Source organism: Mercenaria mercenaria, chromosome 4, assembly GCF_021730395.1.
Source record: "Mercenaria mercenaria strain notata chromosome 4, MADL_Memer_1, whole genome shotgun sequence".
Lineage (NCBI taxonomy): Eukaryota > Metazoa > Mollusca > Bivalvia > Venerida > Veneridae > Mercenaria > Mercenaria mercenaria.
The window spans coordinates 76,331,931-76,620,288 of record NC_069364.1 but is presented as its reverse complement, the minus strand read 5'-3'; the positions used below and the strand labels follow the sequence as shown (position 1 = coordinate 76,620,288).

Genomic DNA, 288,358 nt, shown 5'->3' with positions numbered 1-288,358 from the left:
AACTGTACGTCATCAAAATTTCAAGGCCGTATCTTAAAAAACAAGAAAGTAGGTCAGTAGGTCACGGTCAAAGTCAAGTGACCCTAATTACTTGAGGTCATCAGGTAATTAAAATTAAACAGTCTATGAAATATGATCAGATAATTTTTTAAGTATTATTTCCTATATAACTCATATAAAAACTAAGTGACCCCAGGGCGGGGCTTTAAATGGATCCTGGGTCATGATTTGAACAATCTTAGTAAAGGACCACTACACAATGCCACATGTAAAATATCTAAGCTGTGTGCCTATCAGTTTAAGAGAAGAACATTTTTTTATTTATCTATAGAACTCTATGTGAATTCAAGGGACCACAGGGGGCCAATATTGGCCTTGAGATCATAACTTGAACAATCTTGGTAAAAGTCCACTAGACAATGCCACATACCAAATATCTAAGCTCTAGGTTTTCAGGTTTCAGAGAAGATTTTTGAAATTTACAATATAACCATATAGGGAAAATAAGCCCCAACCCCTGGCAGCCGTTTTTTACCAAAATAGAACGGCTTAAGCAATTCTGGTAGAGGGTCACCTAGAGATCATTTCTACAAAATATTTTTGAAATCCAGCTAACAGTTTCTGACATGGCAACCAGTTCTAAATCATGGATTTTAATTCTTTGGGCAATTTTGATGGGGGCCACCCAAAGATCATTTCTGTGAAGTTTAGTGTAAATCTGCCCAGTGGTTTTGAAGAAGATTTTTGAAATTCACAATATAGCCATATAGGGAAAATAAGCCCGGCCCCCTGGCGGCCAAGTTTTTTTACCAAAACAGAACGGCTTATGGCAATTTTGGTAGAGGGTCACTTAGAGATCATTTCTACAAAATATTTTTGAAATCCGGCAAACAGTTTCTGACAAGATTTTTAAAGATTTTTCTTTCGGTTACCATGGCAACCAAAGTTCTGCATGGATTTCAATGCTTTGGGCAATTTTGAAAGGGGGCCACCCAAGGATCATTCCTGTGAAGTTTGGTGTAAATCTGCCCAGTGGTTTTGAAGAAGATTTTTTTTAGAAATTGTCGACACACGACACAAGACGGACCTTTGGCTCAGGTGAGCTAAAAATGTGCATGTCTGGTGCATGTCCTCAATTAAACAAGAACTGTAACTGTCTATAATTGCTTGGTGGTATCCACTTCCCACACTGCTGGCTGTATATGGAAGGATGAAAGGAATGCTATTATTACTGAAGTACTAACTGTACTTACTGTTTCCTCAGGAAATTGTTGCATCAGCTTTGAATCTAAACAAGAATAAAGGTGTTGCCGCATTTGTGATATCTTGTACATTGTTTGTGCAGGTATGGAATTATTCTGCAGCAGCTCCAGCAGTTTATAGGCATTTGCTGCAGCAAAACATCCACACAACTTTGATGTTCCCTGTGACTGAAGCACAACAAGCTGAATGCTTTCAGTGTTCTCATACAGAAGATTTAACTGGGGCTTCAATTGAGAAACCACATTTTCTAAATGTTTTTTATTATCTAAACTGTCATACACATATATCCTTCCATTGAATTGTGCTGACACAACAAAATGATTTTGTAAATAGTGTATTTGGACTGCATTTGTGCCTCTTCCAACTTCTGATATCTGAGCAGTGCCTTCAAAACTTGCACGTTCATACAAAAATCCTGGAAGCAACATCCCTACATTGCAACCAAATTTTCTTTTCAGAAGTCTAGCTACAAAGTTCATTGTCTGTATATCGATGTCGTGTGCATCATCTAAAACTTTGTTAATGTCAAGTCCTATCAAATAGTGTTCATCATAGCCTTCATCAAGAGTGACCTGTAAATAGAAAGTTAAAGGCCAAGATTTAGTTATTTGTTTTTAAAACTGAAAAAGTGACTAAATAAACAAAAGGGCTATAGTGGCTCTAAGTCCCCCATCTGAAACTGACTATCTGACCTTGAATATAAGTGTGACGGACTGATTCATGAATGGTAACAACTATTTTCCTATTTCAGGTCCCAGTCAAATAAGTCAAGTGGAACCATTTGAATAAATTTGAGAGTGGACCTTAAAATTTTTAAAAATTTTACAGACCAAATCTGGTGAAAATCCATCAGGCATTCATGAGAAGAAGTTGTAAAAGGTTTTCCTACTTTTAACTCTAGCTGCCGCTGGAATCAGTCAAGTGGAATCAGGATGTAGGCGAAGCCCTTATAATGATGCTACAGACCCAAATTAGGTGACAAGCAGTTCATGGAAAGGAATAGTTTAAAGGTTTTTATTTTCTTAGCTCTGGCAGCCCTTTAAGGCTTAATATCAGTCAAGTGGAACCATTTGAACAAATCTAAAGAGGATTTTATGAGGATGCTACAGACAAAGTTTGGTGATGAGCCATGAAGCGGGTCATCAGAAGAAGTTGTTAAACAAGAGCTGTCACAGGAGACAGTGCACTCGACTATTTCAATGTTGGATAGTGAGACTGGGCACATCTGAGGAAGCTGGAGCTGTCACTGGAGGGTTTAATGACTCCAATGGTGGATGAAGATATTGCACAATAGCTTGAGTCTGTGTCAAAAAGATTAAGTAATAAGAGAGGTAAAGATAAAGTGTATCAAAACACTATATAAGTATAATTCTAAGCAAAAAGGGGGCATAATTCATAAAATATTGGTGCAAGAGTTATGCACCTTGTGTCATATGATGTGGGTGATGATGTGGAACAACTACTTCAAGTTTGAATCAAATGCATTTCGTAATAACTGAGATATAGTGAAAATGCATCAAAATTAACCTTAAATTCTAAGTAAAAGGGGGCATAATTCATGAAAAATTGGTGCCAGAATTATGCTCTTTAAGTCATATCATGTGGGTGATAAGGTGGAACAACCATTTTAAGTTTGAATCAAATCCATTTAGTAATAACTGAGATAGAGTGAAAGCGTATCAAAACTTTAACCTGAAATTCTAAGTAGAAGTGGGGATGGGGGGGGGGGGGGGGGGGGGGGTAATTCATGAAATATTGGTGCAAGAGTTATGGCCCTTGTGTCATATGATGTGAGTGATGATGCTGAACAACTATTTTAAGTTTGAATCAAATCCATTAAGTAATAACTGAGATACAGTGAAAGTGCACCAAACTTTAACCTGAAATTCTAAGTAAAAGGGGGATAATTCATGAAATATTGGTACCAGAGTTATGGGCCTTGTGTCACATGATGTGGGAGATGATGTGGAACAACTACTTTCAGTTTGAATCAAATCCATTTAGGAATAACTGAGATAGAATGAAAGTGCATCAAAACTTTAACCTGAAATTCTAAGTAAAAAGGGGGGATTATTCATGAAATATTGGTGTGAGAGTTATGGCCCTTGTGCCATATGATGTGGGTGATGATGAGGAATAACTATTTTAAGTTTAAAGCAAATCCATCAAGTAATTACAGAAATAAGGAGAAAAAAAAAAGGAAGTGTAAAAAAAACTTTAACCAATGTGGGGATGCGGAAAGACGCCAACGCCGACGCCGAGGTGAGTAGGATAGCTCTCCATATACTTCGTATAGTAGAGCTAAAAATGAGGATAATGCCAGATGACAGTCCACAGACACAGCCTCATCACAATAGCTCAAGCTGAACCTTTGGTTCAGGTGAGCTAAATTTTGGACTTACAATGATGCTATAGACCAAGTTTGATTAAGATTCAGCAAGTGGTTCATAAGAAGTTGTTAAAGGAATGTTTATATTTTTAGCTCCAAAGGACCCTAAATGGGGCTAAATGCCCCCAATTGAACAAATTTGGGACAGACCTTTATGGGAATGCTACATACCAAGTTTGATGACAGTCCATCATGCGGTTCATGAGAAGAAATTGTTTACTGGTTTGTTTGTTTTAACTTTTAGTTCCAGTGGCCACTATAAGGAGCCCAAGTGCTCTGATTTTAATAAATTAGGAGAGGACCTTTTGATAATGCTACAGACTAAGTCTGATGGCAATCAATTATGTAATTCCTGAGAAGAAGCATTTAAAAGTTTTTCGTATTTAACTTTAGCGGCCCCTAAAGTGGCAGCCAAGCAGACCTGGGGTAATTAAAATTGTAATTGTAATTAAATTACATTTCCTAAGTAACTGAATGTAATTTGTAATTGGGCCATTTGTCAATTACCTGTAATTGTAATTCAATTAATTTCAGTGCAGTTTTGGGTTGTAATTGACAATTACATTTCAATTACTTTCCCATTACATGGCACATGCTTTAATTCAGTTTATAGAACAAGTAGTATATAAGTTTATTACCAGTGACACTTCCCTTAAACATGCTAATTTCATAGCTGTGAAAAATATCAATAGAATATTATGGTAAGTGTTAATCCCTTTGTTCTGATATAATTGTTTTATTAGAACCAACTGATAATCTTTAATGATGTTTGTCACTATGATTTTGAAGAAAATGATCAAATCTTATATGAAATTGTTATTTGTATCATTATTTCGATTTTTCTTGAAGCAAAAATTGAAAAGCATAGCATTCAGTTTAATCATTTTTTTATCTGTGATAAAATATGTCACATTAAATGATACAAACAACATAACATTTGACATCACAGTTCTAACAAGATAAAAAAATATAATTATTATTGTAGACATTATAAGTATTCTACAGTTTTAGTGACATAGTTATTCTAGAATGGCTCATGAATGTTTTACAACTTATTTCCAATGGGGTCCTTTTGATAACATGTAGTGTCAAGGATAAAAACTTTAAATATATATCTAAAAAGTAAATGATTAGATACTGAACTATACTAGCTAAATTTGAAACATAATTTGCAGAACCACGATCATGTAAACTTCAGAGAAATTCAGACTCACAGAAATACCTAACTTTATAATTATGCATCTTCCCTAACCAAAGTCTGCTTGTATTAAATATTAATTAGGGGTGGCTATTACCTTCTTTTGAAATATTAAGGACTGGGTGATGTTCTCCCACAAACACACATTTTACTTTGAGCATAAATTCAATTTTGAAAAAACTGAAATCAGTTTATGGGTGTATTATCATGTATATGTAGTACAAAGTAAAGATTATGCGACACTGTTGATATAAGAAGAATGTTAGGTTGTTACCACATTTGGTATTGTAATTGAATGTAATTAATTACAATTGCAATGTCATTATAATTTAATTAATTACATTGCTAAATTTCATGTAATGGTAATTGTATTTTAATCGAGTATTTCACAATGTAATTGTAATTTAATTAGTTACATTTTAAAGTAATTGACCCGAGGTCTGCAGCCAAGTGCCACAAATTAAAAAAAAACTTGAGAGGACCTTATAATAATGATAACAAGAGGGTCATGATGACCCTGGATTGCTCACCTGAGTAATATGAGCTACATGTTTCAAATGTCAAACTGATGCTAAAATATTAAGAAAGTAGGTCAGTAGGTCACATTTATGGTCACTGAAAGTCAGTTTTAAGATCGGCGTGCAAAACTGTACAAGCCATCCAAATTTCAAGGCTGTATCTTAAAAAACAAGAAAGTAGGTCAGTGGGTCATATTCATGGACACTGAAAGTCAGTTTTAAGATTGGTGTGCTAAACTGTACATGTCATCCAAATTTCAAGGCTGTATCTTAAAAAGCAAGAAAGTAGGTAAGTAAGTCAAGGTCACAGTCAAGTGATCCCTAATCACTTGGGATCATCAGGTAATTATAAATTAACAGTCTAGGAAATATGATCTGATAATTTTTGAAGTATTTTTTCCTATATAACTCATATAACAAGTGATCCCTAGGGCAGGGCCTCTTTTCACCCCAGGGGCATAATTTGAACAATCTTGTTAGAAAGCCACTAGGCAATGCTATGTACTAAATATCAAAGGTTTTTTAAAGTTTTTTCCTATATAAGTCTATGTAAAACTTGGGACCCCCGAGGCGGGGCCTCTTTTCACCCCAGGGTAATAATTTTAACAATCTTGGTAGAGGACCATATGGCAATGCTACAAACCAAATATCAAAGGCCTAGGTCTTGTGGTTTCAGGCAAGAAGATTAAATAAAAAAATTTCCTATATGTCTACGTAAAACTTGGGACCCCCTTGGTGGGACCTCTTTTCATTTCAGGGGCAAACTTTGAATAATATTGGTAGAGGACCACTAGGCAATGCTACATACCAAATATCAAAAGCCTAGGCCTCGCAGTTTCAGACAAGAAGATTTTTTCCTATATAAGTCTATGTAAAACTTGGCCTCTTTTCATTCCAGTGTAATAATTTGAACAATCTTGGTACAGGACCATAAGGCAATGCTACAAAACAAATATCAAAGACCTAGGTCTTCGGGTTTCAGACAAGAAGATATTTAAAGTTTTTTCTCTATGTAAAACATGGGACCCCTGGGGCGGAGCCTCTTTTCATCCCAGGGGCATAATTTGAACAATCTTCATAGAGGACCATTAGATGATGTCACATGCCAAATATTGAAGCTCTACACCTTGCGGTTTTGCATAAGAACATTTTTAAAGTTTTTCCTTTCGGTTGCCATGGCAACCAGAGTTCTGCGTGGAATTCAATTCTTTGGGCAATTTTGAAAGGGGGCCACCCTAGGATCATTCCTGTGAAGTTTGGTGTAAATCTGCCCAGTGGTTTTGAAGAAGATTTTTTTTAGAAATTGTTGACACATGAAACAAGATGCATGACGGACATCGAGCGGTCACAAAAGCTCACCTTGAGCCTTTGGCTCAGGTGAGCTAAAAAGATGGATGGATGACTAGGACCATCACATAGTAAGTCCATCTGTTCACTTCTAGAAACCTCAAAATCATAAGGGGTCTCAAAGAGGGTGCATGACGAAATGTTATTTTTGAACTAAGGTCAATGCGGATCTTTGATCTACTCATTTCAAAATCATTGGGCATCATTTACTGTCCATGAGGATTGTGCCTGCCAAGTTTGGAGGTTGTAAGTCTGGTCAACCACAAGATACTGAGCGGAAAGTGTTTTTATACACAGTCACAGTGACCTTGACCTTTGGCCCACTGATCACGGAATCAATAGGTGTCATTTACTGCTCACTTGCTATCTGCCACCAAAGGTCAAATTGTTCTTAAAATATTGAGAGGAAACAGTTTTTGTACTAATGGTCAGTGTGACCTTGACCTCTGACCTCAAATCAATAAGGTTCATCTACTGCATGAGCAATATGCCTGCTAAGTTACTGGATCATAGGTAAAGGGGTTCTCAAAATATTAAGTGGAAACAGTTTTTGAACTAACAGTCACTATGACCTTGATCTTTGACCCACTGACCTCAAAATCAATATGGGTCATGGACTGCCCAAGAACAATGTGCAACTCATGTTTAAGGATCATATGTCAAAGAATACTTTAGTTCTATTGCTAACAAACAGACAAAATGCAGACAACCATCACATACAGTGTCCCTTCAAGCTTATAGTGTAAAAGAAACAGTGATCTCAGTGTGGTTTTGAACTCTTGACAGTAAAATGAACAAGAGCTGTCACTAATGGTGACAAATGCCCCCGCATCACCTTGACCTATGACCTTGACCTGGTGACCCCAAAGTCAGTAGGGGTGGTGTATTCAATAAGTACTATCAGCATGTGAAGTTTGAAGGTCCTGGGTGAAGTGGTTCGCGAGTAAAGTGCCTTCATGCAAAAAGTTAACGTTGTGACGAACGAACAAACAAACTAACGAACTAACAAACTAAAGTTAACGTTGGCCCCTGTGACCTTGACCTTTGACCTGGTGACCCCAAAGTCAGTAGGGGTGGTGTACTCATTAAGTACTATCAGCATGTGAAGTTTGAAGGTTCTGGGTGAAGTGGTTCGCGAGTAGAGTGCCTTCATGCAAAAAGTTAACGCTGGCCCCTGTGACCTTGACCTTTGACGGGGTGACCCCAAAGTCAGTAGGGGTGGTGTACTCAATAAGTACTATCAGCATGTGAAGTTTGAATGTCCTGGGTGCAGTGGTTCGCGAGTAAAGTGCCTTCATGCAAAAAGTTAACGTTGGCCCCTGTGACCTTGACCTTTGACCTGGTGACCCAAAAATCAGTAGAAGTGGTGTACTCAATAAGTACTATCAGCATGTGAAGTTTGAAGGTCCTGGGTACAGTGGTTTGCGAGTAAAGTGCCTTCATGCAAAAAGTTAACGTTGGCCCCTGTGACCTTGACCTTTGACCTGGTGACCCCAAAGTCAGTAGGGGTGGTGTACTCAATAAGTACTATCAGCATGTGAAGTTTGAAGGTCCTGGGTGCAGTGGTTCGCGAGTAAAGTGCCTTCATGCAAAAAGTTAACATTGGCCCCTGTGACCTTGACCTTTGACCTGGTGACCCCAAAGTAAGTAGGGGTGGTTTACTCAATAAGTACTATCAGCATGTGAAGTTTGAAGGTCCTGGGTGCAGTGGTTCGCGAGTAAAGTGCCTTCATGCAAAAAGTTAACGTTGGCCCCTGTGACCTTGACCTTTGACCTGGTGACCCAGAAGTCAGTAGAAGTGGTGTACTCAATAAGTACTATCAGCATGTGAAGTCTGAAGGTCCTGGGTACAGTGGTTCGCGAGTAAAGTGCCTTCATGCAAAAAGTTAAAGTTGTGACGAACGAACTAACGGACGGACAGTTGAAAACTAATATGCCTCCCTTCGGGGGCATAAAAAGATCTGATGTCCAGAGCTTCAGTAAGTTATCTACATTTACAATGTAGTTATACAGTAAATACTGCCTTAGCGACTTGTTGCTTTCAGCGGCTTTCTGTCTACAACAACCTTTTTATTTCCTCCCAATGCATTTCTCATTAAAATTGACTTGTTTCTAGCGACCCCGTCTGATGCGTTCAGCGACCATGATTTCTTTGCCCTGAACCATGACTTTGACCCTTTATAATGACTTTTTGACCCACCCTCTCAAAGGGAGAAAACTTCTCCAGAACTGTAAATGAACTTCTAAATCAGATTTATATTAAACTATGCTTAACAAGGTCATTTAAAATATTCCATGCTTTGCCAGAGACTTCAAAGGCCCTTAAAAAAACGCTAACTAGAACATGTATTATTTGCCTAAAACCATGACCTTTTCTAGTCAGATTGTGTATAGAGACTCCCTGTCTACGAGGGCGGTTCAAAAATAACATAGGCTTTTGGTGTCAGAAGAAGCATATTGTGTAAAGAGCAATGTGAAATATATTATTGTAATTCGCAATCTTTTTCTTATTTGGTCATACATTTTTTGTAACATTTTTGCTGATAGGTGAAGCATGTGGAACGTTTTAATTACTATAGCTATACATTACCGGCAGAGTCTCTTTTTCATCTGTCATGATTTGAATTTTATCGCTAATATTCTCACTGATAGAACATTTTTTCACCAGAAAATAAGTCAAAGTGCAGCAACACGTCAGGGCGACATGCACTGAGAGTATGGCAACATTCGGACATAGGAGGCGAAAGTAAACAACATCTAAACTAAGTGAGTACCACTGTTTATAATGCATGTTATGTTGTCATCGACTCGCATAGATAATCAGGCAGTTGTTTAGTTATGTAGAAATTTTGGCGAAAAGCAATTGAAATTTATAAGCTAATGAAGCAGACGCCACAACAATGCATGGTTCATACTGACTTTTCATGGAAATATTCAGGGACTTTTTAGAGACACTGTACCAATATTTAGGGCTATATCTCAATTTATCAGCTTCTTCAGAAAATGCATAACATTCTTATACCTTCCTCCACATATATTTAGTTTTATGTATGGTTTCATGTCATAACAAGGAGCTGCGTTCAATAAACACCTGATGCCCCCAGTGGTATCCTTGTCGACAGAATTTGCACCTAAGTCCAAAACGAGGTCAAGGTCAAACTGAGGTCTGGTGATGTTTGAAGATGAGGAATGGTCACAGTTTACATCTGTATTAGTATGAATTCATTCTTGTAAGGGGTATTGATGCTAGACGAAACGGTCCCATTTGGTTAACCAAGAGATGGCCCATACAAAGCAACCTAAGTCCAAAATGAGGTCAAGGTCGAGGTCAAACTGAGGTCAGGTGATGTCTGAAAATGAGGAATGGTCACAGGTTACATCTGCATTAGTATCAAGTCATTCTAGTAAGGGGCATTGATGCTAGACAAAACGGTCCCATAAGGTTAACCTCGGATGGACGGACGGACGGATGAACGAACGGGCAGGACAATCATTATATGCCTCCCGGATCAGTAGATGCTGGGGGCATAAAAATTACCAATGAACTCATTTGACCTCAACTTTCCGCCATTGTTCGCCGCTAAGCCTATCTCGCAAAACAGGCTGCTGGCAACGTACGCCGGGTATGTGTGCAAACCAGACTACCAAATCAGATGCTCTGTCCCTCATCGATCGCGTGACCAGCGTACGCCGTTCATATGTCGCTTTTGCAAACAAATATTCCCATCATTCAATAATCTGATGTCTTCTGATTTTATTTCTGATATGTTACTGTTCTTAAAATAGAAAGATGGAATTCCGTACGAAATATTAAATCTTGACGGATAGGCACGGCTACTCAATTTAGGGCAGTTATAAAGAAATTTAGGGCCGAAGATTGGCAGAATTAGGGTTTTATAGGGCTTTTCATGACAAAATCCAGAATTTAGGGCCTTTTCAAGGCTGTGCGAACCCTGCAATGTTTGGTCCTCTGTGTCTTGATTTTCAAGAGGTACAAACGATTCGCAAATGTTCCATACTTGCTTAATGACAGTGGAGGTAAAGGGAGAAAACAAAAAATCTGTGATTCTGCGTTAACGTCAATGTATAACGCCTTGGATAAAGACCAAGTACTCACGTTTAGCACCCTGTCTGAGATGCTTGGCATAAGTGTTCATACTTTTCAGTATTCTAACCAAATAACTCATTATGACTTAGGTGTTGTTAATCAAAATTAATAAAAGAAATTTACAAATATTGAATAATGCAAACCTCATGAAAGCATCTCGATGAAGGCATGACGTCGTTAACGTCGTTAAAATATGATCACCGTGAGCCGAGTTCGTGTAAGTGACTGATTTCGAAGTTGTGTAACTCCTGACTGTATGATCAGAATCATGTCAAATTTGCAGTGCAGTGAGCAGAAAGATTGTGAATCACGATAGTATATTTTTTGTTTTGTTTCATTAAAGTATATAAAAGCTAGAGAAAAAGTCTACATTATTTTTTAACAACCCTCATACAATGACCTTTTTGAAATTCTCCGAAGGTTGGTCACTGTAGACAGTCTTTACTGTATTGTATAACTGACAAATGAAGAGTTATCTATAGGAGGTTTTTAAATCCTTAATTGTTTAGAACTGAACCATGCAATTTTCATGCAGGCCTAAGGTCATGCAAGAACTATTTGTAGAAATCATACACCTACAATAAATGTCTTTTCTTTGTGGCACTACTTATAACATATTAATATAAGTAAAATGTACTGGTGTAAAGGATGCTTCTTCGAGCACCCCACATAACTAGGTTTTCATGATCTACCTTAGAACTACTTAGGCGAGTCTGAGCCATAATATTTATAATTCTGAATCCCTATGATAAAATATTGTTGAACTCAATTAACTGGTCAGATTAGGAGCCAAGACGCTTAACCCCAATTACATTCAACCTGCCACTTTTATATCAAAACAAATAATAGTCGGCCAATTCTGCAGAATTCATTAAACTGAAATGGCTATTTACAAATAAGTGCCTCTCTCAACTGCATAATATTGAATCATTCCCTCTACAGGATGCTTCAGGCCAAATTTGAATTCCATCAAGATTCCTTGTAGAAACAAGCCAATTCAGTCTATACATTCATATCCTCTGCTGTTGTTTTGTGAATGAGGGGACTGTATTTTGAAAGATATAACTATTAAAGGGCAATAACTCTGCAGTTATATTGAAAAGATCTTGATTAAAGTTGCATGTGCACCACCACCCTATAGTGATCTATATTTGTATTAAGTCTCATGAAGATCTATCAATGGGTTACTTTGTTTTGTGGGAATACATGTATGGATTTTAGAACAATTAAAGGGCAATAACTCTGCAGTCACTGAAGAGATCCTGACGAAAGATATGCATGCACCACTGCCCTATAGTGGTCTATATTTATGTTAAATCATGAAGATCCATGAATAGATTACTTTGTTATGTGGGAATATATGGGTTGTAAAATAATTAAAGGGTTTCTGTAATAAATAATGTGTTAACAAGAGCGCCAGAATGTCACAATATACACCCATCATATCAAATTTCTTTACACTAGCACCTGTATTTGCATATGGCATCTTTTTGGCCAATTATAAAAAAGGTTATAATACAAGTAATTTATAATAACAACAAAGAGAAGTTAATCCTAAACAAGAGGACCATGATGGTCCTGAATCACTCACCTGTCCCCACATGACCCAGTTTTAAACAGAGTATGATGTTGTTTTTTTCTATTATTTGACATTGTGACTTAGTTTTTGAGCTCATGTGACCCAGTGTTTAATCTGACCTAGATATCATCAAGATAAAAATTCTAACCAATTTTCATGAAGATCCATTAAAAAATATCACCTCTAGAGAGGTCACAAGATTTTTTATTATTTGACCTACTGACCTAGTTTTTGATGGCAAGTGACCCAGTTTCGAACTTGAACTAGACAACATCAAGGTGAACATTCTGACCAATTTTCATGAAGATCCATTTAAAAGTATGGCCTCTAGAGAGGTCACAAGGTTTTTCTATTTTTAGACCTACTGACCTAGTTTTTAACTGCAGCTGACCCAGTTTCGAACTTGATCTAGATATCATCAAGACGAACATTCAGACCAACTTTCATACAGATCCCATGAAAAATATGGCCTCTAGAGAGATCACAAGGTTTTTTTATTATTTGACCTACTGACCTAGTTATTGAAAACACGTGATCCAGTTTTGAACTTGACCTAGATATCATCAAGGTGAACATTCTCACTTATTTTCATGAAGATCCATTGAAAAGTATGGCCTCTAGAGAGGTCACAAGGTTTTTCTATTTTTAGACCTACTGACCTAGTTTTTGACCGCAGTTGATCCAGTTTCGAACTTTACCTAGATATCATCAAGATAAAAATTCTAACCAATTTTTATACAGATCCCATGAAAAATATGGCCTTTAGACAGGTCACAAGGTTTTTTTGTTATTTGACCTACTGACCTAGTTATTGATGGCATGTGACCCAGTTTCGAACTTGACCTAGATATCATCAAGGTGAACATTCTGACCAATTTTCATGAAGATCCATTCACAAGTATGGCCTCTAGAGAGGTCACAAGGTTTTTCTATTTTTCGACCTACTGACCTAGTTTTTGAGTGCAGTTGACCCAGTTTCGAACTCGATCTAGACATCATCAAGATAAACACTCTAACCAACTTTCATACAGATCCCATGAAAAATATAGTCTCTAGAGAGGTCACAACGTTTTTTTATCATTTGACCTACTGACCTAGTTTTTGATGGCACGTGACCCAGTTTCGAACTTGACCTAGATATCATCAAGGTGAACATTCTGACCAATTTTCATGAAGATCCATTCACAAGTATGGCCTCTAGAGAGGTCACGAGGTTTTTCTATTTTTAGACCTACTGACCTAGTTTTTGACTGCAGTTGACCCAGTTTCTAACTTGATCTACACATCATCAAGATAAACACTCTAACCAACTTTCATACAGATCCCATGAAAAATATAACCTCTACAGAGGTCACAAGGTTTTTTTATCATTTGACCTACTGACCCAGTTTTTGATGGCACGTGACCCGGTTTCGAACTAGAACTAGATATCATCAAGGTGAACATTCTGAATAACTTTCATGAAGATCCATTGAAAAGTATGGTCTCCAGAGAGGTCAAAAGGTTTTTCTATTTTTAGACCTACTGACCTAGTATTTGATCGCAGTTGACCCAGTTTCGAACTTGACCTAGATATCATCAAGATAAACATTCTGACCAACTTTCATAAAGATCCGATGAAAAATGTGACCTCTAGAGTGGTCACAAGCAAAAGTTTACGCACGCACGGACGACGGACGCTGCGCAATCACAAAAGCTCACATTGTCACTTTGTGACATGTGAGCTAAAAAAAGACAAGAGGACCATGATGGTCCTGAATCGCTCACCTGTCCCCACATGACCCAGTTTTGAACTGAGTATGACGTCGTTTTTTCTATTATTTGACATAGTGACCTAGTTTTTGAGCTCATGTGACACAGTTTTGAACTTGACCTAGATATCATCAAGATAAAAATTCTGACCAATTTTCATGAAGATCCATTGAAAAATATGGCCTCTAGAGAGGTCACCAGGTTTTTCTATTATTTGACCTAATGACCTAGTTTTTGAAGGCATGTGACCCAGTTTTGAACTTGACCTAGATATCATCAAGGCGAACATTCTCAACAATTTTCATGAAGATCTTATGAAAAAATATGGCCTCTAGAGAGGTCACAAGTTTTTTCTATTTTTAGACTTACTGACCTAGTTTTTGACCGTACGTGACCCAGTTTCGAAATCGAACTAGATGTCATCCAGATGAACACTCTGACCAATTTTCATGAAGTTCCATTGAAAAATATGGCCTCTAGGGAGGTCAAAAGTTTTTTCTATTTTTAGACCTACTGACCTAGTTTTTGACCGTAGTTGACCCAGTTTCGAACTTGACCTAGATATCATCAAGATGAACAATCAGACCAACTTTCATACAGATCCCATGAAAAATATCACCTCTAGAGAGGTCACAAGTTTTTTTTTATTATTTGACCTACTGACCTAGTTTTTGAAGGCATGTGACCCAGTTTCGAACTTGACCTAGAAATCATCAAGGTGAACATTCTGACCAATTTTCATGAAGATCCATTGAAAAGTATGGCCTCTAGAGAGGTCACAAGGTTTTTCTATTTTAAGACCTACTGACCTAGTTTTTGACCGCAGTTGACCTGGTTTCAAACTTCACGTAGATATCATCAAGATGAACATTCAGACCAAATTTCATACAGATCCCATGAAAAATATCACCTCTAGAGAGGTCACAAGGTTTTTTTATTATTTGACCTACTGACCTAGTTTTTGAAGGCACGTGACCAAGTTTCAAACTTGACCTAGATATCATCAAGGTGAACATTCTGACTAATTTTCATGAAGATCCATTGAAAAGAATGGCCTCTAGAGAGGTCATAAGGTTTTTCTATTTTTAGACCTACTGACCTAGTTTTTGATCGCAGTTGACCCAGTTTCAAAACTGACCTAGATATCATCAAGATGAACATTCAGACCAACTTTCATACAGATCCCATGAAAAATATCACCTCTAGAGAGGTCACAAGGTTTTTTTTATTATTTGACCTAGTTTTTGAGGGCACGTGACCCAGCAAACTTGACCTAGATATCATCAAGGTGAACATTCTGACTAATTTTCATGAAGATCCGTTGAAAAGTATGACCTCTAGAGAGGTCACAAGGTTTTTCTATTTTTAGACCTACTGACCTAGTTTTTGATCGCAGTTGACCCAGTTTCGAAACTGACCTAGATATCATCAAGATGAACATTCCGACCAACTTTCATACAGATCCCATGAAAAATATGGCCTCTAGAGAGGTCACAAGGTTTTTTTATTATTTGACCTACTGACCTAGTTTTTGAAGGCACGTGACCCAGTTTCGAACTTGACCTAGATATCATCAAGATGAACATTCTGACCAATTTTCATGAAGATCTGTTGAAAAGTATGTCCTCTAGAGAGGTCACAAGGTTTTTCTATTTTTAGACCTACTGACCTAGTTTTGAATCGCACTTGACCCAGTTTCGAACTTGACCTAGATATCATCAAGATAAACATTCTGACCAACTTTCATAAAGATCCTATGAAAAATGTGACCTCTAGAGTGGTCACAAGCAAAAGTTTACGGATGGATGCAAGCACGGACGGACGGATGACGGATGCCACACTATCACAAAAGCTCACCTTGTCACTTTGACAGGTGAGATAAAAATAGAAGTCTGACGTAGGGTCACGTGCCAACTGCACTATGCTGCGGCTGTTTTTGTTTTTTTCTGCCCCGCTCTGCAATGTTCATATTTACTGACATGTAGTAAACTAACTACTACTTGGGACTACTAAATATTATAAATTAATTGCCAGATTTGCGTCCGATGCATTATTACCCAATTCACATTACACGTTTCTCGGCAGGAAATAACACATGCACAAGTTCAACACCTTGTAATTGTAGATGCAGACCCGCATTCATTTTGAAACAAGAGGACCATGATGGTCCTGAATCGCTCACCTGCCCCCACATGAACTGAGTATGACGTCGTTTTTTCTATTATTTGACACAGTGACCTAGTTTTTGAGCTCATGTGACCTACTTCTGAACTTGACCTAGATATCATCAAGATAAAAATTCTGACCAATTTTCATGAAGGTCCATTGAAAAATATGGCCTCTAGAGAGGTCACAAGGTTTTTCTATTATTTGACATAATAACCTAGTTTTTGAAGGCATGTGACCCAGTTTTGTACTTGACCTAGATATCATCAGGGTGAACATTCTAACCAATTTTCATGAAGATCTCATGAAAAATATGGCCTCCAGAGAGGTCACAAGGTTTTTCTATTTTTAGACGTACTGACCTAGTTTTGATTGCATGTGACCCAGTTTCGAACTTGACCTAGATATCATAAAGGTGAACATTCTCACTAATTTTCATGAAGATCCATTGAAAACTATGACCTCTAGAGAGGTCAAAAGGTCTTTCTATGTTGAGACCTAGTGACCTAGTTTTTGACCGCAGTTGACCCGGTTTCAAACTTGACCTAGATATCATCAAGATGAACATTCAGACCAACTTTCATATAGATCCCATGAAAACTATGGCCTCTAGAGCGGTCACAAGGTTTTTCTATTATTTCACCTACTGACCTAGTTTTTGACCGCATGTGACCCAGTTTCAAACTTGTCCTAGATATCATCAAGGTGAACATTCTGACCAATTTTCATGAAGATCCATTCAAGGGTATGGCCTCTAGAGAGGTCACAAGGTTTTTCTATTTCAAGACCTACTGACCTAGTTTTTGATCGCAGTTGACCCAATTTCAAACTTGACCTATATGTAAGATAAACATTCAGACCAACTTTCATACAGATCCCATGAAAAATATGGCCTCTAGAGAGGTCACGTTTTTTCATTATTTGACCTACTGACCTAATTTTTGATGGCACATGACCCACTTTCAAACTTGACCTAGATATCATCAAGATGAACATTCTGACCAATTTTTATGGAGATCCATTCACAAGTATGGCCTCTAGAGAGGTCACAAGGTTTTTCTATTTTTAGACCTACTGACCTAGTTTTTGACCGCACATGACCCTGTTTCGAACATGACTTAAATGTCATCAAGATGAACATTCTGACCAATTTTCATGAAGGTCCATTGAAAAATATGGCCTCTAGGGAGGTCACAACGATTTTCTATTTTTAGACCTACTGACCTAGTTTTGGACCGCAGTTGACCCAGTTTCAAACCTGACCTAGATATCATCAAGATGAACATTCTGACCAGTTTTCATGCAGATCCAGTTAAAAATATGGCCTCTACAGAGGTCACAAGGTTTTTCTATTATTTGACCTACTGACCGAGTTCAGGACCGGACGTGACCCAGTTTCGAACTTGATCTAGATATCAAGATGAATATTCTGACCAATTTTCATGCAGATCCCATGAAAAATATGGCCTCTACAGAGGTCACAAGGTTTTTCTATTATTTGACCTACTGACCTATTTAGGACCGGACGTGACCCAGCTTCGAATTTGTCCTAGATATCATCAAAATGAACATTCTGACCTATTTTCATGCAGTTCCCATGAAAAATACGGCCTCTACAGAGGTCACAAGGTTTTTCTCTTATTTGACCTACTGACCTAGTTTTGGACTGGACCTGACCCAGTTTCAAACTTGATCTAGATATCATCAAGATGAACATTCTGACTAATTTTCATGCAGATCCCATGAAAAATATGACCTCTAGAGAGGTCACAAGGATTTTCTATTATCTGACCTACTGACCTAGTTTTTGATCGCAGTTGACCCAGTTTCGAACCTTACCTAGATATCATCAAGGTGAACATTCTGACCAACTTTCATGAAGATCCATTGAAAAGTATGGCCTCTAGAGAGGTCACAAGGTTTTTCTATTTTTAGACCTACTGCCCTAGTTTTTACCGGCACGTAACCCAGTTTTGAACTTGGCCTAGATATCATCAAGGTGAATATTCTGACCAACTTTCATAAAGATCCCATGAAAAATGTGACCTCTAGAGTGGTCACAAGCAAAAGTTTACGGACTGACGCACGCACGGACGCCGGACGACGGATGCTGCGCGATCACAAAAGCTCACCTTGTCACTTTGTGACAGGTGAGCTAAAAAAAAAAAGAGAGTAAACAACTTCCTTGAGTAATCATTAACAATATTATCCAGATATGGCACAAACACAAATGAAGTTATCATTCTAGCACAGCATTCTGGTTTAATACATTATGTAGTAAGTTTCATAGTTACAATCATGTTTACATTATGCTTTATACAAAGCTGTTTCTTTTTCTCTCCTTACCTTTGAATCAACAAAGTCTATAGCTGCTTGCAATTCTCCTTTAATTTCTGCTTCATTTACCCCCTTTTCTTTGTTATCTGCAGAATAAAAGATATCAAAATTATCTAGAGTTTTCAAGCTATATCAAGATAACTAGCAAAGACAAAAAAACCCACATCTTGTCATTTTAACAACAACGCATGTTGTTTTCCTTCAAAGACAGGAACATAGATACAGCAAGCTAAACAAGCAGTTTAAAGTATGGCCTACAACTGACACAATTTAACGAAATTAAAAATAATACAAACCACTATCCTTTTCTTCTACTGTGTCTAAAGTGATACATGTTTCATCTTCTGATTGTTCTTGCAGCTTTTCAGCGACTGTGGTCGAATCAGACTGGATCTCTTCCTGTCTGCTATACTGCTCATAGCCAGATACCTCATGTGGCATTGGCAACTTCCACTCTTCAAATGTCTGTGGCTTATCTATGCAAATATCTATATGAACTTTATCATCAGCTAGCTATATGTTTTTTTTACTATTAAAAATAGCACTTTATACCATTATTTCAATGTTTCCATGGGCAAAATGATTGCCAGATCAATGCAATATTATCAAAATGTTATACTCAGTTTTACATGTAATATGGTATCAATAAAATAAAGTCTTTTAAAAAAAATTCTAAAAATTCAGAACGTTTGGTTCTGTGTTTACTTATGTAGATTCTACTTCAATTAACTGATCTACATTTTATATTGTGTATATAAAATGTTCATGTGTAGAACCCTTAAGTTACCTATCTCTATTAAGTCCCAGGAAACTATTGTGGGTATGTTTCCTTTCTTAGTCACACTTTCTGGATAGTTAGGTTGAGGAATTTCTTCTGGAAGATAAACAAGAAAATCATTCAATGGTGAAAAAACACCACAAAATTGAAACCCATCTATTTACTAATTTCATAAAGTATGAAGAAAACAAATTACATAGTAACATGATTATGTCTTACACATTCTCACACTGAAAATTTGCTATGTCAATCAAATGTCATATTTTGCTTAAATTGCAATGCATATAATATGTATACAATCAACAGCACATCAATTTCAAGATCAGAAAATAAAAATTTATCTACGTCTATTTTTCCACAATCTTCAAAATCGACCTAGAAAATATGGCACTAGTTCAAACAAACAAGAGGGCCATAATGACCTTAAGTAAACCACCTGAACTTGACTATCTGACCTTGAATATGTGTATGAAAAAAATATTGAATCGTGGTTTAGTATTAAAAATCTAAAAAACAAGAGGACAATGAAGGCCCAGTATCGCTCACCTGACCTATTGACCTAAAGACCATCAAGATTAACATTCTGACCAAGTTTCATTAAGATATGGTATAATTAATGTGGCCTCTAAAGTGTAAACTAGCTTTTCTTTTAATTTGACCTAGTGACCAATTTTTTTATCCAACATGACCCAGATTCAAACTGGACCTTGAAATCATAAGATTACCATTCTGACCAAGTTTCATGAAGATACAGTCATAAATGTGGCCTCTAGAGTGTTAACAAGCTTTTCTTTGCTTTGACCTAGTGACCTAGTTTTTGACCCAACCTGACCCAGATTTGAATCTGACCTAAACAGCCTCAAGACTAACATTCTGACCAAGTTTCATTAAGATATGGTCATAAATGTGGCCTCTACAGTGTAAACAAGTTTTTCCTTTGATTTGACCTGGTGACCTAGTTTTTGACCCAAGATGACCCAATATCAAACTGGTCCAAGACTTTATTGAGGGTAACATTCTGACAAAGTTTCATTAAGACTGGGCCCAAATTGTGACCTCTAAAGTGTTAACAAGCTTTTTCTTTGATTTGACCTGGTGACCTAGTTTTTGACCCAAGATGACCCAATAATAACCTTGTCCAAGATTTTATTGAGGGTAACATTCTGACCAAGTTTCATTAAGATTGGGCCAAAACTGTGACCTCTAGAGTGTTAACAAGCTTTTCCTTTGATTTGACCTGGTGACCTAGTTTTTGACCCAAGATGACCCAATATCGAACTCATCCAAGATGGACGACGGACACAGGGCGATCACAAAAGCTCACCTTTGAGCACTTTGTGCTCAGGTGAGCTAAAAATAGGTCAAGTGGCCCCATTTGAACATACTGAGAAAGGACATTACAAAGACACTACAGCCTAAGTTAGTGGTTCAAGGAAGACATCATTTAAAGATATTTCTATTTTTAGCTGCAGCTCTGAAGAAATTTAACATAGGACTCTATTAGAATGCTACAAACCAAGAACTTTCGATTAAGATCCATCAAGAACTTCGTGAGAAGCTGTTAAAATGCTTTTCTACTTTTAACTCTAGTGGCTCCTAAAAGGGGCTTGCCCCTATTTGAATATAATGAAGAGAGGTACTTATAATAATGCTAAAGACCAAGTTGGATGAAGATCTATCAAGCATGTCATGAGAAGCTGTTTATGGTATTTCTGTTTTTAGCTCTAGCAGCCCCCAAAGGCATCAAGCAAAACCATCTGAACAAAATTAGGCCAAACCCTAGCCATGATGCTACAGGCTGAGTTTGGTGTAATTCTTAAGTAGTTTCAGAAAAGGAGATGTTTATGTAAATTGTGGACTATGGACGATGGAAGCAAGGGGGCAGACAAATGGCTTACCCTGAAATTACCTGACATTCAAGGAAAATAAAAAAACTTTGCAAGTTTAGCAGTGTGTGTTTATGTGTGTATGTGCATGTGTTTGGTGGAGGCAGGGTGTCTGAGGGATGCTAAACAACATATATATATATATATGATACAATTAATTGTAAGAATAATGTACCTCAGTGGGAAGGAAGGTAGGCTGGAATCTATTAAGCAATGCAAGTTGTGTGTGTCTGGGGGGGGGGAAGTAGGGTAGAGGAAGTCGAGGTAGGAGAAAAGAAGTGGATGTATGAGGGATAGCAGTATTAAGAAACATTACGAGTTATAAGTCGAAATGAAAGTCTAAACAAAGACAACTGCCATGCCCCTTACTAAGATTTCTTAACATAAGGTTTGAGAATTTTAGGGGCAGTAGTTGAAAAGATATAGTGAAATTAAGCAGCTAGCAATATAACTTTAACAGATTTTTTATAATATTTGACTCCAGCGATCTTTATCTTCAGATGTCTACCCCTTACCAAGACCAACCCTTATGTGAAGACTGATAGTAAATGTGGCAGTAGTAAAGAAGATGAAGAAGAACACTAAGAGCTGTCCATAAGACAGCACGCTCAATTTTTCTAAGTGCTTGACTCTGAATTAGAGCTTTGCCAGTAAAAACTTTAACCCAAATAACTCTGTCAAAATTCAAATCAGAGTTATGGGATTATTTCTCCTAGTGTAAACTTTGATAGTTACTAACTACTTTAAGTTTCAAGTCAAAAGCTTTGATAATGACAGAGATATTTGACTTAATCAAAAACTCTAACCAAAATATTCTAAGTTAAAAAGGGGCATAACTCAAAACTCAAAATTCAAACCACAGTTATGAGGTTTGTTTCTCCTGGTGTAGACTTTGATAGTAAATAACTATTTCAAGTTTAAAGTCAATAGCTTTTATAGTAAAAGAGACATCTGACTTTATCAAAACATGTAGCTCTATTGTTTTATTCGAAAAGTCAAGCGAAAAATGAAAAAATTGCTACATTTGTATTAACTTAAATCTAAATTCAATCATGGCAATGGCAACATTGATGCCAATGCCAGAATGAGTACACAGTCCTCCTTATTCTTCAAATTGTCAAGCTAAACAAGAGTGCCAGACTTTCACAAAATATGCCCATCTAAATATTCAGTTATGTATCATAAAGTTAACAATGTTGATGTTTTATGCCTTGTTAACCCAAAACAAGAGGGCCATGATGGCCCTGTAATCCTCACCTGAGTACCATTGCTCAAAATAATATGATCAAGTTTTGACATAGAGCACATAGGCATACACATTAAATATCATCAGGATAAACATTTTCTTGTAACAGTCCCTTTTGACCTAGTCAGGGCCAATTTCCATACCAAGTTTGAGAGTCCTAGGCTCAAATGCTGCATTTTTGTACTAACATGACTATTCCTTACCCTGGAAGACATAAATAACATTTAAAACCAATCTCATTAGACGCTGCTGACATACATGGTTCATACAGAATATCAGAGACAAAATTCAAGTACTTTTCAAGGACTTTTTACAATTTTTCAAGCACTATTTTTTTCAAAACCATGACATAATCTGAACAACTTTAATTATGTAATGCAAAAATAAAACAACCATCACTTGTCACACCTTTGAAAATGACGTTATTCGATCATTAGATTGATGTGATTCACTATTTTGCTGATGTTTAACGCTTTTCTTGTGATTTTTTAGCGCACTCCCACTAATGATACGTCAAAATTTTGTCACACGACGTACAAATACACTTCGTTCTGTCTGCTCTATAGGGCTTCAGCCACTGTTTATATTTGTCCTTTGTCTCCCACTTACTTGAGTTAACATGTTTATTTTTCTTACTCATTTTAATTCACTGGAAACACTTGAAAATAGCAAAAAAATGCGAGTTATTATTCCCCGTATTTTTTTAAACGGAAACGGAAACATGCAAACGGTGATAGAGTAGAAATAGCACTCTGTAAATATCGATAAAGTGTGGCCGTAGACCACTATAATAGCATACGAGTGACCCGATCCTGCAATTTCACAAATTTATTTTCATTTTCTCCGATTTATTTTAAGCCTTATAAATTCTTTTAGCAAAGCAAAGTTATGGAAAGAATATTTTCAAGGAGGGAAAGGTCAAATTCAAGGAGTTTTTTTCAAAATTCAAGTACTTTTCCAGGTTTTTTAGGGTTTTTGTCATTTTCAAGGAGTTTTCAAGGACTACCATCAAATTCAAGGAGTTTTCAAGGCCTGTGCGAACCCCGACATATATTTGTTTACATAAAATAAAGGGAGGTAATTTGTCAAAAATTCAGTCAAAAGTTATCTACCCTGATTGTCTGAGTCCATCTGATGGCACAAATGTAATTTCAAATCAGTATCTTCATTGGTTACTGAGATACACCAATTATAGTTTGAAACAAAGGGAGGTAATTTGACATAAAATCATTCCATAACTATCTACCCTGATTGCCTCAGTCCAACTAAAGACAATAATGAATTTTCAAATGAGTTCTACAAATATTTACAGAGATAAATTCATTTTTATTAAAATCAGGGGAGGTAATCATGCATTGGTATATGCATGTAGAAGATACAGAATACAAGCCTATTCAGCAATATATTAGTAAAGTATTCATACCTATAAATGTTCAATCAAGAGTTATCTAATATGAATATTTCTTACCATGGATTTATTTTTTATTTATTTTGTTGGGTTTAACGTCGCACCGACACAATTTTAAGTCATATGGCGACTTTCCAGCTTTAATGGTGGAGGAAGACCCCAGGTGCCCCTAAGTGCATAATTTCATCACGAGCGGGCACCTGGGTAGAACCACCGACCTTCCGTAAGCCAGCTGGATGGCTTCCTCACGTGAAGAATTCTACGCCCCAAATGAGGTTTCGAACCCACATCGATGAGGGGCAAATGGTTTGAAGTCAACGACTCTAACCACTCGGCCACGGAGGCCCCTTCTTACCACGGAAGACATAAATAACGTTTCAAACCAATCTCATTAGAAGTTGCTAAGGTGTATTCATTTAGATAAAAAAGGGAGGTAATTTTTCATAAATTCAGTCAATATGTATCTTCACTGATTGTCCAAGTCCACCTGTTGACAAAAATGAAATTTCAGATCAATATCTTCATTAGTTACGGAGATATACCCATTTTAATTTGAAATAAATGGAGGTAATTTGACATAAAATCAGTCCATAGTTATCTACCCTGATTGTCTCAGTCCAACTAATAACAATAATAAAATTTCAAATAAGTCCTGTAAGTACTTACTGATATAAATTGATTTTGATTACAATCAGGGGAGGTAATCAGATATAAAACTAGAGCTATCACTAAAGGTGATGAATGTACCCCCCGCATGCACTGACACAGTACATTGCAATATGACGCACACAAGATTGCATAATTACGTGGACTGTATGTATATAGACTGTATGTATACAGTAAAGTAACAAAAAACAAAGTCCCATAACTATGCAGAATATTTATCTAAAAGAATGTAACATGCACCATGCACAACTAGGGTTGGTACTGATCACTTGTGTGAAGTTTCATTAAATTGTGTGTAAGGGTTTGGTAGATTAGGCATGAACAAGATTGCATATGCAGACTGTATGTACATAGTATGTTAACAAGAAACAAAGTCCCATAACTCTGCAATTTTTGTCGCTGAAAGAACCTAACATGCCCCATGCACAACTACTGTTGATACTGATCACTTGTGTGAAGTTTCATTAAATTGTGTCAAGGGGATGAGGAGAGATGGTGCGCACAAGATTGTGTCTATGTATATAGTACAGTAACAAAAAAACAAAGTCCCATAACTCTGCAAATTTTTTTTCTGAAAGAACCTAACATGCCCCATGCACAACTACTGTTGTTACTGATCACTTGTGTGAAGTTTCATTAAATTGTGTCAAGGGGATCAGGAGAGATGGTGCGCACAAGATTGTGTCTATGTAGAGTCACTGGACCTATGCTCGCCCAGGCACATGCTCGCACATTTTTTAATTTGATGCCAGATTGTGTAATAAAGATGCAAATTTTTATCAGATGTGTTGTTTATTTTTTGTACCCTTTGTGTCCCACTTTCTGTCCTCACTTTTGAAGAGTCTCCGGTTCCGGTCAAGGTCGATAGCAGACGAAAATAAAAGGGAAAGTGAAACCAAAAAGTGAAAGTGGCCAAAAAGAAACATGACTTAAAATAAATATTTTCAAAAACACTGGTTAAAAACTGTTGCAAAACTAAAGGTTAAACATAGTATGAACTTTTTATGTAGTTTATTTCAAACTATCAGACCAAATAATGATTTTATATCAGCAAATATTCGTCGACTCCGGGCTGTCAAAATTGTTTTCGAAATGCTGCTTCCAGGGCAAAAACAATTACAGACAATTTTACCATCTTCTTTCACATCTAGTTTATTTAAATGTAATTAAAAATGTTGTTTATGCAATTTTGTGATTCGTCTGCACCCTACCCATAACTTCTAGGCAAGAATGCTGCATCATTAGTTTTTACAGTAAATACGTTTTGATAACTTCTATTGTATAACTATCATGCTTTTTGCAGGAGTAAATATGTTGTTGAGAATACTGATAGATTAGACTAAATGTTTATCTTGTCATTTAATACATAAATGGTTTTCTTTTAAAAATAAACCACTGGGCGAGCATGGGTCCTGACCACCTGGAAAAACGATGGAAACAGTATAGTGGTGTTATGCCCGATTTTCAAAGTCCCGGATGTAAGTGTTCACTAAAAATTGGGTCATTTGAATGGGGAAATGCCTGGGTAGAACTGACGAGGCAAAGAAGTTGATATATAGTATTACAATAAAAATATTGCAATTTAAATGCCTTTTCTGGGCGAGGACTGGTCCAGTCAGTCTATATAGTATAGTAACAAAAAAACAAAGTCCCATAACTCTGCAATTTTTTTTTCTAAAAGAACCTAACATGCCCCATGCACAACTACTGTTGGTACTGATCACTTGTGTGAAGTTTCATTAAATTGTGTCAAGGGGATGAGGAGAGATGGTGCGCACAAGATTGTGTCTATGTATATCGTTTAGTAACAAAAAAACAAAGTCCCATAACTCTGCAAATTTTTTTTCTAAAAGAACCTAACATGCCCCATGCACAACTACTGTTGGTACTGATCACTTGTGTGAAGTTTCATTAAATTCTGTCAAGGGGATAAGGAGAGATGGAGCGCACAAGATTGCGTCTCAGACAGACAGACAGACAGACGGACAGACAGACAGACAGACAACCTGAAACCAGTATACCCCCCCTTACAACTTTGTTGTCGGGGGGTACAATAACTCTGGAACCTACGACTGGATCTGACAGATTCGTCATGGAATCCAAGATTTATTGTTGTTGAAGAGCTTTTGCAAGTTTGTATCAAATCAAACCATAAATGAAGTCTCTAAATGGCTGCAAAAGCCAAAATAGCAAATTTTGGACCTTTAAGGGGCCGTAACCCTAGAACCCATGATGGAATCTGGCCAGTTCAAGAAAGGAACCAAGATCTTGTGGTGATACAGGTTGTGTGCAAGTCTGATTAAATTCAAATCATAAATGAAGCTGCTATTATGCAGACAAGGTCAAAATAGCTAATTCTGGCCCTTTCAGGGGCCATCACCCTGGAACCCATAAAGGAATCTGGCCAGTTCAAGAAAGGAACCAAGATCTTATGGTGATACAAGTTGTGTGCTAGTTTGGTTGAAATAAAATCATAAATGAAGCTGCTATTGTGCAGACAAGGGGAAAATAGCTAATTCTGGCTCTTTCAGGGGCCATAACTCTGGAACCCATAAAGGAATCTGGCCAGTTCAAGAAAGGAACCAAGATCTTATGGTGATGCAAGTTGTGTGCTAGTTTGGTAAAAATCAAATCATAAACAAAGCTGCTATTGTGCAGACAAGGTCAAAATAGCTAATTTTGGCCCTTTCAGGGGCCATAACTCTGGAACACATAAAGGGATCTCGCCAGTTCAAGAAAGGAACCGAGATCTTATGGTGATACAAGTTGTAGGCAGGTTTGGTTAAAATAAAATCATAAATGAAACCACTATCATGCAGACAAGAAATTGTTGACGGACGCACGGACTGATGACGGACGAAGGGTGATCACAAAAGCTCACCTTGTCACTATGTGACAGGTGAGCTAAAAAGAGTAAGAAGGAATCAAGGGATTTGTGAGGTTCCATGTGGGATGTAATTGACAATCGGATCAAAACTGTTTGAATGGACAAGGTTAATTTCGCAGATTTCGAGTAATTCAAGGGCCATAATCCAAGACTGCCTGGGGCGATTTGGGTGATTATTAAACTTGGCTGAGATATTATGCCAAAAAACATAGTCACCAAGTTAAGTGACGATCGGCTGAAAACTGTTCGACTCATAGGGCCGACAAAGCTAAATTAGCAGATTTTAGAGTTTATTCAAGGGCCAAAATCCAAGAGGGCCTACAGCGATTTGGGTGGTTATTGAACTTGGCCGAGATATTATGCCCACAAACATTGTCAGCAAGTTTGGTTAAGATCAGATGAAAACTGTTCGACTTAAGAGAGCAGACATGCTTTTGGATGCCGACCGTCTGCCCGCCACGGGTGTTCACATAATACGCCCAGCTCTTTCAGAGACGTGCGTATAAAAATGGCTGAATGAAAATTCACTTTTATGTGTGTAAGTCAGTTAATTAAGTTTCTACCTACCTTACACAGTATGGCTGTCACTAAGATTATATATTTTAACAGGGATGTCCAAATTAAATGTTACCCTAGCTAAATACACAGGTTATGAAATGTATTAAGTATATTTCTCATCAAACTAAACTACAGCTATCACTAAAGGCAATTTTAACCCCAGACACCACTTTGATAGAAGGAAAGTAAGATGTTGTGATCATGACCTTTGACTTTAAAGTGAGACCTTGACCTTGGACCTGGGCTGTACACTGCAAGTTATCTTGATACGGCTAACAAATGATTCCAGTTTTATGAATTCATTCAAGTGGTTAAGAAGGTACAGAGTGGACACAAATTTAAGCTATTTGATCTTTGACCTTTATGTGTGACCTTGACACTGAACTTTGCAACCAAGGTCATGTGCTCTGCATGTTGTCTTCATGTGGTAAACTATGCTAGTTTTATGAGAAACATACAAGCAGTTTAGAAGACACAGAGCAGACAAAAAACAAAGCTTTTTGACCTTTGACCTCCAATTGTGATCATGACCTTGCAACCTGGATTGCAAATCCTCTTGATGAGGTTAAGAACTAAAGCCAGTTTAATGAAATTCTTCTCAAGGGTTAAGAAAATATGAAGAAGAAACAAAGTTAAGCTACTTACCTTTGACCTTTGAGTGACCTTGATCTTATGACCTGGATTGTGTTCTGTACATGGTCTTGGTGAGGTAAACTATTGTGGTTAGTTTTATGAAAATCTTCCAAGTGGTTTAGACAATATGGAGCAGACATGACGATAAACAATTTGATGTTTGACCTCTTGAGTGTTACCTTGACCTCAGAGCTAGTGACCTGGGTTGTGCCCCATGTGGTTCTGGGACGATCTGTGTATGAAAAGAATTGGAACCACTGCCTTACCCTTGCATGATCGTAAGAGACGACTAATAGTGTCTTAACACTTGGTTTTGCAGTAACTCTGTGATTCCAGCTGGTATGCAAATTTTGATTCCATACCTCATGTTTTTATTTCGATGTAAATGAGATGTGGAACCAAAATTTGTAGTCCTGTTTGGCGCCATATAACCTATACTGTGTTGGTGTGCTGTAAAACCCAAATAAATAAATAAAATTGTGTGCTCTGTATGCTGTCTGATGAGGTTCACAAACAATGCATGTTTTATGCAAATCTTCCCAGCCGTTAAATACCACAGATTGATAGACCAATGGACGAACATGTAAGACTCCAATATAGCCTACATATACTTCATATCTGGTGACATAAATATTCTGGTAAAGGTTTACATTGACAAAATTTATTTCCTTACTCAATGTAATCAATGAATCCTCTTCTCTGTTTGGAATATTCATTGCTGGTATTTGAAGAATTGTATATGGTATATCACTATCACATGTCTCTGAATCACAATCTGATATTTCATCATATGGATCTGCATCACATTCAGTGTCTGTCTCCGATCCAATGCCTATGCACAACTCTCTTTCTGCCTCGTCAAACTGAACTTCTGTATCAGTAGAATATGTATCTTGAGACTCTGTAACACATACATAATCTTCAGGCATTTCATAATTGAGTATCTAAGTATTGGATATTAAATCTTCTTTATTTACCCATTTTGCAATGGTCTACTGAAATATTATGGATATTTTATTGACTATTACAGGAGTGTTTAAACAAGAGGGCCCTGAAGGCCCAGTAGAGGTCACCTGATATTTTATTTAGGGTAATATCCTGACCAAGTTTCATTAAAATTGGGCTATAACTGTCACATCTAGAGTGTAAACAGTCATATTGTTGACAATGCATGATGATTGGCAATAGAAACAAGGTGATCCCAATAACTCAAGTTTTTAATTTTTTGCACTTTTCAGCCAAAACTCTTACCACATGTAAATCTCAGGGCCTCCTCTGCCAATTGCCAATGTAGTCAAATGCTACAAATTCAAAGAACAGGCTACAGATCTTTTGAAAGTGGCAACAAGAATTCTATTAAAATATGGACAAATTTGTGCAATTCAGTTTCAATTCAGCAGTTTCGCTCAAAAAGTGGCTACACATTTCTGATGCCCAGTGGAGGCCCTGAAATCTAAACTTCTTAGTACAATCAACTTATACATTTATATTTTCTTCTGAAATTTAACATTTTCATCAAAAATACCACTTTTAATTCGGTATGAATTTCCCCCTTCTTTAACCATTACAGCAAATTTACCCCCACCTAAGAGCATTGGCCCCATCCCTAACTTTGAATTTTCTAAAATGAAAATAAGTCATAATTTACATTAACTTCAACAATAATTATTATCTAACTTAGTTATGTAGTATGAGTTTTGAGTGTTCTTACCAAAGAATATGTATTAAAGGAAACTGGCAAGGGAACACAATAATTGCTTGACTTAGCTCAGGTTAGCTAAAAAATTTCAACTCAGAGCTGTTTATATGCTGTTACGGATCTCTGCTAATGGACGCGACCATCAGAAAATAAAAACAGCGTCAGTTAAGTTATGGCAGCCAGAACTAAGCTCAGGTGAGCCATAAACATCTTTAAATACTACCTTCTAATTCCACTGGATGATTGGTATCATCTGATGCATTCTCTTTCAAATCCAGCCTGGCCATTTTGGGTGAATCTTCAAACCAACATGAAGTTATACCATTATGTCCAAACCCTGTAAAAAGAACTGTGCCATATTAAATAATTAAACACACATAAAATAAATCAACAGCTATTGTGACAACAATTACCATTGATACTGCCTTGAACTCATTATTCTTCATATTAAATTATTTTTGGCTGTTTTCCTTTATACCACAGTCACACATACGGCGCGGATAGCTACGTCTAGCTACGGATATAAACGTAGTAACCCGTATCGATCCGTACCTGAGCCGTACGAATTGGTACGGATTGATACATATTACTACGTTAAGGTACGGCTCAGGTACAGATCGATATGGATTACTACGTTTCTATCCGTGGCTAGACATAGTTATCCGTGCCGTATGTGTGACTGGGATATTACACAATACATTTGTATTTTTGTATTCTGATAATATCTGTATATTAACTACCATGACCTGTGCTTTATTAACCAATGTCATGGTGGTGTAATTGGTAAGCTATTGACTTCAGCCAAGGGTTTGAATCAAAGTCAGAGAAGTTATGTCATTTTTTCAATTTTTCAACTTCTGTTCTTTCATTATTCTTTATAAAATATTTCACATTTTTTGTAAGTTTTTAAAGCTTTTTGTAGTATAAATTTTTTGACTTCTATTTTTTCATCTAATGATGCCAGTTGCTTGAACTATCCTATGAACGAATGAACCATGATCTCTTGAATATTCCTGAAAATTCTTGGAAATGCTGGTGGCAGATACTTTGCCATTGGATCTTAGATGTGTTACAGACTTTTAAGTTTTTACATTTCCTAAAGGTATAATGACATATATACAGAAGAATGTCGAAAACTAATGTATTTCTTTCAAAATAATTGATTGTGTATCAGATATAATATTATTAGTTTCAGAAATATATTATAATGAACAATCATGTAAATGTGACCACTTCCCTATTGTAGTTCAAGTGCTCTATATGTTTAATCTTCCTTTTATGAAGTGTATTGACCTATTTTACACAGTGTCTCATAATCTTTAGCCTGCTGGCTGCAATTGACTTTGCCTTTGTGACCTGTGCAGACCAAGATCAGCCTGCACATCCTTGTAGGCTGATCTTTGTCTGCACTGTTCACTATTAGTCTGCAAATTTTCAATGAACATCCCTTCAAATAATAGATGGTACTGCCCAAACTGAATGATGGACCAGTCAATTTTAGAAATTTAGCAGGGTAAAGGTTAATAAGAACATGGCAAACAGCATTGGGTTGAGTTTTTTTCTTTTTCAGATAAAAAAATATCTTCAAACTGAAATCTTGTAACTAAGTTAAGTTTACTGCCTAGTATTATACTAGGTATTTTGAACTTGTGATGCATCCTCACAAAATGCAAATCTAGACATTTCTGTGATTATTTCCAACATCTGATAAAGAAAAAAAGACTTTCTTTGGGTAGATCTATTGCAAAATGCTCATGATGTGTTCAAGTTTTGCACAAATCTATGCACAAGAAAAAATTTGCTATATACGCAAAATTAATCAACTAAATCATCAATACGGTAGCAATCATGCCTCGAAGATAGAAGCACCTTTATTACGCCATTGCTAGTGACTTTGCGGGCAGACCCTCAAGGGACAGATTGGGACTAACATAATATCTACTATGAAAATACGTAGAAGTTGAGATAAAAAGCAATAATTTTCAGAGAATATTTAATAATAATTTAACTACAAATTCTTATTTTGTGTTTATGGATAGGGAATGCCATATTAAAGCATGCTTAAAGGGGATTTCTTTTATTTCTCATTACTTTCTCTGTACCAAATGTTCTGACGCAACACATTATCTTTACATTCTTTAAAACTTGTATTTAGGCCACACCAAATTGATGCCTTGTTCTTCGGATTTTTTTCAAAAATATTTGGGGCGAGCGAGCGAAAAAAAAATTAAAATATTTTTTTCTTCAAATCATCATTTATTGAAGCGAGCGAAGAGCGATGAAATAAAAAAAAAAATAGGAGATATAGAGCGGACACAAAATGGAAGACTCAAACCTTTGACCTTGAGTTATGACCTTGACCTTGAGCCGGCATGGCTGACTCATTGGTTCTGCACATCGTCTTGATGAGGTGATCATTTGACCCAAGTTTCATGAAAATCCTTCAAGGGGTTTAGGAGATATGGAGCGGACACGAAAGTGTTACGGACAGACGGACGGACGGAGAACATTCCTATAACCCCCCACCAATTGTGGCGGGGGATTAACAAAATCATAAATGATACCACTATCGTGCAGACAAGAAATTGTTGACGCACGCACACAAATTTTGGCCCTTTAAGGGGCAATAACTCTAGAACCCATAATGGGATCTGGCCAGTTTTCGAAAGGAACCAAGATAATATGCCAATACAAGTTTTGTACAAATTTGATCAAAATCGCTTGCAAAATGTGGTCTGTATCGTGTTCACAAGAAATTGTGGACGGACGGACGACTGGCAGAGGGCGATCACAAAAGCTCACCCTGTCACTATGTGACAGGTGAGCTAAAAAAACAACAACAAAAAACTGGAATGCTTTTAAACAACGACACTGCTTTTATAAGCAACAGCGCTTTTACACAAAACGCTGATTAGAATGAAGGTAAGCAAGTTAATATCTATATTATGGTACAATATTTAAACATAAAAATACTTAATTCTTAATAAAGAAATTGATTACAGGATGCATAAACAAGAGCTGTCGGAGGACAGCAACGCTCGACTATTTAACAGCTTGTCGCTTGAATGAATAAGAAAGTCGAAAAAGGGGCATAATTTAGTAAAAAAGTAAAATAGGGTTATGGAACCTGCATAGTGCTTATCAGCTCATGACAGTGGACAAGTGTATGAAGTTTCAATCCATTCCCATTAGTGGGTACTGAGATACCAGCTTACATATAAGAATTTAACCCAAAAACTCCAAAGTTGAAAAAGGGGCATAATTTTGTAAAATGCAAAGTTGAGTTATTGACCCTTTGCACTGCATGTCATATCATGACAGTGAACTAGTGTGTGAAGTTTCAATTCTTTCCCATTAGTGGATACTGAGATACCAGCTTACATACAAAAACTTAACCAAAAATTTCTATGTTGAAAAAGGGGCATAATTTTGTAAAAAAGCAAAATAAAGTTATGGGACCTGCTTTGTGCATGTCAGATCATGACAGTGAACAAGTGTGTGAAGTTTCAATCCATTCCCATAAGTGAGTACTGAGATACCAGCTTACATACAAAACCTTAACCAAAAAATTCAAAGTCGAAAAAGGGGCATAATTTTGTAAAAAAGCAAAATAGAGTTATGGAACCTGTGCAATGTAAGTCAGTTTATCACAGTAAATAAGTGTGTGAAGTTTCAATCCATTCCCACAAGTGGTTACTGAGATACCAGCTTACATACAAAACCTTAACCAAAAATTTCTAAGTCAAAAAAGGGGCATAATTTTGTAAAAAAGCAAAACAGAGTTATGGAACCTGTGCAATGTAAGTCAGTTTATCACAGTGAATAAGTGTGTGAAGTTTCAATCCATTCCCACAAGTGGTTGCTGAGATACCAGCTTACATACAAAAACTTAACCAAATCGGGACGCGGACGCAGACGCGGACGCCGACGCATGGGCGAGTCCAATAGCTCTACTATTCTATGAATAGTCGAGCTAAAAACCATATAGGTCAGGCTTACAGTTACCTCACTGCTATAATGCAGGCCAGGCATTCTGCTACTGGGTAGTCTTATAAAAATACACCATAACGTGTACAGTTTTACATTACATATATATGATGAACAAGAGGGCCATAATGGCCCTATATCGCTCACCTGTTATCATTGCACTTAAGGACAAGAAGGTATTTATAGTAACATAAAAGGGAAATAATTAAAAATATTAAGAAAGTCAGTAGGTCATATTCATGGTCAATGAAATTCAGTTTTACGATTTGAGTGCAAAACTGTGTATGTCATCAAAATTTCAAGGCTGTATCTTAAAAAACAAGAAAGTAGGTCAGTAGGTCAAGGTCACAGTCAAGTGACATCATATTACTTGGGGTCATCAGGTAATTATAATTAAACAGTCTTGGAAATAGGATCAGATGATTTTTTAAGTATTTTTCCTATATAACTCATATAATAACTAAGTGACCCCAGGGCTGGGCCTCTTTTAACCCCAGGGGCATAATTTGAATAATTTTGGTAGAGGACTACTAGACAATGCATCATACCAAATATCAAAAGCCTAGGTCGTATTGTTTCAGACAAGAAGATTTTTAAAGCTTTTTCCTATATAAGTCTATATAAAACTTGGGACCCCCAGGGCAGGGCCTCTTTTCACCCAAGGGGTACAATTTGAATAATTTTGGTTGAGGACCATAAGACAATGCTACAAACCAAATATCAAAGGTCTAAGTGTTGTGGTTTCAGACAAGAAGATTTTTAAACTTTTTTCCCTATATAAGTCTATGTAAACCATGTGACCACCGGGGCGGGGCCATATTTGACCCTAGGGGAATAATTTGAACAATCTTAGTAGAGGACCACTAGATGATGCTACATACCAAATATCAAAGCCCTAGGCCATGTGGTTTTGTACAAGAAGATTTTCAAAGTTTTTCCTATATAAGTCTATCTAAAACTTGGGACCCCCAGGGCAGGGCCTCTTTTCACCCATGGGGTACAATTTGAACAATTTTGGTTGAGGACCATAAGACAATGCTACACACCAAATATCAAAGTTCTAAGTGTTGTGGTTTCAGACAAGAAGATTTTTAAACTTTTCTTCCTATATAAGTCTATGTAAAACTTGGGACCCCTGGGGCGGGGCCAAATTTGACACTAGGGGGATAATTTGAACAACCTTGGTAGAGGACCACTAGATGATGCTACATACCAAATATCAAAGCCCTAGGCCATGTGGTTTTGTACAAGAAGATTTTCAAAGTTTTTCCTATGTAAGTCTATCTAAAACTTGGGACCCCCAGGGCAGGGCCTCTTTTCACCCATGGGGTATAATTTGAACAATTTTGGTTGGGGACCATAAGACAATGCTACAAACCAAATATCAAAGTTCTAAGTGTTGTGGTTTCAGACAAGAAGATTTTTTAAACTTTTCTTCCTATATAAGTCTATGTAAAACTTGGGACCCCAGGGGCGGGGCCATATTTGACCCTAGGGGGATAATTTGAATAATTTTGGTAGAGAACCACTAGATGATGCTACACACCAGATATCAAAGCCCTTGGCCCTGTGGTTTTGCACAAGAAGATTTTTGAAGTTTTTCCTTTCGGTTGCCATGGCAACCAGAGTTCTGCATGGAATTCAATTCTTTGAACAATTTTGAAAGGGGGCCACCCAAGGATCATTCCTGTGAAGTTTGGTGTAATTTTGCCCAGTGGTTTTCAAGAAGATTTTTTTAGAAATTGTTGACGGACGATGCACAACACACTACGCACGACGGACGACTGACGACGTACATCAAGCGGTCAAAATAGCTCACCTTGTCACTTCCTGACAGGTGAGCTAAAAATGAAAAACGTAAAATATCATAAAACAAGAGCCCCCCCCCCCCCCGCAGTGCCTTGACCTTTGACCTGGTGACCCTGACCTTTGACCTGGTGACCCCAAAGTCAATAGGGGTCGTGTACCCAATAAGTACTATTAGCATGTGAAGTTTGAAGGTCCTGGGTGCAATGGTTCGCGGGTGAAGTGCCTTCATGGAAAAAGTTAACATTGGCCCGTGACCTTGACTTCTGGCCCGTGACCTTGACTTTTGACCCCAAAGTCAGCAGGGGTCGTGTACTCAATAGGTACTATTAGCATGTGAAGTTTAAAGGTCCTGGGTGCAGTGGTTCGCGAGTAAAGTGCCTTCATGCAAAAAGTTAACTTTGGCCCCTGTGACCTTGACCTTTGACCTGGTGACCACAAAGTCAGTAGGGGTCATGTACTCAATAAGTACTATCATCCGGAAACTGTTTAACTGTTCTGGGTCACTGTGACCTTGACCTATTGATTTCAAAATTAATACTAATAGGGATCATCTGCTGGTTATGACCAACCACCCTATCAACTTTCATGATTCTAAGTCCAAGCATTCTTGAGTTATCATCCAGAAACGGATTGGTCTACATACCTAGCGACCGACAGGCATCTGCGAAACAATATTTAAAGCCCTACACCCCTATTTATTTTCTTATGGCAGCTTATAGGTCATCAACCTAGAACAGCAGCTATTACATGTTTTTTTTTTTAAATCTATCAGCAATACATTTAAAATGTTGCCATGTCATCTTATGCTTCTGTCATGTGCTAGTATATGTCTTTAGGTTTGTTATATAAACCAGATCTCACTGATTGTGCTATGTCAACTTATGTTTTGTCTTTCACTCTTTGTGATAGATATTTTTTAGGTTATTTCATACAAAATAGACCTTTTAATATTCATAGTTCTTTTAATCATGCCTTTCATTTTCAGCTTGTTTTACTTTTGTTCCTTATTAATTTGTTAATACATACGGTAGTCGATTCAAAAGCACCTGGAGTGCTTACATGTCTTGCTGACTCAAAAATAAAATTTATCTTATCATATTATCCCTCCTTTTATCAAAGGGGGGCATATAAATAGAAAGTGCCTACCCGCCTCATTTTTTTCCCAAAATTCGGAGAAGCTAAATATCTAAATATCTGGACTACAGTCATTAGATCTATGTGACTTTTAGTCTAAATAATGAGACCTCGGGTAGACCGATTTTACATTTTGATATTTTACGTTGTCTACCTAGAGAGGAGGATATCGACAAGTCAAAAAATATATATTAACAATATTCAACTCTCGAGTACAATTATTTAGACTATGTGACTTTATAACAATTTTATTATATGTAAATTTTTATTTATTATTTGTAATTTCCCGAAATACTGTCAGGGTTTGATTCGAAAACTGATATTTCAACAGTACAATTATCGGATCCAAGCCCACTTTAGTAGCTTAGCTAGGCTAGGCACCCTATAATTTTTTAAGGATCATGTAAACACCTTTTAATCATATATGCTTGTTCTTTCTTTCATATATTAAACAATACAAGCATATCTTTTAACACAGAATTAAAAAAAATACGATCGGGACGAGCTACAAGGTATTTCAACATCAGTATACAACCATTCACACAATGTTAACTTTCATCCATTTTGAACATGTGCAGTTCAGATTTTAAAATAATTGAAACTTCAAATACAACTAACCCAGAGAAAATAGTCTCTTTTCTGATTCACCCACTCAAAAATTACCCCCACCCCCTTGTTGGACCGAATGACACAAGGGTTGGAGCGTTCGCCCGTCAATCGAGCGATCATAGGTTTGGTCACTCTATCTGTGACTAATAATATTCAATGGGACAGTTGTAAGATCCTGTAGAAAAAGAGTTTAGTGCTCATAATGTAAAAAAAAAATATTGACGAAAACGGGCATAAAACCACAAAACAAGAAATAATTATTCCCTGCTAATTCTGACTTTTAAGTTGGTCGAAATATGCACCTGTAGTCAAAACAACATGAAGTTAAAAGTGTACGGAAATGAATAAATTATTGTACTTATAAATGCATTAGATAACCATTAATTGTGTTGTGTTTACACCGTTTCTCAACACCTAACAATTATATCAATTGTGTAGTGCATTAACTTGAAAATGATCTTGATATTTTGTTTTCTTTTTGTTTTTAATCAAGATCATTTTCACCATTATATATCTCAATCTAGCATAGATACCTTTAGATAGCATTCATACGTTAATACGGAAAGATTTAAATCTTTGCTGAATTTTGCTGATATGTCAGATTGAAGCATAGATATACATGTATTGTTGGAGATGTTGGATTTGTCATATTATATGAATTATTTGTTTATTGTGTTATGATTAAATGTTCACTGTTGCCGTGTATATATGATGTATGTGGGTCTATGACCTTCTGGTTTAATGAAATAAAACTTGAAACTTGTCAAGGCGGTCTGCTTACACAACCTGTCGACAAGTAGGCACAGGCTCTCTGTAAGAAATTGACAACTTTCTCCCTTCATTGAGCGCTGTAGCCAGTTGGGCTCAAACTAATATCTTCGGATTCCGGGGAAAATTGTATTTAACGATTATGAAACAGTTGAAACGGGCTCACACCGAATACAACAAATTATTTAATAATGCAGAAAGCCGTTAAATAAAGGCTGCAAAATAAATGCTACAGACTAGGTTGAAAAACGCGGGGAAAATACTATCTGTGCTTAAAATTCCTAATTCTCATAGCACCACACCGTGAAAATGAACACGGTAGTTAAGAAATTTTATAATTTTATTTTATTAGAAAAACATTTCAGGATCATTTTGCAAATAATTAAAAAAATCTATGGGGAGGAGAACGATCGAGCAGGAAAATGTTTAATAAGACGTATCATTTTTTTGTTTCGCTTTCAGTTTGTGTGTAACATGCAATCAGGTTTACACGTGTAACCGGAATAAAAATAGAAATGGAATCGGAAAATACACTTAAAATGAAATTTATTTCCCATTAAATACAAACAATTATTTTGTGTTTTTCTTTGGGGAAGGTGGTGGGGGGGGTGGTGGAAGGGTAAAATACTGATGTACAATGACTGCGTGAAAATGGGGGTAGGGGAAATATAATCTAAAAGTATATGATAATTTAAGTTTTTAGCTCATCTGGTTTTTTTTTAAGAAATGATTTGATTATGACTTGATCGGCCTCGGTGTTGGTGTTGGCGTTGTCTGGTTAAGTTTTTGTGTTTAGGGCAGCTTTTCTTCTTAACTATCAAAGCTATTGCTTCAAAAGTTGCAACACATGTTCACCATCAAAAGCTGACGCTGAACAGCAAGAAACATAACTCCACCCTGCTTTTTGCAAGAATTATGGCCCATTTTGGACCCAGAAAATATCAGATTTGTTGGTTAAGTTTTGCGTTTAGGTAAACTTTTCTCCTTTCAGTTAACCTAAACATTGAAACTGAAGAATTAAACTCAGATCCTCCGTAAGAAACTGTAAACTTTCTAACATAAACAGATTTGATAGGTAGCAAGGCTCAACAAAAAACACAAAGGAACACTATGAAAGTAATACTGAAACATATGAATAATCAATAATTAGATTTTTTTCCCGGCATAAGAAACATTGTGCCAGTCGTAGCTGTAGACCACATATGAAAATATATAAAATATAAATATATGTTTGATTGTCGAGCAATGTCAACGAATTCATTGAATTAGCAGCAGAAAATTGATTTCGGAAAGTAATTTTAAGGAAACAGTTAGTTAATTTGTAATGGATATTTATTTGATTTTCCTACGGTGAAAAAGGGTCGTTTTATTTCAGTGAAGGACGAAATAATGAATAAGTTTGTAGATAATTTTATAATAACTGAAGATCATTTTAATTAGCATTTTAAAATAGTCTCATCCATCCGTAATACGGCTGCAACACATAGTTATAAAACTCTTTCAGAGTTCAACGCATGTTTTCAACAGCTTTTTTGATCACGGTAACGGGTGGGGCATGGCATATTAAGTACATGCAATTGACAGTGATTTGAAAACAAACACCTGCATAAAGTATAAGAATGATAAAACACAGAAAAAACATGTATCCCAGTAAAACATTAAGTGCTTCCTTTCGTATACTCGAAATCATACAGATACAAAATTATGATAATAATACTTAGTGCACTTTCTACCTTCGTCTTACCGCTATGCTTTCTTTGGAAACAGTGTCTTAAAATTCTGTATTATTCCAATTTGATGTGAAATGTGCGACGATTATCAAGATTAGTGAATCTGAAAGTCCAGGACCGTAAAAATCTGAAGCTTTGAAGACATGCAGCTTGCATGCACTGCCCTTCAAATCGCATAAAATGCTCATTTTAAGATTATATGTATTGTAGATCTTATATTTTCCACGATAATCCCCACCTGAAATATGTGATCTTAATAAGTGCCCGTTAAATTAGAAATATTGCCTGTTGGTCTACAAGAGAACGTGATTTACGGTGATTATAAAGCTTTGATTATAAATATAAATAAATGACTTTATCTTCTAAATATATAAGTGACAGAATGTAAGATATTAGCCTTCCGTCCGTAAGTTTCCGGCGGTTTCTGTACAAAAAGAATCGGCTATTTCCGTTGTTTGGGCCGGTCCGGGCCGGGTTGTATTAATAACCTTTTGACAGTTCTACTTTTACTTTCATTTTGCAACTATTGTATTGTTTTAAAATGTACATTGTTTGTAACATATTCAAGTCTCGGAGTACCTGGACAAATGTGTTAGACACACAATAATCATAAAAGTAATGACAAAATACTTTTGAAAAAGAAGGTTGATATCTTCTACAAATTTGAACATGAACAGTAAAAGTACATGTGATATTGGACAAAAATGAATTTAAATGTGCCGTTCAATGAAATACAACCTATCTTGAAAGTTTCTTCTACTTATTATGAATAGTTTGGTATATTGTATATTATAAACCAAGGTATATGTGGCGTAAAAAACTAAAACAAAAATCACCCGAGGGGTGGTTTCAAAGAGTTGACAAGAACCTTAAAACAAAGGCAGTGGCTAGAGAACCGGAATCGGTTCCCTAGACAGCAAACTTATTCGTCCGGAACCGGTTCTCTAGCAAATTACCGTGCATAGGCTAGGGAACCGGAATTTTATTTCTATGCATAAAGCTGTCGAAATTCACTTTGTTTCTTTTGGAAAGTGTCATGCATGTTATTATCTTAATTATTTTCACCATTTCAGCAAGCTAGCTATGCCCTTTCATTTATCTGTGTTTACTACCGTATGTCTCCAAAAGTGTACTCACCGCATACTGTCCGCCATATTGGAAGATGAACTTGTACAAATGAATGCGGAAATCATCGGCATTGGAGCAAGCCGAAATAAACTTGAAATTTAAACTTAAAAGGTACAATACAATAAAAGAAACAATCAAAACAAACTAAGTAAGTTCTGTTAATTTGTATTGATCACATATCTTTGAAAGTGTAACGCACCTGTCAATATTTTGCCCATCAGGGGGGGCGGCGGGCTGACCCAGGGGAATTTGACATTTCAAAAATTTTGTTGTCTAAATCCCCACCCTAGAGACAACCTTTTTTGTCTAAATCCCACCCTAGAGCCTGGTTGGTACATCAAATGTTTGTCAAATTCCCGCCTGTCGGGAATGGTCTTCTGTCTAAAGTCCTGTTTATGCCCGCCGCTCCCCCGGGCGGGCAAAATATTGACAGGTGCATAATGCTGAGGTGTTACAAACCAGTACATAAACGGATCAGATAATCTGCAAGAAGTTTTAATGGCAATTAAATTTGTTTGTACATCTATAAACATGTAATGACGAAAATACAAATTAATACTATTTAAAAAAAAATAATTTAAACATTGCATGTACATGCGCGCATGTTTTGTTCAACTTTTAAACAAATAACATTTAAAAACGACAAAGTAGTTTTCACGCTTTCATTTCCTACTAGTTTACATCATTCCAATTAATATGGCAGACACGGAATGCGGCGAGTAGACTTTTAGAGACAGTAAACGCAGATAACGGGAATGGTAAAATTAATTAAGATAATATATGCATGATACTTACAGAAACAGAGTGGATTTCGGCAGTGTTATAAAATTCCGGTTCCCTAGCCTATGCACGGTATTATGGTTAGAGAACCGGTTCCGGACGAATAAGTTCGCTGTCTAGGGAACCGATTCCGGTTCTCTAGCCACTGCCTAAAATGCAAAACAAAACAAAATTATTAAAACAAAAATGGAAGGTAGTATGAAAATTATGGTTAACTTACCGACTTCGCACGTCTTTAATTTCGTTTATTTTGCGTATAAATGATTTATAACAGCCCATGACCAAATAAATATATATAAGTCCACACAAATGTTTAATTTTATCTCAGCGTTGGAAATCCAACGTCGCCATGATTTTGGCTGTTCAAATATATTTACAGTACAGTCAACTCGGCCGCTAGTCAACTCGTTCCCCCAAGTCAACTCGTCCCCGATTAGGTTATTTCGTCCCCCTCGGCGATTTCAAATTGGTCATTTCGTCCTCCTTTTTCGGCCCCCCTTTTTAAAACGTATTTTTGAAAAAAAATCAAAGTATGAAAAATTAAGTCGTTTTTTTCTTTCAAATAAGTATATTTTATGCTAAAAATATACACAAGTTTTCGTTTGTTTTAAGAACTGTTTTGCTTTAAAAATGATCGATTTAACAAGGAGGATTTTCTGGGTTTTTTCTGTTCTATTTTTTTTCTCTTTTGATGCTGCTTATTTTCAAACTCTTGAATAAGACAAACTTTTAATTAAACAGTAGCCCCTTCCAATCAGCCCAATCAACGCCTTTTAATGTGATTAATAACCTTTAACACCTTTCGTATGCAGGGATATGCTCATTCTACATTTTTTTGAAGTTTTTTTTTTTTTAATGACAAAAATGAATATAAAGTAGGCCTATGTCGGTTATTTTTAGTAAAACATATGTGACAGATATTTGTTGTTTATTTATTCTTTATTGTATTTCTAATAAAAACTTTCTTTTATTATGACCACGGGTAAGGATTTATTGCTCTCTCTTTTCTTACTATGATTTTTAATACTAAGGGCATTGTATTTATTCATTTTTTTTTATTTTATTTCAGTTAATTGTTTTATATTTTCATTATATTTCTTTTATCATTTTATCAAACCTAATTATCTAAAGTTAACTATTTCCAATATAACTCCTTCAAAACTCACGATGATTTTAAATACAAATTTTCAAAGTCAAACATAGATCTACCACAAAAAAAACAAAAATGCCTAAAATATTAAGGGGGACAAAATTACCAAAAGGAAGACGAATTTACCAAAATGGGGACGAGTTGACCAAAATGGGGACGAGTTAACCAAATTTTATCATGAGGGGGACGAAATGACCAATTTTGAGGGACGAAATGACAAAATCGGGGACGAGTTGACTGGGGACGAGTTGACTAGGGGACGAGTTGACTTGACACATCACATACACTACGGTAGCACTTTTACACTGTTGCACTGATGTGTGACGTCACGCTCTATGTATAGAATGGATACCTCCAAATCCCTGTACCGTATACATACCGTACAACAGTAGGGATGGAGAACAGCTTTTAGATATATATTTCATTAGATACAAAATATTGAAATTTAAAATAGACTTTATGGTTAATCAAAGCGAATAAAATAACTACATATAAATTCATGGTCAATCAAATGCTTTTAATAACGTGTTGCTAATGTTGCAAGTGGTAACACTCCTGAGGGACGGAATTCTAGAAATAGCAGAGGTCGTCAAAGGCGTTTTGCTCAGAGAGGTCAGAGGTCGTGTTCAAGGCTCAAACCATTCCCACAATGGTGGTCGTAAACAGTAAAAAAATGGTGGTCGTTAACATAGACATTAGGCAAATATATATTGGTATTTGGAACATTAAAAAATAGTTGGAGTTCATTTTATCATATTTTATTGCTTTCTTCTCATGGCAATACAAATTTACAAGACATGCGTACAAAAGGCGAACTAAATTTAGGAAATTGATAAATGCATGGACCGTATACAGATTTATATATATATATATATATATATTTAGCAGAAGGGTTGGGCCACAGGTTTAAAACATTAGAGGGTTGGCCATTCCCAGTTGTCATACTGCGAGTAAAAAAAAATGGGCAGTATTTTCCTTTTCATTTGGATACATGAAAATAAGCTATGTTTGATTTAATAATGAACTTCAAAAATAAAAATGAGTGAACAAATAATAAAAATAATGAAAAACGAAGCAGAAATATTTGACTTTTCGAAAAAAAAAAAGAGAGAAGGAAGAAAAAACATGATTGATATTTCCTGCCCAAAAGTCCATCGCAAACACCGAATAAATGTACACATCTCGGACAGCAGTTGTTGAAGATGTATTTTAATTTAAATCTAGAACATATTAATCAAATTCAAACCTTCTTGTTTGATGAAACGGTGAACATGTTGAAAGGGCCTATTATTTAGGCGCAGACCATCACTTTTCGTCCGTTGTACTCGGACCTGAGGCGTATCTTAGTTACAAACACTCGTATATATATTCCTCTCAGTGCTAATAAATTACTCTTTGGAATTAACCATCTAAAGGCATAGATCCACTTCTATGTAAGTGACCCCCCCCCCCCCCCTCCCCCTCAACACACACACCCAAATCCCGTCTTATCTGCTGCTTATCAGCGATTATGTAACAGTAGCTAATTGATGGGCATAACAGAGGTCCCCACTAGGCCATGAAGATGTGTGCTTTGAAGTTCAAAGAAATTAATTTTCCTTCAGTGAATATAAAATAATAATGATAATAAATATATTAATAATGACTATAATAAAACACAGGTATAGTGAAAACTGAATAATTTCTTTGTATTGGCAAACATTATCTGCCAATATCATAATGAATTTAATACAATATTAATGGGAAAATGATTTTTCTCTTATACCTGCAATCAACATTATTGGAATATGATATGATAAGATACAATATTTTTTTTGTGTGTTTCATCTACTAATATTTCATTAGGAATCTTTTTTTTATAACACTGAAATGCACATTAGGTTTTCAATCTTAGACAAATGTCTTTTACAATATTCAGAAAGCAGTAAAATAAAACTTTAGATGAGTGGATGACACATTTCTTTTAAATATCGAATCTGATTGTGATAAAACCTGAAAAAAAAACAATAAAAAAAACTTTCTTTTCTTTCTAAAACCATGGTGAAATTTGTAATATATTCCTAAATAAGTTTCTCATTATTTCATTATTATGTTTGAACAATAAACAAATGCCAAAAATAGATATGATTTTTAAAGTTATTACATATTTATTAGATAAAAGTTACAGTAAAATACACTTTCCTCTTCCCACTTACATTATCGACCAATACAGCTATAAGGTAGATTGACTTTCCAATAAACAATGACCCATGTTTATTGGAACCATACTGTGACAGTCATTCGCCCCCAACTGTGCTGATGAAGACAGAAATCCCTTGGCCCACTGCCAAGATCTAGGGCTTTAAGTGACGAAAACAATGGTTGGAGTTGTAACAAAGACAGTGATATTTTTTAATTCAAAAGAAGAATGCACTAACTTTTTATATTAAGATATTTTGGTTTTAGCCGAGACAAATTTGTTGCATAATAATAGTATTAATTTATCTGGATATTTATTTTTTGGTAACTATCGTAAGTCTTCATGTCAATGCGTTTCCGAAGGAGTCTCATTTCTTGTTAAAGAATAATCAAATTATTTTTATGATAACTGTGGCTGGTGATAGTATTGATGGTATTCTATGGCTGTGTTTCAAGGATAAATTTTCAAATGTCAATTTTTACACTTGTGTTTGTTATTTACCACCTATAAATTCATCTAGACATGTTGATGTTCATGAGTTTTATGACAACCTCCCGTCTAGTATTTATGGTTATCAAAATGACGGTTTGCTGTTTATTTGTGGCGATTTCAATTACCGCATTGGTGATAATAACGATTACATTACAGGTGTTATACTTCCTGATAAAGATTTCACCTAAAATAAATATGGTGATACACTAACTATTAGAAGTTTTTATTGAATATATCTAATTTATATATTTTAAAGGGAAAGGAAATCCTGACAAAAAGTAAATTTTATATAAAACTGTCCTTAATCCTTTCATAACACTGAAAGAATTTTTAAAATCGGTTAACTATTGAAAAAGATATGGTAGTTTGAAATTTCAGAAAATGGCTGATCATAGAGACAACATTTTAGTGTGTTTAAGACGTCATTTACACACTGCTGAATTCTTTATTTAACAAATAACCTTTTAAATAGATTCATTTCATATGTTTCTTGAGTGTAAGATGTAAACATGGTATTTTTTTTTTATCATAGATTGAAAAGGTAGAAAAATTGTTTTACAGAAATAAGTAAATACATTCCAGACATGTATCTAGAAATTAAATAAATCCGCCATTTTGATTTTTTTGTCGCCATGGAAACAAAATGGCCGCCAATTTGGTCAAATATTTAAATGGTCATAACTTTCTCATTTTCAAGCCGATTTTGGAAATTCTTTCACTTCTTTAAATGACCCAAGAAATTCTAGCAGACGGAATTAACATAAGAACAACATTCCCTTTCGCTTTAAATGATTGGAAGAATGGTGGTTAAGAAGAATGATTTTACATCTTTATCGTCCAAGGCTGTGTTGTCGTTGATTATAGTATTGTGCCACATGAAAACTTGGATATATTTTCCAAGTTTATAGTCAAAAACGAGTCCCAGAACTAATAACTAAAGTGCATTTAAGAACTGGTATGTCTCCAGCAGCATCAATTCATGATCACTCTGTACTTTCGTAGGCTGTAAGTTTGGTTAATTTGTCTTGCGTAATACCGGTTACACTGATAGACTATAACAGTAATAGTCCTGATGCATATCATTAGATTTCATTTAATCAGAAGAAGTTGTCAGTGATATTCATAGTTGTATATTTAGATTTGAACAGAGTATCAAATGTAAATCTGATATTGACAATACTCACGCTGCTATATGTGGTATTATTAAACAAAAACAAGATGAATTACAAAACAAAATATGAAAAGGGAAACTCTAATAAAAAGAGGAGAGTGGGTAAGCCTTGGTGGAGTGAACGCCTAACCTTTGTACGGAATAAGGACTGTAAAGCATAGACCAGTTGGCTGAAATGTACTGTTTTGTCCAATATACTAGTATTTAAACTTAGTACGGGAAAAATGGTAAGTAACGGGGAACAAAAAATAAGGACGCGAATAAGTACTACGTTGAAGTTCGTTTTATTGCGCCTGGCAACTCGCCCAGCGCGTGGAAGGGCCTGCAGTGAATAAGGTTCAACCAAGTTGGACTAAAGTCACGCTGAAATGGCTAAGGATCACTCAAACTTTTGTGCATGTTCAAAAGTTGGAGAAACTTGCAAGTTTGGGATAAGTCTTGAATACGTCTTGGTACAGACTGCTACGGATTACTACTTTGAGGTACTGCTCAGGTACGGATCGATAAGGATTACTACGTTTCTATCCGTGGCTAGACGTAGCTATCCGCGCCGTATGTGTGACTGGGGTATTAGGAAGTACAGCGTAGTAAGCGTTCTCACTGGTTAAGTCTCCAGAAAGAACTTCAGGCTGATTGTGATAATAATCAGAATGAATTTTGAAAGTCCATAGGCAGGATAGGCAAAGAAAAGCTACTCCTAAGGAAATGGCAACAGAGAATGTTATTTCAAAGGATGTTAATATTGTTTTGAACAAATGGAAAACTCATTTTGCGACCTGTGAAGTTTCCACTTTTTCTATTTTAATAAACCTTTTACAAGACCAGTAGATACTGATATTGTACAAACTAAAGCGTAATAATAATGTGAAAAATAATGAAAGCAATATCTTAACAAATGACACTGTGATGTTCTCAATGAAGGAATATCCATTTTTGAAGCGCGCAATGCTGTTAATAATGCAAAAAGGTACTAAAGCATGTGGCTTTGATAACATTCCAATGGTAATTTTGAAAAATGTTTTGTGTCTTTTTTGCATATACTGTTTACTATATGTTTTGATAAAGGAATAATTCTGCCAGATTGGGGTAATATAATCATAAGTCGTTATCATGTACCATGTATAAGTTTTTTTGTTCAATTCTAAACCATCGTTTGTCTAAATGGACAGAGAGTAATGATATTTTATCTAATGAACAAAATGGTTTTAGAAGTACACTTGGTCATGTATAGACTATAACGAATATTATTGCTATAATGAAAAAGGCTAAACAGTCAACTTTCTGTGCTTCTATTGAATTACAGGAAGGCCTACGATTTTATTGATAGAAATATTCGTTGGAAAAAGTTAGGTGATATTGGTATAAATGGCAATATGTTTTTGGCATTACAATCAATGTATAAGTCTGTATCATCTTGTATTAGACTGAAAGGCCAAAACACAGATTGTTTGATGTCCACTGTGGATTACGTCAGGGCTATTCATTGTCTCCTATGCTTTTTAACATTTTCATAAATGATTTAGTTACACGTATAAAAGCGATTGGTGTAGGAATCAAACTTAGACAATGAACGTGTCTGTATTTTATTAAATGTTGATGACATAGTACTTACTGCTGAGAATGAATCTGATTTGCAAAGTATGTTAGATGTATTGGACAACTTCAATGATTATTGAGATAAAAGCAATATTGTACATTTTCGTCCACAGTCGCATAATAGAACTACATTTAATTTTCCGTGTTGTGGTCATACTTTACAAAATTGTAGGAACTTTTACTTACGGAATATTAAGATAACAACAAAAAGCTAAATGTGTAGCTCAGAGTGTGAGTAGGATATAAGGGTTACTTATTTCGTATGGAACTTCAATATAGGGTAAAAACGATCTCCTGTATCAATGCCATGTAGAATAGAGCTATGCGATTTTATTTAAGTATCAGAAAGTATACACCAACACAAAATAACAGATCATTTGAATTACCAATAGAAATTTAAATATTTCATAACATAACACTTTATTTCACCAAATGATAATTTACTCACTAGTTGCATAAATGTACTAAAGACATATAATTAATGAATGTTAAAAAAGAACACAAAAAACAACAAAAATAGAACAGTTTTTATGCTAAAATGAATGAAAATGCTGAACATCCTAATATAATGGCATCAACTGAAACGAAATATCAAGACCTTTATAAATGCAAACATCAGTAAATTTGATTTGCAATTGCAATCTCTTAAAATAGTTAAAATTGCGTTGCCTGTAATTGCACACTCATTATTTTTACTATAAAAATTGATTTAAAACACATTTTATCAAATGTTTGTGGTTTAAACAAAATATGACAAGAGCACCACAGTACAAAACAATATACGTCCAAAGGTATGACATTGACCCCTAAATGTCACCTTGGCCTTGTAGCTAGCCATTCAGAACATGCGCTCTGCACATCGTCTCTATGTGGCGAATATTTGTGTCATGTTTCTTCGATATCCTTCAAGGAGTTCAAGAGTTACAGAGTGATGACTTTGACCTTGAAGCAAGACATCCAGAACATGGGCTCTGCACGTCATTTCGATGTGGTGAACATTTGTGCCAAGTTTCTTTACAATCCTTCAAGCAGTTCACAGAACGGACACTGAACACACTCATATGAATATTGACCCCTAAGTATGACCTTGACCTTGAAGCGAAATATCCAGATCATGCGCTCTGCACATCGTCTCAATGTGGTGAACATTTATGTCCAGTTTCTTTGAAATCCTTCAAGGGTGTCAAGAGTTACAGAATGGACACGAAATACACTTATATGACCTTTGACACCCAAGTGTGACCCCTTGACTTTGAAGCGACCCATCCAGAACATGCGCTCTGCACGTCGTCCCGATGTGGAGAACATGTCAAGTTTCTTTGAAATCCTTCAAGGGGTTCAAGAGTTACAGAGAGGACACGAAATTACTAACGGACGGAGGAACAGACGGACACCGGGGATATAATATAATACGTTCTTTCGGGCGTAAATGAAATGTAATATTGTTCAAGTTATATATTGGCCTTAATCGAAATGAAACATTAAGACTTATGTAAATGCTAAATGCACTGAGATTTTCATTTTAGCTTAAATCAAAATGGGCATTCCTTTAACTTAAAAATAACCGTTTTAAAAGAAATGATTCAAACAAACATAAGCAGAAACAATTCTCACATCTGTACACAGTGTACACAATGTTTTTCTAGCAGGAGCTGTCTGGTTCCTCCAACACATTTTTATACACTGGAGCGAGTCCCTATAAATGGCTAACAGCACTGAGGAATGATGATGTTGACATCTTGTCGTCTTCGAATTGTCCAAAAACTTAAATAGTTTCACATGTTTATTTTCATATATTTGTGCCGCTGGAGTCAGAAAGTTCTCCGAAAATAAGACGATGTTTACTCCATATCCTGGGCTTCCCCATGCCTCATTTCTTCCAGAACGTAGCATGAATGGCTGCTCAAACTGTCCCTGGCATTCAGACGTCTATGCCAGCCTTATACGTCATTGTTTGTCCTTAAGATTTCCGGGAAGACAGACCAGTTTTCGGGAGCCCATGCACTTTGTTTGCAAGTCATTTGTATCACTTTATTTCTATAATTTATTGTTATGTTTAATTGTTCGTACATAACTTGATTCATTTATACCGTGGACGGCGATATATCATGACACTAACCGGTTTGGGGAACAATTACATGATCTTTGTAAATCAATGGATAATCGCATTGTAAACGGGCGAATAGGTATGGACGCTAATTACGGTAAACCGACATGTTATACGTATAACGGGAATAGCGTTAAATTGTTGAATATTTCTATGTTTTATGTTTATGACTTAACCACCCACTCAAGTCACGTACATATTTCATTTTCGTTGAAAATAATTGACTTCGCCAATCAGCGCCAAACCACGGAAACGGACGATATATAAATGAAATCCCGCTTACAGGGCGGATTTCATCAATTATATTTCGTGCAATACAGAATTGCTTTTCCGAATTTCAAATGAATGCAAACAAGATAACCATCATTCAGATATACTGGTTAATTTATTTACAAACTTTTTATCCGAAAGAGGCTTTAGTGATAATAATAGAAAGAACAAATGGTTTGATGATAGCTGTAAGCAAAATACGCTTTATATAAAACTGCTGTGTCAGAATTTTATTATAACAAAACAACTGAAAGTAGAAAAATGTTGTATTTAAATAATTGATATGTAAAAAGGAATATAGATATCATTGTTGGAAATTCAGATGGAACTTTAATAGAAAACAAGCTTCAACTATGAATGAAATGAGAAATAGAAAACCTATAGATTTTTGGAAGTTTTTCAGTCAAAATAAATCTAAAGGTTCAGGGCGTTCGGTAGGTTCTGAAACTCAAGAGTCATTGACTCTTCAGCCTAAATTTTCAAGGTTCAAAATCAGATTTTCAAGAGTCAAGATCAGCTTTTCAGGGGTCAAGATATACTGTTATTAATGAAACTCCCACATACTTTATCTAAAACAAGTACATTAGTCATTACAGATTGTCTTAAGCAATTCATATTTTAGTTGTCTTATTTCGCACATTGCCTAAAGTGGGTGGGGTTTGTTGCCTTTGCATGACTTTATTCTCGGCAAATTCTTCAAAATAAGAGCTGCTTTTGCAACAGTGATCATATTTTTCTTAAATACAGACTTTTTATTGGCTTTTTATTTAGATTGCACTAGAATAATATTGTAAGAAATGATAAAAATGTCCGAAAATGGCGGTCCCGAAAACGAGTGACAAATACTTTATTATGGAAAACGAAAGTACAAATTTAAAATTCTTGATAAAACACCCGTTTTAAATTTCATTTTTTCACCACACCACTTATAATTTCTGCTTTTAATTAAATATTTAATTTGTTTTGGCCCAAACAAACCTCGGCCATGATAATAATTTTGCTATAGACCGTAACGGACGATCAGTTCATGCAATCGTATCAAGCACACAAAATAATTAACAAGTGGTACAAACACGACAATCTAAGGCTGCATTGTTTATCAACTTTTACACATTGATCACAACAAACACCTTTGACAATGACATGGAATTATTGTTCGAAATACACACCGCGAGATGACCACGTGTCAGTCGGCGCGTGGCGTGACTGACATCTGTCTATAGCTAATTAACACACGACGCTCCGTCTACTGCCATACTTCCGCTCGTGCTGACGAACAATATTGAAATTCGCTAGGATTTTGATTGACAAGGGGCAGAACTTTCGAACTCGAGACGCATCAAGGTAAATTTCCGCTAGTCAAGCCGACGCACGGGGCATATTCTGTGCGGGTCAAATTCGAGTTTGCTCGATTTTCGCAACCGAATGCCCTTAGGTTCAGGTGATAATATACAAACAGAAGAATTGTATAATCATTTAAGAAAATTAGCATCAGAATTGTCTGTAGAGGAAGATGATGAATTTGAGGAATATTTGTACAGTTTGGATAAGAATACAAACTTAAGTTCTGCATTTGAGGAGCTTGGGTCACGAATGAGGAAATAAGGAAAGCAGTTATTAGGTACAAACAAGAATTTGTAACAGAGTTACCGACGTCTCCCGCCTAGGGGCAATTTTCACAAAATATATTGCATGCCAATACAACATCTCGTAGGTAATAGGGCAACATACTAAATCATGACTATATACTATGTAATTCATGAAGACAAATTATGAAGTTTGAAAATGTCTGAAAATCTATAATTGGTGAATGCTTTCAAATACTATAATATAACATCTGTATTTTAAAGATTTTATGTGATTTAGCTTTTGAATAAGTAAGGAAAAATAAATGAAACAAGAGCTATCACTAAAGGTGATGAATGTAGCCCCCGCATGCACTGACACAGTACATTGCAATTTGACGCACACAAGATTGCATAATTATGTGGACTGTATGTATATAGACTGTATGTATACAGTATAGTAACAAAAATCAAAGTCCCATAACAATGCAGAATATTTATCTAAAAGAACGTAACATGCACCATGCACAACTAGGGTTGGTACTGATCACTTGTGTGAAGTTTCATTAAATTGTGTGCAAGGGTTTGGTAGATTAGGCACGCACAAGATTGCATATGCAGACTGTATGTACGTAGTATGTTAACAAGAAACAAAGTCCCATAACTGTGCAATTTTTGTCGCTGAAAGAACCTAACATGCCCCATGCACAACTACTGTTGTTACTGATCACTTGTGTGAAGTTTCATTAAATTGTGTGAAGGGGATGAGGAGAGATGGTGCGCACAAGATTGTGTCTATGTATATAGTATAGTAACAAAAAAACAAAGTCCCATAACTCTGCAATTTTTTTTTTCTGAAAGAACCTAACATGCCCCATGCACAACTACTGTTGTTACTGATCACTTGTGTGAAGTTTCATTAAATTGTGTCAAGGGGATGAGGAGAGATGGTGCGCACAAGATTGTGTCTCCTCTAAAATCAATGAAAATGCCATTAATCTATTCTTTATGATGTAAAACGGTGACAAATGCCTGAAAACTCTTAAACCTTGATATGAATTAAATACTCCAGCACCAGCTGAGTAAAATGTTCTGTAAAAAGTGTTCACGTTTAACGTAAGCCGAAGGCGTATTTGATGAGATTCGGTTCTTCTCATTGTAATCAAATAATCAAGTAGACCCCAAAACACAACAGAATTGAGGTAGCAAGGTACACTTAGATGCGAAAATTTTGGGCACGGACGGTCTTACATGTAGCGAGTCGCAATACTGCACTTCCCCTATGAGCAAAATTTTGGTGGCTATTTTATAAATTGCGTGCATGTTTTGTGCTTTTAATTAATGGCAAGATCAGGATTCTCATACAAGAATAAAGAAAGTTATCAAAGCGAAAAGTTTACATCATCCATGAAAAATAGCGTGCCAAAATCATCAATTTTGCACCTTTTGAACAGTCTACAATGATCCCGCTGCAAGAACACTGTCCAATTTTATTACATTTCTTAATTTAATAGTCCTTACTGAACGTCAGGACATAAACGGAATGGGGGCCCAACCAGCTCGTTTTTTCGGAAAATAACGAAAATGTTCCTGAGTATCAATCAACAAGCACAGAACCCTTCCGTGAATTGAATTTTTCCGCGAAATGGTGTCTCATTGATCATACAAAGCTACCAGCAGTTAGTTTTCCAACTGACATCAGAATTTTACATGTATCGGCTGTATAAATTTTCTAAAGAATTGATAATCATTATCTCTCACCTTAATTTACAGACATCCAAAATCACGATGTTCTCTTTATAATAAATATTGACGGGGGCCAAAATTCGAAAGTGTACCCTGCTACCTGCAAGTAAGTAGATAATTGTATCTGCGTTCGACAATTAGTCGAATTTCTGCCATTATCACCATTCGACCAAGTGTCGCAGTATTTAAGTTTTATTTCGACCATTTGACGCATTAGAGGCCTCGACGAACTGTCGCAGTAGGCCTAATGTCATAATCGGCAAACTGTCGTATTCGACCAAATGTCTTTCGACGAGTTGTCGTGCACCGCTTTCAGACACAAGATAGAATAAAATGCCATGTAGAATATAGACCGCAACACACACAACCAAACTAATGCTGAAGTTACCTATATAAACCATTAAATGATAACCTGTGCCTGGATTTGCCTTCTACATTCCTACAATTGTTAATAGCTTTTTTATAGCTCTCGATACCAATGATCTTACTTAAAATACGATTTCATTTTTCAATTAGAGGTAAAACTGATAAAAATACAAGTATTTTATTTTATGGTACAAAAAGGGATGTCATTTCATGTACAAACAAACAAAAGGAAAAAAGTTAACTTTGGTGCCTGTGATCAGAGATAAAGCAAAAATGCACCAAACCTTTAACATTAACTTTTAACTAAGAAGAGGTGGTAATGGGGAATGTTTCATAAAATATTGGAGCGAGAGTTATTCCCCTTGTGTCACACGGTGTGGGTGATAATGAAGAATAACTACATTCTTTGAAGTGATAACAGAGATAAAGTGAAAGCGCATCAAACCTTTAACCAAGGGACGCGGACGCCGTGGCGAGTAGGATAGGCTCCATATACTCCGTTTAGTATAGTTGTGCTATAAAGGTCTCCAACAAAGTTATATGATTTAAAACTATACGCAATAATTTTTGCAAATATGAAGCTCTATATAAATGCCGAATATCTATCCATGTTCTGCTGATTCCATTATGGAGTAGATAAATTGAGTTGGGAGATCAAATATGCAGTTAAAAGAATGTTAAGAATATAAAAGAATTTACCTGTGTTTAGGAATAGATAACGTGAACACAGATGATAAAATCTGCATGCCACTAAATATCGCCGGTACACAAATCAGAAAATATAAGATTTTCTGGTATTTTCCAAACTCGCCAAGCAATGACGTTATTTTGTCAAACTTCATCCTGACTTTGAGCAGTTCTTATATGTCTTCTCTAATCTATAATAATCAGTAACCCAGTTTTCAAACTGAATGAAAGAATGAGTTGGGTTTTACGGCGAATCGTGTTTTCAAACTGAAGCAAATAGCATTTTTGTTATTCACTATAACTCCCGGTTCAACTTTAATTAACGTTGGCAATGCAGTGTAACGGCTTATATGAATTTTAATTCTGGCACGCAAAATACTTATTACCTATTTGCATATATTCAGTACCTACGCTCAGAGTATGGAACGCCTAGACTGTCATATGTTTAGATTGACTGATATGCCTGGTTAAATGTCGTTCTGTTGAGTCCGAGATACAATATGCTTAGTGGAAATCCCAATGTGTCCAGTTATTGAAGTGTTATGTTGTGTGCTGATTATAATTTCTTCAGTCAAGTCAATGTATTGTTGGGTGCTACAGCCGTTATGTTCAGTTCTTGAAAGAAACAGGCATGTGGTAACAAAATTATATTCAGTTAAAAAGATGCATTGTGGGGTGTTACAGTTATTATGTTCAGTTATAATAATATTCTGTTTTGTGCTAAACTCATTATGTTCAACCATGAAAATAAACACTTTAGTGGTACTATCATTATGTTTAGCTGAGACAGTGTATTATTGAGTAGTACTTTCATTCTTTTCAGTTGCAATGATATGCTCTTAGGTGTTATACTAATTATGTTCGGTCGTGAAAAAGAACTGTTAAATGGTACAACCATTATGTTGTGTGCTGATTATATTTTATTCAATCAAATCAATGTGTTGGTCGGTGTAAAGGTCGTTATGTTCAGTTCTTAAAATAAACAGGCATGTGGTAACAAAATTATGTTCAGTTAAAATGATCTGTTTGGGTCATTTAAAATAATATGCTGTTTGGTGCTCTACTCATTATGTTCAACCATGAAAATAAACAGTTGAGTGGTACTTTAATTATGTGTAGCTGAGGCAGTGTATAATTGAGTAGTACTTTCATTATTTTCAGTTGCAATGATATGCTCTTTGGGGTTATCTTTATTATGTTCAGTCGTGAAAAAGAACTGTTAAATGGTACTATCATTATGTTGTGTGCTGATTATATTCTATTCAGTCAAGTCAATGTATTGTTCGGTATAAAGGTCGTTATTTCAGTAATAACTGTAACACCCAACAAAACATCATTTTAACTGACCATAATTTTGTAACCACTTGCCTGTTTGTTTTAAGAACTGAAGATTGTCGCTTTATCGTCTTGTCGCCTTGTCGCTTTGTCGCCTTCCTGTAGCACATGTGCACACCATTTTTATGAGATATATTTCATATAGGGCATGCGCTACAGGAAGGCGACAAAGCGAAAAGGCGAGATTTCTAGTATTTGCGGGTTGTCGCCTTTTCGCTTTGTTCCGTTGTGGTTTTTCGCCTATCGTGTTCTCAATCTTGCCTTTTCGCTCTGGTGCCTGCGACAAAGCGAAAAGGCGACAACGTGCCAATACCAAAAATCTCGCCTTTTCGCCTTTGTGGCGGGCGACAAAGCGAAAAGGCGAAGTCGGCAGACATCAGCCACCATAATTTGTTGAGCGTAAACAAGGAATGATTATATAACAGTATAAACTGAATCCTAGATTAACCTACTGGTATAAAGACCTTTATAGTGTATGTATCCACCTTTTTTTGATGTTCGGCCAAGTATCACCGTAAGTGTATTTCGCAAGGTCATGAATATAAATTCAAGTAGTCCAGGTACAGAAATACCATCCTCTTTGAACTGGCATATCATAGTAAGTTGTCCCCCTTGAAAGTAACCCGAAACATTGAGTAATATATTATATAAGGAAGCTATTTTCAATGGTTAATTTAAATTATTTCTTTAAATTTGTGAATGTTTTAACAGATATGATTCAGTAGTGAAAACCAATAAATTAATAAATTACAATTGCTTTTACTTTAGAGGCAAATAAATTATGTTTTCCCAAATATGACAACTTATTAGCACATACCTTTATGGACATTATGATGACATATTTACTACTTCATATGGTAAAAACTTCTTTCTTCGATTTAACGTCAAAGTAAATCATGAAGTTAAAACACTGGCGGATTTCTTAAAGCTCTATTGTAACTTATGCTGTGTTTATTTACAAAACTACATAAACCAATAACTGACTACTCAATCCAGGGATATGAAATGGTAAAGTTAAAAATAAGAAGAAAAAAGGAAAAGAATATTACAAAATAGAACAGAGCAGAGATTTTATTTCACCAAGCTAATTAAGTAAAATACAATCGTGGGGTTTGAGAACAATACGAATAAACATAAATTAATCCAAAAAGAGTTAAGTAGTTTTGGCATATCGAAAAATATTGACGATAGGAGAAAACAAGTCAATAAGAGTTAGATTAATCTCACCTGCAATTTCGGCGAACGGTGAAAGTAGTGAGAGGGGAGAGGAATGCGTACAATTTCAAAACAAAAGGAAAGAAATTTATCTAAATGTATTCGTTTTCTGTTACATGAAAACACAAATTCCGTAACATCGTAAGCCAACATAATGTTTTACATGTTCTTTTTTCTTACTGAAATATTTTATTTTTTACAGAAATAAGTAGAAACTGCTTTTTAGTGAATTTTTTTTATGTTTTTACAGAAATAATATTTCTATATGAATCTAATGTGAAGTAACAGGACTTATAACGAAAATGACCAGAGCAAACTTAACTAAAACCAGCAGGTAATGATAATATGGCATTGCCCAAAGCAATACCACGATCAGAAGTGAAATAATGTTATACGGCTTTAGCTAATGTAAGGGAGACAATTCAATCAGAGGGAAAAGTTAAAAAATGCTGGATTGGATGGACGGCTACTGAAATGGTTTTCTGATTCTCTTCAACAGACGCCAGTCTGTTGTCTTACCGGGTACCTAGTCAAACTGGTCTACTGTGAACGCAGGAGTTCCCCAAGGGTCTATTCTTGGCCAATTTTTTTTTTTTAGTGTTTATCAATGATATCGTTGACGACTTTGGTTCAAATGTTCATCTTTTTGCTGACGATACGAGCTTGCATATAATTGTTGATCACCCTGTCTCGGCTGCAGAAATACTCCAATCCGACATTGATAGGATATCAAATTGGGCCGATACATGGTTAGTTACCTTTAATCCTTCCAAATCGGAAACTATGACCATCTCACGTAAGTTATCCAAACCCTTACATCCACCACTTGTTATGCATAATCAGTCTATTTCTTCAGTAACTGTACACAAACATCTTGGAGTCTATCTTTCTGATGACTGTTCCTGGCACTCTCATATAAACTCTATTAAAGAGCGAGCCTGGAAAAGAATACATATCATGCGTAAACTAAAGTTTCAGCTTGACAGAAGATCATTAGAAGTGATATACTTATCTTTAATTAGACCTCTTATTGAATATGCTGATGTGGTTTATATCAACTGTACGCAGTATGAGAAACTCGAACTTGACAAAATTCAGCATGAAGCTGCCCGCATCGTTTCTGGGACAACTAAACTTGTGTCTCTCAATGAACTCAACAGAGAAGTTCCTTGGGACTCCCTGGAGCGCCGAAGACAAAACCATAAACTAACTCTACTATACAAAATGAAAAACGGCCTAACTCCGGATTACCTCTCATCCCTAGTCCCACCGTCTGTTGGAGAAACTTCTCGGTATAACCTACGCAATGCCGATGACATCCAGTCATTCCACACAAGGACATCCCTTTACTATAATGCTTTTCTGCCATCGGCTCTGAGAGATTGGAATGAACTTCCGAGAGAGCTACAAAATTCACCGTCCCTGGCCTCCTTCAAGACGCAGCTTAAACTGAACGAATCGAAATGTCCTAAATACTTCTACGTAGGCGACAGGAAATGGCAAGTCCATCATGCTCGTCTTCGTACTGAATGCAGCTCTTTTAACCAACATTTGTTTAGAAAAAAACATTCATCCATCACCTCTTTGTCAATGTGGCACTACGGAGAGTAACCATCATTTCTTCTTTGAATGTCACCGTTATAGTGACATCAGAGTCCGTCTTCTTGAGACTGCTTCCATCTTTTGTACTGTAACACTTCACACCTTACTGAATGGAGACAGGAATCTCAGCGATGATATTAACTTTCAGATATTTCAAGCAGTTCAAAACTACATCATGGAAAGTAGAAGATTTTCATGAGCACTTGATTATGTAATATAACTGGCTGCCACCATTTTACAATCCGAATGAATCTTTATACTTTAATGCATTCTCTTTCTTTCTCTGCTTATCTCACTTTAAACTTATACATTCACTAGCCATGGGTGCTTGTTTCACTTTTGTACCCCTTTATTGATATTGTTCTTATATATAGTTCTTTGACTAAGCGCTAAGATTTATTATATTGCTTAAAGATAATATTTCAGACAAGATCATAAACATGCCGTACTGTACCTACAACAATATGTTTCTGTAGGAGAAGACCTATATAAGCTGTTGCTTTCGGCTCTGATCCTTTTTCAGGCATTATCTTATGTACCATGTATCATGAATTGTAAATATTGCAATTTTGTTTGAAATAAACTATGTTTAAATTAATCAGAGGGAATTGCTAATATAATCAATAACCAAGGGAGAGAATACACGATATTTGTCGTGCGTAGAATTTGATGCATGAAACATGCCGAATTTTTTACAAAACATGTAATTTCACTAAAATGCACAAGTGATAACATTTTATCTTTTGTGTGCATTCCTAAAAGGAAAATTATATATGTTTATGGTTGGTTTACCGGTGATTTTTTCCGGACTGTCAACGGTGTTCACATTAGTCTTACCTAGACACAGGTAAACCATCTAATAATATTTTGTTTACTTTCAGAATTGGGTTTCCCCAAAGATGCATCTTGTGTTCTGGATTACTTTTATTCCAGGCTGTAGCACTTTTTGTATTCATACCCTCCTCTTATATGATAGGACAGGACAGTTGGAAATACAAGAAACCATGATACGGACAGTATTATTTTTGAGGTCATGTTAAAGAGTATGTTGTTGTCTATTTATGGGGTGTATCAACAATAATGGGTTTGCTTAAGACTAAATTTGCAAGGATTGATACTTTGCCATTGGTTAGGTTTCATTTTGCTGAGAAAAAGAACTCACTCGGTAAGGTAGATATTCTGACAAGTGCATTATCAATGTTGGCTATTAGCATGATTTTTACCTTTTACTTTGAACGTACAACATGTATGTACAGTCTCCGTAAAACAGATGACGGGGTCTCTGTGGCCAAGTGGTTCAGGTCGCCGACTTCAAATCACTCGCAACATTCACCGATTTGGGTTCGGGCCTCGCGTTGAATTCTTCATGTGTGGAAGCCATTAAACTGGCAAAGGAAGGGCCAGCGCTTCTACCCAGGTGCCCGCCGTAAGTAAGTAAGTAAGTAAGTAAGTAAGTAAATTCTTTATTAAAAAACAAAGTGTTCTTAAAATGCTTACTGTACCAAAGTTGCTGATACGAACTCTTATCATACATCTTAACTGGTGAGAGATCTTTGTTAAATAATGTGTCAGCATTTTTCAGTCGATAGTAAATAGGTAGATTGACGTCATGACCAACACTGTTACCATACGGCAAAAGTCTGGGTCCCCACACATCGAGCGTAGTTACTGAATGAAACTTTCGTTTAGCTTGGTCTAAATGACATTCTAGATGAAAACATAGCAAAACAAAATTATACTGTTATGCAATAAAAAGTGCTTGTCTAAAGTGTTGCCAGGGTAAATGTCAACAGTATTGCTAAGGTACTTGTCAAAAATGTTGTTTGGGTGAACGTCAACAGTGTTGCTAGGATACATATCATGTTTTACGACTAATAATTCTTTTTTCATTTATCAAAAAAAAAATACATAGAATTTATTATTTGTTTACACATGTTTACTATTTCCATTTGCCTTTGAAGCAAGTTCCTTTTTTAGGAAATGAAATGGTGACTTTTCACATGACTTAGTTTCATTTTGTATTCAATTGTTTGTGTCATATATTTCTACAAATAGATTTTGGATTTATTATATGTAATACCTGGTGGATGAATTCAGCATTTCAATTCAGTGAAATTATTGATCAACAAAAAGGTCAAACTGGGAACAGTTCCTATTACACGGCCACTAAACCTTCCACCACTAAAAAGTGGTGATAAGGAAAGCTGATGAAAGTTCTGTGATGCAGCTATCACCGGATTTAAATTGTAAAGATTTACAAATTGACTTTTATTTTCATTGATAAAACTATTATTTCGAAAATCGGAGAATGTAGTGCAATGCAAGATATACGGCATATTTCTTTAGAGGATCTTTCATTCATTGTATCAGACATATGTAATAATTTGCATGCGCGATAATGCTCTTATAATGTGTGTATACATCGAACTGTACAGACAGATATCAAAATGCGCAAACGTCTGAATCATCAGAAAAGCTGCTGGCGCTAAAATTTCACGTTGAAGTAAAAATGTTCGATACTACATTCTCCGAATTTTAAGATAAGTCCTATCAATAAAAATATAACGTAAAATGTGAATTCTATTCACTTGATAACAGTTTGAAGGCGGCGATAACTGCACTACAGAGATGTCGACAGCTCCTTTTCTTATCACTACTTTTTGGTGACGGAGCTAGAGTTTAGAAGCCGTGCATTATGGTTTGGCTGACTTATAACATCTTTATATGGACAGCAGGATAGCCGCAAGCAGTAAAGTGTCTTCTTTCATGTATAATACATTCGACGAGTGCAGAAGTATCATTTTGACCACATATAAATGCGCATATGTATAAGCTGTTTATTTCATAACGCCTATAAGAAGAAAAATTTACTGTTTCATTTTCGGCAACATTTACAATTATTGCTCAGATCAACTTTACTAAGAACAATGTGCAAAATTCCAGTAAATTTTCAAATGTAAAATGTCAAGACATTTCAACCAAAAACCTAGCCTAATGCATTTGTCAAGACTTTCACAACATTGGAATTGTAAATACACATAATGTTAAATGAAGACTAAGTTATCAGATGTTCAGATTCATCACGGTTACATGTCTAAATCATTCAAATGAGCCGTGCCATGGGAAAACCAACATAGTGGGTATGCGACCAGCATGGATCCAGACCAGCCTGCGCATCCGCGCAGTCTGGTCAGGATCCATGCTGTTCGCTAATAGTTTCTCCAATTCCAATAGGCTTTAAAAGCGAACAGCATGGAGCCTGACCAGACTGCGCGGATGCGCAGGCTGGTCTGGATCCATGCTGGTCGCATACCCACTATGTTGGTTTTCTCATGGCACGGCTCAAATACAGAATTATCACATCTAGTGCTTAAGATTTGCTTAAAAAAGAGAATTCATGATATACTTGTCTATTATGTGCTGAAAAGTCGTTTTTACGTAATCAGAGATAGAATTATGACATTCTGCTCTATCTGAAGACACTTTGAGAAAGTGACAGTGTTTGCCCAGAAATGTTCTTTGTTTCATATAAAGCACATATTGGCCTCAATATAAGTCAATAATTGTATATTAAGCAAACTAGGACGGAGACTGACTTGCAGTTTCTTAGTGTACATGATCTATCCAATATGATAAGGTGAAGAAGTAAGACAGACAATGAGCAGCCAGTGACACCAGCAGCAACAAGTAAACATTACGTGCCGGGTATAGAAAAAGCACATGTAAATGCGTTAAAAGGGAACAGCATAATAATAAAAACTAATCTTAATTATTCAATAAACTGGTCTGAGTTATAGACTTTAGTCACTTTATTTTAGTTTAATAAGGTATAGATACTTAACCTTGCCGTAGGGTATATGTAAGGTCTTTTTGCAGATATTTGCGACCTGTATTTGAACATAAGGAAGTCCTCCTAACCCCCGATTTACGCACTTGTATAATGGACTTTTTTCCAAGCGTGAACTGTTTTTTTCGCCATGACGTGTGTAAATCAAGAGTTATGCCAATATCTTAAAAAACAAAGACAAATACCAAACAGGGAATGCCACCTACCAAAAACGCAGCCTCCCCAAAACGAAACCTACAGCACGCAGACGTGCACCACACACACACACACACACACACACACACACACACACGCGCGCATCACTACTGCATCATTTCACACATTGTTGTAACTGTGAGCCTTTTTCCAGCAACAGCCTCTGTTGCATCAGATTACTCAGTTCAACTCAACTGTTTATTTACATAAGGGAGCTCGATGGGAGTTTCTTTTGTTGATTTTGTTTTGCGGAACTATTTCTTCCAGAATAAAAACGAAACATTTGCAAGTATTTTCTCCAATTCCATCTTTTACGGAAACCACAAAATTTTATTTCAAAGAACTTATGATATTCTGCAATTCATGTATACCTGTTTTTAATAATTATATCTATACAGCTCAATGCACTGTATCAGTTAAGCGTAAACAGTCGCAGTAGTAGTAATTTGAAATCAGATTGATTTTAGCTGAACAGACTGAATACATTTAAGTTACAATCGATATTTTCACTCCAGCTCTTTATTGGGTCACGGTGATACTGTCAAACGTCAGAAAGTTCGGTGTGTCAGCTGCATTTGCGGTCATTTATGTATGGTCTGCAGAACTGTTTCCCACCAAAGTTCGAAACTCGGGGATGGGTTCAAGTTCAGTGATGGCTAGAGTTGGTAGTACGGCTTCACCGTACATCGCAGATTTGGTACACACATTCTTTATCATTCTTCAATATATAATGCGAATTGAAACCTCATTACCTCTCATTTTTGTTTCAGTTATTACCCTTTTATTATATAGGGATAATACATGTCTTTTTTGTGTGTGTTCAACATCTGCAGAAGCCCGCGGGAATGTTTGTGACAGAGATCGAAGGTTGAGGTCACAAAAGTGTCCCAATGGCTTATGCAGACGTTGATACACAAAACAACATGGATTGTCGCTATTATTACATAAAAATATGACACGAAGACTATATGTGTTGTTTTCATATGTTATGACTTTACGATTCCGGTACAATTTTTTATTCCCATTATGTTGTTCTTGGAAACGATAAACGTGTTTAAATTCCATAACCGGGGCCAACAAATCAACAACATTAACGAAAGCATGCACTGGGGGTTTTTTTAAACGCCTTTCTTTTATTTCTCGTTATCACAAACATGATATTATTAGTTAAACTGCTTGTTGGTGACAGGATACGGGATATACGCTGTCGAGGAAATCCATATCAGGCGAGAGCGAAGCTCGAACTTGATATGGATTTTTGAGACAGCGTATATCCCGTATCCTGTCACCAACAAGCAGTGTAACGATTTTATCTTGCCGACTACCTTTTACATCCTCACTGTACTGATTGACACAATTTTTGTATTAATAAAGCTACTTACAGTTAAAGTGCAGACTGGAATCCTGAAATCTTCTCTGGTTTTCATGCTTTGATTATAGTTGATTAACACCAGACATAAAATGCAGAATGAACTGTATTTTGACAGATAAACAAAACACAGAAGCTCATTTATACAGGTTATGAACTGGTTTTGAAAAACTTTTACGTTCCCTCCTTTCGAAAATATTATTATCAGTCTCAGATTACACGATGTCAGATACAGTATGTCTTGAAACTTCGGCTTTAGTCCCGTTTCCTTTATCTTGCAGGTAGATTAAATGATCCTACAACAAACTGCTGTCCTACAAATGTGTTAATTCCTTTACTGTTCGATGATTTAACTAAAACAACATTTCAACCTGTCAATCGCGGCCATGCCATACAGAGTTACTGTTCTTCTATATAATTTCCACTAACTAGATAGGAAAAAATGACAGCGGCAAGAAAACACTAAATTTTTTTTATCTCGGAAATGATATCTATAGCTTAGGCTTATAATCTGACTTGTTTTAATTTCCCTAGCGATGCGGCAGCCATTTTGTTTTTAATCAAAATTCGTATCTGTAATGTACTAGCAGGATATGAAATATATCCTGTCTCTACGTGACGTCTGTTGACCAATAGAAATGCAAGAATCTTGTAGGAGGCAAGATAATATCCATTTTTTTGCATATTAAAACTTCTGTAACACAATTTCAAGAATAATAATATTACAATTCAAGTTACTGTAAGTACGAACACGTATTTAGTGAACGGATTAGTTCGACAAGCGTTCAAGAGATATGCATGAATTCCTTGAGCAATTAAGTAAAAATATATTGATACTTCCCAAAATCATTGTTATGATTCCTAAAAACAAACAATCGCACAAGTTACACGCGATTAAGGTGGTATCACATTTTGAATTTCCGGTAAATTACAAATAACAAACAAATATTCAGTTGTTTACAAAAAACAAACACTATTATTTCTCTCACCGAGCAGAAAGCCTTAAGAACGAGGTTTGGTGCCCTCATTACAAACAATTAACTAAAACAATAGAAATTATTATGTGACTTCAATAAGCTTAACAAAACAATTTCTAGCACAAATATTGTTATGAATGCTTTTGTTATGTTACATCCTTGTAAAACCATAAAACCAATGCATATGAAAAATTGAGAGATAAAACTAATTTTGATAGATCGTGAAAATCGGTGACAAAATTTGACAGGCGGTTAATGACTCATGACCTAATTAAAAGTTTGCTGTTATTACTACCTTCTAGATTGATTTTCATAGAAAGGCTCTTCTATTCTCTAGTTTACAATTCATAAGTTAAAACAATAAAATAACTGACTGTTAACTTACTGTCGTTTTCTCTATCCAAATCCTATAAGAATTCCTATTGTTTCAATCAAGTGACACTAATTAGAGCCGTTCAGAGTATTGTGATTAGTAAAAATAGATTCCTTATTTACACATAATATATATTGAGGATTTATCTTTAATAAGCACATATATTGGTAATAAAATTTTAATACCTATTGTGTATTACAATAATGCTAAAATAACTCGTCCGTGACGTGTCCTTAACGGTTGTCGGCAAAAACTGAACTGACACTCAGTTCAAAAGGGAGTAAACAGTGGGAGAGGCTAGAAAGCATATTGTTGATTCTTATGGGGAGAAGGCAGTGCGTTTGGGGTTGGTAACTGATACAGCTAAACATACCATGGACAAGACTTATAGTTATGCTATAAAAAGAGGTTTCATGGAAGAAACAAGACGCAGATACCAGATGTCCATTTGTCATGATCTGAGCAGTAATACATATACGTCCCTTGCAAAGCATTTCAAAAATAAATATCATGTATTTACAACACGTGAACAGTATATGAAATATTTAACACTGTTCTGGTCCGTATGACCATATGGGAAGGCCCACGTTGCGCTACCTACTAGGTATATAATTCGATTTCATTTTAAATGTCAATGAACCTATCCAAAGGGCAAATTCTTTTCTACAAGCATTACATTTCACTATTTAAGATAAAAATATTTTTGTTTAGAATTAACCAACAGACTCGATAAATCTATACTTACTATACTATTTTTGACAAGGCAATTATGTCGATGGTTCCTTCGGCAAGGCATTACCGTTGATTGTGTTTGGCGGTTTGTCGGTGACAGCCGGTCTGTTGTCCTTGTTACTTCCAGAGACAAACGGCAGAGTTCTTCCCGAAACAGTAGAGGATGCAGTCAGCTTTGGAATGTACGTTTCCAAAAATCTTTAAATTAATAACATGTGATAAAAGCAACCAACTCCTGCATATCCATATTACGAGTATGGATATGCAGGAGTTGGCATTTAGCTTTGAACAAAGGTCTGACGAATTTGAGAAAATAAATAAACAGGTGCATTACATAGAAAAGGAACACCGGAAGAACAATTTGAGAATATTTGGCTTGTCTGAAATCGAAATGGAATCAGAAGATATGTTAACAAGTAAAGTGAGTGACGAGGTCTTGAAAGTTGCTTATCCGAATAATGAGTATGGTGAAAGTTCTATTATTAGTGCCAAAAGAGTAGGTACATCACAAGAGGGTCAACCTAGAATGGTGTTGTTAAAATTGAAAAGTTTTGACAGCAAACTTAAATTGTTTAGTGTACGTGATAAGTTACGTGAGAGAGGAATTAAAATTGCAAATGATCTTACCAGCTGGGAGAGAGAGCAACTTAGAGATTTGAATAGACGTGGGAAAAGAGGATACTTTAAAAATGGCGTACTGAATATTTTACCAGAAAAGAATGATGCAGAGATTAAAACAAGGGTATTTAAGAAAGGGTCTAGAAAGGCAGGTGAAAGTACACCAGTGGGCGAATCAGTGGAAATGTCAAATGGTGTTGATCGTTTAGTAACTGGTGAATCTTCAAATGTAGATTAGGGGGATGGTCAAGGTCCTGCACAAGTACACCATACATTGAAAATTGTGTCATGGAATATATGTGGATTTTTAGGGAAACAATTAGATGAGGGGTTTGCTGAGTATTTAAAGTCATTTGATGTAGTGTGTCTTATTGAAACTTGGGTGAACGGGCATAACTGCGTACAGCACTTTTTGAAAGACTTTACATGTTTTATTTGTAATGCAAAAGTATCCAAGAAAGGGGGTCGTAATATGGGTGGTGTACTTGTTTATATTCGTAATACATTGTCTTATGGGGTTAAACGTATTTGTGATTATTACGAATTAGGTATTTTTCTCCGTTTTGATAAAAGCTATTTTGGTCTAGAAACTGATGTTATTTTTGCATGTCTGTATGTGCCACCAGAAAACTCGTCTTTTTTTGATGACACTGTTGAGTATGGCATACAATCTTTTGAAAGTGTAATTGTTGAAAATGAGTACCTATTCGCAAATAGCGAAATGTTAATTTGTGGGGATTTTAATGCACGAACAGGGGGTCTTTTAGATAATGTGACAATTGATAAACAGATCCCAGAAATGCAGGAGTATCTTGAAATTCTTGACGATGATATGGAAATACCAAGAAAAAATTCTGATAATGTTGTAAATAAGTTTGGACGAGATTTAATTTCGTTTTGTAAATCCTATGCACTATTTATAATAAATGGTAGATTAGGAGAGGATGCAAAAAGAGGCGATTTTACCTATGTTGGTCATCTTGGATGCAGTGTAGTAGATTATTATATTTGTTCAAGGAATATTTTTGACAAAGTTTGTAATTTTTCAATAGCATCTCGGTCTGAAAGTGATCATTTACCTATTTGTTTATTTTTAAGAGTGAATGAATATGTATACCCAGATTTTCAAGATGTGAATACAAGCCATGAAAGTTCAAATGTAGATATAAGAATAAGTATAAACACAGAAAATAGTGAGCATTTTAAAAATGTTCTTCGTGAAAATGCAATCAGCGGTATGTTTGACGCAATAGACTTGCAAATTGATGAAGATGCTGATATAGATGACATTGTTTTGAATTTTGAAAAAGCTATACTAGCTTGTAGCGATCCTTTTAAAAGGAGAAAGGGTAAATCTTCGAATAGAATGTCTTTCAAAAATACTTGGTATGACAAAGATTGCAGTGAATTGAAACTCAAAATGAATAGCTTCTAAGAAAATTCCGCACTAGTAGAAGCATTAATGACCTTAATTTATACATGGGCTGTAAAAAACAATATAAAGCATTATGTAAAGAAAAGAAAAAAATGTATAAAAATCAGTGTCTATATGAACTTGAAGCTTCTGTCAAAAATTCTAAATTGTTTTGGAATAAGCTCAGGAGTAATGTAGGCAGTGGGAGTCATACTCCGAATATTACTTCTAGTCAGTGGTTTGAACATTTCAAACAAGTGTTTAGCTGTGATCCAGAAGAAAATGATGTAAATGCAGAGATATTTGTTGAAAATATAACTATGGATGAAGTAGAAGATATACTGTTTAATAACGATATAACTGATGATGAAATTATTGAAGCAGTTAAATCTCTTAATCCAAATAAAGCTTCGGCAGGCAATCTTATAGCAGAACATTTTATTTATGGAATAGAAATCTTATTACCATATATAAGGAAACTTTTTAATAAATATATAGATCTGGTCACTTCCCATCAACTTGGACTAAGTCTATAATAATTCCTTTGCATAAAAAAGGTAACATTGATAATCCTGATAATTATAGAGGAATTGCTCTTGTTGATATTTTTAGTAAAGTGTATATAAGTATATTGACTACACGAGTAACTTTTTACTGTAATGCATTTAAAATAATCACCGAAGCACAGGCTGGTTTTCGCTCTGGATACTCTACTATTGATAATGGTTTTGTTTTATATTCTATAATTAGTAAATACCTAAGTATGAGGCGTAAAAAGTTGTATGTGGCCTTTGTTGACTTTAAAAAGGCATTTGACTCTGTTCATAGATCAAAATAAAATTATATACAGCATTGATTCAAAATGGTATAAAGGGTAATCTGTTGAAATCAATTGTAAGTATTTATCATTCTGTAAAAGCATGTGTAAGAAGTAATGCATCATCAACTGCTACATTCGATTGCCCCCTTGGTTTAAGACAAGGTTGTAAACTTAGTCCAATTTTATTTTGTCTATTTATAAATGAGTTAGATAATGTAATCAGAAGTAGTGGAATTCATGGCATACAACTTTTACCAAATGATGTTGAAATTTTCTTGTTGCTGTTTGCTGATGATGTGGCCCTAGTATCTGATACTGTTAATGGATTACAGAGGCAACTTAATGTCTTACATCAGTACTGTTTAGAGTGGAAATTAAAGGTTAATGTTGACAAAACTAAAATTGTTGTATTCAAAAATGGTGGTACTTTATCAAAAAATGAAAACTGGATGTATGATGGCCAGACCATAGAAACTGTAAATGCTTTTAGTTATGTTGGTTTAAATTTTACCTGCAGATTGTCATTGTATAAAATGTCTGAACATATGGCACTTAAAGCAAAAAAAGTGCTCGTATCCCTTTTAAAGAGTATGTATAATTTGTTACCAATGTCTTATAAAACTTTCTTTAAGATTTTTGATGCTAAGATATCGCCGGTTTTACTATACGGTTCAGAACTTTGGGGCTTAGAAGTCAGGGATTGTATAGAACGTGTTCATGTATATGCTTGTAAAAGGTATATGAATGCACCATTGTATGCTTGCAATGCTGCTGTTTTAGGTGATTGTGCCAGATTTCCTATGTATATATGGGCTTCAAAGAGATGTATAAAATTTTGGATTCGTATTGTTAATATGCCTGAAGATAGATATGTTAAGAATGTTACAATATGCTTAAACACTGGGACCATCTTGGTTATAAAAACTGGGTTACTACATTGAGAAATAATTTGTATAGTAATGGCTTTGGATATATATGGGAGAAACAAGCAATAGATAATCCAAATGTATTCTTAAAACAATATACAACTAGATTAAAAGATCAATATTTACAAATTTGGAACGTTGAAATGGTTAACAATAAGAAACTGGTATTATATAAAGGGTTTAAGCAAAGATTTGTTTTTGAAGATTACCTTGAACACATAGATATTGTTAAATTCCGACGTAGTATTGTGTCTTTTAGAACATCATCTCATCAATTAATGATTGAAAAAGGTAGATATATGGGCTTATCAAAAGAAACCCGTTTTTGCATTCATTGTGATCATGTTATTGAGAACGAGTTTCATTTCCTGCTGGAATGTCCACTTTATGACATAATTCGCATAAGATATATACCTGATAAGTTTTGGCGCCATCCAACTATACACAAATTTAATGTTTTAATGTCTAGTAAGAATTGCTTGTTACTGCGTAACCTTTCACAGTTTATATATTATGCCATGAAATTACGCTCTGAAATAATATCGTAACTTTAAATTATTAGGTATGCAATGTGACCTAGCACAGTGTATATTTATAATGTCATGTAATTTTGTTTAGATGTAACATTTTGTCATCACTTACGTTTTGTTTAATTATTTAGTTTTGTATTACCATATACCTTTACCTGAACATTTTGTCATGACAACATACACATATTTTATTATTTATGCTTGTATTATACTATTGTGTATGGGCCGGTGGCCTTAAATGCAAATAAATAAAGAAGCATATATGAAAGTGTCGTATTATCAAACTCAGTCAATTCCACCTCAGCAAATGTTTTATTAGACCTAAATTCGTATTTGAAAACTTGCCTATCTGGCGGGGAAAGTATACATTTGTCTGAGCACGAACGAGGGATAGATATTCCTGTCTTTTCCTAGGGAAAAACCTTGTCTAACATAGCGTACACATAGGTGACGTCACATAATACTGGCACTATTATGACGTTTTATTTTATGTTTTTCGGTGGTTTATCGAAATATAACGGTGAATTATATCCTGATAAACTCACTGGCCACTCAGTGAAAATTATCAAATCTGATACCCGGATTAACGTCAAAAAGTTTACCGAGCGTACTGAAAGCCGGAAACAATATGACGATGACGTCGTTAAAATGACGTCATCTTTGCGATGCTTCCTGATAAAATTTCCCGCAAATTTCGACATTTTATTGAAACAAACACAACAACAGTAGAGTTTTAGACATAAAATAAACAGAAAAATTGTTGGTATGGATGTAATATCACGGTAATTTCACTCGTGAACACCAAAAGTTGTTATTTTCACTCGTGGCTGCGCCACTCGTGAAAATATCACTTTTGGTGCCCACTCGGTGAAATTATAACGTGATATTACACCGAAACCAACAATTATCCTCTATATAAACTATTAAATACCCAAATCTATTTTGAACGTAATAGGCAAGAAAAATTATCTTACATGTCTGCCTGTGTACGACAGCTGTTTTCCCAACACTCGGGGCGCTCGGTTTTTCATTCCACACTGTCCCTCGGGTAGCGGAAAACCGGTCCAACACAGGCAGGTATGTAAGATCCTTATAATCACAGTATCTATGTAATGTTCATATGCATAAACATTACTGTGACTTAACAGTATACGCCTTATTCCAGCTAGGCACAACATAAATGTGTAGGTCCGCCAGAAACAATTAAGGTTTCTTAAACAAATAACTATTACGGAAGTCAATGAAGCTTTTTTTTCTTTTTTTTTTTTTTTAAAGAAAGAAGGGTTATCTAACTTCATTTCGGAGGATATTTCGCACTAGAACTTTTCGGCGTAGATGGAAATGTACACGATTATGTAATTGTATTCTGAGCGATTTAGAGGGGTTTCTCAAAACACAGAGCATATTTTGAATAGCAATTATTATGTAAAACAATTTTGTCAGTCAAACCAAGTCAAATTCTGTTGTAAAATGTCTGGCACAAACCACCTGACAATGTGTGCATATCCACTTGATGTTGATGATTTCTACCAAGTTTTATATACGTACGTTAATGCGGAGGATGGATTGACGGATACCGTATGCCTAACGGGTCTCCGACGTCCGGGGAATAAAATACATAATCAAACTCTCTGCTGGCGATAGATGTGTTCAGATTCAACAAATAGAAAATTAGAGGTTGGCAGATTTTGCACAGGCTTGTTTGTCGTGTATTTATATACATAGGTCCGAACCATCCATTTATATAAAATAATTTTACAGTTACTAGACGCAGTTGTTCTGAGCTGTTCGGTTCGCCTTTGCGAGTAGAATGAGATCATTGTCACTTCTCCCAAGGAGACGAGATACATGTAGTTGCGAAATTTAACAATCCTCGGGAGGTGTGGAGACTAGCGAAATATAAATAAATGTGAATGTTTACTTAAGTTCTTGTTTAGTCCCGGGGTGATATTTCCGAGCAGGTAGGACGATTTATCCAGGTAGGATGGTTTTGCCAAGTTATTCCAATGTCTATGATTTAATGAAACAGCCTTCGTATATAATTCTATTTAAGTGATCAATGAATATTTTCAATTTACGTTTTTAAGTCAGTGGATGCAATTTAATTTCAGAGAGGGCTCAAGCAACAAGACGTCTCCTGGCAACAAGTGTTATATGAACGACGCCTACATCAAAGAGCTGGACAATCCTGGAGAATTCAAAGCCATATCATAAATTGCTTTACATAGCAACATAACACATGAATGTGTTAAACATTTAAAGTCGTAGTTGTATTTTGGTAACTTAAATGAACCCACGTATGATACGGATATTGCATTACTACGATCTGAATTTGTAATTGTTTTGTTGGTAAAACACGTGAAGTTGCAAGCAAAAATGAAAAACATGTACATTTAGCAAAACGTGACAGTTAAATTCATACATGGGTGTAAATATGTTTGTTCTACAATGTGTGAACCAATTATTTATCAAGATAATACTAGCACTTTACTGACAAATCATTGAATATAGGGTAGATGCGTTAATTTATAACAATTATATATAATAAACGTGTTTACGAGTTACATGGGCGATTCAGTAACTTCTTTCACTAATGTTCCTCCTTGGACATCACAGTACATAACAGCTCCATTGTTTGAAATTAAAGGTTTGTCCTAGATGTGTCCCTATTTGTTTACAACAAGCGTTCAGAATGTGCAAAATAACTGCTGAAAAAAAATATATAAATTGTAATTCCAACAGAACTGATAATTTTCTCACTGGGGATGAAAATTTAGTTTATTATATGGAGCTCGAGCGACGCATAAATAAGACTGAGTAAATGTCAGGCAAGACCGGTCATTGCAAAATGGACAAAATGTGCAGAGAAGGTTTGCCTTTTCTTCTATTCTAATTGCTCTAATGTACAAATTCCTTACACAGCGGGTTAAACATTCACTAGTAAGTTCTACAAAAAATAAAGTACTTAAAGCTGTCAAAAGATGTTATCAAAATAAACACCCATGTAAAGGGTTATTTTTCATATAGCATATTCATGACAATGTGCCCTTCCACTGAAGTCAAATTGTACCTGTCAGTCTTTCTTTGAATTAAATAGGTTATTCAGGTTGAGCACCCATCTTATTCGCCTGACCTAAGTTCCTGTGTATTTTTCTTTTTTTTCCCTTGCTAAAAATGCTCACAGGTTTAAGGGGAGCTGTGGTCTAGTAGATAAGGTGTCGGCCGCTCAATCCAGAGGTCGTCGGTTCGAGTCCCACTAGGGTCACGCCAGTAACTTCTCATTTGACACCAGTACTGGTTTTTACAGGAAGCGGACTCAAAAGACAAAATTAAAAAGCAGGCACCATATCCAAGGGGTGATTATACAATACTCAAAGCTATGAAAGCGGGAGTATTGGAACCACCCAGGCCGAAATGTTCATGCTGAGTAACTAAACAGTACCAATAACACGACATTTAAGTCGTGCTGAATGATCTGAAAAGATCGAAATATAACAGCCCTGATTAAGTAACGAAGATTTAATATCACTACATTTGTACATACATATCTTCATCGTGAGTGCCGGTGTAACATTAAATATTGACGTCGTTGAAAATTGACCCCATGGGTCCTTTTTCAACGAATGACTGATTAATTTTCAACGTTGAAAATTGACTCCACAAACCATCCACAGTTTAAGACTCGGTGAAATGAGAATGAGATAGTATTGCGCACATTCCGAAACTTTCAGTATTGTATTCTGTGGAACTCGTACAGCTAAAGGTAGCAGGGTACACTTAGATTCGAAAATTTTGGACACGGACAGTCTTACATGTAGCAAGTCGCAATATTACACTTCCCTTATGAGCAGAATCAGGGTGGCCATTTTATAAATTGCGTGCATGTTTTGTGCTTTTAATTAATGGCAAGATCAGGATTCTCATACAAGAATAAAGAAAGTTATCAAAACGAAAGTTTTACACCATTCATGAAAAATAGCATGCCAAAATCATCAATTTGCACTTTTTGAACAGCCTGCAATGATCCCACTGCAAGAACAATGCCCAATTTTATTGCATTTCTCAATTTAATAGTCCTTATTAAACTTCAGGATATAAACGGAATGGGGGCCCATCCAGCTCGTTTTTTTCACAAAATAGCGAAAATGTTCCTGAGTATCAATCAAGAAGCACAGAACTCTTCCGTGATTTGAATTTCCCGTGAAAAGGTGCCTCACTGATTCATACAAAGCTACCAGCAGTTAGTTTTTCAACTGACATCAGAATTTTACATGTGTCGACTGTATAAATTTTCTAAAGAATTAACAATCATTATCTCTCACCTTAATTTACAGACATCCAAAATCACGAAGTTCTAATTATAACAAATATTGATGGGGGCCAAAATTCGAAGTGTAGCCTGCTACCTAAAACATGTTACCATTAAACTCTGACCTATTTGGCAAGCTTTTTAGCGAGATCGCTTATGTTGGAAGGTAAAGGTCGCCGACCTTATCGTCGTCGCTTAAATACATATAGTGTCCTACTTCCCGCGTCATTGCATGGGAAAAGCATGGGGATTAAAGGAGCCCAATCGGATAATTTCTTCAAAATCTGACAAATTCTGAAGAAGTCAATTTATGTTTCATTTGACTTAACTTTGGCTAATTAGAGAAATAGTTTCCAAATATTTTGCCAAATTGCTCACCAAAAGATGAAAACTTGAGTGAGATAGTGTATTTCGTTCTAAGAACGAAATGACTTTCCTATTATTATGTCTATAGTAAATACACTAGGCAATTTCTGCTGTTAAATACGAAAACAAATACTTTTCTGAATATAATCAGATATACACATGTGATACAATTATGTGTAAATGTAAATTTTGAAAAAAGAATGTCATATCCGATTGGGAACCGTTAACCCAGACGGTTACAATCCTGTTATAATTGTAATCAGATAAGTATCTTAATCTGAAGCCCTTCAGCTCATTTATTACTAGTGTCGTATGAAGACATATTTTATGAATCAAAAATAACCAGTTGAAAGAAAATAGAACTTCAATGCCAACTCATACAGTCATACATTTTATTAGTTCGACCATTCGAAGAATAAGGAGAGCTATTCTACTCGCCCTGGCGTCGGCGTCGGCGTCTGGGCAAACTTTAGTTAAGGTTTTGCATGCAAGTTACTATCAAGGCCATATCTCAGTAACCACTTGATTGAAACATCACATGAGCTTTCTCAGTGATCAACCCTATTAAAATAATTAATTTATTCAACTCTTGCTTAAATATAAATTATGGCCCTTGTTTGACTTAAAAATTCTGGTTGAGGTTTTGCGTGCAAGTACCATCAAAGATAAAATGTACGGGTAGATTTCTCGGAAGCACAGAGCACCCCAAACACAGCCATTGAGCCATGCATTGCAAAGTAGGTCCACAACAAAAAGAAGCTGTAACGGAAAAATATTGTAGACGGATTGCTTCAAAAGTACAACAATAAATACATTATAAATATATGCGAAATACAGAAAAATGGGGGTAGTGTGGTAAGGGGTATATAATAGGGTCGGATGTAGGGGGACGGTAAATGCCATATCTCAGTAACATCTTGATGAATTGGATTGAAACATCACACAGATCTTCCGTGTGATCAAGCCTATTGATTGTTAAAGTTAGACAACTCGTGCTTGAATATAATACAAATTATGGCTCTTGTTTTATCATGATAGTTAATTCCAGTGTGTCAAAGATTCGGGTAGTCGAGCGCGCTGTCTTACGGACAGCTCTTGTTTTAAAACAAAATCAAAAAATAGTAGCTCAAAACAAGTACATTCTTCAAGTTTTTCGCGGCGACTGTTACAGCAAGATGTTTACAGAAATGCTCGAAACTACATGGATTCTTTCAATAATACTATTAACTACAAGGATTGTTGGTGTATTAAGTTTGATATTATACACAAAAAAATAAAACTGATAAAAGGTTAGAACAATGATGATATTGTAATATTTTTATCTTATAATTAGAAGTTATTAAGTCTTAATTCTACTATCTCGAAATTCCTAATTAGGAGAAACAACTATTTCAAACATGGCACTAGGACGCTTCCATACTTTAACATAAAGATATATTTCTACATTTCGTCATGTTAAAGAGGTACCACTATAATTTACTGTAACAGAGATATCCCTTATAAATATCTTGTTATGATCCGAAAAGATACTAATAACATTTCTTTTAAGAACTATCTTAGTTCAACCAAAATATCGGATGACACCCCTATGAAAAGTAATAATTTATTCGAGTCATTTTCGTGAAAATGAGATGAGATCATTGGCATTGTCAAAATATATATATAAAAAAAAATAAACTTTAAAAAAATCACATCTTCGGTTTGTTTACATTACTGACTCAGAAAAGACAAACATAACCTTATTCCCAGGTACAAGATTACCTTACATCACATGCTACAGGAACTATTGCCTCGACAATCAAACTCTGTTACACTGACTAGAGCACCATTTTGAAGGTCGAAGGTTGTCTATTTAAACAATCGCTTACAAATGGTGTGCATTAATGGAAGTTATCGACGCTAATGTTGATGATAAACAGTGTGCTTAAGGGTCATACTGGGTCCCAGACGTTATATACAGAATTCCGTTGGCGCAAAAGCAGATGCTATGAAATGCTTCTTTCTTACCTCACAAACGCCTCCCAGTTGTACCTGTCTTTTAAGCCAATGTAATGACAGTTCAACTCCGTGTTAACAACTACATATAATAGGTCAGATCAGACGGTAACTAAAGACTGTTAAAGACACTCTCATTAGACCTCTTTAGGACAATAACAGTGTGATTTTAAAGCTCCACAACAAGTCTATATGAAAACTGTAATGCTATGTTGTAAATTTACTGATACCAATCTAATAATATACTAATACATATTAGGTGTAAAAAAATAAGAAAATATTTCTCTTAAAGAATGTGAGATTTGCCAAAAATTGTTTAATCCCGAAGATGGCACTACCTGCATTCATGTTGGGACTCTTTTTGGGTTGCCTAATAGCAACGGCCACATCTCAATGAATTTATGCCCAATTGTTGTCATTGATATGGCTTTATTTGACTTAACTGATCATTTAATAGGGTGTCCAGTTTTCATTGAAATATGTCAATAATTTACAAACTTAACAACAAAAATCTAAGTGTGGAGTTAGAAAAGTAGTTGAGTATATAAAAATGTGTTAACCTCCAGAGATATCCTGGTTAACATATGAGCCGTGCTATGGGAAAACCAACATAGTGGCTTTGCGACCAGCATGGATCCAGACCAGCCTGCGCATCCGCGCAGTCTGGTCAGGCTCCATGCTGTTCGCTAACGGTTTCTCTAATTGCAGTGGGCTTTAAAAGCGAACAGCATGGATCCTGACCAGACTGCGCGGATGCGCAGGCTGGTCTGGATCCATGGTGGTCGCAAACCCACTATGTTGGTTTTCTCATGGCATGGCTCATATTATCTTTATTGTCATGTTAAAACATTCCTCTAAAGCGCCAGTAACTGCAGTTTAATTCTAGAATAAAATATAGGGTGAACAGCAGTTGTTTGCTAATAAGTGTTGTTTCTGTCGCTTTCAACGGGTGTTTTAATAGGAGAGGTAGATACGACCCAATATTACAGATTGTTGTACTATATGTTTTACATAGACATTGCAAAACATTACATTTTTGTCTGTATTCCAAAAACAAAACCTACACTTAACAGAACAATTAAAGAATTACAGCCACATCTTGACCGAATAAAATGTGTATAAAACATCTTTAAATGGCCGCAAACTCAACATATCAAAATGAGACGTTATGCTTATTTTGGTTTTTGTATTCTCAAATTTCACATCTAGATCTACCTTCCATTTCATATCTCCCCTCTGAAATTGGGCAGAGAAATGGTTAGTGACTTCCAAAACCTTTCTAAATCTCAGTCTTTGCTTTTATGTAGAAAAAAAACCCCTTCCATCCCTTCCATATGTTCAGTCAGCCGATACCGGAGCTCTCATATCGACTTCGTTTTAAGAGGGTGAACATCATGCGCAAATTTAATTTCTCATTGGACTGTCGATCTCTTGATACAGTATGTACTTCTTTCATAATTCTATGAATACGCTGATGTGATTTGATTTAACTGTACTTAGTGCGAATATGATAAACTTGACAACATACAAAATGAATGTGACGAACCATTTCTTGTGCTACCAAACTTGCTTCTGCCGAGAAGTAAATTGGGAAACCCTCTTAGACAGGCGATTCAAACACAGACTACTTATGTTCTTTCAAATGAATACTTATCTTACAATATACCAATCCTTTTGTTGTTCCCCACTTGAATGGTTCATGTTACAATCTAAGACTTTCTGCTACAACAACATTATATTACAATTCATTTATACCCACTGCTGTTCGAGACTGGAACTTGCTTGCACCAGTCATCCGCAACTCTAAAACTTTATCTTCGTTTAAAACAAACTTTAACAACAACTGTCATCTCATTACTATGGTAACAGGAAACTCCGGGTTCTCAACATAAGACTTTGCGCAAATTGTTGTTCACATAATTAAATATCACCTTCTCCTAAAGAACATATCCCTACTCAATGCGGGAAAAAATAACCCAGTGTCTACTAATTCTTTTTGTTCACTTCTCATTGCCTGTGGTAACATTTGCAGAGATCTGATTATAGATTTGGTCACTATTCTAGTTGATAGCACAAACCTTTCTGAACAGGATTACACAGTTAAATCTCATTATCTTACATAAATAAAAATTCTAAAAATTCTAAATGATAAATGCAAGTAAATATTTATTATATAGAAGTTAAAAATACTTATTTTACTTCTAATCAAGGGAGTTGAGACATCGTTCAGCTGAGTTTCAGTAAACGATACGAGGGCTGTTCAAAACTAACGTAAAATTTGTCTCTAGCTTTTATATACATGTACTTTAACGAAGCAACGCATGAAATACACCATCCCGATTCGAAACTTTTTCTACTATCCTTACTGCAAATTTGACCTAATTATGATCATATAGGCAGAAATTATGCCTCCTCGAAAACAGTCACTTAGTAATACATAATCCCGGCCCACGGTCAACGACATATGTATCGTATAAATTTGCATTAATATGTATTTGTAAATTTCTTTTATCAATTTTGATTAGCAATACCTAAGTCACCATAAGTTGTTTATTTAGAATACTGAAAACAGTATGAACTTTTATCCGAGGCGTCATAGCTTGGCGTTACAGTTGAATCACGAATGTTTTGTTTTCTCCCTCGACTTTCGCTGTCTTCTAGCAATGTTTGGCCATTTGCGAACCGTTTGTACCACTTAAATACCAAGACAAAGACGACCGAACATTGTTGTAGTGTCTTCTTTATTAGTTTTTAAAATTTCAGTCAGTGTTTGCCAAAAGATCAACATAACATAACTACTGTCTGATTATTTATGCGAACAGAAGACGACTTTACATCAGTTTACATTATTTACTTAGTTAAGACCATGTTTACTGCCGTTCAAATGACGCCAAACTTCGGTGCATGTCGCCTAGTCATGTTGCAGCAGTTTGACGTATTTTCAGGTGGTTTATCAGTGTGAATATTAGCGGTCGAATTCAGATCATGACAGATGAAAAAGTCACTGCGCTGGTTATGTGTTGCCATGGTAGTTGAAATGTTCTACGCGCTTCGCCCATCAGCAAAAGTTGTACAAGACATGTTTGACTACATTGCACAATAATTGGGAAAACACAGTCATATATTTCACATTGCACTTTACACAATAGTTGGCTTTTTACAGCAAAAATTCTACGTTATTTTGGAACATCCCTCGTACATTGGTGATAAATCTAAGGGTGTTTAGTTAAATGTATCAAACCGACGACATTTTTGCCAAAATGTATAATGATACGAGGTAGTCCATTTAGAGGGAAAATATGAATACGCATAGTCGTAGCCGTGATATAGAGGACACAGAAGCAGAAAAGTAACTGTATATGCGAAATTAACTTTATTTCTCAAGTAAGGAAGCCAGACAAACAGCAGTATCACGATTATAAATTTGATCAACATCAGTCGAGTCATTTGTAAAATAAAGGCGCTTAAATTATAAATCAGTTGTTTCGAGAATTCTGAAGCTGAAGAATGAATAATACAAAAGAATAGATATGATACTAAAAATGATTTATCTAACATATTTACCAGTGAGTATCATTGTCATCCTTTGCCAGCTGTTCATTTACTAATGCATACGTAACACCATATCATTTCATAATTGACAACAAAATGTATATCTGCAAAATAATAGTTTAGTTTCAAACCTTAGGGAAAAGGTCTTTGTAAAGTAAATGAAATTTGAAAACTTCTTTGTGGAAATTGATGTTACAGTGCTTACTTTTGGCAAGGTATAGCGTGTTCGTGCACACGTTACTAGATAAGAACATGTTAAATTTACAGCTTATGTTGTGTTATATAACCTAAATGGGATTTAATATATCCCCACAATTCGATTCAAGCGATTTATTTTACCCATTCGTGGGAATCCTTAGCTCATATATAGCAAATTGAATGTAAATGTCAATAAAATAATTCTAGTCATTTTATTTAGTAAAAGTACACGGATCACACCACAATACGAAACTGGCCTTCGTCACTTACATGTTGACCGTATTTATCGTCGCATAAATGTATGCATTAGTTGCACTTTCAAATAGCTGTCGCGTTTTTAACGTCTCATAAATGTATGCATTAGTTGCATCACTTCTCCCAGTGATTAATTCATGTAATGAAGCGAAGCCGTTGATCTGCATTATCAACGTTAATTAAATATAATAAATGCGTTTCACGCAGTTCTACACTAGCGTGAATTAAAGGCGCAACATCGAAATACATTATTCCAAAGTATACATTTATTATATTTGTTATAAAGTAGAAGTACTTCGTAACCTCGTAGCGATTTGCCTGTGCAACATGAAGCGTGATTATTGTTCATAAAGCTTGTATTCGGATACGTTTCATTCGGATATACACATATCTGGCCGCCAGTAACGAATATCGAACATCTGTAAATATTCGCAATACACATTACTAAATTTCTAACTGGTCACCTCACATTTATTGCTCTATTTTATCAAATATTTTTGAAACTTTATTTGTATGTTTTAACATACCCACACTGACAGCATCTCTTTAAAAACGTTCTTTGAATAGCCGTTAACAAAAACCTAGTTACACACACCAGAAATGAGACAGCCTCAAAACAAAAACTATAGATGCAAAGATATTGAGCTCCTTTGAGTCAAATGTTTTGAGTGCGTATGCATCCATTGAATCAAATCGACCATTCAGTGTGACAGCCGGTGCACCATGCCTATTTTCATACGCAAAATGCCGATAATATTTACCAAATGCTTAATGTGAAATATTGACTATCAAACAATAATTATAAATGCTAATTGTAACTTGCGAAACGCTGAACAATAAATACCAAAATACGTATTGAAATACAGAGCTTAAGATATCAGTAAATGAATGGAACCTTTCAATAGCCATTAGTCTTCTTTACAATATTTTGTTTCAGTTAAAAACGTTTTTTCTAAACATTGTACCTATGACAGTTAGAACATTTTATTGCTCAAATAAGACTAGTAGAACATTATATATTTTCAAAAAATTAAAAATTACATTTGTTAATTTAAGAGTTACAGTCCTTTAACTCATAAAGTTACAGAATTGGACGACACGTATTAATAATTTTGCAATAAGCATTAGTCATTTAGCATTTGGCAATTAGCATTATTCATTTAGCATTTGGCAATTAGCATTATGTATAAGGGATATAACATTTAGTTTGATGCATTAGGTATTTGGCATTTAGCATTAAGAAATAGGCATTTAGCCTTACATTATTTTCATGTAGCATTTGACATAGCACACTAGGCTTCCATAGAATAGTACTTAAAATTTTAATATTAACAGCCCAAACATAATTTTGATATTATATTTAAGCCATCATGATTTATCATTGATTTTTCAGAGACAAACAATCATGTTTGTAGAAAATTACGTGTTGAAATTCTGTCTGTGAACAGTGGCCAAGAACTGTAGAAAATTACGTTTTGAAATTCTGTCTGTGAAAGGTGGCCAACAACTGTAGAAAATTACGTTTGTCCAGGCTTATAACTTTTTTTAATATTAAATTGAGATGGAAATCTTCATTATACACAAGCCATTTTTAAGGATCTTTTTATATTTTTAAAATAACAGCTGGCAGCCCTTTTACTTTAACCTGAAAGTAAAACGAATACAGTCGAAATCAGTAACTACAAGCACCAAATAAAATGCATAAATCTGACTTCAATATTTGATTCATAAAGATGAAAATTGAAATATCAAGTGTATATGGCTGTTGCGTTTTTTATTCACCCCAGTGTATATTGAAATGAAAATGCATTTTGCTTCAGTTAAAGAGACATGGATTTGTTGATTCACAGTTAAAACGTAAAATAAGTGAAGACATACAAGAACTGCTAAAGCTAAAGATGAAATTTGACGAAATAACATCGTTGCTTGGCGAGTTTGGAAAATACCAGAAAATATTGTATGTTTTGGTTTGTTTACCAGCGACATTTAGTGGCTTGCAGATTCTATCATCGGTGTTCTCGTTGTCTATTCCTAAACACAGGTAAATAATTTGCCTATTCATTTCTATATTTCTATTTGGCCAGATGTTCTAGTGCCAACCCAGAGGTCTTGGGTTCGAATCTCGATTCGGGCATTTCGAATTTCTGAGAAGCTCTTGAGTGTCTCCCATCTACGTAAGAGGTCAGTACTGGTTTTTCCCAGGAAAGACGGCTTCGCGTGTATCGGTGCGACACACTGTGCACGTTAAACGTTAAAGAAACTAGACTTTCTGTTCGCTAAGAGTTAAACTAAGTTAGCCAGACAGGCCTCTCTCTCTCTCTCTCTCTCTCTCTCTCTCTCTCTCTCTCTCTCTCTCTCTCTCTCTCTCTCTCTCTATTCAGGAGGCTTTGTTCCTCTGGTTAGTTTGATCTGTGTTTGTACAAGTAGAGAATAAATGGCGCCCTGTGTGGCTGCCCTTGAATATTATTAGAGGATGCTGAGGGTTTAGGCGCCCTACGCAAGAAAGATGATCTTTGACTCTAGATTATCCCGTATTAAATATTCTAACCCACATATAAACAGTGGCTTTTGATGGAGAAAAATCACCATAATCAGTTCTAAATTCTTTCAGAATCTACTTAACTGGTATATTCAAAGAAAAATGAATCTTTATGTAGAACCCAAATTCGTCCCACCCGGAGCATCCATGCTTATGATAAAATAACATCAATGTGTACGAGTTCAAGGTTCTGTCCTCTGACTCTAGAGCCTAAAATACTTCATGCTGTCCCTCGTTCACTTAAATAATCAAATGTTTTTCGAGATTCACGCGAAATGAATGATCAGCAAATTCAGGAATTTTCTTTGCGATTTATGGGTAATTTGCCCACCATATTCTAATTCATTAAAATCAGATTCTTGGTCATTCAGTTCACCTGACAAATCAACTGCGACGTCATCTAAATCTAAAGAACATTTTCCCTGACTCCACGAAAACCAATACGTTGTCATTTAGCGTTGTTATGGTTACTCTCGCCTTTCCTTTTTATGCTCATACAAAATGAACGTCATAACGAAATAGCATTAAAAATGAAATAACTAACGTCAAAAATCACATCAACTTTCTTATGAAAACTTATAAGAAAGAAAATCTCTCCCGTACTTTTAAAAAAAAAAACATTATACTATCAATGGTCGAAGATAACGACAAGAAGACACAAGTAACGGATTTAGTGAATTCAGACAAGGGATTGTCTTTGGTTGAGGGAATATGGCCCTTTGTAAACTTGTTTTACAGAATCATCCATATTTCTACCACTTATATGTTTTTAAAGTTTATTAGCTTTCTCAAAGACCATAGTTTGATTCTTTTAACGTGCATCTGGAAGAATATATAGAGATATACCTACACGCAGCAAAAGTTATGTCTTTGTATATATGAATTTGAAAAGATTTAAATTCCAGATGTAATCTTCCAACAGTTGATAACGACACATATGAAGTTCAAGGACAGTGGCACGAAATTTTGATCAACAGATCGATTCCATTGGTCAAGGATGATGTTGGTGTGTATGAGTATTCCGATTGCGACATGTTCGCGACCAATCAAAACACTTCTTACAATGAGCTGAACATGCCTGTAAACACTAGTGAGAAACAATGTGACAAGTGGGTATACGACAAATCTACCTTCGAAAGCACATTCATAACAAAGGTATTAACTAACACTAACACGATTTTAGCAGTAAGTTAAACAAAATAAATGTTTAAATGTTAATCCGATGGAATATTTTTAACAATATAGATTGTTCTGTATCTAGTAGTTTGCTACCATTGATCTGTATTCAAGAACAATGTTTGAGTTGTGCATGTTAGGGAACAGAGATCATTTGATATAAGTTACTATGCTGATAGAAAAATATTCCAACTACAGGCTCTACCTGAAATCGAACATGACAGATAAGACATACTTTTACAACACATCTAAACAGTCAAAAGAATAGTTTATACATTGTTTCTTAATTCATGTATAAAATAACGTATCGCTACAAATTTCTTTTCCAGGCCAACCTAATATGTGGGCAGGAGATTGCACGTGCAAATGCCAACATGATATTGATGAGCGGTATTCTAATCGGAGCCACTTCTATCGGGATAATATCAGACATGTAAGTGTTACGTCTTAGGGTAACAATTGTTTGTTACTTAAAATACTAATGGTGGTAACAGAAAAACAAATCAGCAACTCTTAACAATAACAAAATTTATTATGAAAAGTAACAATCTAAATACCTTGGAAATGTTTACCAGCCATAATGTTCAATCTACATTTGTAATATAAAAGAATAGTCCAAATCCTGTCCTGGTCAAATTTAAATCCGATCAGTATTAAATTTCATCCAAAGAATAGAACTCTTCTGTTTAAAGATAGGGTTTTAAATACAAAATATTAATGTATATATCCATCATATGTTTAATGTCCAAAGTTGTAATTTGTTGCTATTAAGAAATGTAGGAAATGTTTTCAAGAAAACCTTACTTTAGATTCTGCCCTGTCATCAGACAGCTTCCTTTTTAAAGCATCATGGAAGGATCCAGCACGTTCATGTATAACGAAGAATAAAAAGAAGATTCTAGTAAAATCCAGAATAACCGAGACTTTAAAATAGTGTAATCACCTGTTTATGGAACGTTTAAGAAAACTAATTATAAATAACTAATTGACATACATGATGTCTCAAAACTAGGACAGGCTTTATCAGTAAACAATGAGTCATCAATATAAAGGACAATTAAAGTGAACATAATTGGGAATAAAATCTACATAACATAAGGTAGTCTTTTTTCGCTGGATATTTTCAGACATGTAGGGTAGTCTTCTGCTGGTCTTGAAGTTTTAAGAAACACTTTAAAAAATTCACTGTTTGCGAATTTTAATAAACTTGTTTACTCTTTTAAAGTTGTGATTGCTATTAAACTAAGCATGCAGGTGGAAAACTACCTTAAATAAATCCATTCGTAAGAACTCAATTCATTTGTTTTCATTCTGCCTTTAAACCCAGTGTCAGTTTGTGGATTTTGCTCAGCAGACAAAGTTCGACAGTAGACAAGGATTTCAAATGTACAATGAAATAGAAAGAAAATTGGTTATCAAATATGAAAAGCATACATTATATTACAATATTTCATTCCACTGGAGCGTTTGAACTGCTACTTGTATTTATCAATATTGATCTCCCGTCTATTTTCAAATAAATTCTAATTTTCAGTCGATATACTTTAAAAACTTTATATTAAAAAGAGTGCCCCCCACCCCCACCCAACAAAAAAGGTAAGGGTAGATTTCCCGGAAGCACAGAGCACCCCAAAATTTAAAACGGGCTGAAAACTCTTTATTATCTAATTTGAACGTTATTCTTAAAAATGTTTAGTTAGTCGATTCTTGTTAACATTTGGAAAAGTTATGGACAAAGACACTTTCAAAGAATGGAGCCAACCATACAGCTTACGCAAGTGATGCATCAGACCGTTTTCCTTCTTCAAAGTACTAAAAATGTACTTGAAGGCGCTGCTGCTTCCTAATTAACACGAGATGTACGTGTTATAGGTTCATTCGGGAATGTCTACTAATCTGCTCCGTGCTCGATTACATCCTGTGAGCGCAGACAAATGCTAGAAATGCTGCAGCTGTTAAACTTTTCTAGAGTTAGTAACTGTCTTAATATTATCAGAAGTATTTGAGGTTGAGGCCATTTTAGAATTCGTAACTTCCCTTATATTATAAGAGGTAGGCAGCTTTATCTTTGAGGTTGAGGCCATTTTAGAATTCGTAACTCCCCTTATATTTTAAGAAGTAGGCAGCTTTATCTTTGAGGTTGAGTCCGTTTTGGAATTCGTAACTCCCTTCATATCATAAGAAGTAGGCAGCTTTATCTTTGAGGTTGAGTCTGTTTTAGTATTCGTAACTCCCCTTATATTATAAGAAGTAGGCAGCTTTATCTTTGAGGTTGAGTCCGTTTTAGAATTCGTAACTCCCCTTATATTATAAGAAGTAGGCAGCTTTATCTTTGAGTTTGAGTCCGTTTTAGAATTCATAACTCCTTTCATATTATAAGAAGTAGGCAGCTTTATCTTTGAGGTTGAGTCTGTTTTAGAATTCGTAACTCCCTTCATATTATAAGAAGTAGGCAGCTTTATCTTTGAGGTTGAGTCCGTTTTGGAATTCGTAACTCCCCTTATATTATAAGAAGTAGGCAGCTTTATCTTTGAGGTTGAGTCTGTTTTAGAATTCGTAACTCCCTTCATATTATAAGAAGTAGGCAGCTTTATCTTTGAGGTTGAGTCTGTTTTAGAATAAGAAGTAGGCAGCTTTATCTTTGAGGTTGAGTCTGTTTTAGAATTCGTAACTCCCCTTATATTATAAGAAGTAGGCAGCTTTATATATGAGATAGAATTTGTTCTAGAGTTTATAACTCTCTTAATATTATCACGAAGGATTAAAGGTTTCAAAGTGCTTCTAAACTTTGTTACAACTGGTCGGAACAGTGCGCCAGATACACCAATTGAAAGGTATTTCAACCATCGAAATGATATAGAGTACAGGTATATATCTCTATGCCTTATAAACGTGTAGAGATACACGCTTGGTACAGCAGAGTCTTTTTGCCACTGTAAAGCTGTGAATTTATTTATTTATTTTGTTGGGTTTAACGTCGCCTCGACACAATTTTAGGTCATATGGCGACTTTCCAGCTTTGATGGTGTGAAAAGCACATAGGTGCTTTTATAAAACCCCTTGTTTTCTTAAAAAGCTTGTAATTCAGAGGTAAGACTGTATTAAATAAATTTGTTTAATGTTCTATATAATATAAACAATCTTCTGTGAGCTGTCACACATAGCCTTTTAGAAAAGAATTACTTACTTTATTTCGACAACAAAAAGGCACCAGGAAAAGTAGGGGTGATATATCCTCTAAGAGAGATTTTTGTTTGACAAGCTAGCAATTGAACATCTTCCAAGCTGAAAGCTAAAAGACGGGTATGCTCAAATGTATAATAAGACTTCTATAAATGAACATATAACATCATTAAAATTGCTACCAAAAATATAGATCCGAAATGAAAAACAGCAACTGGCTTACATAAAACATGAAAACTGAGGATTTCTGTCTTTTCGACAATGTCACATTACCAGTTTAATACGTTGACACCTCTTAGGGTTTATATAGTACAGAGATATATGCCTGTATATGGTATCGTTTTTAAGATTAAAAAATGTTTTCGGGTTTAACGTCGCATTTTTTTGGGGTTTAACTATGTATCTTGCACACTATTCCGATCATTCTTAGCATTCCTCCTATAATTGGCGGCAAAAGTACGTAGATTGAAAAAGTTATTTTAATGTTGCAAAAACCTTCATTGTTGGGATACTATAACAACATTTGCTTAGTAAAGTAGCGCCCACTATAACAGCCTGCACTTTTGACCATGAAATTATGTATTTCCAAGATATACAGCGTATAAATAAACTTAATGAGACACTTTTATGACTGCCTTATATATAGTACGACTGTGAAAGTTTTGAATCTTTAACTCGGAACTCGGAGCAATTTAAACTTGCTACAAATTGTTCTTCTACCTTTACATTTCAGATTCGGACGTAAGAAAGCGTTATTGTTGTCCATACTTCTGTATGTTGTTGGTTCTTTTGGTTCAGCCTTTGCTCCAAACTACGCCTTGTTTGTCACATGCCGGTTTCTAGTAGGCTTTTCTAGCATCTTCACGGCAGCTTTTGTTATAGGTTTGTGACGTTGTTTATTCCAGAAACAAAGTTCCTGAATAGAGATTGACATGGCATAAATCTTTGACTGCTTTGTTATGTTTATGTTGTTTATAACTTTATAGTTTTCTATGCAGCAATGCGTATGCTTTCATCTCGTGCTCCAGTAAGTATATTTTATATCTGCAGACACGCAAAAGCATTGCCCAAACGGGTTTATTTAAGAATTAAATGCCATTTGTGCGTTTATACTGGTATAAACCCATATCTGGACTTCTGGCGATTCTTAGATTATTTTCTAGAAGTCTTGATGTGCTTTACGCCCGTATAAACTCACAAAAATAGCATTCATTTTTTATGTTTATGATTTTTCACAGTAGCTCGCTTCGAAAATAAATAATTTGCTTTCCATGAGTGTCAGAAAATCAAAATGAATATCAGGGGATTTCAACATCTAAACAGAACAAGCAGAAAGACCCCAGTCGTCCAATTGTAATTCGCCTTCAAATAAATTATTGTTCCTAATGTTTCTGTAAAATATCGTTAAATGGCAAGGAATGTCTGAGTATAAGATAATTTTATATGAAAGTTAACCTCAAGCCTTTCATAACGCTGAAAGAATTCTTAAAAACGGACCACTATTGAAAGAAATACGGCAGTTTGAAATTTAAGAAAATGCCTGAACTTGGAGGCAGCCATTTTAGTGTGTTTATGATGTCATTTACACTGACACTGCTGAATTCATTTTTTAGCAAACAACCTTTTGAATAGATTAATTTTTTTATGATTTTTGAGAGTAGGATGTTAAACATGGTAATTTCTTTCATTATAATTGGAAAAAGTAGAGAAATTATTAAACAGAAATGATTAGATACAGTTAACTTAAAATATGTATCTAGAAATTTGAAAAATCCGCCATTTTTTTTGCTGCCAACAAAATGGCCGCCAGTTTTGATCAAATATTTAAATCCTCATAACTTTCTCATTTTAAAGCTGATTTTGAAAAGTCTTTCAATTCTATTAATGATTTAAGAAAGCGCGTGTAATTTCATGGAAACGGCCATTCTTGGTATAATAAACCAAAGTTGTGTATAGCAAAATAAACGCTTTTATCTTTCTATACAAAATATAAAGTGAATGTAAATATTTGTTGTTTCAATTTGTCTATGTATTCTGTGTACATATCCATACATACACTGATGTAGGATTTCTAGGGGTGTGTGTATGGGGGGGGGGGGGGGGGGGGGGGGGTGAGAGACGAAGAGTGGTTGCGGTCTTTGTTTTTCTATTTCTTCAATGGAATAATCTCCCTGTCCACACGAAGTACTTTGTACAAACTTACACACAAACTTTAGGTGCACCTATAAGACGAATAGCAATTTTCATTCTTAACTTCTTTTGTAGGAATGGAACTTGTTGGTCCTTCACAGCGGGTTGCTGCGGGTATAATTATAGAATTTTTCTGGTGTATTGGGCTCTATATGTTGTGTACTGTAGCATACTTTGCACGTTCATGGGACATGCTACATCTTGTTTTAGCCTGCCCTACTGTGCTGCTCTTCGCATATATTTGGTAAGTCGGTTTCTTGACTGATTAGGAGTAATTTTATTTTACTCTCTTACAATGTAGGAACATGATACCATACGTATGGCTTTAAAAGTAAATTTAAACACCTATACACTCGAGCTCCCTGATTTTGGTTTTGCCACTTTGATTGTGTTTTCATTTTTTATTCAGCATGCCTTTTTGTTACATCTGTGGTTTTTATTATTGCATTCACATACGTGCATAGATGCATGCACATGTCTAATGTCTTATGTAGTGCACTGTGGGTAACTGCGTTTTTCTGTAAAACGTTTTGTTATTTTTTTCTTTTTGTCAGTTACAAACTTTTATTTTTGCTTGAGAATTGAATATTAGGTTGCATATATTCTAATAAAGGATATAGGTTTAGACCGCAGTCCTGTTTTCAAATATTACATTTATCATTTGAATCATATTTACAAACTTCGTCAAGTTACGGGTCATTGTAACTTGCCAGGTGCATCTGGTAAAGACATGAAATGTTTTATTAAAAGAGGTTATTAACCGACTGATTTATGACGTACTGAATATTTTGTGCTCAACCGTTTATAGTTGTGTACAACTAGCGGGCTCTCCGATGGGCAGTTCGTAAAGCCCAGCGGGGCTGAGCTCTTTTGATGTCTGTCTTCTGTCCTGATTCGTTTGCTCAATAATAGCGTTTCTCTTGATGCTCTGTCTTCTGCAAAGGCATTGAGTATACTGTAGTACCTCCCGCCACATTCTTGAGGGGGAGGGTGCACATAAAGTTTTGCCTTCTCCGGCTGCCCGTCCGCCCGTCCGTCCAAATTTGTTTCGTGCATATCTCAAAAATTATATGACCCATACGATGAAGTTTCACAGAATTATTATTCAGCATGTGAAGCTGTGCACCTGGTGTTATACAATCAGACCATTGTTATGGCCTTTGACTTAGTAAATAATATGCATACAAAAGGCCTTAAAGTTTTTGTATCTCAAAAAGTATTCAACCAAGGATTAGGAAACGGTACAGGAATATTATTCAGCATGTGATTTTGTGCACCTTTGTTTTTTGGCGTGGACGGTAGCATGCATTTCCACTACCGTCCAAGAACAGGGTCAATCAAACAGAGCCTGCAACATTTTCATTTTTGTCATGTTGAGCGACATGAACATACATAAATGGGCATAAAAGTTTGTGTCACACGTATCTTAAAACATATTTGATCTAGGATCATGAAACATACGAAGAATATCATTCAGCATATGAAGCTGTGCACTTGAGGTTTTGTTTGTGATATTTGTCCGTCAGACCAGAGTTATATGCATTAAGGGCATAAAAGTGAATGTCCCGTATACAGGTATCTCAAAATATACTTGATTTAGAGTAATAAAACATTAGAGGATTGTTATAAAGCATGTGAAGTTGTGCACCTGATGTCCTCTTTGGGATTTCACTCAGCTAAACCAGAGTTATGGTTCTTGACTTAGTGAAAAATACATATAAAGTGCTGACAAAGTTTGTGTTGCATACGTCTTAAAGATATTTCACCTAGCGTCATGAAACCATGTACAGTGACAGGAACATGTGGGGGTTGGTGGGTGTACATGCCTAGTTTATGCTTATTCTTTTTATATATACTAGCAAAAAGGCATTCCTGTATTTTACATATGCCACCTGTTACAGTTCCATTTGTTAGAAATTTACTAGGCGGGGTTAACAGGTTTAAAACTACCCAGTGGCGTTTTTTCCACTGACTGCTCTAAGGCGGTGCCCCCACCTTGTTCCTTTAAACTTTTTCTATGTTTTGTGTGTATCTGTTGGTCATTTACACATTCAAGCATACACTAGAATGGAAGGAGTTGTGGTAATGATGCGGATTACATACAAGGGCTATAATTATAAAACTATATTTGGTGTATTATAGGATACTACCAGAGTCACCACGCTGGCTTATATCAAAAGGTCGCTATAAAGATGCAAACGAAATTATCCAGAAATGTGCCAGAGTGAACGGTGTGACAATACCAGAAAATATTGTGGGTAAAGACTCAGATGAAAATACAGAGAAAGAAAGTGTACTTAAAATGCTTACTGTACCAAAGTTACTGATACGAACTCTCATCATATATCTTAACTGGTAATATAACGTTTTTGATATTGTATTTGTAAAATCATGTCAGATAAAAAAAAAACGTTGATTAATTTAGTTATATTGCCTTGAATAGTCTGGTTCTGATATCCTTGTGTCTAGTTACATATAAATAGTCTCCTCATTTAAGTGATATGTCTAGATGGCAATAAAATAGTACAACAATTAATTGTAATTTACAGAGAAGAGGAATGCGTTTGTCAAAAGTATTTTGTTAATGATGGTTAATTTAATGGACATTTATTTGGATGATGTTTAGCTGTTCAAGAAATACATTTTTACTTATTTTAGTACACAGAAACTTATTATATATTAGGTTTGGGTTACATATTTATCTTGTTCTCATGATAGTAAGCATGTGAAACAAGCGAAATTGTATATAGCGAGTGGCTACTGTTAGAAATTACATAGCTTTCAACCGCGGGATCATGTACTCCATTCAATGGATTTGGTAAAACTAGTTTTGCATAAGCCTGCAAATGAATATAGAACAAAAGCACATCTAACCTTATAGATTATCATATAGATAAGACTTCACAAATGCTTATCAGTTGTCAAGCATGAATAGAGCACCCGTGACGGTATTTGTCCTATGATTGTCCCGATGTTCGTACATATTTCTGAATTTATAGTGTAACCCTTGAAAAAAAATGATTATGGATTTCAAAACATGCCAACACACCTGCTTTGCATCGCGGCTTAACTTGTATGTTTATCATGTACTTCACAAAAAAATACTGTATATTTAAAATAAATAACTATGAAAGAAAACAAGGCCAATGATCAAATAAGAATAGCCCAATTCCCAGAAATAAATATATAATATTAATTCTAAATAAAGATAACTAATAAAGCTGTGTAATTACATTTAAAAAGCTGGTTACAAATCTGAACAGATTATGTACTCAAAGATATGAGCCGTGCCATGAGAAAACCAACATAGTGGGTGTGCGACCAGCATGGATCCAGACCAGCCTGCGCATCCGCGCAGTCTGGTCAGGATCCATGCTGTTCGCTAATAGTTTCTCCAATTCCAATAGGCTTTAAAAGCGAACAGCATGGAGCCTGACCAGACTGCGCGGATGCGCAGGCTGGTCTGGATCCATGCTGGTCGCACACCCACTATGTTGGTTTTCCCATGGCAGGGCTCAATTATTAAGAATAGATATGCTGCACTCCTGGACTCGGGCTAATCCATTCGTAATAACAATACTATCATAGTCCACCATATATATTGCACTTAGTATAGATAAATGGCTAGCTTATAAACATTCTTAGTGTAGCCATTGGCAATTATACTGGAACTATATTTATCGCAGTATAGAACTTGAATGTCAAAACGGGTAGAAATTATGTAGGCGGCCGTTACACCTGCTAACGCAGGCGGTAAAGCAAAGGAATGGTATTCCGAGATCCCAGGTTCTAGTCCCGATCTGACTGCACATTTATCTCACCCTGTAGCATTAGGCGCCCAACGAAGGACCGTGACTGAATATACTACGAGATCATGTTCACCTTGTTTTCTTTCCCATAAGAAAAAGCGAGGACGAATTTCTTACATGGGGGGGGGGGGGGGGGGGGGGGAGTATTTCGCGGTATAGGACTTGAATATTAATACGGGGAGAAATGTGTAGGCGGCCTGTAGCTCAATCGGTAGAGCATCGTAATGGTAATGGTATTCCGAGACCCCGGATTCAAGTCTCGATCTGACTGAACATTTTTCTCACCCTTCGAAATATGGTTTGCAAGATTTCATCATTTGGGGTTGATGGGATGTGTGATTATAAATTCAAAATTAAAAGATTAAAGGCTAACTGGCTAACAAACTCTATGTAAGGACCCCTTTACACAGCTGCATGCTGTATGCTAATGTTTTCTATTTGTTTTTGGTGTTGTTTTTTTCTCAAATTAAAGGACTGTAGTAAGTATGGTCTACTTTGGCTTGAGTCTGAACGTAGGCAACTTGAACGGGGACATCTACGTGAACTTTGCAATTAACAGCAGCATGGAGCTAGGTGCCTACCTCTGTCTTCTCACGCTCTACAAAGTAGGTCGGAAAGTTCTTCATGCTGGCACAATGATCCTAGGAGGTGTTGCCTGTCTTTCTACTATCTTTACTGTGTTGTATGCTGATAAATTATTTCATTTATTTTACAAATTATTTTAATTATGACTATTTTGTATGTTTTTCATAGGACTGCATGCTGCATGCTGTATGCTAATGTTTTCTATTTGTTTTTTGGTGTTTTTTTTTTCTCAAATTAAAGGACAGTAGTAAGTATGGTTTACTACGGCTTGAGTCTGAACGTAGGCAACTTGAACGGAAATGTATACGTTAATTTTGCAATTAACAGCAGTATGGAACTAGGTGCTTACCTCCTCTGTCTTCTCACGCTCAACAAAGTAGGTCGGAAAGTTCTTCATGCTGGCACAATGATCCTTGGGGGTGTTGCCTGTCTTTGTACAATCTTTACAGTGTTGTATGCTGATAAATGTAAGTCTTTTAGTTTATCTAAGTACAATTGTTTTACAAATTCTTTTAGTTATGACTCTCCAGTAACAGCGCTTTTTTCAAGATATTCAGTTAAAGTACATTGTTTCTTTACATTATCAAGTTCGATTGAAAATTCTGTCCTTTTTGTTAGCAAAATGTTGTTCTCATCTTGGAATTCAGAGTGAAATATACTTTCAAAACACGTTTTTGGTATGTCTTATTACGTGTTGACTACACAATAGAAAACAACATTACAGTCTTTGATAATTCTATGAATAGATAAATGTTCATGTTCTAAAGTTGCAACTGACTACTTCAAAAAATTTCCTCGGCGGTTTTCTATTGCCCAGGAACGAAATAATCTGTTCAAATATTGTCTGACCATATAACACTCAAAGGTCTGCCTGGGATCTCAATTAAATGTTGATAATTTTCATCATGAATTGATGCAAAGCTATTCAAACGAGAAAACAAAGTGCGCTTAGCTTTAATCATATGTATGTTCTGTTTCCCTTTCAGCTAACAAAATACTGCCATACAAACATAGAAATTAACTTATTTTTTCGGCATTTGTTTTTCATTAAAACTGATTTTTTTTTTGTAATTTTGGTCATTTGCAGATGTTCAATAAATGTGACAAAAGATCGCACCAACTGATCTAGTGAATGTTACATGCTTAAGGTTGCTGGCGAAATAATGATGAAATTTGTTTATACTTGCTCCATGAATTTCAAAAGAATCAGCCTTAACCTGCAAGTGATTTTGCCTTTGCGACCAGTGCAGACGAATATCAGCCTGCACATGGTCTGCACTGTTCGCTATTCTGTCAGTAAATTTTCAGTGAACACCCCTTCAAATATTAAATGGTTTTGCTTAAATTGAATGATGGACCAGTCCATTATAGAAATTTAGCAGGGTAAAGACTAAGCATAAATGCATTATGTTAATCTTTACTCAGTATACATAAACTAAATTTAGGCAAGTATTGAAAACAAATAATATTCCGGGATTCATACCTTTTTCTGAGTTTATCTGGGTTGGGAAAGGAACTGATTAAGTTAAGCGTAAATAGAACTTATAGTAGTTCATTATTATGTAATTTTGAAATAATATTACGTTTAATCATCCATAAAACAATATAGTTACACAGATTTATTTGAATTAGATTGAATACATATAATTTATACTAGGATATTTTACTTCAGCTCTTTATTGGGTCACGGTGGTTCTATCAAACGTCGGTAAGTTCGGAGTGTCAGCTGCATATGCGGTTATTTATGTGTGGTCCGCAGAACTGTTTCCGACCAAAGTTCGAAACTCAGGGATGGGATCTAGTGTAATGATGGCTATGGTTGGGAGTACGGTTTCTCCTTACGTCGCAGATTTGGTTAGTAAATTCGGTATCATTGTACATAAACACAACACGAATTGTAACTATACAAGAGGCATAGCGCTATATGAAAAACCTCACATGGAACTAATTCAATAGAAGGAATCCTATACTACACTGAATGCCTTACAAACGTTTGGCTAGTCCAAATCGAGAAGTGATTTGTTATAAAGTTATACAATTTAAATATCTATAAATTCAAGCAATTATATTAGTTTAGCCGAGACGTTCATATATCGATGAACCCCTTTTATCGATTCTGTATTCATGCGCGTATTTCAGCCTTGTCTCATTGCCAAAAGATAAAAGCTAAGGGTAGATTTCTCTGAAGCACAGAACACCACAAACACATCCACAGAGCCACGTAATTGCAAAGTAGGCCCACAACAAAAAATAATATAGACATGAAGACCAAACTGGATTCATACCAGGAAAACTTATGGCTACAAATATAATATTACTTTATGACATTTTGCTTCATACTGAAAAATATGATGTTCCGGGATTGTTATTATTGATTGATTTTGCTGCAGCTTTCGATACCGTTTCATGGAAATTTATGTTATAAGTATTAGAATATTTTAATTTTGGTCCTACAATTAGAAGGTGGATTAAGCTTTTTTACACCAATATTGAATCATGTGTAATTGTTAATGGACATATGTCTGAGTGGTTCTTCTTGCAGAGAGGTTGTCGTCAAGGAGATGCTTTGTCGCCCTATCTTTTCATTCTATGTGCAGAAATTTTAGCTATCCTTATAAGGAATAATCCAAAAATAAAAGGAATAAAAATTAATGGTTCAGAAAATTTAATTTCACAATATGCAGATGACACAAGTCTTACACTTAATGGATCTAAAGAGTCCCTTTTTAATACAATGTTAGTTTTAAAATTCTATGGAAAGATATCAGGCCTTAATATTAATACTGATAAAACAAAAGTCATATGGTTTGGTTCTCGGAGAAACAGTCAACTGGTAATGTCAAATACCATTATTAGAAGTGTTCAAAAGACAAATAGTTTTGTTTTACCAGACCGAAAAATAAACGGCCTCTCAAGTACTTAACTTGACAAAATTTCAAACAGACTGGGAAAAATATAAAAATTTAGTAGAATAAACGTACTGTATTATAAGTAAAATTTATCTTACAGCAACTGTTAAACATTGATTTTGTTTAACCTCCAATTACCATGCTGAAGTTAGATTAGGTTGGTCCATCCTTGATTTTTAGAGCAGTTCATGACAAAATCTAAGGACCATCACGATAAAATTGCAATTTTAGCAGCCCGAGGTGCAGATCCTGATCAGGCTGCACTGAGGCGCAGAACGGCCTGGCTCTGCACTGATGGCAATCCTTTATAATTCAGTTTAAAGAAGTTAAAGGTTGATTTACATTGATAATAAAAGGAAAATGATATCTTTGAGCAACTGTAATAGGCAAATAGTTTTGGATTTTTCTCTTGCTGACACTTAGTTGAGTTTTTTGTCTTTTGTTTTGTCTTTTGTGTGTATAAGTAACCCTCTGGACAGTCCACAGGCAGAGTGTCTTTTCTTGGAAAATCATCAACATAATACAATATACTATATATATATGTATAAGTATAAACAGGGTTCCGACTTCCACTTTGTCTCTTATTTTTAAACTGTTTCATAAAATCCTCGATTCTACATGCAATGACTATATAGTTGCTTGGGATACCCACTTTTAAACCTTTTTTCTTTCTTGGAACCCTGTAGACACTGAATAAGGAAGTAAGACAGTTTGGTTCGCACTTAGGCCTTTTTGTACTTTTTTCTTTCTTTTTTCTTGGCAGAGGCCCTTTTTTCCTTTTCTTTCTCTGTCTGGGACCTCTTGTTCTCTAATGAGAGGCTTATAGACTAAGAGAAATAATAAGACTGGCTTAAAGTTACATAATGACATACATTTTGGTCTGTTTTATGAAAGATAAATAAGCTGCTTGATAATACCTCTCTCTCTATTAAAAAATCCCCTGTTTCTAGGATTGAAAATTTTTAGAACTATTTTGTAAGATTAATCCTTTTGAACAAGGCATTAAATATATTGATTAACATGTGAACTAGGTATTGTAGTTAAACTGATTTATAAATCATTGTGAACTAGGTATTGAATAGTTTGATAACATTGTTACTACACTAAGTATATACTATGCTCTGATCTATGTTTATATTATGTCTGTAAGATGTGATGCGGGATGGGTCCCCGACCCCATCACATCATGGACGGGGATAATAAATGGGCCCCCTGTGGGCTGAAATTAAAAAAAATAATAATAATATATACGGGTTGCTTCAAAAATCCAACAAGTACATTTTAATTTTATGCAAAATATAGAAAAAAGGATGAGGAAAGGATACGGGGTTGAAGTGTGTGGTGGTGGTGGTACGGGGGGGGGGGGGGGGGGGGTAAAAGGGAAAGTGGAACAAGGATGAATATTATTAAAAAGGGAATGCTATGTTCCTTAATCACAGTTATCCTACAACGTAAACCACAGCAGCGCAGACACTCACGTACAGACCTTTCGCAGTAATACTCGATATTAACTTTTTTTATTTCTGAAATATATAAGTATGAACACACATTTTCAAGGATTATTTCTTACCCGATCATTATGAATCGACCAAAATGGCGGCCATTTTATTTATTCCCATGGCAACTTGAAACAAATTAGCGGATTTAATGCTTATTTGAAATGTTTTACCTAAATTCTGTAAAATAACGCCTCTACTTTTTTCCAATTGGAATTTCTTTAGATCTTATACTCAAGAAACTATAGAAATCAATTTATTTAAAAAGGGCATTCGCTAAATATATAATTCCGCAGTTTTGACATGGCTCACAAACACACTAAATTGGCTGCTCCATAGTCAGCTACTTTCTATAATTTCCAATTGTCATATCGTTTTCAAAAGTAGTCCGATTTTAACAGTTCGGCGTAATGTGTCATTTTGCGATAACTTTCAAATGAAACAATTGTTTTTCTGTTGGCGTGAGTATTTTATTTAACAAAGAGGTAATCGGGGAGTTTCATAACGGTGTTAGCACGTTGATTTAATCTACATTTAACCAAATCCAGAGTATTGTTCTTTTTGCAGGGTAGATTTGTGGATGGTTCCTTCGGCAAGGCCTTACCGTTGATTGTGTTTGGCGGTCTTTCGGTGACAGCCGGCCTGTTGTCCTTGTTCCTTCCAGAGACAAATGGTAGAGTTCTTCCCGAAACATTAGAGGATGCAGTCAACTTTGGAAAGTACGTTTCAAAATAACTGTATATTCAACTATAGTTTTGATGTACCGAAATGTCTATCTTAATAAACCTAAGTTTCATACAAGCATTTATATACCCGACAACACGTCTGTTTTTCACTCACTTACAGGTAAACATTTTATCTTTTTCACGGATATAATTTCCGATGATGATTATTTAGGTCAGTGTTTATAATAGTGTTGATATAAAGGCTTATTATTTAATTTGATTTCAGTTCTAAAGCCAGTGTATATAAAGTACAACCGCTGTTACCGACACCTTCACACAGCAAACAGCTTCTCTACAAAGGCAAATATTTTGTTTTGTTAGTCAAGGCTCTTAGCAAATTCAACCTCCAGAAAGCAACAACTTTTAGACAGCAACAACCTCTGCGCAAAAAGCACATTTTAGATATTCCAAGCGGTGTATACTCTAGCGAGGTTGCACTGTATTTCAGTATCAGTTTTAAAGGCAATGGTCTTTAATTTTTTTCAATTTATGTTCCAAGCCAGTGTCTATAATTGAATTTTAGTTCTAAAGCCAGTGTACTTGTATATAAATCAAGTTCAGTTCTAAAGTCAGTGTATATATTTCAATACGTGTGCATAATTCAATTTCTATTTCATTCTATAGAATTAAGGCTCGGCTCCAACGTTAGCTTGTGTAATTAATATTCAGTTTACAAATGGTGTATATAATTCGATTTCAGAAATGACTCAGGTAGAAGGAAGTCTTCCAGCAACAAGTGTTACACCAATGATGCTTACAAAAGAGTAATGGAGATACCTGGAGAATCGATTTCAAAGCCATAGATAAATCGTTAAGAAAGATGACATTTAAATATTGACACAACCTATTCTTTGTCAGTCATATCCAGAAAGAAGACAATATTTCGGTGCATGTTTTAAAAATAAACACGTATATCTATATAGAATTTTTAGTAAAGCGATTTAATTTTAAAAAGCGCAAGTGACTGCCAGGAATATCAGACATGAACAATCAGACACTAAATGATGTCTAAAATACCCATTTGGGACATAGATGTGGAGATACATTATCATAATCAGACATAATAGATCAGTTTGTCGTAGTACTGTGTCAGGGAAATTTTTGTGCTGTGTTCGAAGTTTAGTGCAATGTCAAAATCCCTTTAACATGTCCAAGTTATCTTAACTCTTATTCAAGACAACGAATTTTGTATTACGCAGCAGACATTGTAGACTGTTTTGTTAATTATTCCCAACCATTGTGATTTAATCACTTTCATCTTTTAAATCATTTGATATTCAATATGCATATGATAACTGATGTTTACATACAGTCGTTCACGCTGCATTGTGCAAAACCGTGGTGGAACTCTGCTATATTTTATCTACTATTTTAGATTAAGGGCATATTAGAATCGAAATAATGTATAGCAAAATCGTGTTTTACTTAAATTAAAACACTCAAAATCGGTTATACGTCGCCAGAATAATTGACTCGGGCTACGCCCTCGTGAAATTATTCCGCGGACGTATAACCTATTTTCATGTATTAATAACGTAAAAACACGGTTTTCCTATTCATCATTTTTTGATTAAAATACAAAATTTAAAATATAGGACTTTTTAAACGATTAGCATGTGATCTGAAAGCTATGAAAAACTGTCCTATCCTCTTTGTCGTGCTATTCCTCTAACTTTTAAAATGCTTTCAGCATGTCAAAAAGAAGTAAGGCTTACTTGTAAACTGGATCAAACAGAGTATGTCATTGTTTTGCTTGGTTGCGTTCTATCCTTCCATGTGGTCATCTTACAGATTTTACTAAATATCAGGGCAGAAGACTGAAGTGCCACATGTGTCTGTCGTAGAAAGTATCATCGAATGTGGACTCGGTGTTGATGTATTATCTGATCCATTTTACGTATGTGTGTGCTATATAGCGATAAAATATAGTTTTTGTAGCAGTACATTTATCTGCAATGTTGTATTCGGCATGAGTGGATGCCAGGCCTGGATCCCACAAGGCGCTTGCGCAAAATCAACGAGAGCCGGATGCATAATTGCAGATCACGGTACTGTTCTAATGACCCCATGGTCAGCTTTTAACGAGAATTTGCAAGAATTATCTCCCTTAATTATTGACTATGTTAAAGCAATTCCCTTCAAATTGGACTGCCTCCCTTACATTAGCTGAAGTCGTGTCATTCATGACCGAAGTCAATAATTCTTTGTCATGGATTTTGCATTGATCTAATATTTTGCTTTAGGTAATACACGGAAATAAGGCTCGCGTGTTACTCCATAAAAAGCAACAAAACAGTTAGCCAGTTTTTGATATAAATCATGTTGTTCTATAGATTCATACAGAAGTATTATTCATGTAAAGATATAAAACATTTCTGTAAAAAAACATTATGTTAGCTTAAGATATTGCGAAATTCGTGCTGTCATGTAACAGAAAATGAAAACATTTAAATAAATTTCTTTTCTTTTGAAACTTTGAATCCCGCCAAACATTGAAATCCGAAAATTATTTCATCAACGAGCTTTCCCACAAACACATGTATACATAATAGTTTTCCTCGAGAAAAACGAAACTTGTGTGAAGATACATGTATTCCCATTTTGACTGATTGTTCTTGTCAATATAACGGTACTTTTGTTTAACTTTCATGTCTAGAAGTTTGCCAGTGTTAATAAACTAAACAATACTGTATTTGACAGGCAGTGGAAAAACCCGAGCAATTTAACAAACTTAAAAAAAAACATACATGTTACTAAAACACGCAAACACATGTTTTATTAATTGGTCTTGATCCAAGGTTTTCCATAGAAATCAAAGAAAGAAAGAGTCTATTGAATTATGAATCAAGTTTCTGATTTTTTTCAGATCAGCATTGGTGTATGTGTATCATAGAGATCCTAACTCATTTTTTTAAACAATTAGCTCTGATTCATCCTGTCTACTTATTTATAGTGTCTAAGTTACTTGATTATACATAAATCAAATATGCCATTCAGATATGTGTTTGTACATACAATACAATTCAATCATGAAATCAAATTTATCGTGTAAACTGAAGTCTTTAGCTGTAAAGGTGACTGTTTTTCATGTTTCCCACGAATAAAACCGTGGCAAAAAATGTAGGTCGTACTAAAGAGATAATCCTACCGTGCAAACTCATGGAAAGCATGCAATTTTTTTTTCAAGCTTGGATTTCATTTCTAAAATAGACACGACATTGCGCGTCTGTTAATTCACCCTGTCTTTGCACATCGTGGAAATCATGTTGTGTCTTTTGTTTAAATAAATGTACACATTCTCTCCCCCCTCCCCCCCCCCCCCCCCCCCCCCCCCCCCCAGCTTTCAGCGAGCGTCTAACTTGCAAATTGCACTATTTCATTAGAAAACTATTCTTTAAAGTAGTTTTTCTCCTGTGGTCGAATGTTTCAATATTCCAAAGATATTTAGCTTTCAGTCGGAAATAATGTAATTTATGTTGATTCGTATTGTTTCCATAAAAAGTTTGGTGAAAAATCAAACCTCTTTTCTATTCTATTCTTTTCATTCTTTTCTATTTTTTTTACTAATTAGACAATTATGAACGTTATTATTGTAAAAACTATATTGAATCGTACGTCAGTTGTCGGTATATGCAGTTCCGTAAATTAACACGGTTTAAGTTTCATCAGAACTTTAAGAAATCCACAAGTTTTTTTTATTTCTTGGTACACTTTGAAGTAAAATGGAAGCAAGAAGCCTTTACCCTATTACACTTAAGATTATATGATTGTATTGTTTATAAAGTCAAGAATACCTACATATGTGATAATAAATTGTCATGCTTTGGAAAATATGCTTTATTTGGCCCTAAAGTAGAAGAAATTGAAACGTTTACTGTTTTTCACTATATGTTCAATATAAGCGACGGTAATACTTTTAAAACAAAATTGGAAGCAAGAAGATGTTCAGTTAGAATAAATATTTTCACATTAAATTGAAGAGAAGAAATTGAAGTTTTCTGTCATATCTGGTAAAATATTCACAAACCAAAAGACATATTAGAAATTAATCATTACAAATAAATTTCCTATATAATCTATTGCTCAAAGTAATGTCAGTAGGGAAACCAATATTGAGTATCGGATAATTTTCAAGGGGGAAAACCTACTATAATAAGCCAGTCAAATATAATAAAAGCTGGGGATGTTTATTATATACATGTAACTATTTCTAATGTTAAATCAGTAAAAATTGACTATCAGGGTAAGACTGAAAACTCATTTGAAACGGTGAATTTGTTAACCAAAGGAGCATCGAAACGCCATAATTACGTGATTTCCGAGTATCCGATTGGAGTTGTAATGCATGCTGTTCTGATAGAATGTCCGTAGGTATATGATTAAGTGGTTTATCTACTATGATATCTGTATTTTAAGTCACAGTAATGAAATGTGCTTAACAGAAGTATCTGATGAGGCAAGTAGTAAATGTTACGTTTCATAACGCACTAAGACGAAAGAAAGAAGTGGTCGCAAAATTTCAAATTTGTTGAATCTTCAAATTTACGTCCAATGGCTCAACATGGTTATACCAATTGTTTGTGTATATTTATAATGAATATGAATAAGACTGCGACCACTTCATTAATACGGAGCCTTTTAAGTAACAAACTCAACAAATACTTTTATTTCTTTAATAGCTTTTTAGAAACATTAATCCAATACGGAATATTTGATCTGATTTCGTTATCAAAAAAGCTACTAATATATTATAATTAAATCATAGTTCGATAGAATTTAGACCTGCAAATCTGCAGATCATATACACGAAAATATTGTCACATTCGAAGTTTGTTTGAACAACCTGCACTGATAAATCTATGGGCAGTGAACTCAATACCAGTAATTAAATCGCTAGACAATTGCACGCAGACAAATACGTATAACGACACCTTCCTAAAATGCCAGAAACCTGTATGCAGTATATTGCTTACACCAGTCTCGTAAAACATTTACTTTAACAGAGATGTACTTTTTTCCATTCTGGTTATCCATGACCTGAAATCCAGAGTAGCCTGACTTTGGCATATTACTTACACACACTACCAAGGGAGCCTCTAGAGTTGTGGCGACGCCCAGCAAGCATTTTGTCAAAAATTGACAGGATATTAGATCGGGCGAATACGGAGGGTGCGGCAGTTGCTTGGCCTGCTGTTCCTGTAAATACTACTGTAAAATAGTGTGTGGTGTGACAGGGTCAAAGAGTTCGCACTTACTGAACTTCAGCAACAACAACTGTTCTCTTCAATAACTACTATTTAATATTCTACTAAGTGCTACGATAATATATAAACATCAATGTCTTTCTTCAAAATTCTCTAACATAGTCTCTGTTATTTAGATAATCTCTATTCTTTACATAAATACTTCAACGTTAATTGCACATATCCTAAACTAACTTTAATAATGTATGCGAGTATCAAACATACAAAATTCTAACAGTCTATATAAGTGCCAGAGTGATACTTTAGTTCTATCTCAAAATTAGCGGTATTTAAGGAAATATGTCCATTTGATGACTAAGCGTCACCACATTAGGCCGGCAGGTTATAAGTTTTTGGCGCTTGGTTCTGAATTTCTACTAGTTATGCTCTTAAATGTATGGGTGATATAACGCCAGGGAATACCCTGCCAGCACTTAATATATCGAGCTGGGAGTTATATTCTAAGAGGTGCGTTTTGTTAATTTCATCGATGATAAGTTGAAGAATGTGATAATGTATAGCGTAACCTTGTATTTGTTCAATCTACTTTTCCATGCGACCTCGCCATTGTTTCATTTTATTATCGACTTGTTGTAAAGTAAGAATTAATTTATTAGTAGTCTGCCTATTTCCCGAAATGTGAGTACGTGAAATGTTTAATATTGACAAATTGTTTTCTAATACGTGTATAATTGATATCTGAGTGTGTGCTTATTTAACGACATTATGTTTAATTGATTGTACTAGTGCCAAAGAGATATTGAAAACAGAACCGAACCCAGAATGCTTCTTTTGTCTCTGTATTTTAATGATAGATAGTCAGAATAACTGTTAAGTATTTTTGCATAGGACTTCCGGACGTATTGTAAATCAAGTTTTACATTTGATATAGATTGAAGATAAGGTAATAAATCTTGGTCCTTATGATTGTTTTTAAGATGATTGCTCAAATTCTCCGTGCTTAAATTTACAGTTTCTAATTCTTGATTGATTTGGTCCAAATCGAACTAAAGCCACGCTCCAGTGCGAACGCGTGGTAGAGACTTCATTGATTTTTTGGGAAAATACATTATCATAAGTTTCCGTAGCACCGACCAATGTAAAAAAGCACAAAAATAGCAGGCAATGCATCTTTACTGAAAAACAAAAAAAAATTAAAACGTTATTTTTTTCTTATCTAATATCCTAATTTGTGCGTCTTATAAAATTCGCAAGCGCACATTTAACCTAGAATTTGTAATTAATTTTCATTTACAATGAATATTATGTTTTATTCTTCTCGTCCGTCCACAGAAACGCTGCTGCAGTAAGGAACAACTTTCTATTACCACATTTTCTTTACTCCAAACAACTTTCTTAAAGTACAAATCGGGAAAATTGGTTCACACAAAGTTCTTTAGTTACGAATTTTAAAAAAAACAACAACTTACTTGTTGCTCTTCTTTCATCGTCTTATCTTCTTCTTCTTCTTTTTTTCGTTCGCGAGTACACTGTCAGACCAGTAGCCTCGATGAAACTTGTGGTTTGCCGCAGATCCTCAATGCCTCCATACAGTTTCTGGTTGATTGAGGTATTTATCGGCCAAGTCGCAGCTCGCTCCTGCTCATGCCTTTTACATCTCTGAAGTATATGCTCCGCAGTCTGATCTTCTTCACCACATGGACAAGTTGGCGATGATGCCAGTCTGTATTTCTTGTACATGTGAGCATTGAGATTGCTGTGCCCTGAGCGGAGCCTGACCATCATCACTTGTGCAGACCGATCAAGGAGATGAAAAGCATCTTCCTCCATCCTTGGTTGCGTTAGTTCCTTGATGATGGTGACTTTCTCCTTGTAACTCACAGGTTCTGTTGATTGTTCTGGGCTCCTAGCTTAGACAGTTTGTCTGCCTCTTCATTGCCTGCAAGTCCACAATGGGATGGAATCTACTGAAGTGCTACTTTGCAGGTTATACTCAGGCTCTGCATTCTCCTGGCTAGCTGCGGAGCTTTATTGTTGATCAGAGCTTCCATGACAGACAGTGCATCTGTGAGAAAGACGACTGAGGAGCTTTCTTCTGCCGAGTGTTCAACCATTGAGACGGCCTTCATGAGTGCTTCAGTCTCTGCCTTGTAATGCTGCAATGTTTTCCTGTGGCTGCATATAGTGTTTCTCTCTTGCCAGATGGGTATTAAATGAAAACTCCTGCTCCTCCATCTTTGACGGCGCATGTGGCTGATCCGTCTGTATAGACATGAGTCCATGATTCCGGAGGATAGTCTTCATTGATCATAGCAAGTGTGAGGCTCTTCCGAATGCCTTCATCCTCTTGCTTCCCGCGGTCAAGACGAGGAACAGCAAGTCTCGCAGTCATTGAGGACAGATCATTCGCTAGTGGGTTTTTAATGTCTTCACTACCTAGGGGAGTTGTTGGTATGCTCAGCTCAGTTTTGAACTCTCAGTTGAGTTTCTTTGCCTCATGAACGAAGCTGCTACGTTTAAACCGATTTTTGGTGTAGCCATCTAGCTTGGCTTTCATGGGATGGTCTTGAAAAGACCTTAACTTCTTCTCTGCTTGAAGCAGGACCTTTGCATGTCTCCTGTCTTGTAACGGCTATGTGCCTGTTAGCTTCTCCATGAAGGAGATTGGTGTAGACTTTGTAGCACCTGTCATGATCCGCAATGCTTGGTTCTGGGCCTTGTCTAAAGCCTGTTGGTTAGTTTTGGCAGTAGTGGACCAGGCAGTTGAGCTATACTCTAAGTGGGGTCTCACTGTTCCCTGATATACTGTATTGAGTATTTGCTCATTAGCTCCCCACGTTGTTCCAGCAAGTTTGCGCATCATGACAAGCTTCCTACGGGCCTTCCCTTCTGCTTGACTAATGTGGGGCTTCCAGGTTAGCCGTTTGTCAAAGGTCACTCCAAGGTATTTTGCCTAGTCTGCTTCAATCAGCGAAGTATTTCCCATCTTGATTTTACCCGCCCTCTGCTTTGACGACAGGGAGAATAGTGTGGTGGACGATTTCTCTGTATTGATCGATACACACCAATCTTCTGTCCAAGCTGAAAGCCTGTTGATGGCTTCATGCATCCTGTATGTGGCTGTAGTGGCATGTTCTTCCTTACAGCATAACACCAGATCGTCAGCGTAGAGAGCAACCTTAACTCCTTTCGGTAGTTCAGACACCAGATCATTGATGTAAAGCAAGAAGAGTGTAGAGGAAAAGACTCCGCCTTGTGGGACACCATGACGCAACAGGAACTTTCTACTGCTGGCATGTTCTAAACTGACTCTTGCTCTCCTGTTGTGGAGGTATTACTTAATCCACCTCAGCATATGAACCTCCTACTCCAGTCCTCATCAGTTTAACGAGGAGTCCATCAGTCAAACGCTCTCTGCAGATCAATCAATGCTGTAAGCACGAATTTCTGCTCTTGGAAGGTGTCCTCTATCTCTTGCGATAGGTAAGTGGTCTGGTCCTCAGTGGAGCGGAATTGTCCGAAGCCAGCTTGTTGCGTTGCGAATAGGTTGTTAGTCTCCATGTACCACTTCAGGCGTGCATTCACAATCCTCTCCATGGTCTTTCCAACACAGCTGGTTAGGCTGATTGGGCAATAGCTTGCAGCCTTCTTTGGATCCTTCCCTTTCTTGTGGATGGGGATCGTGACTGCTTCTTTCCATATCTGTGGAAGCAGTCCTTGTGTCCAGCTGTAAATGTAAATTTCCAGGAGTTTGCAAATTGCTGCAGTGCCTAGATGGGTCAGTATTTCATTTGTGACTCCATCTGGTCAAGGAGACTTCTTTGTCTTCAACTGCCTAAGAGCTGTCTGTAGCTCATGCAGTTAAAGACTCTGCTTCATGCATTCTGGTGTCTCTTGGCTTGTCTGCCTTTCCCTTTTTCTTTTCGGGCTTCCCTTTGCCGTTCCCTGTTGATGGGGATGTTGGAAACATCTTTGTAGTTAGAGGCAAGTGTTTGCCGCTTGTTTACCCGTCAACAGTTCACCATTCTCTTCCAAAGTTACTGAGCCTCTTCCTGTTTCTTCATCGTTCAGCTGTCTCGTCAATCGCCACAGCTTTTGGCCATCTCGCTCTAGGCTGAGCGAGGCTGTTTTGTCTCTCCGGCTCTTCCTCTGTGCTTCACGTCTTATCGCATAATGTTTAGAATAAATGTTCATGCCTGTTTATACAAACTTCTTTGTAATTAATTTCCTGATACAATTGACTAATTCAGCAATTAAAATTTTCATTCTCGTTATGTCACTTCCTACAAATTGTCTTTTTTTCAGATTGAGAATGCATTCCCGTTGATTGTATTTAATTACCATACCTAAATCGTTGCACAAAATTTTGATATGTTGTAAAACTATTGTTTTTTTTTATTTCCATTTCAGTTTCAATCTTGAGGGCAAATCCGCTGTGAGCAAGGGAGGAGAAAGTGCATTCTAGCTCTGGACTTTTGTTAAAGTATTGAGAAAAATATGTAAAAAATGTGTTTCGCTAGTAATGCTGCGTTGTTTTATATAATTTTTAGAAAACTGGGGTTTTGACTTCAAAAACGCAAGATACACAATCTAGGACTAAAACAAACAAAAACGAAAATCAAAATGGATAATCTAGGACTGAAACAAAAATGTGTGGAATTGTGACGTGAAAAAGAATACTACATGTATTTGGTATAATGGATTCTTTCGACAATTATACCACACTTGCTCGTGTTTGCACATGCATTGCCATGAGTAAGGCAGATGCCCCGAAAACCAGTTAATGGGCGACGTTAAACGTTATGTTATCTAACTGATTTTAGAAGGTTTTCGCTGTTAAACTTTCCAGTAATAGATCTCTGCCGGGTGCACTGGGTATTTGCACAACAGGGCCTTTGAAATTGATGAAAATTGCGTAATTACCTGTTTTAAACTTTGTTTTAACTTCACCTTACATTAGTAATTCGGTTCACACAGAGAAAATATAATTTATATCTATTTATTGATTGTATTCTCGCCCAAAGGTGACTAAATAAATTCGAAAGTGAGAGAGAGCAATCTCCAGGCACAGGAACTCAGATCAATATAATTGTACCTTTACTAATCCTACCTGTCAGGTATTGCAACTCGTGTTTATAGAATTCCAAAAGGTGGCAATACATTCTGAAGTGAGAGAGAACAATATAGGAAACACAGATCAATATAATCGCACCTTTACTAAGCCTACCTGTCAGGTATTGATTCAATTCAATTCGTTTATTTACAGATTGATATGAGTCCCACAATGTGTGGGCAGCATCAACAATATACATGTACATACACAGTTGTATATCTATAACATATACATACATACGTATACATACAGATAGTTTTGTTTGTTTTGGATTTAACGCCGTTTTTTCAACAGTATTTCAGTCATGTAACGGCGGGCAGTTAACCTAACCAGGTTTCTTGGATTCTGTACCAGTACAAACCTGTTCTCCGCAAGTAATTGCCAACTTCCACACATTAATCAGAGGTGGAGGACGAATGATTTCAGACACAATGTCTTTTATCAAGTCGTCACGGAGAACATACGCCCCGCCCGAGGATCGAACTCACGACCCCGCGATCTTTAGACCGACGCTCTCCCTATTGAATTATGCGGGCGGGTTCATACAGATAGAGAACAGTTTAATTACAGTAATAAATTGGAAAACGACTACCTTTCAGTATGTGTGAAAAGAAAAAGAAGAAAAAAAGAGAAACATATTCTACACCAAACACATATAAATACATCCTAATGGTCTTTGTTTTAAAAATAATGTAGTATTGTGTCTAAAACCCTTTTCAGTTTTCACTCAGTTCTGCAATTGCAGGGGAAGTAAACTTATAGATCGAAATATCACACACTTGTTCACAGTGATGATCTGACATGATAACTGAAGAAGCTTTGGCGTGTACGGACCCTCCGTAGGGATTTTAATTTATCCAACATACAAAACTTTTTCACCTATTTAAAATTACAGTACGGCTATAAACTGAGGTTTTAAATTTGGTCGTGTGCCGTAACTATGGAAAAGGCCACTAGCTGAAGCTGGTAATCGCAGAAACCCAAAAACTTTCCATTGTCAATTGTCATACTTCAAAAGGTAATAGTGTTAGAAAATGGAAATTTTCCTATTTTCATTAAGTTATGACTACCTATTGTATTCTAAATATTTTATGAAATTACTTAATTGTCATTATCTCGTGCATTATTAGTAATTAGCATGTGCATTCAGTTGTGAACCAAAAAGGTGCATATTTTTTAAATCAGAAAATATTTTTAGACTTAATTACAATTATGGTTGATTTTTGGCTGGAAAATGTTAAATGATACGCATGCAACTGAAATTCTAAAATGCTGGATACATTACGTTCTATTTTACTGTTTTAATACAATAAGCGATAACACTATAACAAGTAAATGATCTTAGTCTGCAAGTGATCATTTTGCAGCATCCATCAAAATACAAAAAAAAAAAAATACAACTGATCTTTACAAATGAAACGTGCATCCTCTGAAATACATATTTTCGATTTTAAAGTGGCCGGGTGATATTTTTTAAGTGTGCTGTGGTAGAATGTAAAAGAAAAGACAAAGGGACAGGGAAACAATTTTAATATGACATTCTTTTCTGTCAATTTCAAGTATTTTTACAATCGTTTGTTATTAAAGAAATGCGCTATAAAGTTAACTTATACACGACAGTAAACTGACACCTCTGTAGTTCATTGGTATGCGGGGATCCATTGTATTTTCTTTAAGAATGGGACAGAGGGGATATGTTTGTATCAAAAATAAGCTGGAACAATTGTTGCTGTGCCGCAATTATAGCCGGAAATTTCAATACGCAAGACGGAATTTGATCGTATCCGCTGGCTGACCGTGATTTTGCGTGCATGACTATGTTTGAGATTTCCTTTATTGTAATACTGCAGTTCATATTTTCGTTCGAACTAATATGTTAATAATAGTAATTTATATTGTCTTCTAGCAAACGTTTACTAGTATGTATTTTAGCATTTTAGCATGATTTCTGCAATGTTCATTATCTAACTCATTATCACCTACGCCACTGTTGGGCATTGTGCTCACTGCTACAAGTAGACACCATAGGTTATATGACTGAAAAAAAGTTAAAGCCGAACACACACACACACACACACACACACACACACACACGCCATTGTACAGATTTTCGAAGTTAAGTCGCCACCTCTCGAAAATATCGGTGTCCTCACTGGATAATATTTTCTGAAAAATCAATAACCTCTACTGGTATGCTTTTATTATTTCTAGGTCCTAGATTTTTTATTTTATCCCATAAATCGTTTAATACTTTCAATTTCAACGCCAACTTACATTCTGTATTATCGCTACGCCTTTTTTAAATGTTTTGTCAAATATATTTCTTGCTAACGCATTTCTTCCCAGTCTCGCCTGTTGTCGTTACATTTAAGATACTAATCTAATCAATTGAAGTCCGAAAGACTAAGGTTCGGCAAACAAGTACGGTTGCATGTTGAATACGGTTTTCATAAACTGGAGTAGTATAGGCATTGGTTTGCTTGTAAACAAACGGGCGCCATCTTGGATGACCTAGTTACTATAATTAGTAACTCATTTGCATATAAGAATTCATAATAAGTGCGCGTGTGCGGCGGCCATTTTGAATTCTAATGACGTATTTATGAAAATGCTTAGGAATGTCTTGTATACTTATCTAGGGCGTGTTCGCGCACGTCGAGGGTCAGACCTACAGGTCACAATAACCTAAATAGTTTTCCCTATATATTCTATATAAAACTGACTTTTTTTTCGAAGAGCTAGCAAACATAGCTAGACCCATTTCAGAGAACAAATCCTTACCTCATTTTAAAGAGTTATGATAAAACTGATATAAAATGAAGAGAAAAATAGGGGTCATGTATTGTCTAAGAGAGATTTCTCTGGTCACATTACTGTAAACTGACATCAAAATCACACTTCTGTGACCCGGAAGTACTACTCATACTAAAATTGAGCTTGACTTCACCGAATACAACCTGCTCTCCCATGTTTCCTACCAAAATGTCAACAATACATCCACAGTGAAATTTAAACAAAAACTAGCCTCAATGTAGACCTCTGTTAAGCGAAAAATTAGTATTCAAATACTTGACAGCCATTACGCGACTAGACCAGATGGCTCACACGCTGGTTCCTTTTAGTTTAGTTAGGCCGGGAGATAACACGAAAACAAAAGCTATACGCGTGCGTTATAAAGAACCTCTAGTATAAAACCCATTCGAAAGAAAATGTATAATATAATTACGTACTACTGACCAGTCATTAAAACTATACGAGAATACCTATTTATAAAATGAAATTAAAAGACAAAATATTACCTACTCAACGGATGTTAACCCGTCTATATCCCACGCTAAAATGAACCAGCACTTTTAGAATACAGATTAATACCGTCGTTTCTAAACATAAAATAGCCAATCAGAAGGCAGGGAAACAAACCAATGTAACATCTCCAATAAAGTCGTTTTGACCAATGAAAACGTCGAAATTTTAACCAATGACTGTCTTACCTTACCTATCTGTTAAAAAACGTAAAGTACAACATTTCTCTATTATGCTTGGTACGGCTTTAGCAGTGTTTAGTATCAAATGAAAGGTTTTGACGAGTACTATTGACAAAATGATTTGTTTTATCACATATCCAAAATGGCAGCGAATGAATTTACGGGGCGAAGTATAATAAATAGAGCCAAAGCAACGTTCTGATTAGTTAGTATAACTTATAGCATTGCTTTGATTTGCTAGCGATACGGCGCATTTTGATTGGTTTAATTCTCAAAGGAAGGCTAGCTTACGTGTTAAAACTTGTCATTTTTGCGATATTTTGGTTCAAAGCTGTTCGAAACTGGTATGTTATTTTATCAATTAGTGAAACGATGTTGAAGAAATAAAATACAATAAAGGAATATGTTGTTTTATTTGTGTGCACCACCACTCCTACCGACGCTTCATCTTTTCCGTTAAATCAAATTCGAATGTATAGGTTATAAATAACAAAGACATATTGTACTTTCAATCTTTTATTGCCAAAGCTTGTAACACATATACAGACTACATGTATCAACTAAAATAAGACACAATAAATTCATCATTCGACTTCTTGCGATACGCATCAAACGGTTTTAAAATGTCCTTCATTTTTCGTCCGGAACATCGGTTCATAATGTAATATACGCAATACAGCCCGCATATGTTTGAATCTGTATCCTGTATTTGACTGAAGTTCATCCAATAACGCTTCTTTAACGCTAGCTCAAAATGAACTTTGTAGTGCTCCGGTCTATTACCTAGTGAATTTAAAAATTCGTCGGGCCCTCTTTTTGGAAAGTAAAAGACCACCCAATGTTTTCCTGATCCCTGGCTCGTGTCTGTATTCGAAATGACGTATTGTCCTCTACGTATTTGAAGTTGGTCCGCGGCGCATATTGTCACAGGGTACTCTTTTAACATTTCCTCGAGTTCGTAGTTATTCATTTTAAAACGTATAGGTTTTCCAATCTATAGTATCTTGGGTCATGCTTTCGCGATATTTCTTACGTCTTGGGCTGTCTAAATCGCGACTCAAAGGTGTGTCCATTTTATACCTATGTCGCTTCAGATCACTATGCTTTCGTGACTGTCTTATTTCCGACCTAGCAATATCAACCGCTTGGGCTACGGGTGTCACAAGTTTTACTACGGGGAGATCTTCCCCTTTTTGTTCTTGTTTCATTGCTTCCCTTTCTCGTTCCTCTTTTAATTCGGCCATTTTTCTTCGATATGCACCGCTTCCTACAAAGTAACGGCCCATATGATCAGGCCGTACGTATCCGTCCCTCAGGTCTTTGAAATGTTGTATCCATTTTTCAGGGCCCGGTTTATCCGGGACCCATTGTTCTTGTTTATAATCGTACACTTCTATGGAATCCATTTTGACACGGTGAAAGTTAAAGCACGCCAATCCTTCTTACAACGTTCATTCATCATCATCCGATTCTTGATCGTCATCACTTTCTTTATTATTATCCTCCATTGAATAGTCTCCTTTGGTTTTATGATCGGGCCACAACTCAACAAAAAGGTCTTTTCTAAGGGCAATGGCTTGCCGAATAGATTCTTTGACAGTCATCCCGTGCTGATTTTTAAGTTTCTTAGCCGACTGTATAATCTGCTGCTGAGTAGGGTCGTTTTGTAGCTCATAAAAGTCGATTAGAAATCGAGCATAATTTTGTCTCAGTCTCTTTCTTAGTTCAGGCAGCACGTCATTAGCGGTGCGACGGTACGCGTCTTCAAAAGAGAGCCCTTGTTCCGTATAGTTGTTAACTTTAGCGCTGAATTGTTCTTTAATAGATTGTCTGAGAGGATACTGAAAACGCTTATCCCATATCTCACGGCGTGATCGCTCTTCTATAATCTCAACTTTTCTACGTTTACCTGGAGGTCCCTTGATCAAAGATCGTTTCTTTACAAAGCTTGTGACATTATTTCTATTTTCTGTTTCATCATCACTATCATCATCATCATCATCATGGTCATCATAATCCTCCTCCTCATCTTTATCCTTGTCATCATTTTTGTCAGATAAGTATCCTTCTCCATTGAAATAGTCTTCTTGTTTATATTCATCATTCGTTCGTTTTCTCTTTTCTGGACTGATCGCCTCGAAAATGTTTTCGCGTAAACGGTGTTGTTCTGGGGTGCTCGATTTTAAGTCTATTACCAAATAACCGTGCGGTCTTGATGTCGCTCGTTCAAACCGTTTCATAAAGATGTTACTAGACGAAGGGTAAATTCTTCTGGCCAATGTAGCAACTTGTTGTCTGTCAATAGGATTATTAAATAGCACCAGATACTGCGTATTCAAAGCGATATCTCTACAAGCTTTACCTTGAGGGAACAAATTTTGGGTGAGATATACGACAGATATGTTCCTGTGGTGACTGCCCTTGGTAAAGAGATCAGCAATTCTTTGATCGCATTTAGCTTCAGTCATCAAGTCGTCAAAGACCAGCAGGTTCCTTCGATTAACATTTATATATTGGGAATCGTTTAGGTAGTCTGGAATACCGTGTACAAATTCGACCCCGGGAATTTCACGCCGAAGTTCATCATACAATGGTTGCCATTGTCCAAAACACCATATGATACGCTGAGGCCGAGGTCTTACAAGATTTGATGATAACAGTTTTCTTGTCCATTCAGTTTTTCCACTACCACTTGGTCCTGAAACGACCATAGAAAATGGATGTTGAAACGTGATCTCTCTTGAGATGTCCCATGCTTGTAATGGCGGTGAAAAACTGTCAGTGGCTTCGTCATTTCCGTGGACATAACGTTGATGTCTCCGCATGTTGTCGATCCTAGAGAAAGACTGATGGCAAACAGGACACTGATGCATTTGTGAAATCGATGTAAGTATCTTAAGAAGAGGAGGAGGAGGAGGAGGAGTGGAGGAGGAGGAAGTGTCCTCCTATATGCAAATGAGTTACTAATTATAGTAACTAGGTCATCCAAGATGGCGCCCGTTTGTTTACAAGCAAACCAATGCCTATACTACTAACTGGGATTTGATCATTATATACCAAAGGTTCATTATTAAGGTTGTATCAAGTTTTGAATATCCGGTGAATAGCAAAAAACCAAAGAATATTCAGTTCTTTCCAAAAACCGTTATGTTATGATTAAACCAAATAGTTTCCTTTGTCTGCCAGAAAGGAACAATTCTTATATCTTATTGAGGTTTGGTACCTTCATTACAGACAATAAACTAAAACAATAGAAATTCATACGTGATTTCGGTGAGCTCAACAAAGCAATTTCAAGCTTAAATATTAATGTGGAATGTAAAGTAAGTTACACACTACAATATCCTACCAAGATACCTACAAAAACAATGCATTTGCAGAATAGAGAGATAAAAATAACTTTGACAGCTCGTGAAAACTAATGACAAATTTTGACAGGTATATGATGACTCATGGCCTAATTAATTTTTTTCTGTTATTTCTAACTTTCAGTTTGATTTTCTTAAAAATGGTCTTCTATATTGTAGCTTACAACTCGTGAATTAAAACAATATAAGAATATATCTATCCAAGTCACGTACGAATTCCTATTGTTTCAGTCATTTGTCACTAATTAGAGCAACTCACAGTAATGCAATCATACATATCACATCCCTTATTTTCACATATATATTGAGAATTCATCTAATGAGCACATGTATTGGAAACAGAATTTTAATACCGATTGTGTATTGCAATAATGCTAAACTATCTTAGCCGTGACGTGTCCTTATGCAATTAAACTTCAAGATATATTTTAACAGTAATACGTAATTATCATAAATGCAGAGCTTATAATCGGAATTCGTTTAGCTTCTTACTTTTGGCTAAGTGTTAAATAGTACTATAAATAGTAGCCCGCCCGCTTAGCTCAATAGGGAGAGCGTTGGTCTACGTATCGCGGGGTCGTGGGTTCGATTCCCGGGCGGGGCGTATTTTCTCCGTGACGATTCGATGAAAGACATTGTGTCTGAAATCATTCGTCCTCCACCTCTGATTTATGCGGGGAAGTTGGCAGTTACTTGCGGAGAACAGGTTTTTACTAGTACCGAATCCAGGAACACTGGTCAGGCTAACTGCCCGCCGTTACATAACTGAAATACTGTTGAAAAACGGCGTTAAACCCAAAACAAACAAACTATAAATAGTAACAAAAAAGCCGTTAAAAACGGTCACTACGGTCTCTGTTGTCGAATCCATAATGGAGCAGTGTGCCTCACGCGCCATAATCATAAAGGCCCCGGGTAACCGGAACGTCATTATGGCGTGCGAAAGGGTGCTGAATCATTTTCAGATCAAAATATTGACGGCATTGCTGATGAAATAAGCAACACAAATAATGCTTTTAAGTATTTGGAAAATACATGAAATGAAAATACCAGGATAAATATGAAGCGAAGGTATATAATAAAAGGTCAATAAACGGCTGGTTGTGCCCTCGGGCAATTATGACACTAGGTGTGCAATGATGGACATGATTATTTATTATTATTATTTATTCCATTTTAAGCAAAGGAGCATTCGAGACTGGAATAGTCGAGTCATTTAATCTTAATTAGAACACACACATAATGTTCTCATGTGTAGGGAAAACAACATGGTTGATATAAAAATTATTTAATATGTCTGGAAAATATATAAAATCGTATAAAAATAGCAGGTTTTTGTAAGAGAGTCAAGAAATACGCAAGAGGTATGATAAATGCATTCAAATATTCATTGAAGGCACTATAAAGGTCCGGAATATGATTTATATTTTCATTAAAACAGTTTTTCGATGAGGAATTGTTTCATTTTGTATTGATTTATATGAGTCGAATGATAAACTTACTAATAGAAGAATCTAAAAAGCAAGGCTGTTATACAGTACGGAATACGCTGTACTGAATAGTGCCGAGATAACCGGTGTCGATTGAAGGTTTCTTAACACTGGACCAATTTTCACACACACTATACAAAATGTCTCAGACATATAAGTGTACCACTGCAAACTGGTCGAATGAGTTTATTTGGATCATTTTTCTTAATATCCACAGCTCACTTGATTTTTGAAAGCAATGTTTAATTTCGTGCAGTTGAATTCTGAAATACCTGTCAGTTACCTGTCCTTGAGTTTTGCCCATGAGCTCAGTCGCGTATTAACTAATTGTTCTATAAACACATATGTTTTATCTTTTTCGGAGCACTGAAGTAGTGTCTCCTCTTTGAACTTTACTGACACTGAATAGCATATGTCAGTAATTAAATGTTATATTGCTGAACGGTCTATCGTATGGCTTTGAATTCTCCAGGATTGTCAATCTCTTTGCTGTAAGCATTATTGATGTAATACTTGTTACTGGGAGATTTCTTACTGCCCGAGTCTTCACTGAAATTGAAGTAATACACTGTCATTAGAACTGGATACACTTCCATCTTAATACTCTTTATGTCAAGAAACTACGGAATACTGGTATCGCCTTAATACCAAAGCGTAATGGTAGGATAGTAGGATGTCCAATCTGACTAAAGTACTTGATCTTCTAAACGAAGATCTGAGAATGACCCATTCACATTCGTCTTCCGTATATTTTTGATTTCCAATATTGCTATTTATATTTTCGCAAATCTATTTTTATTTGAACCAATCAGACGACTTGTTTCAACAAGCATTTGGCTGAACCATCAAAATAGCGTCGAATCTCAAAGAGTAAGAAAAATGTGCAGTCAGTCCGGTGCTCGAACCAAGGACCCCTCGCTTAAAAGGCGAGTGCCCTACCGACTGAGCTAACCGGCTGTCTGATGCTTTACGTGACCAAGTCCGTACCATGACATATGATTTCTCTCAAAACACGAGGGCGTTGTCGCGATGTGGTCGTCATAAGAATTGTAAGTATGAAAAACCCAGGCTAAATATAGATTTACAACATACTGTAATTAAGGCTCTGACTGACTAGCGGAAGGGTCGTCAGAACGAGACTATCAATAGCACGTCTTCAGATCCTAAGCGTAGCGTAATAGGAGATGTACTTTAGTCAGATTGGTAGGATGTCAGGAGAGAAGGAGGGTAGGATAATACTATTGCTGTCCTACCATCCTATTATCATACTATCCTGCCATTACTGTCCTACTATCATACAGTCCTACTGCCCTACTATCATATCACCGTCTTTTCTTCCTTTCTTGCCACTACATAATATTAAGTGGTCATTGCCTTACTACAATGCGCGCTCGTCTGCTTATAATAAACCCTACTATCTTACGTCGCCACCTATCACATTACTATCCTGCCATCCAACTGTTCTGTCATCGCGCTTTTATAATTAGGCGATGGGCAATGGTGAGATATGGACTAAACAGTATTCCGTTCGAAGCTTTGTCTTAACATATACAGCAATCGGTGCATATTCTGTTCTTCACTCTTGACACAGAAAGTCATGTCAATGCTATAATATTGCCACATCCGACGACGTATTTGATGGTATTATTCAAGACCTGTCTTACAATATTTCAGGAAACTCGAGTCTGCCAAACATGTCAAAATACAATATAGCTGAACATAATACTTACTTTCCGAAGTTGACGGCGTCCTCTATAGTTTCAGGTAGGACTTTACCGGATGTCTCTGGAAGGAACAAGGACAGAAGACCTGCTAGCACTGACAGCCCACCAAATACAATTAATGGTAATGCCTTGCCAAAGGAACCCTCCACGTAAGTGCCCTGCAATACATACAAGTACCGTGGATTGATATAGTCTGTAGAGTTGAATTGACGAACTCAATACATAACTGACAGTGAATGACTGGCCCTTTTAAAAATGCAGATACTGTTAATTAAAAATTCATAACAGCAAAATGTTTTGCTAAGCTCACACTGAAATTAGACATTTTTAAGCAAACTGTTGAGCTTGTATAGTATAGTCCTCGATCGAGCATATCTTAAGTCATTTTTAACAAATATCAGGGTAACAATTTCTTAAACAGTAATCACGTATCAGAAGATATTGAAACTTACATTGAAGGGAGATAATAAAACACGACTAAGTCATAGAAGGTTTTGCAGTTTTAAATCGTGTTATATTTCGTACATTTATTATAAAGTGCACGTACCAAATCAGCGATGTATGGCGAAATCATACTCCCAACCCTAGCCATCATTGAGCTTGACCCCATCCCTGAGTTTCGAACTTTGGTTGGGAACAGTTCCGCGGACCATACATAGATAACGGCAAATGCGGCTGACACTCCGAACTTTCCAACGTTTGACAGCACCACGGTGATCCAGTAAAGAGCTGAAGTAAATATAAACAAGTGTGAAATGAATGTATGCAGACGCTCAGGAATGACATGTTCTTAATATTTTATTTAACTGAACAGGGAAAAAGTTCTTAAGTTGAATGAAATGTTGACAACTATAGCTGCTGTTGAATAATCAGATGCAACGGAAGATTGGAAACAATCATGATTAAATAATGTGAAAGGAGGGAGCATTTATCAAATAAAAGGCTTACATTTATCAGCATACAACACTGTAAAAATGGTACAAAGACAGGCAACACCTCCTAGGATCATTGTGCCAGCATGAAGAACTTTCCGACCTACTTTGTTGAGCGTGAGAAGACAGAGGAGGTAAGCACCTAGCTCCATACTGCTGTTGATTGCAAAGTTCACGTAGATGTCCCCGTTCAAGTTGCCTACGTTCAGGCCTAGGCCATAATAGACCATACTGACTACACACCTATAATTTGATAGAATGTCAAATAGAATTAGTATATCAAATATTGTATCTACATAATTATCAGATTATGGCATTTATGAGTCACCTTACCAGACGGAACATTCACTGTTTTAGAATTAATTTCCGAGTTATCTATAAATTCTCCCGATATATTTCTTTAAATCTTGAAACCCAATGGTCAATGAACACTTCTTTTATTTTCTATGCTATAGCTTACAGATTCATGAAGGATACTTGTGACAAATGTCGTTGTTAACCGTTCGTGTGGCAGGTCTGATCTGCGTTTCTACTGTGAGGTTATATTTACCGTTCGTGTGGTAGGTCTGATCTGCGTTTCTACTATGAGGTTATATTTACCGTTCGTGTGGTAGATCTGATCTGCGTTTCTACTGTGAGGTTATATTTACCGTTCGTGTGGTAGGTCTGATCTGCGTTTCTACTGTGAGGTTATATTTACCGTTCGTGTGGTAGGTCGGATCTGCGTTTCTACTGTGAGGTTATATTTACCGTTCGTGTGGTAGGTCTGATCTGCGTTTCTACTGTGAGGTTATATTTACCGTTCGTGTGGCAGGTCTGATCTGCGTTTCTACTGTGAGGTTATACTTACCGTTCGTGTGGCAGGTCTGATCTGCGTTTCTACTGTGAGGTTATAAAACTGAGATTTAAGACATATCGGAAATTTGCAGAATCGCTTGTTGTTTGTTAGCACAGTTTTGAAATTCAGCAATGGCAGAACTGCATTAACCCTTACCCTGCTAAATTTCTATAATGAAATTGTCTATCTTTCAATTTGGACAGTACAATTTACTGTTAAAAGGGGTGTTTACCAAAAAGATGCTGACTGAATGGCGAGCAGTGCAGATCATGATCAGACTGCACGGATGTTCAGACTGATCATGATCTACACAGATCGCAAAGGCAGAATCAATCGTGTCTAGCATGATAAGGGTTAATGGCCTGTCTCCACGCTCAGTTTATAGTCATTGCATTCAACATATACTTTGTATTTCATTATATATCTAATAAGCTTTCTAGTTTATTATGGATAATAACAATTTTCATACCATTTTGTCATCTATTTATGTAATTATGCAAAATGAATAATAAAATAAACAACACTAAAGACCAGGCCCGAGATCATAAAACTGTGTTTCTTGTTTATTCTGATTGTTTTTTAGTGCTTCAAAATCTATATTTGCCTCATTTCAATGTGTAAGTATGTAAGCTAATATATGCGCATATCCACGGACCTTTCATCTTGAAATAGTTGCACTTCTAAATCTGATTTATTTTATCATTGGCAGGACATCTGTTTACATCGACTGATATAAACTGTATTAATATTTTTCACTTTCCATCAATCACTTACTGTGAGTTTTATCTAATTTACATTCAGTTGAAGTATATTCAAATATGTAAACTCTGTTTTGCATATCTTGCAAAAACCTAATTTCATTTAAATAGATAGCGAATACATTGGATCAGTCCGTTTACGGCTGTGTTGATTACAGGCAAGCAATCTGTAAACATTTTAGACATACCAAAAAGACGCTACATCTAAGTATGCAGTCTATTACCAATATACCCTAAAAAGACTTTTAATCAAATGTATGTGCATTGACATGCAATGTATTCATTGCGTTGTGTTCTATTCAATTGTCAGGAACTCACAGTAGTTAACTTCTGAGCTTTTATTTTCTCCTGATTTTTTAGCTGCTAGCGCTTTCCATTATAACGCATTTTTTTTCAGTACGTTCTGACATGGAAAGCTGTAGTAGCTGAAAATTAAAAATGTTCTTAAAGCTCAGCAGTATTCTGTTGCTATTTTCTGAAGACTGATACCGGTATTATATATATATGCACAAAGATTTTTGATGACTTTATATATAACTTTCATTTAGAACTTGAGGTTTTATATCGTTTTTTTAACTAGGTGCAGTATAGCATAGACAAGACTAATTTGAGGTGAAAGTGTAGTTATCCGACCTCTTTCATCTGCTATCGGTTTAAAATTGATTATAAGTAAAACCAAATATATTACCAGTTAAGATATATGATGAGAGTTCGTATCAGCAACTTCGGTACAGTAAGCATTTTAAGAACACTTTGTTTTTCTGTGTTATCGTCCGAGTCTTTACCCACAACATGTTCTGGTATTGTCACACCGTTCACTTTGGCACACTTCTGGATAATTTTATTCGCATCTTCATAGCGACCTTTTGATATAAGCCAGCGTGGAGACTCTGGTACAATCCTTCAATACACAGCAAAATTATATGTATATTAATGAAGTCCTTGTATTTGATAAGCCCAAGTGTCACTTTTACTTGGAATGGTATACCAGTCGTGTCTGTATTTAATATATTAATATAGATAGTTTGATATTTGAAATTATAATGGTTTTGCTCCTCGACTTTGGTCTTAACATATACCTATAGAATTTCATACTACCAACCTAATTTGTTGCTGTAGGAAATAGTCTTTGTTGAATATGACTCTGTACAAAAATCATGAAACAAACTCACCAAAGATATACCAAGAGCAGCACGGTAGGACAGGCTAGAGCAAGTTGTAGCATGTTCCATGAACGTACAAAATAAGCTATGAAACACAACACAAAGAGCCCAATACACCAGAAAAACTCTATAATGATACCCGCAGCAACCCGCTGTGAAGGGCCAACAAGTTCCATTCCTACAATAAAAAATATAATGTAATAGGGTTATCATAACAATATGTTGGTCTGCAATGTTGTATTCGGTTCGAGTGGATTTTACCAGGCCAGGAACCTACGAGGCGATTGGACCGAATGTGATCCGTAATGGCAAAATCTACGAGAGTCGAATGCATCATTGCAGGTCAAGGTACTGCTTTAATGACCCCTTTATTATATACATAAACCTATTTCAACTGTTATATCAGCCAAAATTGACAACAATTTCAGACAAATATGGCTTAAAACTCGTTTTAAACAGTAAACTTTTTACGCATGGAAAGTCGTAACTAAAACAGGCTTACCATGTATCTGATGGTTTTGTATTCATTAGTGAAATAGGCTGTATTTCAGACAGAAAATTCACAGGTATATGATAAAATATATTATCATCAACAACGAAATTTTGAAGAAAAAAAACGAATCAAATTGTTAATTAAACTTATCAAATTGAAATCAATTCATAAAGAATACATAAAACTGATTACGAATTTGATAACCAAATAAAAAAAAGTCATTAAAATTTCTCCCCGTTTTATTGCTCTTCCGTTAATGTCAATGCTAATTACTTTACAAACTGACAATGAAATACACCAACAGCACGAAAAAGCGAAGTACTGTAAAATCATTTAATTTCAAGGGCATAAAATTTCATGGCTTTGGTCAAAACAGCAATTTCATGGGGATATGAATTCGTTGATATCAACTTTTGACATAAAAGGAATGGAAATTTTACTTGTTCGTTGGGATTATATTTCGTGGATTGACTCAACCACGAAAATTAGTCCCCCACGAATATTAATGATTTCACAGTATACAATTAAATTTGAAATATACAGTAGAAGCTTGCTAATGAGACCATCTATGGTTCTTTGAAAAAGTCTTGATAGCGGGGCGGTCATATTATCGGCCTTTTCTTTAAAAGTGATAGGAAGTTTTTTCAAAACTGTAAAATGTTGTGTAAAGCTTTTGACTTCATGTAGATATAAACAAAATAATTTTCAGTTGTTTTGCTATTGAACGTTCTGTAATTGGAATATAGCGTTAATTAATATTTAAAAACTTAATATTTCTCCAACTCAAATACATGTATATAACGAATGATGTAGTCAAGATATTAAAAAATCACTAGATTCATGTTCATAAAATTTGTATCTTAGCCTTCGAGAAAAAAAAACCCTTCTAAAACTGTTTAGCTTTGATAAAATCAAAATCACTTCAAAGAATCAAGATTTAATTATAAACTAAAATCAAGTTATTACATAAATTGTAATCTGACTGTTGATGATTTTGAAACATGTAAATGTTTTCTATTCAAAGTGACGTAAGAAAATCAAGTTCATTTAACACAGATTAATTTTAGTTAAAGAAAATATCAGTGACACTTTTTTACAAAACAGAAGATTTTATTTCTACTAGGAAATGTCAAACGTGGCCTTACTGTAATTTTGGACTGAAACTATAAGTAATCTTATTAGCGAATAGCGGGATGGACTTTAGGGATTTGCGACCATTGAAATATAGAAGAAATAATTCTGTTCTGGAAAAAAGAATTCTCAATAATGAGGTGGTCTTAATTTAGGCATGGTCTTAATGCGGGGTTCTATTGTATATGCATTTTGTACGGCATGAAAATGACACCTTATGCCATGTCAAAAAAAACTGCATTCAGTAACTTTTCTTTATCGAGTTAGTAGTATAACAAACCTATAACAAACGCTGACATGAACATGCCCATGTTTGAAAAGCCGACCAGAAACCGGAATGTTACAAACAAGGCGTAGTTTGGAGCAAAGGCAGAACCGAAGGCACCTCCAATATGAAGAAACAGGGACACTATCAATGCCTTTTTTCGTCCAAATCTGAAAAATTAAGATACAAATGGCGTACAGCCTCGCAGCACCTAGCAATATATGTCAGTTACGGTTACCAAAACGTGTTACACAGACTTGTTCATGTCTTCGTAATCATAGCTATGCCGATAGTTTGAAATAGATATTTATTCACAGTGACACCACTGTAGGCACAGTTTTATAAGACGAAAGCTAGCTTTACATCGTTTTGTGCCTTTTAGTTGTTGTTTTTTCACTGTCCTGTAACACTAGAAATGCGGTGATGAGGGTTGAGTAAAGTGCGCATCACTTACCAGTTTAAATTCCTAAGTGGTGTTTTGACACTGACCGTTCTAAGACAGTCTCCAATAGTGTTCCTTTATTGGTTTGTCTAGCCCATGTTGTTTGATTATTTTATCTATGTACTTTCGTATTAATGTGTTAAAGAAACAATTTTAATATTTTACATCATTTAAATTGTACAAAAAAAAAACGGATATTAACATCACAGAAAAACTTATTTTTGAATACATAATCATAGCAAAGTAAGTTACAAGTTCATCTCAGCTAGAGGTTTGCAATTCATCGGTCAATGCATTTATAATATTCATCATACTGTAGACAACAATAAAACAGAGGACACCGACACTTTTGCAACAAAATGTGAATAGTTCAAATCTAAACAATTTTCACTACTCTGTCTGTAAACATACTCGTGATTGCCTGTAAACACTTACATTTGAAACTTATGTACATTCAAAAACCAAAACATGATTAGCATTTCTCAAACTTTGCTTGCTTATTATAATTTAAGCTCTAGATATATTTACATAGTAAACAGAAAAATACAAAAATACGCACATAGACCGGTGTTTGAACTACTTTCAAACAGTGGTTATAAGGTATTAAATTTGAGAACGATGAACGGTTCGACTTCATAGTTTAAAGTTTATCAAAGAGCTACACTACCAATAAAAGAGCAACTTACACGTCTGAAAATACCCCCATGGCTATGGCGCCAATTAGAACTCCGCCCATCAGTATCATATTGGCATTTGCACGTGCGATCTCTTGACCACATATTAGGTTTGCCTAGAAAACAAATTTAATATAGCCTAATATAAACAACAGTGTCTTCTTGAAGCAGTGAGCGCAATGCCATGTATGCATAAATGGGTGATTGTACTGCAGCCCCGATATAATTGCCGATTAATTTCTTCATCATGCCCCATATGTAGTTGTAGCCGTCCACTTGCCATAACAGCGTTCATGTGGTACTTAAAATCCTCTTAAAGATGTGTAAAGCCCAGGTAAAATAAACGAATGCTAGAGCAGAAAATCAATAAAATACACTTCACTGTCTACTGTTCCAGACACGCTGGCATACTTTTCTATCCAACAGTGCGGTAACTAGCGTGCGGGTATTAAATACCTGCACACTTTTAGTTACCATGCCCTGTACTCAGTGTATACGAATTACCTGCACCAAATTTGTTAAGAAAACACACCGAGCTATGATACAAGCATCTTTATAGTGCTGACTCACCAGAATATTATGCCGTAGATATGCATGATGCCCCATCCATTCACATTGTACCAACCCGGGCTGACCAGTCCTGGTCATGCTGGTACTATCCTCTTAAAGATGAACCGAAAATGCTACTAGTACCATTTTAACGTCTTTCATATAACGCGGCTAGAGTGCAAACCCACGACCTCAAGCACTCGAAGCGGGTGCTCTATCACTAGGCTAACAAGGCGGTTAGTAATAGAAACAGCATTGAAACTCAAGGGTAAACGATTTGTACGAGGGGGCATAGCCCCCGAGTATAAATCGCTTACACGAGAGTTTTGATGTTCTTTCTGTTTTGTATCATAGCCATCCATATACATATATGATTGTTCAAAAGGCGTTCCACATTGCCATATACAGCAGTTCAGTGAGTATTAAAATCCTTGCTTTACAAATGTGTAAAGCCCAGGTAAAATAAACCAATGCTAGAGCAGAAAATCAATAAAATAGTCTTCGCTGTCTGCTGTTCCCAACACGCTGGCATACTTTCCTATCCAACAGTGCGGTAACTAGCGTGCGGGTATTTAATACCTGCACACTTGTAGTTACCGCATCCTGCACTCAGTGTATAAGATTTACCTGCACCAATTTTTTAAAGAAAAAGCACCGAGCTATGATACAATAATTGTTGTATCATAGCTAGGTGTTTTTCTTAACAAATTTGGTGCAGGTAATTCGTATACAGTGAATACAGGGTGCGGTAACTAAAAGTGTGCAGGTATTTGATACCCGCACGCTAGTTACCGCACTGTTGGGGAGGAAAGTATGCCAGCGTGTCTGGAACAGTAGACAGCGAAGTGTATGTAATAGCAAGAGCATTGAAACTCGAGGGTAAACGGTTTGTACGAGGGGGCGTAGCCCCCGAGTATAAATCGTTTACCCGAGAGTTTTAATGTTCTTTCTGTTTTGTATCATAGCCATCCATATATGGTAGTTCAGTAGGCGTTCCACATTGCCATATACAGCAGTTCAGTGAGTACTTAAAATCCTTGCTTTACAAATGTGTAAAGCTCAGGTAAAATAAACCAATGCGAGCGCAGAAAATCAATAAAATGCACTTCGCTGTCTGCTGTTAGAGACACGCCCATACACGCTGGCATACTTTCCTATCTAACAGTGCGGTAACTAGCGTGCGGGTATTTAATACCTGCACACTTTTAGTTACCGCACCCTGCGCTCAGTGTATACGATTTACCTGCACCAAATTTGTTAAGAAAAAACACCGAGCTATGATACAATTTATTGATTTTCTGCTCTAGCATTGGTTTATTTTACCTGGGCTTTACACATTTGTAAAGCAAGGATATTAAGTACCCACTGAACTGCTGTATATGGCAATGTGAAACGCCTACAAATATATGGATGGCTATGATACAAAACAGAAAGAACATTAAAACTCTCGGGTAAACAATTTATACTCGGGGGCTACGCCCCCTCGTACAAATCGTTTACCCTCGAGTTTCAATGCTCTTTCTATTACTTACGGTCTGAAGAAAACTAGCAGTCAATAGTTTATAACGAAGTTTCTTTAACTTAATTCTCGAAGCTGAGATGAAACTGAAAATGACTTTGTGTTCATGAAGCACACATCAGCTACAGACTGTCATTAAATGTAGTAAAATCCGGGACATGAATGTAGGTTGCATACTTCTTCAACACAAAAACATCAAGATAAAGCAAAGTACCTTTGAAATATATTTGAAATATACTCATTAAACCTTATTATTATTATTGTTATTATTATTATTACCTGTGTTATGAACGTATTTTTGAAAGTAGACTTGTCGTAAACCCATTTGTCGCATTCTTTCTCACTTGTGTTTACAGGCGTGTTCAGGTCATTGTAAGAAGTGTTTGGATTGGTCGCGAACATGTCACAATCGGAATATTCATACACATCGTCATCGTCCTTGACATATGGAATCGACCTGTTGATCAGAATTTCGTGCCATTTTCCTTGAACTTCGTATGTGTCGTTATCAATTCTTGGGAGTTTACACCTGGAATTTAAAAACACTTTATCAAATATTTTTAACATATGCTTAGTAGAAACACTTGGCTTTTTGGTGGTTCGTGTTGATACTGTGGTCATGATTATGCTTCCAAAGGTAGTTTTTGTCTGTTTGGCTCATTTTTCATCTAAAATAAAAAGGTAGGGGACAACAAAACAACCGCGTCTCCTTATAATCATGCAAAAATAAGAAAAAAAAAATCAAAAGAACCATAGATTTGCGCAAAGTATCTCTTGTAAAGAATAACATGGGAAAATGAAAAAATAAGTTATTTCTCTAAGTTTAAATGCAAAATATAAATATTTAGAAAGATTGCTCAAGTCCTTTGACTTTTCGCTTGACATTTATGTTTCAATTTTTTCATAGTCGGCCATCTACAATTATGTAACAATAGTATGGTTTGAAATATTTTCGTCTTATGTCATAGTACTTTAGAGGGTAGGGTGGTATATACAGGTTAGTTGTTTGTTTCAGTGTAAGATCGAAATATCTTTCACCGAGTAGGCTACTACCCTCTATTTAACTATCACCTACCATCTGACTAATAATTATCAACCCTCTATAACTCTCACCGTATACAACGTGTGAATGTTTAAGAGATAGTGGAGACGCCTTTAACATGCTAAATTTGATAAAGTGATCATATATATGAGCCGCACCATGAGAAAACCAACATAGTGCATTTGCGACCAGCATGGATCCAGACCAGCCTGCGCATCCGCGCAGTTTGGTGAGGAACCATACTGTTCGCTTTCAAAGCATATTGCAATTTGAGAAACCGTTAGCGACCAGCATGGATCCTGACCAGACTGCGCGGATGCGCAGACTGGTCTGGATCCATGCTGGTCGCAAATGCACTATGTTGGTTTTCTCATGGTGCAGCTCAATTATCATTAAAGCTGATGAAAAATGTTAAAGAAATAGATATTTGAATAAGATTGTAATATCTTAAAACGTGGAGAGAAATTTCAGCTTCAGGCCAAAACTTTTATTACACCATTTGTAATAAATGCATTTTAATGATTGGTGTAAATGGGAATCTTTTCTAAAAACGAAACCTTAATGTTTTGACTTCTGTGACTCACTTTTTGGTGTACTTTTCGAGCTGAATGCGGTTATGGATCGTGAAATAAATTACTTATATACGTACATTGGTTAATATATTTGCCATCCTGTTCAACAGACTGATTAATGAATTTGTTCGAATGACAATGTACCTAAGTGTAAGTTAAATTTAACATCTTCTAAGTGTCCTTCGAAATTTATCTGATTCCGCTGTAGCAGAATCTGGGAGCATAATGGTAGAAAATGAACTTGTCCAGTCGCTTAAGTTGCGCATTAATTCTTTGTAAAAGGCAAAGCGGTGAGACCGGTTGTACAAATGTTCATAAAATCTATAAGAAAATCAACGTAATCAAGAAAAGTAATGGAAAACTCCGTTTCTTTGAGTCTGTTCGTGACAGGTAGTGCCACCGGCTGAACTGAGATCCACTACTCCACGATACCAAAGGACAAGAACATAGAAAGAAACTGAAAACATTTTTTGTCAAATTCTACAGTATACCCAGCACTTATGTAGGCGCTATTCCAAATTTTATTTACTAGTAATCCTAATTGATTGTTGCAATTTAGTAACAAACCCTAATTATTACTTAATAACGTTATACTATTAGTTACTTGAATACAAAATTACATTTGGAATGCGAATCTTTTTTTTGTTGTTGTTGTTGTTGTTGTTGTTTATTTTGTAACTAACTGCCTGTTCAATTAAACTGGACCTCTCACCTTTTCATCCTCTTAAAGTGTGAGAAACGGACGTAAACTTTTTGTGCATCTTGACGGGTAGGTCAACTGCACGCAGGAAGGTAATTTATGAAATGTCGGTCAATGGAGGGATTAGGTCAAGCTGCTCAACAAAAAACATGTATGTTAAACAGTACATGGTATATGGAAAGTAAACATACCTCTGGTAAAAAAATAACTAAAATAATTACGATTGGGAAAAGAAAAATAACAACAAAAATAATTACGATTGGGAAAAGAAAAATAACAACAAAAATAACTACGCAGAGACAGAAGTAAGTATAATAATTTGTAAATTTTAAAAATAAGAACAAAACAGAGAATCTAATACAGTGTAATATTTGCATTCAGTTATTCACAGTGTGATTGTGTAGAAACGAAAAAGAAACAATGCTTATTCTCGTACAACTATACCACGGACGCCTCTGACAGCATTTATAAAGTAAAATGGCTTCGTTCGAAAAACATCTTTTATAAACGGCCACCAAAATGTAAGAAAAGCAATTACTCGTGGAAAAACACGTTATCTTATAAGTGTATATAAACGGATAAGACGGTTGAAACCTTCTCTGGGACTTCCGGCAAATCATCAAAGAAAGCTCTTGCAAAAGTCTCAGGTCTAAACACAGAAACAGTCAACCTTTAAATTTATGAAATAAGTTTTTGAACTCTGTTTAATGTCTTATTCGCTTCAGCGTGTGTCGTTTTGTTTTTTATTACTGTCTGGCTGTCTTTCGCCGCAAAAAAAAAAAACATAATTTTCTTACGTTGTAATTTCGCTCATTTTAATATGTAAATGCGGCAGTTTCATGCGCTATTACGCCACAAACATAAAAAATGAAGAAAGACTCTTTAAATTACATTTAAGTATAAGCGCGAAATGACGATGTAATAGAAAGCTATTTACCACATATCTAAACAAAACAGACTTACAAGGCCCCAACACCTACACACAATTTTTACCTAACCCAAACACACAAAAATATACCCTGTCCAATCACAAATGTAATCCACCCTAGTACGAATCTGCCTCACCCACAAGCAAACCTATCCCACCCCAATCCTCAAACACAACACATCCAACACACACTAACCTACAAACTTTACATGTTCAATCATAAATCTATCCCGCCATAAACATAAATCATAAATCTACCCTGCCCCAACACACAGGCAGCTCCCCCTCCCACAACACACAAAAAAAAAACAGCAGCGTTCGACAAACATATTTCGCCCAAACATACACTTACCCTGCCCAAATAGACAAACGCACTATGTACTAGCACACAAACGTATCCCATCCCAACAAACAGACCTGCCATGTTCCACTGGAGAGAATTTTAAATATTACAAACTCAAACAACTATCATCGATTGCAAATCTGAAAAACTTCAATTCTAAACAAGGTGCCGGTCTGAAAGGTATGAAACCGGCCTGGTCTCGCATCAAACCACACCACGTTCACTTCTGACAAAAAAGTTCTTTGATTAAATCAATCATTGTTCTAAACATGATATAATCAGTCCGACCCGTATATACATGCTAAACAACCCTCAAAGACCTGTTTCAAGCATTATTACATACAAGTCTCTATGAAGCAGCAGAAATAAATAAAGACAGTGAATGATTTACCTGTGTTTGGGAATAGATAATGTAAACACTGATGATAACATCTGCATGCCGGTAAATATCGCCGGTAAACAAACCAAAAAATATAAGATTTTCTGGTATTTTCCAAACTCGCCAAGCAACGACGTTATTTCGTCAAATTTCATTTTGAGTTAATTGAGTCTTCACTTATTTTGTTAAGTTTTAATTACCAATCAATAAGTCCATGTGTTTAAAAAATACGTAATTAACATATACAATGTAGTGTCAATGTACGGATTAACGCTTAAAGTTTACTGAATTACATATTCACCTCACGGCCGTGTTTAAATTTATGGTTAAGATATTCACTAAACTGACGTTATATTGTTTATCAACGTGACGAAATCGATCGGAAAATATAAGGGAGGAGTATAGACTATTGTTAGGTATGAAAGTGCACTTGTACATTGGTGTCATCTAAGAGCAAAGAGTTGAAAGCAGTTAGAACTATACACTGTCTAAAGGACTGAAGACGTTTAGTAACATTTTAACACGGAGCTCGAGACAAAAGGTAAGCTGTGCTTTTTTATGTGGTGGCAGTCATATATCTATTATAGACCAATATAAAACCTAGACCTGCATCTGACACAGCAGAATATGATTCATGACTGAATTATCAAGTTAATCTAAAACACGGGGCCTTGACTGCATCGAAATAAATACCTAAGAAATGAGAAATTCATGAAAGTGTCGTTTAAATAACTTAAATAAATTTTTCGTATTGTGGGAGATTTTCAGTTTAGTTATATGATTTACATTACACAGGATTATCGAAAGCTTGAACAATACATGTGTTTGTGGTGCATACAGACGAGACGCTATCATTTCTCCGACAGAATTCAGATACATGATCATTTAAAGAAGCGACTGCATCAGGGCTCGTGGGGACTTTCTTCTGTTCCAACTTTGTCCTGAAAGGAATCGTCGTATCATTAACAGCACGGCCTGTGGGACTGGTACATGCATAACGGCGGGAGACTGCAACATGCATAAAGGCGGGAGACTGCAACATACGTAACGGCGACAGACTGCAACATGCATAAAGGCGGGAGACTGCAACATGCATAAAGGCGGGAGACTGCAACATACGTAACGGCGAGAGACTGCAACATGCATAAAGGCGGGAGACTGCAACATACGTAACGGCGAGAGACTGCAACATGCATAAAGGCGGGAGACTGCAACATGCGTAAAGGCGGGAGACTGCAACATACGTAACGGCGGGAGACTGCAACATGCATAAAGGCGGGAGACTGCAACATACGTAACGGCGGGAGACTGCAACATGCGTAATGGCGAGAGACTGCAGCATGCGTAACGGCGAGAGACTGCAACATCCGTAACGGCGGGAGACTGCAACATACGTAATGGCGAGAGACTGCAACATACGTAACGGCGGGAGACTGCAACATACGTAATGGCGAGAGACTGCTACATGCGTAACGGTGGGAGACTGCAACATACGTAATGCCGAGATACTGCAACATGCGTGACGGCGGGAGACTGCAACATACGTAATGGCGAGAGACTGCTACATGCGTAACGGTGGGAGACTGCAACATACGTAATGGCGAGATACTGCAACATGCGTAACGGCGGGAGACTGCAACATACGTAATGGCGAGAGACTGCTACATGCGTAACGGTGGGAGACTGCAACATACGTAATGCCGAGATACTGCAACATGCGTGACGGCGGGAGACTGCAACATACGTAATGATGGGAGACTGCAGCATGCGTTACGGCGGGAGACTGCAGCATACGTAACGGCGAGAGACTGCAACATGCGTAACGGCGGGAGACTGCAACATACGAAACGGCGGGAGACTGCAACATACGTAACGGCGGGAGACTGCAACATGAGTAACGGCGGGAGACTGCAACATGCGTTACAGCGGGAGACTTCAACATGCGTAACGGCGGGAGACTGCAACATACGTAACGGTGGGAGACTGCAACATACGTAACGGCGGGAGACAGCAACATGCGTAACGGCGGGAGACTCCAACATGCGTAACGGCGGGAGACTGCAACATACGTAACGGCGGGAGACTCCAACATGCGTAACGGCGGAAGACTGCAACATGCGTAACGGCGGGAGAGATTTTATATATTTTTATCGCAATGTTTATATTATATGATATCGCATCAAAATTAAAACTGTTTGTACCATTACGAATTTCCATAGTAAGTTGGAATTTGTCATTTGTATGAAATGACTAACATATATCTAAAATCTTTAATCGTTGTCAAAGTATAACCAAACCTTTTGCTCTGCTGTTGTTGTTGTTGTTATTTTCAAAAAGAATGATGAAAGAGTTTTCATGTGCATTCATTCAAAAAATAAGTTAAGTAAAAATACCTCGGGTGAAAGACAAGCCTATTGTTTTCGATAATGTGATATGGAGTGAGACCATTATTGTACTTGGACTGGATAATACTGTATGTAAAGTCAGTCACTAACAAGGGATGTTTGGTGCAAAGACCTAAACGAAATTCGATAACATTTTATAACTGATTGGTAGGACTAAAAAACTTTTACCAGACTTTACATTTATTTTAGTTATTTACCAAAAGTTTTAAATCTTTATTTACGTCTCATTCTTGCATACAACATATAATTACAGTGTACAATTACAAATAAACTATTGCAAGATCATTCTATTAAAGAATTATAAGAGACTGCATGTAATATAATTTATGTACATATCACATAAAATATTCTAATAAGTTAAAAATAAGATACATAAGTAAAAACTATGTGTAAAAACCATGCGAATAATTAAGAACTGCAAAACTCACGACAAAATGAAAGGAAGACAGTGACAAAGAACAGGCAAATTTAAAGATTTTTAATTTCTTTTTAAGGATTTACATTTGCGCCGATATAGATAACATGAGCACCGATGATTAAATCTGCATGCCGGTAAATAGCTCCGGTAAACAATCAAAAAACATGTACAATTTTCTGGTATTTGCCAACCTCGACAAGCAAATCAAACTTTGTATTGAATTTGATCAGTTCTCTTATTAATTACTAATTTACTTTGATAAGTAACCACTTGCTCAATGTTTTCTTTTTTTCAAAACTGAATTAATCTGTATGTATAATTCATATCTGACCTGTATTGTAAAATTTCGCCGTTGGTTAAAGTTTTTGATAAAGTCAAATATCTCTGTTACTATCAAAGCTATTGACTTGAAACTTAAAATAGCTATTCACTGTCAAAATCTACACCAGAAATAACATCCCCATAACTCTGTTTTGAATTTTGACAGAGTTATGCCCCTTTTTAACTTAGAATTTTTTGGTTAAAGTATTTGATAAAGTCAAATATTCCAGTTACTATCAAAGCTTTTGACTTGAAACTTAAAATAATTGTTTACTATCAAAGTATACACCAGGAGAAACAATCCCCATAACTTTAATTTGAATTTTGACAGAGTTATGCCCCTTTTTAACTTAGATATTTTTGCTTAAAGTTTTATAAAGTTTTTACTGGCAAAGCTCTAATTCAGAATCAAGCATTGAGAAAGTCGAGCGCGCTGTCATCAAACAGCTCTTGTTATGCCTCGGGGTACTCACTTGGTGGTTGGGGTGGATTGCTGTGGGCGTGATCCGCGGGAAGCATATCCTCTGTAGATTACATTTGCATTAAGTCGTAATAAGTGAACTATAATGTTATGATCTGATATGTGACAGAGCAATTAAATCATATACCTTTTACAGAAACTGTTTTAAAATATTAAAATATATTGAAGAGTTTGTGGAATATACAGTCTCGTATAATTCACATTGAATGACCTTACATGTTTTATTGTATATACATACTTACATGTCTGTGTGTTTTATATGTTTGTAAATGGTGAGACTTTAAATAAATAGATAAATAAATAAGTAAATAAATATAAAATGTAAATGTTAATCTATCAGCGGAATAAATAAACGCGTTTAACTGAGAGGTTTCCGTAGTTAGAAAGTATTTAAGCTTGCTGATATTTCATGGTAATATTTAAACATGTTTGCCTTTGATTTGTTAGCCTACTTAATGCAATTTAATAGCTCAACAATTATTACAAGTGCGCTTTAAATAACGCAATAAATTGATTAATGTAAGAGTGATATTCAAACATTTGCAGAGGTGTCGTAAATTAGTTATTAGCCTGTCTTTGCTACGATTTTATCTCAATCTTTAATTTGTTTGCTTCTCTCTCTTTTTTTTCATAAAAAAATGTTCCCTCTAAAAGGTTTGATAAAATTGTATCTTATACAACTGTCAAGTTATATGTAAACAGAAAAACTGTAAATGCTCTGCTTCGTCTAAACTGCGACTGAGTAGCATTTAGGTCATTGGAATATAATGTTCAAAACTTGCCAAAACCCACCTCCACCAGTCTTCCCAAGGCTTTGATTACAGTTGTAAAGACAGGAAAGTGATAAAATCGAGCAATTTTCTATTACAAATGTATATTACTTTGAAGGACATGAATATGTTTACTTACAGGTACATAGTGGGCTAGCTATGTAATTTTTGTGGTGAAAACATTGAAAGTGCAGATATGAGTTTGACACAGCAGGACGTGCTTCAAGAATCCTGAAATGTCATGTAAGTGTACAACGATAAATTCGTAATGAGGACGGTGTAAGACTGCTTCAGGAGACCCAATGAAGCCATACATAAGTAGAATCAAAAACTGAGTTGAAAATCTTTGAATACTGAAGTTTTGAATAGCCTAATATAATGGTAGTAGGAAAACAAGTGTTCACTTAACCCTTACCCTGCTAAATTTCTATCATGGACTGGTCCATCATTCCATTTGGGCAATACCATTTATTATTTGAAGGGGTGTTCACTGAAAATTTACTGACTGAATAGCGAACAGTGCAGACCATGATCAGCCTACACGGATGTGCAGGTTGGTCTCGGTCATCACCAGTCGCAAAGGCAAAACCACTTGCCGCCAGCAGGCTAAAGGTTAAATATGACTTATTTTACTCTGGAATGTCGATAGCTTGCTTACACGTGCGCTGGTATGTACAGACGACCCGACCATGACCCCGAGTATGGCACAGGGACCTAGCTTATGTGTCCCGAAGAAGGCTCCAGTAGCATTACCTTATTTACTCTAGTAGAAGAAACTGCGCAAGCTTTGGAAATTTACAACATATAGTATGAAAAAATTAAAATAAATAATGGTGCATTTCAACATCAAAATAAGACATGTTGCATTTAAATCTAAGTTTTAACACAAACTGTTTGTGTCATTAAAACCATAATACGTAACAAAATATTACCTGAATCCCCTTTGATAATTGTAATTGGGTTCAACCTTTAAAAAATGAAACTATCTATCATTTAATCAGTAATATAAAGAAATACCTATGATACGACAAGAGCATATCATCTTACATGAAAGATAGATCTCATTGAAATTTAGTGAAATTTTATATTATATTTACAAGTCTGCCTACGTCAATAAACAACTGCATAAAGTGTAAATTTGAAAAAGAAGACATAATTATGTAATTTAACATTAAAGTCTCACTGTAAAAAAGATCTTCAAAATAATTTCTTAACCGTTTAAGACAAAAAGGTAACATTTATACGTATAACAACTATATAAATACTGTTGGATGTTGATTTGAAATTTTCACTATATAATGAATTATAAATAGAAACTATTGCATACTCTTTGATAAAATAATACCTCTTGGTATTCTTTATGAAAATTTATCTGGTTTTGATATCATTTTCAAAGAATTTTTGAAGACCATTATTGACAGCGTAAAATCTGTACTTCCACTACACCACTGTATAATGACCATGTCCATGCATCTTGTTCTCTTCCTTCTGATTCACACACGCACACTGATCATGGCATGCAAAGGTTTAAAACATTTTTTTTTAATGTGATGCCCAAATGAAACATGCGTATTAAATTACGTAGACATTAATTGTGTTAACTTCTTTGAACATCCCTGTTCCTAATATCGAAATGGTTTGAACGTTGAACAGTTTGAAATTTAATATATCTAACTGTTTTAAAATTAAGATGTTTTAAATCAAATGAGAAAATCATCATCGATAGGTAAGGAGATACACTTGTAAATAGATCAATTCGAAATAAGTCTATTTGGACCAAACTCGTGTATTCATTTCAGTTTGTAAAATGTTTAATATATTAGTTTCTCTCAGACAAGCGGCGATAGTCCAACAGCGGATACATATTTACAGTTGGTTTCCTATAAAGTTGAAGAAATTATTCTTTAGAAATTTATTCCTAATACAGGCAAAACTCGTTACAACTATTCAAAGATTAATTAATATTCAAAGATAAATTGTTTTCACTTGTCTCATTATGTTTTTTTTTTATTTATGTAATTTACTATTAGGTATTGGTTTTAAACGTTTTCCCCTGTGGCTTGAGTTTTGCGGCTTATTTTGTATCTTAACATGTAAACCAACTATGACGTCCATGTCAAGACAGTCGGCGTAAATGACAATACGTAGTGTGTCATTTATAAAATGTCGGTCAATGGAGGGATTAGGTTAAGCTGCTCCTCAAAGTTCACATTAACCCAATAATGAAAAAGTAGTACAGGACTACTCATTGTTTGCCTTGTTGTTGTTGTTGGGTATAACGTCACACCGACACAATTATAGGTCATATGGCGACTTTCCAGCTTTTGATGGTGGAGGAAGACTTCATGTGTCCCTCGGTGCATTATTGCAATACGGGCTGGCACCAGGAGGACAATGTATATATCTGATAATTACACCAAAGACAGTATGATACGAAGAGGAGATGAAATATATTTATCTTCCTAAAATATCTGAAACATGATATATACAAAGTAAATACATATCCTTAATAAACTGCATTTTTTATATTTTACAAGTTTAAGTAATGATGCATTTAAGTAATGGCGATAAGATTTAAATTATACAATCAACGGTTGATTTTTGTTTTCGTCTTTAAAACTAGTCTCTTACATCGTGTCCCATACAAAAGTCATTACACTTAATTTAACAGAAGAACATGGATTCCATAACAAGTTGAATATTAAAACGGGGTGAAAGTGTGTAGGCGGCCGGGTAGCTCAGTCGGTAGAGCATCGGAACGGTATTCCGAGGCCCCGGGTTCGAGTCCCGGTCTGGCTGCACATTTTTCTTACCCTGCTACAGATGGCGCCCAACGTGGGTACGTGACGGCATTACACTGGTTAGTCTCCGGTGCCTGTAAGTGCTTATATATAAATTACCCGCTGAAATTCGAGGACGAATTACAAAATGGTGGGGAAATATGTCACGGTATAGAACTTGAATATTAAAACGGGGAGAAAGTGTGTAGGCGGCCGGGTAGCTCAGTCGGTAGAGCATCGGAACGGTATTCCGAGGCCCCGGGTTCGAGTTCCAGTCTGGCTGCACATTTTTCTCATTATGTAAATGAACAACTGACCACAGTTCTAGCCTAAACACCAACTTTTCTTGTAGGTACGCAGTTTTGTATAAAGCATTAGTCCTAACCAGTCTATTGTTCTAACAGTATTAATCATCAGCCCTAACAAATGCATTACTTCAATAAATGTAAAACTACTTTATCCTGATTTATTTTTATTAGATATTGGGCAAATAATAATTTGAATAAAACAAAAAAATAGAAGAAATAAGCACTTTGAAAGAAGCAGCAGTTACTGGCGACATTTAAAGTGTGATATAGAAGAATTTACCTGTGTTTGGGAATAGATAGTGTGAACACCGATGATAACATCTGCATGCCGGTATATATCGCCGGTAAACAAACCAGAAAATATAAGACTTTCTGGTATTTTCCAAACTCGCCCAGCAAAGAAAGTATCTCGTCAAACCTCATTTTCAAGTTAAGTCGATCTCTTCTTGATATTTTTTAATTACAAATCAATACCTCCAAATTTGAAATGACTTTTACACTGAAGTAATGTGTATAATGTGTGTATTCAAAATTTATGATTAACCTGTATATGTAAACCGAGTAACCTTTAATTAGTTTAGACAATTCACTTCGAAATACGATTAACTCGTTGAATATTTCTTTGAATATCAGTCGAATGTATGTACTTTCAGAACAAATTCGCTAAAATTTTGTATCCACATTCACGGTTAAGGTGTTTACTTCAGTCGCATCGTTTCATTGATTGATACAGTATATCCACGCGACTTTAGATCAAGCATGATGTTGGTCAATGGAGCGTGAACAAAGCGGGAAGATTTGTTTACACCGTTTTAAATGAATGTTCACATTTAATAACAAAAATAAATGTGCAGATAACTCAGGACAAAATTTTGTGGCGAAAACAGAAGTCAAAATCATTACTATATACGCAGCAGAATGTGCTTCCACAATCCTGACTTGACAGTTATGTAACAGAAGAACGCCGAGGTCGTCACAACGCATTTTAATACCTGCCTATGTACAAGGAATTCATGAAAAAATCACACTGATAACCGAGTTTGAGAAACTTACAGAGCAGAATTTATGACATATGGCAATGATGAAAAAGAGCTGAAGGAAACATTCAAAAACTGGCAAAAATTGCAAGTTGGACTACAAACATATAAGATATGGCTATTTGAATGTCATCAATTTAGTAAAACGGCACCAGTTTTGGCACAGTAATGACATCGTTCAAGTTCTTTCTGCGAATCGTTTGCATCACTTGAAGACTAAACACGGATTAAGGAACATTGCTGTGGCGTCTCCATTATATTTACGTATACTTTCCAGTTGCAGGGCGTATTGCCGCCTGATCTTCTATGCTCCGGATAGTACCAACCTTTCGGTACATTCTTCTTTTAAGTGGTTTAAATATTGAATTTCTATATAAGTATAACATAAATAATTATTTGCTATTTCTCAGTGAAAAATTCAAATACATTATTATACTGACTGTTCACTGTGACATTACCAGCTGTATTCCATTCGTAGAAGATATAAATCAACTGGAATCTATAAATTGTTTCGACCACAGTACCCTTTAAAGCAGAGGAAAAGTCTTGAAAATTCAGATATTGTAAAAAAAACCTTGCCACATCCTTAATGCGTTGATACCCGCATTTGCCGTGATTAAAAGCTATTTAAATCTACTATTTTCTTTATTGCAGCAACGACTCGCAAAAATAAACCCCCAGTAGTGCATTTATCATCCGTAATGTGTGGGTAGATGTTTCTTCATCAATCATTAATATTTAATGAATATCCTTTTCTAACGCTCTAACAAAGGCAGAAATGTTGTTGCAGCAAACAAGCTCGAAGGGAATTGTTCGAAATTTCTAGCGTCAGAACATCACAATTTTACACAAAAGAGGAGTTACGATAACATTTTATTTTAAATAGATATCTGAAAGCTTGTCTACCAATCTATACACGGAATCAACTTTCCTTTTGAAGTTTGTATTTGCTAAGATGAGATGCCGTCGATTTTTTTTTTCAAAGTTCGCGGATGTATAGCACAGAACACAGAAACAGCCAATCTTTAAATTTATGAAATGCAAACACTCTAAATCCTTAATTTATTGCAATTTCTACACTATATTAAAGCAGGAAGGTAAACGACATATTAATCTTTCCAGATTAAAGCATTGTCGATATCACGCGCTCACTTATCATACTATGATACACTTTTTTTGTAATTGTATTTCTGCATTGATAATTCACGTTTTAAAGTTTTTGAACTCTGTTTAATGTCTTATTCGCTTCAGCGTGTCCCGTTTAGTTTTTTATTACTGTCTAACATTTTTCGCCGCAAAAAAGGCCATATTTTTCTTACGTTGTAGGCTATTTTCGCACATTTCAATATGTAAATGCGACAGATTCATGCGCTCTTACGCCACAAACATCATGAAAAATCAAGAAAGGCTCTTTAAACTACATTTAAGTACATGTGCAAAATGACGATGTAATAGAAAGCTATGTACCACATATCTAAACAAAACAGACCTATCCAAACCTAGCCCGTCCCTACACGCAATTTTACCTAACCAAAACACACAAAAATATACCCTGTCCCAGCACAAAGCTACTCCGCCTTAGCACAAATCTACCTCACCCTCAAGCAAACCTATCCCTACCCAATCCTCAAACACAACACATCCAACACACACTAACCTACATCGCCCCAGCATAAACCTACCCCCCCCCCCCCCCCCCCCAACACACACACAGCTCTCCTCCCTCAACACAAAAACCAACATTTCGCTGAAACACAAACTTTCCCTACCCAAACAGACAAACCTACCATGTACTAGCACACATACTTATCCCATCCCAACAAACAGACCTACCATGCCCCACTGGAGGGAAGTTTAATGGTGGATTTTTACGTATCATCAATTGCAAACCTGACCAACTTCAATTCTAAACACGGTGCCGGTCTGAAAAGTAGGAAACAGTCTAGCATCAAAAGTTCTTTGATAAAATACCATGATATAATCCGTCATACCCGTACATGCAAAACTTCCCTTAAAAATCTGTTTCAAGCATTATTACATACAAGTCTCCATGAAGTAGCAGAAATGAATAGACAATGAAGGATTTACCTGTGTCTAGGAATAGATAATGTGAACACCGATGATAACGTCTGCATGCCAGTTAATATCGCCGGTAAACAAACCAAAAAATATAAGATTTTCTGGTATTTTCCAAACTCGCCAAGCAACGACGTTATTTCGTCAAATTTCATTTTGAGTTAATAGAGTCTTCACTTATTTTGTTAAGTTTTAATTATCAATCAGTAAGTCCATGTGTTTAAAAAATACGTAATTAACATATACAATGTAGTGTCAATGTACGGATTAACGCTTAAAGTTTACTGAATTACATATTCACCTCACAGCCTTGTTTAAATTTATGGTTAAGATATTCACTAAACTGACGTTATATTGTTTACCAACATGACGAAATCGATCGGAAAATATAAGGGAGGAGTAAAGACTATTGTTGAAAACGGTTGCACTACATTGATGTCACCTAAGAGCAAAGAGCTGAAAGCAATTAGAACAGGTAGATTCCTTTGTAAATTGGCAAAGCCAAATATGATATCCACTATAAATCAAGTCGTTATTATTATTATTATTATTGTTGTTGTTGTTGTTGTTATGTGGTGGCAACAGCAGTCATATATTTATTATGGACCAAAATAAAACCTAGATCTGCATCCGACACAGCAGAATATGCTTCATGACTCCTTGCAGAAATTTTCAATGCGTAACGGCGGGAGACTGCAACATGTGATGTGTAACGGCGGGAGACTGCAACATACGTAACGGGGGGAGACTACAGTATACGTAACGGCGGGAGACTGCAACATACATAACGGCAGGAGACTGCAACATGCGTAACGGCGGGAGACAACATACGTATCGACGGTAGATTGCAACATGCGTAACGGCTGGAGATAACATACGTAACGGCGGGAGACTGCAACATGCGTAACGTGGGAGACTGCAACATGTGATGTGTAACGGCGGGAGACTGCAACATACGTAACGGCGGGAGACTGCAACATGCGTAACGGCGAGAGACTGCAGCATACGTAACGGCGGGAGACTGCAACATACGTAACGGCGGGAGACCGCAACATACGTAACGGTTGGAGACTGCAGCATGAGTAACGGCGGGAGGCTGAAACATGAGTAACGGCGAGAGACTGCAACATACGTAACGACGGGAGACTGCAACATGCGTAACGGCGAGAGACTGCAACATACGTAACGGTGGGAGACTGCAACATACGTAACGGCGGGAGACTGCAACATACGTAACGGTGGGAGACTGCAACATACGTAACGGCGGGAGACTGCAATATACGTAACGGTGGGAGACTGCAACATAAGTAACGGCGGGAGACTGCAACATACGTAACGGCGGGAGACTGCAACATACGTAACGGTGGGAGACTGCAACATACGTAACGGCGGGAGACTGCAACATACGTAACGGCGGGAGACTGCAACATACGTAACGGTGGGAGACTGCAACATACGTAACGGCGGGAGACTGCAACATACGTAACGGTGGGAGACTGCAACATACGTAACGGTGGGAGACTGCAACATACGTAACGGTGGGAGACTGCAACATACGTAACGGCGGGAGACTGCAACATACGTAACGGTGGGAGACTGCAACATACGTAACGGCGGGAGACTGCAACATACGTAACGGTGGGAGACTGCAACATACGTAACGGCGGGAGACTGCAATATACGTAACGGTGGGAGACTGCAACATAAGTAACGGCGGGAGACTGCAACATACGTAACGGTGGGAGACTGCAACATACGTAACGGCGGGAGACTGCAATATACGTAACGGCGGTAGACTTAACATACGTAACGGCGGGAGACTGCAACATGCGTAAATATTTGCCCGTTTTCAATTGGTTTCTTTTCCAGCGCGCCGCTATGCCGTTTGACGCTATGACGTAATAATTGTGACGTCAGAACAGTGATTTGTTGTATAATAATTCACTGTTTTCAGCCTTCTTTGTTTAATAGGAAAATGAATCGGATCGTGTTAGAGTATATGATATCGTGCCAAAACTAAAACTGTTTGTACCATTACGAATTTCCATATATGTAGTAAGTTGCGAATTTATCATTTGTATGAGATGACTAACATATATCTAAAATCTTCAATCGGTTGTCAAAGTATAACCAAATTTTTTGCAGCTGTTCTTGTTGGTGTTGTTGTTGGTGTTGTTTTTATTTTCAAAAAGAATGATGAAAGAGTTTTCATCTGCATTCATTCAAACATACGTTATGTAAAAAGACCTCGGGTGAAAATAAGCCTATAGTTTTTGATAATATGATTTGGAGTGAGACCATTATTGTACTTGGACTGGATAATACTGTATGTAAAGTCAGTCACTAACAAGGGATGTTTGGTGCAAAGACCTAAACGAAATTCGATAACATTTTATAACTGATTGGTAGGACTAAAAAACTATTACCAGACTTTACATTTATTTTAGTTATTTACCATGCGAATAATTATGAACTGCAAAACTCGCGACAAAATGAAGACAGTGACGAAGAGTAGGCAAATAGAAAGATTTTAAAGAGTACCGATGATTAAATCTGCAAATTAAAAAGAAATTTTAGGTCATATGGCGACCTTCCAGCTTTGATGGTGGAGGAAGACCCCAGGTGTCCTTCCGTGCATTATTTCATCACGAGCGGGCACCTTGGTAGAACCACCGACCTTCCGTAAGCCAGCTGGATGGCTTCCTCATATAAAGAATCCAACGCCCCGAGTGAGGCTCGAATCCATATTGATGAAGGGCATGTGATTTGAAGTCAGCGACTTTAACCACTCGGCCACGGAGGCCCCCGTTTGTAATTTGATACAGAAGAACGAAGTATGGTTTCAACATTGATTTTACTACTTGTATATAAAATGTAGATGTTAATCTATCAGCGGAAAAAATAAACACGTTTATATTGAGTGGTAATATTTAAACATGTTTGCGTTTGATTTGTTACTTAATGCAATTTGATAGCTCAACAAGTATATATAAGTGCGCTTTAAATAATGCAATAAATTTTTTAATGTAAGGGTGATATTAAAACATTTGCAGAGGTGTCGTAAATAGGTTATTAGCCTGTCTTTGCTACGATTTTATCTCAATCTTTAATCTGTTTGCTTCTCTCTATCTCTTTTTTTTTTTTTTTTTTTTTTTTTTTTTTTTTTTTTTTTTGAGATAAAATGTTTCCTCTGAAAGGTTTGATAAAATTTATCTTATACAACTGTCATGTTACATGTAAACAGAAAATCTGTAAATGCAGTCATTCTCTGTTTCATCTAAACTGCGAATGAGAAGCATTTAAGTCATTGGAATATAATGTTCAAGACTTGTCAAAACCCACCTTCACCAGTCTTCCAAAGGCTTTGATTTCAGTTGTAAAAGGCAGGAAAGCGATAAAATCGAGCAATTTTCTATAACAGATGTATATTGCTTTTAAGGACTTGAATATGTTTACTTACATAGACAGTTCGAGAAGAAGGCTAGTTAGGTATTTTTTGCGGTGAAAACTTAAATCACTTATTCAAAATAGAACACAAGGAAAGTGCAGATTTGAATTTGACACAACAGGATGTGCTTCCAGAATCGTGATTTGTCGTGTACGTGTACAACGCTAAATTCGTAATGAGGACGGTGTAAGACTGCTTCAGGAGACCCAATGAAGCCATACATAAGTAGAATTAAAAACTGAGTTGAAAATCTTTGAATACTGAAGTTTTGAATAACCTCTTAAAGTTATTTTCGCTAGCGATTTTGACGCACACATTTTATACTATTATTACGCTCTGGAATGTCGAGAGCTTGCGTATGTACAGACGTGACCCGACCATGGCCCCGATCTTGGCACAGGGACTTTATGTGTCCTGAAGAAGGCTCTATAGCAAATTGCCTTATTTACTCTAGTAAAAGAAACTGCGCAAGCGCAAGCTATGGAAATTGTAGTATGAAAAAAAACTTTGATCTTCCTTCATTTATGAGATTAATCTTACTGACGATTTTCTGTTGTTAAATAAATGAGCCACGCCATGAGAAAATCAACATATTTTTTTTTTAAGTTCGCGTATGTAGCAGTGACGCATAAGAATAAATGATTGATGAACATTAAAAAAAAAAGAAAACAAAAAAGACAAAAAATAACATCTTGTTTGTATTGGTAGATGCAGTTACCCACAAAATACGGATGTTATTTTTGTAGTTGCCAGAGTTTGCCCCTTTAAGAAAATCAAAATTATTAATGGAGACCCCATGTGTAAAAATAAGTCACTAATATTTTCAACAAAACAAAAAAATTATATCCGTAATGTGTTGTTAAACGCTTCTTTTTACATTCTTTTACATTCATTTGTAAGAATATTTACAAAAATGGATATTCACTGTCTACGTTTATCATTTTAATATATACAAAAAATTTCAGATAACTTAGGGTTCATGTAATAATCATTTTTATAGCAGTGTAGTGAAAACCCCTATATAAAGTATTTAATACTTCCAACCTATATTTAGATACCACTTCCTTAATAAACTGTAATGTCTACTGTATATGGGACAACGGCAGATACATAAAATGTATGCCTTTTAAGTTTCTGAACTTTCATCAACGTCTTGTCACATCTAGCGTGTCCAAATAGCATTAGTTTTACTTACAATTTGACGTGTGCGACCACAAAATCTTTGTACGTTTTTATTGTTTTCATTTCTCCCCATTTTCGTACATAAAAGCGGCCAAGTTATATGTTGTAACGGCTTACACCATAACTGATTATTGAAACATGAAAGGAACCTTTCTGGTGGAAGATGGGCATTTGTATGTTTAAATACATAAAAACAATAGCTATGTATGATAGAAAGCTGGGCCTGTTTGTAAGATGTAAAGCCGATCAAAATGGTATACATCTTGAAATATACATGCACGTATAAAACGCGTACACGTACAGTCGCATATATCTATACCCGTACTCATAAACGTGCATGTATATTTTGCTATGTGCACATGCAAAACAGGTATTAGACCCACGAAATACACACCAGATTTAACATGATATGAATTGTCATTTTTATAAAATGGATCTCATCTCTAATGCAGTTCCTACTTTTAATGTCAACAACCTAACCAAGTAAGATACCAACCAATGTATCAGTCCTTAACTGGATGTATCACCAAGCTTGACAAAATACAAAGTTGTGACCAAAGCATCAGCGTAGGCTACTGGCCCTGCTGGGAAACGTGTCGTCCTAGTCAAAGCTTCCATCTTCTTATCTTACATATAATATATTAGAATACCTTTAATAAACTGATTTGAAATAACGAATATATAAACATTTACCTGTGTTTAGGAATAGATAATGTGAACACCGATGATAACATCTGCAAGCCACTAAATATCGCCGGTAAACAAACCAAAAAATATAAGATTTTCTGGTATTTTCCAAACTCGCCGAGCAAAGATGCTATTTCGTCAAAATTCATTTTAGATTTATTCCACTTACTTCTTTTAAGTTTCAATTCCCAATAAATAATTCCACTTGTTTCAAACTTAAGCAAATTCCGTATTTATAATTTATGTTTGACCTGTACGAAACCCCCGGGTCACCTTTAATTAACGTACATAATGCAGTGAAACGCTTTTACTACCTCGGTGTTAATTAAATTATACGTCTAATTTGCATATATTCACAAATGAATAACTAGTAGGTATGCTTAGCATTTTACAGTACTAGTGGTGTCTTTCACTGATACTTTGATACCTACCCGCGCACGTGACCAACCTGATTATATATGTATTTAAGTAGGAGCACATCTTACTTACTTGAGTCATGTAAGTGTGATAAAAGAGGTCAATTTCCTATACAGCTTAAAGTACTCGAGACGTTTCCTATGTATTTCGAGACAAATGGACAGTTGTTCAATGATTGTGGCTGTAACAGAACCTGCGTAGTCAACGGATATCTATTATTCTTTTAAAAGTTACTGCCCAAGGCCCGAAAACATACTAGACACGTCCCAATAGAAACCAAGTTTACAATTTAAATAGATTAAAATAATTCAGCTAATCACTTAAACACAAATGACTCTACAGGAACTTCCTGCGTATGAAAAGACATTGCATGACTCGGGCACGAAGGAATTTAGGTATCGGCTTCCTTGAAGGAACAATTTTATTCACAACTCAACCGCTGTGAAATTGCAACGCATGTTCTACAAGTTTCTTCATCAGGATATTGGTTTTGTGCATCTACGTAGGCAGTCAGTGGCGCACTTGACTACAACGCAAGCGATCATGTTTCGGCTGGTTCAGTGCTGAGAGAGTCTTGCTTCCAGCAGCATTATTCTACCCTCGTTAACCAAGAAACTTTATCTTTACCATTTTTACGTATTGTTATATTGATGGTGTATATGCGTGTTTCACATTCCCTTACTAGCAGACTCAATTATATACTCTACAATGTTATTTAGTTTATACATAATTTATTTTAGGTCGACTGAAGCAAGTTCTACAACTTATATTAATCACTCCCTGATGGAATCCATCGCCACGAGGGTATAAGAGAAGACGCCAGTTTCCCTTTTAATGCTGAGCGCCAAGCAAGGGAGCTTCTGGTACCTTTTTCACGTCTTTGGTATGACGCGGCCGGGGATCGAACCCACGACCTCCCGCACTCGAAGCAGACGCACTACCACTAAGCTATCGTTATTTGATTGTGATTAATGTTACTAACGGATCTTCTTATAGATTTGACTCAATGTACCAAAGCAAATAACAAAAACACCAACCAATCTTCAAAAAATACGTGTGATAACGTCAAAATACTGTTGACAAAACTCCTGTAGGGAGAAAAATGATCTACAAGGGTGAATTTGGATTATATCAATGCTTGTACAGACTACTTCATTAGTGTTGTAAATCACTTAAAATGAGGTGATTAAGATCACCTAAGTAACACTCTGTACTGAAGATGTTATCAAATAGCTATGATATAAATTGCTTGTTTTGTGTACGGTCTGCCTAATTTTAACTGTAAGTCAACAAGATTATAAATTTTGATATGTGCATGAATAAAACAATTTTTCACCACGAAAAAAAAGGTAATTTTTCCAAAGTTTCCCTTTCATAAAACATGATTTCGTAGTACATTTTACATCTCACGGTATTGCAAAACTAGTATTACAAAATACATAAAAATGTTTAAAAACACCATTAAATATAAATGTTAATATCCCCTTGTTTACATAAGATGATAGATATTGTTTTATGGGTTAAATATGTATTTGCATGTAATGCCCTCACTGCAGTGGCCAGTTTGTTGTTTTTGCTCTCATATATTTTTGCAGAAATGTCTTAACCAGTAATGGCTTTGAATCTAAAAGGCGTCTGATTTGAGATGTTGATGGCAAAGAAAAACGTTGCTCAAATGACATTGTGGTACATGAGCTGCAAATACATTAACCTTATAATGTATTTTCAATCACGAAACACATGTTTTGAAACAAAACTTCTTCTGGATGGAAAGAAAGGGAAAATAGTGGAGGGAAACCAAGGTCACAAACGACAATGTTATGGTTATAAACGGTATGAAATGATTTTTCCGCCAATGCTCGATAATTTTACCTTGTTTTAAACCACATTCAATTTAAAATATAAATCAAGATGCAGTTTGATTCACACTCAGGTCATTGCGACTTCAGGCGACAAAAAGGAGTGTAAATACGATTACGCATATTGAATAGTTTTATGTATGCGAAAGAAAAAGTGTTTAGTAAACTATATTAGCCTACCTTATATACAAAAACATTACAGGGACAAGTACCACACTTATAATTTAGAAATAAAAGGATATTAACATCTATAAATTATACAATTTGTCGCTTTAATACAATATATTTCTAGGTGACTACAGAATGATGTTTTAAAGACCTAGTGACATGCTTTTTATCATATGAACTTCTTGGAAATCATTCCGTTAATACAGTTATAAAACCGTTACATTACAAAACCCTACCTGAGTGTATTCACTACTTGTCTGCTAATTCGTGTCAAACATTAGAAACCGACAGTGGTCAAAAAACTTAACGAAATACATTAAAGGCTCATAATGCCTTTGTTTAAAAAGTGGCTGCCACATATTTCGTAATGAACATAAATTATATTTAAAAATTTCGTTCAGATGCTTCAGTATTTAACCACTCGGGCTAACGCCCTCGTTGTACAATTCCTACGCATCTGAACTCTGAACCGTGGTAAATCAGACGATAAACCACTCGAAGGCCTTGATTATTTGTTAATTATTTCTTGATTTATTGCTATCCTAAAGTTTTGTTAAAAGGTACAATTTCTAAACTATCGTTAAACTGTCAATATATACATAAATAAATAATTATAGAAAAAAATACGTATTCAAAAAACTATTTACTCTTCATTTTAGAAAATTTGAAATAGGTGAAAGACACACATTTTCCACTTTATACGACATTTTAATGTAAACAGAATCTTCTTGCTTAAGTAGCAATCATGCATGCCAAACAGAGACTAGTATTATAATATTACAAAGTTATACCCTCGAAAAAAGCTAGCTTATAGGACAGTACATGAATAAATACCTGTCTCTGATTACTGCGGAATACGGGCCAATTTCAGTTAAACAGAAAACAAAATAATGATTAATAGTTTCATTTCGTTTTCCGATTTATATGAAAGTTGCACCACTACCCAGATCATATGCGGTTTGAACCACACAGGACCTTCAAAGACAATGTGATTTTGCCCGTAAAGTATATAATTTATTACCTATAAACCATTTAATATACTTACCTGTATGACAGTGTACCTAGGGTAGGTGTTTCTGTTGTTTGTTTTTAGTTCGTATCGACGCAATTCTACACGTATATCGACTTTCTAGCGTTGGATGAGGAAGACCGCAAATGCCTCTCCCGCCCTTCCGTAAGCCAGGCTTCTTCACATGAAAGAACTCTTCACCAAAGTGGGGTTCAAACCCATAGCGATGAAGGGTTAGATGATTCGAACCACTCGACCACAGAGGGCATGTGTTCTTATGACCTCTACATGGTTCCATTTCCATTTAGAGTAAAATCTCATGAGTCAGATTGAAATATATGCTTTATTTAAGATGGCCCTTATTCTTATCTTCATATATGAGTTATTTCGAATATGTACCTAAAGTGTGAGGCGATCACTGAACAATCTAAAAATTAGTACAAATGCGATAAAAAGAAAACAAGATTGAATAAGAATGCCACTGTTACCAGAGTGTCAAAATGTCTTGATGAATGGCGGTAATATTGCCTATAAAAATTAATAGGCTGCACTATTCTGTCCGCTAACTTTGATTTAGTGTCATTAGGAAGATAAGTATGTTACAAATTGATCCTTTTTAAAATCCTTTTATGTACATAGAGAATCTATGACCAAATAAGAAGCAGAACATTTAAGCTTTTGATCCCTTTTATTTAACATAAAAGTGCATTTGCTGTTTGAACATCCTTCATTTTCAAGGATTCGGCAAATAAAAACGTGTAGTATCTCAACAGAAGTACCAAGATGTGTTTGTATAATCCCCATAATGACCTGTCGAGGTGTTGCAAAGGTCGTGATATTACTTTATACTAGAGTCATATACACTGAAAATTGCACTCATTTCATGTCAAATAATAACCTGTTTATTTATTTCGTCAGATAAGTTGAAGAAGGATATATGCAACTTGTCATGGTGTATACTAGTAGTTTAAATACTGAATTATTACATATTGAATAATTATTAATAACACAAATGTGATTGACGTCGAGACTCTCGCAGCATATCGACCAGATATGCAAAATGTAAATTTTGAATAGAATCTAGCTATAACTGGTAAACAGAGTCTCATAGATTGACATTTTTTTTCAGTTTCAGGTCTAATACATCTATCATCATGAATACAAATTTTTCGATGAATAACTTGATAATTAAAAACACTATATCGGGACATTTTGAACCTCCCTCTAGGTAGAATATAGGAGATACGAAAATAGAAATTACCAGTAGATATTTTTGACTCCAGAAATAAATGTCAAAGCTTTTCTCTTTTTTTTCACTTTGCCCTTGAAGTATAGACCAATGAAGAACACACAGCGTTATATACGAAGTCGTGTAATAATCATTCCTGTTGCAGTGCAATGAAATACAAATATACAAAGTAAGATACCTAGAACCAGTATTAAGATACCGCTTCAATAGACACCGCCTTCTTAATTATTTGTAATTTCTACTCTAAATCATGTGATGGAAGATAATTTATTATCTTATCTCCTCTAGCGTGTCCAAATACCGTTCATTTTAGTTACAATTTGACCAATCTGACTAAAGTACATCTCCTATTACGCTACGCATAGGATCTGAGAACGACCTATTCATAGCCTCGTTCTGACGACCCTTTCGCTAGCCAATCAGAGCTTAACTTACAAAATTTAGCAAATTACCTGTAGCCTTGTCTTTTGATATTTACAATTCTTATGTCGGAATATGTCAGATAGCCGGTTAGCTCAGTCGGTTGGCCACTTGCTTAGCAATCGAGGGGTCCCGAGTTCGAGCCCTGGAATAACTGCACATTTTTCTTACTCTTTGACATTCTAACAAGTCGTCTCATTGGTTAAAATAAAAATAGCAATGCTGGAAATCCAAAATATACAGAAGACGTATGTGAATGGGTCGTTCTCAGATCTTCGTTTAGAAGATCAAGTACTTCAGTCAGATTGCAATTTGACATAACGACCACAAAATCTTCGAACGCTTTTATTGTTTACATTTCGCTTCATTCTTGTATAGTTTGGTTCAGAGGGCATCTTAATGTATATTCATGTACATGGACCAAACAGCTGTATATATGAACGTATCTATTTATGCGTGCATGCATATTTTTAACATGTGCGTGTACTCTGAAATGTGAACGTAGCAAATCATGTAGTCTACCAAAATGGTACACCATAGAATAAACCCTTGCCCACCGAAACACCCACTGGAGGAAATGAATAATCATTTTATGTAAATGAACACCAGCCTAACCAAATACAAATTCCATTCAATGTGTCAGACCTACACTAGAGTTACCACAATACCATTCTGACCAAGATGTCACTCTTAACCGAGGCTTGCTCCTGATATATCGGTCAATAGCGATACATCGTTAATGTTTATTTGTTATGTACACATACCGACTTTAAATAAAATTTTATTCTGTATTTTGTGTTGACCCTACAATGATTTATTCAACCTAACCTTACTCCAATAAACAAATAAGCACCTTATCACCATTTTTATTGTAATACCTTCGCGCAGTCTGGTCTGGATCCATACTGTTCGCTAACGGTTTCTCTAATTGCAATAGGGGTATAGATCCTGACCAGACTGCGCGGATGTGCAGGCTGGTCCGGATCCATGCTGGTCGCAAATGCATTATGTTAGTTTTCTCATGGTGGGGTTCATTTAATTAAAACGACCGTTGTTGATCGACTTACGACATTGCATAAACCGAGTAGTTCATTGCTATCACATGCCATCTAGGATGCGCGCACTATGCTGAAGCTCTTGTCGAAGAGCTGTAATATACTAGTAGTATGAAATTAGAGTCTGTTCAGTTATACGAACAAAAATATAAATTTGAATATTATCCTGATTAATCAATTTGTCATTAGAAAAAGGAAGATGTAATTAATATTATTATATCATATTGCTTTGCAATGATCCCCTTTTTAAAGGTCACAGTATTGCAAATAAGATAGCTGATTAACCAAACATATTAACCGTTGAAGACAGCATAAACAAAACCTTCATAATCATCAAAGAATGCAGATGTTATCATCCCATAAAATGTTCTTAATAAAAGAGTTCAGATATTAATTAAAGAAATGAGATCAACAATTTAAAATCATTAAGCCTAGTGTTCTGTACTGTATGAGCAACGCAATGTCCATTTTGTTGTTTTGCACAGGTTCAGCTATTGTAAATGTATATAAATATAAAACAAGATACGATAGTTTCGCGCTCAATCCACGTCTTGTTTAATTCATGTTAACAGTGCCCAACTATACATGTGATGGTCAGACACATGTAAGACTCTTAAACAACTAAAAGATTGAAGAATATATGTATACTAAAAAGGTTTTGTGGCTAAAATGGAAATCACCTAACTAACTACTGAACACGTGAATAAAATGTGGTTCGACAATCCTGATATCAACTGTTATGTTCTCTGAAATGAGTCTGTGTGTGAACGGAATAACGGTATCCCGAGTTATGTCCATTTGCGGATGGTTAAAATACCGTGTACTTATATACATACGGGACAGAATGTACCATAGGCGGGTTGTGATCATTGTAAATCACACATTTTAATTTAAGATAGTTAACTTCACTATCCATATGAATTCTTGTCTTCAAATGACATCCTTAAAACCTGCAACATAATAGCAGACTCGGTTTGATTGAGTCTGTCATGAAAGATAATGAAATGTGCAACACCTCTTACGCTTACTAACACCGGCTAAAGCGGAATTCTATTACAGTAAAAGTTACAGTCCAAATATACTATAATAGTTCCGGAAAACCAGTCAAAATATAGAAAATATGTTTCATGCACTGCGGTGAAAATATAGAAAATATGCAGTGAAAAAAAATGCAATGAATATACGCAATATATTTCATCAATATTTTGCAAAAAATCATTAGAGAGTATATAATAAGGATGGTGGTTTGCAAGTTATAGCCTTTTCATTTTGCATGTGCCTTCGAGGTCTTCCTAGGGTCATGACGTTATTTTACACAAAGTCAATTGCAGTCTAAATTTTGCTCATTTCAAGTGAAATAATAACCCTGGTCTCTTGTTCACAAAACATATACAGTCTCAGTTCAGTTTGATCATGCAATTATATTTGTCAGTTATGTCTTAATTGTATGCCGCCTTAAAACTGTATAATAAGAATTAGATAATGGCTATTTTCAAATGACTATTCAGCATTGATGGTCAATCTCAATTTGAATTTAATCTTGAAGTTCTAGTAAAACTTGCTACGTAGATTTCAGTCTCAAACTCAGTTGAGATCAGAAAACGTTTTGTGAACACGCGGTCTGTTTGTTTTTCGGCGACGCCGTCTAATTTCGTTTTCGTTACCTATGCCACGTGACTTCAGTTTGCGAATCAAATTACTTGATAACGCATTATAGATAATTTATCAAAGTGGAAGATTTATGTAACACTCTGCCTGATTGGACGAGAGTGTCAATTTATTTCACTCTGTTGAATGTGCTACGCTGAGTGAAATGTAGACAAAGCGTTTATCCTAAACGACGCTGTTCACAGTTTTAAAGCTAACTTTGGCTCAGTATATTTAGCAAGAATATTGATATATCTCAAAATGATAAGTAAGTTTAATAAATATGATAAAAACCTATTTAAATAACAACATATATCAAATTAAAGAAAGAGCTGAATACGGTCTGCGTATCACATGAATAAGGGTGTGATAAGAGTCTTTTATGTAGAGAAGTGCACATTAAAAGATTTTCCTTGTTACAATTGTCGTCTGTATATGAAAATGTTTCTTGCATTTGTGACGTATTCAGATGAGTATTATTAAAATGAGTACTTGTTTGCTTTGATATATTTGTTATATATTATTTAACTGATTTATTATACATGAATATTTTTCTTTAGCATGGTATGCAAATATTGAACTCAGTTGAAATCTGTTTTATTATATATATGCTATATAATGACTGAATCTCATCACACTGATATGAAGGTACGCTGCATACAGTTTATCTATGTGATACGACTACGGTCAAACTTTGCTTCTATGTTTTGCTTGACCTTCACTTTTTTATAGGTGTGACGTCATTGTCCAAGGATTCATGAATAGCGAATATGCTATTTGTTAAAGCGGGATCAGTTGGCCTATTTTAGAAATAAATAAAAAAATCCTTTAATTGATTTTTTCTCATGTATTCTAATCAAACTTGATTTGTAGCATCTTTATTAGGCCCGCAGCCAACTTTGTTCAGCTGGGACATTTGACCCCTTTTAGGGGCTGCTAGAGCTAAAACTAGAAATGCCTTTATACAGCGTCTCATAAACAGCTTGGTGGATCTTTGTCATACTTGGTCTTGAGCATCATTATCAGGTCCTCTTCCAAATTTATTTATATAGGAAGTTGGGCCCTACTAGGGACCACTATAGCTAAAGTAGATATGCATTTCTTCGCATTAACCACTAAAATGTAATGGATTTTTATCAAACTCGATGTGTAACAATATTGTAAGGTCTCCTGCTATTTTGTTACAAATGGGGTTAGGGATCAATTTAGCTAAAAATATAAATACGTTTAATGACCTCTTCTCATGAACCGCTTCATGAATCTTCATCAAACTACTGTTGTAATTATTCGTCTAAGGATAAACGAAACAAAATTGCAACCCTACGAAACCTTTGCGAAAAAATTAAAAGAGAACCATTTAAATTGTTAAAGTGCGGTGTTTAGTTTTGCAATTTGAAAAATGCTAGATGAAAGATGAATGTTAGATGAAAAATTCATAAACTTCTTTCCTTATTACAATTCGCCGACTATCATTTTTAAAGATATTTCTTGTTCATTTTAATGATAAAATCAAATCAAATTGTGCAAAGCTATGGGCCAGCGATTTATAGGAGGCCTGTAATAATAATTTCTATAGCAGGTAGTGAAATAAATGTATACAAAGTAAAATACCACGGACCAGTACTTAGACAATACCTCCTTATTTAATTGTAGTTTCTGCGATAAATGAGGCAACGTCAGACAGATATGATTTATGCCTTAAATTGTTTTTGAACTATCTCCGCTAGCGTGTTCAAAGAAAGTTTTAATAGCACTTGACGTGTACGGCCACGCAAAACTGCATACGTTTTTGTTGTTTTCAAGTCACCTCATTTTGGTATACAATGAAAAAATATGGTCGAGTTTCATGCAATAAAGACTTTCACAACAATTGATTATTGAAAAATGGGGTACATTTCTGCTAGAAATGCAGAATGCAAGTCGGTCTTAGTTTTGTGCATTTCGCAATATACACTCACGTAAAGACACGTACAATCATGTTTATGTACACGTGTATATTTTTATGTACATGCAAACTTATAATCGTATATTTTGAATGCAGAGGTACGCATTTAGCATACATTTGACCCAAATGATACACTATAGACTTAACCCCTCCCCTCCTAAATACATTACCTGGAGGAAATTAATTAAGAATTGCCAATGCAGTTTTTTTTTTTTATTTTTTTTTTTTTTTTGAATATCACCAATTTAGTATGTATCTGTCGTAAAACTAGATGTACCACCAAGCTATACAAAATACGCTGTTCTAGCGAAAACATTAGTCTTTACAAGGGCTCGCTTTTAGCATAAGTAATTGTTCCAACTGCGAAATCTTTCATCCTAACCAAGACACTACCCTAATAAATGCAAAGTATCTCCTTTCCTTTTATATATATTTAAATAAATAAAATGACTACAGAAGAGTTTACCTGTGTTTAGGAATAGACAGCGTAAACACCGCTGCTAACATCTGCATGCCCATAAATATCGCCGGTAAACAAAGAAAAAATATATGATTTTCTGCCGTTTTCCAAACTCTCCAAGCAAAGATGTTATTTCGTCAAACTTCATTTTAGATTTTTTTACTTATTTCGTTCGAGTTAAGTCACCTTTAAATAGTGCAACTGTTTTACTACCCTGATTAAATACGAGTCGAATTTTCATATATTCACAACAGCTCGCCGGCCACAGAGAATGATTACATTAGTGGCGGGGTCTGTAATTGATCTGTTTTAACATGCACATGACCAACCCAATTGGAAATAAAGGTTATTTTTGGATTTAAGTATGAGGACATCTTACCCGTTTGTGTAAATTAAGTGTTATAAAAGAGGACAACTTCTGGCACAGTTTTGAAGAACTTGGGGGGCTTTCCTGGGTAGTGCTGCTAGGACACAAATGGCTTTTGGCTGAAACAGTAGTTGCATATTCAACAAATATCTATTATCCTTTCACAATAATTTGTGCGCCAAGAATCTGGTAAGATATTTCGTAATGTATGTGTAAAACGTCGAAATTGTAATGCTAAGTTTTTCTTTAGATTTCATTTTAAGAAAGTCACTGTCTAGGACCCTAACATATAAGACAAGAGGACCATGATGGTCCTGAATCGCTCACCTCTTCCCACATGACCCAATTTTGAGTATGACGTCGTTTTTTCTATTATTTGACATAGCGACCTAGTTTTTGAGCTCATGTGACCCAGTTTTGAACCTGACCTAGATATTATCAAGATAAAAATTCTGACCAATTTTCATGAAAATCCATTGAAAAATATGGTCTCTAGAGAGGTCACAAGGTTTTCTATTATTTGACCTATTGACCTAGTTTTCCAAGGTACGTGACCCTGTTTTGAACTTTACCTAGATATCATCAAGGTGAACATTCTCACTAATCTTCATGAAATCTCATGAAAAATATGGCCTCTAGAGAGGTCACAAGGTTTTTCTATTTTTATACCTACTGGCCTAGTTTTTTACCGCACGTGACCCAGTTTCGAAACTGACCTAGATATCATCAAGGTGAACATTCAGATCAATTTTCATGAAGATCCATTGAAAAATATGGCCTCTAGAGAGGTCAAAAGATTTTAATAATTTTAGACCTACTGACCTAGTTTTTGACTGCAGTTGACCCAGTTTCGAACTTGATCTAGATATCATCAAGACGAACATTCAGACCAACTTTCATACAGATCCAATGAAAAATATGGCCTTTAGAGAGGTCATAAGGCTTTTTTTATTATTTGACCTACTGACCTAGTTTTTGAAGGCACGTGACCCACTTTCGAACTTGACCTAGATATCATCTAGATGAACATTCAGACCAACTTTCATACAGATCCCATTAAAAATATGGCCTCTAGAGAGGTCAGAAGGTTTTTCTATTATTTGACCTACTGACCTAGTTTTTGACGGCACGTGACCCACTTTCGAACCTGACCTAGATTCATCAAGGTGAACATTCTGACCAATTTTCATGAAGATCTCATGAAATATATGGCCTCTAGAGAGATCACAAGGTTTTTCTATTTTTAGACCTACTGACCTAGTTTTTGACCGCACGTAACCCAGTTTCGAACTTGACCTAGATATCATCAAGATGAACGTTCAGACCAACTTTCATACAGATCCCATGAAAAATATGGCCTTTAGAGAGGTCACAAGGTTTTTCTATTATTTGACCTACTGACCTAGTTTTGACGGCATGTGACCCACTTTCGAACTTGACCTAGATATCATCAAGGTGAACGTTCTGACCAATTTTCATGAAGATCTTATGAAATATATGACCTCTAGAGAGGTCACAAGGTTTTTCTATTTTTAGACCTACTGACCTAGTTTTTGATGGCAAGTGACCCACTTTCGAACTTGACCTAGATGTCATCAAGGTGAACATTGTGACCAATTTTCATGAAGATCTTATGAAATATATGGCCTCTAGAGAGGTCACAAGGTTTTTCTATTTTTAGACCTACTGACCTAGTTTTTGACAGCACGTGACCCAGTTTCGAACTTGACCTAGATATCATCAAGATGAACATTCTGACCAACTTTCATAAAGATCCCATGAAAAATGTGACCTCTAGAGTGGTCACAAGCAAAAGTTTACGGACGCACGCACGCACGCACGGACGACGGACACCGCGCGATCACAAAAGCTCACCTTGTCACTTTGTGACAGGTGAGCTAAAAATCCCAAAAGAAACAAGATTTGCAACATCACATAGTTCATCTATACAGCTTTCCTCTTTTATTCGATTGAATCAATTGGAACGTCCTGCATACGAAAAGACGTTGCATGACCATGTCCCTGGCGGTATTAGGATGAGGGGCAATTTTATACACCAATAAAATGCTATAATTAGATTAAGTTGCAACACATGCGCATCACTACAGTTGCTGCTTCTGGTTGTTATGTTCATTGCATATCGGCGTGTTGCACACGTTAGTTCCCATCTATTGGGTATACGCACGCATTGGGCGTATAATATACTCACTAAAGGATAAGGTTTAACTTAGTTTTGTAGGATTCAATGCGTGTGTATATTCAATGTGGGAGAATTAATGCCGGCCCATTCCCTTAAATGTCAATACTGTCTGCTAAAATGTTGCTTGGTCGTGTTCCCTCTCAGATTCAATTCAGTGTATCAAACAAATAACATGACGTTAGGTAAAATGTAGACTCGGTAACTTTGCATATAGTCAAAATTTACAAAACGACCTTTGGGTAAAAATACACGTATTAACACCAAATATACTTGAGAGAGAAGAGTGATATCTCCTATTGTTTGAAGAGAGACAACAGTACAGTTGATTGGATTACTTCATTAATGTTGTAAGCCACTTAAAATGAGCGGAATAGGTGCACATACGCACACAAGTGACACTCTGTATTGTAGATCTCATCAAAACAGCTGAACTATGATATTTGATAATGCAGTGAAGGGCCTGCCTACTTTCGTGAACAAGAGTATAAATTTGAATACTGTCCTGATCAAATAATTTGTCATTACTTAAACCGGTATGTTTTTATATTATGTTATTTTCCTAAGTTTCCCTTTAATAAAACATAATTTTGTAGGTCACACTTTAAATGTCACGACATAGCAATACCAACTTGAATTTACTGATCATGGCAACATAAATAAAATGTCCATAAAACACCGCATATGTAGAAAATCTCTAGAAAAGACTGGCTTTTATCTCTACGAAATGGAATTAGATAAAAAAAAAAAGGGTGGGGGAGGGGGAGGGGACGTAGAACTATCCCTTTACTATCAATATGGTGTCTAGTCTAGACATAGCTTTAGATCTACTTTAAAATGTATTTTCAATGATGTAAATATATATGTGCTTGATATTTTCAATCCTGAAACATGCAGATCTCGAAACAAAACCAAGGGAGCGGGAAGATAGCGAAATGATACCAATGTCGCAAGATTTGATAGTTCACTGTAGTAGGTACGCAAATTGCGCGTTTGCGAATAGCAAGTGTTTAAAAACTGAATAAGCCTGCCTTACATAAAATAAAATTACAGGGACATTTCTCAAGATAGGTATATCACACTCAAAATTAGGAAAAGAAAGCAACATGTATTGAAGTCGCTACACATAAAGAAATATTGTCAAAGTTGATACTCTAGTACTAAAATAAGTACCTAAATGCCGCCTATTTTACATAAAACTGGTACTTCTGTTGAATTTAGAAGAGTGTTTTGAAGAGTGATCAGCTAACTTCCTATTATTTTGATAATGCAATTATAATACAGTTATACTACAAAATGACAGATGGACAATTTAAGTACCTATCTGAGTTATCATATTTTCGTAACTTTTGTCTGCTAATGCTTTCAAGCACTTCTATTCAGTTAACCCTTAGCCTGCTAAATTTCTATAATGGACTGGTCCATCATTCAATTTGGGCAATACCATTTATTATTCGAAGGGGTGTTTACTGAAAATTTACTGACTGAATAGCGAACAGTGCAGACCATGATCAGACTGCACGGATGTGCAGGCTGATCTTGGTCTGCACTGGTCGCAAAGGCAGAATTACTGCCGCCAGCAGGCAAAGGGTTAAACGCGATTCAGTGTACTAAGTATGTCTTACACTCTAGAAACAGAGTGCTGTCTAAACTAAAACATATAAATATTGAAAATGCCAGCAACCCCTTTAAAGATTAAATCATCTAAAGAATCATTAAATATTTCTTTTAAGTGCTTCATTTTGTTCAAGGGTTTTCTGAACTATTTCTTCTGTAGTGTCAATAAAAAAAAGAAGATGTAATCTATATATAAAACATATATTCAAAAATAGATTTTGATAACTGAACTCTAAACATTTCACTTTAGGAAAATTAAATGAGGTCATAGACACACTTTGTTACACATAAATCTATCTATCTATCTACCGTTGACGTCAAACCCCTTGCGGGAACGTAGACGTTTTGCGCGTCAAAATCAAAAAGAGAAAGAATATAGTGATAGAAATTTAGAGTGGAAGAAACTAAAAATAACTTTGGTGACATAAAAAGGTTAAAACTTCAGTTTGCAGGATAACTAGGGCGAGACATGTTCAAGGCTGCAAACTGCAGCACTGACTTGCTCTATGGTAGGGAGGTGGGCGACACTGGGGGGGGGGGGGGGGGAGTTTGTTCAGTGCTGTTGCCTTAGCTTGATCATCCTGATGGAGTTTATTTTCATACTTAATGGGAGGCATCAGTGTTGTTCAAGTTTAGGATGTGCTCAAGATAAATAAAGGAACGTAATCAAATGAGACTTTAACAATATATTACAGTTACAACATGCAATAAATGATAACAAGAATAACTACAGTTAGCATTCTAACAGTAGTGTCTTCTTCATGGCTAAGCATCAATCATATATACATAGACCAGACTGGTACAAATCGTTCAAGGCTTTCTTACATAAAAACCTCTTTAACAGCATTTTCTGGATTTTTTTTTATCTCTGACTCTGTCTGTTGCCATGAGCATTGCGAGAAAAGGGAGTTTCTGGGTGATAGTATGAAAAAAGAAATAATATGAAATAAGGCACTGCCTCAATCGGGAAGCGTTACAGTTCATCAGCTTGTCCAGAAATATGTGTTTGTATCAATTTAAAGGTAGATTTTAGAATAAAAAAACAATACTGCACATATTTGTACTGATGTGAAGACGTTGCGGTTCGGACAAGTTATGTGGACGCTTATTACGCACAAGGAAAAGGCGTATTCTTCCAAAAAAAATCTGAAGTCAGACACTCTGTGCACGTGCCGGAAGGACATATTATTTAATTCGATAGTATATTTCATTCGGTATATATCGCATGTTACCGTAGAGGGATCGATCCCGATTTTCGTCGATCGATTCGAAGTTGATCTAAACAGGCTTTTAGTCTAGCATATACTCAACCAAACCTGATTAAAATCTCGATCTTCTTGTACACGAAGCGTGGCGTTATTGAGGACATGATTTTAATCAGACTGATACTCAACCGAGAGCAGTATTATAAGGCAACTGTGGTGTACCATTTGGGTTAAAACTCTGCGTGCTCACACATTTCAAAATCTGTCTGTCTGTCTGAAGTGATTTATTTTCATTTTATTGGGTTTAACGTCGCACCGACACGATTATAGGTCATATGGCGACTTTCCAGTTTTGATGGTGGAGGAAGACCCCAGGTGCCCCTCCGTGCATTATTTCATCACGAGCGGGCACGAGCTTGTAAAGATTGTGCTAAGGTATACTAGATGAATGAAAGAAACATATAAAACAAAGCTATTAAAAGGAAAAATATATAATTTATTGCATCTAATCATCAACACCAGCTAGTTCATCATCTTCATCAGCAAGGTCAAGGTCATCCATATCCTGGAACAATGACTCATCAACTTCCACTGATTCTCCTTCTGAAATAGTCAATAGAAGTGTCCATAGGAATAATTGTTAATCTTTGTTAGATGGAATGCCTTTTACCGTAGTAATTCAGGTATTCACTGCAGAAAAATTTTATTCTTGTGTATTTAAAGAATACTCTCTGCATGTAACAGACAACTATAATTATGAAAGGAAAGTGCCCACACCTTTAGAATCTCTAGAGGTATGGATTCGTACCTGAAGACTTACCTGTAGATGATTGTCTAGGGATACAACCTCCTCTTACCATATTGGGTTTTATAATTATTTCATTTTGTTGCAATTGAATTATCAAATAAGTTCAGTCTATCAGCACTCATTCGATTGTCTATTTTCTTTCAAAATGAAAATAACTGATGAACTTCAGATACATCCCACATATAGACCCCACAAAATGATGTCAAATTATGTTAAAACAAATCCCTTTTGTTTTTTAGATTTTAATAATATTTCGTACATTATTTCATATAGTGTGATCGGGTTTAAGAGAACACACCCCAAATCCCAAATTAATTGATAAAAACAAACTTTACAAGATGAAAATCATTTAATTATGCCATAATCCCTGAAAAAGGAAAGCCCATACTCCTAGACAATCCTCTACAGTCTTGTTTAGTGGTTCGTATCCGTACCAGTATCAGATTCTAGATGTACAAATCTATACCCATAGATACTAAGGTTTACATTAAAACAAAGATAGATAGACTTCCAATGCAGGTGTCTTAAATAAAATTATCATGGCGAATATTGCACATGCCAAGAATTTCAGATCTGAATCTCAGAGTAGAGATATATTGAATTTTTAGCTGAATGAAAACTGCTTTAAAACTATTTTCCCTTTTCACTTGCAACAAACCTGAAGGTATGATACCCCCGAAAAGTTATTAATATGATTTCACAATAAATCTTTACAATTAGTGAAGATACCTTACATCTGCATGCATGTGCAAAGTTTTTATTTCAGAAACTAGTAAATATACATTTACTGCACTCTACTATAGAAGGATGATTCAATACCAGTGTTGTAACTTGGCAGGTACATGTTGTAAAATGACCCAATGTAGCTTCTGAGACCTTCATGCTTTACAGCCATAAAATCTTACATGCTTGGAAATGATTTAACTGGACAGGCAGATATTATAATAAAATTTAAAAGAAAAATCAGTCTGCCATCAAGATTGTCTTCAAATCAAGAAAAGATAATGGGAATCTTCCGATATGACTGACATTTGTAACAATCTTAATGTTTGTAAAACAACCACATATACAAACCTTGTTGTAAAAATTGTACATCTGATTCCATCATAGAAGCATCCTTTAAAAATAATTCTTTTCCTGCAAAAAATAAGAACAATACATTGTAATGATGTAATACCTTCACCAACCTGCTGAAATTCTTACTGAAAAATCAACATGTTAATGCAATAATAACAAATGACTTGCAAATTTTCCAACATAAGTTAAGAAAGAAAGCATAAAACTTAGATTGTTCACTTGATGACAAATGCTTAACATTTTCTCTTCTTAGAAACTACAAATCAAACAAGATATGTCTGTTACACACATATAAATCCATGGTGATTGATAATTTGATCTGAGGTAACACGTAGTTTTAAGTTTAAAGTATGCTGTGACCTTGACCTTTGACCTTATAACCCAAAATCAACAGGGATCATAAACTGACTAAAATATCATTGTCCAGTCAGTTTTCAGCTATTGCTTGGAAAATGTGTTCAGTATCGAAGCAACAGTGACCTTGAAATTTAACTAACTGACCAAAAGAACACATTGTCAAGGCCACCACCAGAAAGTGTCTCGCCCGAGTCCAAGCAATTCGACTCAAGCTAGAAGGTTTTATACTCACATTACATTTTTAACACTAAAGCAAAAATTATAATTTTGATAAGAGGAGGTGCACAAGGACTCACCGTGGGGGTGTAAAATGAGTTTCTGAACCATCCTACAAGGTTTCACAGCAATATATGTAACGCTTTTTGAGAAATTATCATTTTTGTGAATATTCAAAGGTGTAAAAAATTCTAAAAAATGATAATTTCTAAAAGGTCAAGGTCACTAGGGGGCCAGGACTCATCATGGGGGTGTAACATTAGTTTCTAAATCATCTTACAAGGTTTAAAAGAAATATATTTTAATGTTTTTTAGTTATACCCATTTATTGAAGTCATCACCACCACCGGACTTTGGATAATTAAGTCTCACTTACACTAAAAGTGGGCGGGACAAAAAGCAGTCATCTACTGACCACAACCAATCATCCTATGACGTTTAACAGCAGTAGGCTAAAGTTCTTTTGTTAATAATCAGAAACTGTTCTCAGTCTCAAATAACTGTGACCTTGAACTTTGACTTACTGACCCTTAGTTATTGATTGGAAACTGTTTCCAGTTTAAAGGTAACTGCAACCTTGACCTACTAAATTCATAAATGACATGTCATTAACTAACCAAAAGCAATCATGCTATGATGTCTGATGTCAGTTTTTGATAAGAAAGCATTTTCAGTTTCACTGCGACCCCAGGAACAGCAACAATTCTAATGTTAAGTCTGATAGCTGAAGGTCCAACACTTCTCCTGTTGTTGACTGGAATTGATATGGTCTACAGACCAACAGACTGACCAATGGACATGCGCGAAACAATATATCTCTAAAGACAGGTATAAAAACAAAACAACTTTGTTTTGAAAATATTTGAGGAGCCATAAATGTTTCTAGTATAAGACTTTGGGAACAGATCAGAAGCAATTCCGTCATTCCTATTTACAAAGGCGTGCAGCTACCTTCTTATAGTCTTGCATCTTATTTAAAGATTAATAAGTACAAATAACATTAAGCTTGCCATGGTTTACCTGTTAATTTTGATTTTGCAGTCTCGTTGTCATTCTTCTGTTTGCAAAGTTCAGCCATTTCAGCATCAAATTTGGTCTTCCAAGCCAGAAAATTTTCTATCGTCACACGGGTACCTTCAAACTTTTTCTGTAAAAAGAGAATGCTGAATTAAATTTAAAGAAAATAAGTTTGAATACAACATGATGCTGCAGATATTTTTGAAATAACTGTTAATTTGAAACAAGACTATTCACATTAATTGAATATATAACCAAGGTGGCATTAGTTACCTGCCATGAAATAAGGCTAAACAGGGAAACTGAAAGCATCCAACTATTCACTAGTCTCATAAGCCTGTAGCTACAGAAATGTGAAAGTAGGTCACTAGGTCAATCTTAAAGTCAAAGTTCATTTCGGTACACAAAACTATGCAAATGGTCCAAATTTGAAGGCTGTAGCTTAAGAAATGTGAAAGTAGGTCACTAGGTCAAAATCAGGGTCAAATTTTATTTCGGAATACAAAACTATGCATGTGGTCCAAATTTGAAGCCTGTACCTTCAAAAATGTGAAAGTAGGTCACTAGGTCAATGTAAAGGTCAAAGTTTGTTTCTGTACACAAAACCATGCATGTGGTTCAAATTTGAAGGCTGTAGCTTGAGAAATGTGAAAGTAGGTCACTAGGTCAAAATCAAGGTCAAATTTTATTTCAGAATACAGAACTATGCATGTGGTCCAAATTTGAAGCCTGTACCTTCAAAAATGTGAAAGTAAGTCACTACGTCAATGTAAAGGTCAAAGTTTGTTTCGGTACATAAAACCATGAATGTGGTCCAAATTTGAAGGCTGTAGCTTGAGAAATGTGGAAGTAGGTCACTGGGTCAAAATCAACGTTATATATCATTTCGGAACACGAAATTATGCATGTGGTCCAAATTTGAAGCCTGTACCTTCAAAAATGTGAAAGTAGGTCACTAGGTCAATGTCAAGGTCAAAGTTTCTTTCAGTGCACAAAACTATGCATGTGGTCCAAATTTGAAGGTTGTAGCTACAGAAATGTGAAAGTAGGTCACTAGGTCAAAATCAAGGTCAACTCATGTCAAGATTCATCTTGCAACTCAAAACCATACATGTGGTCCAAATCTGAATGTTGTAGGTTATTGACAAGAAGTTTTTAAAAGCTTTTCCCTATATAAGTCTATATGAACCATTTGACCCCCAGGGCGGAGCCATATTTGACCCTAGGGGGATAATTTTAACAAACTTGGTAGAGAACCTCTAGATGATGCTACATTACAAATATCAAAGCCCTAGGCTTTGTGGTTTGGACAAGAAGATTTTCAAAGTTTTTCCCTATATAAGTCTATGTAAACCATGTGACCCCCGGGGCGGGGCCATATATGAACCTAGGGGGATAATTTGAACAATCTTAGTAGAAGACCACTAGATGATGTCACATACAAAATATCAAAGCCCTAGGCCCTGTGGATTTGGACGAGGTTTTTTAAAGTTTTTCCCTATATAAGTCTATATAAACCATGTGACCCCCGGGGCGGGGCCATATTAGACCCCAGGGAAATAATTTGAATCATCTTGGTAGAGGACCACTAGATGATGCTTCATACCAAATATCAAAGCCCTAGGCTCTGTGGTTTTGGGCAAGAAGATTTTCAAAGTTTTTCCCTATATAGATCTATGTAAATTATAGAAATAAACAAAGGGCCATAACTTACTAAACAAGAGGACCATGATGGTCCTGAATCGCTCACCTGTTCCCACATGACCCAGTTTCGAGTATGACGTTGTTTTTTCTATTATTTGACATAGTGACCTAGTTTTTGAGCTCATGTGACCCAGTTCTGAACTTGACCTAGATATCATCAAGATAAAAATTCTGACTAATTTTCATGAAGATCCATTGAAAAATATGGCCTCTAGAGAGGTCACAAGGTTTTTTTCTATTATTTGACCTATTGACCTAGTTTTCAAAGGTACATGACCCTGTTTTGAACTTGATCTAGATATTATCACAGTAAAAATTCTCAAGAATTTTCATGAAGATCTATTGAAAAATATGGTCTCTAGAGATGTCACAAGGTTTTTCTATTTTTATACCTACTGGCCTAGTTCTTGACTGCACGTGACCCAGTTTACAAACTGACCTAGATATCATCAAGGTGAACATTCCCACCAATTTTCATGAAGATCCATTGAAAAATATGGCTTCTAGTGAGGTCACAAGGTTTTTCTAATTTTAGACCTACTGACCTAGTTTTTGACCACAGTTGACCCAATTTCAAACTTGACAAAGATATCATCAAGATGAGCATTCAGAACAACTTTCATACAGATCCCATGAAAAGTATGGCCTCTATAGAGGTCAAAAGGTTTTTTTATTATTTGAAGATCCATTGAAAAATATGGCTTCTAGAGAGGTCACACCTAGTTTTTGACCACAGTTGACCCAATTTCAAACTTGACAAAGATATCATCAAGATGAACATTCAGAACAACTTTCATACAGATCCCATGAAAAGTATGGCCTCTATAGAGGTCAAAAGGTTTTTTTATTATTTGACCTACTGACCTACTTTATGACAGCACGTGGTCCACTTTCTAACTTGACCTAGATATCATCAAGATGAACATTCTGACAAATTTTTATGAAGATCCATTCACAAGTATGGCCTCTAGAGAGGTCACAAGGTTTTTCTATTTTTAGACCTACTGACATAGTTTTTGACCACACATGACCCAGTTTCGAACTTGATCTAGATATCATCAAGATGAACATTCAGACCAACTTTCATACAGATCCCATGAAAAATATGGCCTTTAGAGAGGTCACAAGGTTTTTCTACTATTTGACCTACTGACCTATTTCTTGACTGCACGTGACCCAGTTTACAAACTGACCTAGATATCATCAAGGTGAACATTCCCACCAATTTTCATGAAGATCCATTGAAAAATATGGCCTCTAGTGAGGTCATAAGGTTTATCTAATTTTAGACCTACTGACCTAGTTTTTGACCACAGTTGACTCAATTTCAAACTTGACAAAGATATCATCAAGATGAGCATTCAGAACAACTTTCATACAGATCCCATGAAAAGTATGGCCTCTATAGAGGTCAAAAGGTTTTTTTATTATTTGACCTACTGACCTACTTTATGACAGCACGTGGTCCACTTTCTAACTTGACCTAGATATCATTAAGTTGAACATTCTGACAAATTTTTATGAAGATCCACAGGGTTCTCCCCAGAAAAAAATTAAGGGATAGCTGGAAGCGTGCGGTAGCCAAACGGGTGTGCTTGTGAGGGGCTTATGAGGGCTGACTTTTTAGCAAGTTTAACCACATATACTTTTAAGTGTAACATTTGTATCTTTATCACTTTTAATTATAAGCAGTAATACAGTCTACAAAATTAATGTGTTATAATCAAACTTTGTTTTTGTTAACTTATACAATCATGTACTTTGCAGTTCATATAATTTTTATTACACATAAATTTGTCCTAATGCTGATCATATTACTGCTGTGTATAGTAATCACATCAAGATGAACATTCTGACAAATTTTTATGAAGATCCATTCACAAGTATGGCCTCTAGAGAGGTCACAAGGATTTTCTATTTTTAGACCTACTGACCTAGTTTTTGACCGCACATGACCCAGTTTCGAACTTGATCTAGATATCATCAAGATGAACATTCAGACCAACTTCCATACAGATCCCATGAAAAATATGGCCTTTAGAGAGGTCACAAGGTTTTTCTATTATTTGACCTACTGACCTAGTTTTTGATGGCACGTGACCCAGTTTCGTACTTGACCTAGATATCATCAAGGTGAACATTCTGACCAATTTTCATGAAGATATTGTGAAAAATTTGGCCTCTAGAGAGGTCACAAGGTTTTTCTATTTTTAGACCTACTGACCTAGTTTTTGGCCGCACGTGACCCAGTTTTAAACCTGACCTAGAAATCATCAATGTGAACATTCTGACCAACTTTCATAAAGATCCCATGAAAAATGTGACCTCTAGAGTGGTCACAAGCAAAAGTTTACGCACGCACGCACGGACGACGGACGCTGCGCGATCACAAAAGCTCACCTTGTCACTTTGTGACAGGTGAGCTAAAAATTGTTGAACCAGTCTGATTTTCAGCGGGACACAACTAGGGTAACAATACATCATTCTGACAAAGTTTTGTCAAAATCCCCCTGGTAGTTTCTGAGGAGATGCGATAACGAGAAATTGTTAACGGAAGGACGGACGGACGGAATGATGGACTGACGACGGACGCTGAGTGATTTGAATAGCCCACCATCTGATGATGGTGGGCTAAAAACAGTACTGGTAACATTTTCCACACATGAATCTTCATAGATGCATTTTTACATAGGATTCCCTGATGATGGGTCATAACTATGTCACTAGACGAAGTCCCTTTGACCCTGGATAACCATAAGAAATACTTGTGTGATTCGTCAATTCATTTATTCAATATAATGCAAAGAAATAATTAACACTGACTTAATCAACTGTGAACCAAACTAAATGTGATCATAAATGGAAGGATATGCACAGTTTCGTGAAACCTTAAACAATCTATGATAGGCACAGTTATTTTCTTGAAAACTCAAACAACCTACCTTACAAAAAGCCATTTCTACATAGGGTTAAAACCCCCTAACTTTCCTACAGGAATTCTTTAATGCAACATAATAAGAGCCTAACACTGGATGTGTACAAACCCTTTCTAATTCTTCCTCCTCCTGTTTACGTTTCTCCTCGGCATCTAATCTTCTTTGTTTGCTCTGTTCGATCAGAGTGGTAAGTTCCTCCTGCACAGCAGACACCAAGGTGAACACCATCGCCATTCCCAAGTTCTCCTCAGCCTGTCATAAAGGTAACATACATCGTATTACACCATCATTTGGACCGTTCTCCAGCAAAACCGGGCTTATTGACGTTCGTGACGTTATTTGGAAATTCCAGTTTAAAGGTTGACGTCATCAACACAGTGCGTCATCAACTTTTCAGAAAGTTTACAAACAACACGTGTGTAAATTAAATCGATTGTTTTCTTGTTTTTGGATAGATCTAGTTAATGATAATTAAATATGGATGAGGAGTTAGAGGTAAGAGTTTTCTTCTAAACCAATAGTTCACTAATAATGATTTGTGCATTGCTTTGTGCATTTTAGAAATGTGTTTACATTTGTTTACTTTTGAGACAGAAGTGACCTCAGAAAGTCGGTATCAGAAAACCCGACAAAAAGTTCAAAGATGAAGACATAAGAAAGGAAGAAAATATAATTTTGTCCCGCTAGATATATCTATTTAGAGTTTTTTTCTCATGATTTAGCGTAAAGCATCTCGATCTACATCAGATTTCTACGATTCCCGGTGTCCCCACCCACTATATAAATTGCATCGTCAAGTTTCCGTTAAACGCTCGATGCAATTTGAGAGATTTATTTTTCATACAAAGACACCAGCTTATATGTTGTTGAGATCAATTGGCACGGCAAACATACAAAAAATAAATAAAAAATGTAAAAAGCAAAAATTTAAGCGGGCCGTAGCTGCCTTACGATATATTATGGTTATATACAATAAAAATCAGTTGCATGGCATCTACTGAGTCAATGGCCGAGCGGTCTAAGGCGCTTGTAATTACTGTTTCTTTTGGTAGTCAGACAGGCGTGGGTTCGAAACCTGAAAGAGGAATTTGTTTTAATTCTTTTTTTTTTTACTCAATAAAATTACGATATTTCTATTATTCGAAAAATTGACTTTCTAGAACGAGAACTTTAAAAAAAAAAAAACTCAATGAATGAATTTAAATAATTTACCATTTTTGGATATAGATTGGCTCGTCATTTAGAATCTAAATTGAAGTCATTCTTTTATCATCCGAAATTACATTTCTCTATAAGCACTATAACTCTATATATAGGAAAACAGTATTATGGTGAGTTATAAATCTTGCATCAAATTCTTGATCGATACAGTAGAAGAGAAATAAAGATTGCGACTAGATTGATTTACAATTCCTTGCTTATTGCACCAAATTATCACTTTTGTCCCAAGAAATAAAACACATTGAAATATATTCAATCATTTTCAGGAGCTGGAGAGTTTGTTTTCCGAACATTTTGGGCGGACCCCGAGTGCTACCCCTTGTGTCTCACAGATGAGTGATTACAGTGATGAAGAGGAAAGTGATTTCGATGAACATATTGAGTTGGGCCGTGTAGCAGATGTTGACCAAAGAGTAAGGCAGTATCTGGATAGTTTACCAGCTAGCCATTCGGATGAAAGTGAGGAATCTAGCAACGAGAACGATGAAAATAGGACATCGCCATCGTTGGCTCAAGCTGACCCGGATTTGATTAGGGTAAGACAATTTAAGTCAGTTGGTTGCGGTTGCCAAAGAAACTGTCATGCCTGTTTTGAAATAGATGAGTTGCACGGACACATTCTAAATATTAGAGAAATGGAAAAACAAGATAAGGAAATGTACATAATGGCAACATTGGCTGATAGCAGAGACAAAGAAAACACAAAGAAAGGGAGGAAACGTGTTAGATTTAGACATGACTTCAAATTCCAAGGCAAGTTTGTGTGTAGAAAGACTTTTATGCTTGTTTTTGACATTGGAAAACACAGTCTACAGAACATTATGACACATGTAAATAAGAATGGTGTTGCTCCAAGGATACACGGAAATACTGGAAGGAAAACGGCAAAATCACTCGTTTTTGAGGACATTAAAAGATTGGTGCAATTTGTATCTAATTATGCAGATGACTATGGTATGCCACAGCCTGCAGCACCACGAGGTGGCGACAATATAGCACCAATTTATCTTACAAGTGAAACAACAAAGATGAATTTACATGAAAAATATGTGAACATGTGCGCGCAGTTAGAACCACCCTGTCGTTCTGTGAAGTATTCCACGTTTTGTAATATATGGACACATTGTTTGCCACATATTAGGATTGCTACTCCACGAGATGACGTGTGTGCCACGTGTGAAAAGATGAGAAAGGCCATTGTGGATTCAGTTACGGAGGAGGAAAAGATACAATCAACAAGCAACTTTCAGAACCATGTGATATATGCACAAAAAGAGAGGCAAGTCTATAATGACTGCATTAAAATGGCAAAAGAGTCCTACCAAAATGAAAACCTGGAAAAGTACGTACATTACACGTTTGACTTTTGCCAGAATGTTAGTATCCCTCACCATTCCAGACAAATGGGCCCCTTGTATTTTCTCACTCTGAGAAAAGTGCAGTTTTTTGGTTTTCGGATCGATGGAATGCCTAAACAGTTGAACTTTCTAATAGATGAAAATGAAACTATTGGGAAAGATGGAACGTCAACACATGGGCCGAATGCAGTTATATCCATGATAGATGATGCCATGAACTCGTACAGTACTGGGGAAACAAAGTGTGCCATACATGCTGATAATTGTCCAGGTAAGATTGTTTTACATATCAGAACGCGAATATCGGTAATAATAAAACAATATTAAAGGAATAAACGCATTTAAATCTATGTGAAGAAAAAGTTTATAACCACTTTTCAATAAACAGTGAGCTACAGTTTTCAATGATTCACTTAGGTCTTATAAAGCTATACTAATTAGATTGATAATGCTTTATTCACGTACGGTGGCACAGAGGTGACATAGATGTTTTTTATATTGATACGTGATTACGTAATAACTAATACGTGCGCACGTACTAGTACAAAAAACATCATCGCACATACTATAAAAAACATCTTCGTACGTAACAAGTAATACGTGCGCACGTACTATTACAAAAAAAAATCATCGCACATACTATAAAAAAACATCTACGTACGTATAAAGTAATACGTGCGCACGTACTAGTACAAAAGCATCATCGCACATACTATAAAAAAAACATCTACGTACGTATAAAGTAATACGTGCGCACGTACTAGTACAAAAAGCATCATCGCACATACTATAAAAAACATCTTCGTACGTATAAAGTAATACGTGCGCACGTACTAGTACAAAAAGCATCATCGCACATACTATAAAAAACATCTTCGTACGTATGAAGTAATACGTGCGCACGTAAAATGTTTTACGTGCGCACTTACTAGTTTATAAAAAACATCTACCTACGCATAAACTAATACGTGCGCACGTAAAACCTTTTATTTGCGCACGTATTACTTTATACGTACGACAATGTTTTTTATACTAGTACGTGCGCACGTATTACTTATACGTACTAAGATGTTTTTTATAGTATGTGCGATGATATTTTTTGTACTAGTACGTGCGCACGTATTACTTTATACGTACGAAGATGTTTTTTATAGTATGTACGATGATGTGTTTTGTTCTAGTACGTGCGCACGTATTAGTTATTACGTGCGCACGTATTAATATAAAAAAAAACATCTATGTCACCTCTGTGCCACCGTATTCACGGTAATTGATGTTGCAATTTAAGTTTTGAACATACCAAATTGACTTTCATTAATAATTAATGATTTGCATTACTAAAAATAACATTCTGTTCAACCGTTGAAGCCTTAAGCAAACGTGCATTAATGCAAATAAAAACTTATTTCCATGCTTTATTATTTCCAGGCCAGAACAAGAATCAGTATGTGATTGGATATTTCATGTGGCGTGTCATGACAGGAAGACACCAGGAGATCGAATACCATATGCAGATTCCTGGCCATGCACGCTGCCTTGTTGACAGCGGATTTGCTTCTTTAAAGAAGCTTTACCGGCGCACCGATTGTGATTCCCTTGTTCAGTTGCAACACGTTGTTGATATGTCGTCTGCTACAAATGAAGCTGTTCGATATCCTGCTTGGCAATGGCGTGACTGGAAATCGTTCTTGGGACCTGTTATCAAACCAATGCGTGGGATAAGGTAGCTATGATATTTTACAGAGCCACTTGTGTCCATAGAAGCAAGCTGTATCAACGAAATGCTTATTTTGCAAAAAAAATAATTTGTACTGATTTTGTCCAAAAATGCTAGGTAATGGTAATCACGTCGCACAAGAGTGCGTTACAGAATAAGTAATTTATTGCAAAGCTGTATACATATAAAAAGCAAAGCATTATTTGTTTTCGATGACTACTTCATTTTCTTCTTCATGCAGGAAGTACCAGTACTTCAAGATGTCTTCTGACAAACCTGGTGTAGTAACTGTGAAAGAGAACAGAGACACAGATGAAACGACTGTAAACGTGCTGCGGTCTCAGGATCGTGTATTTCCAGCAGACGACTTACCAACAGTTATCCCTGCCCATGGACTTACACGAGAACGCCAGGATTACCTTTATAAGGCCGTCAGACCTTATGTACGCCCAATGCACCAGGATAGCACGTGCCCAGCGCCTAGTGATCAGTAGTTGTTTGACATTTGTAGACACTTGAATTGGAATATATATGAGCCGCGTCACGGAAAAATTTGCCTTCGGGAATCTTCGAGGCTTTGCGACCAGCGTGGACCCGGATCAACATTAATTTTTGCTGTTATATTTACGTTGTTATTATAACAATATGTTTAAATATAATGTTAAATAGATGTGAAACTAGACAGACATTGTTTCTTTCTTGAAAGGGCAAAATCGATGAGACTCAAGAATTTTATATACAATTAGTTTTACTCCCATGTTTTGAAAGGGACTAACCCACACATTTTTGACGAAAATATTTTTCTTTCAAAAATCAGTATGTGTTTATTCTGAAAGTTGCTAGTGGCACAAACTAATTGAGATATGAATTTGTCAAAGATGTCCTTATGAATGACAAAATATATTGTGAAAACAGTAGTAAACCGTTGCAACGCTTTTCAAATAATGTAAACAAATACATTATTTTTGTGTTTTTACGGATATTTACTTCTTCTTTTCACCAACTTTATCATTTTTTCAATGTTACATATTCATTTTATTCAAACTTGGTGAAAATGAATATGTTGAAAAAATCTTGGAAAACTGTGGGTTAGTTACTTTAAGATCGCAATGATCACTAGATCTACATGTATATCAAAACGAAAGACGAATTACCATATATGTATTTTATACTGAATAAGACGTTTATTTTGACAGAAGAAATGTTTTCTCCTATAGTTATAGCCTGCAGAATAATGTTGAATAGTAATTATAACTGACACCGAAACACATTTTATAAAGCTCTTTACGACGTTATCACGACGTCATAACAGCGCATTTTTGACGTTCCTGCGCATAGCACCATGTAACTTTAAAACTCTATAAATAAAAAACTTATTTACATAGAATAAAACGGTTTTCACAGTCATACTTGTTAAAGCTTGATAAATTGGAAAATGTCAAAACCTAAAAATCGAAAAAAATGTCATTAAGCCCGGTTTTGCTGGAGAACGGCTCATTTCATTTTGTGGGCAAGAAATTTCGTGTTTCTGGTCAAAATAGCTATTTTGAGGAGATATTAATTCATGGATTTCAACTTTTGAACAAAAACTTAATCAGAACTTTTCTTCAGTGGAATTTAATTCTGGTGATTCAAATTGATCTCAAATCTGGACCTCAGAGCCTTCAAATCTGGATTTCCAGATTAATCCAGAGTTTTATCACCCCTGAATTAATGTCTTTATGACTCACCTGTGTGTGAAGCATGTTTAACAGTTCATTGAGTTGATCATCTTCCAGATTTTCCGATTCTGTGATTTCCACAACTGGGACTTCATCTGGGTATTTCTCAGTGTAAGCAAACCTCACTGTCACCAATGCTATCACATTAAAAATACAGGTCTTAACAATTTCATAATTCAATAATTTTATAGAATAATATTTTCAATTACCCAAGACAGTGTCTGAATCTGTAAACAGTCAAAAATGACAAAAACATAATGTTGCACTTTTTTGGAATGCCTGCAACTTATGGTTCTTACTCTCTAGGCTTAAACTGCATCTTTTGCCAAAATTACTGTATGCTTTAAAACAGCAAATCCAAAAATTTTATATACTTAAATGACAACAATATATATGCTTTCCTTAAAAAGTGGCATGTTTTAAATTAGGCTAGTTTTTTTTTTGCTGTTTTTTTTTTCAAATTTCTCTCAAAAAAGTTTCAACAGGAAATCCATTGAATTTTACTGAATTCAACTATTGAAAAATGACTAGTTTTATAAACTTGTCTACCAACAGAAATGTAACTGACTAGATACTTAACCTTTTTTCTAACCACAAATGTCAAAACATTTGAAAAGTTCTGTAGATTAATTTATGTTCATAATTTTAGATCAGAACATCTGAAAATTTATGCAAATTTTATTGTATCATTAAAGCACTGGTAAATAAGTGTTGCTCTGAGTTTCAGATTAAAGACTGTACAAGTTCACTAGAAAGGACAATCGTTTGAAAAAAAACAGAACACTTTCACTATAAGCAAAGTGATGCCCATCTTTTCAAACTCATGTGTTGGTGTGCAAAGTAAAATGTTTACCTTCTTCATCATCATCACCGTGCTCAGACTTCTGAGATGCCATACGAAGTTCAAAGACAGCATATGGTGAGGTCTCAATAACTGAAATAAAAGGTAAATATAGTCACTGGGATAAAGTGATACCTACCGGTATAAATTTGTTTTTCTTTTCCAATATCATCTTAAAAGTAAAACAAGCTGGGCCTGAACTGTACATATGGCATGGTAGGCCAGTAATTTGTAGATGGATTTTTCTTGGGAAAAGAGGGAGTGTGCATTTTATCAATTTTTGGTACAGAAGTCTTAAAAAGCTCTATAAATAATTATTTCAATGCACTATTACTTCGTTTATTCCAGGAAAATTTTACAATTTCAAGAAATGAGTCTATAGCAGGGTTCAAATTTAAAGGAAAAGGCAAACTGAATGCTATTCTAATGTTCAATTTGCCTGCTTGCACTTCTTTAATTATTAAGAAATTCAAAGAATTTTCAAAAATGGCTTAAAAGTTAAACATTTGTGAACATCTTAATATTCAATAAATTAAATTGGCGGCCATATTATTTGAAAATTCTGACAATGAATTTCTCCATTTTTTCCAAACCAGATTGTCATGATTTACATCTTAAGTTGTGATGATTTACATCTTAAACTCTTTGCTATTTAAACTAGAAATGCTTTTGTAAAAAAGCGCATGTCTCCCCACATGCAAAGTCGTATAGGCAAGAAGTCAATAGGGGTCAGGAGCAAAAGTCAAAGAGACACTGATGGTTGGCTGCAAAAGGGATCACCTACTTGGCATGTCCAGTCATCCTGCTAAGTTTCAACACTCTTGGCCTAGTGATTCTTAAGTCACTGTTCAGGCTCCTGTGACCTTGACCTTTGATCAAGTGACCCCAAAGTAAATAAGGGTCATCTACTCTGCATGTCCAATCATCCTATTAAGTTTCAACATTCTAGGTCAAGTGGTTCTCAAGTTATTTTCCGGAAATGACTTTACATGACCAGGCCCCTGTGACCTTGACCTTTAATAGACTGACCCAAAAATCAATAGGGGTCATCTACTCTGCATGTTCAATCATCCTATGAAGTTTCAACATTCTGGGTCAAGTGGTTCTCAAGTTATTGATCGGAAATTGTTTTCCATGTTCAGGTTCCTGTGACCTTGACCTTTAACAGAGTGACGCCAAAATCGATAGGGGTCCTCTACTCTGCATGTTCAATCATCCTATGAAGTTTCACCATTCTGGGTCAAGAGTTTCTCTAGTTATTGTTTGGAAATGGTTATCAATGTTCAGGCCTCTGTGACCTTGACCTTTAACGAAGTGACCCCAAAAACAAATAGGGGTCATTACTCTGCAGGAACAATCATCCTATGAAGTTTCAACATTCTGGGTCGAGAGGTTATTGATTGGAAATGGTTTTCGATGTTCAGGTCCCTGTGACCTTGACCTTTAACAGAGTGACCCCAAAATCGATAGGGGTCATCTACTCTGCATGACCAATCATCCTATTAAGTTTCAACATTCTGGGTCAAGTGGTTTTCAAGTTACTGACCGGAAATGGTTTTCAATGTTCAGGCCCGTGACCTTGACCTTCAACAGAGTGACCCCAAAATCAATAGGGGTCATCTAATCTGCATGACCAATCATCCTATGAAGTTTCAACATTCTGGGTCAAGTCGTTCTCAAGTTATTGATCGGAAATGGTTTTGAATGTTCAGGTCCCTGTGACCTTGACCTTCGATGGAGTGACCCCAAAATCAATAGGGATCATCTACTTTACACGATCAATCATCCTATTAAGTTTCAACATTCTGGGTCAAGTGGTTCTCAAGTTATTGATCGGAAATGGTTTTCCATGTTCAGGCCCCTGTGACCTTGACCTTTGACGGAGTGACCCCAAAAACAATGGGTTGTCTCCAAACCAATGAAGTTTGAAGGTTCTAGGTCAAATGGTTCTCCAGTTATTGCTCGGAAATGAAGTGTGACGTATAGACAGACGGACAGGGCAAAAACAATATGTCTCCCCCAGAGTGGGGGGAAACATAATAATGCAGCAGCGTATAACTGATGTTATTTACACTTAAATGTTTGCCTCCATGCTCACATTGCTCAGCCATTTTCCTAAATTTTGAAACCTTCTTTTAAAATGATAAAAAAAGAATGATCTGATTTTAAAAATTCTTAAGGTGTTATTGTTGTCTAAACAATAGCTTTCATTCCAACTTAACTTCTGTTCCTTACCCTTTAAGCTAGCATACTCAAGAAATGCAGGTGAAAAATTTCGAACTGCTCAAACAATATGCATTTTGATTACGAGTCATAAGCACTGTTCTTTCTTTGACGAATCATGGTCACTGCAGTGTACATGTATATTGCCATTTTCAGAGAGCTTAGGGTCATTTACAGTACTGACATTTCGTTTGATACATGCCTCATACCAATACCTATTAACTGATTTGACAAGAACACAATATTGATGACATTAACCACATGTACGTTAGAGTGAACTCCCCTCAGACAGATCCCCCTGGACAAGACCATGGAAGGCATTTCTGCCCAGAAAAAGACCCCCTTGTACACAAACTGTTTCCAGAACCTCTTGGACAAGACTACATTTGTATGGAAGGCACTTTTGCCTGAAAAGATCTCCTTGGACAAACCATTTCCAGAACCTCCCAGGGACAGACCCCCAGGACAAGACTATTGAAGGTATTTTTTACCAAAAAGACCCCCTTGGACAAACCATTTCCAGAACCCCACTCAGACAGACCCCAGTGGACCAGACTATGGAAGTCATTTTAGCCCAAAAAAGACCCCCCTGGACAAACCAGTTCCAGAACCCCGCTTGGACAGACCCCACTGGACAAAGCTAAAGAAAGCATTGATCAAGACTATGGAAGGCATTTTTGCCCCAAAAAGACCCCCTTAGAGAACCCTCCTTGGAAGTTGGACAGACCCCGCTGGACAAGACTAAGGAAGGCATTTTTGCCCCAAAAAGACCCCCACTGGACGAACCAGTTCCAAAACCTCGCTTTGAAAGTCTCCCCTGGACAAGGATACGGAAGGCTTTTTTGCCCGAAAAGACCCACTTGGACAAACTGTTTCCAGTACCCCCTTCGGACAAACTGTTTCCAGTACCCCCTTCGGTCAGACCTCCCTGGACAAGACTATGGAAGGCATTTTTGCCCAAAAAGATTTGCTTGTACAAACCATTTCCAAAACCTCCTAGGACAGACCCACTGGACAAGACTATGAAAGGCATTTTTACCCGAAAAGACCATCTTGGGCAAACCATTTCCAAACCCCCTGGACAAGACTATGGAAGGCACTTTTACCGAAAAGACGTTTCCAGACCCCACTGGACAAAACTATGGAAGGCATTTTTGCTCGAAAAGAACCCTTCCTGGACAAACTGTTTCCAGTACCCATCTTGGACAGACCCTCTGGGCAAGACTATATGGAAGGCATTTTAGCCCAAAAAGACCCCCTTGCACAAACCCTCTTTCATAATGTCAACTAGTAAAGGTGACACTGAACAGCTTATTCCAAGTAGTGTTTTAACAGAAGATTGCCATATTATTATTTCAATCCCAATTTCTGAAAAAAATGTGTTTTCAAGAATCCCATAATTTATGTCTAAATATGGTTATATCCGAAAGTTGTTTATTCCGCATTTTGACCTTTTTAATACCTTTCAATTCATCCGGATAAATTGACTCTAACGCCTCAAGTTCATGGTGTTGTTCTTCTTTATAATCCGTCATTTATGTATCTTTAATTTACTATGAAACAAAATAAAAACAGTTTATTTTGCCTGTTTATTAACACATGTCAATAAAGCGCTTGAATACGATCGTTTAGGTCACTCAGATGAGGAGATCTGAAGGTCAGAGGGAACTAACTGAATTTCAGGCATGAACACACTAAATAACTGGTCTTTTTAAATACGAAAACTTCCAATGGCTGCTGTACACGACAGGACCCATGTGAAATGTCTTTAACCTACAATTTCTTGAAGAGTATTTTCAGTGCTGAAAAAGAATCAAAAGAAAAGTGGGGGTTCAGATACAGATACAAATTTTATTTAAAGTCTAGACAAAATTAGTTACTGTATATATCTGTATATATAGCTATTGACCGACATAAAAAACAAAAGTACATTAATAACATGATAAAAATTGTACTTATTAAATATAATCACAATATTAACATATCACCTACTCAATTGATGCACTTGCAACAAGCCCAACTGAAACAAGGGCGAAATTGGTGTACTGGGCGAAAATGGGATTCACAATTGAGCTCACCGCCCAAATTTCACAATGAAATAATAGTATTACAGAACTTATCATTGAAACTTAGTTCATACACAACCACTACAATTTGGGGTCTTATTATAGCGTGTCTGTGTGTTTGACTGAAAATATTTTTTCTTGCATCAAACAAATTAAAGAGCTATAAAAATGTATTTTATACTTCTATGATCAAACATCCAAAAGTAAACTCAAAGAAAAGTTTAAACCAGTCAAAGTTCCTTCGTTTATCTCAAGGAAATCTTGTTTCCCAGGTCCACCACGCTAGAATTAGGAATAGGTGCAGCAATTTGAATGCAAATATATTTCACAATCATTTACGCGATAATCCCCGATGCTCTTGTGGAAATATGTATGAAGATGCAGAACATTTCTTTTTTTTCGTTGCCCATTGTTTGTTTTACAAAGACGTGAACTTTTTAACAACACACGAACTTATCACCCTTTAATTATGGTTTATCAAACGTGCAGATCTACTTTAAATTACTTTTTCGAATAGACAGCCAATGCTATGAAGTGAATGCGTTAAGTATTTGAGGCGGTTCAAAATTACATGAAAACAACCAAGAGATATTTCAGAAATAATTAATTGAAGTTCAGTAAAATGGTTTATTTCTGTCTAAACATACGTAGAATGGGCACGCGCGGGGCCGGGATAGCTGAACACTAATAGGAAGCGTATAAATGGTAGTATCCTTGGTTTGTTTATTTCTTAAATTGTAAGTCTTGTTCCTTATGTCCGACTACAGGGAAGGGCCGTCGCTTTGCATTTAATATTTACTTTATTAATACATGTGTTCATTATCTCTTCTTGTTTGTTGGATGATTTATTTGCATGTATTGTATAATACCTTATTGCCGTATTTCATAAGCAATAGAATATGATTGAACTTAAAAGTGTGTGTGAAGGGATGGAGTAGGGAGGGGAAATGATGGCACATGATAATTAAAAACAGTATCAGGAAATAGTGAAACATATATATGGCGGTAAATGTTGATAGGTTAATGATGACGTGATACTTAGAGACAATATCAAGAAACACAAGAAATTGAAAGTAAAGCAAGATCGTGGTGGGGTAAATGTGGGTAGGAGATTGGAATAATCGGTAGAAGGTCAACCAAGGAACATCTCTGTGGAGTTATTATGAATTCGAACCAGCAGTTTTAGAGGAAAAGAAATACAGTTTTTCATATAACTATATAGAAAAAAACTATCCCTATCTTTTGGGGACATGTTTTTAAGGAAATAGAATGTTTTCAAACAGAATGGTAAATTATCCCCAAAAGAGCATTGCTGTCAAATTATTTTAAAATTGGATCAGCACTTTCAAAGTAAACGTTTTTCAAGTTTTCCATTAAGCAATATAGAGAAAACTAGTACCCACCTCCTCCCCCATTCCGTGCACTACTAAGTGCCAGTTTTCTTTTCTGTTTTTTAATAAGCCAACTTTGGTACAGGGTGGTCACGTAAGGAAAAATGCTGTGATATCATTTAACAAACAGAATAATTTGAAGGAATTTGGTAGACAGTCGCCAAAGGATTATTGTGCTTAAATTATTTTGAAGTCGAGTCAGCGGTTTCAGAACTGCCACGAGATGCTCGGTAACTATTACGATAATTTTTTTTTAACTTTCCAGCAAAGTTGTGCATTTTTCTGAAAACATTATCGCAATAAATTATTTTTTCTCGATATGCCTTTTATTTCCAGGAAACTTTATGCTTTTAAGATAAACTTTTCAGAAAAGTTAGAAATATAAAGATAATTTCTGAAAGTATCGAGAAAGCTAATCTAGCAAATAAATGGCATTTGTGGGCACTTAGACAAGAAGTATCGAGAAAATAATGTAAATTATCGCAATAATATTTCCAGGAAACCTTCCACTATTGAGGTAATCTTTTAAGAAAACTTCGCTTTATCAAGATAATTTTTTGAAGTATCGCGATAGCTACCTAGCTATCTCGTGGCAGAAATATGCCACCATAGTTTTTACTTCTGAGTCTCGTACGTTAGGTTACACATTCGAGCAAATTCATCATTCAGGGGAAAAAACTGTACAATAAGGCTTCAGGTTTCCGAGCTACAGCGGATTAAGAAAGATACTGCCTTGTCAACAGCAACGTTTATAATAGTTTACTTAGATGACAAAAACACTAAAACTACAAGTATGACAGAAACTCAAAATCGCATTTTAACTGACTGCCCTTGTTTCCATAATTTTGATTGGAATATGATCGTTACATGTATGTACATGAGAAATGTGTTTCTTTGATAATGTGTTCTCAAGGACAGAAGCAGAAAATAAACAGTGCAGTCATTTCAATTGATGATTAGATGATTATATAGTTCAAACTGTCTAAATGGAAGAAATGGTGGACGTGGTTCTAAATCAAGCAAAGAAGGAAATGAATACTCTTGGACTATATATTCAACCAACTCACTGAAAACTGTGTTGGACGTCGTGGATATACAAGACAGTACATGTATTATGTAAAGCTTGAACGTTATTTTTTTTTTTTTTTTTTCGTTCGTGGCAAGTCCATGAATCGCGATATCTCTTTTAGTATATCTAGTTGTCACAACTCAATGAAATTCTATTAACATGAGTTATGGTATCATGTCGTATTCATGCACCATACAGATAATGGGCCGGAGGTATGAAGCATTTTATGAAAAAAGTATTAAAGTCGTGAAGTTAAGTTTTGGGTTTAACGCCGTTTTTCAACAGTATTTTAGTCATGTAACGGCGGGCAGTTAACCAAACCAGTGTTCCTTGATTCTGTACCAGTACAAACCTGTTTTCCGCAAGTAACTGCCAACTTGATAACCCTAACCCTAACCCCACATGAATTATCAGAGGTGGAGGACGAATGGTTTCAGACACAATGTCTTTTATCAAATCGTCACGGAGAACATACGCCCCGCCCGGGGATCGAACTCGCGACCCCGCGATCCGTAGGCCAATGCTCTCCCTACTGAGCTAAGCGGGCGGGCATTAAATTTGTAAGTTACACACTTGTTTTAGATCTACAGTGATTATGAAGGAGTGATAAACTATCTGAAAATGGTTCCATTCCAAGACTTATTGTCATTCTATACATAGAGCGTGACGTCACACATAGAGCGACAGTATGAAAGCGCTACCGTAGTGTACACAATAGACTTATTGTCACAAAGTTTCAAACAGGATGTTATTTGTATCATTTGTATCATTAAATTTCTTTGAAAATGTAAGTGTTTAGAGCAATATTTTGCTATTTCAGCTCACAAAAACCTAAACATAAGTGGGTAAAATATATCGGTCACGCTATCAGTTTTAGCTAGAATCACTTTAAAGTTTATCAACATGGTTTTCAGAACGTAACTGATATCCAACATAGAACACGAAATAGCTAGAACGAATTAATCTCTAAACATTCTAGGTGCATTAGTTAATTGTTCTAAGTGAAACGGGGTTTAGTCGTTTCGCAACCACAGTGATCTATAATTTTGACATAACTGCAAAATAGCCGAAAATGTTTTTAGGACAATCAAATCAAGTCAAAGTCTACACTCTAATATCAACATTGCAGTTGCCATTGAATTAGGTTGCAAGCTTTGATTCATAGCAATGCAAAACTTGATCAATCGTGTCTACATTACGATACCAAGTAACTTTGATTAAATCTTTAGTTTTACAATGTTTAGTGTAAATCTCCAATGTATCCAAAATGTCATGATTTTCGAATACAGCACCTTTTCTGCATTGAATAAAGGCAACAGTGTATATATTCTCAATATTTACAATAAACGTTGAAGTCGTTCTCCAAAAAGGGCAGCGACTTTTTATCTATCCACGTGGCAGAACATTCTTGCACATATAAAACGGACACTAAAATGGAAGGACATCTTATTTAACTTTGTGTACACTACAAAAAATTAAGAAAACGAAACTAACGCGGGCACGTGCAACCTCTGCGAAGGAATATTGTCAATGTACCGATAAGGGGAAGTAACACTGTGCTGGAGTTTTAGGCACATGTTAGGAACCTGGGCCAGGCCAGTAGCCAGAGGTAAAAAAATAGGAAGGCACTTTCTAAGGGGTCCGGGGGGTGCTCCTCCGGATTATTTTTTTTTTCAAGGGTGTTATTTCGTGCGTTTTCCTACTTTTCAAACATGTTTTTGTTCCTTTCAAGATACCGATTTCGGAAAAAATAAATGACATTAAAAAGATTCGCGTACATTTTAGTTACATATAAGTAGTATAGGGCTCTCTTTAACGTCATGACTGTGCATGCGTGAGAATGACGTTATATGCGGCGGCCATTTAGAATTCTATTTTTAGAATGACATCATCTTTCTATTTTAAGAATGACTTGACAATGTTATAAATAGAAACGATCGTTATAAATTTATTTTAAGACTATCATACTCTGCTATAATTTATATCTCCCCGAAGTATATAGAGTTGACAGTCTACTTTTAATAAAATAAACTAGGAACTTACTTTTAATCTATGTTCACTCCTTAAACTCCGGCAACTAAATGATTTCAGCGATCAGCGTACTTTTCGTCCGCATGCGCGAATCTATTTTTAAAAAGAGATCATTATCTGTTTTTAGTTCCTAATATTTCATTTTTGCACTGGGCTATAAATCACATTACGGAAAATCAATTGCATTCAAGCGAGGTAATTGCGCTCATCCGATAAATGGTGCACTCGTTGACTTTCTGGAGAAAACATTATCTATCCCGGGATTGCGCTCGAGCGTTATGTCGCGCTTCATAATGACCAAACGGAAAACACATTAAGTTTCCTGACTTGGAATTCAGGCGTGACAATGCACTCGATGCCAATCGGAGCAAGTATGGAAAACTCGTTATCTTTCACCGACTTGGAACTCGGGCGTGACAAAGTATTCGATGCCTATCGGAGCAAGTATGGGAAAAACACATTAAATTTCCTGACTTGGAACTCAAGCGTGATAATGCACTTGGTGGGGGCAAAGGTTATTAAAAATACGATGTGGCCCTTAATTAACTTCTACTGAAGGATATGATCAACTGCATGCATATTTTATACCCGGCTGCCATAGCAGCTGTTTTAAGTTGAGAGTTTATACGTTCGTTATAACGTTCTATTTAAACCTTCGATTTTTATTGCTTGAAATCTAGCTGATTTTGGTCTTTTATACATACAATTCAAAGAGAAATAGGTCACTTTTTAAATATACAAATGTAACAGTTTATGTCATGAAAGTTTAACATTTCATTAAATAAATGAGAAATAAATTTCCTAATTATAGTAGTTTGTCTCTTTAATAGCAGAACAGTCCATTTAATATAGATTAATGAGAAATGTGTTACTTTATTCATGTTAGAAATTAACCTATTTTATATGCCGTTTTTAGAAATAAAAACAGAAGCCATATAGCGTATGTTGATTTAAGAGCGGATGCATTGAAAATAGGCTATTGATATGTCAAAACCGATTTTGACGATCTTGGTATCAAACGAAAGGTCTCGGTGAGAACTAACTGTTGGTAGCATCCAACCGGACATGAACTCATTCATGCGTAAAATATCGATTTTCTCCTTTATTACTCAACCGAATATACTCGTGTTTGGTATCCTACGAAACGGTTTGACAACGTCTATCAGCTCACGAAGTAAAAGCGTAAGTGAAATTACTCATGCGTAAAATACAACTTTTATCCCTTATTCTTGGAACGACTATAGCGGTGTTTGGTATCCTACGAAAGGTTTTGACGAATACTATTTAATTGTTTACACTAAAAGAATATGGAGTCACTCTAGCGTAAAATGCGTCAAAGTAAGCTTACCTGATCCTTACACTTTGAGATCCAAAATTATAGTGAATGAATTCACAGGGTGAAGTAAAATAAATAGAGTCAAAGCAATGTTCTGATTAGTCAGTACAGATAATAGCATTGCTCTGATTGGTTAGTGATATGACGCATTCTGATTGGTTCAAAAGATTTAATCCTCAAAGAAAGGCTAGCTTAATTGTTCAAACCTGTCAGTCTTTTGTGCGGTAGTTTGGTTCAAAGCTGTTCCAAACTGGAATGTCTATTTTAACCACCATTCAGAATTAATAGGAATGACCATTGTTACTAAAAATACCCCGAATGAAAAGTATATAATAGCGCTTTCACCAGACAAAATCATTCTGACCTCAGAACTCAAATCATGGAAAGTAGCCCAACACTATACGAGACAATGTGTGGAACTCGACGAAGCGTGTCCAGTACATCACAAAGTATCGATTGATGAAGCGCATCTGAGTAAAGTGCATCTTGGGATTTCCACAGACACTTTTGTAGAATTATTTACAGCCCATATGAGAAACAGGACGAATTTAAATGTAGACTTCTCTATCATCCATACTGGTGATCCATATAGGGACATGTGGGACAGTTTGCATGAAGGTCATTATTTGGTAGATATAGTGTGTGCTTTACGCGACTTTCTGAAAGCGAAGGGGTGTCTCTATGTTAAGTACAAGGACATAACAAAAACAAGAATAGGGTTCGATATAAATTACTCTACATGGGTATATATGCTCCGACCATATATAAGTAATTATCATCCGAAAATAGAACTCAAGTGGTGCGAAAATAGTTTGCAACCAAATTCCTATTGCCCCTGTAACATCAGTACGGAACCTGAAGGACCCGAAAATATCTACATAGATGTACTTACTATGCTCTGTGATTATCATGCAAACAGAAATTGGTAGATAAGCATTTTAAAGCATGTCTGACTTGAAATCGTGCTGATTTGTATTGATCAATTACACAAAATTTGTATGAAAGACGGGCTAAAGAGACAGAATTAAAAAGAATAAATGATGGATGTGTTACCATCGGATCTCTGTGGAAAAATATTTTCTCACTGTATAGAAAGACCGTACATACCGTTATATTACATGCTGGACTATGAGCCGTATGAAATGGCTCTTGGTAAAATAACAGCACAAAAATGTTCCCACGGAAGTATAAAACAGTGGTTAAAGCAAAAGAGCACTTTTATATCTTTTAAAGACACTTTGATCGACATGATTCGTTTTCATAAGACGAATTTGAATATTGAGGTGATCAGTGAAAGTTACTGGATATGACTTATATTCCTTAAGATAAGGAAATAGCGCTTTTTGTCAACGATGTGATTCGAGGAGCCGGTCAAGAATTTCAAAACGATTGGTTTCCAGTCCAAGAGAATAATAATAAACATACTAGTAATCTTATTTTATTTACGAAATCTGCAGATATCATTGATGCAATTCTTCATTTAGAACTGCAAGACGCTTATTGAGAAGCATGATATCACTTTGTGAAAACGATGTTGAAGAAATAAAATACAATAAACGAATACGTTGTTTTATTTCAATTATTTGTGTACACCACCACACCTACCAACGCTTCATCTTACATTTCTGTCAAATCAAATTCAAATGTATGTGTTATGAATAACAAAGGCATATTGTTCTTTAAATCTTTTATTGCCAAAGCTCGTATTACTAATATAGACTATATGTATCAACTGAAATAAGACAAAATAAAGTCATCATTCAACTTCTTGCAATGCACATCAAACGGTTTTAAAATGTCCTTCGTTTTTTGTCCAGAAAATCGGTTCATGATGTAATATATGCAATACAGCCCGCATGTATCTGAATCTGTATCCTGTATCTGGCTGAAGTTCATCCAATTACGCTTCTTTAACACTTGGTCAAAATGAACTTTATAGTGCTCTGGTCTATTACCCAGTGAATCGAAAAATTCGTCAGGCCCTCTTTTAAGAAATTAAAGGCCACCCAATGCTTTCCCGATCCCAGACTCGTGTCTGTATTTGAAATGACGTATTGTCCCCTACGTATCTGAAGTTGATCCGCAGCACATATTGTCACAGGGTACTCTTTTAACTTTTCGTTGAGTTCATAGTTATTCATTTTAAAATCTATAGGTGTTCCAATCCATAGTATCTTGGGTCATGCTTTCGCGATATTTCTTACGTCGTGGGCTGTCCAAATGATGTCTCATAGTTGTGTCCATTTCATCCCTATGTCGCTTCAGATCACTATGCTTTTGTGACCGTCTTATTTCCGACCTGGCAAAATTGTGACAAGGATGGACGTACCGGCGACAATAACTATCAGAACAAATCAACACCCTTTACAATATTTACAAATTTATTTACATAAAATGATTATTAACAATGAATAAATGATTAATAGAAAAAAACTGATTATAAGAAAGAAAAAAAATCAGAGTTCAGTATCTCTAGATACAAAGTTCCAACACTGATATATCCGTTGTAACGTGACGTGGCACAGCTGTTTCAGTTAATTTCGAACTTTAAGTAGCACAAAAAATATAACATATCTTCAAATAATGTCCCTTTAAACCGTGAATACGTTGACTCTGTTTGGGCTCCCTATGATGGTAGGTGATTGCATCCCTAAGCTGACTTCAGAGGATAACAAAAATCATCGTCTTTGTGGTTTACGGCACAACCATGGGACGAAAGCTCTGCGCTCGGAAAATCACATCCAGGCGAATGAAGACAAGTGAACCTCGGGTGTTGTACTTCCGGGTTATGATATCACCAGGTAAAATCGTCTGGCGGAAGAAGCTAAAATATATAACATATGGAAAGCACCATAGCAAAACAAATAAGTCAGGGCATAAAACTGCTCCTTTGGGTACACCATACCTCCGTAGGCTCCCATAAATAATATGTGCTACTTTTACAAAATATATGTGCTACTAACTTCATACGTCACGTGATTAAAATACGTCACTAATTACTTCCATTATTACAATCAAAGCCTTGAGATGTCTGGTGGTTGCGGGTTTTGCTAGCGTTATTTTCATTTTAAATGCCAATCTATAAATATACATGTATAAGAAACAAATACTAATGTGCCTCATATCTAAGATAAACTCTGCCTGACCTTGCATGAACAGCTGGAAGTCAGTGATGTAACCATGGGCTGGAATACCTAATCATTGACAGATCTTATATAATCTAAATGGCCAGTGTGAATGGATAGAGGATGAATAAGAACTGCTTGATCATTGTTAATTCATCCGCACTGTTCATGAATGGGACTATTTTGTGTAGCACATGAACAAATTCCTTTGGATGTGATTTGGAATCAAATAAATATGCTACATGATTGTCAGAAATACACTTAACTTTGGTAGCCGGATAAACCCGCTACCAAAAATTAATTACTTAAAAGACTAAAGTTAAAGTATGAAAAAGATATGAAAAGTTTATGATGAAAATTTATAGATACGGAAATGATAAACTGCAGCTATTATTTACAACTACAAATTAACAAAATTCAATGCAAATCAAACGTTATTCATAGTTGGCATCAATATAACATCAAATGCCATACACAGAACGGACGCTGTTTAGATGTGCTATAGACTGGCACACAATTAATTTCAAATTACAATAACATATTACATACATGGTACTAGACTTGCCATATAGATTTATACATTACAGTGCAATGCAGTATCGGCGTTCCATAACAACGAATTGTTTGACATATGTTTTTTGAAAAAGAGTACTTTACAATTATCATGTTACACAAATTTCAGTACAAATCTTACAGCTTATAGAAACGAAACATTTTAGACTCCTCTTTCGAAATAATTTACAAAAGTCTGAAAAATTTAATAAATTATCCTGACATACCGAAACTAGCCAAAATCACATGCCGAAAAGTAAATGTTACAGAATTCTGTAGAATGAACAAAAATTTACCAAATAAAAATCGTAATTCAAAAATCACACAAAAATCTAACAAATAAACTGCTTACCTCGATCGAGCATCAATTTCTAACAAGAAAAATTAGTCTGACATAGATTCGTCTAATGTCGAAATGTGGTGTGCGCTAAGCATATCTAGTCTAGTCTATTTGTAGGGTAATGTCCCGCCAAATACTAAATTTCATGGGACTCACGGCTAATGCGTGAGCTCCGACTATTTGCTTTCCCACGTGAATCATGATATAGCCGGGAAATCTGACAACTTTGGCGCGGATTGAAATTGACAATTTGAGGCCCGTTATAGTGGGGATAAAAACATGAATTACTGAAGTTTATAAAGTATCAACTTTCTTATTACTGAACCGAATTTAATAAAATTTACATGGAAATTTAAGTTATGAAATACAGAAAAACATTAGAGGTATTTTATGCGTGAACTCTGACATTTACCTCAATAACTCAAAAATTTACAAAAGGATGATGCAATACCTGCATTTACACTACAGATACAATAAGGCCCGTATTGTCAGTTTGAGCTACAGGTGTCACTAGTTTTACTACCTGAAGTTCTTCCCTTTTTTGTTCTTGTTTTATTGCTTCCCTTTCTTGTTCCTCTTTTAACTGTACAGTTTTTCTTAGAAGAGCACCACTACCTACGAAGTAACGACCCTTATGATCTGGTCTTACGTATCCATTCCTCAAGTCTTCAAAGTGTTGATACCACTTTTCAAGGTAAGGTACATACGGTATCCATTTTTGCTGTTTATAATCGTACACTTCAATGGAACTCATTTTGGCGTGGTGAAAGTTAAAGCACGTCAATCCTTCTTACAATGTTCATTCATCATCATCCGATTCTTGATCGTCATCACCTTCTTTATTAGCCTCCACTGAATATTCTTCTTTGCTTTCATGATCGGGCCACAACACATCAAATAGGTCGTTTCTAAGCTCAACGGCTTGTCGAATAGATTCTTTGACAGTCATGTCGTGCTACCTTCTTAGTTTCTTAGCCGACTGTAGAAACTGTTGCTGAATAGGATCGTTTTGTAGCTCATAAAAGTCAATTAGAAATCGGGCATAATTTTGTCTCAGTCTCTTTTTTTTAGTTGAGGCAGTTCGTCATTAGCAGTGCGACGGTAAGCTTCTTCAAAAGAGAGCCCTTGTTCTGTATAGTTGTTAACTTTAGCTCTGAATTGCTCTTTAATAGACTGTCTTAGAGGATCCTGAAAACGCTTATCCCATATCTCACGACGTGATCGCTCTTCTTTAATCTCAACCTTTCTACCTTTACCAGGAGGTCCCTTCATTAAAGATCGTTTCTGTGTAAAGCTGGTGTCATTATTCCTATTTTCTATTTCGTCATCATTATCATCATCATCATCATCATCATCATCGTCATCATTATCCTTCTCCTCAACATCATCATCATCCTTTTCATCATTTCTGTCAAATAAGTTTCCTTCTCCATTGAAATAGTCTTCTGGTTTATATTCACCATCTGTTAGTTTTCTCTTTTTTGGACTGTTTGCCTCAAAAATGTTATCACGTAAACGGTGTTGTACTGGTGTGCTCGATTTTAGGTCTATTACCAAATAACCATGTGGCCTTGATGTCGCTTGTTTCGTTTCATAAAGATGTTACTGGACAAAGGGTAAATTCTTCTTGCCAATGTAGCTACTTGCTGTCTATCAATAGGGTTATTAAATAGCACCAGATACTGCGTATTCAAAGCGATATCTCTGCAGGCTTTACCTTGAGGGAACAAATTTGGGGTGAGATATACGACAGATATGTTCCTGTGGTGACTGCCATTGGTAAAGAGATCAGCAATTCTTTGATCGCATTTAGCTTCAGTCATCAAGTCGTCAAAGACCAGCAGGTTCCTTTCATTAACATTTATGTATTGGGAATCGTTGAAGTAGTCTGGAATACCGTGTACAAATTCACCCCGGGAATTTCACGCTGAAGTTCATCATACAAAGGTTGCCAGTGTCCAAAACACCATATGATACGCTTAGGCTGAGGTCTAACGTGATTTGATAATAGCAGTTTTCTTGTCCATTCCGTTTTTCCACGACCACTTGGTCCTGAAACGACCATAGAAAATGGATGTTAAAACGTCGTCTCTCTTGAGGTGTCCCTTGTTTGTAATGGCGGTGAAAAACTGCCAGTAACTTCGTCACTTCCGTGTACATAATGTTGATGTCTCCGCATGTTGTCAGTCCTAGAGAATGACTAATGGCAAACAGGACACTGGTGCATTTGTTTTATCAAAAAGACACTGCTTTATCACACCCGTTAACCGGTTCCGAGCGAAACAGTTCGTGGCGGACAAAACAGTTCACCGATATTTTTGCCGGTATCTGCATTGGGGTAAGTATTCTCCATGCAAGAATCTGTTAGTGCAAAATATGTTAAAGATTTTTATTTCTGTAAAAAGTAGCATAAACGAAGAACATGCCATGTGCTTCCCGTTTAAAATTAACCTATATTTGATAAGTTATGACGAGTTAAAAGTGTGATTTTGTTGAAAAAGTTTATCGCGATATATTTAATTCACTTTTCGACTTGGGTCTATTATATTTACGTCAACCTTTATAATAATGTTTGCCCTGAATATTGTCCAATTTTTAAGCGACAAAACGCAATATTCATCAAGTTATAGACATTCAAACATGACATGGTCGAAAAAAAGTGTGGCGGCATTGCACAGCTCAAAATTATTTGTGTGGCGAGCAAGAGCAGTTCTGAGTCTTTTTTTTTTTATTTAACTTTAATAAATGGTCTAAATAGTGATATCAAGCCTGTTACTCGTTGTAATCTGGCAAAAAACAAGTGGTACTAGCACAGCAATGTTCAGAAAATATAGCGGGGATGACATGATGCAATTCGTATGCATATAGTGATGTAAAATACGCGTATAATGATTATACACATCACCAGTCCATAGTTGGCACTATTAAACCAGCACATGTATTTTGTAAAAAGAACATATGTTTGGATTTTAATCGGGCTTTTCTGTCAGTCAGTGTTGGATCAGGCTCGAACCACCAACAATCTATATCTCCCATTGTTCTGCCTTTACCCCTTGCAATTTTCTTTCCGTCTGTGCCAGTTTTGATAGGGTTTTCCCCTACATTGTTTGCAAACATCTTCATAGTGTCTACAAAAACACCTAGTAGTATTGGTTCCAATGCGTCCTGAACTATGATTGGTTTAGAAGGCACTGCAAAGTTTATACTTGAGTTTTGTGTAGAACAATCACGAAGAACTTGCTGTCAACTTACAACTTGACCTGTATTTCGGGGACCAGCCATGAAACGCAACAATTTCCCACGGAACAGTTTGTAACCAACTTTCCAATTTTTTTTTTAAAAAATTCGTGCAAATATCTCATCCGGGATGAAGAGGACTTCGAAGACCATTCTACAAAATCGAGGAACAACAAATAACATATGTTTTCCATTGGGAACTGTTTACTAGCGACTAGTGATAGTCATTTTTTTTTATATAATTCTAACTGACCATTTCATGTAATGTTTTTATTACCTCAGGTATATTGTCATAAATATCAGTTAAATTTACTTCAGGTGGGTCTGTTTCTTCTGAAAAACAGGGAGAGGATTCTAATTTAAATGTTAAAGTGTTTCCTAATTCCTTGTTTTCGTTAACGTTTAGTGAAAGATTGTCTTCTGCTACTTCAGATAAAAAAGACTTTTCAGTGTTGTTTTCTTCAAGAAGAGATATGTGTAACTGATTGTTTTCATCAACGGATAATATATGTGACACAGGTTTAATACATTCAAATATTTTTGTTCGATATCTAGTTTTTCCTGTAAGACAGTCAAGCTCAAGTTGTTTGTACTTGAACGTGTCAAACCTATTGCTATTACAGAGGTGCTGAATTAAGTGCCTATAAACGTCAGCTGTTGTATTGCAGTAGTAGCACAGGTACATATGCATTGTGATCCTGAAAGAAATATCACAAATGATATAATAAAATAAGTGGAACGTTCCTAAATGGGAAGGCATCACATCAAACTACCGTACCACTGTAAACATAATTTAAAAATGTATGAAGAAGTGTTGATGATATATTACATTGTTAGACGGTTGTATGACTTATATATGCTTTGATTTACATCTGTTTGTTAATCAAAATTAGTGTAAATTGCTGTTGTCTGATTACAAACGTTATTTTTCAAGACTTACGAGCTGGATATCACTATTTAGACCATTTATTAAAGTAAACTAAAAAGATACAGAACTGCTCTTGCTCGCCACACAAATAACCTTAAGCTGTGCAATGCCGCCACACTTTTTTCGACCATGTCATGTTTGAATGTCTATAACTCGTTGAATATTGCGTTTTGTCGCTTAAAAATTGGACACTATTCAGGGCAAACATTATTATAAAGGTTGACGTTAATACCATAGACCGAAGTTGAAAAGTGAATTAAATATACCGTGATAAACTTTCGCTTTCACGTTTTTTTTCAACAAAATCACACTTTTAACTCGTCATAACTTACTAAATGTAGGTTAGTTTTAAACGGGAAGCACATGACATGTTCTTCGTTTATGCTACTTTTTACAGAAATAAAAATCTTTAACATATTTTGCACCAACAGATTCTCGGATAGAGAATACTTACACCTATGCAGATACGGGCAAAAATATCGGTGAACTGTTTTGTCCGCCACGAACTGTTTTGCTCGGAACCGGTTAACGGGTGTGTTTATTCTGTTTGTTAGCCATTCTTAAGCTTTTCTGGCGCAGAGGAGGGGATGGAGGAGTCAGGGGGAAGGAGGAAGTGAAGAAAATGGAGGAGGAGGAAGAGGAGGTGGAGGAGGATGAGGGGGAGAACGAGGAGGTGGAGAAGGAGAAGGAGAAGGAAGAGGAGGAGGAGTAGAGGAGGAGGAGGTGGAGGAGGAGGAAGACGGAAAGAAGGGAGTAAAAAGAGGAGATGTTTTTGGTATATACAGTAGCTCGTAACGCCTTCTGCCATAGTCAAATTGACTTTTGACTTATATGCGTGTGATCCCTGAGTGACCAATCAGAATGCGTCATATCTCTAACCAATCAGAGCAATGCTATTAGCTATACTGACTAATCAGAACATTGCTTCGAAATAGCCAACGTATTTGCGATTATTGTCACTCTAACACGCTAATTTAAATGCATATGGTCATGCTTGCTCAGCTGGTTATTACATCTTCTGTTGTGTAAATGTATATATGTTCATTTATAAACTTTTTAGCATGGCTTACGTTAGACGAAAATTTCAAAGAAGCAGCATAGTTTATGCATACACAAATATAGTACCGATATGTATTGTGACCTTGTAGGAATGGTCTGTTCAATGGCGTTTAAAGAACAAAACCGCATGATTGCAATACTCCATTCTGTTGTAATCTGTAGAAAAATATCAACATTCAGTCAGATAAGCGCCATGTTGTATTTAGGTATGCATCGTGAAATGCCGAAATTTTTGATGGAAGTTATAGGTACTACTTATTATGTCCAAATGATAAAACACAGGTCCAGACTATCTTCTTTATTTTTCTTCAGTGGAAAACCACGCATCAACAGTTTTCACACGGATATCTGTAGTATATAACAATTAGTAAAAAGAATTAAATACTAAAAATTCTTATGTTCTAGTGGAAAACCATAATGTTTCTACTTGGAAATCCAAATCTATTCTCCTAGAAACCTGCTGTCTTGAAAATATATTCGCTCTCAACAAATAATAACTGACCAATTAAAATGACCGTTATTGTGACTGTAATTAACAGTATAAACCAATCAAATTCAAGAAAGTGTACATGGTAATAAAATTACATGTATTTAAAATATTAATAAGTTTTAACAGCAGTCAACACCTTATCAGTCAGGAAGTCTTAACATTTAAACTATCCAGACGACCGCAATGACCTTATCATAAATACATTTAGAAACATTTTAGCATATTCCGGACTATCAAAGATTAAAGTGCATAAATGTGTCAAAGCTGAGACAACAATAAAGTTTTGAAATCTGTCATGAAAACATAAGAATGTACATTATTTGAAATTTTAGCAACATAAAACTTATTGAATAATTTATCCTTATTGTAGTTTCTATATTTAAAAAAAAATACATTTTTTTTGCTTACTGATTTTTAACGATTTTTCTGATTTTTCACTGCACAACAATACTCCCGAGATCATATCTTATAATAAGACTTGATCAAGTTGAATCCCATAACTTTAGAATGTCAAGGTCTTAAGTCTACGCAATGCGCTAAAAAAACAAAGACAAATATCAAACAGGGAATGCCACGTACCAAAAACGCAGCCTCCCCAAAACGAAACCCACAGCACGCAGACGCGCACACCACAAACACACACACACACACACCTACACATACACGCGCACACACACAAAGCCAACACACCAGGACAAAACGAACAAACAAAGGAACACCCAAAACGAAACCCACAGCACGCAGACGCGCACACCACAAACACACACATACATATACACGCGCACCACACAAAGACAACACACCAGGACAGAATGAACAAACAAAGGAACTTCTTTCGCAAGAACATGAACCAACTGGCAGCGACAGTATAAGCTGGAATATAAACTAACGGGCGCATAACTTTACGAAAACTATGCTATAGTGTTATTATTCGTGATATTAAAAACAAATGGGAGAAAATAGTTTAAACAAAATCAAATGAAATAATAGTGCCTCAGCTCGGTTATGCTTTAAAAGATGGTGCTTCAAAACATATCCTTTTTTTCTCTCATAATCTTGGCAGAAAAACAGGGAGGCACCGGCTCAGTGTCTCAGGGCCTGTGGTAAGGTGTGTTTTTCAAGAAAAGTCAAATTGTACCTGTACAGCGTTCGCGGTAAAAATATTTATTCATAGATCTAGATTTAACGAACCAAATAGCATCATATCTCTACCAATAAATTCAAATTTTATCCCAACGTTATTTTGTAAGAATGTAATTTTGTAAGTGGCGAAATTAAAAACATATGAAATTTTATCGTAGATCATAAAACAAAGGGGTATATACGGGTAGGATAGTGAAAAGTTAAGAGGTGAAAGGGGGTTAGTCCCCGGCCTTTTAACAGTAAGAATTGTCAGTGGTGACATCTGAGAAATGTGTAATCATTGTCAGTAGCATAAGGGGAATATAAGGGAAGTTGGAGCTGGAAGGGCATTAGTCCCCACTCTTCGCAGTAAGGATGTTTTGTAAGAATATAATTTTGTTAGTGATGAAATGTAAAAATGATGGGTATTCATGCATACTTAAAAAGATCTTACAACTCGTGCACATACTGAAAGAGATTGTAAGTAATTCTTACAATACGTATGTTCCTGGCAAACTGGACAGAAAATGGGTCATATATGTCTAATCTTACTGTACGAAACTGGAAATAACATAGTAAATGTATGTTATAGACATCTCGTACTATCTAGACTGAATCTAAATTGTTTCATCCCATGCGATCAAACTCAGATAGTCTGCCGTATACCATCAAGGCCACAGACAGTCTACAAGGCTTTCTGCCTGCTGGGTTTGCGTTTGGGGAGGCTGCGTTTTTAGAACGGCACTTTCCCTGTTGAATATTCATCCTTGTTTTTTTTTACTGCTAGCCTAATTTCATATATGTATTAGCAACAGTAAATCATATTTTTAAACACCTTACCTTTTAATAATGTCTTGTAATAAAGTATTTTAATATTGTCCCCGATCTCTCAACCTTCATCAGGAACTTAGTTTGAGAGAGCTTTTTACCGACACTGTAGTTCTAAGTAGAAGTAGAAATAGAACTTGATGTTATATGGATGCTATAACTTTCAATAACCAGATCGTTTGTTATTTTATTTCCTTTACGGTTTCTTAATCATGAAGGTTTCATAGCGTTTATGCTTGTATGGGCCAATTGGAACGGAAACCTGACAGAATTTAGTCGTTCCACCTTGGCTACGGCGCTATTTACAAATGGCGGAACAGAACTGATTTTGCTCGTATTTCACTTTTTGACGGAATCAGAGCAATCTTGTGATTTAACTGCAAGATCCCACCCTCAGCAAGGTATTTAATTACAAAATAAACTTTATTACTTTATATGGACGCATTGGTCGAGAGGGCTAAGACGCTTTTCTATGGGGGTGAAGGCCCCGGGTTCGATTCCTGGTAGTCTAAATAATGAAACATCGGGTAGACCGATTTTACATTCTAATGTGTCACGTTGTCTACCTAGACCAGTCAAAAAATATAACGATATTCAACTCTTGATTACAATTATTTGGACTAGGCTACTCCCGTCGGAATAATAGGACGTTTCGGGACAGCGTAGTCGGTTCAAAAGCTCATAGCTTGTTTGCTATCTTGCCGACTTTAAATAAATCTTATTTTATCTTTTAACTTTTGACTGTTCCCTCGAGGGATGACAACAGTATAAAACATATGAATTAAACTATAAAATATCAGATCATAAAATAAGTCATTCCTATAAGCCAAATGAGTAAGTCTAATTGTGATGTGTCCTTGGGCAAGGCATTTTATCATGATTGCCACAGTGGAGGCTGAGCTGTAAATGGGTACAGTACTAAGTAGCAAATTGCTGGAGGTGGACTATAAGTAAGGTATAATTGGTTTTAACTGTTCTTTAAATAGCTAGGGTTGCTAGAAAGCTCTACACTACAGAGTGTTTGTTCATTAATTTTGTTTCACAAACTTGGACAAAGCAACAGTACCCTTACAGAAGCAAGCCTCTGTGGCGTACATGCTGCGTATTTGCTGTGTATATGCTGTGAACACAGTAGTACGCCAGAGGAGTACATTTTACATACACCGCATGCCGCGTACATGCCGCGTACTATTTCGACGAGTACACAGCATGTACGCAGGAGGTCACTAGTACACTTCAAGTACGCAGCACAGACTCTGAAAATTTAAGGAGTACACTGCATTTATGCAGGAGGGACTTGTACAAGAAAATAGTACACTGCATGTACACCGCAGATACTTTGAAATTTGTGCAGTACACTTCATATACGCGGGAAAGACTTGTACAATTTCTTTTGGCATTTATACTTAGTTTTTTTTTTATAAGTTAAAGTCTGAAGTAAACTTCATATACGTGGGAGGGACGTGTTCATTTTCTTTTGGTGTTTATACTTTGATTTTTTTTAGGTAAAAGTCTGAAGTACACTTCATGCAGGAAGGATTTGTACATTTTTTTTTTTGGAAGCAAGAACTTGATTTCCGAGTAACTTTTATCTTAATAGCATAGAATAGTTCAGATTACCGGTATTCTGAACAATGAAAATTTGCCAAATTATTTGCAATGTTCATTTGTGAAGCTTACATCTTAGTGATATCTGAGCTGCACCTTGCATGCAGTGTAAAAATATATTCTTTTTCATTTTGAATTAATCCTGGAGCTTTCTAACTTGGATAATTGAAAAGCCCTATTTGAACTTCGTTGCATTACATTTTGTAATACATGAAATAATTACCAAGATAATGCCTCAACAGCGCCCGAATGAGAAGAATTAATAGCTCTCACTGTTATTTGAATACTCTTAAGCAAAACACCATTCTATCATGTTTTATAAAGGCTTTAATCTCATTAAGGCTTCACCAAATTAAAAAGTTGTTCATTGGATTTGCCGCTCGTAATATTTACAGAACGTTTTTGGCTAATTGCGCTCGCTCCATTGGAAAAAAATCAATCCAAAAGTTTTTGGTGCGCTACTTTTTACGGACGTAAAATTAAAATGCTTATATAATTCCAGTCCTAGATTGTTCTCAGATGGATTTTAATCAAAATAAATACATACTACACACACATCGTCTGTAATAAATCATAACACTTATATTTAGTTGCATTAAAGTTGTTTCCCCTTGATGCAGTTACAACATTTTCTTCAAATGTTTACCAAATTACATGCTACAAAAATTGATTTATTTCATTGAAAAGTGGATGAAGAAAAGCATACTAATTTATTTGATAACATCAATCTACATTATTTTGGTAAGGGTAAATACTTATTGATGCATGTCACTTATCTTTTTTCTGTTTTTTTTTCTGTCCAAATGATCAGCATTTGCATACGAAAGTTGGTGGGGTAAGGAATTTACATTATCACAACAGTTTCGCCACAATAGTACACAGCATGTATGCAGCAGGAGTACACAGCATGTACGCCGCAGGACTCTGGCCAGGAGTACACAGCATGTACGCCGCAGGAGTACACAGCATGTACGCCGCAGGGGTAGTACACCGCAGGCTCATTTGCATGTGAAAAGTGTATGTGCCGCGTACATGCTGCGTACTATTTCCCGCATACTAAATTCCTCCAGCGTACATCCTGTGTACTATGTAGTCCACAGCATGTACGCAGCAAGTAGTACGCGGCAGAGCTCATTTGCATGTCAAAAGTGTACTACAAACGTACTATCGGTGTATGTGCGGTGTATATCCTGTGTACTATTTAAAGCCCTTGATTTCAGTACACATCATGTACGCATCATATACGCTGTATGTACACAGCAAGAGTACGCAGCAGGCCTTTTTCTTCTGTAAGGGTAAATAAAAGTTACCTTTACACTTTTATCTCGCATTGTTTAATGAGATTATGAAAAACTTAGTCTCACTTTGAAAGGAAGTTATTAAGTTGATGAAATTTTTGCATTTTAGCTAACCCACTGACAAGTTTACTTCAGACCTATGTCGAAAATAGAGTTGTAGCCGTCCTACGGGTGAAGAAGTGCAGAAAATATTGAGTTCAACATTTTTATTTATGATGGAGTTATTGCCCTTGCAATTTTTTTAAAGGGTGTACGTATTATAAATTTGATCTGATACAAACCCTTAAAATCAATGCTGCCCAAAGCATTTTTATCAGGAATATGATATTTTAACAAGCTTAGTACGGTATATCACTTGACTGTACAAGTGTTGTGCTGGTGCCTTAGTAATCTGTGTGGCCCAATTTTTATGTTTAGAAACAATTTAGCACAACTGACATTGAAACCATGAAAATCTTAGAATCTACATATATATGACAATAGACAGCTCTTCAGTTTTAACAATAACTAAATTCCTTAATCTCAGCATCATCATTTATAGTAATGGCAAACAGTCAATACTGATGCATTAAGGCCATGCGTGTATGGCAAGCCAATTATCCAATAATTAAGTGAACCCTAGTTCACGGTCAAAAACTAGGATTAACGATCGATAAACTAGGTTTTTCGAACGTTAAACTAGGTTTTTCGAATACCAGGCCTTTTTTATGCTGATTTTAGGGCCGAAATTCGGCCCCATTCCCCAGTCTAAAAAGTATACTTTTTTCCCCACCTTGGCCAAAAATTCCCCATGCAAAAAAAAATGAAATTAGTTTTGATTTTCAGTCCTGATTTTAACGACTTTTCAGCAAATATATTCCTCCAAACAATGATTTCACGACGTAAATTTCCCCTCCAAAAGGGACCTGGTACCCTTCCCCAAATTTACGAAAAAAAGGCTGAATACTAACCTATATTTTCAAGTGAAAACATAGGATAATGCCGTGAACCATAGTTCACGCTCGTAAATGTAGGTTCACGATTGTAAACCCCAGTTCACGGTCGTAAACATAGGTTCACGTTCATGAACTATGGTTTACGAGCGAGAACCGGGGTTTACGAGCGTAAACATAGGATAACGATCGTAAACATAGGATAACGACCGAAACTCATAGTTCAATCGAGAAACCTAGTTTATCAAACGTAAACCATGGCGTGAACATGGGTTTATGGCCATGAACCTATGTTTACGACCGTGAACCATAGTATACAGACCTGAACCTATATTTTCGAGCGTGAACCTATGTTTACAAACATGAACTTGGGTTTACGAGCGTGAACTTAGGTTTACGTACGATAAACCAGGTTTTTAAAACGTCAAACAAGTTTTTTCAAATACTAACCTATTGTTTCGAGCGAAAACATAGGATAACATCGTAAACCATATTTCACACTCGTAAACGTAGGTTCACATTCGTAAACCAAGTTTACGGTCGAAACATAGGATAACGACGAAATTCATAGTTCAATCGAGAAACCTAGTTTATCGAACGTAAACCATGGTTTACGACTGATATACTAGGATTATGAAATCAACTATCAATTTGGGTCGTGAACCTATATTTACGAGCATGACCTAGGTTTACGGCCGTGACTAAGTTTACCTTCGTAAAACCGTTTATCGATTGTAACTATATGGCAAGCTGATGTCCAATAATTCGGAACCCTAGTTCACGGTCGAAAAACTAGATAAACGATCGTTTAAACTAGGTTTTTCGAACGTAAAACTAGTTTTCAAATACTAACCTATATTTTCGAGCGAAAACATGGATAACGCCGTGAAGCATATAGTTCACGCTCGTAAATAAGTTTCACGATTATAACCCCCGCTCACGATCGTAAACATAGGGTCACGTTCATTAACTATGGTTTACGAGCGTGAACCGGGGTTTACGAGCGTAAACATAGGATAACGATCGTAAACATAGGATAACGACCGAAACTCATAGTTCAATCAAGAAACCTAGTTTATCAAACGTAAGCCATGGTTTACCGTCGATATATTAGGATTATAGAATCAACAATGAATTTCGGGCGTGAACATGGGTTTACGGCCATGAACCTATGTTTACGGACGTGAACCATAGTTTACGGACCTTAACCTATCTTTTCGAGCGTGAACCTATGTTTACGAACGTGAACATGGGTTTACGAGCGTGAACTAAGGTTTACGTTTGAAAAACCTGGTTTATCGAACGTAAACCTAAGTTCACGCTCGTAACCAGGTTTTTCAAATACTAACCTATTTTTTCGAGCGAAAACATAGGATAACGTCGTAAACCATAGTTCACGCTCGTAAACATAGGTTCACGTTCGTAAACCCAAGTTTACGGTCGTAAACATAGGATAACGACCGAAATTCATAGTTCAATCGAGAAACATAGTTTATCGAACGTAAACCTGGGTTCATGAGCGTAAACTATGGTTTACGCCTGGTATCTGATGTTTTCATTCAAAAATATAGGTTAGTATTTGAAAAACCTAGTTTTACGTTCGAAAAACCTAGTTTATCGATCGTTAATCCTAGTTTTTCGACTGTGAACCAGGGTTCACGTAATTATTGGACAATTGGCTTGCCATATGCGTGGGAGGATAGAGAAAGTAAAAGACCGTCAGGTTTTCTGGGCGAAAATCCTTCTGAATAAGGGGAGAGAACTTCTAACTTTAAGAAATATACAAAATGCAAAATGTTACAAAATAAGCACTCTTGGTGATCAATGTACATGTTTTATTGTAAATTTGGATAGGCTGTATCAGCTGTTTGCTAATTATTTCTTTAATAGTCAAAAAACATGAATATTTTTGTATATATAGTTAAGGATTCAATGGATATTTGACATTTTGAAATTTGAACATTACCAAATCATGGAAAGAAAGAGTTGTTTTATATGAAAATTGCACAGACCACATTAAGGGGCCTCCCTTCTGGACAGTGTAGCACCTTTAAAATCTCACCATTTGCAAGGAAATGTTGCACATTTTCATTTTGATGCATTTGCAACAATGAGTGCTTAAATTTCGAATAACTTGTTTAAACATCATATTCAGGAATTTTGAAAATTGTTTATTTTTATTTCTTTACAAATGGAATTCTTTTTAAAGGGGGATAACTTCTTGAGAATATTTGATGTTCAGGACAGAATGGGACAATACATTTAAACATATATTGGACAGAGATTGTTGGTGAACATGTTCATAACACCTTTTTTTATGGAATATTTCTCGTGTCTGTGTTCCACGAAAGTCATTATGTTCATTTGTTAATGACAACTGAGAAATATTGCATATTACGGACAAATAGAAAAGTGACAGTCCTAAAATTGAAAAAAAAAAAAAAAAATTCGTTGATTTACTTATTTTGTTCACCAAATGCATTTTTGACAGATTGCCATTTGCAATCATATCTAAGGGAAACAACTGTTATAAGCAAACAGGGCACTCGTTTGGCCATTTTTGGGGCCGAATATGGGCCCCATTCCCCTCATAAAATAATGTTTTTTTCCCCTTTCTCAGAAGAAAATTCCCCTGATAATAGGTTGTTTGACACAACTAGATATAAACTCTCTTTCAAGTTATATTATAGGGCCTCTAAGGAAGGTTATTGCTTCAATATAGTTACATTAGTTAGAAATGATTGAAAACAATATTAATAAGTGTGAAAAGTAGTTACATATACATGGCTAGAACTTCCCCTTTTTGTCTTAAAATGACGAAAAATTCCCCTTCCTGAGGGTATGGGTACCTGTCCCCAAAAGTTGTCTAGTGCCCTTGCAAATGTACATTATGACCTTCATGAAACAGACATGATTAATCTATAAAGGAAAATTATAAACCATGAAACTAAGTTTTTACAATTGTTTGTAAACAAACAACATCTTTACAGACATTCCCCTTGCGCATAGTTATTCAATACATGTTTTCCCATTGGGTCCCGTACTGTCTCATATTTAGAATATTCTCAAAAAGCTTCCCCCTTTGACAAACAATTCCATTTGTAAAGAAATGAAAATAAACAAATGGTGAGAGTTTAAAGGCGCTGCACTTTGCAGAAGGGTGGGCCCTTAATGTGGTCCCTTTTCAGGAATTCAAGCATCAATCAGTTAATTGATAATCGGTTTCTAGAATAATATTCCTATTTAATATGCTGTTCAATTTTCATGTAAAATAACTCTTTCTTTTTATGATTTGGTGATGTTCAAATTTCAATAGTCGTCAACTATCCATCGAATCCTTAAATCAGTACTACCAGATTATGCATGTACCATATAAACATCCCCTCCCTAATTATACACAGATTGATGGTATATGGAATAAAAATTATATTTTGGCAAATTAAAGGAATTCCTTTTTGTAAAAAAAATCATCATTTTCGTTTTTATAATCTAAGGGTATTATTTAAAGATGCATCAGCTAGTTTCTACAGCATAATCTCTTTGTGCATGTCTAGTCTTGTCCTATTTTACTTATTAATGGTGCTTTTTATACACTCTTTTGTATAGAGTATATTGTTTATTTCTTTGTAATATTTTCCTAATTGGCATAGCCACAGGTGGAGATATAAGATCTGGTGTTCATGAGTAAACAGTTATTGCACAATGAGGAGAGGAATATATCCAAGTTTATTGACCTGAATGATATTGACCATGGTGATATTCACAGAAGCCGACAGTTCGATCTAAAACAAACAGATCTACAGATCTGCTTTATATCTTTTCAATGATTTTAACCAAATTTTACCCATGTTGTAGCTCTGAACCAACCTTGGAATTACGAGATATATTTTACTCTAAAGTTTTAATAATGTACATAAAAACATGCAGTAAAATTTGAAATGTGGGTGCTGTGAAAATGTCCAGTGGTAAAAACTATATAGACATATGAGTTTTGCAAGATATCCTAAGAAATAACCAACAATATTGTGCCATTGCAATGCCAGCCTGTTGAAAAATGGGGGAAAACAACATTCTTCCCTTTTTACCAGCATCTAACACTTATTTTCCACTCATGTTGCCATTTTCTAATTTCATATATACATTCTATCACAGATGTAACATATATTTGGTATGAAGTGTACGCCATTCTATTGATGTATGTATTGTCATCTTGCTTTATACATTTTATATATTTATACTGTACATCTTCTGTAAATTCTGTTATATTGATGCATGTGCATATGCTAGAAATGGCTTAAAATATAAAACAGTTAATATTATATATCTATGCCAAACTACCGGTATGTGGAAATAACATTTTTAAAACATTTCACCTAAACTGTTGATGAGTATAGCTTTAATGGTCAAAGGTACAGAATGCTACAGTAAATATTTAATGAAAGAAGAATTTATGTTATGTTTTTGTTTCATTGTTTTTTTTATTCACCTAATACTTCTTTGTTATTATACATAGATGAAAGAGTAATCATACTTAAGATCTTTTTTATTGGATTTTTCCTTCATGGATTGAACCCATTGATTTTCAGTAAGAGTTCTAGTTTAATAAATGTCCTAAATTTAAAAATACATACCAACCACAACATGTAGTGGTTATATTTCATTCATTTATAACAGTCTAATTGGCATTAGTCCAGTACTTAATGTGGCTTACTTATATAATCATTTGGACTCAGTTAAGGTCATTGGAGCAAGCTACAAAAAATGTGGGTTTTTTTCTGAAGTCATTGCTATGAAAGTGGTATGTCTCAGTGTGACACTGCATCACAATTCCAAGTTTTTTAATATGATGCAGTGACTATGCATTTTATAACTGTTTAAGATGGCAGAAGTAAAAATGTGTCCAATTGCCCTTGAAAAGTGAAAAATCAACAGAGCAAGTCAAACTTGGTCTCTTCATAGCCAACTTCAAATTTCAGGCAAAAGTCAGCAGAGCATATCAAAATACAAACTAAGTTGCTTAGATAGGTAAATTCAAATGTCAGGTTTATAAAGATTTCTCTTAGCATTGAATCTTATACCAAGTCTCTTAATGAAATGAAACTTCTATAGTGTTGGATGCCAGTGACAGTATATGTAAAATGTATAAACATGTAACTTCAAACAAACTCTGAAGTAGTTTGTATTCTACGTTGAAGTCAAGTGTGGGCAAGTTAACATTTAGTCTGACATGCCTTGCAGGCAGTTTGGTCAGAAAAGTTAGGTTAAGCACTGAGTTGATAGGTAGGAGTATAATGTATAGTAAAACTAAAGTTATAACTTGCATTAAAATTTTACTATTTGACTAACACAGTAGGTATCTCTACATATTTCACAGACTACACAAAGATTAATGTACTAGTATTTTTAATTAGTAAATACTTCTTAAGAATTCAGTGAGTCACTTAATTTTGGCTTTTTTGTAAAAGCAAACGAAACTACTCAGTAAAATTTTAAATAAATCTAAGACATGCTCTTTTAACACTGAAATTAACATTTTTGTCTGTAACACTTATTTAAGCAGACTTTTAAGATAAGAGCTGTGACATTAATATTCTGTTTGAACTGGTGTTCCAATTGTTTTTTACTTAAAATTTAAGGTTAATTTTGATGCATTTTCTCTATATCTCTATTATTACAGAAAGGATTTGATTCAGACTTGAAGCAATTGTTCCACATAAACTCGCACATCATATGACACAAGGGCCGTAACTTTCACACCAATATTTCATGAATTATCCCCCTTTTTTACTTGAAATTTCAGATTAAAGTTTTGGTACACTTTCACACTAAGTTATTTCTAAATGGATATGATTCAAACTTAAAACAGTCGTTTCACATCATCACCCAAATCATTTGACACAAGGGCCATAACTCTTGCACCAATATTTTATGAATTAACCCCCTTTTTATTTAAAATTGGAGGTTAAAGTATTTATGCACTTTTACTCTATCTCTGTTATTTTGAAAATTTATAGATTTGATTCAAACTTAAAGTAGTTGTTCCGCATCATCATGAGGGCCACAACTCTGGCACCAATATTTCATGAATTATGCCCCCTTTTTACTTAATATGTCAGTTCAATTTTGATGCTTTTTCACCATATATCTGTTGTTAGTAAATGGATTTGATTCAAACTTAAAATAGTTGTTCTACATCACCACCAACTCCATATGACACAAGCTCCATTATGCTGGCACCAGTATGTTACGAGTAAGCCCTGTTTTTACTTAGAATTTCAGGTTCAAGTTATTATGAACTTTTGCTCTATCTCAGTTATTACTAACTAGACTTGGTTCAAACTTAAAATAGTTATTCCACACTATAAGTCACATGATATGACACATGATGCAGTACTCTTGAATTATGTCCCTTTTATACTTATTTAATGTTTTGATACACTTTATCTCTATCTCTGTTATTACAGTTACTTAATACTCTTGACACAGACAGAAGCTACTGTCCAATATCTTCATCCACATTGAAGTCATTTAACACTCCAGTGACAGCTCCAGCTTCCTCTGACGTGCCCAGTTTCACTATCCAGCATTAAAATAGTCGAGCCTGCTGTCTCCTTTGACAGCTCTTGTTGAAAGTAGGATTTAACAAGAAATAGACATGTATATTCTATATTCATAACTAAAATGTTCCTGCCACATTATAAGCAAAGGCATGAGTTACCTGACATTGTCTTACATTCTTTGCCCTGATTGTTGATCTTTCATATGGATGTCTTAATTCTAAGGTAATGCTGTTGTTAATATTAAAGAAATAGTAATAAAGTTTTTTTAAAGGACTTTTCAAGGCAGAAAAATAAAAAATAGTTTATTATATGCTTTGAGGAATGTGAAAATTTGTGACATACATGCCCTTTAAGTTTTAACTAAGCTTAAACTCTGTCACAGGAACCCAAGTTTTTTTCCTTGTCCTAAGCTTATCAGGTAACTTAGCCAGAGTATTATATTTGCTGATATATTATATTTGCTAGTTGGATACTTCTGTAATACATGATCAATACCTCGGACCACTTGAAGTAATTGCTTTATGAATGTATGTTTGCAGATTGCCAAATATGCACAGGTAATTTTTTTTTCTCAAAATATATATAAGCAAAATTGATTTTTTTCGTATTCATTTGTATGATAATTTTCTTTGAAATTATATTTTGATGTTAAGTAGGAAAAAAAATATAGCATTTTGATGAGATTGTAAGCTGAGCCGGATAATTCAAATTTCGATTAAGGTGAGAACAGTAAACAAATTTTCTTTAAACTATTCAAAGTCTTTTCAAATTTATTCAGATTTAATTCTTATTTGTGAATCTGTAATAAAAGGAATATTACGCATGGTAAATGTGCTTTGTATTGAATTTTAAACTATTTTAAGTTCAGTTAAACTTATCAATAAATTCAATAAAGAGGTCACTAAGCCACTTTGTATATAATAAAATGTTAGATACCTGGTGTACCAGCAGATCACTCGATACTTCAGTGGGTTAGTATTAAATGCCTTAATAACTCTATTGTTTACAAAATTGATTAGATTGTTTCTTTTGAAGTACAAACCTTTATGGCTATTGTTTAGAAAAAGTGCTGAAATATAATATTTTGAGGTTTTAAATTGGCAACACCCTTACAGAAGAAAAAGGCCTGCTGCGTACTCTTGCTGTGTACATACAGCGTATATGATGCGTACATGATGTGTACTGAAATCAAGGGCTTTAAATAGTACACAGGATATACACCGCACATACACCGATAGTACGTTTGTAGTACACTTTTGACATGCAAATGAGCTCTGCCGCGTACTACTTGCTGCGTACATGCTGTGGACTACATAGTACACAGGATGTACGCTGGAGGAATTTAGTATGCGGGAAATAGTACGCAGCATGTACGCGGCACATACACTTTTCACATGCAAATGAGCCTGCGGTGTACTACCCCTGCGGCGTACATGCTGTGTACTCCTGCGGCGTACATGCTGTGTACTCCTGGCCAGAGTCCTGCGGCGTACATGCTGTGTACTCCTGCTGCATACATGCTGTGTACTATTGTGGCGAAACTGTTGTGATAATGTAAATTCCTTACCCCACCAACTTTCGTATGCAAATGCTGATCATTTGGACAGAAAAAAAAACAGAAAAAAGATAAGTGACATGCATCAATAAGTATTTACCCTTACCAAAATAATGTAGATTGATGTTATCAAATAAATTAGTATGCTTTTCTTCATCCACTTTTCAATGAAATAAATCAATTTTTGTAGCATGTAATTTGGTAAACATTTGAAGAAAATGTTGTAACTGCATCAAGGGGAAACAACTTTAATGCAACTAAATATAAGTGTTATGATTTATTACAGACGATGTGTGTGTAGTATGTATTTATTTTGATTAAAATCCATCTGAGAACAATCTAGGACTGGAATTATATAAGCATTTTAATTTTACGTCCGTAAAAAGTAGCGCACCAAAAACTTTTGGATTGATTTTTTCCAATGGAGCGAGCGCAATTAGCCAAAAACGTTCTGTAAATATACGAGCGGCAAATCCAATGAACAACTTTTTAATTTGGTGAAGCCTTAATGAGATTAAAGCCTTTATAAAACATGATAGAATGGTGTTTTGCTTAAGAGTATTCAAATAACAGTGAGAGCTATTAATTCTTCTCATTCGGGCGCTGTTGAGGCATTATCTTGGTAATTATTTCATGCATTACAAAATGTAATGCAACGAAGTTCAAATAGGGCTTTTCAATTATCCAAGTTAGAAAGCTCCAGGATTAATTCAAAATGAAAAAGAATATATTTTTACACTGCATGCAAGGTGCAGCTCAGATATCACTAAGATGTAAGCTTCACAAATGAACATTGCAAATAATTTGGCAAATTTTCATTGTTCAGAATACCGGTAATCTGAACTATTCTATGCTATTAAGATAAAAGTTACTCGGAAATCAAGTTCTTGCTTCCAAAAAAAAAAATGTACAAATCCTTCCTGCATGGAGTGTACTTCAGACTTTTACCTAAAAAAAATCAAAGTATAAACACCAAAAGAAAATGAACACGTCCCTCCCACGTATATGAAGTTTACTTCAGACTTTAACTTATAAAAAAAAAACTAAGTATAAATGCCAAAAGAAATTGTACAAGTCTTTCCCGCGTATATGAAGTGTACTGCACAAATTTCAAAGTATCTGCGGTGTACATGCAGTGTACTATTTTCTTGTACAAGTCCCTCCTGCATAAATGCAGTGTACTCCTTAAATTTTCAGAGTCTGTGCTGCGTACTTGAAGTGTACTAGTGACCTCCTGCGTACATGCTGTGTACTCGTCGAAATAGTACGCGGCATGTACGCGGCATGCGGTGTATGTAAAATGTACTCCTCTGGCGTACTACTGTGTTCACGGCATATACACAGCAAATACGCAGCATGTACGCCACAGAGGCTTGCTTCTGTAAGGGCAGGGAAAAAGTTCCATATTGGGTGGATATTACATTTATTGAGGTATACATTATAAGAATATAATCCATTAGCAATTAAAGTTTTATTCAGATATGATTTAAAGATTTAATGCTAGCTTTTCTCAACAATAATTGTGATTATCATAAATTAGTAGTAACTGAAAGCCTTATTTTGTTTTATGAGGAGTGAAATTGTTTTTTCTCCAATTGAAGTTAGTTATCATACTGAAAAGAAATTTTATTTTGAAAATAAAAATGTAAAGGCAAGCTGCAAATTTTTGTCTATTTTCAGAGTGGCATTGTTATTAAAAGGAAGAAGTTTAGGATGAATAGGTCAGCCTCAACATGACGAAGAAGGTGCGACACTGGCGTGGCAAGGCTCGAACCACAGCCAGTGTCATAAAGACTGTCAATAAAGACAGCTTTGCTAGTGCAATCTGCCCGACAAATCTAGAAGACCAGAAACAACGATTTCTTACCCTTGGAAAGACACCGGAGTTTCAACATCGGGGTACTGAGGATGAGTTGGAGGAGATTTATTCAAAGCCACGATCGGAGATTAGATTTGAATACCTTGGTGAAGCATTACATATACTAAAAATGGTGAAAGCAAAATATGGGGATGCTGAGAATTATTATACAGAAATGTATGGAGAGAGGATAAGCAAGGAAGAGGCAACAGATATAATTGTGGATTACCTGAAAGAGAATCATCTGGATGGACAGATGAGCATTATATGGTGTACAGATTTACCCTGCAGGTAAGGCTATAGTAAAAATTCCTAAAAGGTCACCAATGGCTTAATATATATCTGCTGGTTCCGTGTGAATGTTTAGTCAAACTTATGTGAAAGTAACTGAATTCATAGAAGTTGAATTAAAAGAAGTTGGGAATTCAATAATTTTTATAAAATTGATACTGATTAATTTTGGATGATTAATTTTGGTTTTGGCCTGTGGCTTCATTTAGATATTGGTCAAGTTGTTAACAGTTAAAAGGTAAGTTTTGTTCACAGTGAAAATTGCAAATGTTAATGTTCTATAACTGACTTGGAGAATGTCACATTTCAGTGGTCGAATGATGTGGCAAGGACCACACGTGAAGTATCGCCGACCAGAAGCTAGGAAATATTCCATGTGGATAAAAGACTCAAAAGATAACAATTTTCTCAGGGAAAAGGGTATTCGATGTCTTTCAGATCATGAGATAGGAACACATTTTGTATCCTTTTATGTCGCCAATTTAGGCATATAAAATACGAATGGAGACTAGCAGACTACTGTAAAATAACTTGATATATTTTTGTGGACATAAAATTTCATGGTTTCAGCTGAAAGGGTTATTTCAAACTTTGAAAGGGAAGTTTGTTTAATTGTCGACATTTGATTGACACAACCACAAAGTCAACAAAATGAGTCCCCAGCAGCCTTACAAATTATATTGATTTCAAGTCAGTATATGGATTTTGGATTACAGTGATTGTTTGTACATTTTGTAACTTGATTGTATAAAAAGATATTTTTTCATAACATTTTAATCAAACCTAAATTGTGGATTTCTTGCAGCAATCTGTACTGCATTGGGTCAAGTGCTTCTGATTTATGAATAAAATAGTCATCATACATGTTCCATCAACCCTCAATTTCTTTTCTTTTACTACTGGGCCAAAATTATAGCCCTGTGCTGGTCTGTAACATATTTCAAGTGTTTTTTTTTTCTGTTAGAAATATCCTACTGTGAAATGTTAGGCAGGGTTTTTATGCCCCCGAAGGGAGGCATATAGTTTTTGAACCGTCTGTCTGTCTGTCGGTCTGTCAGTCTGTCGGTCTGTCGGTCTGTCCGCAATTTTCGTGTCCGGTCCATATCTTTGTCATCGATGGATGGATTTTCAAATAACTTGGCATGAATGTGTACCACAGTAAGACGACGTGCAGTGCGCAAGACCCAGGTCCGTAGCTCAAAGGTCAAGGTCACACTTAGACGTTAAAGGATAGTGCATTGATGGGCGTGTCCGGTCCATATCTTTGTCATCGATGGATGGATTTTCAAATAACTTGGCATGAATGTGTACCACAGTAAGACGACGTGCAGTGCGCAAGACCCAGGTCCGTAGCTCAAAGGTCAAGGTCACACTTAGACGTTAAAGGATAGTGCATTGATGGGCGTGTCCGGTCCATATCTTTGACATCGATGGATGGATTTTCAAATAACTTGGCATGAATGTGTACCACAGTAAGAAGACGTGCAGTGTGCAAGACCCAGGTCCGTAGCTCAAAGGTCAAGGTCACACTTAGACTTTAAAGGATAGTGCATTGATGGGCGTGTCCGTTCCATATCTTTGTCATCGATGGATGGATTTTCAAATAACTTGGCATGAATGTGTACCACAGTAAGACGACGTGTCACACGCAAGACCCAGGTCCGTAGCTCAAAGGTCAAGGTCACACTTAGACGTTAAAGATCATTTTTCATGATAGTGCATTGATGGGCATGTCCGGTCAATATCTTTGTCATTCATGCATGGATTTTAAAATAACTATGCATGAATGTGTGACACAGTAAGACGATGTGTTGCGCGCAAGACCCAGCTCCGTAGGTCAAAGGTCCTAAACTCGAACATCGGCCATAACTATTCATTCAAAGTGCCATCGGGGACATGTGTCATCCTACGGAGACAGCTCTTGTTTTTTCTCATTTTTATATGTATACAATGTGAATGTGTATCATATTTGTACCTGTCTGGGCTCACTTTAATCTAATGTTACAGCAAAAGTTGGCCATCTGAGAGCTATTTTTGTGACAAAGAGCCTGTAGTTTTTTTTTACAGTTTTCTTGCCGGTGTATCTTATTCAAATACTTACTAAGTATATAATGCCATTTATTATCATAAAAACCTTTCATAAAACTTCTCAATATAACAGAAAAATTAATTTTCACCTTGACTTGTAATGTTCAGTTTCGTTCATACAATGATGGTCTACAGCCCTGGTTTGCCGAACGTACTAGGTTTGGTATACGAGGAATTTCCGGTTTAGAACATCTACGCACAGAGGAGGGACTAGCAGCAGTTAACACCATATTGAATGCTAACTGTAGATACCTCTGGGGACCAGCATTATTATACTGTAAGTACAGTTTCTCTGTATAGATAGAGATTAAGAAGAGAAATTTTAGCATTACTGGTGAAAGAAACTGAAAGTGAGGGAGCATAACAGTTGTCTATATAGTTTCTTTGTGCTGAAGATTTCACTTCATAGCCTCTATCCTAGTTTTTCCATGCAGCTTTAAATAGGTCTGCCTTTTACTAATAAGACTCTTTGTGATGAAGAGACTGGTGTGTAGATGTAACTATTGGGGAAAAAAATGTCTGGCATGTGATTGTTTGCTGTTTGAAAAAGAAGGGTAAACACTGAATAGGAGCTGAAAGCCTGATACATACTGAAGAAGATGGGCTGGGATTTGTTCTGTTGAGGCAAAAAGGCCGTAATTAGATAAATATGCAACACAGCATTGATGTAAAAGAATATAATTTCTTGTTACAGAAATCCTTTAAATCAGGTAAACCCACTCTGCTCCTTTACAGTCCTTAGATCTGTTGGACATGCTGTTCTCTCTATATAATTATAATGAATAAAATCCTATTTCATGACAGTGACATAGCCACAAAAAATAATATAATGAGGCACAGATGATTCAGGAAGTGCTTACTTATAAACATTGTTTATCGTCTTTAAAAACCGCTATCTTTTTTATCTCACATTATAGCTAGTACAATTTTTGAAAAATTTAGTAGTGTGGCAATTTTAGAACATGCTGCCAGTAGTGTATTTACATTTAAGTTGAAGTAATGCAATTTATCTTTGGCAGATGCATATAATCATTAGAATCAAAAGTTTAACAACACATTTTTGATAAATTGATGTAGGAAAATTGATGTACAGAGCTGAATGTGCTTCAGAGCTTCCATTTTTAGGTTTAAAGGTATTTTGTTGTATTTTAATTCTGATCATGGACTATTAGATATAGACTAGGATGAATTTTCTCCAGCCTGATAACTTAAACCGAGGAAAGTAACAAGGTTTTGCTGATGTCCTCAGAGGACTGAAATTTACAAAATTTTACTGTCCTATGATTTGTTAAAATATTTCCTTAAATTAGAGAAAGGAAAATTTATGTTAATATATATGTGATTATAATCATATATTTTATATTTGTTTTCAGATATTGCTTGTAAAGCTACTGAGATGACATTCAAGCAATTATTTGAACATTTGGAGAAGTATGTAGAAAATCCTGAGTGGCGCTGGCGTCACTGTGTCAGGGTTAAACGAGGGCTGCTCAATCCAAATGATATAGGTGGCTATGGAAAAGATCAGTGCTATTTTGAAGGTAAATTTCTCAACAGCTAACCAACCATTCTGAATTTTCATCAGCATTAGCAATGAAAACAGTAAGAAATTAAATGCATGAAATTAAAAGATATTCTTGCACAGATTAAAAATTAAAAGTAACCTTTTCTTACTGTATTTCACTTAACTGGATACATTTGCGGAATCTGCAAGTTGTTCTGCAACAATCTGTAGCTGACATAATATATCAGACTGTTACTTGAATAGTCACATACAGTTGAAATTCGGTATCTCAAATTCAAAGGAATTGAGCGTTTTACTTCAAGATAACCAAAATTCAGCTTAAAATGATATTTTGTTATCGGGACGGGACTTGAAAATATCTTCAAGATAGCCAGAATTTTGAGATAGGCGAGTCGAGATATTGAGTTTCAACTGTTTATATCATAATGTCTAACTTCGTGTTTTCTGATTTATTTTGCTTTTGTTAAAATGAGTTTTGAAAATTTCAACAGTTTTATCAGTTGGCCTGGGGATTTTTTCACTCTGGTACTTTAATAAATTCTTTCGATTTCTCATATGGTAATCATTTTAATGTAAGAAAGGTTGACATTTCAATACTGATGTAACTTTGTGTACTTCCACAAATAAGAAATTTAACTGTAATTATAAGATTGTGCTAAATGAGGTCTGATAAGTTAACCTTGAAAAGATAATAGGTTTCGAACAGCAAAATTAGGTTTACAAGTGTTTTATGAGCATCTTTATCTAAATTCTGTTCTGAATTCTGACAATGCAGACAGAGACAAGGTAAAATCTTTACCTTTATTGAGCATGAAATTTTTATTAGAACTTCTATTTCATTGTAATTCTGGATATCAAATTTTGATGGAATAAATGGTACTTTGTTTCTTCAGCATTAATTTTTTAGACTGATGAAACACAAAGTTTGCAGAAATTAGTTTGCCAGAAAAAAATGATTTCACAGTTACCGGTATATAAGAAAATCTTACTTCTACATAATTATATGTCACATCTCTCAAGAACTGAAATTTGCCTAAAAATGATTTTTAAAAGATAAATGAGTGATTTTTTTTAATCGTAAATCTTTATTTTAAGCTACAAATTTTTAAAATTCCTGGCTCAGGTTTTAACTGTTGCGTATGTTGGAGTAAAAACATCTGCTGTAAATGTTTAAAGGCGTACGCTAGAATTCGGGGCGAAAATTTTCCCAATAATAGAATTTCTTCAAACTTTGGATATTGAAGGACAGTCATCTTAGAAACAAAAATATGCAATAAAAATCATAGGTCACCAGTATTGAAAAAACCTTTATCTACCCTTGAAACCATTTTAAGAACTGTTACATATCTTCATTTTGATGCATTTGCAATAATGTTTCACATAACAAGTTTGAAAATAGTGTTCAGCAGTTTTTTATTTTTATTTCTTTGCAAATAGCATTTTTTGAAGGGGGACAACTTTATGAAAATATTTTAAGTATCCAGTTGTACGGGACAGTATAGTAAAACATTTATTGGACAGGTAGATTGTTTCTAAAGATTTTATTCATTTACCAAATAATTCTGGGATTTGATATACTGCTAAACCTCAAATGTATAGGGTTAACTTGGCTTGTATTTCCACAGGCAGTTTTGGTAGTTATGTCTCCCACACCACTGTGGTGAGAGACATATTGATTTAATCCTGTCTGTCTGTGTGTCCATGTGTCTGTTTGTCACTAATCTTGTCTGCACTCTTAATTAAGTCGAACATTTCTCATCCAATGTTCACTAAACTTGAACAAAATGTGTTTGCCAGTAAGTCCTCGGCCAAGTTCGATAACTAGCCAAATTGGCTCAGGCACTTCAGAATTATGGCCCTTAAATTACCAAAAATCGCTCTGTACACAGATGCCAGTATCCGCACTAGAACGCTAGAATTCGGGGCGAAAATTTTCCCAATAATAGAATTTCTTCAAACTTTGGATATTGAAGGACAGTCATCTTAGAAACAAAAATATGCAATAAAAATCATAGGTCACCAGTATTGAAAAAACCTTTATCTACCCTTGAAACCATTTTAAGAACTGTTACATATCTTCATTTTGATGCATTTGCAATAATGTTTCACATAACAAGTTTGAAAATAGTGTTCAGCAGTTTTTTATTTTTATTTCTTTGCAAATAGCATTTTTTGAAGGGGGACAACTTTATGAAAATATTTTAAGTATCCAGTTGTACGGGACAGTATAGTAAAACATTTATTGGACAGGTAGATTGTTTCTAAAGATTTTATTCATTTACCAAATAATTCTGGGATTTGATATACTGCTAAACCTCAAATGTATAGGGTTAACTTGGCTTGTATTTCCACAGGCAGTTTTGGTAGTTATGTCTCCCACACCACTGTGGTGAGAGACATATTGATTTAATCCTGTCTGTCTGTGTGTCCATGTGTCTGTTTGTCACTAATCTTGTCTGCACTCTTAATTAAGTCGAACATTTCTCATCCAATGTTCACTAAACTTGAACAAAATGTGTTTGCCAGTAAGTCCTCGGCCAAGTTCGATAACTAGCCAAATTGGCTCAGGCACTTCAGAATTATGGCCCTTAAATTACCAAAAATCGCTCTGTACACAGATGCCAGTATCCGCACTCTAAGTCATTGGTGCATGGTTGACTCAGATACATAACTATTCAGATGATTAGGCAATTGTGGGAGACATGTGCTTTTCTCAAAAGCAGCTCTAGTTTCATTATGAATTGATAATTCTTTCATTATTTCACAACATAGTCCATGATTTTACATTTCTTTAGGTGCAGTTGAAATTCTTAGAAACATTGATAACATTGACTTCAAAGTGCTAATGAGCGGTAAAATATGTTATGACGAAGTACCACGTGTGAAAAAGTTGGCACGCCTGGACTGTATACAAATGCCGGCATTTATGAGGAACCAGGAAAAGTACAAGAAGAACCTGAAACAGATTGCTGACATGAATGGACTACATTTAGAGCATGCAAAATACAAAGCACCAATGGCCTATATACGCAGGTTAAAGCGTGGTCGACGAATAGGAGTGGCTGGGGGAACTAAAAAGGTGAGAAAGAAAGGGAGAAAGGGCAGTTTGTCTTCCACAAATGCTTTTGGGAATGGTGTGTGTGATAGCACTTGTGGGAAGGGTGGGTCAGATGATGATAAGTCTGATTTTGAAGATGATGGATTCTTCTTTCAGAATTACAATGTTCCTGACAGTCAGGGTACGTTAGGTGGTGATAGCTTCTATGAAACTATGAAGAAACATATGGAAAAAGTGAATGAAAAGGAAGGAAATGAAAAATACACCATGAACTACTATAAAGCACTTGGAAAAGACTTTGAAAAACTGAAAGAAGAACAAAAAGTAGAAGAACAGAACACTGAAAGTCAAACAGAAAAACCAAAAACCGATGTGCCAAAGAGAAATATAGACTGGGAAACAGACTGTGTCCAGTCTTCTTATAGATGCGTTAGCCGAGCTTCAGTCCAGTCAGTCCTTAGTCTGCCATCTAATTCCCTTAACTCTAGGAATAGAAATTCAAATTCAGGTGCTGCACGTAATTTTAATTTGCGACCTTTGTCTAGTAGTGCTGTTGGACTTGCGAGACTTCCTTCCACTCCGTTGATTGAATTTGACGCAAAACCACAGGCAAATTCTGAAGAGCTCAGAAATGCTCAAAATTCTATTCAGTCAAGTTTGTGCCAACCAACACTGAGCCTGTCACAGAGCACCAAATCTACACAAACTTCCCTTCCTGTAAAAGAGCACCCTGAAATTGGTAGTGAATTTCAGAATAATCAAGTATGCACAAAGTCACAGTTCATAAATCAAGCACAGCCTCAGCTAAGTCCTATAAAAAGAGACTCGGATGGTTTTATCTATCCTGAAACTGATATACTAACAGATGACATGATAAAAATACAATCAGGAATACAGTCTATTAACATAAAGTCATCAGGACAGGGTACCAGTCAGGTAAAACTCCTGGATAGAAGAGTTAAATCGGCTGCTAATGTTCTGCCAAAATTTTCTGCATGACGCAGCTAAATGCTTAGAAATGGTAATAATATAACTGCCATGAACTGTGTAAAATAATCAGGCTTGAAATTATAAAGAACTTTTACATTGAAAAGCTTAACTGTTAAAAAATATCTTTCCTTTTATCACTTATTACATTAAAATCGTAAACCAGAGGTCTATGTTGTCAAAAACATGTCTAAATAAGTATTCCATAAGTATTCAATACTTCAATGTCTTCCTGAAAATGGCCAAGGAAACCTTTGTTTATAAGAAAATTCTACAAGAAACTTTTACCAAGTTTTATTTTCTATGTATGTTTGTTTGTAGTTTACCAATGTTCAGTTTTATCTATGTTGCCATTTTATGTGATTTAAGTATAGAAAACTAGTCCATATATTTTGATTTGCCATTTATTATTTTCATTTTATACATGTGTGCTGCACTTATTTGTTAGTCATTATACTTGATCTTTTATAAATTGTGTCATAAGCTATACAATAATATATAGCTGTAAAATAATATGGTTATTTATTTTTTGATATTTTTTTTTTTGTTTAAGAATAATTTCTGTGGAAAATTAGTGGTGTCATAGATGATTGAAAAAAAGAATACCGGTAATTGAAGGCCCAAATTATAATTAAATAGGGATAAAAGCATAAAAGGCCTTAAGACATCTTCTGTTTTCACCCTAATGTGCATAGAGAGGTATCTATAGGTGTAAAAAATAATCATTTTGATTTTTTTTAAGCTTTGACCAAACAGATCCTTAAGTTTTATAGTTAGTTTACCTTAAGTAAACAAAAACAGTGTAGTGTCTCACTTTCTCCTTTTAATGAAGGATCAACAAATTGCAAGCATTTACTATTTACAAAGTGTATCCCTTCAGAAGTGAGTAACGAGGTTGGTTGACAGTGTTTGTTATGGGATTGTTTGGTTGTTTTTGCCCTGTCCGTCCGTCCGTCCTTCCGTACGTCACACTTCATTTCCGAGCAATAACTGGAGAACCATTTGACCTAGAACCTTCAAACTTCATAGGGTTGTAGGGCTGCTGGAGTAGACGACCCTTATTGTTTTTGGGGTCACTCCATCAAAGGTCAAGGTCACAGGGGCCTGAACATTGAAAACCATTTCTGATCAATAACTAGAGAACCACTTGACCCAGAATGTTGAAACTTCATAGGATGATTGGTCATGTAGAGTAGATGACCCCTATTGATTTTGGGGTCACTCCGTCAAAGGTCAAGGTCACAGGGGCCTGAACATTGAAAACCATTTCCGATCAAAAACTAGAGAACCACTTGACCCAGAATGTTGAAACTTCATAGGATGATTGGTCATGAAGAGTAGATGACCCCTATTGTTTTTGGGGTCACTCCATCAAAGGTCAAGGTCACAGGGGCCTGAACATTGAAAACCATTTCCGATCAATAACTAGAGAACCACTTGACCCAGAATGTTGAAACTTCATAGGATGATTGGTCATGAAGAGTAGATGACCCCTATTGATTTTGGGGTCACTCCGTCAAAGGTCAGGGTCACAGGGGCCTGAACATTGAAAACCATTTCCGATCAATAACTAGAGAACCACTTGACCCAGAATGTTGAAACTTCATAGGATGATTGGTCATGGAGAATAGATGACCCCTATTGATTTTGGGGTCACTCCGTCAAAGGTCAAGGTCACAGGGGCTTGAACATGGAAAACCATTTCCAATCAATAACTAGAGAACCACCTGACCCAGAATGTTGAAACTTCATAGGATGATTGGTCATAAAGAGTAGACGACCCCTATTGTTTTTGGGGTCACTCTGTCAAAGGTCAAGGTCACAGGGGCCTGAACATTGAAAACCATTTCTGATCACTATCTAGAGAACCACTTGACCCAGAATGTTGAAACTTCATAGGATGATTGTACATGCAAAGTAGATGACCCCTATTGATTTTGGGGTCACTCCGTCAAAGGTCAAGGTCACAGGGGCCTGAACATTGAAAACCATTTCCGGTCAGTAACTTGAGAACCACTTGACCTAGAATGTTGAAACTTTATAGGATGATTGATCATAAAGAGTAGATGACCCCTAACGATTTTGGGGTCACTCTGTGAAAGGTCAAGGTCACAGGGGCCCAAACATTAAAAACCATTTCCGGTCAGTAACTTGAGAACCACTTGACCCAGAATGATGAAACTTCGTAGGATTATTGGTCATGCAGAGTAGATGAACCCTAACGATTTACGGTCTCTGTAAAGGTCAAGGCAAGGGGACATGGAACATTTCAATCATACTGAGACCTTCGACCCAATGTTGAAACTTCATAGATGATGTTCATGCAGAGTAAATGACCCTATGTTTTGGGGACCCCGTTAAAGTCAAGGTCACAGGGCACTGAACTTGATAACCAGTTCCGATCAATAACTTGAGAACCACTTGACCCAGAATGTTGAAACTTCATAGGATGATTGAACATGCAGAGTAGATGACCCCTATTGATTTTGGAGTCAGTCTAATAAAGGTCAAGGTCACAGTGGCCTGTTCATGTAAAATCATTTTTTGGAAATAACTTGAGAACCACTTGACCTACAATGTTGAAACTTAATAGGATGATTGGACATGCAGAGTAGATGACCCCTATTTATTTTGAGGTCACTTGATCAAAGGTCAAGGTCACAGGAGCCTGAACAGTGACTTGAGAACCACTAGGCCACTAGTGTTGAAATTTAGCGGGATGACTTGACATGCCAAGTAGATGATCCCTATTGCAGCCAACCATCAGTGTCTCTTTGACTTTCGCTTCTGACCCCTATTGACTTCATGCCTATAGGACTTTGCATTGGGGGAGACATGCGCTTTTTTACAAAAGCATTTTCTAGTTACCATTTGCAAAGGAATCAAAATTTACTTTAAGAAAAAATGAACTGAAGTCAATGATATTCAGTTGTGGTTCTGTCATTCTTCAGCACATTCGTGATTCTTCCACCGATGTTTAGTTGGCTTTTTTGTAACACAGTAATTATACCTGTTTAAATAGGAAAATTGATTTGTTCAAGTTATTATCAATTTTTGTGGACACTAGATTTCATTGGGAAAAACTCTTGTAAACGACCAGTGATATTACATATAATAACCATGTTTCACTTGTCAGCATTTACCATAATTATAAACAGGAAAATTGAAATTTTCGTTCCGCAGCAAGAGGAATTACGAAATTTGGCCCCATTTTATGTCTTCCATTTTGTAGGAAGAGGATGTGTTAGTTTTCACCTCTGAACCTTTTAGAAAATTTCGGGTAAGATTTTTTCACTAACCACTGTCCATCATATTGCATGTGCCTAGCTTATTAACTGCATGCGTAGGTTTAAATCTGCATTGTATACTCGTATGTGACCAGTATGCATGTTTTTGTCATTTGAACAGAAGAAATTAACAAATTCTTTCTGTTTAATTGAAGTGTAAAATCTAAAATTAATTGTCTATGAAAATGAGAGGTACTTGTCTCTGTATTTACAGTATGTCTGTGGTGTAAGGTAAACAAAATTACTGTTTTGTGTCAAAAATGCTTTTTTGTTTTGCATGTAATTTATGTATCTAACATTGACAAGAGAATAATCAGTTTGAAAGAATGGTTGTTTCTCTAGTGTTTTCTATCAATTTTGATAGTCTATATGTAATTCATTGTCATTCAGGTTTAAAACTTTTGGTTTTCCAGCAGCTTTTATGAAGTTATGATAATTAGATGTTTCTATGTGAAGATGATTTTTCGATGAAAAAAAAAGATTCATGCACTGTAGACATTGCTGATTAATCAGTATTTCTCATTACCATGTTATTTTACGTTTCCATCATGGATGATCATTCTTACAGCCATTGTTACATAAAGTACAAAGTAAATCTTCATTATGTTAATAACTTGATCTTTTGAAGCAGTAATGTACAAAGATGGAACCAATACAAGTGGTGATGTGGTCAATTATGTGCTGGCCCTGAAATTCAGAGTGTAAAGTACAAGATATTTTTTTATGAAACATGGTACATGTATAGATTGCTGTAGTGAAAAATATGCACAATTTATTTTGTTGCTATGGCAAAAAATGTGGTTGCTATGGCAACAAATAGTTTAAAAATATCACGAAAAGGTGACAAAAGTGTTTTCTGTGATAATTTTAAAAGTACAGGTTACTTTTTCATGAAGCGATTGATAGCAACATGGAGAATATACACATTCCCTATCAGGTGTCTATTTTATATGATATATAATTGTAAAGTACCTTACTGTAAAGTTGAAGATTCAAGGATTTTGTAATTTCTATCAAATTTATATTTACCCATGTAATTTTATACAATCTATACCTACAAATTGATTACCCTTAGATGACACTGCATGAAGTATAGTGGATTTTTACAACAACAAAACTTAATGTGTACAGTATACCCCTTAGTACCCAGTTACCTTTTATATATTCAATATAACTCTTACCATATCCCTATGTAGCATATTTTGCATGTTTACATTTCATTTGATTTATTGGTAATACTTCCATTACGATTGAGTTGTTTACAGTAACATGCTCCATGTTAAAGATCAACATGTTCATTCAAGGTTTTAATTTGAACTAAATGATCATTTCAGTGGATACTCTAGGTATATGTTTCACAGTTTTAACTGGTACATATGTTTCAGTTATTTAGTGGCCGTGTTGGGGATTATCAAAGTATATTAATTTTTGTAGTTTTTTTGTTGTTGTTTTTTTTGTATTTGAGGCCCTAGATAGTGTGCTTTATGCAGTCCAGTCTAGCACAATTGAGTTGAAAAGCATCACTAAGTTATTTGTATCTATAGAATATACCTAAAGCAGTATTCTTAGGGCGAAGACTGATTACGTTGTTTAATGTAATTGAAACTGAGCAATGTGTCAGCTGTGATCTTCTCAACTTTGACTGTAGTTATCCAAAAAATTTGCAATTTTGGTACCAATGTCTATAATCAAGAATCAGCTGACTTTCCCAGAGATTTCTGGGCTGGTTTTGTTTGGACTTGGTGCACACTTTGTACAAAAGTAGCGATGTAAAGAGATGTTTGTTGAACGTGCCATTTGAATGCTTTTACTGTGTGTAATGCTGTATTTTACACGTTCTTTTCACACACGTTAGTTTGTACACATTGGGTAGGAGAGCTTGTGGTTGTTGCATGCTTTAAGATTGTAACACTTAATGTTTTCATGAAAATTTACATGTAGTATTGATGCATGAATTTATGTTATTTCGATTTCAAAAATAAAGTTACCATTTAAGTTTTAGTTACACATCACATTTTATTTGCAGTTTTCTAAAAGAAAAAGAGTTTTTGAGAGAGTTAATTAAAAACATTATTAAGAAAGGAATAGATTTTACAGAGTGATGGAAAGCATCATTTTTTTCAGTTTCTTCTAATATCTTTTCAGTAGCTGTAATACAAATTATTTTTTTTTGTCACATATTCATTTGAAATGTAATTTTTTTATGAAATCAAGAAAAAAAACATAATCTGTTTCTATAGTAATCACGGACTGTTTATTTCTCTTGCAGGGTTGTGGTTGCTGGCCATTTAGGTAAAATTGCGAGCTAAACAAGTGACTGTATGCTAAAGTTAACTGGTAACTCGATGGCCTCACTGTTGTATATACGTTGACCTACACGTAGTTTCTCGGTTAGAACCTTAAATTTGTGTGTTTTCCTAAAAAATTTAATTTAAACAGAAAATTTTATGACCTTTTCCATTCATTATTAATGATTTAAAAAAGTAGTTTAAATTTAAGTTTTTATTGTATGAATATTGCAGGTTTTCTTTTTGTTTTTATTTTAAACAGACTTCAAGTAGACAATATTAAGGTTTATACTGATTACAAGCTACACATCAGGATAAGAAATATCAGTTTAAATATTATCAAAACACAGGATGCTTCTCGTTTGATAAGTAGCTAAAACAATAGGGCTAGCACCAAATATTAAAAAAAATTAGTCACAGCACCATGATTTCAGATATAAAGTAACTTCGTGTAGCCTTGAGAAAACATTTCTTGTGGACATGTCTAGGTTGGCACTTCCTATAGGTAGTGTTTGGCATGTATTTGTCACCTACAAAAACAGAATCTCAGAAATTAATTTTGCCTGCAATCTTGCCATTAAGTTGGATTAAAATTATGTGATACATTTCGAGTTACATTTTCTTCTGTTAAAAACAGATGCTAAAATTTTATGCTTCACATTAATCATTTAACAGAACTATGTAAGAAAAGTAACATTTAGTACCGGTAGCCTTATCTTTGGGAAGTTTAAAATCTGTTATCAATAGAGAGGTTGGGATTTTAATATTGTGTGGGTATATGTATAGATGTACAGTAAAACTTCATTCGCTTGAACTCGGTAGTACAAGCAAAAATTTTTCAAGTTACTGGTAGTTCAAGCATTGGAACAATATACGTTATATAGTAATCTTGCAGGGACCCGACATTGAGTTTGAGTGAAGGGTGGTCTTTCAAGTATCCAATATAGAGTGAACAACGTTCACCTGTATATATATAATACTGGGTGTCTGCTAAAAGTGCTTGATATACCCATCAAATGTCTTAGGTATATGTTTTTGAAAGCCAAAATTAGGTTGTACAAGACTGTTTTCTGAATGTTTCTAAATTTGATTAAATTGCATTTGCCTTAATTTTGTTTTAGTATCAAATTTCAGTCTCTCTCCCAGTTGTTATTGTGGTATGCACAACAATACTGAAACCCTCAATTCTAACATCTGCATTATTGTCACAAGAAAGTATTATTTTTTGTATTCTCTAAAAACTAGCTTACCTATCTCTCTGAAATTTGGAATGAATGGAAAAAGTGACTGTACTATAACAACAACAAAATATTTCTTACAAAGTGTTGTTGCTTAGCTGTTTGATCTCGTTTACTTATATCTTGTAATAACTTTTATTTATTTTATATATTACTACATTTTGTGCGTATTTCAGTGTTTTGATTTTCTGTAACCTCAAATGTGATTACTGGTTAATGTATAACCATGACTTGTTTATTTATTGTTAGTTTTTGTGCCAAAGAGAGTTGTTAAGTTTTAGTCCAGTATTTTATTGTTTTTATAGTGTTTTATGTTTTACATCCATGGTACCCTGACTGTTTTGTCTTGGTGTATGTATTCTTCATCGTTTCATTGAATTGGTATATGTTAAATATACACTCAGAATGTGTAGAAGTTGTTCATGATGACCTGGTCATGCCAAATATAAACATTATTCCTTGATACCAAACACAGCAGTAAGTTATTAATCGAAATGTACTTATGTTTTCTCCATTAAAGTCTGTCTGTAGTGGCAAAGCCTTATAAACACTTCATTTACAGCCTATGGCTCCTACAGACACTAGAAGTACTAGCTAGTCCCATATAAATTGTCTATGATGCCTTTGTTACAGCATGTTGACAGTAGGTATTTTGGCTAGTTGGACATTCACAACATCAGTCATAAAATATCAAGTACTGTTTCCCATTTATTTATTTGACTCTTATGTTAACCCTTACCCTGCTCAATTTCTACAATGAACTTGTCCATCTTTCAATTTGAAACGTACCATAGAGTGTTAAAAGGGGTGCTTACCAAAAAGATACTGACTGAATGGTGAACAGTGCAGGTCTTGATCAGACTGCATAGATGTGTAGGCTGATCAAGATCTACACTGGTCGCAAAGGCAGAACCAATCGTGTCCAGCATGATAAGGGTTAAGATGTTTGGTTATACAGTTTATAACTTCGTTCATTCCTTAGCGTCTGAAATTGGTTTTATCATCTTTGTTCAGAGCAAAAAATGGCATCATATTTTGAACATTCATACTGAAGTACCCGTATTAAAAAGATTGGTTTACCGAAGTCATCTAATTTACTGTAATAATGGCAGATTATGATATAGTTCTTTTCCTTTTATGAATGTATAAATATTTGATACCGGTACTTGATTTTTGGATACTTGATTTTTGGACAAGCTGAAGTGTTTAAATGCTGAATGTATTCTTGTTTCCAAGAGCATTGTACATGAAGAATTGTTTACATCTCAAGGACTGAACCAAAAACTGTCGTAACCCCTTCTTTATTTAATAAGAGTTGCGACAGTTTTTGTTTAACCCTCGATCTCCTTTTGTAGTTTTTGCAGTTATTTTTTCAATAATGAAGTCATAATTTGACAGATATTAGAGAGGTTTTCATGTGTTTACATCTACATTAGGGGTTACATAGCCAGCATTGTATCAGACCGTATACCCCGGTATTGGACATATTATAATTACTTATAATAGTTTTCATAAAACATGTACAAGTCTTGAAATTTTAACCAGTTAAGAAAAATTGAGGCAGAACAGAATTCACTATTTGGGAAAGCTAAGTTTTTTACTCAGTCTTAATTACTTTATTGAAAAAATATTTAAAATTACTAATAAATATGCAAGGTGTAGGTAGCTGAATACACATGAAAATTGATTTTGAAGTAAATTACTTGTGTCTACATTTATGTATATTTACTAGAGTTTATTTTTATAGATGAATAAATTTGTTTACAAAAAGGCTTCTAGCAGATATATTTGTTGTTACTCTTTACGTATCACCATTGCCGGGTTTTAACCCTTACCCTGCTAGATTTCTATAATGAACTTATCCGTCATTCAATTTAGACAGTACCATTGACTGTTAAAAGGGGTGCTTACCAAAAAGATACTGACTAAATGGTGGATGTGCAGGCTGATCATGATCTACACTGGTTGCAAAGGCAGAATCGACCGTGTCCAGCATGATAAGCGTTAAGTGGAAATAACACACTGAACTTAAAAGCCCTGCATCTGCCTTTCCTTCCATCAGCCTGTAATTATCATGTGTGTTTGCGTGCATGCGTTTTGGGGTTTAGCTTCTTTTTCACAATTATTCAGTCATAAAAATGACATCTATCTTTGATATGATGCAGCCAGGGAGCAAACCCACCACTTCCCACACTAGAAACGGCAGTGACTGGCACTCTACCACTAGGCAACCAAGGTAGTCTATATTTCCTATGTAAATGTCTTTTGAGTCGGCTAAACGCTGTCAAGCGTTTGACGAGTCCTTGCTATCGCCCGATTTCTCATTCTTAAATGGCCTCACAACACAGCGAAGTGATGTAGTTCCATTAGATTGTCTCTAATTTCAAAGAGTTCATTGATCGAATGAAGTTCATTTATGTCAATCCTATTTGCTATGACCAATATACGATGTAATCTGTCATATTTATGACTTGTAATTGTGCAATACTCGAATAAAGCCACGTATTTTCTTCCGCGGTAACTCATTAAGCATAAACACGCATAACGATTCTGCCGGATTTGGTAATACATTTGCGCATATGATTATGGTGACGAATTTTATGCCCTTTTGTCACAAAATAGCAAATATGATGTTCACAAATTCAAATAAAAACTGCATATTAACTTATTAGCCAAATTATCCATTTGTTACCCTGTCCGTTTCAAAAAATAATCTTTAAAATCATTGCGCAAATAACAAATTTATTGAGCTGTGCATTTTATGAATTGCGCAGGCTTACAAAGCTTGCCTAACATCCAGCGAAAGACAAAATATAGTTCCAGAACATACTGCTAGTATTTTATTGAGTGGGTACCTCTGAAAGCATTGGAATGTTTCTTATCAAAGAGTTTACCACATCGATGAAATTAAATTATGAAGCTTCTTTTAATGACCCGAATAAGATATGTGCAGTCGTTAATTCTTCTGAGACTCGCGGATGAATCCTAACTACATTCTGGCTGTCGGAACACGCGTGACCTGTTTATAACAAGCCTCTAGACTTTGCTGGGTTGAATTTGCAGTCAGTAAACGATAATTTATCGAAACAGAAGCTCTTACTGTTGTTTAGTACTACTGATATTAAAAATGATTTATTCTATTTTTGAGAAATAAACAAATCGGCGAAACATTAATTGTATTTCTTGTAGTTTTTGAAATCGAAAGTAGGCGTCTATGTTTGCTGCTTGACGAACAAACAACTTTTTTATGAAAAATTTAATAGAGGTAAATTAACATAAACTTCAATGTAAATATGCAATTGCTGCTAATGTCTTGTATCATCACAATTTGTAAAATATATTGTTGAAACTGAGCAAAAGTGTAATCGTATCTGGATATAATATTTTGGGTAAATACGAGCTGTGTTATGAAATTTTAACTTCAAGAACATACATGATAGAATTAATTGTAACAGAAATTGATTCTAGAATTTATTTTTATTACACTACATATAATCTAATCAAACTCATATTAGTCTGAGGCATGATCTGAAAGTAAAGATGATGCAGTCATACTTTGGATATTGTAACACTGAAAGATTAGTAATATTTAGAAATAGAACAGAAGATTTTCAGTTAAAATCGCACCAAGCTGTACAAGGGTCTACATTTCAAAATTTCTTGTTGTAATACCCAAACCTACTTGCAGGAGGGTTTCCCACACCTTCCCCATATTGCCACTTTACAGTTTGAACATTTCCCTTTTACCACTCGCAATGCCCATTCAAATCTGATGCAATTAAGCGGAAGAAACACCCCTTCCCACACCCCTGCTACGACCAAGTAAAATGGCTCAAACGTTTTTTGCCAGTGGCCTGTCTGTCTCATGACATCAAAGTGATAATTGAAGTGGATGACTTCGAGGATAACAGAATGATTTTTAAGGTTAACAGTCTAAATAGATAATTGATAGTTTTAACTAAAAAAGAACTGCATTTATAATTCGGTTACACTATATATTGACACTCAGCAACATTTACATACATGTATCTCTAAACGCAAAAGTAAGTATACTTTAAATTGACATCACTTATAATATGATTGAACAATACCTAACATATGACAAGGCTATCACCAGGCCCATTATAATATCTGTAAAATATCAGTTCTTTCGTCCATCCGTTACAAATTGTATGTGGCAATCCGTGCTGTAAAATTTTAATATTATAAATTGTCATATTCAAATTTTATCATGTGCGAATATATACCAGCCGATAATTGCCTCTTTTGGCAATGCCTGAGGCAAATGTGTACTGGAAAAATATATTAAGTCATGGGCAGTATCTTAGTGTCAGCTGTCAAATTGTAGTTTGTACAACATTTTTATTTCTGCGAACCACTCTTCAATTTTAGAGAAATATATTGGGTTTAAATACTTGTATAATGTCAATCAAAGTTTTACTAGGCATCGACCTAATGTTCATTTCATTTATTGTAACAAATCTCTCTTTAGTTGGGGAAAAAAACTAAAAACAAACTGAAACTGGTAGACTATACTGTCAGTACATCAATCATTAGCCGACTCAGGCCCTTCAGGCCTTTGATTTACTTTTAACCAGCTAGAATATCCTTGCAAAAATCAAAACATTAGCAAATGTATGTATAATTATTGTGTAATAGCCTATGGAGTTGAAGACATTGTTTAAAAAAAACAGGCTGAACAATTAAGTAAGTTCATTATCAACAAGCAAATTCGATGAATTGGTATCCCCCGCCGAAAGGGTTTGTGGTGAGGAATGGCAAAAAGATATATCAGGCAAAAAGTTAAGGATGTTAATAAGAAGCAAATAATTTCATTAGTCAAAATCAATTTAACAGAAAACAAACGTTTAATTAAAGAGTACATAATAAATGTATGATACTTTGATCCTGACTAAAGAATTTATTTTGATTGGGATATGCTTACTGTAATAAGCTTAGCTTTTAAAATTAAATGCAGTTAATCAAAATATGAGCTTGAAGTTTAACTGGAATGAAATATTGTCTTTGAGTGGTTTGGCACCAGGTGTTGCTGTTTTACATGTACATTTGAACTTGAAGTTGGAGTGGGGAGTAGGGGGGGAGGCAGAGGATGCATGATCAGTGGTGGGCATGACTGGGTGGAGAAGTGAGGTGGGGGAATGGTACAACTTGGAAGGTTTGAAAAAAATCTAAAATAAGAAATGAAAAAAAAAAATTTGGGGGGGGGGGGGGTTGGGGGGGGGGGGGGGGTGTGACCAAGGCAAGTGGGTGACCAGGTGTGGGTGCGCAACTTCACATGTTTATAATAAATGTAAGAAAAGAATGAAAGAAATTTAATGAAATTCTGCCAAATGGTAAGTTTGTTATGTACAAATATGTGGATTTTTAGACAATTAAAGGGCAATAACTCTGAAGTTACAAAAAGAAATCAGTACAAAATTGTCTGTGCACAACCACATTATAGTGCTCTAAATTCTGTTAAAGTTTCATAGTTCTAGGTCAAATATATCAAAAGTTATGATGCAGAAATTGCCATATCAATAGATATAGTACCCTATATAGTTAACACTAGAAACTTCTAAGGGCCATAACTCTGGTGTTACTTGGGAAATCTGTCTGAAACTTGATAGGCCCCATAACCTCATAGTGGTGAACATGTATATGAAGTTTGTTTGGAAAAAATCTAAAATAAGGAATGAATTTTTTTTTTTGGGGGGGGGGGGGGGGGGGGGGGGGGGGGGGATCAAGCTAAGGGGGTGACCAGGTGTGGGTACACAACTTCACATGTTCACAATAAATGTTCATGGAAAAGAATGAAAGAAATTTAATGAAATTCTACCAAATGGTAAGTTTGTTATGTACAAATATGTGGATTTTTATACAATTAAAGGGCAATAACTCTTAATTTACAAATAAATCCAAATGAAATTGTGTGTACACAACCACATTATGGTGATCTAAATTCTGTTTAAGTTTCATAGTTCTAGGTCAAATATATCAAAAGTTATGATGCAGAAATTGCCATATTTATAGTACCCTATATAGTTAACACTAGAAACTTCTAAGGGCCATAACTCTGGTGTTACTTGGACAATCTGACTGAAACTTGACGGGCCGCAAGAACTCATTGTGGTGAACATGTATATGAAGTTTTAAATAAATATTCCCAACCATTTCCTAGATATGGCTCCGGACGGACGGACGGACAACGCCAAAACTATATCCCTCCGACTTTCGTTGGGGGATAACAAGAGACATGCCAGACCAACATTACCGGTACTGTGGGGAAAAATTGTGTAAAGGAAGTTATCTCACCTGCACACTGCAGTTCTTCTCAATGTCTTCTATTGATGAGTGAAGTGTCTACTTTGATCATATGAATTTATTTTTGGAAAGACGTAATATAATATCATAAAGGGACTGAACTGAAAATTGGGGTAATGTAAAGTGAGACAAAGCAGAATTATGGTTCCTCCTTGTAATGTCCTGTTTACCGGGTAACTGTAATACTATCCAGTTAAATGAAATTAGTTCAGTACTTTTATGTTATTAATTTAAAAAGAAAGGAAAGTAGAGTTATGGTTCTATAACAATGCACTTCTGGTCAATGTCCTCTGTTATTTTGTGAAAAGTAAAAGAATTCCTGTGATAGTTATGGCCTTATTCGGCTAAGTGTTATGAGACTTCTAAATGTGTCCTTGACCTTTGATTTAAGGGTGTATGTCTTTCACACGACACACTGTCTCATTATGGGGAGTATTTGTGCCAAGTACCAGGGTGATATTAAAACCGCCTGATGGACCGGAAAAGTATGGAAAGGAGACAAAACAGACCCCATTAACCTTTGATCTCAATGAGTGACCTTTACCTTTGACCTATGAGTCTGGAAGTTGCACATTACACATCTCATTATCAGGAACATTTGTGCCAAGTAATAATGAAACCCTTGAAGGATGGTAGTTATGGAGCAGATGGACTGTGAACTGCAACCCTATAGTCCCCGAAATTTTTCGCGGATACAGTAGCGGACTAATAAAGGGAGATAATTTAAAAAGTAAGCAAGGTAGTTATTGTGTACACAGAAATTTCCCTGAATGTCCTCCATCTTTGTATGCAGATGGAATAACTTCCATTCAACACCCGAGTTATGGTCCAGACATCTAACTTTAAAAACATGAGCATGGAAGAGGGTTGTTTCTTGTACATTGTGCTTTCTCTAAATGTCTTATATTACAAAGTGAAAGTTCAACAAAATCCCTCCAATAGGTTTTGAGTTATTCTCCAGTGTTAGAAATTTTATACAGGAAGACAATTCAGTAAGAAAGGTGACAGGGTTGTTTCTTGTACACTGCACTTGCCCCTTTTTATGTAGTTTGAATAAATTGCCTTAGACAATAAATTTAACTAGAGCTATCATTAAAGGTGATTAATACTCAAAGACGCCTCTTTGATACAGGGAAAGTAAAATGTTGTGATCATGATCTTTGACCTGATAGTGTGACCTTGACCTTGAACCTAGTGACCAGGATTGCTGACAGGCATGTTGTCTGGATAAGGATAACAGTTGATGCTAGTTTTATGAATATCCTTCCAGAGGTTGCGATATGGAGTGGACACACATTTCAGCTGTTTGATCTTTGACCTCTAAGTGTGGCTTTGACTTCAGACCTATTGACCTTGGTTGTGCACTCTGCATGTCATCTGGTTGAAGTCAACAATTGATGCTAATTTTATGAAATTCATTTTTGTGGTTTAGGAGATACGGAGTGGATATGACTTTTAAGCTGTTTGATCTCTGACCTTGACCTTGGACTTTGTGACTGGTTCATCTGCTCTGCATGTCGTATTGATGAGGTGAACAATTGATGCAAGTTATATGAAAATCTTCCGAGCAGATTATAAGATATGGAGCAGACATGAGGTAATGCTATTTGACCATTACCCTACTAGTGTAACCTTGACCTTGAACCTAGTGGTCTTGATAAGGTAACTTATTGTTGTTAATTTTATGAAAATCTCCCAGCTGTTTAGAAGATATGAAAATCCTTCAAGCAATTTAGAGGATACTGATTGGACACAAATGTTAAGCTATAAGACCATTGACCTCCAACCTTGACCTTGGACTCTGGGTTGTGCACTCTGCACATATTTTTGATGAGGTAAATATTTGCTGCTAGTGTTATGAAAATCTTCAGAGTAGTTTAGACAAGAAAATATCAGTAAAACTGATTGATGCACGAAATAGAGAACAGAAAAGCGGAATTCATAAAATGGGTGCATACATAGTCCTAGAATTTAAGCTTCCAAAGAAGTTTCATAGGACTCCAGGAAATTGCAGTTTAGAAAAAGCCTACACAAAATATGCACATCTCTTCGTGTGACAAGGATGGTACTTTAGCTAACTAGTGTTGAATAATCAAAGGGCAATAACTCGATGAAAAATCATCGGATCTCTTATGAGTGTAGCATCCAATGAATTTTCACTGAAATTCCAGCCAGTGGTTGCTGAAAAATACCCCTGACAATGATTGCACTGTAGTTGACAAAAGTTGAATAATATAAGTGTAATAACTCCGTGAAAAAATATCTGACCAGAACATGAAGAAAATATGTGCATTTTCCCTCTTGGGAGTGAAGCTCTAAAGTGTTATCCATGGAACGTATTTGTGAAACTACATTGAAATCAGACCAGCAGTTTGAGTGGAGCTACCATTGGAAGATTTTTCCATTTTTAACTCTGGAAGCCCATATTTGCAAACAAGTGAAATCATTTGAACAACTTTGGAAGAGAACCACCCAAGGAACATCTAGGCCAATTTCAACAATTTCCTTCTAATAGTTTCAAAGGAGATATCATTTGAAGAAATTGCTGGCAGATGTAATATGGACTGACATATAACAGGCAATGAGTGAGCACAACAGCTCACCTCAAGCACTTCGTATTTTGGCGAGATAAAAAGATCAGAGTCAAAGAATATGAAACTAAGTTTGGAGATCAGTATCCATGTAACCTTGCCTTTAGTTAATTTCAAGTTTGTGCTCGGAGACTACCAATCAGAAACTGGAGTTTTGAGGTGGCTTCTATGGCCTAGCGGCTTTGTATATAATTCTGGGCACACTTGTCCTTAGAATAATGTCCTTCAGGATGTCTATGGTCTCCCTTTGCAGTTAAAGGTTGATTTCAGCACATCTTTTAAACCCTATAAATTTAAACTGTGTAACAAGTAGCATTTATTATGACAGAACCATTATCAAATAATGTAACAGTCAAATAATATAACAGTAATGTGAGATGTAATTTAGCCAGCTGTCACCCTATGCATATTGAAAATCATTCAAGACTTGACAGAAAAAGAAAATATTCATGCATTAGGCAACTATAAACAAAGTATATACAGACTAACAGACAGATGCAAAATCATATTATGCCATCACTTCATTGCAGTGAGCATAAAATGTCTCAGTCACAAATAAGGCTTAATTACGTATAAAAAAGGAAAATATATATGTGAGAAAAGTTACCCACAACACCTAGTAGCTCTTGAGAAGAGGTTTCACAAGATAACACAGCTCTTTACACAAATGAGCATGACTATGCAAGTATAGCTTGCTTCGACCCTCGTATAAAGGTATTCATGGAAAAACAAAAAATTGAGTAATACTGTACCCTACTGTCTTTTTTTCATATTGAATAATGAAGGTCTCAGTAACAAATGAGGCTTATTTTCAAAACAGTAAAATGTATAATTGAAACTCAGTATCTCAAAATTCTGGCTATCTCGTATTATTTTCAAGTTCGGTCCCGAAAACACATGCACAAAATATCATTTCAAGTTGAATTTCGGTTATCTCGAAGTAAAGTGCTTGATCCCTTAGAATCTTAGAATTCAAGACACAAAGGTTCAACTGTATAGAGTTTAAGACATGTCTTAATGGTTGAGAAGAGTTACCTAAAATGTCCAGCAGCTCCTGAGAAACCATCTTACGTACAATGCTTTCAAAAGATAGTACGGCTCTATGATTGTATAATTGCTCAAAATATTTCAAACAAAGCAGCCAGCAGAACTGGAATGTTCTACAGTGTATCACTAAGTTTCATGATGTTCTCCTTTCACAGCATGCATTGCATAGTTTATACTTATATTTTTTACCCATCTCCATTCCCGTAGCGCAGGCACATATAACATCCCATGAATAAGTCTTGTATGCATATTGTCTGAAAAAGAAAAAAAAAGGCTACTGAACCATGTCTATGGTGAAACATGTAGACCTTTCTTTTACCTAACACTTATTGCTTCCATTCTAGATGAATATATTAGTTCTATCGACTTTGATTTAAAATCAGTTTACTGAACTCTTGTTAAATGCAAAACCAGATCTCAACCTGAGAACACTATAATCACTCCTAGCATAATTCTGATACGATTAAAGCATTGAGATTGAAGGAATTTATGTTTTAACAAGGAAACCTGTGACAATGACACTTCTTATTTGTGAATATCTCACTACAAGGACAGATATTTTCTGTCCCATTGCACGAATCTCTTGGTCAACAAGTGACGAAGTATTGCAGTGGCAATACAAAAGACCCCTATCAATGGAAAACTTTGTTAGTGTTTGTCCCTTGTCACTGTTGGCAACAGTGTTAGGACCAAAAATGCTTCAAGACATTTAGAAGCTAAGAAACAAAAACTATTTTGGCTTAAATTTTAATAGTGACATTGACCTACAAGCATAAAACATGTATCTCATTATTGGGAACATATGTGTGCAGTACTAAAATAATCCATCTATGCACATAAGTTATGGAGTGGAAACAATTTTACATGACCTTCAATTGTGACCTTGTCCTTTGACCGACAATCATGGGTCATGTGCGCGACACATAGTTAAATCATAAGCAACATTTCTGTGTAAAAATAAAAACATCCTTCAATGCAATTAGAAGTTATATGCTAACACAGCAATGCATATAAGTTATGGAGCAGAAACAATTTTTTCTTGACCTTCAATAGTGACATTGACCTTTGACTACAAGCATAAGTCATGTACTTGTATAATCTACATATTGCCCTCTATTCACAGGTTTTATGAACCTAGCTTGAATACTTTTTGAGTAGTTGCAGGATCCAGATTTACAGAAAAACAGACGGATGGATGGCATTCCTATAGTCCCCTTCAGTGTTCCATCAGGGGACTAATTTACCTCTACAGAGCAGCCAGCTTTGAACAACAGACACATTTCAAGCTTCAGTTTTAATTCTAAATCAGTTAGACTGCATCATTGGGCAACACCAGTTTTTCTACAGGTATTACAAAGGCATTACTAAAACACAAGAGAGCTTAAAATCAAAATAATATATACATGTACCTTGTGAATATAAACTCAACCATTTTGTACAATATCTTCAAACACTACTGACTTACTGTTTTCCAGCAAAAGTTTCAGATCTTCAGGCGGGACAAACTTCTCCCAGTCATGTGTTCCTTCAGGGACAACTCGGAGTATTCTTTCTGCAGTAAAGACAGCTAGTCCTCTTGATAGGGTAGTCTTGTTCATTGTTGTAATAAATAAAGATCCTCCTGGCTGCAAGAAAAGTACTGGTATATCATACATAAAGTATTAAATTATCATATGCTAATTCCTCAACACTTGATATATGTTGTAAAAATATACTAAACAAAACAGATATCTTAAAATTACTTAAAGTCCTTGTTTGCAATTAAGCGTACACTTAGATAAACATGTTTATAATATTATATATAAATTCTAAAAGAAGTGAAGTTACAAAAAGACACGATTTTATTCATTTCACTACCAAACCCCGTTTTTTAAGTCATAAAAATATGCGTGTTTTTATCATAATAAAAGAGGTGTAGATTTTGAATTTTTTCTAGAAAATGGTTAAATAATACACAAACATTAAATGTACTTTTTTGATGTAACATGCATGTTGTACTACAGAAAAGTGGTCTTGATTTTTCCCTACGACCAGTAATGAAAAAGTTACAATATAAGCTATTTATAATAACAACAAAGGGAAGTAATTCTAGGTTCTTGCGCATGACACTCCGTCTCATGATGGTGAACAATTGTGCCAAGTTACATCAAAATTCCTCTGTGTATGAAAAAGAAATGCTCCAGACAGTCATTCTTGTATCTATCCTTTGACTTCTAAGTGTGACCTTGACCTTAGACTTTGGGACCTGGTTCTTGCACAAGACACTCCGTCACATAATGGTGAACATTCATGCTGAGTTACATCCAATTCCCACCATGCATTAAGAAGAAATGCTCCGGACAAACTCATTCTTCAATTTGACCTTTGACCTCCAACTGTGACCTTGACCTTTGAGATAGGAACATGGGATTTGCGCACGACACACTTTCTCATCGAGGTAAACATTCATGCCAAATACATGTATTAACAAGATTGGTCCATGCATGTCAAAATTATGGTCCGGACAAAATCCGATGGACACACACACGGATGCACGCACATACACAGACCCGCCAAAAGTGGCTACTAAGTCGAGCTGACCGCAAGCGGGACCGACAAAAATGTGTAAATTTATATGACATCATTGTTAAATTTTGCTGAACTTTTTTTAAATCTTATCAACAGCACCTGCTAAGCACGGGACCTGATGGTCACTTATGTTAATTCAACTGTAACAGCAAGTTTGCAATGCATTATTTCAATGCATTTTAAACAGGAACATTGTTTTCTTCTGATCATTCTCTTTTACAAGGTTTGATTTGTTTGTTTTGGGTTTAACAGCATTTTTCAACAGTATTTCAGTCATGTAACGGCGGGCAGTTAACTTAACCAGTATTTCTGGATTCTGTACCAGTACAAACCTGTTCTCCACAAGTAACTGCCAACTTCCTCACATGAATCAGAGGTGGAGGACTAATGATTTCAGACACAATGTCGTTTATCAAATAGTCACGGAGAACATACGCCCAGCCCGAGGATCGAACTCACGACCCCGAGATCCGTAGACCAACGCTCTACCTACTGAGCTAACCGGGCGGGCTACAAGGTTTGAGATTATAGCAGGTGTGTTTGGGGTAAGTGATTATGTTTCCCCCATCAAATATATTTCTAATAACCATTTCTTTCCTCTAGAGGTTTTTTGAAAATTTTAAGATGTCTTTTATTATTAATGACAAATGTATATTCCTTGATACAACAAAATGGACAAAGATAGTGTATACAAGTTGTCAGAAAGCTGTAAAATGTATGTTCATACAGTTTTACAGTTTTACTTTGAATATAGTCAGTTCCATGCTTGAATGTCATTTGACATGAACAGTTTTACTCTGACAAGACTGCAATAGGCCTCTACAAAGGAGACATAGTTGCCTATATGCTTGAATGTCATTGCCTTCAACAAACAGTTTTACTTTGACAAGGCTACAACAAGCCTCTACAAAAGAGATGTAGATGGCTATACGCTTGAATGCCATTTCCTACAACAAACAGTTTTACCTTGGCAAGACTGCAACAAGCCTCTGCAAAAGAGACATAGTTAGCTATATGCTTGAATGTCATTTCCTACAACAAACACTTTTACCTTGACAAGACTGCAACAAGCCTCTACAAAAGAGACATAGTTAGCTATATGCTTGAATGTCACTTCATACAACAAACAGTTTTACCTTGACAAGATTGCTACATGCCTCTACAAAAGAGACATAGCTATATGCTTGAATGTCACTTCATACAACAAACAGTTTTACCTTGACAAGATTGCTACAAGCCTCTACAAAAGAGACATAGTAGGCTATATGCTTGAATGCCATTCCTACAACAAACAGTTTTACCATGACAAGACTACAACAAGCCTCTACAAAAGAGACATAGTTGCCTATCTGCTTGAATGTCATTTCCTACAACAAACAGTTTTACCTTGACAAGACTGCAACAACCCTCTACAAAAGGGACATAGTAGGCCATATGCTTGAATGTCATTTCCTACAACAAACCCTTTTACCTTGACAAGACTGCAACAAGCCTCTACAAAAGGGACATAGTAGGCTATATGCTTGAATGTCATTTCCTACAACAAACACTTTTACCTTGACAACTGCAACAAGCCTCTACAAAAGAGACATAGTTAGCTATATGCTTGAATGTCACTTCATACAACAAACAGTTTTACCTTGACAAGATTGCTACAAGCCTCTACAAAAGAGACATAGCTATATGCTTGAATGTGACTTCAAACAACAAATATTTTTACCATGACAAGATTGCTACAAGCCTCTACAAAAGAGACATAGTTGGCTATATGCTTGAATGTCATTCCTACAACAAACAGTTTTCCCTTGACAAGACTGCAACAAGCCTCTACAAAAGGGACATAGTAGGCTATATGCTTGAATGTCATTTCCTACAACAAACACTTTTACCTTGACAAGACTGCAACAAGCCTCTACAAAAGAGACATAGTTATAGCTATATGCTTGAATGTCACTTCATACAACCAACAGTTTTACCTTGACAAGACTGCAACAAGCCTCTACAAAAGAGACATAGTAGGCTATATGCTTGAATGTCATTTCCTACAACAAACAGTTTTACCTTGACAAGACTGCAACAACCCTCTACAAAAGGGACATAGTAGGCCATATGCTTGAATGTCATTTCCTACAACAAACCCTTTTACCTTGACAAGACTGCAACAAGCCTCTACAAAAGGGACATAGTAGGCTATATGCTTGAATGTCATTTCCTACAACAAACACTTTTACCTTGACAACTGCAACAAGCCTCTACAAAAGAGACATAGTTAGCTATATGCTTGAATGTCACTTCATACAACAAACAGTTTTACCTTGACAAGATTGCTACAAGCCTCTACAAAAGAGACATAGCTATATGCTTGAATGTGACTTCAAACAACAAATATTTTTACCATGACAAGATTGCTACAAGCCTCTACAAAAGAGACATAGTTGGCTATATGCTTGAATGTCATTCCTACAACAAACAGTTTTCCCTTGACAAGACTGCAACAAGCCTCTACAAAAGGGACATAGTAGGCTATATGCTTGAATGTCATTTCCTACAACAAACACTTTTACCTTGACAAGACTGCAACAAGCCTCTACAAAAGAGACATAGTTATAGCTATATGCTTGAATGTCACTTCATACAACAAACAGTTTTACCTTGACAAGACTGCAACAAGCCACTACAAAAGAGACATAGTAGGCTATATGCTTGAATGTCATTTCCTATAACAAACAGTTTTACCTTGACAAGACTGCAACAAGACTCTAAAAAAGCGACATGGTCAGCTACATGTTCCACCACTTCAGAAGCTACCACTGCATCAAATGTCTCTGACTCTGTACCAACAAGGTCCTCTACCGAGCCTGAAAGTATTCACTCAGCTTACTTTAAGTTTTAAAACAGGATCCTTTGATGGTTAAGGGACAAAGTTTTTTCTTTCTTTGTTCAATTAACTCTGTCAGTCTTACCCATACTTAGTCTAGCATACACAATGTATGTAATGTAAACTAACTGAAACATAACCATTTAAGTAAAATTAATTCTCTATAGAGATAAAAGTGATATAATAATAATATTAGTGATGTTTAATAGGTCCATTTTCATGATCGATCATCAAAAATAATCGGACAGGGGTTTTCGATCAATTTTCGATAATTAATCGAAATGTTTTTTGTAATGAGAAATTAAAATTTATGTAAGGATTACTGCTTGTTAATGTGGCAGGTATGTAATTTAATTTGTTTATCTGTCAGTAAAATCTTTATGATCAAGATGGAATTGCAAATCAATCGTATTGCCTTAAAAATAAAACAAACCCAGCAAAGCAAACACTTAATGTTTTCACACATTCAGAATGTTTACACAATAGTTGTATGTAGCAGCTTGCTAGTTGAAAATTGAAAAAAGGTAATCCAAAACTAAGAACTTTTATTTCTGTCAGTCAACCAATTGATTATTGATCAGACGGAACGTTTTATCAAATATCATTTTGAAGATAAACCAGAAGTTTCTTTTAATACAAATATCAAATGAATTACAAAACAATAATGCCAATAATCTTATGAGACAAACTTAAGCATGGATTCCAAAAATCTATCAAAATAAGTCTTGTCTCAGAAATTTAAAATATGGTCACATACAATAGTTAATCAGTATACATGTAGCCAGATACAGGTATATGGTGGAGCTAATTGTTTGTGTGGCTTATGACAAGTCTTGACAGGAGGTCTTTACATCCCGGATTTCTTCCTGTAAACCATAATACTTCCACACATGAGACTGGGCACTGCCAGGATATGGAAAGATCCATCCGGCGCCATCAAATTTTTCTGATCCATTGCCATTTTGAGAAACTTTATTTTAACCAAAAGAAGAAGTTACAGAAAGAGAAGAACAACAGAAAAGCTGAGTTCTGTGTAGTAGCACTTTAGACATTTTTGATTGATTTTCGATAATAATCGATCATCGGAGCATCACTTATATAAATAATACAAAGAATTTTCAGTCAATAAAATCTTTTTAATAATTAAAAATACTAACCTTTACCAAAGGTTTAATCTGACTGTGAACAATAAATGTACCAAGATAAAAGATTAATTACATCAACATCTGTCATGTGTTAACAAATCGGATAGAAATATCCAGGTACCCAATTTTTCCGTATTTTACATGAACAATATAATCATAATCAATACATGAATCGCTAGCTGTCATTAACAGCATGAGAGTCATATGGCATGGGAGGTGCTAGATGGGTTTTGCCGGCATGGGTAAAATCAAAGGAAACACAAGTCTGGTGTGCAAAAAACAATAAGTTTAAAATAGCTTAATCAATAAATACATCTCATTTTTGCAAAAGAGATGAAACAAAACCATGGTCTGCCTATCAACACAGTATTGCTGATAAAGATTGTTAAGTAAATTCTAGGTTTTATTTTTCACTAGTAACAATAACAATGTATACCAGTAATATATTTGACACGTGGCAAGAGGCTTGGATCTTCCTCTAAATGAAGCTGAGCAATTTTTGTACTTTCCTCCACTGGATCTAGACCAACAACAAATGCCCCAAGTCTTGCAAGAGGCTGAAATAATGGAGTACAAGTTTGAAGTTACCACAAATTAAACGAAGACTGCAATACAAACCAGCTGAACACAATATTAGCTATCTCTTTGCTCAAAGATTGCTTGACAATGTCTTTGAGGTAGTTCTGCACGTTTGGTTCAAATTTTTTTCTACAATGTATAATTTGTGTAAACTCTGATTTTTCAAAACTGCAGAATATACCTAGAAAATTCAGCAAATAAAAAACATAGGGTCGTGTGCTTGATTTTTTGCTAGACTGATTTGAAAAAATTAGACCTCACGCAATATTTCATAATGGAAGTCTATGGGGAAATCATAACTTTCATAACATTTTCGCGAATAGAAATTTTTCTACAATGTAGAATTTAATGAAACTTCCCACAGTTGTAAATAAGCATAATATTATGGCCTATGATGTGGTGAAATAAAATGTATAGGTCCGTGTGCTTAATTTTGAGATATTTGACCATGATTAAAGTGAACCGCACTTTTCACACTAATTCTAAGACATTATTTTGAAGTTTTAACGTGTCAGATGTTTTAATATAATATTTTAACTTTAGAAAGACAGTAACAGTGCCACTGTAATAAATTTACTTATAGGTTGCTATTAATTCATAAAATTATTTTCATTTCCGTGCGACGAATCCCGGCTTTATTCCTCGTCTTCCGGATAAATGACGTTACGCCATCTCTTCCAGTTTATCAAACATGCAGAACTACCTTAAAGAGGAACTTTAAAATAAAACTTTTACAGGAATATAGAAAAGTCAAACAAAAATTATTTCAGGGAGTTAAATTTTTGTAAGACCTGTTGTTAACGAGTGAGAAAATATTTGATTTTACTTGTAAAACAAGTTTTCTTTTCATTTTATGTTTTTCAGTAGTTAATTAAACCGATTTTTGTTCTTCAGTAGTTAATTAAACCAATTTTTGTATCTATGATATTTTTCACTGTGAAATTATCTGATAAATTTCACTGTAATATTGGAAAGCAAGTAATAAATGGAGTATAGCTTTAGTTTATCACTGTCTTAACCCTTTAATATTATGCTGGACAAGATTGATTCTGCCTTTGCGACCAGTGCAGATCATGATCAGCCTACACATCCATGCAGTCTGATCATGATCTGCACTGTTCGCCATTCAGTCAGTATCATTTTGATAAGCACCCCTTTTAACAGTAAATGGCACTGTCCAAACTGAAAGATGGACAAGTTCATTATAGAAATTCAGCAGGATAAGGATTAAATCCAAGACAGCCAAGATGTTTTTCGTTACTGCAGGTGACTTAGGATCTACTTATAGTCAATTTACTGTGGTATTTTTGATTCAGCTGTCAAAGTTTAAAAATACATAAATCAGACTCAAACTGAATGAAATAAGGGTACTTTTCCTCTATTTCAATCTATATTTTAACACAGAGTATTTTGAATTTAACACTGAGACTTGATCAAGGTAGTGAAACCTTACCTCAGTCAAGATACCACCCCCACTTCCAACATCTACTATGGTCAGGCCTTGCAATGGCTGTGACGGGTTTTCTGACATGTCATCCCTATGATTCAATAAACCGTCTCGTATAAATGGCACTCTCAATTTATTCATTGCATGCAATGCCTCAAATTCTCCTGTTTCATTCCACCATGACTGGGCAAGAGACTTAAAATGGCGCAATTCATCCTCATCCATCGTGTTTGTGACCATAGGCCGACCTGAATATTGTCTGGAAAATAATGCATATATTTTTTTTGTTTTGTTTTGGGATTAACGCTGTTTTTCAACAAAAATTCACTTATGTAATGGTGGGCAAGTCACCTAACCAGTGTTCCTGGATTCTGTACCAGTGCAAACCTGTTCTCCCCAAGTAACACATGAATCAGATGTGGAGACAGAATAGTTTCAGACACAATATATTTATCAAATCCTCACTGAGAACCCGTGGATCAAACTCACATTCCCACGATCCATACATCTGCACTCCCCCTTTTTTAGCTATGTTATATTTTAAATGAGTCTTCTATATTTTACAAAGTGACAAATTCTGAAAACTGTAATTTGCATAGAAGAAATAAACTGTGCAATATTGTAATGCAAACTATATCTGCCTTGTCAGCTGTCATAGTGCCTGCTTTAACTGTGGGAGGGAGATCATGGGTTTGCTCCATTGCCATGTTATACCAAAGACTTAAAACTTCATCAGTAGCCCCCTTGCCTTAATATCCCTCAGCACTAAAATGGAAAATGTCTTCTCTTTGTAATGACAGATACCATTCAGAATGAGATAATAAAGAGTGATTACATTATAATATATACCATTCTTAAGAGCATAGGCAATTCGTCAAATCTACATGTAATCAATGACTTTGTACCTATATCGCTGATTAAACCCATTGTTCTTCGTTGTCAGTAAGATTTAAGACGACAAATCGACATGCAAAGTTTTATTTTTCTAGTGTTTGGGCATGCAAAAACGAAAGTAGAATGCGACGTAAAAAGTACATGCTGTGAAATTTGCTAGATTAGATCGTCTGCCACTATTTTTATCTTTCCCTCGTTGCTCGGAAGTTTCTGCGATAAATACACAAAAAATAACTGATTATGAATCTGTTTTTCCATCCAGTCATACAGGATTCAGTAATATAAACATAAGTGTGGATGCCACTCAGTGGAGGCCCTGATTTATAATTACGAAGTCGTACTATCCAAGCACATGATGCGCCGATGCAGAAGTTGCCGCCATCTTGAAAATTTGAAAACAAAAAAACATAGATTCTACATCCGTATGAAAATAACCGATAAAGTTATAAACACTTATTGAGATTTAAATGAATAAACTAAAAATGCAAGGCCACAGTTTTGTTTTCGTAAATAATTTGTCAAAATGTTTTTAAAACTTATAAGGCCGAAATTTAAGTTGAAAGCACACAGTCACAAGAGTCAAGAAAGCCGAAATTTCGAGTTACTACTCCAGAGTTCTGCCGAGGATTTCAGCATGATGGGCCCATGGCCCATTTACCCTGAAAACATGGGGCCATTCTGAAACTTTTGGGGCCATTCAAAAAGAACTAATTTTACATTAAATAGACTTTACATTTCTTATGCATTTAAGAAGTGTATTTTTTTTTAAATGTAAAATTATACACAAAGTTCATGCCATTTATTCTCTTTTCCTTATAACTTAACCATGTATACTTAACCAATAACTTCTTCTGAAAGCTCTGTTTGTCAGATGTCTTACTCTTACTTTTTCGCTCTACTCAAATTACTTGACTGGGTGGGGGTCGGATCACTCTGTGATTCTGGGGTTGTTGTTTAATGTTCAGCGACATATGTAGTTGAATCGTCGCTTTTGTTCAATGTATCATTTCTATTTGTATCTTTCCCCAGTGTAACTAAAGTCTGGTTTATTTTCTTAGAGGCAGGAGGACTGAAAAATTTGTGCAAAATCGCTTTTCCTTTCGGTGCGGCCGCCATTTTGATACAATCATGGTGCAATTATCACGACACATTATTTTTTCAAATCCGTCACAGTGATCTCCCCTGAAGGTATGTCTATCTACCGTGCAAGACCGGCAAACTAGCGATTGTTATCGGGTTCGAGTTTCAGATTTTCTGGCGCGCCAAAGGCCCACCGACGCGAAATTTGCTGCGCCATTCATATTTTTTTCGCGCCAATGGCGCAAAAACACAGCCTCGGCAGAACTCTGCTACTCACAACCATAACATCGTAACAATGCCCCGAAGCTATTTTCATTACACAATAATAATAATATTGGAAAATATTCAAATCAGGTTTTTTGAATGCTGATCGGGGTGATCGGGTTTTGGCTTCCTAATCGGGATCATCCCGACTGAATCGGGAGGGTTGGGAAGCATGCAAATAATATCCGTAATTACAAATTTTCTGGGGATTTAAACCCAAGTATACACTGTACACAATTAACGTTTACCGTGTACACACGCCAGTATGCGCAAGCGATAAAACAAGTTACGTAACTTTACATGACTGTGTACTGTGATTCATCCTCCATTATTTTGGTCCTTCAAAGTTTTGACGTTTAGATTGCCCGTCACAAATATAAAACAATCTGAACGTCGAATTATTTTGACTAATCAGTTATAGGCAATATCTTCTTCTTCTTCTTCCCATTAAAGTACAGGGCCCTCTCTGGAGCATAGACGTACTTGAAAACTGTACAAGGTAAAAGTGAGGCGCAGAAACAAATGTGCAGGATAAAAGAAGATAAAACCATGAAGTGCGTCTAGTGAAGAGTGCCCAGTCCCGCCTTGAAGCTGTCCAAGGTCTGGGAGGTGGCAATGGCTTCTGGCAGCTGGTTCCAGAGTCTGATAGCAGACGGGAAGAAGGAGTTCCTGTATGTGTCTGTCCGGCAATAAGGCACCAGGTATCTGTATGTGTGACCTCTAGTAGACAGTGCGGCTGGGTGTAGGTACATGGGCGCAGGGATATCAATAAGACTGTGTGTAATTCTGTACACAAGTATCAGCTTTGCATCAGCTCTGCGCTGTTGCAGCGTGGGCCATCCTAAAGTGGCAATCATCTGTGATGTGCTGCTTGTCATCCTATAATCCCCAGTAACGAAGCGTGCCGCACGTCGCTGAACCGCTTCCAGCTTATTGATGTTTCTACTGGTATGAGGGTCCCAGGCCGGAGATGCATATGCATATCCGGGAATCTTCCCCTCTGTGTACGGAATGAACAAAAATAATAAAGGGAGGTAAAAAATACGTTGATTTAGAAACCTTTCTGTATGTCATAATTCAATATCTATAAGTTTAAGACACTCTTAGGGGTGGTGGTCGGGGATTGAGGTGGATATAATATACTTCATTCCGTAGAGGGGAAGATATCCGGATACTGCCCAGTTATATGTATCTAGTTTCTGACAGAACTCATTTTACCTCTTTGATGAATTGTTTCCATCTTGAACGTAGTACATGTCAGAAGAACGTGTTCTTGACAAACGCTTTTTTATTGAACGAGCAGAACTTCCAACCATCCAATTTTTGCGTTTAGCAGCTTGGGTTAAAACAGAAAAATGGCATTGCCTCACACATGAACATGCACTGCATTTAGTTAAAAATCTAACAGAAATCCACGTTTTCAATCCAAACATATTCTCTTACGGCTGATTTTGTTATCTTTTCAAAAAAAAAAATATATCAAAATTAAGCGTCTGCGAAAATTCTTCTCGATCAAAAGACGTTTGATGACTGGTTATCATAACATTAGCAAATTAAATGTAAGAAATGAATTAACTAAAAAGAAGGGACCCTAGTTAACACTGACCGGACCACTCAAAATAACATACTACTGACCAGTAAATAAAGATTTCAACTTTTTTATTCATCTACATATTCAAACTACAAAATCAGAAGTATTGGAGTAAATTCTCACATAAACTTTATAATACTCAATCACTTGTTAGTATTCTTATTACAGGGCTCTTTCCAAATGTATTTCCCCATATGGTTTGTCTAAATAATTCTGGATGTTTTAATCATAATTTTATTTTTGGGTTAAAGTGCTTTTGGATTGGTTATTTTTTTTCAAATGTCTTGTTAAGTTTTACATCTGTAGCTTATATATTTTGTTTGTTTGTATATTGTTTGAATGCATACCGTAACGCTCTTTATAACATGTATATGGTTCATTGATGTTGAGTCGTGGGCAACAATATGACGCACAATTTTTATAAATAAATAAATGCAGTTAGAAAATGGTAGGTACAATAATAATCTAAGCAAAAATCAGCGCCATTAAACTGAAATCTGATCTAAGCAAGTATATTACTGCCGAAAACTGTTTTACTGACATACGCCACGCTGTGTCATCTCTGAGACCAAGGCCACTCTATCAAAATGACCAGAATCCTTTGCTACATTAGTCTGTTGCTGTCTTAGACATATTCATATCAGGAAGAAGAAATTCATTGTTAATTTGACACAAGTGTCTCCTTCATAGCTCTCGAATTGTTGATATTACTTCCTTTATTAATAAAATGGAATCCTGACCTATTTTTAGTAATGGACACCTGGTTTGGAAAAGTGAACCCATTCTTTTCGACTAAACGTAATGGAGAAAAAATAATACTGCCACGGTAACAACAAAATAAAAAATGTGGAAAATCACAGGTCGCCCAATACGACATAAAACGAAAATGTTGCAGGCTCGGTTTGATTGAGCCTGTTCATGGACGGTAGTGGAAATGCAAGCTACCTTCCACGCCCACTAGCCCCGGGTTGAGCATAACTCAATATTTACACATGTTATAAGTACCAGAATATAATTTAGAGACTTCAGATGTATTCATACGGCGGTGCACATGGAACTTTCAATGATGCACAGAGTGCAATTCCATGAAAAGCGGCATATGGTCCCCCTATGAAAATAATGGCTTAGCCCTAAACGAGAAAACAATGGTCAGAACTAAACAAACTGGAATTTAGAGAGGGAATCTGTGGTTATGGAGCCTGCATATCACAGGAACTGTCAAAAGACAAAACTAAAAAGCAGGCATCATATCTAAACAGTACCCAAAGCTTTAAAAGCTGGAGTATTTGAACCTCCCAAGCCTAAAAATTTAGGTTAAGCTGAAAAATTACACAGGGCACTAACACTACATAAATGCCGTGTTGAACGCTCTGAAGAGATCGAAATATAACAGCTCTGAATGAAGGTACGGGGAGACTTTTTACGGCCGCCACACGGCACAAACAACGCTGCTGTGATAATAAAATAAAAAGTACCATGTCAATAGTGTTTCCCGTGGTATGTTTTGATTTTGGAAAGTTTTCGTAATAATCAGGATGAAAACATATTTAAATAGGTCATCTGGGGATGCCAGTCTGGAAGTGCTTAAAATTTCGAGATATGGTAGGGCAATTATCGATTTATTTTCCTTAATTTGCTATATTTATCATTTTGAAAGATAGCAAGTTATAATATTATGTTTACTAAAAATATTTATAACGAAAAGAGTAAAATTGTATCCTATTTTGTTGTTAAAAATAACTCTAGAATCAGAACCCATGACTAAAAATAAACATTAGACAAAAGATAGTCATCTCACGGGCATTATAAGAACGTTTATTTGTAAAACAGAAAAAAATGGAAACTCCACAGGTCGCTCAACACGACAAAGACGAAAATGTTGCAGGCTTGGATTGATTGAGCCTGTTCATGGACGGTAATGGAAATGCATGCTACCGTCCGCGCCCTCTTGTCCCGTGTTGAGCAGAACTGAACATTTACACATGCTAAAAGTACAAAAAAAAAGCAATTTAGAGACATCCGCAGATGTGTTAATACGGGGGTACACATGGAAGTCCATAATGGTGCCAAAATGATTTTGCCACTTTAGTTCAAGTGCAGCAAGTGCAAATGCAGTGATTTAGATACTCTTGTTGATATGTCTTCTGAAAAGGCATTGAGTACATACGTTTTTGGTTTAAAGGTTTGCTTTTTGTATATTTATACACGAGCATTTTTGTATTTTACATGCCATGCCTTTTTGTTTCCATTACGTGTGTTAGAGATTCACCTGGAGGGGATTACTTTTATTTACACTGTCCCGTGTCTTTGGAACATGGTGGGGGTAAGAGTGAAGTTGGGTGCGCACCATAGACCGGTTTAAGCTCCCCAGTGGTGTTTTTGCCACTGACCGTTCAACTCAACAAAGAACGTTACCGCTGCATTCAGACTTGTTAAGGGAAGGAATAAAAATGCTAAATTATGCTAATTAAGATATTTTATTTGGAAATAAAGTTAAATCGTATTTACGTTTTATATTATTTCTTTCCCCTTTCAAACCCTCTGAAAAAAGCCTTGGATATAATGACAATACAGACGTCCAACACAAGTACAAAGAAGTCCCAGATAGTCGATATCGTTACGTCGAACTTCGGATACGTCGATGCATTTTTTACAGTCCCTTGAATATCGGGGTAACGGTATTCGACTATCGACTATTTTGTTTATGACTGCAAAACTCAATTAACATTTCGATGACGTTGTCATTACCGTCGTTTGAAGTTGACGTCATTTCTTTTACATTGTTTAAATTGCAACCCGAGGAAGACTACTGTAGCCGAAACGTTGGTGTTAAAGGACTTGTAATATTTTGTAATTTTGACTACTTTTAATACCTATATATCAAAAACTGGAAATTTCAAATCTAATTGTCATGAGTTCGTTTGACCATAGAAACGTTATCAATATTATTCAACATTCTAATAATCATGCTTGTTTCTGTTAAAACAAGCTTAAGACAAGCTGGAGTGGATTACTTTTATTTACACTGTGTCTTTGGAACATGGTGGGGGTAAGAGTGAGGTTGGGTGCGCACCATAAACCGGTTTAAGCTCCCCAGTGGTGTTTTTGCTACTGACCGTTCCAAGGCGGTGCCCCACTGTGTTCCTTTGTTTGTTCGTTTTGTCCTAATGTGTTGGCTTTGTGTGTGTGCGCGCGCGTGTGTGTGTGTGTGTGCGTGCGTGCGTGCGTGCGTGCGTGCGTGCGTGCGTGTGTGTGTGTGTGTGTGTGCGCGCGCGTCTGCGTGCTGTGGGTTTCGTTTTGGGGAGGCTGCGTTTTTGGTACGTGGCATTCCCTCTTTGATATTTGTCTTTGTTTTTTACGCTAAAATGACGAAACTTTAACGTTCGATGACGTCAATGTTTTTGTTGCGATCAAGAAAGAGCGCTACTATATTTTATCTACTGTTTTAGATTCAGGGCATATCAGAATCGAAATATAAGCAAAGTCGTTTTACTTAAATTAAGGTTAGAAGGTATTAAACGCCTCCGCTACTATTTTCTATGTAGAAACAACAAATTATAACATGTTTTAATCAGATTTCTAGCCTTTCACTTCTTGCGAGACTACCCTTGTCTTCAAGGTTTGTCTTTAGGCAATCAAAAAGTACCAAAAATATGATGTTAACCATATAATGCAGTGAAACCATGGTCATGTGACTGAGACACGTGATGAAAACGCTGATATTGCGTAGAAAGACATCAGGAAATATTAACTTCCACTTTCATTTTACGAAACAGCTTCGAACCAATTTCTGAAGCATATAACGTAGCTAAAAATCATCCGCAAACATTCTTCTTTACAACCAAGCATCAATAAAGCTTATATCTGCCATGAAAACGGCCTTTACCAGGCGGGAAAATGGCACTATATATTGATATTCGACCACGGTGGCATATCCGGCGAAATTACTACCTTCGTTCCTCAAACCGGTCGATCCTTATACAAGTACGAAAGTTGTTGCAAGATGCAACAAAAGGAAACTCTGCGCCAAACAAAGCAATGTACGTAGTACTGATAGAACAGGAGATGATATAACAATACTGGTGTCTTTGTGGTAGACCCTAGGCAAACAGGCAGTCTGATGGGGTTCCTTGAATGTTTGAGAAAAAAACATTGCCTTTGTAACGTGAGCAGGATTTTTATTGTTGTATTTAGTGACCTAATTATTGACTGATCACCACCCATCTGCGATGTAAATGTGTGCAGTAATAACTATGTTTTACGTAAAACTGGATAAAAACCAAATGCCTTGATAGTTTCTATAATTATGCATATCAAACATTAAACACATAAATACTAACTTAAAAAAAATCAAAGTATAAAACTAAAAATATAAGACACTGGATGTTTGTTCTAGACGTACGTACTGTACGTACTGTGTTATAAGTTTGGTGTTGATTGCTGAAAATGGAATGGACATAGCCATGGCAACATTAAGATGACAGAACCTGGTACCTTTAAGGAGTTTTAGAGTGAGTTACAAACTTAATACATAGGGCGCTTTTGTTTGCAAAAATCCGGTTTGGGTTTTAGGTTTTGGTTTGGATAAAAAATAATGACAAACTTAAACTGGTTTCTGTTAAAATGAGTTCTTGAACAAACAGGCGGTTTGTATGAACATAATGGCGAATCTAGAAAAAACTGGTGACTAAATTTATTTTAAATGGAGATAAATGACAGATTTTGTATCTAAGAGCCAAACATATTAAATAACATGTACTACTATTACTACTCCTCATGTGCCGACTCTATTTAACCTGTGTATATATAGCAAAAGACAGTTGAGTCACTGCCTTTTGGACACAACAACATAAGCCATTAGACCAAATGAGTGAATACAAATGTTTGTTTTTGTTAAGTTTAATGTCAGAATGACAGAATTATAGGTCATATATCAACTTTCAGTGCATTATTTAAGGCATGGGCGGGCAGCTAGGTTAAGCCACTGTCCTTTAAGTCAGCTGGATTACTTAAAAATCCACACATGAAAGAATTCTACACCCTGAGCAAGGTTTCGAACACACAGCAGTGAAAGACAAATAATTTTAAGTCAACTACCCTAACCATCTGGCCACAAAGACTAAGACTGAGATGTAATCATTTAACTGTATCCACTATCAAGCAGACTTTTTTTATTTCAATTTGCTGAAAATTAGAGATTAAGTGTTTTGTAACAGGGATAATTTCTTAATTGAAATCACTGCTGTTTCCTTGTTTAAGACACACTCAGCAAAGCTTGACAGTTGTAATGTAGTTAATGTGAAAAAATAGATGATGTTATACTACTCAAGGTTCAAGCAAAGCACATATACTCTGACTCTGGTGCTGGACTGATTTAAGTAACCAGTTGTATTTTAGGCCAGCGAGTGTATCTTACCTCACAAAAACTTGTTTAAATAAATATTAATTAAGATTCTTCAAAAAATGGTTGACAAATTTAATCTCTGACATTGTTTCTGATGACACACTGTACATCCAAAATCTGGCAACAATGAGTTGGATGGCATCCAATGACACCCCTGACTTGATCAGATAATACTTACATGTAATACTTTGAACTTATATGTCACTGTATTAAGGGGAACCAGAAACCATGGATATACATTATTAAACATAACTGATACTTATGTATATAATTATATGTATTTCAGTGATTTGAAATTTCTCTACTCTGCAGCCACAGAAGAACACTGAAGCAATTACAAGGCAGAGACTGAAGCACTCATGAAGGCCGTCTCAATGGTTGAAGACTCGGCAGAAGAAAGCTTCTCAGTCGTCTTTCTCACAGATGCACTGACTGTCATTGAAGCTTTGATCAACAATAAAGCTCCGCGGCTAGCCAGGAGAATGCAGAGCGATACACAACATACAATAATCCTTAACAAATGCACAACAATCCCAAGTAGTTGTTTTCTTTGGATATTTAAAACTGATTACCTCTCATTAAAGATATCCAGTGCCCATCTTTCACAAGGACATTTTATATTTAAGTATTTAATTCAAATGTACAAAATTCTTTTATATTAATTAAACTTTACTAAAGAACTAGTGTTTTGAACTATGTTTTTTATATTTTAGGTACATTCAACAAGGCACGCATCATCGGGTACAGTATCTATTATGTGGACAAAGATGGGACCTCACTTTGGCGGAATTTGGCTGCCAAACCATTTTATACCTCTGGTATCTACTAGTGATAACAATCCAAATTGTGAATCTAGTGAATGTGAATTTGAAAGTGCCACACCTCTTAACTCAACATCTGAATCAAATCAATCTTTAAATCAGTGTGAAAAAAGTGAAAGTGCCACACCCCTTAACTCAACATCTGAATCAAATCAGTCTGTACATCAGTGTGAACAAAGTGAAAGTGCCACACCCCTTAACTCAACATCTGAATCAAACCATCTGTACATCAGTGTGAACAAAGTGAAAGTGCCACACCCCTTAACTCAACATCTGAATCAAATCAATCTTTAAATCAGTGTGAAAAAAAGTGAAAATGAGTGTGAAATGAATACAGAAGAAATCAATCAATGTGAAATAAGTGATATAGAATCAAATTGTGAAATTGATGATTTGAATGAAAAAGAAAGTGTTGAAAGTCACCGTAATGAATCAATGCGACCGTTACCCAATGGGAAGTTCATGTCGGTTGAAGATCTACTGAACATAATTCATGGCGACATAACAGCTGTGTCGTCTGTTCCTAGAGGAAATATAGACAATGGATTTGTTCTAGTTGATGGTAAAGAGAACATTAAAAGTAACTTGTCGGGCAAAAAAGCAAATTACTACGATGACTGTGGGGTTTGGAATAGTAGGAAATCTAGAACTTGTAAGACAAACTTTCTTTTGGAAGAAATTGAAAATGGTCCAACAAATATCAAATTTGTTCATGTCAAAGATGGTATTGTCAGTGTTGAAAAACAGGTGAAAGGGAAAGTTGTTAAAACCCCATTGAATCCGCAACCACATTTAGGTAACATAGTGACTCTTCACAGGTACTATACTGTGTTAAAAGAAAATGATGACTTTAAGAAACGTGTAAGTTGGTTCGAAAACTTACCGGCAGCACTTGACACAAGGAAGTATGTGATGGTTGTGGAATATCAGGGAACAAATGGAGACTCAGAATATGGAAAAGTTCATGGAAATTCCAAAACAAATGAACAGCCTTATAAACGTACACACCCTGAAGCTATCAAACTTATTAAAGAAGCAGTTAAGCATGATAAGCCAGTTAATGCCTATACTAAATTAACAAAACTTGATGACTCAGCTCTCTATCCCAAGGATTTGCGCCAGTGTCAGTATTTAAAATCAAAATCTGTAGGTAGTAACAAAAAAGCAAAACATGCTGCTGATGAAATTTTGAACATTATTAAGTCTTTAAATGGTCATGAATTTGTCAGTGAAATTATACACTCGAGGGACGGTGATCAACCTCTCATATTTTGTTGTACTGAAGAACAGTTGGCCGATCTAAGATCTTTCATCAAGTCAAATGGGGGTGTTGTGGGTATTGACAGAACATTCTTGCTTGACCGGTGTTATGTGACATTGTTAGTATACAAAAGCCAGAAAGTTGTACGCAAAGAAACAGGTGAGCCCCCAATTATGATACCTCCACTCATGCTGCATTGGGATGGCAAAACAAAAACATATTACAGGTTCTTTTCTTTTCTTCGTGGTATTTTAGACATTGAGCTTAAGAATGTTGAAATGTTGATCGGAACAGATGATGAAAAAGCTATGACCAACGCACTAGACCAAACCTTTTCAGAAGCCAAACGTAGGCTGTGTACCAAACACATAAAAGACAATTTGTTGCGCAATATGACCGATAAGATTCCGAAAAGTATGCAGGAGAGGAACGAAATTGTTCACAAAATATTTTGACCGAAGGGGGTTGCATGTGCCAATGACAGTGCAACATTCGAAGATAGAAATGTTGAATTAAAAGAATCTTTGCAAGACCATCCAGATTTTTTAGAGTATTATGAGAAATTTGTTGAAAAAAAAATTTCAGAACATTGTGTTAATGAGAATGATCAGCTGTGGACCAATAATAACACAGAGTCAATCAACCATAGGCTGAAAATCTCCACAGACTGGAAACCCCAAAAAACAGATGTTCTTGTCGAGAAACTACATGATGCTGTCAGGGTTCAGCATGTGGATGTAAGACGTGCGCTTTACGGAACGGGGAATTACTCGCTAAATCCCAAATTCACTAAATTCAGATTAACCGAACGGGTGTGGCGGTCGCAGTCAGACACTAAAAAAAAAGCATATCAAATGAAATTTCTAAATGCCACTTCAAAAATAGAACTACCGTCAAGAATTGTATCCACTGATGGTACATATTCAATCAGACAAACCCCAGCAGTTGCTAAGAAGCCAGGTCAAAAAAAGCCGTGCCAAAGTGACAAGAACATTTACACGAAGGAAGTGAACTTGCGTACTGATTCTGTTGGAAACAACAGACTTCATGCTTTGTCAAGCAGCGCAAGTTTCACTTCCTTTCAGGAAATATTAACAGTCACAAACATTGCCATGTGTTTTAACTAAATTTAGTGTTTAACTAAATGTGCAGTGCCATGTGTTCAGTATGTCTGTATATACATGTATATAAACAATACAAATGTGTGTTTTACTTTTCTGTAAATATATATTTAATAATTTGTTAAGGTACAAAATTAAAGTAAGGTTAATTAAGGTGATTATTAATATATAGAACTTTCCATAAGCAATGAAATTGTGTGTTTAATATTCTGTAACTATATATCGGATTCCTTGATATGACATTTTTATGAATTTGTTAAGGTACATAATATCAATAAATAAGGTTATCAATAAATGAAAATATTCAATGACTGTAGTGATTAGTATGTATATATATATATAGAACTTTTGAAAGTAATGCAATTGTGTGTTTTATTGTTTTGTAAATATTTTCTGATTTTTTATATCATGAATTTGTTAAGGTACATTATATCAAGGTAAATAATATCAATAAATAAGGTTAATTCAAAATTGATTAGTATGTCTGTATATAGAAAATTTCATAAGCAATGCAGTTGTTTGTTTTATTGTTCTGTAAATATTTATCTGATTTCTTAATATGACATTTAGTATATGAACTTACATTATATCAATATATTATATTTTTTATATCACATATAGCATATGAATTTGTTAAGGTACATTATATCAAGGTAAATAATATCAATAAATAAGGTTAATTCAAATTTTCAATGACTTTATTGATTAGTATGTCTGTATACAGAACTTTTCATAAGCAATGCAGTTGTTTGTTTTATTGTTCTGTAAATATCTATCTGATTTCTTAATATGACATTTAGTATATGAACTTACATTATATCAATATATTATATTAATAAATAAGGTTAAATAAGATTTTATAACAATATGACAATAAAGTTACAAATTTTTTATGTGTTGTTATGTGATACAATTAATGTCCATAGTGCATCTTTATTAGTCCTTAGTGGCCTGTTGTGCCTCCTTAGCGGTCTTTAATGGGAAAACTGCGTGAAATAATTTACTCATATCTTTTTTATTTTATGATTTTCTTTAGGGTCCTTATTGAACCCTAAGTCACCCCTTAGTGTCCTTAGTGCTCACTTAAAGGTCCTTAGTGGTCCTTTGTACCTCCTGAATGTATATTTATTCAAGACACATAAGCACTCAGTCAACTAGCCGTGCTATCTTATGATTAAAATTCAAACTTTAAAATTAAAGTTATAAAATATATTGGCACTGCTTTCAATGATTATTATCATAATTGTCCCTAATTTATCCATAGTTCAACTTTAATAGTCCTTAGTGGCCCATAGTGCCTCCTTAGCGGTCTTTAAAGGGAAAACTGCATGAAATAATTTACTCATATCTTTTTTATTTTATGATTTATTCCTTAGATTTTTGTTTAGGGTCCTTATTGAACCCAAAGTCACCCCTTAGTGGTCCTTAGTGCTCACTTAAAGGTCCTTAGTGGTCCTTTGTACCTCCTTAGTGGTCCTTAGCGGTCCTTAGTGGTCCTTAGCGGTATATTGCAGGACCCCTTGTTGATAACTGGTATTAACGACTCTTCAGCTTCAATTGGTTTCAGTCACAGTCTGTTTTGGGGGTCAATTCAATCACCCCAATTGTAAACTTTCTGGTGGCGAGCGGAGGTTAGCGCAATTTTGTTTTGTAAAAGTAACAATCTCAGCTGCATATTATAGTTAGAACATTAATATTATTGTAAGCTATTTATAAATAATAACTATTCTACTGTCTCTATGCATTCTTCTATATTCAGGGCAAATTTGACTTTAATAATTTGCAATCGTGTTCATAGATAAAAGTTTGATTACCCCACCCACTAACAGTCGTGTTTATGGAAGACATTTCGACCCCGAAACATTTCAACCCCAAGAGACAATTCGACCCAAATACATTTCAGCCCCAATCGACCCCATTCTATGATATGCATAGTAGATTAAAAGATGTTAATTTATTTGAAGGAACCTTATTTGAAAAGTGGTGTAGAGTCAGTGTACCCGGTTTCGCATACATTTCCTAAGAATACTTTCCTATTTAGCCAAAAATGATTAAATTTGAATTTACCTCTACATGTTTTGATAAATACACTTATTTTGGTTTAAAACACGCTTACTTTCCTTTCCCACTTCAATGACGTCATACCTCTTGGTGAACTTGATTCGGATAACATATTTTGACCAGTTTTTGCATTCAAGTGTACCCGGTTTCGCACACCATGCTATCTATAGAATTCAGTGATAGTAATGCATTTACCCAAAAGAAAAATTTCAATTAACTTTTTAAGTATTTATTCTATTCAATTTAAACATGTATTTTCCAATAAAACATCTGAAAGTGAAATTAAAAAGCAGTTATGAAAGTGAAATATAGGGACCAAACCCTGTTTTTACTGCTTAAAGCAGAAAAGGCTAAAACAGCTGAATACATGAAACAAAAATAAACAATAGAAGCTGCTGAATCACAAAAGACCCCAACAAGTCTTGTCATTCGATTAAGTTCTCTGTTTTAATAAAAACGTAAAGCAACAGTCAAGTTGAAGTCATTTTGCAGGTTGGGAGAACTTCAATATCTGTTGAAATATTTTTCATTTCGGTAAAGTAATAGGTAAATACCTACATGTATGAAGGAAAATTGATTTTTCAGTTTATTTTACACCTTGTTGTTGTTTGGTTAGTCATTATTTTCATAAAATTTAATATTTTTCAGCTGACGTTATGGCCTCCATTAGTATTGTTATTGTTTCTGTCTGCACTTACCAGAACGAGGCTCAAGCGGGGATGGACCCCTTGTGTCAATTTATGTAGGGAATAACTCAATTTTGTGAAATAATAACAAAGAATTGTTGAATTTTCTGCTTTATTCTCACAAAGCACATGAATTTGCTGGATGTGCGAAACCGCGTACAGTGCGAAACCGGGTACACAGACTCTATTTATTTGTCCCTTTTAGAGACGGCAGTGGCTACGATTACGGTACTGTAATCCTAGCCTTCGATTCTGGGATTACAGAAGTTCCGTATTCCTAGACACATCTATGAGGATAGGCTAGGATTATGGAAGTATTTAAGAGGCATCAATTATATGTTAAGACATGCATAAATGATGTTGTAAACTTACTTTTTTCACTTAAAATAGCGAAAACGAAATACAAAAACTTATACGAGTGTTGATTTCGCCCGATTCTATATGCACGGAAATCTAAAGTGACAGGCAAAATAAAATCATAAAATTTTTAATAATGAATATTTTAAAAAATATTTTTGAGCTATTATTAAGAATATATATAATTCTTCATTTGTCTGCCAATTTTCAAAAAAAGAAATTATATTTAGTGTGGTTTTGGAAAGAAAAACGTATGTATACGGGTGTTGATTTCGCCTGTTTTTTAAAAGAGTTTATACTAACCCTAAATGGCTGATCGATAACACGAAATAATAGGGCAGGCATAAAAAACCCACTATTTAAAGTGAAATAAGTGTAACGTTTCAGTGCCACACAAATCCCGTCAGTGAAAAGCTAGCTCATCACCAAAGGTGATTTAATGTGCATATATACTGTCATTTTACTCCAATGACAATTGACAGGTTTACAAATTTGCATATTAATGCAATTACTTCCCTTTATGCATTCAGTAATCGTTACATTACTTTCACCTCCGAGAAATCTCGTCCCGAGATTTGGCCTAGGAAATACATGGGTAAGGCAACTCCAGTCCGGCAGTTGACTTCATCCCACGGCTGCCACCATTTGTAACGTTTCAGTGCCACACAAATCCCGTCAGTGAAAAGCTAGCTCATCACCAAAGGTGATATAATGTGCATATATACTGTCATTTTACTCCAATGACAATTGACAGGTTTACAAATTTGCATATTACAGGGTTCGAATTTAGCCAGATTTTCTACTTGCATTTTTTCGCAAGTGGTATTTTTTTTTAACTTGCTAAATGAAAAAACAACTTGCATTTTCCGCGACTTGTCACTTTATTACAACATTAACACAAACATCCACGTGACGAGTCAAGCCAATTGTATCTGCGCTATGTAAATAGTAACTTATTATAGATTACCAAAAAACCCACCGGATGCGGTAAACGTCATCAAAATTAGCGCAGGTACTTGTCAGCAGTTGAAAAGACATGCGCACGGGACATGTATCGAGTGTAAACTTCCGTTTACGACGAAAGATGAAAGAGTGCTTCGAAATTCGTTCTGCAAATGACAATGCGCTGCAATGACCGCGAGTTGTTAAAGAAAGAACAGTGAAAGATCGAGACGACCGTTAGAAATGCACATTATTCAGCCAAAATTTTTCACTCGCAAAAAAATGCTGGTGTCTGAAATCTCACCTCGCAGTTTGAAATTTGCACTCGCATTTCGCGAGTATGCGAGCTTAAATTCGAACCCTGTATTAATGCAATTACTTCCCTTTATGCATTCAGTAATCGTTACATAAGTAAGTTTACAATTACATTTATGCATGTGTCACAGGGTGAGAAAAATGTGCAGCCAGACCGGGACTCGAACCCGGGGATTCGGAATACCGTTCCGATGCTCTGCTGACTCAGTGACTGAGCTACCCGGCCGCCCACACACTTTCTCCCTGTTTTAATATTCAAGTTCTATACCGTGACATATTTCCACAATCAAAAAAACAACTTAATCGTCCGGGATATAAATTCACTGCTTTGCTTTTTGTCCTTGACTTAGTTAAAATATATGTGTAAAGAATCATAAACTTTGTGTTGCACATAATTATTTCTCAAAAAGTAATTGACTATCTAGAGTCGTGAACCTATATAGGAATATAATTTTGCTTAAAGTTGAAGTAGTTCACCTGAGTTTTGTTTAGGATTTCATTCAGCAGAACTAGAGCTACGGCTAAGTGAATTTATAGGTTCAAAACACTTCAGTTGTCTAGGGATTGTGGTAGGAGTGCATTGTTGCCTGAAGGTATCAAGACCATGTTGTATAACAACATTTACCAATTAATACAAGGATAGCTGTTCCATATCATGGCAGTATCAGGGAAGAATAAAAACCTAATATTTAGAAACACAGTCTATATAACTTTAATGGCACTGGTTTAAAAAGCTACTTATATTTTTCAGCTCTGAAAATGTGGGCAAATCAGTGGCAAGGAGGAGGATGGCCAGTTCAACAAGCGCATTTACAGGCTATGCCACATGATCAAGGTAGGTGTAAATACTGTTGATGAACAGACCCTTGTGGCTGAGAATTCTCAGTTGATTGTCCACACACTATAAAGCAGATTGTTCACACACAAAATAAGATTTTATTCAATGTTGCTGATTATAGTTTTGTTTCTATCATTCATTGACTGCAGGGTGTAAGAAAGAGTTTTCCAGCACTAAGTAATGAAATTACCAGAAACCCCAGTCGGGTATGCAGGAATCCCTCGCATTCAACTTAATTGGCATTTGTGTACAATGGGGATAACCTGTTCTTTTTAATAAGCAAAGAGTTCTACGATTTTAGCATTCATTTGAAATTTTCATATCAAATATATTTCTGCAGTTGATTGGGCTGCTTTAGCAAAGCAGTGGATAGCGCAGAAGGATGCAATCACCACTTTACAGGGGGACCCTGCTCCTGCCCCAGCAGCTCCTATCCCTCCTGTCAGCCAAAACCAGGAACCAGCACCCGCAGACAGTATGGAGTTGTGTAATGAGGAAAACAGCGAGCAAACGCAAAATAATGGAGGTGAGGAGGGATTTATAAACCATTTGTTGACAGCATAAAAGTAAAATCTAAACATTTTAGAATTGCAATTGTTTAATCTGTTGGAAAACTGGCAACAAAAAACACAAAATTAAGTTATGAAGACTATTAATACAATGATTTAATATTTTAGTATTTGCAAGATGGCATTGGGGTTTTGTTCTAAATGAAAATTAAAGAAAACTTACCTATACAGGGAGCAAATGTTTTATTGGCAGGGCTTTTCCCAGCAGTTACATGGGGCCGAATATCGTCCCCATTCCCTATGCCAAAATCCCAACTGAAGTGTATTTTAGGTTATTCAAAGAAAATGTTTACGTGCTAAAGCAATCATACAAATTGTTGGAAAAACCAACCTGTAACAATTTTTAGTAGCATGGCTGTCTGCACATCGGCAAAAATTAAATATATTCTGCTGGAATATTGTACGTTTGTAAGGAAAAAACTTTCAAAACACATTGATATATTAAAATTAATTAAAGTACACAAACATGTTGACAGATTTGTAATTCATTTTAATGTCTACCACAAAAACTTGAAAATAAAGTTTTAAACTAATATAATCAAATGTTAAAACTTTATAATCTAATTGATTTGTCTATATATTTTTTCAAATATACTGTGTAAAAAATTCCCAATTTGACAAGGGCATTTTTCCCAAAAATCTAGAAAAAGCGCTGACAAGTTAAATGCAGACATGAATGATTGCATTACGCTATTTATTGTTATCAATGTAATGCACTTCATCAAGTCAGGAAGTAATTTCAAATGTATATGAAATTGTTGTTCAACAACTCATTTATGTGTAGCAAGAAAGAAATCAAAGTTTTAATTTTTGTTCATAAAGGTATGTATGGTGGCCAGGAAAACTGGGGTTGGGGAGGGAACATGCAGTGGAATGCTCAGAATCAAGGATGGGGGATGCCACAGCAGCCCATTCAAGATAATAAGGTAAATGTTTCATAAAATTTGATGAATTCATAAAAAAGAAAATGTTCTTGTTCACAAGACATTTTATTTTTAATTCAAATCCTATTGTAGGAATTTCAGATGCTTTTCCTATAAACGTTTCTCATACACTTTGATTCCCACCTCAGAAATAAGTGTGATAACACTGTTTAATATATCTCCCAAAATTTCGTGTCATTTCAAAATTGAATTTTTGGACATCCTGATGATGGAAATTTTAAAGTCACATACCTTCATGAAGATGGTGATTAGTGTCAGTATTCCGTCACTACATGAAGATACTGTTTTCAGAATTTCTGTTGATATAAGTTTTATGAATTTAAGTTGTTGAAATGTTATGTAATCTATCCTTCAGGCAGAACCACAGGGCTTTGACTATAATCACAGCAGCTTTCAGCAGTTTGACTACAACCATGGGGGCGAATATGATGATTATCAGGTAATTTTCACCTCTGTTCAACTAGTTGTATCCCCAGTGTGAAAATACAGGTTATAGAATTAGGTTTGCAGCAAGTTGGTCCATATTACTGGAATATGAGTATAGAAAATTCTCATAAAAACATGATTAAATATAAATAAAAGAAGTTGCAAAATTTTTGTATTGTCACTGCATTTGATTTATATTTAATTAATTTTAGATGAACTCTGGTGGAGGTGAACCTCCATGGGGTGGTGGTCCTGGGCATGGCCACTATCCACCGAGGAGAGGCAACTTTATGAGACACCAGAGAGAACTATCACCTCAGGAAGATGAATCTGTGCTGCTTGGTATGTTAACCCGCACTGTAAATTGTTCATGATTTTTAGCTCACCCGAGCTCACAATTTTCTTCAAACAACATCTTCTCTAAAACCATTGGGTGGAAGTTGATGGAACTTTTCCTGGATGTTCCTTTGTGGTCCTCTTTTAACGTAGTTTAAACAGTTCTGCATAGGGGCTGCCAGATTTCTTCTATTAAACTACAACTTGTCTTAAACCGCTTGTCCATTTCAAAATAATTTCACAGAAATGGTCCTAATTTAACTCTCCCAGAATTGAATAGGGGAAAACCCTGCTTTAATTGTTATTTGTATGTTAGATGCTGCCAAGAGGAAGACCCTTCCAGCCTGGATAAGAGAAGGTCTGGAGAAAATGGAACGTGAAAAACAGAAAAAATTGGAGAAGGAGCAAAGAGAGAAAGATTTGGAGGCAGCTCGTCAAGCCCGTGCTGAGGCTGAGAGGGTCGCTGAGGAAGAACTTCGCAGGGAGAAAGAGGGCTACCACGATGGCCCCCGTGTTCCTAAAAAAAGCAGATTTGTATGTTTTATTGAATATCTATGAAAAATATATATATTTTCTGTCTCCATGCTGCTTTACATGTTACCAGTTATGTTTGTGTTCACCAGAACCTCTATTTTTGTCATTGCTTGATACACATTAAATGTGGAAACTGTGCATTGTTGATCAAGAAATGTTGTGTTATGTTACAGGATTCAGATGATGAAGATGATAGGGACAGATCTGTGTCACCAGCGCCTCGGAGGAGATCGGGGTCGGCACATTCTCGGAGATCTGGTTCTGCTCATTCCCATTCGCCACACAGCAGGAGATCTACAGAAAGGCGCAGCCCATCACCAGTTAAAACAGAGGAAGAAAAACAGGCAGAATTTGTAAGTTTGCATTTAATTTTTATTTTAGTTTGACTGTATGAAAAATAAAATGGAGTAGTTTATTGCTCTGGTGTCTTGATAGCCGATCAAAGTTTTGTAAAGCTTAGTTTCACTGTATCTTCTCAGCTGCTGCCCAGGACACCATCAAACAACATATATTCTATGGTCAATATGTGCGTTTCTACCAAGGTGCCTGCTGTTGCCTGAAAAGATCCTTCACCATAGTTGGAAAGTCTGTATTTTTTATGAGCTTAACTATATCGATGTGACTTAAAACTAGACCAATCCCCTCAAAACAATATATCAAATCTGTGGAAATCGGTCAATATAGCTTTGTTCCTCGGTTTCACATTTGAACAGACTTACCAGACTTACTCTGTGCAAGTACAAATGAATTTTTATGCATTAAATGTTTAGGTAGAAGATACCTTGCTAAAGTGGTGAGAAGGGGAATTCATTGTTGAGCATTTATAGGGTGTCGATTGTTCTCTCTGTGTCAAGTTTAAAGTAAAAAAGAAACTACAAGTGTTTGTGTATTAGCTCTGTAGTGTTGGAGATTAGGTCAGTACTACTGAACAGCTTAGGTTTGTCTTGGAATAGTATCTGTATATTGAATGTGGGACTTGTGATAAAATGAGTTGATGTAATGATAAAATTAATGAGTTTTAATTTACAATTTAGATGATGAAAGTACGGCGTATGTTAACAGAGATTTTATTGGAAGTGACAGACTCGGAAGTACATGACATTGCTAGAAATGTTTACAACAAGGCAAAGGCTAGTGCATCAAAAGGTAGGTCTACAAACAGGTGCAACATTTCAGTGTTTACTTTTAATAATTCTTTTAACTTTAACCTGAACAGGTTTGTTTGTCAGAGGTTTTGTGCAATAAGAAGTCATTCTTTATTCGAATACTATGTTCTTTCTTTGAGTATTTTCATGAAATACTTTCCTCGGAATTGGACTTTTTGTAAATACTTTTTTGTGTTGTTAGAAAACTTTATGCAATATGTATGTAATTTAATGATTTTTGCCCAGAAACTAAAAATAAAATTTTTATCAGAAGTATTTGTTTTACTTTGTTTATCAAAGACTGTTTTGTTTTGTGATTGTTTCTATTTTAAGTGCTAGTAGTTACAAAAGTGTTTAAAGGTTAGAAAGTTTTTGATAGAACAACGTAAGAGGTGACTTGTGTATCTCTAGTGTTTGGGATAAATATTTGCTGCAAAGATAAAAATTTAACTTGAATATCCCTTATTAAACCTGTATAAAGGGTCAAACTTGATACTTAGAAAGGTTGGTTTAATTTTTTAAGGGTCCCAGACACTATAATGACTAGATTTGGATTATGTGATTAATTATTAATTATAGATTTTGAATTTTCCTTTTATCAACCTGTATAAAAAAAGTTGATACTTTGAAAAGTTTGTTTTATTTCTGTAAGGGTCTCCCACTATTATGTCATATGACTGTAGATTTTAGTCATGTGAAACTAATTTGACAGGCTACATGTCTTGCCCCTTTTCATTGTGTTCAGTATTGTTGATGTATGTAGACTGTATAGCAACTTGATTCCTCCAGTAATCATTGCACATACTGTTTGTTCTTCAACTGATATAAATGCCACACCTTTCCATCAATATGGATGTAACTACTGTAAAATCAGATATTTTCATGAGGATTAAATTTTGCAGTATTTAAAATCGCATTTAGTTCACATGGTGGAATATTTGTGATACGGTCAAACTTCTTTCCCTCAAACTCGGATAATTCAAACACTGCCCTATGCTCGAACTCCTCCAGGTCATAGCAAAATCCCTGTATAAAGTATAATGTTTGATAGCTGGAACTACTGATGACTGAAACAAATTTTGCCTGTCCCGTTGAGTTTGAGCGATGGACGTTTGACTGTATATGACAAACTTGTGAGATATGTAAAGGTGATTTGTATACTTTTGCGAGTATTTATTTTATTGAATATTGACCTTTAGCAAATGTAATGAAAATTAAAGCTGTGAAAATAAGCACACAAATAAGTTCACACAAAATTTTTTACAAAATTCAGAGATTTTTACAGAGAAGTATACATTTGTGCAGTTTATGACTTGAGATGATCGTGCTAACAATTACAGATTATTAATACAGGTCATGTTTTCAACTCTACTGTTTGTTGGTGTTGAAAACATGGCAACATGTTACGGATTTGTAACTTTGATATCTTAAGTATTCTTGTACAGGCATTCCTACAGGATTTCATCCAGGTGCTGTGTTAAACATACAAACTTCCTTGACAGTTACTTTTAGAATTTATAGCAGAAATTCAATTTGAGCAGCATTCATTCAGCTGAATTATAAACTCTCATTCTGATTCCATTGTTTAAAAGGTCTGTACATACTGATTAAGCAGGTCTCGAAACTAGTCCTAGTGCTTTATCGTTAAGACAGAACTTTATCTACTAAATCATGGTACACCAGAGTTTAAGCACTTGTGAAGTTTAACACTATTGTTTATACTATTTAATGGAATGTCTGTGCAGCAAAATGTTCAAGCCAAGGTGAGGGCTTGTTTAAAATCATAAATGATAACATGATTGTGTGTATTTAGATTTCTGATATTGTGATAAACAGCTTACATTTTTCAGTAGAAGATTTTGATCGGCAGATTTTTGATATATCTGCCGATAGACTTGCCAGTGAGAGCAAGGCTTGAATCAGGTGTAGACTATAAACTAATGTTGTCTCTTGTATAACAAAGCTCCAGCAACCCAACTCGCCAAGTCATCAGCTTTGGCTTCTATTACTTCCCTCGGTAAGTTGTGTTTTATTGCATCTTGGATATTTTACTCATTTAATTTTTTAACAATTTTGTGAAATTTAAGATAAGGATCCAATGACATTTGGTAAACGTATTAGTAAACAGAATTGTTAAAAGCCAAAACTTACTCTAAATTGGTGCACAGGTAAGTGAAACTATTAGAATATTCTTTTAAAATGGGTTGGTTTGATTTATTCTATTTTTCTAATATTTTAACTTACAGATGATTAAAGGTGAAATTACACCTTAACTGTTTATATATTACTGCTCTTTGCTTGATTTTTTAATTTCTGAAGTTTCGCTGACAATATTTTCAAAAAGGACACTTCACTGATTGAGGACAGCAGCTGTTTTATGTTTTAAGTAGAAAATAAGTGAACAGAAGTGGCAATATGTTATCATGTGAGTATTCTACAGGTCTTGGCTATGGTAGTGATGACAGTGAGAACGATGATGACAGTGAAGATGACAGACGTAGAAGTCGCGGCGAGTCTTCAAGTTCTGAATCAGAAAATGAGTATGAAGATAAGATCCGAAGGAAGCGGGAATCATTTGACAGGATGCAGCGCCGCAGACTTGAAGAACAAGAAAAGGAAGAACAAGACCAGATAGCAAAGAAAAAACGTATGTTTACCATTTATTAAACATAGAAAACCATCTGCTAATATCTAATTTATCTTTAATGCAAATGTGTATTGCACAGATATTTTGAGAATTGTTGGTAAAGGCCTTTGCCTATCATATAGGTAAATTCACATGCAATAAAGGCAATTAATTCTAGGCAAAGGGCATTTTATTCAAAAAAAAATTTTTTCTTTCTTCAACAGAGGTAGAAATTCGGTGGCTTTGAAATCAGAAATGGAATGATTGTTGTCTAGTTTCGGAAATTGAATTTGTAGATTGTTAAAAGAAGACATTGTTTTACAGATTGGAGTGTTTCTCTGCCACTATTTGGGGCTGGTGGGGAGGGGGTGGAATTACCTTATTTTCAATTTGGAAGTTGCCAAATACTGGTCTCTGATATATAAGTAGTAAACTATTTGTAGTTTAATTCTGAGTGATAAATCATTACTAAAGGTTAAAAGCAAAATTTTTACAGTTACGTGCATCACAGGTAATTCATACTAGTATGAATATATCTCATCAGTGTTTAATAGTTAATCTCGGTATCAAAAGTGTTAACTTATACCCCCTTGAAGAAGTGGGATAATACTGCTTTGCACATGTCGGTCATGTTAGTATGTTTGTCTGTCTTACTGGTAGAGTGAACGGTTTCCGCTCAATAACTTAAGAACCACTTGACCCAGAACCTTCAAACTTGGTAGCATTATTTTGCTTATCAAGTAGATGACCCCTCTAGTTCTGGGGGGGTCATGAGGTCAAGGTCACATACAGAAAGCATGAAAACAGTTTCCACCTAATAACTTGAGAACACTTGACCCAGAACCTTAAATTTTGATAGCATGATTGGGCTTATGTTTAGCTACTAAAGCATAAATATCTCTGAAATTCATTTTAGGTTTATACTTAAATACAAGTTAGATTTTTTGCCATCGTTTAGAACTTTCATACCTTCTTTTTGGCAAGTGTTTATTATCTTTGAAAAGTTATGGTACTCTCTTTATTTCTAGTATGTACCTCATTCTTAAAACTTTATTGGTTTTATTCATTTACTTTAATTGATTGTTTATAAACATTTTTTTTTTTTAATTTGTAGAGGAAATCCAAAACACACCTTCATTTCTAAAGGATCCACTGTCAGAATCGCACAAATACCCATTTCAGCAGAACAGACATAATGATATTCCTGGTTTGGAGCACGAACTTGATAACCATAATGAACACAGTGTTAAGAAAGAAAGAAAACCAAGTGAGCATAGACAAAAACATGAAAGTGATAGAGAATCTGAAAAGAAAGTGAAGAGAGAGAAAGAAAGAGCGAACCAGAAAGAAAGAAAGCGGAGGAAGAAGGACAGTTCAAGTAGTTCAAGCAGTGGTAGCAGTAGCAATAGTGGTTCATCTAGTTCCGAATCTGACTCGAATAGTTCTAGTTCTGATTCTGATTCCTCATCTACTGAATCCTCTGTACAAAAACAAAAACTGAAGTCAAAATCTAAGAAAAAGTCTAGTAAATATGTAGGTGATAATGAAATGTCAAGGTCTGAGAGGGAAAGAGAGCTTAAGAGGAGTGACTCAAGTAGATCAAATAGAGATAGGGAAAAGACAAGAAGGGAGAGTGAGAAAGACAGAAGAAGGGATTATGATGATGGGTATGGGGAGGAGAGGGAGAAAAGAAGGGAGAAAGAAAGAATGAGGGAGAAAAGGGATAGAAGTAGAAGTAGGTCAAGGGACAGGAGTGATCGAAATAAGCATAGGGAGAGTGAGAGAAGTAGGTCACGTGACAGAAGTGACAAGCCCAGAAGAAAGGAGAGAGAAAGAAGTAGGTCGAGAGATAGATCTAGGAGAGAAAATGAAGAAAGAAGTGAAAAAGCAAAACGAAAAAGTAGAGATGATAGACGAGAATCTCTAGACACTTCTCGTGATGAATATTATTACGAAGACAGTAGTAGAAAATCTAAAAAATCTAGTAGAAGGGATGATCGGTCCAGTTCAAGGTCCAGGTCAACAAAAAAACGAAGAAGATCGCGTTCGGATTCTTCGGAGAGTGATTATCACACCAGCTATAAACATAAAAAATCGAGTCGTGAGTCCAGCCCACGTGATTCCAGTAGGCGACGCAGCAGTAGACATGATGAGTATGAGTATCTAGAAAGAAGTGGTAAGAAGTCAAGTCACAAACGCAGGTCTCGATCAAGGTGGGCAATTCTTTTCTTGATTATTTTCCTCGCTCTAGTTTATATGACTACAGAAACAGTAGTTTACTTTTCTTCAAAATGGATTTTTGTCACACATTTTTTATAGACAGTCATCATCATATGATATGTTTCAGTTTTGTTCTTGATCGTCAGTTTACTTAAGTATTTGTTAATGAAAATTTTCCCAGTCTTGAAAGATTTTTATATTTTAATATTGTTTGTGTTGAAATTGAGATACCTACATTTATAGGTACATATTAATGAACTGCTTTAGACTGCAACCTTCCTCAGCTGAACGGGCAGTTGGGATTTGTTTTTCCAAGAACCCAGTTTTGGAAGAGATTGGTGTTTTTCCTTTTCAGATAGTTTTGGCGAGATGTTGTGAATTTTAACCAGAACGAGCATAATTACCATGGCAACTACAAACCACACCGCTGTCCTGCATGTTGAATTGATTTGTACATAGTTAATTTTGTAATAAAATATTTACATTTGTTTGAATTATTATAATGTTAAATACATATGCATGTAATTATATCCTGTCTGGTCATCAAATACCACACTGATCTTATGTTTGATCCCTCCTTTCTGTAACAAGTGTTTCTTTGAATTCTCTGTTAATATTAGACAGTACTATTGATGTCATACATAATTCTGAAGATTTCCAAAGGTGGTAATAGGAGCTTTTTAACTTAAAATATTGCGATTTAATATCTCAAAGAAAAAACAAACTATCTTTCTGTGGGTATTTTCCATGGTACAGCCATTTTAGACAGGAACAAAATTAAAATTTTGTTTTGATTGTATTGTTTGATGGACAGTTATAAAATCAATGTTTAATGAAAATTTTCCAGCCATATTTTGCACAGGTTTGGCAATGAAACTGACATTATAGATACCCACGAAAATTGAAAATATCGTACTACACCACTACAGACCTTGAGTTATATAACTTTAATCTGGATCTTAAAAAAATACAGACATAATTCGCAACTGAAACCTGCTTCAGATTTGGTTGATCGAACTAATCATTTTCTGATGGTAACTCGATGTAGGAAATTTGATATGATACTTGTCGTTTGATTTATACATCATTTTGTAAAACATTTTGAATTCATCATCAGAATGATCCTTGAGACCTGCAGACCTAATAGTATGTAAAGTCCTCATCTTACAAACCAACAAGAAATTCAAGAAACATAGTTACGGATTTGATGGATGACAAGTGTATATCAATCCTAGTTGTATATATTTTCATAGCCCCATTAGTGGAAAAGATCCAGGAACCATAGTGATTGAACTGCCTGTTCCTTTCCCATCAATTTTTCAAACTTGGTAGACGTCATAAGCAAGTACAATGCTCATATTCATACACCGTTTGCATCATGTGCAAAATATGTCTTTCATGTACAGCTACTTTTAGCTAGACGAAAAGAAGAATAATAAAAGCTATCTCTACTTGCTAGAGAATAGGTCTGTCCACTTTGTAAAAGTTTTGCCTGCATGTATTGGTTTGAAACTTCACAAAAAGCTCCCCCTTATCCTCAAACCTAATATTGCCATGTAGTATAACTCGTTGAAATTCAAGTTACTGCCCTTCCTTGGGTAAGAAAGTTTGGTTGAAGTTTTGCGTGTTGCTGTTGTCATAAAAAAGTATTGATTTATATTAAATTAACTGGTTAAACAAGTCTTGCCCGACTATAAGGAATGTAACGTCCCTTGTTGAACAAAAGTTTCTCGAAAAATCAAACATGCTGTCTTGTGAACAGCTTTTATCCTTGAGCTGTGCCTGCTTTCGAAATACTGTTGTACATTTATATTTGTACCTTGTGTACTCGCCCCAGCAATTCCAATCTAGTTCAAATGAACAACTGGATTTGGTATTTCCGGTGGACACATGTCATACCATGTCGGAATCGCGCTTGTTAGGTAATGTTCATATAAAGTCTTTGTTATCCATAATGTGATGGTTTTTAAGTTGCCAGTTATTCCCAGAGGTCTTCTTGCAAACAGTTGTCAGGGAAAAACATTTGTTCAAGACACTTTTTGGCACATAGTTCCCAACCTTCGTGTGGATTAAGTTCTCAAACTTGACACAGATTGATACGTATTTGTCTTGTGTACATTTATTCCAAAAGACTGAATGAAAAGTGACTAATCTAGGTCTCGATTGATTGAAGTGGATACGACCCAATATATCCCATTCATGATCTCTTATATTTATGGATTTCCAATATTGCTATTTTTATTTTCGCAAATCTATTTTTGTTTGAACCAATCAGACAACTTGTTCGAATGTCAAAGAGAAAGAAAAATTTGTAGTTAACCCAGGGCTCGAACCTGGGACCTCTCGTTTACAGAGCAAGTGTCCTACCGACTGAGCTAACCGGCTATCTGAAATCTTACGCCTTAACAATTGTTGATATCAAAACCCAAGACTTTATAAAGCTTACAGAATGCTGTAAGGTAGCTTTTGATTGGCTAGCGGAAGGGTTGTCAGAACGAGGCCATCAATAGCTCGTTGTCAGATCCTATGCGTAGCGTAATAGGAGATGTACTTTAGTCAGATTGTTCCAAAAGACTGAAGTGAAAAGTGAAACTAACATTCTCAGGTCTCTGTATTGATTTGAATGTTGGATACGTACCCAGAATTGAAAATAGGTGCCCCAGATTTGCATGATACTGCATTATATTTACATTCGCCCTATTCTTTTCTTTTGAAAATTATGACATTCATTTTGCATGAACAGCAAAAGGAAAAGCGCCAATGTTACGCGACAATGAGCGGCTGTTTTGACAATGTCTAGAGAAGGTTCCCTAGATGACGTCGCATTTGTTCCGTCTGGTGTCAGAACAGAATGACCGGGAAGCTGATTTTGATGTAACATGCAACAAAATGTGTGCAGTTTATAATATAACATTTTTAGCAAATTGGAAGAAAAGACAAGAAGTGAATTGTTTTTCGAAGTTTATGCGAAATGAAGGATTTGCCAAACCTATTGTCATTCATTTTGCATGAACTCTGGGTAAAAAAATCATTTCTTTGTTTTGCGGTTAACACCGTTTTTAGCTCATCTGATTTTTTGAAAAAAAATGATGAGTTATTGTCATCACTTGAGCGGTTGTCGGCGTCTGCGTCGGCGTTGCCTGGTTAAGTTTTATGTTTAGGTCAGCTTTTCTCCTAAACTATCAAAGCTATTGCTTTGAAAGTTGGAATACTTGTTCACCATCATAAGCTGACCCTGTATAGCAAGAAACATAACTCCATCTTGCTTTTTGCAAGATTTATGGCCCCTTTTGTACTTAGAAAATATCAGATTTCTTGGTTAAGTTTTATGTTTAGGTCAACTTTTCTCCCAAACTGTCAAAGCTATTGCTTTGAAACTTGGAATACTTGTTCACCATCATAAGCTGACCCTGTACAGCAAGAAACATAACTCCATCTTGCTTTTTGCAAGATTTATTGCCCCTTTTGGACTTAGAAAATCAGTTTTCTTGGTTAAGTTTTATGTTTAGGTCAGCTTTTATCCTAAACTATCAAAGCTATTGCTTTAAAACTTGCAACACTTGTTCACCATCATAAGTTGACCCTGTACAGCAAGAAACATAACTCCATCCTGCTTTTTGCAAGATTTATGGCCCCTTTTGGACTTAGAAAATATCAGATTTCTTGGTTAAGTTTTATGTTTAGGTCAACTTTTTCTCTTAAACTATCAAAGCTATTGCTTTGAAACTTGCAACACTTGTTCACCATCATAAGCTGACCCTGTACAGCAAGCAGCGTAACTCCATCCTGATTTTTGCAATAATTATTGCCCCTTTTGGACTTAGAAAATCATTTTCTTGGTTGAGTATTATGTTTAAGTCAACTTTTCTCATAAACTATCAAAGCTATTGCTTTAAAACTTGCAACAGTTTTTCACCATCATAAGTGGACACTGTACATCAAGAAACATAACTCTATCCTGCTTTTTGCAAGAATGATGGCCGTTTTTAGACTTAGAAAATCATGGGTAGGACAATATTTTTATTACACAAAAAAAATCAGATGAGCGTCAGCACCCGCAAGGCGGTGCTCTTGTTCAACAGTATTTCAGTTATGTAACGGCGGGCAGATAACAGTACAAATCTGTTCTCCGCAAGTAAGTGCCAACTTCCCCATTATGAAACAGAGTTGGAGGATGAATGATGTCAGACACAATGTCATATACTACTATTTGCAGATCAGATTGCCCCTTCAACATTTTAGGATCGATAAAGTTGTACATTTACGTCACAAAAACTGAAGCTGAAAGCTATTTTTGGAGTAATCCTGACAGGTTAACCCCGCCTCATCCGCAAGAAACTATTCATTCACCTTGTCTTACAACTTTTTTTCTTTATCTTTACGTCACACAAAGCGCGCGCTCTGACTATACTTGCATACATTGTAAAGTGCAATAAGGTAATAATGGATATGTTTTAAAAGTAGAATGTTGAATATTTCAACTACGTTCAAATGAAAACAGCGTTTTTTAGCTCACCTGTCACAAAGTGACAAGGTGAGCTTTTGTGATCGCGCGGTGTCCGTCGTCCGTCCGTCCGTAAACTTTTGCTTGCGACCACTCTAGAGGTCACATTTTTCATGGGATCTTTATGAAAGTTGGTCAGAATGTTCATCTTGATGATATCTAGGTCAAGTTCGAAACTGGGTCACGTGCCCTCAAAAACTAGGTCAGTAGGTCTAAAAATAGAAAAACCTTGTGACCTCTCTAGAGGCCATATATTTCACAAGATCTTCATGAAAGTTGGTCAGAATGTTCATCTTGATGATATCTAGGTCAAGTTCGAAACTGGGTCACGTGCCTTCAAAAACTAGGTCAGTAGGTCTAAAAATAGAAAAACCTTGTGACCTCTCTAGAGGCTATATATTTCACAAGATCTTCATGAAAATTGGTCAGAATGTTCACCTTGATGATATCTAGGTCAAGTTCGAAACTGGGTCACGTGCCTTCAAAAACTAGGTCAGTAGGTCAAATAATAGAAAAACCTTGTGACCTCTCTAAAGGCCATATTTTTCATGGGATCTGTATGAAAGTTATTCTGAATGTTCATCTTGATGATATCTAGGTCAAGTTCGAAACTGGGTCATGTGCGGTCAAAAACTAGGTCAGTAGGTCTAAAAATAGAAAAACCTTGTGACCTCTCTAGAGGCCATATATTTCTTGAGATCTTCATGAAAATTGGTCAGAATGTTCACCTAGATGATATCTAGGTCAAGTTCGAAACTGGGTCACGTGCCTTAAAAAACTAGGTCAGTAGGTTAAATAATAGAAAAACCTTGTGACCACTCTAAAGGCCATATTTTTCATGGGGTCTTTATGAAAGTTATTCTGAATGTTCATCTTGATGATATCTAGGTCAGGTTCGAAACTGGGTCACGCACATCAAAAACTAGGTCAGTAGGTCTGAAAATAGAAAAACCTTGTGACCTCTCTAGAGGCCATATATTTCACAAGATCTTCATGAAAATTGGTCAGAATGTTCACCTTGATGATATCTAGGTCAAGTTCGAAACTGGGTCACGTGCCTTCAAAAACTAGGTCAGTAGGTCAAATAATAGAAAAACCTTGTGACCTCTCTAAAGGCCATATTTTTCATGGGATCTGTATGAAAGTTATTCTGAATGTTCATCTTGATGATATCTAGGTCAAGTTCGAAACTGGGATATGTGCGGTCAAAAACTAGGTCAGTAGGTCTAAAAATAGAAAAACCTTGTGACCTCTCTAGAGGCCATATATTTCACAAGATCTTCATGAAAATTGGTCAGAATGTTCATCTTGATGATATCTAGGTCAGGTTCGAAACTGGGTCACGTGCCTTAAAAAACTAGGTCAGTAGGTCAAATAATAGAAAAACCTTGTGACCTCTCTAAAGGCCATATTTTTCATGGGATCTGTATGAAAGTTATTCTGAATGTTCATCTTGATGATATCTAGGTCAGGTTCGAAACTGGGTCACGCACGGTCAAAAACTAGGTCAGTAGGTCTGAAAATAGAAAAACCTTGTGACCTCTCTAGAGGCCATATATTTCTTGAGATCTTCATGAAAATTGATCAGAATGTTCACCTTGATGATATCTAGGTCAAGTTCGAAAGTGGGTCACGTGCTATCAAAAACTAGGGTCAGTAGGTCAAATAATAGGAAAACCTTAAGACCTCTCTAGAGGCAATAATTTTCATGGAATCTGTATGAAAATTGGTCTGAATATTCATCTTGATGGTATCTAGGTCAAGTTCGAAAGTGGGTCACGTGCCATCAAAAACTAGGTCAGTAGGTCAAATAATAGAAAAACCTTGTGACCTCTCTAGAGACCATATTTTTCAATGGATCTTCATGAAAATTGGTCAGATTTTTTATCTTGATAATATCTAGGTCAAGTTCAAAACTGGGTCACATGAGGTCAGAAACTAGGTCACTATGTCAAATAATAGAAAAAACGACGTCATACACAAAACTGGGTCATGTGGGTAGAGGTGAGCGATTCAGGACCATCATGGTCCTCTTGTTTGTTTGATATGACAATTATTATCAACGAAATTTCCATCCACGCTAGGTATATAAGCATAAGGTTTTATCGCATAGTGCTGCAGTTTTCCTCTGATCTTTGCAGTATGTTAAACATGGTTCACAGAGAAGGAATTATCACAAACACCTACATTTATAAAGTAAAAGAATAAATAAACTAGAATATTTCAAAACCTCGGGAAAAAAAAATCAGAAATACATGAAATTCTGAGATTTCTCAATTTGATTTTTAGCTCACCTGTCACAAAGTGACAAGGTGAGCTTTTGTGATCGTGCAGCGTCCGTCGTCCGTGCGTAAACTTTTGCTTGTGACCACTCTAGAGGTCACATTTTTCATGGGGTCTTTATGAAAATTGGTCAGAATGTTCACCTTGATGATATCTAGGTCAAGTTCGAAACTGGGTCACGTGCGGTCAAAAACTAGGTCAGTAGGTCTAAAAATAGAAAAACCTTGTGACCTCTCTAGAGGCCATATATTTCAAAAGATCTTCATGAAAATTAGTCAGACTGTTCACCTTGATGATATCTAGGTCAAGTTCGAAACTGGGTTACGTGCCATCAAAAACTAGGTCAGTAGGTCAAATAATAGAAAAACCTTGTGACCACTCTAGAGGTCACATTTTTCATGGGGTCTTTATGAAAATTGGTCAGGATGTTCACCTTGATGATATCTAGGTCAAGTTCGAAACTGGATCACGTGCAGTCAAAAACTAGGTCAGTAGGTCTAAAAATAGAAAAACCTTGTGACCCCTCTAGAGGCCATATATTTCACAAGATCTTCATGAAAATTGGTCAGAATGTTCACCTTGATGATATCTAGGTCAAGTTTGAAACTGGGTTACGTGCCATCAAAAACTAGGTCAGTAGGTCAAATAAGAAAAACCTTGTGACCACTTTAGAGGTCACATTTTTCATGGGGTCTTTATGAAAATTGGTCAGAATGTTCATCATGATGATATCTAGGTCAAGTTCGAAACTGGATCACATGCGGTCAAAAACTAGGTCAGTAGGTCTAAAAATAGAAAAACCTTGTGACCTCTCTAGAGGCCATATATTTCAAAAGATCTTCATGAAAATTGGTCAGAATGTTCATCTTGATGATATCTAGGTTCAGTTCGAAACTGGGTCACGTTCCGTCAAAAACTAGGTCAGTAGGTCAAATAATAGAAAAACCTTGTGACCTCTCTAAAGGCCATATTTTTCATGGGATCTGTATGGAAGTTGGTCTGAATGTTCATCTTGATGATATCTAGGTCAAGTTCGAAACTGGGTCACATGCGGTCAAAAACTAGGTCAGTAGGTCTAAAAATAGAAAAACCTTGTGACCTCTTTAGAGGCCATACTTTTGAATGGATCTTCATAGAAATTGGTAAGAATGTTCATCATGATGATATCTAGGTCAAGTTCGAAACTGGGTCACGTGCCATCAAAAAGTAGGTCAGTAGGTCAAATAATGAAAAAACCTTGTGCCCTCTCTAGAGGCCATATTTTTCATGGGATGTGTATGAAAGTTGGTCTGACTGTTCATCTTGATGATATATAGGTCAGGTTTGAAACTGGGTCAACTGGGGTCAAAAACTATGTCAGTAGGTCTAAAATTAGAAAAATCTTTTGACCTCTCCAGAGGCCATATTTTTCAATAGATCTTCATGAAAATTGGTCTGAATGTTCACCTTGATGGTATCTAGGTCAGTTTCAAAACTGGGTCACATGCAGTCAAAAACTAGGCCAGTAGGTATAAAAATAGAAAAACCTTGTGACCACTCTAGAGGCCATATTTTTCATGAGATCTTCATGAAAAATAGTGAGAATGTTCACCTTGATGATATCTAGATCAAGTTCAAAACAGGGTCACGTACCTTTGAAAACTAGGTCAATAGGTCAAATAATAGAAAAACCTTGTGACCTCTCTAGAGGCCATATTTTTCAATGGATCTTCATGAAAATTGGTCAGAATTTTTATCTTGATGATATCTAGATCAAATTCAAAACTGGGTCACATGAGCTCAAAAACTAGGTCACTATGTCAAATAATAGAAAAAACGATGTCATACTCAAAACTGGGTCATGTGGGAAGAGGTGAGCGATTCAGGACCATCATGGTCCACTTTTTTTTTTTTTACAAACAAAACAAGTTTTACAGTATGTTTGGCCAATGAAATGCAAAAGATTTAAAACAAATGCAGAAATCTGTTGGATACTTTTATCTGGGGAACACATTTTCTAAAACAGAAGTTTTAGTGTTTCAGTCAGCGAGGCGCAGAAAGGGAACCAAAAGAGTAAAAATAATGGCCCGAAAATAATAATACACAAATTTAAATGAAAATAATATATAAATTTTAATGATAAAACTATGTGATAAAACAGTTATAATATGAAATGCTCGTGTATTACGAGGATATATCAGAGCTAGGGGTACATCTCGGTCTCGGCCTACCGGCCTCGACGATATATGCAGAGAGAAATACCCTCGATGTACACCTAGCTCTGATATATCCTGGCAACACACTCACACATACTATAACTATTACTTATAGAAAAATATCATTGAACCTTCCAGTTACGAAACACTTGTAGATCTAATTGTCATATCCATAAAACTGATTTATTTGATATTCAAACTTCTGCAGAGTCTTCCGTAGCTTAACTCGCAAATCCAGCTCCATGATTATAGATTTAGTTTTTTATTTTATTTTTTGGTGGGGTTTAGCTTCTACTTGTATGTAAATTTATCTACTAGGCCTATTTATTGAATAAAATAGAAAAAGTGGAAACTCCACAGGTCGCTCAACACAACAAAAACGAAAATGTTGCAGGCTCGGTTTGATTGAGCCTGTTCATGGACGATAGTGGAAATGCATGCTACCGTCCACGCCCTCTAGCCCCGGGTTGAGCAGAACTCTACATTTACACATGCTAAAAGTACAAAAAAATACAATTAAGAGACATCCGCAGATCTGATGTGTTCATATGGCGGTGCACATGGAACCTTCAATGCTATACAATGGTGTGTAATTCCACGAAAAGCGGCGTATGGTCCCCAGTTAAAATAATGGGTTTGCCCTAAATGAGAAAACAATGAGCAGAATTAAACAAACTGGAATTTAGAAAGGGGATCTGAGGTTATGGAACCTGCATATCACAGGAACTGCCAAGACAAAATTAAAAAGCAGGCACCTTATCCAAGGGGTGATTAAACAATATCCAAAGCTATGAAAGCGGGAGTATTGGAACCACCCAGGCCGAAATGTTCATGCTGAGAAACTAAACAGTACCAGTAACACGACATATGCTGAACGATCTGAGAAGATCGAAATATAACAGCCCTGATTGAATGTACTGGGAGACTTTTTACGGCCGCCACACCCATTTCAGTTATTTATATACAGGCAGTTGATAAGCCTTGTCTTCGTTCATGGAAAGAACCAGTTATAGACTCACATAAGTCAAAATAATTCGACGTTTAGTTTGTTGTATACATGTATTTGTGACGGTCACTCTAAAAGGACCAAATTAATTGAGGATGAATAACAGTACACCGTCGTGCAAAGTTATTCGTTTTATCGCTTGCACATTATATGTAACGTTAATCGTGTTAAGGGGAATTATGTTAACTTTTACATAAATTAATGAGGAATTGAACCCAACTTTTGATTAGTCTAAATAATGAGACCTCGGGTAGACCGATTTTACATTTTGATATATTACGTTGTCTACCTAAAGGGGATATCAACCACTCAAAAAATATAATAATATTCAACTCTTGAGTAAAATTATTTGGACTACCTTTTGATACATGTAAGTTTTATTTGAATTTATCTTATATTCGCAACAATATCTGCATTTAAACCCAAATCTGGCGATGACAATTTCTTTCGAGTGGAGAAAACTACTCGTAACTGTTTCCCAGGATCGCGTCAAATTAGTTGGACTAAGACTCGCATATTCCGTAACATGGGTGGTAAAAGCGCAATCCAATTCCCACTGGGAATACGCTTAAAATGGGTTGCGCGACTTCCGGTGCTGGTGTTGCGCATCAATATATCACATGTTTGAAATACCAAATTATTAATTTAAGAATCAGCCCTGATATCATGAAAACTCTGATGGCTTGGTCTGTCAAAAAAGCTTTGAATCATGAAAAACGCAAATTTTCTAACTTGTGCCTTCTTAAAATTTCTGGAAATGTGATGCTTCTAATGATCAAACACGTGTATAACAGTCATGAATATTACATACGCTTGAAGGAAATGTTGCTTTTGGGGATAAGAATGGCAAAAAACAACCGGGAATGGTGTTGCGCCCTGGGAATGGAGTTGCGCGTATACATTATATACATTACGATGTATACGAGCAACTCCATCCCCGGTGCGCAGCCCCACTCCCGATGATTTTTTGTCAATTATGCCCCCGTAAGCAGGATTTGAAGCAAATTATTTTGAAATCCGTTACTTCATAATAGTTTAGTTATAATTAAAAGCATCAGATGTCCTCAGATGAGTTATTGTGATCCTTCGATTTCCGGCATCTGTCGTCTGTCAACATTTAGCTTGTGGATGCGATAGAGGCTGTATTTTTCAACTTATCTTCATGAAATTTGGTCAGAATGATAACCTTGATGAAATCTAGGCCGAGTTCGAAAATGGGTCATCTGGGATCAAAAACTAGGTCACTAGGACAAATCAAAGAAAAATACTGTGTATGCGATAGAGGCTGTATTTTTCAATTGATCTTCATGAAATTTGGTCAGAATGATTGCCTTGAAGAAATCTAGGTCGAGTTTGAATGTGGGTCATCTGGGGTCTAAAAGTAGGTCACTAGTCAGATCAAAGAAAACCCTTGTGTTTGCGGTAGAAGCTGTATTTTTCAACTGATCTTTATGAAATTAAGTCAGAATGATTGCCTTGATGAAATCTAGGTCGAGTTTGAATGTGGGTCAACTGTGGTCTAAAAGTAAGTCACTAGGTCAAATCAAAGAAAAACCTTGTGTTTGCGATAGAAGCTGTATTTTTCAATTGATCTTGATGAAATTTGGTCAGAATGATTGCCTTGATGAAATCCAGGTCGAGTTCGAATATGGGTCATCTGGGGTTAAAAAGTAGGTCAAGTCGAAGATAAACCTTGTGTATACGATAGAGGCTGTATTTTTCAATTGATCTTTATGAAATTTGGTCAGAATGATTGCCTTGACGAAATCTAGGTCAAGTTTGAATATGGGTTATCTGGGGTCAAAAAGTAGGTCACTAGGTCATATATCAAAGAAAATACTTGTTTAAACTCAAGAGACCACATTTTTGGTCTAATCCTAATGAAAATTGGCCAGAATATTTGTTTCCGTTAAATCACTAGGTCAAACATGTTTACACTGTTATGGTGTGTATCTCAGGTGAGCGACCTAGGGCAATCTTGGCCCTCTTGTTTTAGTTTAAATCACAGTTGACGGGGCTATAATCCTTTTTATTGTGCATTTTTACGACTGGTAGACAAATATGTACTAGCATTATACATTCCACAGCCTATAAACGTACAATGCGTACAAAACTGTATAAAACACTACAGCGGCGCTATGTAGGAGCATATTTCCCGATTTAACAAATAAAACTCGCTCATTTTGCATACTCAGGACAATCGCAGATGCAGAAAACGTGCTTAAACGAACAAATATGCCTACTCGTGAGCGCGTGCTATTGTGAACATTTGTATGCTCTCTTCCGGGTCCGACATAGCAAGACGTAGACCCCATACCAGTTTTCGTAGAAGCCGGAAGGTCGGTGACTTACGAAATATTTGCATTAAAATATTACTTGGTTTAAACGATATTTTATTGAACAAATAGCATTTGATTACAATATATGTTACAAAAACGGAT

The 288,358-nt window shown here is 35.7% G+C and overlaps 8 protein-coding genes across 19 annotated transcripts in view; 4 read left to right on the top strand and 4 right to left on the bottom strand.

Annotated features, from left to right (window-relative positions):
- Window positions 1–42,751, bottom strand: part of LOC123552200 (uncharacterized) — a 173,674-nt gene extending 130,923 nt beyond the window's left edge. Inside the window, exons 1-7 of one of the 4 annotated variants that reach the window (XM_053541721.1) lie at window positions 42,584–42,751; window positions 30,642–30,755; window positions 29,393–29,620; window positions 19,445–19,531; window positions 18,954–19,145; window positions 18,667–18,743; window positions 1,254–1,835 (exon numbers count right to left, since the gene is read on the bottom strand). In XM_053541721.1, coding sequence (XP_053397696.1) covers window positions 1,254–1,835; window positions 18,667–18,743; window positions 18,954–19,145; window positions 19,445–19,531; window positions 29,393–29,620; window positions 30,642–30,705 — 1,230 coding nt within the window. In that variant the 5' untranslated portion in view covers window positions 30,706–30,755; window positions 42,584–42,751. The remainder of the gene's footprint in view (window positions 1–1,253; window positions 1,836–18,666; window positions 18,744–18,953; window positions 19,146–19,444; window positions 19,532–29,392; window positions 29,621–30,641; window positions 30,756–42,583) is intronic. The other 3 variants (XM_053541723.1, XM_053541722.1, XM_053541724.1) reach the window with 3 other exon arrangements.
- Window positions 42,752–84,130: 41,379 nt separating this feature from the next.
- Window positions 84,131–103,388, top strand: LOC123552190 (organic cation transporter protein-like). Of its 2 annotated transcripts, none has more exons than XM_045341652.2 (11): window positions 84,131–84,361; window positions 85,765–86,014; window positions 86,365–86,468; window positions 89,952–90,100; window positions 91,484–91,652; window positions 93,551–93,763; window positions 96,043–96,269; window positions 97,475–97,656; window positions 100,775–100,926; window positions 101,159–101,232; window positions 101,633–103,388. In XM_045341652.2, exons 1-11 carry the CDS (start codon window positions 84,219–84,221, stop codon window positions 101,698–101,700), a joined length of 1,731 nt encoding a protein of 576 aa, XP_045197587.2. In that variant the 5' UTR covers window positions 84,131–84,218; the 3' UTR covers window positions 101,701–103,388. The 2 variants fall into 2 exon arrangements, with proteins under 2 accessions (XP_045197587.2, XP_045197588.2); XM_045341653.2 differs by having other exon boundaries at window positions 84,132–84,361; window positions 96,130–96,269.
- Window positions 103,389–119,374: 15,986 nt separating this feature from the next.
- On the bottom strand, window positions 119,375–130,716 carry LOC123553007 (organic cation transporter protein-like). The gene is made up of 9 exons (XM_053541720.1): window positions 130,360–130,716; window positions 128,025–128,128; window positions 126,912–127,066; window positions 125,017–125,185; window positions 124,533–124,745; window positions 122,265–122,491; window positions 121,864–122,045; window positions 121,323–121,474; window positions 119,375–120,141 (listed from the first exon to the last, which is right to left on the bottom strand). Exons 1-9 carry the CDS (start codon window positions 130,699–130,701, stop codon window positions 120,039–120,041), a joined length of 1,647 nt encoding a protein of 548 aa, XP_053397695.1. The 5' UTR covers window positions 130,702–130,716; the 3' UTR covers window positions 119,375–120,038.
- Window positions 125,290–276,423, top strand: LOC123552185 (arginine/serine-rich protein PNISR-like). Of its 5 annotated transcripts, XM_045341640.2 has the most exons (13): window positions 263,527–263,631; window positions 267,043–267,126; window positions 267,470–267,655; window positions 268,521–268,624; window positions 268,998–269,081; window positions 269,281–269,410; window positions 269,721–269,938; window positions 270,112–270,291; window positions 270,973–271,084; window positions 273,047–273,100; window positions 273,524–273,730; window positions 274,824–275,922; window positions 276,285–276,423. In XM_045341640.2, the coding sequence occupies exons 2-13, from the start codon at window positions 267,051–267,053 to the stop codon at window positions 276,286–276,288; spliced, it is 2,454 nt and encodes an 817-aa protein (XP_045197575.2). In that variant the 5' UTR covers window positions 263,527–263,631; window positions 267,043–267,050; the 3' UTR covers window positions 276,289–276,423. The 5 variants fall into 5 exon arrangements, with proteins under 5 accessions (XP_053397694.1, XP_045197572.2, XP_045197571.2 ...); XM_053541719.1 differs by lacking the exon at window positions 263,527–263,631 and adding an exon at window positions 125,290–125,296 and having other exon boundaries at window positions 267,042–267,126; window positions 274,824–276,423; XM_045341637.2 differs by having other exon boundaries at window positions 263,526–263,561; window positions 274,824–276,423.
- On the bottom strand, window positions 166,048–184,416 carry LOC123552189 (RWD domain-containing protein 1-like). The gene is made up of 7 exons (XM_045341651.2): window positions 184,231–184,416; window positions 180,558–180,638; window positions 179,714–179,841; window positions 173,796–173,939; window positions 169,051–169,177; window positions 167,455–167,517; window positions 166,048–166,175 (listed from the first exon to the last, which is right to left on the bottom strand). Exons 1-7 carry the CDS (start codon window positions 184,301–184,303, stop codon window positions 166,078–166,080), a joined length of 714 nt encoding a protein of 237 aa, XP_045197586.2. The 5' UTR covers window positions 184,304–184,416; the 3' UTR covers window positions 166,048–166,077.
- On the top strand, window positions 173,958–178,665 carry LOC123552188 (uncharacterized). Its single transcript, XM_045341650.2, has 4 exons — window positions 173,958–174,182; window positions 175,175–176,537; window positions 177,695–177,989; window positions 178,225–178,665. The coding sequence occupies exons 1-4, from the start codon at window positions 174,165–174,167 to the stop codon at window positions 178,475–178,477; spliced, it is 1,929 nt and encodes a 642-aa protein (XP_045197585.2). The 5' UTR covers window positions 173,958–174,164; the 3' UTR covers window positions 178,478–178,665.
- On the top strand, window positions 202,599–232,698 carry LOC123552187 (microtubule-associated tyrosine carboxypeptidase-like). Of its 4 annotated transcripts, XM_045341646.2 has the most exons (8): window positions 202,599–202,743; window positions 215,976–216,444; window positions 216,755–216,905; window positions 218,641–218,809; window positions 219,906–220,073; window positions 222,853–223,136; window positions 227,335–227,382; window positions 229,659–232,698. In XM_045341646.2, exons 2-8 carry the CDS (start codon window positions 216,029–216,031, stop codon window positions 229,683–229,685), a joined length of 1,263 nt encoding a protein of 420 aa, XP_045197581.2. In that variant the 5' UTR covers window positions 202,599–202,743; window positions 215,976–216,028; the 3' UTR covers window positions 229,686–232,698. The 4 variants fall into 4 exon arrangements, with proteins under 4 accessions (XP_045197581.2, XP_045197578.2, XP_045197579.2 ...); XM_045341643.2 differs by lacking the exons at window positions 227,335–227,382; window positions 229,659–232,698 and having other exon boundaries at window positions 222,853–224,269; XM_045341644.2 differs by lacking the exons at window positions 202,599–202,743; window positions 227,335–227,382; window positions 229,659–232,698 and adding an exon at window positions 213,157–213,297 and having other exon boundaries at window positions 222,853–224,269.
- LOC123552186 (ubiquinone biosynthesis O-methyltransferase, mitochondrial-like) lies at window positions 240,129–253,256 on the bottom strand. Its single transcript, XM_045341641.2, has 6 exons — window positions 252,951–253,256; window positions 249,501–249,753; window positions 247,905–248,025; window positions 246,182–246,303; window positions 242,343–242,502; window positions 240,129–241,131 (listed from the first exon to the last, which is right to left on the bottom strand). Exons 1-6 carry the CDS (start codon window positions 253,163–253,165, stop codon window positions 241,004–241,006), a joined length of 999 nt encoding a protein of 332 aa, XP_045197576.2. The 5' UTR covers window positions 253,166–253,256; the 3' UTR covers window positions 240,129–241,003.
- Window positions 276,424–288,358: the final 11,935 nt, after the last annotated feature.

Excerpts from the sequence above, each read along its gene's own strand:
- LOC123552190 (XM_045341652.2), top strand. The coding sequence starts at position 84,219 with ATGAAATTTGACGAAATAACATCGTTGCTTGGCGAGTTTGGAAAATAC. Across the intron at positions 90,101-91,483 it reads CACGGCAGCTTTTGTTATAG|GAATGGAACTTGTTGGTCCT; the intron begins GTTTGTGACGTT and ends CTTCTTTTGTAG. Across the intron at positions 96,270-97,474 it reads AGTGTTGTATGCTGATAAAT|CTCTTTATTGGGTCACGGTG; the intron begins GTAAGTCTTTTA and ends ATTTTACTTCAG.
- LOC123553007 (XM_053541720.1), bottom strand. The coding sequence starts at position 130,701 with ATGACCACAGTATCAACACGAACCACCAAAAAGCCAAGTGTTTCTACT. Across the intron at positions 128,129-130,359 it reads AAAATACGTTCATAACACAG|GCAAACCTAATATGTGGTCA; the intron begins GTAATAATAATA and ends TTTGTTTTCTAG. Across the intron at positions 121,475-121,863 it reads CGCCATACATCGCTGATTTG|GGCACTTACGTGGAGGGTTC; the intron begins GTACGTGCACTT and ends TATGTATTGCAG.
- LOC123552188 (XM_045341650.2), top strand. Across the intron at positions 176,538-177,694 it reads ACATGCTGATAATTGTCCAG|GCCAGAACAAGAATCAGTAT; the intron begins GTAAGATTGTTT and ends TATTATTTCCAG. Across the intron at positions 177,990-178,224 it reads AAACCAATGCGTGGGATAAG|GAAGTACCAGTACTTCAAGA; the intron begins GTAGCTATGATA and ends TTCTTCATGCAG.
- LOC123552189 (XM_045341651.2), bottom strand. The coding sequence starts at position 184,303 with ATGACGGATTATAAAGAAGAACAACACCATGAACTTGAGGCGTTAGAG. Across the intron at positions 173,940-179,713 it reads TAAACATGCTTCACACACAG|GCTGAGGAGAACTTGGGAAT; the intron begins GTGAGTCATAAA and ends CCTTTATGACAG. Across the intron at positions 167,518-169,050 it reads TGCAAAATCAAAATTAACAG|GAAAAGAATTATTTTTAAAG; the intron begins GTAAACCATGGC and ends TATTTTTTGCAG.
- LOC123552187 (XM_045341643.2), top strand. The coding sequence starts at position 216,029 with ATGACGAAGAAGGTGCGACACTGGCGTGGCAAGGCTCGAACCACAGCC. Across the intron at positions 218,810-219,905 it reads GGGACCAGCATTATTATACT|ATATTGCTTGTAAAGCTACT; the intron begins GTAAGTACAGTT and ends ATTTGTTTTCAG. Across the intron at positions 220,074-222,852 it reads AGATCAGTGCTATTTTGAAG|GTGCAGTTGAAATTCTTAGA; the intron begins GTAAATTTCTCA and ends ACATTTCTTTAG.
- LOC123552186 (XM_045341641.2), bottom strand. The coding sequence starts at position 253,165 with ATGTTTGGATTGAAAACGTGGATTTCTGTTAGATTTTTAACTAAATGC. Across the intron at positions 249,754-252,950 it reads GGAAACAATTCATCAAAGAG|ACAATATTCAGGTCGGCCTA; the intron begins GTAAAATGAGTT and ends ATTATTTTCCAG. Across the intron at positions 248,026-249,500 it reads GGGGTGGTATCTTGACTGAG|CCTCTTGCAAGACTTGGGGC; the intron begins GTAAGGTTTCAC and ends CCATTATTTCAG.
- LOC123552185 (XM_053541719.1), top strand. The coding sequence starts at position 267,051 with ATGTGGGCAAATCAGTGGCAAGGAGGAGGATGGCCAGTTCAACAAGCG. Across the intron at positions 269,411-269,720 it reads AGATGAATCTGTGCTGCTTG|ATGCTGCCAAGAGGAAGACC; the intron begins GTATGTTAACCC and ends TTTGTATGTTAG. Across the intron at positions 273,101-273,523 it reads GGCTTCTATTACTTCCCTCG|GTCTTGGCTATGGTAGTGAT; the intron begins GTAAGTTGTGTT and ends AGTATTCTACAG.